General features: G+C 45.9%; 1 protein-coding gene across 1 annotated transcript; it reads right to left on the reverse strand.

Moving 5' to 3' along the window:
• Window positions 1-32,653: 32,653 nt before the first annotated feature.
• Window positions 32,654-223,813, reverse strand: LOC309555398 (microtubule-actin cross-linking factor 1, isoforms 6/7-like). The gene is made up of 40 exons (XM_082257413.1): window positions 223,338-223,813; window positions 172,582-173,169; window positions 160,688-160,759; window positions 159,549-159,689; window positions 157,609-157,781; window positions 157,289-157,448; window positions 151,720-151,804; window positions 146,624-146,865; window positions 146,429-146,548; window positions 146,225-146,332; window positions 144,331-144,549; window positions 142,222-142,425; window positions 141,822-142,047; window positions 136,678-136,904; window positions 134,774-134,896; window positions 132,060-132,161; window positions 130,712-130,813; window positions 124,588-124,728; window positions 124,201-124,356; window positions 118,849-119,046; window positions 115,369-115,497; window positions 112,575-112,745; window positions 112,336-112,491; window positions 111,864-112,070; window positions 108,681-108,803; window positions 108,427-108,596; window positions 100,196-100,355; window positions 95,270-95,467; window positions 89,767-89,892; window positions 89,257-89,400; window positions 84,239-84,427; window positions 78,051-78,162; window positions 77,662-77,831; window positions 62,481-62,643; window positions 58,561-58,715; window positions 58,356-58,430; window positions 38,569-38,686; window positions 34,891-35,069; window positions 34,020-34,140; window positions 32,654-32,832 (listed from the first exon to the last, which is right to left on the reverse strand). The coding sequence occupies exons 2-40, from the start codon at window positions 173,110-173,112 to the stop codon at window positions 32,807-32,809; spliced, it is 6,222 nt and encodes a 2,073-aa protein (XP_082113539.1). The 5' UTR covers window positions 173,113-173,169; window positions 223,338-223,813; the 3' UTR covers window positions 32,654-32,806.
• Between the last annotated feature and the right edge of the window lie 64,545 nt (window positions 223,814-288,358).

Below are 288,358 nucleotides of genomic sequence, written 5' to 3' on the forward strand. Positions count from 1 at the left end.
TGGTCAGCAGAGTGAAGCTCTAGAATTTCCTGCTAGAGAGCTGCGCTGACTTTGAACTTGATAAAACACAGTGGACCAACACCAGCAGATGACACGGCTCCCCAAATCATCACTGACTGTGGAAACTTCACACTGGACCTCATGCAACTTGGATTCCGTGCCTCTCCACTCCTCCTCCAGACTCTGGGACCTTGATTGCCAAAGGAAATGAAAAACTTTCCACAGTCAGTGATGATTTGGGGAGCCGTGTCATCTGCTGGTGTTGGTCCACTGTGTTTTATCAAGTCTAAAGTCAGCGCAGCCCTCTAGCAGGAAATTCTAGAACACTTCATGCTTCCCTCTGCTGACCAGCTTTATGGAGATGCTGATTTAATTTTCCAACAGGACTCGGCACCGCCCACACTGCCAAAACTACCAATACCTAATTTAATGATCATGGTATCACTGTATTTGATTGGCCAGCAAAGTGGCCTAACCTAAACCCCATAGAGAACCTGTGGGGGATTGTCAAAAGGAAGATGAGAGACACCAGACCCAACAATGCAGACGAGCTGAAGGACGCTATCAAATCAACCTGGGCTTCCATAACACCTCAGCAGTGCCACAGGCTGATCGCCTCCATGCCCTCGCCAAGTATTGAGTGCATACTATACTGTACATGGACATATGTTTCAGTAAGCCAACATTTCTGTATTAAAAAATCCTTTTTTTTATTGGTCTTATGTAATATTCTAACTTTCTGAGATACTGAATTTTGGGGTGTCACTAGCTGTAAGCCATAATCATCAAAATAAAAAGAAATAAATGTTTGAAATATATCACTCTGTGTGTAACGCATCTGTATAAAATATGAGTTTCACTTTTTGAATTGAATTACTAAAATAAATTAACTTTTTGATGATATTCTAATTTTATGAGATGCACCTGTATATACACTATATTACCAAAAGTATTGGGACGCCTGCCTTTACACACACATGTACTTTAATAGCATCCCAGTATTAGTCCGTAGGGTTCAATATTGAGTTGGCCCACCCTTTGCAGCTATAACAGCTTCAGCTCTTCTGGAAAGGCTGTCCACAAGGTTTAGGAGTGTGTCTATGGGAATGTTTGACCATTCTTCAAGAAAGGCATTTGTGAGGTCAGGCACTGATGTTGGAGAGAAGGCCTGGCTTGCAGTCTCTGCTCGAATTCACCCCAAAGGTTTTCTATCAGGTTAAGGTGCTGGCCAGTCAAGTTATTCCACCCCAAACTCACTCATCCATGTCTTTATGGACCTTGCTTTGTGCACTGGTCCAAATCATTTGGTGGAGGGGGGATTATGGTATGCGGTTGTTTTTCGGATGTGTAGCATACCCAAGAAGGACCTGTCTCCTGTCATGACCCATGGCCCTGAATGCACAGCTTCTCCTGCACACTCACCTGCCACTTATTAGGTACACTGCTTGTTAACACAAATTGCTAATCAGCCAATCACATGGCAGCAACTCAATGCACTTATTCATCTAAACGTTGGGAAGAGGACTTTCTAAAGTTCAAACCGAGCATCAGAATGGGGAAAAAAGGGATTTAAGTGACTTTGAACGTAGCATGGTTGTTCCATGTTATGTCCCTCTCTGGGGGGGGGGGGGGGGAAATGACAGGCCTCTGGGTGAACTGGACGAAGTCTTTGATTTTTCCTGTTGACCCCGCGGCCAGGGAGAATGCCCCACCTGATGTTTCTCTACAATGGATAAACAAGTTCAAAAATCTAAGCATTGTAATTTCTCACTCTGCTACTGATTATATACAGTTACATTTGCTACCTACTCTAGTCATTGTCAGGGTGAGGGTGTTGGAACCTCTCTCTCTTCTTGCAAGTCTGCTTACTGCGACTGGTTGAGGAACTGGCCCCTACAGTGGGGGAACGGATGTTGCTGGGACACCTATTCTATGTAAGGAAGGCAATAACTCTAGCCTGGAAAAAACCTACTCCTCCAACAGTATCGGCCTGGATGAAACAGGTCAACCGTGCCATTCCCCTCTATAAGGATACCTACTATAATAGAGGATGCCCAAAGAAATTAGATAAAGTTTGGGGTAAATGGCTTAAGGATGACTCTACAGCAATTGTGTATGAGGTTCCGCTTTAAGGGTTAACTGACAGTTATATTGTTCTGCTCAACAGTTCTATTTTGGCGGGAGGGTGTGCCGACCTTTTGGGGTGTCTTTCCTTTGTACTTACATGTAGTGTATTGTAGAGGGCCTTCCACACACAACACCTTGTATTGCTTTGTATTCTCTTTTGTTTTTTTGTTATTGATGGCCATGCGGGGCACGGGCGGTCTGTATAAGGTTACCCCTGCGTGGGTGATGTTTTTGTTCATAAAACTTCTAATAAAAAGAATTATAAAAAAATAAATAAATAAGTAGAGGCTGTCTGACAAAGTGAAGCACTAACATCATGCCATGATCTAAAGAAAATCAAGAACAGATGAGAAACAAAGTAGTTGACATGTATCAGTCTGGAAAGGGTTAAAGCCATTTCTAAAGTTTTGGGACTCCAGAGAACCACGGTGAAAGCCATAATTCACAAATGGAGAAAACTTGGAACAGTGGTGAACCTTCCCAGGAGCGGCTGGCCTACCAAGATCACTCCAAGAACACAACGACGACTCATCCAGGAGGTCATAAAAGAACCCAGAACAACATCTAAAGAGCTGCAGGCCTTACTTTCCTTAGGTATGGTCCGTGTTCATAATTCAACAATAAGAAAGAGACTGGGAAAAAATGGTGTCCATGGGAGAGTTCCAAGGCAAAAGCCACTGCTGACCAAAAGGAACACAAAGGCTTTTCTCACATTCGCCAAAAAACATCTTAATGATCCCCAAGACTCTGGGCAAATATTCTGTGTACTGATGAGACAAAGTTGAACCTTCTGGAAAGTGTGCGTCCCATTACATCTGGCATAAAACTAACACAGCATTTCTTAAAAAGAACATCGTACCAACAGTCACACATGGTGGTGGTAGTGTGATGGTCTGGGACTGTTTGCAACTTCAGGACCTGGATGACTTGCCATAATTAATGGAACCATGAATTCTGCGCTCTACCAGAAAATCCTGAAAGAATATCCGGCCATCAGTTCCTGACCTCAAAGTGATTGTAAAGCCTTGTGTTTTTAAAAACAAAATAGCAAACTGTTATACTTACCTACTCTGTGCGGTGGTTTTGCACAGGGCAGCCTCCGCTTCTTTGGTCCCTCTTCGCTGCTCCTAGCCCCTCCCTCCTGTCAGTGCCCCCGCGGCAAGCAGTTTGCTATGGGGGCACCTGAGCCGAGCTGCAGCTCAGTGTGTCCATTAAGACACGGAGCTTCTGTTCAGCCCCGCCCCCTATCTCTCCTGATTGGCTAACCAGTGCTTTAAGTGGGCCGGTATGCACTGGTACTTAGTACCGCCACTTCCAAATATGGCTCTTGAGCATACTGCCACCTCTCCGTGCGCCTTAGCGTACCAGTATGCTCATTTTGGACATCTGCGCCCTCAATTGCCCCCCCCCAAGAATATTTCCAACTCCAGAGCCAGACCAGTCACCACCAGTGAGTCCCCCTGCTCCGGAGTCCCAGCCCAGCCTAGAGGGGGGTGCTCTGTGGGGACCCTGATGTGGGGTGGGGGGGAATTTATAGGCTATAATAGAGTACCGGCACCTCTTTTGGGCCACTTAAAGCACTGTGGCTAACTGACTTTGATTGACAGCAGTGGGAGCCAGTGGCCCTGCTGCTGTGTCTCAGCCAAACAGGAGGGAGTCCCGGATGGCCAAGGAACTAGTGGACATTTCTGGATAGAGATGGGGCTAAGGTAAGTATTAGGGGGTTTCCAAAAGACCAAACCTCAGCGCTCACTCTGTTAAGATGGTATTGTTAGCGATGCTGCTCTCCTTCAGCGGGGAAACCCCAAATCACTAAAAACAGAAAGAAAGGAGGGTGCAAACGCCTAGTGCATTACCTTAGACATCTTAAAAAAAATTATTTACAAAAGCCAAGGGCATTCTCACAAACATAGAAGGATAAAATGCATATCAAATGCAAATCCAGTATCGAGGAAGACACATCTCTGTGGTTAGACGCATTTCGGGAGGCACGCACCCTTCCTCAGAGCCTCCTGAAAAGCATCAGCTGTCTAACTGTGTCAGCTGTGATCCAAGAAAAAAAAAAAACACCAGCAAGTCCACCTCTGAATGGCTAAAAAAAAAAAAAAAAAATTAAGGTTGTTGAGTCGCCTAGTTAAAGTCTGGACTTAAATCAGATTGAGATGCTGTGGCGTGACCCTAAACAGGCCATTCATGCTGGAAAACTCCTCAATGTGGCTGAAGTAAAACAATTCTGCAAAGATGAGTGAGCCAAAATTCCTCCACAGCAATGTGAAAGACTCATTGCCAGTTATGGCAAGCACTCGATTGCAGTTGTTGCCTACAAGGGTGGCACAACCAGTTATTCGATTTAGGGGGAAATTACTTTTTTACAAATGGCCAGGCTTGTTTGGACAGCTTTTTTCCTTAATAAATTAAATCATCATTTCAAAAACTGCGTTTTGTATTTACTCGGGTGATCTTCGTGTAATATTAAAATTTGTTTGATGATCTGAATCATTTAGGTGTGACAAATATGCAAAAAAAAAAAAAAATCAGGAAGGGGGCAAATACTTTTTCACAGTACTGTATATGTCATCCACTTAGGGTTTAGATCTATTTTAACTTTTCCCAACTATATCCAAAAATAAAGAACATTATTCTGGGTGGAGTTATCCTTTAACAGAAACCTTTAAATTGATCAGCTGTATTTTCTCTATGGGTTGTTTATATAAAATGATCAGGGGGGGCTCACATCACCAGTCTCCTTCTGAGAATCAGGGCCGGCCTTTGGGGTGTGCGAGCTGTGCGGCCGCACAGGGCACCATGGGCAACAGGGGCGCCGTGCGGTCATCACAGCTCGCAGATGATCAGGCCGCACAGCGGGAGGTAAGCGACGATCGCGGCCTGAAGGTTCAGTGTGGGGGTCTCTGATGTAACGGGGGCTCTATGTGGGGGGGTCTCTGATGTAAGGGGAGCTCTGTGTGGGGGTCTCTGATGTAAGGGGGGCTCTGTGTGGGGAGTCTCTGATGTAAGAGGGGGCTCTGTGGGGATCTCTAATGTAAAGGGGTATTTGATGTAAGGGGGGCTCTGTGAGGGGTCTCTAATGTAAGGGGGGGGCTAAGTTATTAGTGATCATAAAAAAGAAAAGTGAAATAAAGTGCAAAAAAGTGAAAGAAAATGTGCGCGGGGGGGGTCACGCGCGCGGTGGGAGCGCCACAGGATTAGCTCGCACAGGGCGCCTGAACACCTAAGGCCGGCCCTGCTGAGAATGCCAGTTGCTTGGCTGTGTCTGACTTCAACACTTCTGGCTCCCAGACCAGGGACAAGAAGGCTGGAAATATGTCAGAGAAAAGTCACAAATCTTTATCTGTATTGTGAGCCACAGAGTTTTGAAGCCAGAGGATCAGCATGACAGGTATATAGAGAGAGAGAGAGCAGCCTTAGCAATGGCAGTTTACATGACAGGTTCTCTTTAGGTGTTCGTCTCTTCTCATAATAAATTGATTATTCTTTCCTGGTATTTACCTCCCCCCCCCCCTTTCTACCCTGTTTGTTATTCTCACACCTTAATTGCTCTCTTATCTTGTTTTTATCTCAGAGATCAGTCAGCAGTCAGGAGCATTTTGTATAATAAGGTCCCACGCTGCTGATAATACAGCCAATACTGATCCCATCTCTCCCCCGAGGACAGACTCCATCATACACACCGCACACCCGCCATCATGTCCTCAGCAATGTGTCCAAAGGAGCGCAGTCAGCACCACTGAGACAAGCTGCTATGTTCTGATGGGAATACTTGGTCTCCAATCACAATGTAATATTGGCTACAATAAAGAAACAATCTTCATATGAGATGAAATATATTAAGTGATATAACTGAAGGTGTTGTGGGCACAGTATGGCTTAGTGGGTAAGGTAAAGTCTTGTGGGTAAGGTATGTCAGAATGTAAGGTAAGGTTTGGTGGATAAGGTATGTCTTGGAGGTAAGATAAGTTTGGTGGGTAAAGTGTGTCTTAGGGGTTAAGGTCTGGTGGGTGAGGTGTGTCTTAGGGTGTAAGGTAAGGTCTGCTGGGTAAGGAATGTCTTAGGGGGTAAGGTAGGTTTTGGTGGATAAGGTATGTCTTAGAGGTACAGTAAGTTTAGTGGGTACACACCAGAGTTCACAGCTTCCCCCCTTATATCAGAATGCCCCCCTTATATCAGAGTTCCCAGAGCACCCCTTAGATCAGAGTTCCCCTTTACACCAGAGTCTATAGCGTTCCTCCTTATATCAGAGCCCCCCCCCCCCCCTTAAATGTAGGGTTCCCCTTACATCAGAGTTCCCCTTTACATTAGAGTCCACAAAGTTTCCCCTTACAGTGTAAATGGAAATTCTGCAGACTCAGATGTAAGGGGGATCTGGAAACGCTGATTAAAGGGGAATGCTGGGAACTGTGATGTAAGTGAAGGCTCTGCTTACATCGGAGTTTTCCCTTACAACTGAGTCTGCAGAGTCCCCCCTTAGGGGGAGCTGAGAGAGGAATGTCTTAGGGGGTATAATAAGGTATGTCTTAAGGGGTAAGGTAATGTCTGGTGGGTAAGGTATGTCTTAGCGAGTAAGGTAAGGTTTGTTGGGTAAGGTATGTTCTAGGGGGTATAATAAGGTATGTCTTAAGGGGTAAGGTAATGTCTGGTGGGTAAGGTATGTCTTAGGAGGTATGGTAAGGTCTGCTGGGTAAGGTATGTCTTGGGGGTAAGGTAAGTTTGGTGGGTAAGGTATGTCTTAGGGTGTAAGGTAAGGCCTGCTGGGTAAGGAATGTCTTAGGGGGTAAGGTAGGTTTTGGTGGATAAGGTATGTCTTAGAGGTACAGTAACCCTGATTAAAGGGGAATGCTGGGAACTGTGACGTAAGTGGGGGCTCTGGTTACCAGAGACCACCTTACATCAGAGTTCTCCCTTACAACTGAGTCTGCAGAGTCCCCCCTTACAGTGTAAGGGAGCTCTGCGGATTCAGATGCAAAGGCAGAACTCTGCAGATTCAAATGTAAAGGGTAAACTCTGTGGATTCAGATGAAGGGGGAACTCTGTGGATTCAAATGTAAATGGGAACTCTGCAGATTCAGATGTAATGGGAACACTGTGGATTCAGATGTAAAGAGGAACCCTATGGATTCAAATGTAAAGGGGAACTCTACAGATTCAGATGTAAAGGGGGAACTCTGTGGACTCTGACTTAAGGGGGGACTCTTGGGATTAACTCCATTTGATTAGAAGTTTTGTTTAATCACAAAATATATGTATAGTGTAAACTACAAGAAAAATTGCAGAGCCCTACTAAAGTGTTCGAGTTTGGCTTAAAGAAAAGATGGCAACCCTACAGAGGGCACATCTTTACCAGACGCTCCTTCGGGGGTAGCGCTACATAACCATGTAGAGTGGGGCTGCATGTACATAGAGTGTGGTCTGTATGTATGTGAAGCAGGGTCCGTATAGAGGTAGAACAGGGCTGTATGTACATAGAATGAGGTCTGTTGGTACATAGAATGAGGTCTGTATGTGCATAGAACAGGGTCTGTATCATAGGTGTGCGCAGCCTATTGCATTAGGGTGTGCACCCCAAAGCTCAAATACATATGCATGTACGTATGTATATATGCTGCCAGTGTCAGTAGAGTAGAGGATGGTGTAAGAAGGGCAGAGTTTGGTGTCAGTAGGGCAGTGGACCCTGTCAGTCGTTTTTATTAATTTATTTTTTTATTATTTTTTACAATTTTATTTTTTCAATTACTCTTTATATTTTTTTTTAGGAGCCCCGTTAGGGGGTTTTGGTGAAATATCAGGGGTCTAAACAGGGGGAATCTGCAGCACACAGGGTGATTAGGGTAGGGTGACCAGCAGGGCTGGTGCTAGACTATTTTGCGCCCTAGGCAAGACCAGCTACTTGCCCCTCCACCCCGCCCCGAGGGAGAGGGGGAGGGTTGAGGGAGGGCTGAGATAGAGGGAGGGGAGAGGCTGGACTGAGAGAGGGGGGCTGAGAGAGGGAGGGCTAAAAAGGGGGAACTGGGAAAGAGAGGGGACTGAGACAGGGCAGGCTGAGAGAGAGGAGGGCTGAGACAGGGAGGGGAGAGTGAGGGCTAATAGGGGGGCTTAGCGAGGGAGGGAAGCGAGAGGGCTGAGAGGGGGGGCTGAGAGAGGGAGGGCTGAGGGAGGGGGCTGAGAGAGGAAGGAGGCTGAGAGAGGGAGGGGGCTGAGAAAGGGAGGGCTGAGAGGGAGGGGAAGTCTGAGAGAGGGGAGGGCTGAGAGAGAGGGGAGGGCTGAGGGAGAGGGGGCCTGAGAGAGAGGGGAGGGCTGAGAGAGAGGGGATGGGGGCTGAGAGAGAGGGGGGCTGAAAGAGAGGGGGCTCAAAGAGAGGGGGGCTGAGAGAGGGAGGGGAGGAGGGGGCAGACAGACAGGGGGGCTGAGAAAGAGGGGGGTGAGAGAGAGGGAAGGCTGAGAGAGAGGGAGGACTGAGAGAGCGGAGGGCTGAGAGAGGGGGGAGCTGGGAGAGGGAAGGCTGAGAGGGAGGGGAGAGGGAGGAGAGAGGGGGAGCTGAGAGAGGAATGGCTGAGAGTAAGGAAGGCTGAGAGAGAGGGGGGCTGAGAGAGAGGGGAAGTCTGAGAGAGGGGAGGGCTGAGGGAGGGGGGGCTGAGAGAGAGGGGAGGGCTGAGAGAGAGGGGATGGGGGGCTGAGAGAGAGGGGGGCTGAAACAGAGGGGGGCTGAGAGAGGGAGGGGAGGAGGGGGCAGAGAGACAGGGGGGGCTGAGAAAGAGGGGGGATGAGGAAGAGGGGGGTGAGAGAGAGGGAAGGCTGAGAGAGAGGGAGGACTGAGAGAGCAGAGGGCTGAGAGAGGGGGGAGCTGGGAGAGGGAGGGCTAAAAGAGAGGGGGTGGGGCTGAGAGAGGGGGGCTGAGAAAGGGGGGCTAAGAAAAGGGGGCACTGATATAGAGAGAAAGGAGAGTAAGGTGGGAGATGAGAGAGACCCCTATCCCTGTCCCTATCTGCAGTCCCTCCTGTGTTACATTGTCCCAGTCTCTGTCTGCAGATGTGCAGGCCAGATCTTTGTATGATGATGGATGGTACCTTCAAGACCATGATGCCAGTCTGTCTGTTTGATCTGCTTTGATCCTTCCAGTTCCACTGGATTCTGCAACAGCCTGCGCCTCTTGCCTGTCTTCTGTTACAGCTCTGTGCCCCCAGTCAGCCTGTCCTCCTGGTCTGGGCCTCAGATTAGAGCGAAGAGGAAGTTGGACCTGTCAATGCTCTGGAAGCCCGGGGTACGCTGCGACCGCTGCGTCTCGCCTCTTTAGGGGGCGAGGTTAAGGAGGAAGCGGCCGCCGTGGAACTCTTCTCCCAAATCCCAGGCTCTCAGACCTATCTGCCCATGGCTGGCCCCTCTTTGATCACTGCTGTGTGGCGATGAATGCCCAGCCACCTGCACACCAAGTGCTGTTGATTGCTGCCGCGCCGCCACAGACAGGGCCAATCGTAGAAAGCCAGGTAGAGGAAGAGGCACACTGAAAAGCTCCAGGCGCCCTCTCCTCCCAGTGGAGAGTAGGTAAGCCAGCGGCCGTGGCTGCACCCTAGGCAGCACTGCGCCCTAGGTGGCTGCCTAGTTTGCCTAGCGGTAGCGCCGGCCCTGGTGACCAGATATCCCTGGTTTCCGAGGGACAGTCCACGGACTGAGGACACTGTCCCCGGACCAAGTCTGTCCCCGGTTTTGTCCCACAGATTGCAGGGCCAGACTGGCCTACCAGGATAACTGTAAATTTCCAGATTTGAGGGCAGCGGCCCCTGATTTTTTGGGGATCTGGAGATTGCCAAGGGCACTGTCCATAATAACTTGACATCTGATTGACAGTATTTCCCTTCTTGTTGCTGGTATGTTTTGTGTTGCTGGTGTTGTTGGAGGCAGGACACGCTATTCCTAATGACCTCATCGACTTGTAGCCCCACCCAGTGCTGGCTGTGGAGGGGAGGGATCTGTGTATAGAGGATATATAAATGGTGCCTTCAGTTAGTTGGATTAGCTCTGAGGAAGGGAGCATGTCTCCTGAAACACGTCAGCTTTCCAAACCCAGAGATGCATGACCCTCGTCACTGGAGTTGTATTTAACATGTATTTTAATTCTTTTTTTTCTTACTATGTTTTTGGCTATTTCAATAAATTTCCAAGGTGTCTTAGGTAATGCACTAGGCGTTTGCGCCCTTTTTTTTTTCTGCTTTTAGTGCATTTGATTATTTATGTTCCTACGCGTTGTTACCATGCAATCCCACACTGTTCTGAATTGTTAATTTATATTGTTATTGTTGAACCAAAATTCTTTAGTAAGAATAAAATACAAAATATGCATTGAAAATTTGTTTCTCTATTTTATCTTTTTAACATTTGGTAGTCATATCCCCAAAAATTTTAAGAAGTATCTTTTTTTTTTCATCTCATGGACGAAAATAACGTATATATCATACAATCATTCCATAAACACATCCCACATATATCATTTGAGGAAAACATGCTTATAAAATAGTTTACCATTTGCAAATAGAAAAAAAAAATATGTCCCCAGATTTCCTTTTAAAAAGCTGGTCACCTTAGATTAGGGTGTGCCCAGGCACACCTGGCACACCCTGGGCGCACACCTATGGTCTGTATGTAGGTAGAAAAAAGAGGAGCAGGGAAATTGATTGTGACTTTAAATGAGGAAATGACAAAGGTAGGGTCATATACCTTCATCCCTAGGCCAATTTGAATAAAAACAAACAGCCACAGCTCCCAGAAATGACCTTCCCTATGCACCTATCAATCCTATACCCACAGATGATCCAGAGGAAGGCAAAAAAAACCCCAGCAAAGCATGGTCCAATTTGTTACAGCAGGGGAAAAAAAATTCCTTCCTGATCCCATGAGAGGCAATCGGATATTTCCTTGATCAACTTTACCTAACAAAATTTTAGTACCCACCTATATTAAGTACACCCAGGAAATAATCCAGGCCTTTTTTAAAGCAATCTAGTTATAGTTATACATATCGTACCCTTAGTTGTTCTGAAAGTACCACAAGGGTTATTTGCCCTTTCCATTTTTTTTCCTTTTTTCGGCCTACTGGCATACTATATTAATCATTTTGTATCTCATTGTAGATACGTACATATATACTCTTCGCATCTGCTCCTGATGAGGGAACATATTCACGAAACGCGTAGAGCTGTTTTGGATGCAATGCTCCAACTACCATGTGCTTATTACCAGATTACTTTCATGAAATATTATTTTTAATCATTATTTATCCCATGGTTTTATCTTGCTGCTAGACTAGAGAGACACTTAGGTCATCTTTGATATCAGTATGTGCAATCATGTTATGTTTTGAAAAAATATGTGGACGTTTAAGAATTATATGTTATCTACAGTATCTCACAAAAGTGAGTACACCCCTCACATTTTTGCAAGGGCTGTTCTGAGTGAAACCTGTCCTGTTAAACTGCTGTATGGTCTTGGCCACCGTGCTGCAGCTCAGTTTCAGGGTGTTGGCAATCTTCTTATAGCCAAGCCCTAGGCCATCTTTATGTAGAGCAACAATTCTTTTTTCAGATCCTCAGAGAGTTCTTTGCCATGTGGTGCCATGTTGAACTTCCAGTGACCAATATGAGAAAGTGAGAGCGATAACACCAAATTTAACACACCTGCTTCCCATTCACACCTGAGACCTTGTAACACTAACGAGTCACATGACACCTGGGAGGGAAAATGGCTAATTGGGCCCAATTTGGTCATTTTCACTTAGGGGGTGTACTCACTTTTGTTGCCAGCGGTTTAGACATTAATGGCTGTGTGTTGAGTTATTTTGAGGGGACAGCAAATTTACACTGTTAGAGCCGGTTCACACTAATCCGACTGGTCAGACGAATTGGTCGCCTGACAAGTAGCTTCCAATGCTGTGCAATGGAACCGTTCTAATCAGAGCGACTCATGTCACTCTGACTTAGAAAAAGGTCCCTGCACTATTTTTTGGCAAAGTCAGAGCAACTTGCATTGACTTCTATTATGAGAAGTCGTTGCAAGCCGCGCTGAAGTCGCACGGCACGGACGACTTCATTAGTCGCCCGAAGTCGGGGCGACTGACTCGGATTAGTGTGAACCGACTCTAATACAAGATGTACACTCACTACTTTACATTGTAGCAAAGTGTCATTTCTTCAGTGTTGTCACATGAAAAGATAGAATAAAATATTTACAAAAATGTGAGGGGTGTACTTACCAGCAATCATTTATTAATTTGATATTACTATGTTATGATGTTACGTGTATATTGATGAATTAAATGTGATGCTGTATATTTTTATGGTGTTAGGACCTTATGTGTACATATAATAAACATCTATGTGAGATTATTAATTTATCTAATTCTCTTGGATTGCACCCACGGGTTTCATCTAAAGTCCCAATCTTCCCTTTGCAGGAATGTGCGGCTTTCCCCGCAGCTGACGCTTTATCTCATCACTTTGATGTGACAGCTCGCCAGTCGCCACGTCCCTGTGTAAAGTGTACAAAATCCTCCAACCCCGGGGCACCCGGACCAAACGACCAAAGGTACGGAGCGGAGGGCCCAATACATATCTTTACCATGAACAGTATGTCAATCATTGTGAACAAGTATATAATTCTGCCACCTTTATCCCCGTCACAGCAAATAGTTCATGAATGTGTTATCAGATATATTTTTTTATGTTATACGCAGCATGCTTAGTAATGTGTCAGTGTAACAATTCCAGGTATTTATTCCTCCTGACAATGCCTTCATCTGCCTTTCTCTCCAGAAGGACGGCATCATCTTTGTTCGGATGACAAGATGTCTGACACAGAGCAGCCCCCTGCTGAAGCCTGTCACCTTGGAACTTGGTACAACGTTACAATGTGCAGTCTGAGAAATCACTGGAGGAGGGGGACTGAGAGAATGCTTCCTTGTGCCTGCAGTTGACTGATGACATCATCCAAGCCTAGGCAAAGTTACTGACTTGAGCTCGAAGATGGTTTTCATTAACCGCTTTACGACCACCCGCCGCAGTTATACGCTCCTGGGCAAACCGACGTAGCTATACGTCGGTCGCGTGCAGAAGGCTAGGGGGCGAGCACGCGCCGCCAACGGCGCGCTCACGCTCGTCAGCGGGGAAGCCAATGCAGTTGGCAGGCGGCTCCGTTTGCCGCCTGACACCCGCGATTGTTCCCCGCTGAGAGAGAAGGACGGTCGGCTGTTGTAAACACAGCTGACCGTTCTTCTCCCTGGAATGATCATAGTTACATAGTAGGTGAGGTTGAATAAAGACAATAGTCCATCCAGTTCAACTTGTGTAGGTGTGTGTGGCTGTAATCATCTCACATACCCCTGAATGTTCTGATCCTTGAGATGTAAGTCTAAGAGTCTTTTGAAAGCCACCATACTACCCGCAGAAACCACCTCTTGTGGTAGAGAATTCCACAATCTTGTTGCCCTAACAGTAAAGAACCCCCCGCGTTGCCTGAGGTTAAAACGCTTCTCCTCTAATCGCATTGTATGCCCTCGAGTCCTCATGCAATCCCTTCGAATGAACAGCTTTTTTTCTAAGCTGGGATCCCCATTAAGATATTTATAAATTGCTATCATGTCTCCCCTCAGACGTCTCTTCTCCAGGGAGAATAAATCGAGCGATTGTAGACGCTCTTCATAGTCAAGGTCCTCCAATCCCCTAATTAGTTTAGTTGCCCTTCTCTGGACTCTCTCCAGCTCCAACACATCCCTCCTGAGGACTGGTGACCAGAACTGGACAGAATACTCCAGATGCGGTCGGACCAGAGTTTTATAAAGTGGAAGGATTATAGTCTTATCTCTGGAATGCATCCCTTTCTTTATGTATGCTAATATTCTGTTGGCTTTGGCAGCTGCCGCTTGACATTGCATGCTGTTTCCTAATCTATCATCAACTAAGACTCCCAGATCCTTCTCCATTTTTGATTCCCCCAAGGGTTCCCCTCCTAACGTGTATTGTGTTTTTATGTTTTTAGTCCCCAAGTGCAAAACCTTACACTTCTCTACGTTAAACCTCATTTGCCATGTCGTTGCCCACTCTGTTATTTTGTCCAGGTCATTCTGTAGGATATCTGCTTCATGTTGTGAAGTTATTGCCCTGCCCAATTTTGTGTCATCTGCAAAAACTGATATCGAACTACTGATCCCGACCTCAATGCTGTTTATGAATAAATTGAACAAGGTTGGTCCCAGGACTGAGCCCTGGGGCACCCCGCTTACTACCTCAGACCAGTCTGAGTATGCGCTGTTTATTACCACCCTTTGGACACGCCCTTTTAGCCAGTTCCGTATCCTAGAGCAAACCCTGCTATCGATACCTGCAGACCTTATTTTATAAATTAAGCGCTTGTGGGGAACTGTATCAAACGCCTTAGCGAAATCCAAGTACACCACATCCACTGGTCTCCCCCTATCTAGCTCACAGCTCACCTCCTCGTAGAATGTTAGGAGATTGGTTTGACAAGAACGCCCATTTGTAAACCCGTGCTGATTACTGCTGATGATGTTGTTGTCTTTAGCAAACTCTACGATATAGTCCCTTATCATCCCCTCCAGAAGTTTACATACTACTGATGTCAAACTGACAGGCCCATAATTTCCCGGGATATGCCTCTGGCCCTTTTTGAATATTGGAATCACGTTAGCTTTCTTCCAATCCCCTGGTACATCTCCTGTCCTAATACTGTCAGCAAAGATCAGGAACAGTGGTCTCGATATAACTTTACTGAGTTCCTTGAGTACTCTCGGATGTACGCCATCCGGGCCTGGTGATTTGTTTGTGTTAAGTTTATCCAGCCTTTCCCTGATTTCCCCCTCTGTTAGCCATAGTGGCAAGTCCTGTGTATTACTACTGACTATACAGTCATGGTCAGTGTACCCCTCCGTTTCCTGTGTAAAGACTGACGAGAAAAAAGCATTCAGCACGGTTGCTTTTTCAGTGTCCTCTGTAACCATCCTCCCATCATCGTTAATTATGTGTGCAATATGCTCTGCCTTAGTTTTTTTGCTGTTGATATATTTAAAGAATTTCTTTGGGGTTTTTTTACTATCCTCCGCTATTTGTCTCTCAAAGTTGATTTTAGCCATCTTGATTTCTTGTTTACTTTTCTTATTTGCCTCCTTGTATTGCTCGAAAGCCGATACTGTGCCCTCTGATTTATACTTCTTGAAGGCCAATTTTTTCCCCCTAATAAGTTTTTTGACGCTACGGTTTAGCCAGCCAGGTTTGGCTTTGTCTCTTCTAAATTTATTTCACATAGGAATGCACTGCAAGATGCCTTTGCCTAATATGTTCCTAAAGCATTCCCATTTTTCCTCTGTGGTCAGGGATCCCAGGGTTTGGTCCCAGTTTACCCTTTCCATCAATGAGTACAATTTTGGAAAGTTTGCCCTTCTGAAGTTTAGGGGTCTTATGTTCCCCACTTGCCTTGTTATATTGTTATTTACACTAAATGTGATCATCCTGTGATCGCTAGAGCCCAGGTTGTCCTGGACTCCTACCTCCGAGATTATGTCTGGGTCATTAGTGATCAATAGATCCAGGACTGCATTTTCTCTGGTAGGGGAATCCACCAACTGTGACATGTAATTATCCTGTAAGGTTTCCATGAATAGACGGGCCTTCTGTGAGTGTGCAGTCCCCTCTTCCCAGTCAATGTCGGGATAATTGAAGTCCCCCAATACGATGACAGATCCCAATTTTGCCACTTTACCCATTAGTGCTAAAAATTCCAGCTCTACCTCCTCCCCTTGGTTAGGTGGCCTATAACAAACCCCCACAATTACTTTCCCCTTTTCTCCTTCCCTATGGAGTTCAACCCACACAGATTCTAAATCCATGCTCATCCCATCCGTAATGTCACTCCTTTCTATCACCTTTATATTGTTCTTGACATAGAGACATACCCCTCCCCCTCTTTTTCCTACCCTGTCCTTCCGGTACACCGAATACCCTTGGATATTGGCCAGCCAGTCATGTGAGGGGTCGAACCAAGTCTCTGTTATTCCCACAAGGTCTATGTCCTCCTCATGTACTAACATTTCCAACTCATCCATTTTATTAGCTAGGCTCCTGGCATTAGCATATACCCCTCTTAGTTTTACGGAAGTTAAACGTGATTGGCGGTTATGTTTATTCCGGTTTGGTCTGAGATTTTCCCGCACAGACCTGCCAATTGACATTGTGGACCTACTGTCGCTGCTGACACTACAGCTGCCTTCTGTCCTCTGCTCCCTCCTGACTGACTCTACTTCTGAGCCCTCCCCCCCGTCTCCTAGTTTAAAAGCCCCTCCAACTTGGCGGCCATCTTTCTCCCCAAAAGAGCTGTACCGTCCCCATTAAGGTGCAGCCCATCCTTACTAAAGAGCTGGTAGCCGACTGAGAAGTCAGCCCAGTTCTCCAGGAACCCAAACCCCTCCTTCCTACACCAATTCCTCAGCCACTTGTTAAGTTCCCTAATCTCCTTCTGCCTCTCCTGTGTGGCTCGAGGTACAGGCAGTATTTCAGAGAAAACCACCTTGGAGGTCCTTTTCCTCAATCTATTACCTAAGTCCCTGAAATCATTCTTAAGGATCCTCCACCTACCTTTAACTTTGCCTTCTATATAGGAACACAGGTCTCTATGGTCATTTCACAAGCCACACACCCCCCACAGTTAGAATCACTCCCCTAGGCTCACATTTAACCCCTTGATCACCCACACTGTTAACACCTTCCCTGCCAGTGTCATTATTACAGTAACAGTGCATATTTGTAGCACTGATTACTGTAGTAATGTCACTGGTCCCCCCAAAAATGTCAAAAATGTCAGTTAGGGGTCCGATCTGTCCACCGCAATGTCGCAGTCCCGCTAAAAATCGCAGATCGCCGCCATTACTAGTAAAAAAAAACAAAAACCGATAAAAATGACATAAATCTTTCCCTTAGTTAGTAGTCGCAATACCTTTTGCGCAAACCAATCAAAATACGCTTATTGCGATTTTTTTACCAAAAATATGTAGCAGAAAACAAATTGGCCTAAAATGTTAAAAATTTTGATTTTTAAATTGTTTTTTTTTTTTTGGGAATGTTATATAGCAGAATGTGAAAAATATACAGTAGGTTTTTTTTTTTCCAGAATTGTTGCTCTTTTTTTGTTTGTAGCGCAAAAAACAAAAATCACAGACGTGATCAAATACCACCAAAAGCTCTATTTGTGGGGAAAAAGGACATCAATTTTATTTAGGTACAACGGCACAATTGTCAGTTAAAGTAACGCAGTGCCGAATCGCAAAAAATGGCCTGGTCATTAAGGGGGCAAATCCTTCCGGTCCAGAAGTGGTTAATAACAGAAACAGCTTTTCCAAAAAAAACAGAATTTTTGTAAAATCGTACCGTAAAATTCCTTTCTCTGAGTCCTCCGACAGTCCCTGCCCACTCATACAGTCTTCACTAATGGGGTATTGACTCCATCTCCACAGGAGTTTCTAGGCAAAAGACTTGTAAAAGAACAATACATCTACATAGTCACACCCATGGGGGCTGTCCTTCTAGTTCAATACCCCCTTGCAATAGCCATCCCAACTCAGTTTGGTCGCAAGCAGTGATAGTTTACAAAAAAACCCAAAAAGAGGGGCGGGGCGGCGACTGTCGGAGGACTCAGAGAAAGGAATTTTACGGGAAGATTTTACAAAAATTCAGTTTTCTCTTACGTCCTCCGACAGTCGCCGCCCACTCATTCAGTCTTCACTAATGGGGATGTCCCAAAGCAGTGTAGACAGCCAGGAACTCGTACCGCCCAGGGTTCCCTATGGCACTGCCGCACAGAGAACTTTGCGGCCAAAGGAGGCATCAGCTGACACCAGAACATCAATTTTATAGAATTTTGAAAAGGTGTGCACCGACGACCAAGTCGCAGCCTTGCACACCTGGGCCACTGATGCCTGATGCCGGAAGGCCCAGGACGCACTCACCGACCTTGTAGAATGCGCCTTGACAGGGAAGGGAGGAACCTGTTCCCGCAATGAATAGGCCTGTACAATGGTCTTTCTGATCCATTTGGCAATGGTTCCGAGGTCCCTCAGGAAGGAAAAAGAGAGAATACGATTTCCGAAAGGATTCAGTCGACGACAGGTAAACCCTGATCGCCTGGACAACATCCAAGGAGTGCAAGGCAACCTCCTTTAGATGCTTAGGGTTCGCACAAAGCGAAGGTAAAACAATGTCCTCATTCAGGTGGAAGTCCGAAACCACCTTTGGCAAAAAGGACGGATTAGGTCGCAAGACCACCTTATCCCTATGAACCACCAGGTAAGGGGAACGGCAAGACAACGCCGCCAACTCCGACACTCTGCGAGCAGAAGTGATTACCACCAGAAAGGCAACCTTTTTAGACAGCAGAGGTAACGAGATTTCCCTGATGTTTTCAAACGGGGAACGTTGTACCACGGGCAGAACCAAGTTCAAGTCCCATGGAGGTAAGGGCTCCCTTCTGGGAGGGGCCAAGTGACGCACACCTTGAATGAAGGTGCGAATCAAGGAATGAGACGCCACAAGGTGCTGAAAAAGAACAGCCAGTGCAGAGACCTGGCCCTTAAGCGTGGCCAACGCAAGGCGCTGGTCCACACCAGACTGGAGGAAAGCCAACACTCTCGCCACCGAGTAAGAACGAGGAGAGAAGCCCCTGGACTCGCACCAGGCAAAATAAGCTTTCCATGTACGGTAATAAATCTTACCAGACGAGGCTTTTCTAGCCTTGATCAAAGTAGGAATGACCTCTGAAGAGAGACCCCTACCGTTAAAGCCAGCGACTGTAAAGCAGGATGGAAGATCGGTCCCTGAGACAGAAGATCTTCTCGCATTGGCAGCCGCCACGGAGGCTCGACGGCCAGGTGAACGATGTCCGCGTACCAGGACCGGCGTGGCCAGTCCGGCGCCACCAGAATCACCAGATTTGGTTCCGAGGCCAACCTGCGAAGGAACCTGGACAACAACTGAATCGGAGGAATGGCATATATCAGATGATACTAATACCAAGGCACCACCAGCGCATCCAAGGCGTCTGCCAGTGGATCGCGCATTCTTGCCACGAACCTTTCCACCTTGTTGTTTAGCCGAGACGCGAACAGATCCACATCCGGGGATCCCCTCTTCGCACACAGCATTTGAAAGACCTCCGGGTGTAGGGACCATTCCCCCTGGTCCAGGGTCTGGCGGCTCAGATAATCTGCCTGCCAATTCTTTACACCCGGAATGTGAACTGCCGAGACCACCGGGACATGAGTCTCGGCCCAAGACAGAATGCTGGTCACTTCCTGGGCCGCCCGGGCACTCCTGGTGCCCCCTTGGTGGTTTATGTACGCCACCGCAGTGGCATTGTCCATCTGCCCCCCGTACAGGATGGCCCTGGAGACGATCCGACCAATGGATCAGGCACAGCCTGATTGCTCTTAACTCTAAAATGTTTATCAGGAGGGAGGATTCCTCCGCCGACCAAGTGCCCTGGGCAGACAGAATGCCACCCCAGCCCGACAGGCTGGCATCTGTGGTTATCACCGTCCACAGAATTGGCCGGAAAGATTTTCTGTCCGACACCGCCGGGGACTGAAGCCACCACAAGAGGTCCATTCTGGTCTGGCGACTCAGAGACACTTTCAGGTCCAAGGACTGAGGCAATCTGCCCCACCTGGCCAGGATCTCCGCTTGAAGACATTGCGTGTGAAACTGTGCAAACGGTATCGCCTCGAAGGCTGACACCATCAACCCCAGGGACCGCATACAGGTCCTGAGTGATGAGGATTCGTTGTCCCTGAGGGACCTGACCTCGTTCTGTAAGGTCCGGAGCTTGTCCTCTGGCAAGAACACCTTTGCTTGAGCAGAGTCCAGAACCATTCCCAGATACGGGAGACAAACCGAAGGCGACAAGGTCGACTTCTGAATGTTGATGGTCCACCCAAACTCCTGGAGCGTCTGGACCGTAGTGGACAGATCGCACAGCAGGCTCTGACTGGCACTCGATCTTAACAGGAGATCGTCCAGATAACCCAAGACCGCAATGCCCTTTGCCCGCAACAGGCCCAGAACAGGCGCCAACACTTTGGTAAAGACCCTTGGAGCCAAAGCGAGACCGAAAGGTAACGCCACAAACTGGTAATGATCCTCCACGATAGCGAATCGGAGATACCTCTGATGACCCTTGAAAATGGGGATGTGCAGATACGCATCCTTTAGGTCCTTGAGGCCACCACCGAGCGGAGTGATTCCATGCGGAATTTTCGAACACGCATGAAGCGGTTCAGCGCTTTCAAGTCCAGAATCGGACGCACTTTGCCCTCTTTTCTGGGCACAGTGAACAGATTTGAATAAAAACCCCGAAACCTGTCCCGATGAGGCACCGGGACGACAACCCCCTGGGCGAGAAGATCCTGCACCGCCTGATGTAGGTCCTGCAACCACTCTGGGGTCAAATGAAGATTTGAGGGAAAGAATATGTTTGCCGGCCGTGAAAGAAATTCGATCTTGTACCCTGACCAAATGATTTCCTGAACCCACCTGTCCGTGAATCGGAGCAGCCAAGGTTGGAGGAAACCGCGCAAACGTCCCCCCACCCCTGAAACGGGTGAGGGCGCCCCTTCAGGCAGAGGCGGACTGAGCCGCCGACCCAACCTGGCCGGATTTTTGTTTGCCGAACCAGGGCTTTTTCTGGCCACCTTGGCCATTGAAGGGTTTTCCCTTGTTCTGCGCCGTGAAGGCACGAAAGGACCCCTGAGTAGGTTTAAAGGAGGGGGCCTGCTTACCGCGGAAAAACTTACCCTTAGGGTTCTGGGGCAGTAAAGTGCTCTTACCCCCAGTGACTCCTTTAACCAATTCATCCAAGGATTCCCCAAAAAGGCGAGACCCCGCATAGGGGATATCAGCCACCGTCTTCCTGGATTTTTGGTCAGCCGACCAGCATTTTAACCAGATTAAGCAACGGTTAATCACAGCGACACTGGACAGGCGTATCGCCAAAGGGGCCTCATTTAGAGCCGCATCGCACAAATACATGACCCCACGATAGATCTGATCCACCATCTCCACTATAGTGGGAGGGGCAGAGTCGGCCACGAGGGTGCGTTTGAGCACCTTGGTCCAATCCGCCACAGCCTGAGCCACCATCACAGAGGCAAAAATAGGCTTGAGCATGGAACCCGCCACCATGTAGGAGTGTTGGGCAAGAAATTTCAGCCTCCTATCCGTAGGGTCCCTAAACACCGGAGAGTCCTCGGCAGGGAGCAGGGTAGCTTTGTTCAACCTGGCCACCGTGTGATCCACTTGAGGAGGCACACACCAGCACGCCACCGTAGTAGCCGCAAAAGGGTAGAGAAGTTGAAACTTCTTAGGCAACACGAAGGTGTGTTTTAAATTACGCCATAGCTCATTCACCTTATGGTGAAACTCTGCGGGGCAAGGAAAAACCTGCGCCATCTTGCGGGTCCTGTGTGTACCAAAAGAGGACACAACGCCCGGAGGAGTGGGCTCATCCTCCAAATGTAGTGTTTCCTTTACTGCTAGGATCAACTCATCCATAGCTGCGCGTTCATCGGGCGACCCAGGGGGGAGTCATCCACCCCTGCAACCTCCTCCTCCCCCTCAGACTCTTGCGGGTCCTGAGAGGAGCGAGACCCCGAAAGGGCCACACTACCTACAGCAACCATATCACACTCAGAATCAGAAGAAAAGGAAATTCTAGGCCTTTTCCTAGCAGGACGTTCAGACATCAGCACATCCATTTTTGACACCAAAGTTGCCACAACAGCAGCCAAATTAGTGACTGTAGAGGATTAGAAGCGCTGCGGACCCCCACAGCACACCGCTACAGAGACCGCGAAACACAGACCCCCCCGCAGGGACAAAAACTGACCAGGAAGATTGCACAAAGCAGGAAAGGAAAAGAACAGCAGGACAGAACCCCACAGTGTGTTACCAGCTTCTTCGGCCGGCTCTGTGAGAAACCTACCCCTGTCTCGTCTGATGCCTCAGATTCTGATCCTGAGCCAGTCGCTGCTGCTGTGGGTTCCTCCTCTGGGGCTGCTGTCTCGCGCCCTGTCTCCTCTGATAGTGAGGATGACCTTTCTGCCTCCGCCATAGCGCAAGGAAGTTATGTCAACGCAGGAGGCTGAACTAGGCTGCAGGCCAAGGAAAAATGGATGCCTATTGAAACTAATGGGAGGCTTCGGCAAGATGGCCGCCGACATGTGCTCTGAACGATCGAATGCCACACGCATGATGGCGCCGCAAGGCGCCAAAATCATTACATAGCATGCTGTATAAACGCCCATAATGAAGCCAGACATGCTGCCCACACTTAAAGAGGAAGTAAACCCTCCTCAGGAAGTTGTACCTATAGGTAAGCCTATGATAAGGCTTACCTATAGGTACTGTAAATATCTCCTAAACTTGCACCGTTTAGGAGATATTTACCTTTAATGGAGCCAGTGACGTCATTGGCGCATGCGCTCTGAAGGAACGGCTGATCGTGCCGTTCCTTCAGAGCCCCGTGCCGTGACCGTCGGCTCCCGCGCGCGTGCGCGGGAGTGACGTCACCGCGGCTCCGGCCAATCAGATGGCCGGATGCTGCGATCCCGGAAGACGGGCGACATGTCATGTCGCCCGTCATACAGGTAAGAGAGCGGCACGGCGGGGGCTCGTTCTAAGGTAAGTATTTCATAATGAGCTAGTATGCGATGCATACTAGCTCATTATGTCTTTCTATTGCAGGTTGTAAAAAAAAAAAAAATTTTTAAAACGAGTTTACAACCTCTTTAAAATGGCGGACCGGCAGTTTTTAACCCCGCAGCGGCCGCCGCATGTGTCTGCACCTCCAAGCACCCAAAGTGACCTTAGGAGAAGGACCCCCAAAACCCCACACAGCACTGCTGTGAGAGAATAAAATCCCTGCAGGGACCTGATCAGGGAGCCCAAAAAAGCACAGACATAGGGGATACCACAGACACACAGGACTGCCGACCCCAGACAGAGGCCCCACACAGAATGTACTTACCTGTACCCGATGGCGTGGGGTGCCTCTTATCAAGCGGGAAACCGCCCACCCTCAGATGGCAGGGGAGTGCCGCCAGCCAGAACGCAGGACACTATTAGTGCACTGACGAACCTATGCTGTGTCCAGTGAGGTAGCCACCTCACATGGCTGCATCCCTGATGGACAGGGATGGGTCGTTTGTGAGGCCAGGGCGAACACATAGCCTGCGAAACGCTCGATGGCGGGCTGGGATTCCATCTGACCCTCTGTCCTGGAGAACCAGGACGGTCAGTCCGATTCCCGGCTCCGCAAACGCCGTCTTCATCTGAAGATCCATTAAACAGCGCTGACAAAATAAACAGCTAGCAATGTAAAGAAAAAATTATCTCTTTTGAAAATAAATCATAAAAGAAAAAGGGGAAGGCTGAGACTGTAGCCTAAGCACAGGGAAGCCTATCCACTCCTAAGCTAGGCAGAAGACAAACTGAATTGGGATTGCTATTGCATGGGGGTATTGGACTAGAAGGACAGCCCCCATGGGTGTGACTATGTAGATGTATTGTTCTTTAACAAGTCTTTTGCCTAGAAACTCCTGTGGAGATGGAGTCAATACCCCATTAGTGAAGACTGTATGAGTGGGCGCGACTTTCGGAGGACGTAAGAGAAATTATAATGTTATTGGAGTCTATGGAGACTTGTAAAGTTACGGACTGGTCCACTTCAAAAAGACACTCACAGAGACAGGAAACATTGCAGGCGGTATAGAAAAGCTTTATTATACAGATTAGCCTTTATACAAGGATTAGTTACAGTACAATTCTACATTCAATGCATATATCACCCCATCAGCCCCATGTTGTTTGTATGATGCGTGCAGGAGAGTTGGGGAATCTGGAAGGCCTGTCCAAAGGGCAAAGGGGGTTAAATATAGCTGAAGCTGCCCCCCCCCCCCAAAGGATAGTAAAATGGGAAATGATGAGGGTCATACAGCCTGCAGGTTCTAACGCTGGGCAGCAGATGGGTGAACTTGAACCTTCAATGGCAGCAATGCTCCCTGTAATCATGGACAGCACCCCCTGCTGGATGAATTGCCGTCTGCAGGCCAACTGAGTCAGCAGAGCTGACAGTCTACATATGTCTAGGATTCGTGAATAAAACAACAAAGGATCTATGTAACCAGAACATGTGGGGCTTATTGCTGCAAGTCTGATGGGAGATTTAGAAAGTGATAGTTGTACATTCCTCGTACACCTCTATACACATATATAGGAGAGGAAGAAGTTTGTTCAGTCTCAGTTCTCCTCATTGTGCAATATATATCTGAGCACCATAGAAATGTATACAAAAAATGTAATGGGCCCACCAAGCTCTGGCCATAACACAATCTCCCCACCAAACTGGAGCCTTTCCAACTGGATGATGAGCACGCGATGAGTAACCACCTAACTAGAACAGGTAAATATTTGCCTTTACTGATAATTGACTGTTCCTGTCCTGATCCATCCGTATGAGGATAGCTCAGGTATCTCTCATATTGTAGACCCAGTTACTTTTACTACCAACCCCGCAGCGGTTGTCCCCATACTGGAAGAGCCTGGAGCCACACAGGTGCCCCTATCTCCAATGTGCTCTGTACTAAGACATAATGGGCTGAAATTGGCACTGCCAATGCAAGCTTTCTTTTAGAAGTTTCCAACTTCCGTCTGCCCAACCTTCAGGAACAATTATGTGGGTTGGGAGTTCAAATTCATTAAGTGCATGGTTTTACTGGCCCGTTGCCTCCAATCAATTGGTGAAGTCCATGAGTTGAAATGGCAGCCAGGGACTACTATGCTCAAAAGGAAGTTGTCCAAAAAAGAACAGGTCTTTATCTGATGACAAGAACATCTATGAGTAGAGGTCCTGCTGTCTGTTGACAGGTCACCTTACCCACCCAAGACACGGCAATGGCTACCTGTGGGAACAAGAAGAAAGCAGATGGCCGCACAATCTGCAAGGACGTTGATTTCTTTTTTGGTGCATATCAAAAAGGTGCAAGATAAAAACATCACAGCTCAAGGAGCTTCACTGTGTTATGAGTAGGCACTGCGTAAGCATTGGATTGCTCAATATTATATCTCCTTGTGATGTTTTTATCTTGCACCGTTTGATATGCACCAATAAAGAAATCGACATCCTTACGGTGTGATCGGCCATCTACTTTCTTCTTGTTCCTGCTACTTTCAAAGGCGAGCCAGGTGGGCGTCTTGGCCATCTACTTTCTTCTTGTTCCTGCTACTTTCAAAGGCGAGCCAGGTGGGCGCCTTGGCCATCTACTTTCTTCTTGTTCCTGCTACTTTCAAAGGCGAGCCAGGTGGGCGCCTTGGCCATCTACTTTCTTCTTGTTCTTGCTACTTTCAAAGGCGAGCTAGGTGGGCGCCTCTGCCTTTGAACGCAATATATGGGCATTGTGCACACACACCTCAAATGGTGTTTACTCTTGTGTAACAATGGCTACCTGTGGTCACCAAAAATTTCACAGAACAAGAAATCTCCCAAGCGTTGGACACATGAGCCCACCTAAGGCTCTTTTAGTACTCTGGACATCTGCTGGGCCCACAAAGCCTTCCTTTTTCAGGGTAAAGTGCTGGTCTAGCACTTACTCTTGTGTAACAGTGGCTACCTGTGGTCACCAAAAATTTCACAGAATCTCCCAAGCGTTGGGACACATGAGCCCACCTAAGGCTCTCTTAGTACTCTGGACATCTGCTGGGCTCACAAAGCCTTCCTTTTTCAGGTTAAACGGATGGTCTAGCACTACTAGGGACAATCTTTTTCCAGGCCTCATGGCACCACCTCATATAAAACATATCAGAGCTCAGACTTAGGTGCTTGCTGCCCTCTGACTCATAAACCCAGACCACCCAACGCCAAGATGGCCGCACAGCCAGTTTGGGCTGCATCTATGTATAGCCTAAAGTTTCTTACTGTATGCTCGGTGTCAGGTACACGCATGCTCTTCGCTAGTGTGCTACAATCGATATTATACAGACGGAAGAATATTTTATCCTAATTGCCCGGCACGCAGGTGACAAAATATCGCTGTGAAGGATCAGATAAAAAATATATACACATAAAAAATTAAACAAAAAAAAACAAGCTGGTCTAAATATGCCACTATCAATGGAGCTTTCATTTTACAAATATATATTCTTTAACAGATTTGCTACAATCTCATTTTCAGGGTCATACCACCCTAAAATTATATTTCAGATAGAGGTGGGGTTTGGTGGAGATACCAGCCGTGACGGTTTCCCAGCTATAGTCTTGGCTATGTGCACTCCTGTTGCATTTTCCATCATATAATGAAGAATGTAGCAGGAATCCCTCATAATGGTGGTGGTGGCAGATGGACGGAACTGGGAACTCAGCATACCAATTTCACCACTGAAGTTGCCACCGAAGACAAAAAATTGAGGTGGCTTAACTCTGCAGCATTCACCGAACACTGAAATATCAGCTTTGGGTGGAGTGTCCCTTTAAAAAGAGTACCTTAAAGGGGACCTGACTCAGGTGCGTCACACTAAAAGGTGGTAGACCTTGTACTTCATTATAAAACATCAGTTGAAAACTCCACCAGGGAGAGTGTGACTATACCATAGTGCAGTGATGGCTAACCTTGGCTCCCCCAGATGTTTTGGAACTACATTTCCCATGATGCTCATGCACTCTGCAGTGTAGTTGAGCATCATGGGAAATGTAGTTCCAAAACAACTGGGGTGCCAAGGTTCGCCATCACTGCCATAGTGGATACATACATGGGCAGAGCTGGGAACCAGGTATAAAGAGATCTAATTGCCTGAGTCTCTAAAGGATAAATCGCCATTGGCTGGGTCAGCCTTGAAATAAGGATGATGCTGTGAATCTATAATAAGGAAATATAGAACATCAATAAAAACAAATACAATGTTTCAGTTTTCACCTGCTACCGGAAGATGTTTGAGTTGTGCAGATTGAGCGATGTGCTTCCTCCCCATTCCCTGAGTCTCGTATAGGCTCATTCGGATCCTGGGATCTGATTGGTGGGATAAGGGGATCACAATCTGGACTTATTATTCTTTTTAATCCACTCTAATATGGATGGGCCGTAACTCACAATACACTGTGCACCCCTAACACACATATACACATTGACGTGTCTTCTCATTCCCCAATCTGTATTCTGGGGTGCAGATTATCACACCATACAATGACCTCACCAACACTACAACCTAATCTCATCACCGACATTAGACTCTACGGATCTCTGTACAGTAGCCGCCCGCCTCCTCCACGTGGATAAAACTCCACCATGTGACTCCGTGTGCAGATCACACCGGCTGGGAGCACCAGGACACAAACTGTCCAACACACACAATGCGCACAACACTCCCCATCCATCCGGTGACACCAGTCAGCTCCTGATTTTAAATAGCAATGAAATTTGTAATGTAATGGGTCGCAAATACTTGCTCAGCTTCACAATGACATATTTTTCTGTCACCAATACCAGAACCAGGCATGGGAGTCAAAAAGTATATCACACTGGAGCAGATATACACAAATGCCAACTGCCCCTCATCAGGGTCCAATCATCCTCTGTACCTCTACTGTACCCAAATTACCTCTATTGTACCCCAATTCATCTCCGTCCCTCCTTTGGAATCCAATCCCCCTCTTTATCTCAGTTGTACCCCAATCCCCCTCCATCCTTCTATTGTACACCCCAATCCCCCGTCTGTTCTTCTATTATACACACCAATCCCCCTCTGTCCTTCTATTGTACACCCCAATCCCCCTCTGTTCTTCTATTGTACACCCCAATCCCCCTCCATCCTTCTATTGTACACCCCAATCCCCCTCTGTTCTTCTATTGTACACACCAATCCCCCTCTGTCCTTCTATTGTACACCCCAATCCCCCTCTGTTCTTCTATTGTACACCCCAATCCCCCTCCATCCTTCTATTGTACACCCCCAATCCACCGTCTGTTCTTCTATTGTACACCCCAATCCCCCTCCATCCTTCTATTGTACACCCCCAATCCACTGTCTGTTCTTCTATTGTATACAACAATCCCCCTCTGTCCTTCTATTGTACACCCCAATCCCCCTCTGTTCTTCTATTGTACACCCCAATCCCCCTCCATCCTTCTATTGTACACCCCAATCCCCCTCTGTCCTTCTATTGTACACCCCATTCCCCCTCTGTCCTTCTATTGTACACCCCAATCCCCCTCTGTTCTTCTACTGTAAACCCCAATCCCCCTCTGTTCTTCATTATAGCTAAAACTCACTCTGCCCCTCTACCTTTTCCAAATGTATTTTTTTTTTTTTGCTGATTTGCTGCATCCAAACTTCCTCTGCTGTACCCTGGTGTCTTCCTCCATGCCATTTCTGTCAAAACCGATACCAACACATATGACCTTCAACACCAGATGGACATTTTTGTAGAGAGTGCCCAAGCCCAAGCTGGTAGGCTCCAGACTCTTCGGCATCTCAGGTAAGCAGAGGGGGTGCAGGTTGAGGACTCAATGGGTCCCCACGCAGCAGATTGAGCACCCTCCATTTATGGGGATTGTAGTCTTGTGCATTTGAAAAAGATGGATTTCAGTTTTTTGTATTTTCTCTGTAGCACTTAACAAGGAAGATCAGTGAATCCAAATAACTTTAAATAACTTTGTAGGAGGTGACTGTTCTCAGTCCTCCATTTATCACTATTGAGGATCCTGGAATAAAATAGCACATGGCTGCACGTGTTTGCCATGAGATTTCAATACATACGGAGCCATTTTAGGATCATTAATCTTCTCTGCCATGTTGGCTGGATTTCAGGACTGGAAGCACAATCCCTGAAATGGGCATTCTATGAGCATCTGGTTGTTGAGAAGTCCTAGGCTGGAGAGGTGATGGTTAGTGTGAGGTCAATATGGCTGCCAGGAGCTCCACTCTTTTCAGTTCTAGACTTCATATGAACCCATTAACATTCTCCATCTTATCACTTGCTTAATCTGATCTCATGTCACTCCCATTCCCAGTAAACACCATTTTTGATAGAAACCGGTAAACAGCTCAATGAACTCTTATATAACATTATACTATTGCTGAAGCTGGCAAAATGGTGTGACCGAATAGGAAATGACGTCACTTTCTACTAAACTGCCATTTATGTTGCCTTCCATATTCCTGTCTTACACATACCTATTCCATTAAGCTAAGGGTCTTACCCCATCATACTTTCATAAACTTTTGATTCCAGCATACTGTACCCTACACTTGACCACAGTCTTAGGGTTTTAACTTCTCTGCAGTTTATACTAGGCTTTATTCACTGGTCTCTTTTTCTTTTGCTGGCCTCTGTTGGTTATGCTTCCCCACTTCTCCTCCCTGACCTCTCTTAATGAGTTCTCCTATTTCTTCTCACTTTACCAACATCCATCCTCTTCTTCTCCAGCCTCTCTTCTATTACTGGCCTCCATGCACTTTCTCTTTGAGGGGCCTCCCTGTACAGATTCCCATACTGACCTCTCCTGCTCATTCTTTATTTCTTCACCTTCCTTTTCCTTTCTATCCCCAAGTTGGCCTCCCACAGGTTCCCCCTGTCTACCTTCTTCCAACTGGCCTCCCCTGATCATTCTCCCGACTGGCCTCCCTTATGTGTACTCACTGACCTTCTTCCCTAATGTATGCAATTCCAGCAGCTGTCATTATATTAAAGCTACCACAAGAGTTTATACTTAAAACCCAGCTGAATTTTCAGTTTAAATAAGGTAAATACATTCCAGGGGTGTCAGAACAAAGCTGTTCAAAGTCTCACAGTTTAGGAAAGCCACCCCAACCTGATTAGAAAAACCTATTCCCTGCCAGCATGCTGCAGTGCGGGAGCCTTGCTTTTTGTGGAAAGCAGTAGTCTCTCCATAGAGATACAACACACCTCTTAAAGATGGGGTCCCTGTGTACTGGGGATGGAGTCTTTATGTACTAAGGTTGGGGTCTTTGCACACTGAGGATGGTATCTCTGCATATTAAATGGGGTCACTGTGTACAGAGAGTTGGGCCTTTATGTACTGGTAGGATCACTGTGTCCTAAAGATGGGTTCTCTACCAAAGAGGAAGTCTACATGTTCTAAGGATGGGGTCTCTGCCTACCAAGGATGGGGTCTCTGAGTACCGAGGATGAGATATCTGCATACTGAGGATGCTGTCTCTTCATACTGAGGATAGGATCTCTGTGTACTGAGAATGGGGTCTCTGTGTACTGATAGGATCACTGTGTCCTAAGGATGGGTTTTCTACTAAGGATGAAGTCTCTATGTTCTAAGGGTTTTCTACTAAGGATGAAGTCTCTATGTTCATACTGAAAAAGTGGACTCTGCATAATGAGTATGGGGCCTGTGTGTCCTAAAGATGGGGTCTCAGTCTACTTGAGAATGGGGTTTCTTTTTACTGAGGATGGGGTCCCTGTTTACTGGAAATGGGATCTCTGTCTACTGAGAATGGGGTCTCTGTCTACTAATGATGGGATCTTGGCCTACTGAGGATGGGGTCTGTTTGTCCTAAAAAATGGGGTCTCTGTCTACTGAGGATGGGATCTCTGTCTACTGAGGATGGAGTCTCTGTCTACTGAGGATGGGGTCTCTGTCTACTGAGGATGGGGTCTCTGTCTACTGAGAATGGGATCTCTGTCTACTGAGGATGGGATCTCTGTCTAGTGAGGATGGGATCTGTGTGTAAGGATCATGCTGAGATAAAAAAAAAAAAAAGGGGAAATTTTTAGTAAAAAGTCTAATTTGGAAATCTTTGTGCTGTCAGTTTTCTGAACAGAAGTTAGGACTTTCACTGTGCGCAATAGTTCGGTATAGGAAAGACGGCAGAAGATTTACTAGTAACTGGCCAGCGGGGGTTTGATTTTAGTGCTTAGAGATAAGGTAATGAAAAGTTGTAGTAAGTGCCATCTTTAAAGTAAAACTGTTAATATGTCAAACTAGTACCCTTTACTTTTATAGATTGATAAATAAAGTACATTGCTACGTTTAACAATAGTGCAGATTGCATGTCCATGGTGCAATACCAGTGTGCGTCTTTTTGTTTCATGCTGAATGATATCTGGATTTTTGTACTCACCCTAAAATCCATTTCTTAGAGTGCATTGAGAGACAGGAAGTCTTTCACCTTTGTGTTATACTCCCACCTTAAGGAAGATTAGACACAAGCAAAAAAAAAAAAATGTAGACCCAGGATAATCCATCCTACTCTCAGCATGCCTCCTGAACACGATCCTAAACACAGAAGGGTGTGACCCATGTCTCTCAATGAACTCCAAGAAAATAAATTCACGGTGATTCCATTAAGGTATAGGGGAGATCTTTCACCTTTAGGACATCCAAAAACACTCCCACCAAGGGGCAGGTAACACAAAAAAATGCAAAAAGAAAATAGAGAACTGGGAACTACCTGCAGCTCAAAAAGCCACCTGAATGACCCTACACCTGCAGCTGTAATCAGATGAGGCCACAACGCCTACTATGTAGAACTTAAAGAACGTGTCAACAGAAGACCAAGTGGCAGCCTTTCAAGTCTTGGAAATAATTGCCTGAAAAGTCCAAGACGTGCACACAGATCTAGTAGAGTGTGCCTTAAGAGATGAGTGTGTGGAACCAGATCCTTGGAACCATAAGCTTGGCTAATGGTCTGCCTTAGTCACCTAGAAATGGTGAACTAAGAAGAAGGTGCCTGATCCATCTGAGATAACAAAGACGAATCAGTGGCAGAAATATAGAATCATGCAATGTAAGAAAAAAGTCCTTGTTGAGGCAAAATGCAGAAACTACCTTGGACAAGAAGGAAGTTCTGGACCTCAACACTCCTTCTTCCTATGCAAGATCAGAAAGGGTTCCCTGAAGGACAAAGACACCAGTTCACACACTCGCCTCTCAGGTAGTGATAGCTACAAGTCATACCACCACGTGGGGGAAAGAAGAGAAAGAAATGTCTCTAATGAGTTTAAATAGTATTTTCTAAAGAGAAAAGAGAAAAAAGTGCTTGCAAAAAATAAGTCCCCCCACCCTCCTTGGATACTAGCCAGAAACTGAAGCATGCTGGTAGTAGGAAGGGTTGTCCTTGGCTGGCCTACAGTTTTTTTTTTTTTTTTTCTAATGTCCAATCCTCCTGAAGGCAGCAGTAAAACCCAAAGGTGAAGACTTTATTTACCCTTCATAATGGCTGAGAAACATATTATACTCCCTCTCTGAGCTTCTGTGCTTAATTGACCGGGCAGGGGCAGATGGCATCTCCTATCAGAGTATCAGCAAGAGTTGATCATGGAACTGAGTGATGTCACCTCATAGTCACACACAACACATTCATTCAATATGTCACTCGGTGGTGACCTCCACTCTCATTGTCCTCCATGGAGAGACACAACAAGTCTGACTCTCTGGAGCCCCCAAGTCTCAGAATGTCATGGCCGCCTCCATTGTCAGGGGCCTCTTGACAAGCAGACATCGGGTGCATTTTCTGCCATGCTATGGGCCAGCCCACAGGTTCCTATTCGGCAGATCTGGAGTACGATGAGCTTCCAAGGGGACAGAGGTCACAGGAGGTCATGTCGGAGGGGTGTCCGTTTTATCTGTAATAGAAGACAAGAAGCCAAAATCAGAAAACCAGAGGCTGGGATGTAGGATATTGCCTGTAAATAAGAAAGGATGTGCCAACCCAGGACTCCTGTAATATTTTGATGATCATTATGATCAGCTGTAAAATTATTTAGACCCTGCACTGGTTCTATAAATTTACTAAATACCAAATCCTAATGGGGGTAAAGTTAAAACTAAAAAACAACTCCAGCCAAAAAAAAAAATAAAAAATGATAAGCAGTATACAGAGAGGGTAAGAAATATGTACATTGGGATGTCTGGTATAGAAGAAAGGTGAGGGGTAGCGACTGTGGGATGACCAGCATAGAGGGAAGGAGAGGGGTAGAGACTATGGGATGACCAGCATAGAGGGAAGAAGAGGGGTAGAGACCATGGGATGACCAGTAGATAAGAAAAGTGAAGAAAATAGACAATAGGATGATGGGTATAGAGGTAAGAAGAGTGATACAGACAATGGGATGACCATTTTACAGGGAAGGTGAGGGATGTGGACCATGGGGTGGCCAGTATACTGAGACAGGAGATAGTTATACCATAGGATGACCAGTATATGGCGAAGGCAGAGATATAGACCAAAGAATGACCAGTATACAGTAAAGGTTAGGGATACAGACCATTGAATGGCCTGTATATAGAAAAGGTGAGTGATATGAACCATGGGACGAATAGTATATAGGCAAGGTGAGGGATATAGACCATGGATCAACATGTATACAGAGAAGGTGAGATTAAAAGGCCATGGAATGACCAGTATATTGGAAAAATTATGGAAATAGTCCATGGGGCAACCAGTATACAGAGAAGGTGAGGGATATAGACTATCAACTGGCCAGTATACAGAGAAGGTGATAGATATAGACCATGGATCAACCAGTATAGATAGAAGGTGATAGATATAGACCATGAAATGACCAGTATACAGGGAAGGCGAATGATAATGTCCATTTAACGACCAGTATACAGGGAAGACGAGGAATATAGACCATGGGATCACAAGTATAAATGGAAAAATAAATATTTAAACTCGGTTTCTACGTAGTTGGAAATAATATTACCTGTTCATACTATTGGTAGAAAAAAAAGCTCATAATGCTTGTTTTTTTTTCTCAACAGGAAAGGAGGCCATCTTATCTCTAACACTAGGCTGTTCATTACTGACCTGTTGAGGTGGAATTGGTGCTGTCTTCAGCTGCTACGAACTTTAAGTCTGCCCCATCTGTGATCAGAGATGATCTAGACCTTTGACATCGGTCGCCGGATCGGGTCCTCCGAAGGACAGCCTGGGGGTGAGTTGTACAAGGACGTAAGATGGGTGGACAGAAAGGCTCAACGAATATCAACCAAAATAAATTGACTATAACTGAAGCACCATACTTACACTCATATTTGTAAAGTACCAAAAATTCACTGCAGGTGAATCCTATTTATTTATATAGCAGCAACAATTTTGCAGTGCTTTTACATATTGTACATTCACATCAGTCCCTGCCCTCAAGGAGCTCACAGTCTAAGGTCCCCTAACTTACATGCATACGTACATTCACACACACAGGGCCAATTAGACAGGAGCCAATTAGCCTACCAGTATGTGTTTGACGTGTGGGAGGCAACTGGAGTACCCAGAGAAAACCCACACAGGCACAGGGAGAACTCCATGCAGATAGTGTCCTGGCAGAGTTCAAAGTAAGGAGGCCACTGCTGCAAGGAAGAAGTGCAAACTACTAAGTCACTGTGTTCCCCCTCCTATCTTCCTGGTGATGTATTTTAAATGACAGTGATTGATTTATTGCCAGTGTTGCAGATAGTCATCAGTTTCAAAGAAGGCAAAACATAAAAAATCTGGGACCTTCGAGAGGATGGGAGGTCTCCCTTTCTCTCCCAACAATGTCAACTTCACAAATTCCCTTTATCAAAATAGTCCCCAACATCTTTTTCAATTATAATATTGAATATTAGTTAAGAAAAGCATCCATTGTGTTCCTCTCATCCCTTCTCGCTCACATCCACTACCAATCTAGCGTGATTCTCACCTTCCTGCTCTGCGGACTGTTGGGGGCTGAGGCGCTGGTGTACAGACTCAGGCTGGAATTCGACCTGCTGGGGGACATCCCCTTCGATGCGGACTGACTCCCTGAACACTTCCCAGCAGATGGGGAGAATTCGGCGGAGAGGTATTTCTCATTAATTTTAAGGTTGGTCCGACCTTTCACTGTAAAACAGGAACATTGAGACATGACATCATATGACATAACGTGATATCATATCATAACAGGAAATTCAGAGCACAAGATCCAACAGCAGCAAGAAAACTGAACTGACTTCCTGTTGTGTTAATTATTCCTCCCACTCATCGTTGGTATCAGTGGGAGACATGCTGCCCCATCATTGGTATCTCTAGGAGGAATAGTGCCCCATTGTTGGTATCAGTGGGAGACATGCTGCCACATCATTGGTATCACTAGGAGGAATATTGCCCCATTGTTGATATCAGTAGGGGGAATAGTGCCCCATCGTCGGTATCAGTGGAAGAGATGCTGCCCCATCATTGGTATCACTAGAAGGAATAGTGCCCCATTGTTGCTATCAGTAGGGGGACTAGTGCCCCATCAATGGTATCAGTGGGAGGAAAGGTGCCCCATTGTTGGTATCAGTGGCGGGAATTGTGCCCCATTGTTGTTAGTGGGGGATTTGTGCCCCATTGTTGGTGTCAGTGGAAGGAATAGTGCTCCATTGTGGGAATCAGTAGGAAAAATAGTGCCCCATCTATGGCTTAAAGGGGCCAGACTGACCAATGGGAGTAGAGAATGCCCCATAATTGGTTTTGGTGGGAGGAATAGTGCCCCATCATTAGTATCAGTAGGGGGAATAGTGACCCATCGTTGGTATCAGTGGGAGAGATGCTGCCTCATCATTGGTATCACTAGAAGGAATAGTGCCCCATTGTTGCTATCAGTAAGGGGAACAGTGCCCCATCACTGGTTGTTGGTATCAGTGGGGGCAATTGTGCCCCATTGTTGTTAGTGGGGGAATTGTGCCCCATTGTTGGTGTCAGTGGAAGGAATAGTGCTCCATTGTGGGAATTAGTAGGGAAAATAGTGCCCCATCTATGGCTTAAAGGGGCCATCATTGGTATCAGTGGGGGGAAATGTTCCTATCATTGGTGTCCGTGGGATGAATAGTGCCCCATCATTGGCTTTAGGTGGCTACACTGTGACCAGTGAGAGTATGAAATGCACCACAGTTGGTTTTAGTAGTAGGAATGGTGCCCCATCATTGGTATCAGTGGGAAGAATGGTGCCCCATCGTGGGTGTCATTGGGAGGAATGGTGCCCCAAGGGCTGGCCACAGTTTGGAAACCACTGCCCAATGCCACAAAAAAAATGTTGGCTTTAGATATACACTATATTACCAAAAGTATTGGGACACCTGCCTTTACACACACATAAACTTTAATGACATCCCAGTCTTAGTCTGTAGGGTTCAATATTGAGTTGGCCCACCCTTTGCAGCTATAACAGCTTCAACTCTTCTGGGAAGGCTGTCCACAATTTTTAGAGGTGTGTCTACGGGAATGTTTGACTATTCTTCCAGAAGTGCATTTGTGAGCTCAGGCACTTATGTGGACGAGAAGGCCTGGCTCACAGTCTCTGCTTTAAGTCATCCGAAAGGTGTTCTATTGGTTTGATGTCAGGACTCCGTGCAGGCCAGTCAAGTTCCTCCACCCCAAACTTGCTCATCTATGTCTTTATGGACCTTGTTTTGTGCACTGGTCCAAATCATTTGGTGGAGGGGGGATCATGGTGTGGGGTTGTTTTTCAGGGGTTGGGCTTGGGCCCTTAGTTCCCGTGAAGGAAACACTTAAGGCATCAGCAAACCAACACATTTTGGACAATTTCATGCTCCTAACTTTGTGGGAACAGTTTGGGGATGGCCCCTTCCTTTTCCAACATGACTGCGCACCAGTGCACAAAGCAAGGTCTATAAAGACATGAATGAGCGAGTTTAGGGTGGAGGAACGTGACTGGACTGCAGAGGAGACTGTGAGTCAGGCCTTCTCGTTCACATCAGTGCCTGACCTCACAAATGCACTTCTGGAAGAACGGTCAAACATTCCCATAGACACACTCCTAAACCTTGTGGACAGCCTTCCCAGAAGAGTTGAAGCTGTTATAGCTGCAAAGGGTGGGCCAACTCAATATTGAACCCTCCGGACTAAGACTGGGATGCATTTAAGGGCTATGTGCGTGTAAAGGCAGGTGTCCCAATACTTTTGGTAATATAGTGTACATTAGAGCAGTGCTGTATTTTGGCCTAGGCCGACAAGGCCCAGGCCTAGGGCAGCACTTTGCAGGGGGGCAGCAAAAAAGCCCCCCCCCCTCCACCTGAGACTCTATTGGCCACTGGTTGCTAGAGCCGCGTCTCGCACCCCCCTCCTCTCTTTCTCACCCCCCTCTTCCCTCTCTCACCTCTCTCTCTCACACTCTCTCATCCCCCCTCTCTCTCATCCCCCCTCTTCCCTGTCTCTCATCCTCTCATCCCCCCTCTCTCTCTCATCCCCCCTCTCTCTCTCTCATCCCCCCTATCTCTCCTGTCCCCCTCTCTCTCTCTCTCTCACCCTCTCTCTCTCTCTCACCCCCCCTCTCGCTCTCCCATTCCCCCTCTCTCTCTCTCACCCCCCCTCGCTCTCCCATTCCCCTCTCTCTCTCTCTCTCTCTCCCATCCCCCCTCTCTCTCTCTCCCATTCCCCCTCTCTCTCTCTCCCATCCCCCCTCTCTCACCCCCTCTCTCTCCCATCCCCCCTCTCTCTCTCTCTCTCTCTCTCGCTCACCCCCTTTCTCTCTCACCCCTCCCTCCCTCACCCACCCCTCTCTCTCTCCCTCCCTCCCTCACCCACCCCCCCTCTCTCTCCCACCCCCTCTCAACCCCCCCCCCCTCTCGTGAGATCTCAGGGGTTCATGCTGGGACTTGTAGTCCTTAAATTTTGGAGGGAGTCACATCCATTAAAAAGGAGGGAGTGAGGCAAATTTACAGAGGAGGGGGAGGCACCAAATTTTAGTCTTGCCTAGGGCAGCACAAAACCAAAATACACCACTGCATTAGAGGCTAATAAGAAATCAATGGATTGACATCATGACAAAGATGTGAACGGCCCCTAAAATGTAGTGGTTTTGTATTCAATCACCACCAATTAATTTTAAGAGTAAAGCATCTCTCATATTTTTGCCTCTAATACTAATGTGGGACACTGTGAAGATAAAGTCCCTCATGATTCAGTTTGGGATACCCAGGCCCTGATCTGATAGTGCATGGCTGGGCTCCACCTGGTAGACATGTATTCTGCAGTGACGGTTCATTGACAATATTGGGTATCTTCACACACTAATGTCTTTTGTGATCTTTGATTTTACATTCTTGAACCCTGAGTGCCATTTGCTGTGTTTGTTTTGTGCTTTCATTCTGTATGAAGAGTTTCTTCCCCTCCCAAACATTCTCTGTGAGTCAAAGTCAGTATAAAATATACATTTTTATTGCATTTAGAGAGAGAATGCAAAGTGTACGCCTCTGCTGTCCATCTCTGATAAGAATCAGCTGCAATGTAGGGTACCCAATATTAGTTTAAGCAAATTTCTGTTCTGCACGGCTGGCAGTGAAAAGAGTTCAACGCACCAACAGAACTGGAATGACCGGTCCTCAAGAATGGGGCTCACCTCTACATGGATCATTCTTCACCAGAAATTCATCCAACGCAATCCAGCCGCCTCCAACCCGCACCATCAGCGTACTCCGCAGAATCCGCACCATGCGCAGCTGCTGTGATTCGCCAAACTGAGAGAGACACAAACTGACAATCTGACACAGCGAGGAGAGGGGTGCAGGGAGCGAAATGTCCATCAGAGGGAGCTACAGAGAGAGTCGAACTGGTGGAGGGCATAGACACAAGGAAATCCCTACTATTTGGCAATAGACATAAGGAAGATCCCTATAATTGGGGGATATAGACACAAGGAAGATTCCTACAATGGGGAAAAATAGACAGGAAGATCCCTACTATGGAGAGATATAGACACAAGGAGATCCCTACTATGGAGAGATATATGCCTCGTTTCCACTGAGCGGAACGGTTCGGGTCGGTACAGTTTGGAAGGGTTAGAATGGTCCGGTCTATTCAGGTGAGCGTTTCCACTGCAAGTCCGGCCACCAGGGGCCATGCGGGGTTTACACCAAATGAGGTGTTTGTTTTGTGCTTTCATTTGAAGTGAGCATTGAAGTTTTCCTGTCTGCCAATCAGTGGAATCTATCGAGTGACGCCAGTAGCTCTGCCCTTACCATACCGTACCATTACCTATGGCCCTACATCTGAAGGAGGACCAGGAATGGTGCGGTTTGGTTCGGTTGTATGGGCCACTTTCATAATGGAAACACTCAAATTAGCGTACCATACCGAACCAAACCGATCCGCTCAGTGGAAACGAGGCATTAGATACAAGGAGATCCCTACTATGGAGAGATATAGACACAAGGAGATCCCTACTATGGAGAGATATAGACACTGGAAGATAATTACTATGGAGGATACAGACACAAGGAAAATACTGGGGGAAAAAAAGCTTTGCTTTGTACATTTTTACACTCCAATATTAAGAAAAATCTCTATGAGCAGTGGCGGAAATACCAGGGTCGCAAAGATCGCACAAGCCTCCTTCCGAAATACTCCCCCCCCCCCCCCCCCGGCTTCATCCTGCAGACGCTTTAAAATTTATGAGGAAAACATAACGCCACTGCGCACCTCACCAGCTGACCGCTCCCCTGCCCGGTCTCGGCTGGGCAGGGCTTGTGTCGCTGTTCAGGTTCACAGTAACATTATGGTGCTTGGCGCCTTTCCAGCAAATTTGAAAGCGATTGCAAGGAGGGGCACACGGGGAAGAGGGGGACCAAAAGACTAAGCCTGCAGGCAATTATAGGAGGTCAGTGTGGGATAGATCAAGGGCATACAGAGTCTGTGGGGCAATCAGTCACTTTGTGGGGGGGAGTTCACTTATATAAGGGAGAGCGGAAACCCTAAGGTATAGAGGGGCAGATATAAAGGTCCCCCCTTATATCAGTGTCCTCACTCCCCTCTTACATTAGTGTACTCCTTTACCTTAGTTTATTCACTCTGCAGACTCTGGTGTAAAGGGGAACTCTGATATATGGAGGTACTTTAATCACCAGAGTTCCCACCTACATCAGAGTTCCCAGCATTCCACCTTAAATCAGAGCTCCCAGTATTACCCCTTACATCAGAGTCAGCAGAGTTCACCCTTACAGTACAAGCGGAAAGTTTGCGGACACTGAGGTAAGTAGAAACTCTGATGTAAGGGGGAGGGGGGCTCTGGAGACCAGAGAGCCTCTTACATCAGAGTTCCCCTTACACTAGAGTCTGCAGTATCCTCCCTTTACATTAGGGTCTGCAGAGTGCCCCCTTGCACTGTTAAGGGGAACTCTGATGTAAAGTGGACTCTGGGAATGCTGGGAACTCTGATGTAAGGGGGAACACTGTGGGCTCTGATGTAGGCGGAAACACTGTGCGTACTGATGTAAGGGGGAATGCGGTGGACTCTGATGTAAGGGGGAACACTGTGTGCACTGATGTAAGGGGGAATGCGGTGGACTCTGATGTAAGGCGGAACTCTGTAAAGGGTCCCGGGATAAGTGGGAAGGGCCAGGGGGGACCCTCATGGTTTCTTGCACCGGTCCCTGAAGGATCTAGTTAGGCCATTGCCTAGAGGGCTTTCTTTTTCACACCTATAGACACCCCGTTTGATACTGAACGACAAATCGCCGCTCACCTTTTTTACAGCAACCAAGCTTACCATAGCTAGAGCTTGGAAGTCTCCAGCTCTCAGCTTTGAAGCTGTATCATGGTCAACGAGACGTTGACAGCTATATTGACCGATTCCTATCATAAATTCCTTCACATCTGGCAACCTTGGATATTGTATACCTATCCATCGCATTTTTATCATCTGTTTCTAGCGATCTGACATTTTTTACTGTTTGACCCCTGGGATTTTCTCTTCTCTCTCCCTTTCTACTCTTTTCTATTCTTTATTCTGCCTTTCTCTATGTCTATCTTCTCTGATTGCTTGGTATACAGGCTGCTCCTCTGTTTGATGGCTTTCTATTTGGTTGGGCAGTGGACCTTACCTCCCTTTACTGGGTTTTCTGAGCCATTGACAACCCCCCCCCCCCCCAGCTGTGGGAATGAACAGTACATCTTTCTTGTTTGGTATTGTCATTTGTCTTTTTTGTGCTGAGTAAGGATCCTGATCCCGCCATTATTTGTTTAGTTCTGTTCACTTATATTTGTATTAATTTTGCACATGCTTTTTCTCCGTATTACGATTCTTTGTATTTTGCTGATTTTCGATAAACCCTTTTGTAAAAGAGCTATCCCCCTACTACCAGGGAATGCAGACATAAGATGGTCTCTATTATGGTAGGACAAAGACACAGGGAGATCCTTACCACTGGGAATAGGGATACAGGGAGGACTATGTTATGGTGGGATATAGTCACAGGGAGATCCTTACCACTGGGAATAGGGATACAGGGAGGACTATGTTATGGTGGGATATAGACACATGCTATGGTGGAATATACAGTCAGGTCCATAAATATTGGGACATCTACACAATTCTAATTGTTTTGGCTATATACACTACCACAATGGATTTGAAATAAAACAAACAAGATGTGCTTTAACTGCAGACTTTCAGCTTTAATTTGAGGGTATTTACATCCAATTCAGGTGAACGGTGTAGGAATTACAACAGTTTGTATATGTGCCTCCCACTTTTTAAGGGACCAAAAGTAATGGGACAGTTGGCTGCTCAGCTGTTCCATGGCCAGGTGCAGGGCCGGACTGGCCTAGCGGGATAGCGGGAAATTTCCCGCTAGGCCGCCGGCCCTGGGGCCGCTTGGGGCTGTGGCTGCAGCGGTGCCCAAGACCGATCCTGGGCGAGTGCACAGCGGGTGCGCCGCGAGCTGAGGCAGAGGGGAGGGACGCTTAAGTTCTCCCCTCCCACCTCCTCCTCCTCTAAAGTGCCCGGTGGCTGGAGGCTGGAGCTGAGCCGAGTGTGTGTGACAGCCCAGCGAGCACACTCCCTCCTCCCCTTTAGGGACAGGAGAGCAGAGGGGAATACAACTTCCTCCTCCTCCCGCCCCTGTTTCTCGTGTCTCAGCCTGGCCGGCCCCGCCCACTCTCCTATGCTCGGCAGTCGGCATGCAGCTGTGCCTGCCAAAGAGAAGGAGGATGTGTGGAAGGAGGATGTGTGGGCGGGAAATATGAAAAATAGCCTGCTACACATTCCCAGCTGTGTCAATGATCAGCTACCAGATTCCCAGGTGAGCGATCTCTGCTCTGTGATCACTGAAGTGAGCTGTACCTATCTCCCTCCCCTTCTCAGTTCCTCCAGCAGCTTCCCAAACTTCACTTTTCAGCACTTAGGCAGCCAATAATGACAAATCGGGTCTGCCTGTCAGTTTTTCTAGGCAGACCCGACCGTACCATCCATTGTTCTTTATGCAGCAGCAGATGTCAGTGGAAATGTGTTTGCTAAAACCCACCAGCATCCAATCTGGTCCAATCTGCTAAAAACAGACGGATGGGGATCCATTCCCCATCCATCCAGCGGATCGGATCAGATGTCAGACAGATGGAAATGGACAGTCGGCCCATTTCCATCTGACTGCCCCACAGAGAATAGTAGGCTGTGTCTATGTCCACTCTGCATAGTGGGGTGGACATGGACCTGTCATCCACCTGCTCAGTGAGGATCAGTGGAGGGATCTCCGCTGAGCAGGCAGATCCGCTGGATGGTGTCTGCCCAATCTGAAAAGGTGGCCTTAGATTGAATGAAAATAAAAAATTCCCCCATCTACACATTCCAAGTGGATGGGGGAATCCTCCCACTGTGGACCAGTGGCAGAACTACCAGGATAAGAAAAGTCGCATATGCGACTGGTGTTCCGTTATCATTGGGGTTCCCAGCCTCCTCTTGCTGTCCTATCCCTGCTATTGAGCAGCGCTGGTCTCTAAATCCATGGCTGCAACAGCAGCAGAATTGGACACACTGCTGGGTACTTTATGGGGCTGATGAGCGCATGTGCAGGAGGGCCAGCACACATGGCTGCTGAACTTATGGTTGATATGTGTGATTGTACTCTTGATGCTAATAAATACTGTGTTTAGTAGATCCAACTGGGAGAATCACCTGGATCACATCCCGATTGACATGTCAATAGAGAAGGCTTTGCAACATTACTGCTGCTAGATGACAGGCGGGATCTCAGTTGTCTACAACCAATAGTGCAAGCTCTCCACCGCATGCACCCATCAGCCCCATAATGTAACCAGCACCTGGGTCCTAATAGACTGCCACCACTAGCGTAGAGACAGAAGCCAAACCAGCATTGCCAAAAGCAGGGGCAAACAGCAAGAGAAGGCTGGGTACCTGGCAGTGGCGGAACGCCAGGTCCCCGGTCACAAGTGCCACCTTTGCAATCTTGGTAGTTCTGCCACTGCACTGGACCCTTATGTGGAATTCCCTGGTGTGCTGGGGACATATCACTTGCTTTCTGCCACCGTAGACAGTAGGAAAGGGGCCCACAGCAGAACAGATCAGTGGGAAGGACTGATGGGGGAGGGGGGCCCTTCAATGTTTCTTGCACCAGGGCCCTGTAAGTTCTAGTTACGTCCCTGATACAGTAAGAGGCATTACTGTGGCAGATGGTGAATTTGTAAGGAATTCTGGAACAAAGCCAAGTTTTCAGAGGGTGGACCTTTCTCTCTCACACCCCCCTTTCTCTCACCACCTCTCCCTTACCCCTCTCTCTCTCTCACCCCCATTTTTCTCTCACCTCCCCCCCTCTCTCTCTCACCAACTGTCTCTCATACCCCCCACTCTCTCTCATTTCCCTCCCTTTCTCTCACCCCCTCTCTCTTTCTCACCTCCCCCCTCTTATCCCCCCTCTCTCTCTCACCCCCCCATCTTTCTCTTACCTACCCTCTCTCTCACCCCTCTCTATCTTCCCCACCATCTCTTTTACCACCCTCTCTCTCTCACCTACCCTCTCTCCCACCTCCTCCTCATACCCCCCTCTCTCACCCACCCCCTCTCTCTTACCCCCTCTTTTTCTCTCACTCCCTCTCACACCCTGGTCTCTTTTTCTCTCTCTTAATCCCCCTCTCTTACCCCCCCTCTCTCCCACACACCCCTCTCTTTCTCCCCCACCCTCTTCTATCCCCCTCTTTTTCTCTCACTCCCTATCTCCCTCTCTCTCTTACCACCCTCTCTCTCCCCCCCTTACACCCTTCTCTCTCCCCCTTCCCTTTTCTCTCTGTCTCTTATCCCTCGCTCTTTCACCCGCTCTCTATTTTTCTCTCACCCCCTCTCCCTCTCTTACCCCCTCTATCTAATACCCCCCACCCCCTCTTTCTCTCACCCCCCCTAACTTTCACACACCACCTCTCTATTACCCCCTTCTCTCTCACCCCCTCTCTCTCCCCCGCCTCCCCTTATTTACTCTCTCACCCTCTTTGTTTCTCACTCCCATCTTCCTCTCTCCCCTTTCCCCATTATACTCCTACTTTCCTATCTCCCCCATCTCTCCCTCCTATTCCTATCTCTCCTCCCTCGCTCCCTCCTCTCTTCAGCAGCCATCTTTAAACTGAAAGTGCCCAGCAGCTTCTATGAATATTAGCCTGGATATTCAATGCAAGCTATGCAGCAGTAGATATTTAAATGCCCCCTCTATGCAGCTGAGCTGCAATATGTAGGTGGGGCTTTGTGTGGGTGTGGCTTGAGTTTGGGCAGAGACACAGGGGCCCCACAATCTCCTATTGCCCAGGGGGCCTCATGAGCTGTCAGTCCGCCCCTGCACACAAGGCTTGGGTCTAAAATGTTCGGCGGCCACTGTAACAAAGTCCCGCCTTCTAGACCGTCTCCTGTGATAAATGGATTACTGATCCAATGCTGTGAAATTGAATCTGTGTAATGTGTATCATAGGAGCTGGTCTAGGATGCAGGACTTTGTTACAGTGGCTGATCCAGGCAATTCAAATCCAAGCTCCCTGATCCTGCAGGAGATTGCTAATGTGTGTGATCCAGGCACTGGTAAGGCTTCATTTGGTGGACACTGATAAGGCTGCATTTGGTGGGCACTGGTCTCTGACCCTCTCTTGTATTTATGTCTGCAGTCTCTGACCATCTCTTGTATCATGTTTGCAGTCTCTGACCATCTCTTCTATCATGTCCTGAGTCTCTAACCATCTCTTGTATTTATGTCCGCAGTCTCTGACCATCTCTTGTATTTATGTCTGCAGCCTCTGACCATCTTCTGTATAATGTCTGCAGTCTCTGACCATCTCTTGTATCATGTCTGCAGTCTCTGACCATCTCTTGTATCATGTCTGCAGTCTCTGACCATCTCTTGTATCATGTCTGCAGTCTCTGACCATCTCTTGTATTTATGTTTGCAGTCTCTGACCATCTCTTGTATCATGTCTGCAGTCTCTGACCATCTCTTGTATCATGTCTGCCGTCTCTTACCATCGCTTGTATTTATGTCTGCAGTCTCTGACCATCTCTTGTATCATGTCTGCAGTCTCTGACCATCTCTTTGTATCATGTCTGCAGTCTCTGACCATCTCTTGTATCATGTCTGCAGTCTCTGACCATCTCTTGTATCATGTCTGCAGTCTATGACCCTCTCTTGTATCATGTCTGCAGTCTATGATCATGTCTGCAGTCTATGACCATCTCCTTTCTTTAATAATGTCTGCATTTTTTGAGGGGGAGTCTGGAGAGGAGTCAAGAGTTGGAGTGCCGCCAGGATGGGGGCCATAGGAGAAGTCAGACATATGTGGACTGTGGAGAGGAGACTATAGGATAAAACCGGAGCCACCAAGCTGGAGCCGACTGACTAAGCCCTGCACAGTACACCTGAGAGGAGGTCAGGGACAGCCCTGCAGGCCAGTCTGGGGGGGGGGGGGGGGGGTCAGTGATGTAAGGGGGGAGTAAATACAGTGTTGTAAGAGGGCATTGATATAAAGGCCCCCCTTATATCAGTAACCCCCTCTCCCACATTCCCAGAGTTCCTGGGGTCCCCCTTGATGATTGCTCCACTTTTACCACTTATAACCAGAAATGCTATGGGGCTATGGGGCTGGTATTAAATTATTTCCAGGGCTGGTTTTTATTCCCAGTCCGGCCCTGGCCAGGTGTGTGTTATTCCCTCATTATCCCATTTACAAGGAGCAGATAAAAGGTCCAGAGTTAATTTCAAGTGTGCTATTTGCATTTGGAATCTGTTGCTGTCAACTCTCAGTATGAGATCCAAAGAGCTATCACTATCAGTGAAGTAAGCCATCATTAGGCTGAAAAAACAAAACAAACCCATCCGAGAGATAGCAAAAACATTAGGTGTGGCCAAACCAACTGTTTGGAACATCCTTAAAAAGAAAGAACGCACAGATGAGCTCAGGAACACCAAAAGACCCGGAAGACCATGGAAAACAACTGTGGTGGATGACCGAAGAATTCTTTCCCTGGTGAAGAAAACACCCTTCACAACAGTTGGCCAGATCAAGAACCATCTCCAGGAGGTAGGTGTATGTGTGTCAAAGTCAACAATCAAGAGAAGACTTCACCAGCATGAATACAGAGGGTTCACCACAAGATGTAAACCATTGGTGAGCCAAGATCAAGTTGTACCAGAGTGATGGGAAGAGGAGAGGGATCTCTTCTATGGGGAGATATAGACACAGGGAGATCCCTACTATGGGGGGATATAGGCACAGGGAGATCTCTACAATGGGAGATATGGACACAGGGAAATCTAGACTACTGGAAGATATAGATACAGTGTGATCCCTACTAAGGGGGGATATAGACACAGGGAGATCCCTACTATGGGGGGGGGGGGGGACATAAACACATGGAGATCTCTTCTATGGGGGGATATAGAAACAGGAAGGTCACTACTATTGGGGGGATGGATATAGATACAGGGCAATCTCTTCTAAGGAGGAATATAGACATAGGGTGATCTCCACAATGGGGGGATATAGATACAGGAAGATCCCTACTATGGGGGATATAGACACAGGAAGGTCCCTACTATGGGGTGATATAGATACGGGGCAATCTCTGCTAAGGGGGGATATATACTGTGACGTGAGTCACTTTGGTTGGGGGGCTTGTGGAACCCCAATTGCTTTAGGGAGGTTGGGAGACTCCTTGTCCAGCATCCCACCGCTGCCACCAATGTGACGGAATCCGGACACCACCGACTGGGTATCTCCGCCAGTAGCCTGCTTCCTTAAGCTCTGGAACACGAAATCCGTGATTCTGGCTATAGTTACCCCAAGAACTCGACAGTACAAGCTTTGGAGTCATCCAGAATCAAACTGTGTATTCAAACACAAAGCACATGGAGATGAACACTTCAGGGACAACCCCTCTCCCTTAGTCAATCCACTCAACATACCCATCCCATAATAACAATGGAATGCAGGTATTCAACAACAACAAACCCCCACCCCCACTAGCAAGAGTGTGATTAGTGCAGAGCTGGCCTGACTGGGGTTTTTGGTCACCCTGTGCCCCTTATAGACACAGGGTGACTTTCACATAAGAGGCACAGAGGATGCTGGACAAGGAGTCTCCCAACCTCCCTAAAGCAATCGGGGTTCCACAAGCCCCCCCAACCAAAGTGACTCACGTCACATATACATAAGGTGATCTCCACAATGGGGGGATATGGCTACAGGAAGGTCCTTACTACTCTTCTAAGGAGGAATATAGACATAGGGTGATCTCCACAATGGGGGGATATAGATACAGGAAGATCCCTACTATGGGGGATATAGACACAGAAAGGTCCCTACTATGGGGTGATATAGATACGGGGCAATCTCTGCTAAGGGGGGATATATACTGTGACGTGAGTCACTTTGGTTGGGGGGCTTGTGGAACCCCAATTGCTTTAGGGAGGTTGGGAGACTCCTTGTCCAGCATCCCACCGCTGCCACCAATGTGACGGAATCCGGACACCACCGACTGGGTATCTCCGCCAGTAGCCTGCTTCCTTAAGCTCTGGAACACGAAATCCGTGATTCTGGCTATAGTTACCCCAAGAACTCGACAGTACAAGCTTTGGAGTCATCCAGAATCAAACTGTGTATTCAAACACAAAGCACATGGAGATGAACACTTCAGGGACAACCCCTCTCCCTTAGTCAATCCACTCAACATACCCATCCCATAATAACAATGGAATGCAGGTATTCAACAACAACAAACCCCCACCCCCACTAGCAAGAGTGTGATTAGTGCAGAGCTGGCCTGACTGGGGTTTTTGGTCACCCTGTGCCCCTTATAGACACAGGGTGACTTTCACATAAGAGGCACAGAGGATGCTGGACAAGGAGTCTCCCAACCTCCCTAAAGCAATCGGGGTTCCACAAGCCCCCCCAACCAAAGTGACTCACGTCACATATACATAAGGTGATCTCCACAATGGGGGGATATGGCTACAGGAAGGTCCTTACTACTCTTCTAAGGAGGAATATAGACATAGGGTGATCTCCACAATGGGGGGATATAGATACAGGAAGATCCCTACTATGGGGGATATAGACACAGGAAGGTCCCTACTATGGGGTGATATAGATACGGGGCAATCTCTGCTAAGGGGGGATATATACTGTGACGTGAGTCACTTTGGTTGGGGGGCTTGTGGAACCCCAATTGCTTTAGGGAGGTTGGGAGACTCCTTGTCCAGCATCCCACCGCTGCCACCAATGTGACGGAATCCGGACACCACCGACTGGGTATCTCCGCCAGTAGCCTGCTTCCTTAAGCTCTGGAACACGAAATCCGTGATTCTGGCTATAGTTACCCCAAGAACTCGACAGTACAAGCTTTGGAGTCATCCAGAATCAAACTGTGTATTGTGAGGGATTAGCTCGGTGGTAGGCGTGGATGACCCCTTGGGGGGTGCGTTTTCCCAGAGAGGTAGCCGACAAGTGCTTGCAAACAAACAGTGTGGTTTATTAAATGGTGTTTTCTTCACCAGGCTGTATGCAGCAAAACATCCAAAATAAAATAAAACAGAAAATAAATCCTTGCCTCTGTGGGCGGCTACCTTCTCACAACTGGAACCTGCCTAAGTGTCTGTCTCCAACCTACCGTCGGGCAGACTTCCTTGTCCTCCAGCGGACACTCAATAGTCCTTTTATAATAGCTTCACAGGGCAACACAGTCCTTTGTTTCTTTCACATCAACAGTTCGTCTTCTCACCTTTGAGACGTATTCACCCTTGGTTACCGTCCCGGGCACACATCACTCCGGGGGGTCTTCTCCCAGGCCCACACATCCTGTCGGGAGGCACACGCTGACTGTCCTCCTGCTCCCAGCCCACATGGCTTCAGGATGCAGCTTCTGGAGGCAGCAAACAATAGGAATTTCTCTGAACAAATTATAGAGCCTTAACTCCCTCATTCTGAACAGGTGAAGGCCTTTCAACTTCCTGCTGGCTAGCTCTGTAGCCAACACCCTAAATTAATTAATGGACTTTCTAAATCAGGTAGAAATGTATCTCCTTCCTGTGACTACATTCCCAGATTTAGCTGACTTCCTGTTACATACCCCCCCCTCTTGTTTCAACCCTAGGGTTGGGACACAGATTTCCAGGCACGCATGTGTCAAGCACTGCTGACTCACTGATAAGCCTCCTATTATCCTCAAGCTTCCGGATGAAACTGTTTTGTCATCTTCATTGACGGATTTCTCATAAATGCCACACAGTTTGTCTCTCATCTCATATACACATTCTTCAACTGCATTTTTGGCATCATTTCGCTCCTTCTCGTTTCTGTCATCTTCATTGACAGCTTTCTCATAAATGTCAGACAGCTTGTCCCTCATAACCGTCTGTCCAATCCACCATGGAGGACCGTGATCCATAGGCAACTCAATTGGGCTAGTCTTAATGTCTTCAACATTCTTAAGACAATCAAAAAGGACAGATCCTGCACATGCTGATATGCAACAAGTACAAAGAGGAGTACTTCACCAGCCCATGGCGCTGTCCATGTGTTCACCTCCTTTGTTTGTATGTTTTTTTGGCTGAAATGTCCTGGTTGCTGCTGCTCCTCTCTCACTCCACTGGGGGGGGCGGATCAAAACAATTCAAATCTGTAAAGAAAAGCGCACGCAACCTCGGGCAATAACGCTTTAATAAAGGACAATAACACAGTACATTGGAATTGCACTCACACTTTTCCTTTAAGACAATCGCTTTACAGCATTCCAACAGGAGCTACTCGCTCCTCCCGTCCCTCCAGATGGTGACTCTGCGGTCTCCTCATCCGCGGCTGCCACCGCTGTATCCCCGCTCTCCTTCACTTCCTGTGTTGCCTGGTCACCGGATGCCGGTTCTAGTGCGCCTGCACACTATACCAACGTGATCTACGGCGCCTCAGGAGAGCCTCAGCCAAAGCCGGAGCCACAAGTTGTACGGAGCTGCGAGGTGGGGGATTCAAGACACGGGTGCACTGCCTCTGCTGTTACTACGGACAACGCGTTTCGGAGGCTGAGCCTCCTTCCTCAGGTCCCACCTTGCTTCCTGCTAACGCCCTTCCCTATATACCCGGGATACCATCGGCCCTAATTATATAGTTGTGTATTCTTAAAGGGGCCAGTAACCGATAATCCTTATCCACCTTGGCTGGGACGGGAGAAGCAAGGGGCTATCCACTTTTAAAAAACATATATTAAAATTACAGTTTAAGATACAATTTAAAATACAATTTAAAACAGTACAATACCAGCGCAGATATTAACCAGAGCTATTATAGATACATGTTTGGATATCACATTCCCTACATAGCAATGGTTGTCTCCTGCTTAAAATACATAAACGTATCCTAAAAGTATATCAGCATTTCCTAATACCAATAGTCGACAGATCATATTAATTCCACATTATCTCTCATCCATCTACCAAAATAATTTCATAAGTCAGGATAATACACATAATAAATAAAAAAAAAAAAAAAAAAAAAAAAAGGGGATACTAGTCTCATTAAAATACAATAAAATAATCCAAACATGTATCTATAATAGCTCTGGTTAATATCTGCGCTGGTATTGTACTGTTTTAAATTGTATTTTAAATTGTATCTTAAACTGTAATTTTAATATATGTTTTTTAAAAGTGGATAGCCCCTTGCTTCTCCCGTCCCAGCCAAGGTGGATAAGGATTATCGGTTACTGGCCCCTTTAAGAATACACAACTATATAATTAGGGCCGATGGTATCCCGGGTATATAGGGAAGGGCGTTAGCAGGAAGCAAGGTGGGACCTGAGGAAGGAGGCTCAGCCTCCGAAACGCGTTGTCCGTAGTAACAGCAGAGGCAGTGCACCCGTGTCTTGAATCCCCCACCTCGCAGCTCCGTACAACTTGTGGCTCCGGCTTTGGCTGAGGCTCTCCTGAGGCGCCGTAGATCACGTTGGTATAGTGTGCAGGCGCACTAGAACCGGCATCCGGTGACCAGGCAACACAGGAAGTGAAGGAGAGCGGGGATACAGCGGTGGCAGCCGCGGATGAGGAGACCGCAGAGTCACCATCTGGAGGGACGGGAGGAGCGAGTAGCTCCTGTTGGAATGCTGTAAAGCGATTGTCTTAAAGGAAAAGTGTGAGTGCAATTCCAATGTACTGTGTTATTGTCCTTTATTAAAGCGTTATTGCCCGAGGTTGCGTGCGCTTTTCTTTACAGATTTGAACATTCTTAAGACGCCTCTCTCTGCAATCCATAAATGTTTTCCACAAAACTTTGAGAACCTTTGCTTCACTAAGCTTTGTTCCAAGTAGGGACTCTTGACATCCCTCTGTGACTTGAGTTGCCTCTCCATACAGCTGTACACAATCATTGACTTTTTGTTGTAAAAGGGAATGATCTTCCTTCTTGAGCTTTGCTTGCTCTAAGATGCTGTGCAGAGGATTTTCCAATTGAGACAACAGGCTGTCACACATTTCTTCAAAGTGACCCCTGTTCCTTTTCCCAGAGATATCAATATCATTCAAACATTTCATATTCATAGGCAGATCTGAAGCATTTGCACTCATCAACTTCTTAAACTTTTCGCCCTCCTGAGCGAGTCGCAGTAAAGGCCTACTACTTGATTTGATATTCAGTTTATATTTCTTGCCAAACTCTTCACAGAAGTAGCCAACCAGAACATCATCAACTTTCCTTCCACCAACATAGGGGTCAAAGGCAACAACACAGTTGAACCCAGCGATCTGGGTGGTATCCATTATAGACCTCCTCTCTGCATCAGTGAAGAAGCATGGAACTGCAACACATTCTTTTACAGGTTTCTTCAATGCACTTTCTGCTGAACTATTTGACCGCTCAAGGTCACCTAGTTCTTTTTCTCTATCTGAATTCCACATGGAATGCATCTCAAGATCACGATCAAACTTCTGCCACCCGTCTTTCACCAGTTCCATTTTGGAAACACTCCCTGAAAGGCACTTATTCATTTGCTTCACGTTTTCACCAACAGCCTTAGTTTTCTCCACTAGGTTTTCAGCCTGAACTGAGAAATCACCACATTTCTTACTCAGCTCCTTTGTTTGCTGAAGTTCTAATGATACATTTTCCAATGCTTGAAGTTTTTGAAGGAACGGTTTATTCCAAAGGGGTGATTCAAGCCACATGTCGTCACATTTCTGAGGCTCACTCAGGACAGACCCCAAAACACTGATCCTTTTAAAAACTGCATCAGGCACACTATCCCCTCTTTGGGACAGATCCTCTGTTGCCTGGAATTCCTCTTCCAGTTCCTGCAACGGAATCTTCATCTCTTCTACTTGTTGTTCTAAGGCTCGCTTAGACTTTTCTAGCTCCTGAACGCTTTTCACAACATCATCCTTGGAGCTGACCAATTCTTCCATTTCTGTACGCAGCTGTTTAACACTTTCTAGTTCAGCCTTACACTCTAGAGCTTCCTCCAAAGAGCGAGCCAAGAACAGGGCTTTGCTCTCGTTATCACGCACCTCCGTTTCTGCACGTGCGCGTTCTTCTGCATATTTTGCAGACACAGTCTTCTCTTCACCAAGCATCTGATCAAACTTCTTTTTCACATCTTCAACACACTGTAATGAACCAACGCTTTCTTCCATGCGTTTTTTCATATCCGCTATCTGAGCTTGCAATGTTGCGACTTGCTCTGATAGGTTATTCTTTGCTTCCGTCTCCTCTTTTAATTGTTCCAGGAAGCCATTTTTCTCATCTTCCATTTGTTTGAGCTTTGTGCTAAAACTCAGCCTTTGACACCTCTCTTCCTGTAAGAGTTCCTGCGTGTCTTGCAGCTGCGATTCCAAGATAGAAAAATCTTCCGCAATTTCTCTAGATTTTCTGTCTGCTTGAGAAAGCTGATTTGTAACATTGTCCAACTCAACCTGCAGTCGGTTTGCCTTCTCTGACAGCTTAGCACACAATCGGTCACCTTCTGACACCTTGACTTGCGATTCCAGAAGCTGTGCCTCTACTTTTTTTCTCTTGTGTTCAGACTCTCCTTTTCCCTGCATAAGAGCTTTCACCTCACTGGCTAGCATCTGGGAATAAGAATGTAATTCTGCCACACAGGCTTCTTTCTCCTTTAACTGCTGCTGGACACGTTGGGCTTCCCCTTTCCAACTTTCACAGTCCGCACGCCATTCATCTACCACATTGCTCAAAGTAGTGAGCTCATACACAGTACTCAGTAATTTAGCCTCTCTTTCACTTTTCTCTTTGTCGCTGAGAGACAATGTCGCTTTCAGAGCAACATTCTGTTCCTGCGACTCCTGCAGGTCTATTTTTGTAGCTCCCAAAGACTGAAGACTTTTTTCCAGCTGATTACGCAACTCCAACATATCAGCCATACTTTGCTTCTGCAAAGTCTGAATTTCACTTTCCTTTTCCATGAGGATGGTATCTTTCTCCATTATAGTCTCTCTGCGTTTTTGCAACTCGACCAAAAGAAGAGCAGTGGATTCTTCCCACTGTGACACATGAGACTTGAGTAGTTCATTCGTTTCCTGCAAGTTTCTATGCTCCATTTTAAGCAATTCCAAGGCTTGTTCCTTTTCTTCCATTTTCCGTTGCAAGGCATCCAACTCAGCCCTGCACACATACTCGGTTTCTTCCAAACCGATGGCCTCCATTGGCTGCTGGCGTCTCTGTTTCCAGCCTGCCATGCTCTCTTGATGAGCCTTTTGTTGAGCTGCAAAGCTCCGCTGAAAATCCGCATTTGCCTGCTGTTGAGCTGCATTTGCTTGCTGTTGAGCTGTATTTGATATAATCAGTTGTTTCAACATCTCCTCCATTTTGAGCTTACTTTTCATCTGAGCACACTGCGTCTCCATAGCAGTTTCATCAGTGTTGCTAGGGACAACAACCTTCCTCTTTAGTAGACTCTCTTTAGGCATGGATGGGGCTGGTTCAGACGGCAACATCCCCTCCATCCATAGAATCCGGTCTCTCATTTCATCTATCTTTGCATTTTTCAGGCGTTTGGACCGCCCCATCTTCAATAACTCCACAAACAAATTTTTCACAGTCCAGCAAACAATTTTCAGACCACTGTCTCTTCAACACATGTAGTTTTTCTCTCTCTTGCAGGATCTCTTTTCCTGCACACACAGTTTGTGCAGTCACTTGCACCAGACACAACAAAGTTCATCAAATAATTTTGAGACCGCTGTCTCTTTAAAACACTTTTTTTTTTTTTTCTGTCAGGATCTTCTCTCCTGCACACATAGATTGTGCAATCTCATGCACCAGACAAAGTTCATCAAACATATGCACTCCATTGCAGGGATCTCTGCTTATGCCCACTGCATACCTCCACCATATGTGAGGGATTAGCTCGGTGGCGGGTGTGGATGACCCCTTGGGGGGTGCGTTTTCCCAGAGAGGTAGCCGACAAGTGCTTGCAAACAAACAGTGTGGTTTATTAAATGGTGTTTTCTTCACCAGGCTGTATGCAGCAAAACATCCAAAATAAAATAAAACAGAAAATAAATCCTTGCCTCTGTGGGCGGCTACCTTCTCACAACTGGAACCTGCCTAAGTGTCTGTCTCCAACCTACCGTCGGGCAGACTTCCTTGTCCTCCAGCGGACACTCAATAGTCCTTTTATAATAGCTTCACAGGGCAACACAGTCCTTTGTTTCTTTCACATCAACAGTTCGTCTTCTCACCTTTGAGACGTATTCACCCTTGGTTACCGTCCCGGGCACACATCACTCCGGGGGGTCTTCTCCCAGGCCCACACATCCTGTCGGGAGGCACACGCTGACTGTCCTCCTGCTCCCAGCCCACATGGCTTCAGGATGCAGCTTCTGGAGGCAGCAAACAATAGGAATTTCTCTGAACAAATTATAGAGCCTTAACTCCCTCATTCTGAACAGGTGAAGGCCTTTCAACTTCCTGCTGGCTAGCTCTGTAGCCAACACCCTAAATTAATTAATGGACTTTCTAAATCAGGTAGAAATGTATCTCCTTCCTGTGACTACATTCCCAGATTTAGCTGACTTCCTGTTACAGTATTCAAACACAAAGCACATGGAGATGAACACTTCAGGGACAACCCCTCTCCCTTAGTCAATCCACTCAACATACCCATCCCATAATAACAATGGAATGCAGGTATTCAACAACAACAAACCCCCACCCCCACTAGCAAGAGTGTGATTAGTGCAGAGCTGGCCTGACTGGGGTTTTTGGTCACCCTGTGCCCCTTATAGACACAGGGTGACTTTCACATAAGAGGCACAGAGGATGCTGGACAAGGAGTCTCCCAACCTCCCTAAAGTAATCGGGGTTCCACAAGCCCCCCAACCAAAGTGACTCACGTCACATATACATAAGGTGATCTCCACAATGGGGGGATATGGCTACAGGAAGGTCCTTACTATGGGGGATATAGATGCAGGGCAATCTCTTCTAAGGGGGGGATATAGACATAGGGTGATCTCTTCTATGGGGGATATATACGCAGGGTTATCTCCACACTGAGGATGGAATATAGGGATATAGATATATTGTGGGTGCATGTAGACATATCAGAATATGAACAAAGGAGGATCCCTATCATGCACAGTTGTAGACACATGGAGATCCCCATTACAGGTGGAAGCAGAGATGGAAGGGGTAAGAAAGGGTATAGGGGGGCATGAAGCAGGCAGCACACTGGGAACAAGCAGCGTATTATACAGGTAAATCAGAGCAGGATTATTATAATAGGAACTCCTATTACTTCATTACATGTGCAGACTCGGCTTCCTGCCTAGTAGTGTAGCTCTGTGTCTGTGACTTCCTATTCCTCCCCTTAGTATAAGTCTCAAATTGTCTGATGACAATGCATGCAGCGTGTGCCTGATTTATTCTAAGAAACTAAAATATGAAACAGCAAGCAAGTAAAGATTTCACATTAAAAAAAAATCACTTTGAAGTAAAAGTCACGACAATAACTCAGAATGTGAATGACTAAAAGTAGAGCGTAGTTCCCTTCCAGTGGACAGAAGGCAGACATCGGGATACACAGACAAAGGGAACATCATAACGTGTGACACCGGGGAGAGCGAGGTCTATATGGGCTCCGGGAGTGGGAAAAGCTCCATCCTAGCAGGCGGAATGGAAGGGCATGTACATGGGATGCAGGAAAAGTGTGCGGAGGGATGACGGTCTGGGGTGATGACGGGTAACATGGAGGAGAGAGAAGAATGAAAATCAGAGAAGACAGTAAGAAAGAGAGGAGGGTGAGAGCCAATGATCTATAACCACCACTCCATTCTTAAAATGTATGTACATAGGAAAAACTTTTTTTTTTTATTTATTATTAATTTTTTATTTAGTATTTTTTATTATTATTTATTACTTTTTTATTATTATTTATTTATTATTTAGACCCTCTGTCAGGTTCTTGCTGCTGCCTTTATCCCTGCTGGAGAGATTCATCTCTATTTGTTCTGGTGACCACTTTCATAGTCATGGGAAATTCAACAAAATGTGTTGGGGAGTTCAGGTGACTACTCTCTAAGAAGGATTTCCCCCTCACTTTGGAGAGATCTCCTCCCACTTCCTGTAATGTCTCTGGGACAGGACATGAAGTGAAATCTCCCCTACACAGGGACACACAGCAAAAAATACTTTAAAAGGAGTTCTGTCCATTCCCTAAGCCATCCTAATAAAAAAAATGGGTTGGCTATACATACACTTTAAGAGATTTAATTATAAACAAAAATCTGTATATCAATTCACCCAGTAAAAGTGGATGTACATTCACTTAGTGTGAATAGGGGGAAAAAAAATAAACAAAGGCTATTAAGCTACTTCCTGTGCTGTTTGAATGTTATTAATTGATTTAAAACTGAAAATACCTCTTTTGGCCACTAGATGGCTCTATGAAGTATCGGAAACTCCTACATGCACTTTCACAAGACAAATTTGCTATGCAAATTTTTATAAATACAATTCTAAAAGTGCTTTACTCCATTTTTATAGTGTTTGATGCAAGGTGGAATGTCAAATCCAATATCTCTAGGATTCTCCTGGTCAGATGTCTGTGCTGAGTTCCCGGGTCTGTACACCTGCTGTGCCCATTATGAAGACTCCCACCATCCCTGTGCTGAGTTTCCAGGTCTGTACACCCGCTGTGCCCATTATGAGGGGTTCCCACCATCCCTGTGCTGAGTTTCCAGGTCTGTACACCCGCTGTGCCCATTATGAGGGGTTCTCACCATCCCTGTGCTGAGTTCCCAGGTCTGTACACCTGCTGTGCCCATTATGAGGGGTTCCCTCCATCCCTGTGCTGGGTTACCGGGTATGTACACGTGCTGTGTCCATTATGAGGGGTTCCCGCCATCCCTGTGCTGAGTTCCCGGGTCTGTATACCTGCTGCGCCCATTATGAGGGGATCCCACCTATCCTGGGCTGAGTTCCCAGGTCTGTACACTTTCTGTGCCCATTATGAGGGGTTCCCACCATCCCTTTGCTGAGTTCCCGGGTCTGTACACCTGTTGTGCCCATTATGAGGGGTTTCCACCATCCCTTTGCTGAGTTCCTGGGTCTGTACACCTGCTGTGCCCATTATGAGGGGATCCCACCAATCCTGGGCTGAGTTCCCAGGTCTGCACACTTTCTGTGCCTATTATGAGGGGCTCCCACCATCCCTGCTGGATTTTTATTTTCTACTATAGAGAAAGAAGCTAAAGTATGTTAGTGCAATAGATTATAACTGATCTGAGAATGATGGGCAGATTTCTTCTACTATACAGCAACATGCAATGCTTATTTAGTCAGAAGCGTTACATGAAACATAAGGCCCAAGGCCACTCTATGGAGTCATAGGGCACCATTGTAAAAGTTGTAAAGAAAGCGAATGATACTTACTCGATAGCGGTTGGCGCTGATCTGCTCCACCTGAAAGCGCTTGGCACAGTTACACTGAGCCACCTGGCGGTTCACCTGTAGAACACACATGGAGCTGTCTCTGCATTTTACGAGCAATAAATTCTTTAAATCTAAAATGAATTACTTAGTGAATATTGGGGTGATAAGCGTGCATCTACTAAGGAAGATGAAGCTCAATGCTTACCTCGTCCTGAATGCGGTCGGCATCAGCGGTCTTCCGCAGGGGGTCTCTGCTGGGGTGCAGCGCACTTACAAACTCATAGTAGTCAATGAATCCATCTCCGTTTATATCGAAGATGTTTGCCACAGCAGTCATTTCCAGAGAGTTGGTGGGGAATCCTGGGGGTAGAAAATGTATTATTAACATTGTTACATAGTTACATAGTTACATAGTTTGTGAGGTTGAAAAAAGACATCAGTCCATCCAGTTCAACCTATGATGTGTGTGTGTTTGCTGTTAACCATACATTATATACCCCTGTATGTTGTACATTATATACCCCTGTATGTTGTACATTGTATACCCCTGTATGTTGTACATTGTATACCCCTCTATGTTGTACATTGTATACCCCTCTATGTTGTACATTGTATACCCCTCTATGTTGTACATTGTATACCCCTCTATGTTGTACATTGTACATTGTATACCCCTCTATGTTGTACATTGTATACCCCTGTATGTTGTGGTCTTTAAGGTGCCCATCTAATAGTTTTTTGAAACTATCAATGCTCCCTGCTGATACGACTGTTTGCGGAAGAGAATTCCACATCCTTACTGCTCTTACAGTGAAGAACCCCCTGCGTATTTTAAGGTTAAACCGCCTTTCCTCTAGTTTTAGTGAGTGGCCACGTGTCTTATTGTATTCCCTTTCTCTGAATAGTTTGTTCCCTTAATGCGAGGGTCGCCAGTACAGTATTTGTACATTGATATCATATCCCCTCTCAATCGTCTCTTCTCCAGAGAGAATAAGTTCAGAGTTTGTAGTCTTTCCTCATCGCCGATGCCCTCCATTCCCCTAATTATTTTTGTTGCCCTTCTCTGGACTTTCTCCAGTTCCAGGACATCCTTCCTGAGGACCAGAACTGGACAGCATACTCCAGATGTGGCCGGACCAGAGTCTTGTAGAGTGGGAGAATAATCTCTTTATTTCTGGAGTGAATCCGCTTTTTTTTATACATCCCAGTATTCTGTTGGCTTTGCTTGCAGCGGCTTGGCATTGCATGCCACTGCCAAGCCTGTTGTCTACCAGTACCCCCAGGTCCTTTTCCATCCTAGACTCCCCCAGAGGTTTCCCCCCCAGTGAGTAGCTTGCTTTCTGGTTTCTGGCCCCCAAGTGCATTACTTTACATTTTTCAACATTAAACCTCATCTGCCATGTAGTTGCCCACCCGTTATTTTGTTCAGGTCCGCTTGTAAGGTTTCCACATCCTGCCCAGAAGATATTGGCATGCTTAGTTTAGTATCATTGTGATGTCATTGTTCCAACTGTTTACATCCAGTTCCTTAGACACTACCACCTACACTTCCTTCTCATCCGACCCTATAAAAGGTGGTAAGGGAAAAATCAAAGATCTTATGGGGATGGAGATCTAGACCTCTTACGACCATCTCTCTGCAAATCTTTGCGGATATCCACCAGCTGTTCCTTCACAGTGGAAAAGGCAACTCTTTGGACACAAAGGTCGCTAAGGACGGAGCCCCTGAAAGAGTTAGCGGGAAAATGGAGCTAGTTTGCTGCCCCATAAATGAATTTGGAAAGGAAGACTGTCTTCTGACATAAGGGAGTTTAGTTCTCCTGGTCCTGATTTCCCTGGCACCAGATTTGCAATGCCTACAAGGAGGGCAGGGCAAATACTCACAATCAGGTCCACTGATAAGGCAGTACAGCCAGCCATCCTGTACTGGGCCCAGGCCTCATCAGTTAAAAAGGGGGGCCCAGGCTCCTGCCGAGCAGGAGGGCCAGTAGTACTGCCTTATTGCTGACACTTGTGACTCATGTTCAGTGCTGCCGGCTTCTGCTTTTCTTTTCTTCCTCCGGCTGCACTGCAGGGGGATCGGTTCTAGTATCTGTGCCCTCTTCCCCCCCCCTGCTGTCTGGGACCCCCTGTGTGCCCCTTTCCCCTGGAATGCTGCGGCTTTCCCTCCTCTCCTCTCCTGCCAGAAGCTGCTGAAGGCACACAGGCGGGTTATTGGGTTATTTCAGGATGGAGAGCGGGTGGGGGGGGCTCACCACCCTAAATGGACACACCACCCTGAATGAACACTATGGGGGTTCAGATATTGCCTCTGCGCCACTATTCAGTTGAATGGGCCATCTGCCATGGCTGCAAAGCTTAGCATCATTGCCATTGCATTTTAGCAAAAATGTAATTCAATATTTTTTGAGGAATCAGGGCCCTATCAGGTAGGATGTACGGGGCCCCATCATTTCTATCAGCAGCCCTGCTCACATCTAAACACTACCTGGGTCCCCAGTTTTAGTGCCGGTTCACACTACTCCGACTTGTCGGGCGACTTGGTCGCCTGACAAGTCGTTCTCCATTCCGTGCTATGGGAACCGTTCTAATAGGAGCGACTCAAGTCGCTCCAACTTAGAAAAAGGTTCCTGCACTACTTTTGTCCGAAGTCGGAGTGACTTGCATTGACTTCCATTAGGTGAAGTGCGTGCAAGTTGCGCCGAAGTCGCGGTGCACGGCGACTTGTTCAAGTCGCCCCGAAGTCGCGTGGCCATAGTGTGAACCGACTCTTACTGTGGCCTGTGCTGTTAGGAGCTGTTCAGTACACCTCACTGCTCGGTTAGTGTCCTATTGCATAAGGACTGGATTCCAAAATGGCACCCACATGTCCCCAGTGTGTTCCACTGTGGTGCAGACAGGCTGCACCTGTTCAGCAGCGAAGCTGTGTCGAGTTTGTGCAGTAGGCAGACAGTCGCACTTGCACACAACTTATAACCTAAAACAGCACCTGCACAAAAAATATATACAGTATATATGCAGAAGTCCAAATAAAGTATTTTTAAACAAAGAAAAAATTGTATGTGTAGCACCCCCCTAGGTAGGCGCTAGGTAGGTAAAGCCTAGTGTCTCCATCTGCTTATCAGGGGAGCCTGATTATTAGTTAGGCCTGTTGCATGTGTCCAGGGTGTGATTCATCTGGGCTGAGGATGTGTCCCCACTGTATCCAATAGGGGGGGCTGTTGGACAGTGGAGGAAACCCAGCCAGTGACACACAGTCTTTTGTAGCTATCCCAGTGGGTTGGCACAAACAGTGGTGCATCCTGGGATATGGTATAAAAGCCAAGGACACATGTGACAGGGTGTCTTTGGGTGGGAAGCCAGGTCCCAGAAGGAGGGTGACATTTGTCTCTCCTTCTACTGCTGTGGATGGTGGTCACAGGCAGTCGGCCATTTGAGGCAGGAGTGTGGAGCTGAGCCAGGAGGTCCAGAAGAGCTGACTAGTGGAGTTGGAGGCAGAGCAACCTTGGGAAAAACAGTGTCTGTGAGTACCGAGAAGCTTGCCGGGGGTCTGCACAGGAAGGGGACCGCTCCAGTGAGAGTCAGTGGACAGGTGTCAGCACACACAGAAAGTGAGAAAGGGGGTGCCAATTTAGAACCCTGAAGAGTAATTCAAGCAGGAACACATTATCTATCTTCACTTCTGTGGCACGGTGAAGCAGCCGAACACTACAGCTTGTTGAAAGGCTTCACATAGTGTGAAAACTGCTATGTAATTAATAAAACCAATAAAACTGCACTTACAAGTGCCCCGTAAGACGTCATCTGTGACAAAACATGCAGGGAGGAGCCTATTGTGACGTAATCACGTATACGGGAAGCAAACCTGAAGTGCAAAGCTTTGTATGCAATTTGGCATTTTACATGGCGGTGTTTATAATTCTTACTTGTAAGTGCAATTTTATTGGTTTTAATAAATAAATAGCATTTTGCACACTATGCGGTTCCTTTCTTTTGGCATATAAATGAATGCACAATTTTTTGTTTATATTGCACAAGTGCAGTTACTAGTTTGGTTGTAAAAGCTCACTACCATGACCGGATGGAGCCGGCGTTAAAGCATATCCGACAAGAGAGGTCACTCACGAGAGGAAAGCACGCTGTCCATGAACTCCCGTTGGCTGATGCGTCCATCCTGGTCTCTGTCTATTCCTCGGAAGATGTCCAGAATTCGCGATTTCATCTGGCCGATCCACTGCATGTATCTCTTCCGCCATACCGCAAAGTCAAAATGCGCAAATTCCTGCAGCTGGAGGAGAAGAGAGAATGGAGAGCAGAAGGAATGAGTAACCGCAGGGTACAGATACAAGAAGAATGTAAGGAAGCATTTTCCATTACTATTCCCACTTAGAAATGTTACAATTCTTTTACACCTCGATAACAAAGTATTCTACTGTGTATCCCTCTCTTTCCTACTGCCTTCATTAGGAACTACTGTATATGCTTTGTCCAGCATTGCCTTCATACCAAGACAATACACGCCTGAGTAAGTGATAGGGAGATATTGAGATAGGGTGAGGGAGCATGGGACACCCCAAAAACTGTGGAACTGGATAACTTGAGGACTCCTCGATTTCTGGCTGCACTGTACAATTGCTGAATGTCCCACAGGATCTCAATGCTGATGGTGACCTGTACTTCTTCCAGGGTTAACCACTAGCCGACCGCTCACATAGAGCGTACTGCGGCAAAGTGGTTCGTTATCGTCCAGCGACGTAGGTCTACGTCGCTGGACTCTTCCCCTTGTGGGCGGCGCGCGCGCGCCGCCGGAGGCCCGCTCCCGCTGTATTCAGTCACAGCGGGAGTCGGGCCAGGGGAGGAGAGGCGTGATCACCGCCGCTCTTCCCCGATCGTCGGGGATCGAGTGAGGAGATCCGCCCGCTTGTGTAAACAGAGCGGGCGGATCTCCTATGTGACAGGCAGGGACAGATTACAGGATTCAGCATAGCTGAACCTGCGATCTGTCCCTGTGTCACACAGTCCCCTCCCCCCACACACAGGCATACATTAACCCCTTGATCACCAATAAAAGTTAACCCCTTCCCTGCCAGTGTCATTTTTACAGTAACAGTGCATATTTATAGCACTGATTACTGTAGTAATGTCACTGGTACCCCCAAAAGTGTCAAAAATGTCAGTTAGGGGTCCGATCTGTCCGCCGCAATGTCGCAGTCCCGGAAAAAAAAAAAATCGCAGATCGCCGCCATTACTTGTTAAAAAAAAAACAATAAAAATGACATAAATTTCCTGTAGTTAGTAGCTGTGATAACTTTTGCGCAAACCAATCAAAATACGCTTATTGCGATTTTTTTTTACCAAAAATATGTAGCAGAAAACAAATTGGCCTAAAATGTTAAAAAATTTTGATTTTTACATTTTTTTGGGGGGAATTTCATATAAAAAATTTGAAAAATATTGTTATTTTTTCAAAATTGTCGCTCTTTTTTTGTTTATAGCGCAAAAAGTAAAAATCGCACAGGTGATCAAATACCACCAAAAGAAAGCTCTATTTGTGGGTAAAAAAGGACATAAATTTAATTTGGGTACAGTGTCACTCGGCCGCGCAATTGTCCGTTAAAATAACGCAGTGCCGAATCGCAAAATATGGCCTGGTCAGGAATGGGGTAAAATCTTCCAGTCTTAAAGCGGTTAAAAATACGCTCATTGACATGTAGCTAAATACATTTTGGCCTAAATATATGACAAAAATTGAAAATATTGGATATTTTTTAACTGTCAAAGTAGAAAAATATTGTTATTTTTTCAAAATTGTCACGTTTTTTAATTAATATCGCAAAAAATAAAAATCGCACAGGTGATCAAATACCACCAAAAGAAAGCTCTGTTTGTGGGAAAAAAAGGACGTAAATTTCGTTTGGGTACGGCGTTGCATGACCGCGCAATTGTCAGTTAAAGTCGCACAGTGCCGAATCGCAAAAAGTGGCCTGGACGTAAAGCAGGAAAATCCTCCGGTCCTAAAGTGGTTAAAAAGCTGCACACAGTCACTTTCCCACACCGATGGGGTCAGGGCTGGCCCAAGACATTGTGCTGCCAGGGTCCAAGTATGAAATGCTGCCCCTCTCCCCCCCCCCCCACAAAAAAAAAAACACGCCCATCAAAAGGCCCCCACATCCATTATTTTATATAAAATTTAGAAAATATTATATATACTATTATATTCTTCCATAACTCACCACTGGACTGGTCCACCAAACACCCACTATCTGTCCTCAGCCCTGTCACTCCTGCGTCTGCCACGGCCACTGCCCTAGAAGATCCAGCCTGCCCTGCGTATGATGGAGTGCGCCGATGTCTGACGTCATTGCACACACCACGATCACGAGAGGGACGTTCCCCGGAGGAGAAGCTCAGCCTCCTCATGCTCATCAGTTTGCACCAGGGGCGGCTAAAATAGATGGGGAAATGCTGCCGTAATGCGCAGCAAACTGATGACACACAAAATTGCCGGAAGAAAACATTTTGGGCATCAATTTGCTGCCCCTCTTAAAGTTCTGCCTGGGTCCAATGGACCCAGCAGGCCCCTTAGTTCCAGTGAAGGGAACTCTTAAGGCGTCAGCATACCAAGGCATTTTGGACAATTTCATGCTCCCAACTTTGCGGGAACAGTTTGGGGATGGCCCCTTCCTGTTCCAACATGACTGCGCACCAGTGCACAAAGCAAGGTCCATAAGGACAAGGATGAGTGAGTTTGGGGTGGAGGAACCTGACCTCAACCCGATAGAACACCTTTGGGATGAATTCAGATCAGAGACTGTGATCCAGGCCTTCTCGTCCAACATCAGTGCCTGACCTCACAAATGCGCTTCTGGAAGAATGGTCAAACATTCCCATAGACACACTCCTAAACCTTGTGGACGGTTGTAACGACACCCCAAAGTATGAAAGGGGTTACAGTCGTTAAGGATAATCCGCTCCGAACACCAGGACAGCTATCGACCACTCCAATCCGCCCATACATGAAACCCATACAAATAATCCCCCCCAAGTACGAGACAAGGCTCCGTATTGAGGTCAAGTGAGAATAACTCTCTTCTGATCTTTATTGAAAGAAACACAGCATTTATACATACACTTTGAGAATACCACATGAACAATGACTGTGTAATTACACCTCTTAGTAGACAGCCAGGTGAGCTCATTAACATACTTATCAATAGTCTCAGACCCTATTTTAGACAAAAGCACTTAGTTAATCAGTAGACATTCTTTAGGAGGGGCTGCTGGAAACAATCCCCCCCTCTCTCTGCAGCTAATACATATTGATTAGCAGACAGGGCGTCTCTCATAGTTCCTGGACGCCCAAATTATTAGTTGCACTTCCTGTGCCTTTCAGTGTATAGGAATAAGGCAGATCTCCAGAGATATTGGTAATGCATATACTGTCCTATTTGAAGTAGTCCAAACCATATTCTCAGTGTACACCACCCTCCCGGGCACCCTGCATCCATAAAAGATGCAGGGTGACTTAAACATAAGAAAGCCACACAAGGCTGGACACGGTGCCTCCCAACCTATTTAAAGGAATTTGGGGTCCACAACCCCCATGCCCAAAGTGACTCCTGTCACAACGGCCTTCCTTGAAGAGCTGAAGCTGTTATAGCTGCAAAGGGTGGGCCAACTCACTAATGAACCCTAAGGACTAAGACTTGGATGCCATTAAAGTTCATGTGTGTGTAAAGGCAGGCGTCCCAATACTTTTGTTACATAGTGTATCTCTACCACCCACACAGTGCTATGATTTACACACATCTGTCAGATTAGTCAGCCATATAGTCCACTTCAGCCATTTCCCTGGAATTTCTTAAAGCCTCTTTCACCTCTTGTATGACTCCAAAGCTGCGCTGACTTTGGAATGCAACTTTGACACAACTTTGGATGGGTGCAACTTGGACTTTGGCTTTGACCAGTTTTAATGGACAACTGTTACACACAAGTTGCATTGTATAACTTTCAGTTAAAGAGGTTGTAAACCCATACAACTTTTTTTTTTTTCTTGCAACCTGTAAGAGAAACACATAATGAGCTAGTATGCAACGCATACTAGCTCATTATGAAATACTTACCTTAGAACGAGCCCCCGCCGTGCCGCTCCCTTACCTGTAAATATCTCCTAAACATGTACCATTTAGGAGATATTTACCTTACTGGATATGTCGCCCGTCTTCCGGGATCGCGGCATCCGGCCATCTGATTGGCCGGAGCCGCGGTGACAGTCACGGCACGGGGCTCTGAAGAAACGGCACCAGCGGCCGTTCCTTCAGAGCGCATGCGCCAGTGACGTCACTGGCTGCATGTAAGGTAAATATCTCCTAAACTGTACATGTTTAGGAGATATTTACAGTACCTATAGATAGGTAAGCCTTATCATAGGCCTGCACAAACGCGTTGGGTTTTCTTCGGCTATAGTACAATTATCATCTGCATTATGTGTAATGTAACATATACTGTTTGCCTTTTTTAAATCTAAATATTATGTTTTCAATAAAATATATTTTTGTATATTTTACTTTGTTAGCCCCCGTTCACACTAAGGCGACCTGTGAGGCGACCTGGTCGCCTCACAGGTCGCCGTAGGTCGCCTCCCATAGGGAAGCTGCGGACCCGTTCTAATAGGAGCGACACAAGTCGCTCCGACTTAGAAAAAGGGTCCGGAGCTTCTTTGGGGCGACCAGGAGGCGACCGCCATAGACTTCAATGTTATGAAGTCCGTGGCGGCCGCTCCGAGGTCGCGGCGCGCTGCTCGCACCGCGATCTCGGAGGTCGTCGTGCCTGAAAAGTCCCACCACCAGGGGAACAAACCTCATTTTTGTACTGCTATTTTTACAAGGTAATAACTGGGTTGCAAAAGCATTTGGTGCACAGAGAGTAGATTTATATCATTCATTTTTGTGTCCAGCTTTGAATAAATTACACCAAGATGCAATTTCTTCATGGAGATAACTGATGGGGCGATTGATGTACTGGAATATTCAGAGACAGGTTCACTTGGAAGCATACAAAGCCTTTGTCTCTCAGGGACTTTCCTCCGCATACAGAAGCTTTGTCTGTACCGGAAATGCCTCCCTGATGACTTCTCCTCATTCCAGTATTGTCCACTGTCACTCCCTGCAGTGGAATGTTATCCCTCCTGTACCAGACACTCATGTAACCTCCAAGCATCGGTGAATGCTGCAGAGTAAAGCCCCGTACACACGTACTGATTGTCGGCCGAGCGATCGGCCGTCTTTTGTCCGGTGCTGTCCTGTCGGTTGAAAAATGCTAAAGACTGCACACGAATTTTGTCGGCCAACAACAGCCGACTGCAGAAGTGATGTCATGTGATGGTTTACTTTCCGTGTGTTTTTTCTTTTCTGAGCATGCCCAGTCTTGCTAATCTGCTGTTTGTCGGCCGAATTCTGTACTGACTGGCGAACAATCGGCCATTCTGGTGATGGCCAACAAAAATTTTAAAGTCTGCACGCCAGATTCTGTTCGGCCGAAAAGTCGCAGTCAACAAGCCTACGACTCAAACTACTAAACTACTAACAAGCCGACAATCGGCCGATCGGACGGTGGCCGAATATTTACGGCCGACAATCGCTACGTGTGTACGGGCCTTTAAGCCACCTTAATTTTATTTCTTCGGTGTCTTGGCAACTTCAGCGGTGAAATTGGTATGCTCAGTTCTCAGTTCCGTCCATCTGCCATCACCACCATTATAAGGGATTCCTGCTACATTCTTCATTATATGATGGAAAATGCAACAGGAGGGCACATAGCCAAGACTATAGCTGGGAAACCGTCACGGCTGGTTACTCCACCAAACCCCACCTCTATCTGACATATAATTTTAGGGTGGTATGACCCTAAAAATGAGATTGTAGCAAATCTGTTAAAGAATATATATTTGTAAAATGAAAGCTCCATTGATAGTGGCATATTTAGACCAGCTTGTTTTTTTACGTGTATATATTTTTTATCTGATCCTTCACAGCGATATTTTGTCACCTGCGTGCCGGGCAATTAGGATAAAATATTCTTCCGTCTGTATAATATCGATTGTAGCACACTAGCGAAGAGCATGCGTGTACCTTACACCGAGGATAAAGTAAGAAACTTTAGGCTATCCATAGATGCAAGAAAAAACAAAGTAGTGCAGCACTATCATATATGGTGCAAACCAAACAATATTAACCACTTAAGCCCCGGAAGATTTTACCCCCTTCCTGACCAGGGCCTATTTTGCGATTCGGCACTGTGTGACTTTAACGGACAATTGCGCGGTCATGCGACGCTGTACCTAAACGAATTTGACGTCCTTTTTTTCCCACAAACAGAGCTTTCTTTTGGTGGTATTTGATCACCTGTGCGATTTTTTGATCATGCGCTATAAACAAAATAAAGAGCGTCAATTTTGCAAAAATAACAATATTTTTCACATTTTTTTATATGAAATTCCCCCCCAAAAAAAATGTAAAAATCAAAAATTTTTAACATTTTAGGCCAATTTTTTTTTTTACCATATGTTTGGTAAAAAAAAAAATCGCAAAAAGCGTATTTTGATTGGTTTGCGCAAAAGTTATTGTGTTTACTAACTAAAGGAAAGATTTTTGTCATTTTTGTTGTTTTTTTTTTTTAACGCGTAATGGCGGCGATCTGCGATTTTTTTTGCGGGACTGCGACATTGCGGCGGACAGATCGGACCCTTGACTGACACTTTTGGGGTTACCAGTGACATTACTACAGTAATCAGTGCTATACATATGCACTGTTACTGTAAAAATTATACTGGCAGTGAAGGGGTTAACTTTTTTTTGAGAGGGAGGGGTTAAGTGTGTCCCTAGGGGCGTGTTTCTAACTGTGATTGGCAGTGGCTTGAGCTGTAAGAACAGTGATCAACGGTCCTACATAGTAGAACCGTTTGATCACCATTCTTACACAGGGGAGACTGACAGGCGGCTTTGTTTACATTAGCCGCCTGCCTTTCTCCCGCTGTCACGGACGATCGCGGGTGCCCAGCGGACATCGGGTCCGCCGGACACACGCGCAGGGGGGGGTCCGTGACGGAGCGGGAGCGCGCATCCGGCGGTGCGCGCTCGCTCCCAAAACCCTTACAGGCTAACGACGTAGCCATACGTCGCTCTGCCTGTGAGGGGCTGACCGCCGACGTAAATAGTCGTGTGGCAGTCGGCAATCTACTGCGACCTCTTTGCCTTGGAACTCCAGGAGCATTACCATGTGTGTACAGAGGAAAATAAAGGGCACATAGTGTAATCCCGTATAAAACATAGAAAGGTTTATTGGAAAAGCACTTACAATATGCAGACTTGTACCAATCACATCAATGGAGTAAAAGGATAAAACCGCGGCATCCCACGTGTATGGAAAAGCCAGCATCTAGGGGGCGTGGTAGCTATTCGTCCGGTACTGCCCGACCGGTTTCGTCATACGTGACGTTGTCCGGGGCATACCCACAGATGCAGCCCAAACTGGCCGTGCGGCCATCTTGGCGTTGGGTGGTCTGGGTTTATGAGTTCGAGGGCAGCAAGCACCTAAGTCTGAGCTCTGATATGTTATATATGAGGTGGTGCCCTGAGGCCTGGAAGAAGATTGTCCTTCGTAGTGCTAGACCAGCCCTTTACCCTGAAAAAGGAAGGCTTTGTGCGCCAAGGAGATGTCCAGAGTACTAAGAGAGCCCTAGGTGGGCTCATGTGTCCAACGCTTGGGAGATTTCTTGTTCTGTGAAATTTTTGGTGACCACAGGTAGCAATTGTTACACAAGAGTAAACACTGCTTGAGTTGTGCGTGCACAATGCCCATATATTGCGTTCAAAGGCAGATGCGCCTGCCTGGCTCGCTTCTGATTGTAGCAGGAACAAGAAGAAAGTAGATGGCTGCTCACACCATAAGGACGTAGATTTCATTATCGGTGTATATCAAAAGGTGCAAGATAAAAACATCACAAAGCACAAAAGGAGATAAAATATTGAGCAATGCAATGTTTAGACAGTGCTTACTCATAACACAGTGAAACACAGCAACATATGATCTCCTCTGTGCTCCTTGAGCTGTGATGTTTTTATATTGCACCTTTTGATATGCACCAAAAAATAAATCGATGTCCTTAGTCCCGGTTCACACCTGCCAGCCTGACAAGTCGCGGTCCATTTTGTGCTACAGGAACCGTTCTAATAGGAGCGACTCAAGTCGCTCTGACTTAGAAAATAGTTCCTGTACTACTTCGGGGCGACATCAGAGCGACTTGCATTGACTTCCATTATGTGAAGTGCGTGCAAGTCGCGCCGAAGTCGCGGTGCACGCGACTTCACAGGTCGCCCCCGAAGTTGGATCGCCATAGTGTGAACCGACACTCAAGGATTGTGCGGCCATCTGCTTTCTTATTGTTCCTACAGGTAGCCATTGCCATGTCTTGGGTGTGTAGCACCCTCCTAGGTAGGTGCTAGGAAAGAGAATATGTGTGGCCCTGTCTGCATATCAGGGGGGCCTGATCATTTAATTAGGCTGTCACATGTTTCCAGGTGTGACCTGTTGAGCCTAGGGAGTCTCCCCACTGCTTCCAATGAGGGCTCTTATTGGACAGTGGAGGAAACCTAGCCAATAGCACACCAGGGCTTATGGCTATCTCAGCGGGCGGAGTTTGCCGCAATGCACCCTGGGATGAAATATAAGTCTGAGGGGAGCATGTGACAGGGCGTCTTTGGCGGGAATCAGAGTCCCAGGAGGAGGGCGACAGCTGTCTCTCCTCCTGTCAGCGTGAGGAAAGTGTCCTGGACAGTCGGCCTAGAGGAATAAGGTTGAGCTGGGCTGCAGAGAGGGATCCAGAGTGCTGAGGACCGAGTGGAGCTGCTGGGAAGAAGTTTCGGGGAAAAACAGTGTCGTGAGTACTTGAAACAGCCCAGGGGTCTGCTTAGGAGAGGGGACCACTCCAGAAGGTCAGAGGGATCCGGGAGCCAGCTAACCAGTAGAGAAGGCTTAGAAAGGTGGTGCCAGTGTCTAAGCCCTGAAGATAAGTGAGTAAAAGGGGGTGCCGGTGTGGGCCCTGAAGTGTTCAGCAGTCATACAAGTAGCTACCTCAGCAAGAAGTGCTTAAGGGAGCTCAAAGAGGACTTATTTATGCAAGAAAGCAGTCCAAAGTCAGTTTGGAGTTAACAGGCAGCAAGTCAGCGTTAACCAGCATTAACCGGCATTAAGCCAGCGTCAAGTCAGCGCCAATCAGCATTTTCAGTTGTCGCCAGCAAGTTGTGCATAGTTGAGCCAAAGGAGTATCCCACTCATTCCCTTCTCCCATCCAAGTTCTCAATAAATACAAAAAAAAAACAAAGTTACTGCACTGGTCATTGTCTCAGTGCTCACACTTGGAGAAACATGCACAAAGGTACTTTTGTTGCACCCGGTGACCCAGGGGTACCCATATCCAGCAAAATGGCTGGGAATCCTGCTACAGGTGGGTGAGGTGACCTGTCAACAGACAGCAGGACCTCTACTCATAGACGTTGTTGTCATCAGATAAAGACCTGTTCTTCTTTGGACAACTTCCTTCTGAGCATAGTAGTCCCTGGCTGCCATTTCGACCCTTGGACTTCACCAATTTATTGGAGGCAACGGGCCAGAAAAACTATGCAGTTGATGAATTTGAACTCCCCACCCGCATACTTGTTCCTGCATGTTGGGAAGCCGAAGAATGAAAACATCTAAAAGAAGCTTGCACTGGCAGTGCCAATTTCAGCCCATTGTGGCTTGGTACAGAGGACGTTAGGGACCTGTGTGACTCCAGGCTCTTCCACTGTGGTGACACCTGCTGGGGGAGTTGGTAGTAAAAGCAAATGGGCCTATAATATGAGAGATACCTGAGCTGTCCTCATATGGACAGATCAGGACAGGAACAGTCAATTATCAGTAAAGGCAATTCTTTTCCTGTTTTGGTTAGGTGGTTACTCATCACGTGCTCATTATTCAGTTGGAAAGGCTCCAGTTTGGTGGCGAGATTGTGTTATGGCCAGAGCTTGGTGAGCCCATCACATTTTTTGTATACATTTCTATGGTGCTCAGATATATATTTCACAATAAGGAGAACTGGGACTGAACAAACTTCTTCCTCTCCTATATACTGTATGTGCATAGAGGTGTACAAGGAATGTACAATTATCACTTTCTAAATATCCCATCAGGCTTGCAGCAATAAGCCCCACATATTCTGGTTACATAGATCCTTTATGTTGTTTTATTTACCAATCCTAGACATAGGTAGACTGTCAGCTCTGCTGACAAAGTTGGCCTGCAGACTGCAATTCATCCAGCAGGGGGTGCATTCCATGATTACATTGCTGCCATTGATGGTTTACCCTGACCATATGTGACAGATGTGAAAGGGTCTGAAGAAGTTATAGAGAACGTTATGCTGCCTGTAACATCGTTCAGCATGACCGGTTTGGTGGTGGGTCAGTGATGGTCTGGGAATGCATATCCATGGAGGGACGCACAGACCTCTACAGGCTAGACAATGGCATCCTGACTGCCATTAGGTATCGGGATAAAATCCTTGGACCCATTGTCAGACCCTATGCTGGTGCAGTGGGTCTTGGGTTCCTCCTGGTGCACGACAATGCTCGGGCCTCAAGTGGCGAGAGTATGCAGCCAGTTCCTGGAGGATGAAGGAATTTATACCATTGAATGGCCCCCATGCTCGCCTGACTTAAATCCAATACAACACCTCTGGGACATTATGTTTCCGTCCATCTGACACTGCCAGGTTGCACCTCAGTCTGTTCAGGAGCTCAGTGATGTCCTGGTCCAAATCTGGGAGGAAATACCCCAGGACACCATCCGTCCTCTCATTAGGAGCATGTCCCGACGTTGTCAGGCATGCATACAAGCACGTGCGGGCTATACAAACTACTGAGGACCATTCTGAGTTGCTGCAATTAAATTTCAGCAAAATGGAGGAGCCTGCTGCATCATTTTCTCACTTTGATTTTCGGGGTGTCTTTGAATTCAGCCCCCTGTAGGTTGAGAATTGTAATTTCTATCAAACAATGTGGCATCCTTTCCTTCCTAACACATTACCCTGTCCATACCAGTATAGATCCTAACACATTACCCAGTCCATACCAGTATAGATCCTAATACATTACCCAGTCCATACCAGTATAGATCCTAACACATTACCCAGTCCATACCAGTATAGATCCTAACACATTACCCAGTCCATACCAGTATAGATCCTAACACATTACCCAGTCCATACCAGTATAGATCCTAACACATTACCCAGTCCATACCAGTATAGATCCTAACACATTACCCAGTCCATACCAGTATAGATCCTAATACACTACCCAGTCCATACCAGTATAGATCCTAACACATTACCCAGTCCATACCAGTATAGATCCCAACACATTACCCAGTCCATACCAGTACAGATCCTAACACATTACCCAGTCCATATCAGTATATATCCTAACACATTACCCAGTCCCTACCAGTATAGATCCTAACACATTACCCAGTCCATACCAGTATAGATCCTAACACATTAGCCAGTCCATACCAGTATAGATCCCAACACATTACCCAGTCCATATCAGTATAGATGCTAACACATTACCCAGTCCATACCAGTATAGATCCCAACACATTACCCAGTCCATACCAGTATAGATGCTAACACATTACCAGTTCCATATCAGTATAGATGCTAACACACTACCCAGTCCATACTAGTATAGATCCTAACATATCAGTATAGATATCCAGCGTGGAATTTTTCCAGATCTGATATGTTTTCAAAGTGTTCCTTTAATATTTTTGAGCAGTGTATAGAGGCATTGCTCAGGTTAGCTCAGTCTCCTCTTTGCCTCAGATGGACTCAATGGGACACATGGATGGAAAATGGTGAATCTCAAGTGCTGTGCTGAAGTGTGCTATCCTGGCTGAAGTCAACCCACTTTACAGAGCAATTAATTACATAAACTGTCAAGTTTTGAGTACAAGAGCAGCCCTTGTACTCATAATGTATACGAAAAAAAAAATCCTAACTTGTCAGTTTATGTAATTAATTGCCCACCAACATATCTCTTCTACATTCCTGATAGTAAACGACTATATAAATACACTTTTATATATGGTTCCGCAGGGAGTGCCCAAATTTCAATCCATGTATGGGGACAGTGGTTATACAGAAGCCAATATAATGATTTACTGCTTCAGAACTATCAAATAAATGCGACTCAAATCAGGACTGCCATCTATAGCCGGCAGGGCTGATCAGTGTATTCTGATGGAAGGCAAATCTCTCTGTTGTTACACAATAGCTCAGCAGGTAGATTCCCCCATCCGCCTAGAATGTGTGGATGGTAGAATCTGGTCAGTATTTTTTAATTCAACACACTGTTTGAATAAAAAAATGAAATCATTTATCATGGGCTGCTTAAAGATCTATATAGGGGAATCAGGAATTCCTTCCTCCTGCTGGTGATCCCTCTAGTGATTCCTCCTGCTGGTGATCCCTCTAGTGATATAAAGATCCTTATAGAGGAATCAGGACCTCCTTCCTCCTGCTGGTGACCCTTCTAATGATTCCTCCTGCTGGTGATTCCTCTAGTAATATAAAAATCTATATAGAGGAATCAGAACTTCCTTCTTCTTGCTGGTGACCCTTCTAGTGATATAATGATCTTTATAGAGGAATCAGGGTCTCCTTCCTCTTGCTTGTGAACCCTTTTGTGGACAGGTGTCAAACACAAGGCCCGCGGGCCGAATGCGGCCCCCCCAGCCATTTCATGTGACCCTCCCACCTCTCCTGTAGCTACGGCACCCCCCTTGTCTCTGTAGTCAGCAGCACAGAGGACAGAATGCCTTTGCCAGATCTTGCAATCCTCTGTGCAGCTGCAGAAAGGCTCATCTTTTCCCACCCCCTCCTCCTTCTCAGCAGTCCGCAGCAGAGAGGAGGACAGAACTCCTCCTGCAGATCCTGCACCTCTCTGTGCAGCCGCAACAGCACCTATGCCTCCCCTGGTCTCAGCATTCAGCAGACTCTGGAAGCTGACTCCAGCCCTCCTCCAGACCCTGCACTTCTTCCCAGATCCACCCCATCTTCTTCCTGGCAGCAGCACAAGGTAAGGGGGTGCATTGTGATGTAAGGAAGAAGGGTGGGTGACTCTTGACTTCTGATGGTGGGGGGTTCTTGACATCCCATGTAAGGGTGTAAGGGGGCGTGGGGTGCCCTGGACATCTAATCCGACAGATATATCTGGCCCATTGAGGGCAACCATAATGCTGATGCGGTCCACAATGAAATTGAGTTTGACACCCCTGAGTCTAGTGATATAAAGATCTACTATGTAGAGGAATCAGGACCTCCTTCCTCCTGCTGGAAACCCCTTTAGTGATATAAATATCTATAAAGAGAAATTTGGATCTCCTTCCTCCTGCTGGTGAATCCTCTAGTGATATAAAGATCTATATAGAGGAATCAGGACCTCCTTCTTCCTGCTGGTGAATCCTCTAGTGATATAAAGATATATACTGTATAGACGAATCAGGACCTCCTTATTCCTGCTGGTGACCCCTCTAACATAGAAACATAGAAACATAGAATGTGTCGGCAGATAAGAACCATTTGGCCCATCTAGTCTGCCCAATATATCTGAATCCTATGAATAGGATATAAGAATCAATATAGAGGAATCAGGACCTCCTTCCTCCTGCTGGTGACCCCTCTAATGATATAAAGATCTGCATAGAAGAATCAGGACTTCCTTCCTTCTAATGATGATCCCTCTAGTGATATAAAGATCTATATAGAGGAATCAGGACCTCCTTTTCCCTGCTGGTGACCCCTCTAATGATGCATCCTAGAATTCTTTTTGCTTTTCCCACTGCATCACCACACAGTTTGCTCATTTTGCAATCATCTATACGTACCCCCAAATCTTTTTTTCTCTGCAGTGCTGGTCAACACTGTACCCCCAATACTATACTCTCTAAATGAATTATTTTTACCTAGGTGCATTATCATGCATTTAGAATGATAGAACTGCAGTTTCCATGGCTTTGACCAATCTTCCAGTAATGTTAAATCATGTTCTATGTTACAGACACCTCCAGGGATGTCAACCCCATTACACATTGTGTCATCAGCAAAAAGACACCTTACCCAACAACCCTTTAGTTATATCACTTACATACTGTAAAGCAGGGGTCTTCAAACTACGGCCCCCCAGTTGTTCAGGAACTACAATTCCCATCATGCCTTGTCATGTCTGTGAATGTCAGAGTTTTACAATGCCTCATGGGATATGTAGTTCCGCAACAGCTGGAGGGCCGTATTTTGAGGATCCCTGCTGTAACGATTAAATAGAACAGGACCTAGTACAGAGCCTTGTAGCACACCACTGTGGCTGGATTCTGTTCCTAATAACCCTCATTTACACTGTGTTTGAATTTCCCATCACTTTCTATTCTCCTGACAAATGGTCACTTGGACAAACAGAATGGACAATTCTCAACCCCCCTCCCCAGTGGGGACACAGATAGCAGTCAGGGCTGGATTAAGGACATCATGGGCCTGGTACTGAGGATTTTGGTGGTTCAGGGCTTCAGGTATGACTGAACACAGTCAGTGATCGGTAAGGGTCAGTACCCAGAGAGCAGGGGGAATCTGATGGACAGTCTGGGGTGAATGGGGCAGCGGGGGGGGGGGGGGGACAATTATAAAAACTGATCTACCTCTATGGCTCACAAAGGAAGCAGCTGAAAGCCACAGGAGGGAGAGGAGAAGCAGCTTTCAGATGCTGCATGGAGAGTCAAAGAGGGTGATTGGTGCTTGTAATTGCCCCCACCACGCACAAATAAACCCCCCCACTGTCATATTTCCCCTGCTCCAGGAGATGCCAGGAACATCTCATGTGGCCCTCTACTGGCCATGAGCCGAATAGTCAGTCTGCCCCTACTGGGCCTATTGGGCTGCAGCTCCAATAGCCCCTACGTTAATCTGGCCCTGATAGCAGTGAGAATCTGGCAGGTGGTCAAATCCTTCCTTGAACTATCCAGAACTGTAAAAAAAAGTTTTGGCTTGACATACAATAAAAAAATTCTGTCACCTTCTTATAGCAATGTTTCCACTTTCTCTGGTGATTCAATAGATGATATACTTTGCACTTCTAAAATAACCAAACTGCACCTCAAACCTTTTTGGAGTCTTATCACTGCCCTGGGTGTGCAGATATTGAGGTGACGCACTAACCTCGTGAAGCCGCTGTTGGGCATTCTGAAGGCGGCACTGGCGGTCCAAGGCGAGGAGCCAGAGCTGCTGCCAGCGGTTGAGGAGCTGTGCCATGTGTGGGGTTTGGGGGGCGAGGTCCAGGAGAGGAATGGAGGGGCCAGTCTGGGGCGATTTCACCGAGTTTTGTCTTTCTGAAACAACAAACAGTAATTACATCCGAACTTCTGGACAGAGAGCAAAACTGCATGATAAAAGTGGCCCAGAATGTGGACGGATACCAGAAAAACCCGAAAATAACAAGCCAACTATCCTACAATAGGGCGGAGAGATGAGGAGCAAGATAATATGCAAGGAAAATCTCTCTGGTTAGTGTAGGTGGCATGCATTGTTTATTTGATTCGGTCACTCACTGGTAATGGTCTTGCGTGTACTGGTTGCTCGTGTATCAGTCACTTTACGCTTGCAGTTCTTGGTGACTTTCTCCACCTCAGGCTCCTTCCGGCTCAGTTCCTCCATAAACACCTAGAGTGAGACAGGTGGATACATTTCAGTGTTATTGCTTACATACCTGTCCGAGAAAAGACATGAGTATCCATAAAACAAGATAAAAAGTGACAGTGAAAATATGATCAAAAAAGTGACAGAACAGATGGTTCATGGTCCCATTATGTGAAATGTAGGATGGATGATTGACCTGTGATGTGAGATGTAGGATGGATGATTGACCTGTGATGTCAGATATAGGATGGGCGGTTGACCTGTAATTATTAGATATAGGATGGACAGTTGTCCCGTGTTGTGAGATGTAGGATGGACAGTTGTCCTATAATGTGAGAGGTAGGATGGACAGTTGTCCTGTGATGTGAGATGTAGGATAAACAGATGTCCTGTGATGTGAGATGTAGGATGGACAGTTGTCCTGTGATGTGAGATGTAGGATGGACAGATGTCCTGTGATGTGAGATATAGGATGGACAGTTGTTCTGTGATGTGAGATGTAGGATGGACAGTTGTCCTGTGATGTGAGATGTAGGATAGACGGTTGTCCTGTGATGTGTAAAGTAGGATGGACGGTTGACCTGTGATGTGAGATGTAGGATGGATGGTTGACCTGTGATGTGAGATGTAGGATAGACAGTTGTCCTGTGATGTGAGATGTAAGATGGACAGTTGACCTGTGATGTGAGATGCAGGATAGACAGTTGTCCTGTGATGTGAGATGTAGGATGGACAGTTGTCCTGTGATGTGAGATGTAGGATGGACAGTTGTCCTGTGATGTGAGATGCAGGATAGACAGTTGTCCTGTGATGTGAGATGTAGGATGGACAGTTGTCCTGTGATGTGAGATGTAGGATGGACAGTTGTCCTGTGATGTGAGCAGAGTTGTATAAAGTACTCGAAACCCATACTTGAGTAAAAGTACAAGTGCTCGATCAAAAAGTGACTTGAGTAGAAGTACTAAAGTATTCAACATTTTTTGTACTTAAGTATTGAAAGTTTTTTTTACAAATTGTGTTACTCAAGTACTGAAAGTAAAAGTACAAGTACTGTGTTACGTAGTTATTAAAGAAAGAAGTCAAAAGTCAAAAGTACACATGACATTATACACATTTTTTTGAGCTTCATGAAATCTGCCATCTACTGTTCTGGCAGTGGTCATTTTTATAATAGTAACGAGTAACTATGCAGCACAAAAAAAAATATCGGAGTAGAAGTATTGAAATCATCGAAAAAATGTAGTGAAGTAAAAGTGGAAGTAGGAGAAAAAAATTCTACTCTAGGAAAGTACAGATACCGCCTTTCGGTACTTAAGTACTGTAGTGAAGTAGTTATACTTAGTTACTATACATCTCTGGATGTGAGATGTAGGATGGACAGTTGTCCTGTGATGTGAGATGTAGGATGGACAGTTGTCCTGTGATGTGAGATGTAGGATGGACAGTTGTCCTGTGATGTAGGATGGACAGTTTTCCTGGGATGTGAGATGTAGGATGGACAGTTGTCCTGTGATGTGAGAAATAGGATGGATGGTTGACCTGAGATGTGAGCTGTAGGATGGAGAGTTGTCCTGTGATGTGAGATGTAGGATAGACAGTTGTCCTGTGATGTGAGATGTAGGATGGACAGTTGTCCTGTGATGTGAGATGCAGGATGGACAGTTGTCCTCTGATGTAGGATGGACAGTTGTCCTGTGATGTGAGATGCAGGATGGACAGTTGTCCTGTGATGTGAGATGCAGGATGGACAGTTGTCCTGTGATGTAGGATGGACAGTTGTCCTGGGATGTGAGATGTAGGATGGACAGTTGTCCTGTGATGTGAGATGCAGGATGGACAGTTGTCCTGTGATGTGAGATGCAGGATGGACAGTTGTCCTCTGATGTAGGATGGACAGTTGTCCTGTGATGTGAGATGCAGGATGGACAGTTGTCCTGTGATGTGAGATGCAGGATGGACAGTTGTCCTGTGATGTAGGATGGACAGTTGTCCTGGGATGTGAGATGTAGGATGGACAGTTGTCCTGTGATGTAAGATGCAGGATGGACAGTTGTCCTGTGATGTGAGATGTAGGATGGACAGTTGTCCTGTGATGTGAGATGTAGGATGGACAGTTGTCCTGTGATGTAGGATGGACAGTTTTCCTGGGATGTGAGATGTAGGATGGACAGTTGTCCTGTGATGTGAGAAATAGGATGGACAGTTGACCTGAGATGTGAGCTGTAGGATGGAGAGTTGTCCTGTGATGTGAGATGTAGGATAGACAGTTGTCCTGTGATGTGAGATGTAGGATGGACAGTTGTCCTGTGATGTGAGATGTAGGATGGACAGTTGTCCTCTGATGTAGGATGGACAGTTGTCCTGTGATGTGAGATGCAGGATGGACAGTTGTCCTGTGATGTGAGATGCAGGATGGACAGTTGTCCTGTGATGTAGGATGGACAGTTGTCCTGGGATGTGAGATGTAGGATGGACAGTTGTCCTGTGATGTGAGATGCAGGATGGACAGTTGTCCTGTGATGTGAGATGTAGGATGGACAGTTGTCCTGTGATGTGAGATGTAGGATGGACAGTTGTCCTGTGATGTAGGATGGACAGTTGTCCTGGGATGTGAGATGTAGGATGGACAGTTGTCCTGTGATGTGAGATGTAGGATGGACAGTTGTCCTGTGATGTAGGATGGACAGTTGTCCTGGGATGTGAGATGTAGGATGGACAGTTGTCCTGTGATGTGAGATGTAGGGTGGACAGTTGTCCTGTGATGTGAGATGTAGGATGGACAGTTGTCCTGTGATGTGAGATGTAGGATGGACAGTTGTCCTGTGATGTGAGATGTAGGATGGACAGTTGTCCTGTGATGTAGGATGGACAGTTGTCCTGGGATGTGAGATGTAGGATGCACAGTTGTCCTGTGATGTGAGAAATAGGATGGACAGTTGTCCTGTGATGTGAGAAATAGGATGGATGGTTGACCTGAGATGTGAGATGTAGGATGGACAGTTGTCCTGTGATGTGAGATGTAGGATAGACAGTTGTCCTGTGATGTGAGATGTAGGATGGACAGTTGTCCTCTGATGTAGGATGGACAGTTGTCCTGTGATGTGAGATGCAGGATAGACAGTTGTCCTGTGATGTGAGATGTAGGATGGACAGTTGTCCTGTGATGTGAGATGTAGGATGGACAGTTGTCCTGTGATGTGAGATGTAGGATGGACAGTTGTCCTGTGATGTAGGATGAACAGTTGTCCTGGGATGTGAGATGTAGGATGAACAGTTGTCCTGGGATGTGAGATGCAGGATGGACATATGTCCTCTGATGTAGGATGGACAGTTGTCCTGTGATGTGAGATGCAGGATGGACAGTTGTCCTGTGATGTGAGATGTAGGATGGACAGTTGTCCTGTGATGTGAGATGTAGGATGGACAGTTGTCCTGTGATGTAGGATGAACAGTTGTCCTGGGATGTGAGATGTAGGATGGACAGTTGTCCTGTGATGTGAGATATAGGATGGACAGTTGTCCTGTGATGCGAGATGTAGGATGGACAGTTGTCCTGTGATGTGAGATGTAGGATGGACAGTTGTCCTGTGATGTGAGATGTAGGATGGAGAGTTGTCCTGTGATGTGAGATGTAGGATGGACAGTTGTCCTGTGATGTAGGATGGACAGTTGTCCTGTGATGTGAGATGCAGGATGGACAGTTGTCCTGTGATGTGAGATGTAGGATGGACAGTTGTCCTGTGATGTAGGATGGACAGTTGTCCTGGGATGTGAGATGTAGGATGGACAGTTGTCCTGTGATGTGAGATATAGGATGGATGGTTGACCTGAGATGTGAGATATAAGATGGGCGGTTGACCTGTAATTATTAGATGTAGGATGGACAGTTGCCGTGTTTTGTGAGATGAAGCCTGGACAGTTGACCTGTAATTATTAGATGTAGGATGGACAGTTGACTTATGATGTGAGATGTAGGATGGACAGTTGTCCTGTGATGTGAGATGTAGGATGGACAGTTGTCCTGTTATGTGAGATGTAGGATGGACAGTTGTCCTGTGATGTGAGATGCAGGATGGACAGTTGTCCTGTGATGTGAGATGTAGGATGGACAGTTGTCCTGTGATGTAGGATGGACAGTTGTCCTGGGATGTGAGATGTAGGATGGACAGTTGTCCTGTGATGTGAGATATAAGATGGGCAGTTGACCTGTAATTATTAGATGTAGGATGGACAGTTGCCGTGTTTTGTGAGATGAAGCCTGGACAGTTGACCTGTAATTATTAGATGTAGGATGGACAGTTGACCTATGATGTGAGATGTAGGATGGACAGTTGTCCTGTTATGTGAGATGTAGGATGGACAGTTGTCCTGTGATGTGAGATGTAGGATGGACAGTTGTCCTGTTATATGAGATGTAGGATGGACAGTTGTCCTGTGATGTGAGATGTAGGATGGACAGTTGTCCTGTGATGTGAGATGTAGGATGGACAGTTGTCCTGTGATGTGAGATATAGGATGGATGGTTGACCTGTAATTATTAAGCCCCGTACACACGCAGATCGTCGGCATACAAATGTTCGTCTTTTCTCCCCGGGATGTCGGTGTCTGTTGAAAAGTGCAAAGACAGCACAAGGACAGCACAAGAATTTTGTCCGCAGACTTCAGCTGACTGCAGAAGTGATGTCATGTAATGGTTAACTTTCCCTGTGTTTTTTATTTTCTGAGCATGCCCAGTCTTGCAAATCTGCGGTCTGTCGGCTGATTTCTGTACTGACAGGCGAACAATCGTCCGTTCTGGTGTCTGCAGACCAAAATTTTCATGTTTGCAAGAAAGACTCTTGTCCGCGGATTGTGTGCAGACATCTGTCGGAGGCACCATACTAACACGCATACAATCGGCAGATCTTTCGTCCGCCGACGTTTGTATGACGACGATCTGCGTGTGTGTACGGGGCTTTAGATGTAGGATGGACAGTTGCCGTGTTTTGTGAGATGAAGCCTGGACAGTTGACCTGTAATTATTAGATGTAGGATGGACAGTTGACCTATGATGTGAGATGTAGGATGGACAGTTGTCCTGTGATGTGAGATGTAGGATGGACAGTTGTCCTGTTATGTGAGATGTAGGATGGACAGTTGTCCCGTGATGTGAGAAGTAGGATGGACAGTTGTCCTGTGATGTGAGATGTAGGATGGACAGTTGTCCTGTGATGTGCGATGTAGGATGGACAGTTGACCTGCGATGTGAGATGTAGGATAGACAGTTGTCCTGTGATGTAGGATAGACAGATGTCCTGAGATGTGAGATGCAGGATGGACAGTTGTCCTGTGATGTGAGATATAGGAGGGACAGTTGTCCTGGGATGTGAGATGTAGGATGGACAGTTGTCCTGGGATGTGAGATGTAGGATGGACAGTTGTCCTGTGATGTGAGATGTAGGATGGACAGTTGTCCTGTGATGTGAGATGCAGGATGGACAGTTGTCCTGTGATGTGAGATGCAGGATGGACAGTTGTCCTGGGATGTGAGATGTAGGATGGACAGTTGTCCTGGGATGTGAGATGTAGGATGGACAGTTGTCCTGTGATGTGAGATGTAGGATGGACATTTGTCCTGTGATGTGTGATAAAAGCCTCGTACACACGCACCGATTGTCAGCCGAACGATCGGCCGTCTTTTGTCCAGTGCTGTCGTGTTGGTTGAAAAGTGCTCAAGACTGCACACGAATTTTGTGGGCCAACAACAACCAACTTCAGAAGTGATGTCATGTGCTGCTTTCCGTGTGTTTTTTCTTCTCTGAGCATGCCCAGTCTTGCTCATCTGGCTTTTGTCGGCCGAAATCTGTACTGACTGGCGAACAATCGGCCGTTCTGGTGTTGGACAACAAAAATTTTATAGCATGCACACCAGATTTTGTTCGGCCGAAAAGTTGCAGTCGGTTGTCGGAAGCATCATACTAACAAGCCGACAATCGGCCGATCGGACGTTGGCCGAATATTTATGGCCGACAATCGGTACGTGTGTACGGGCCTTTAAGTCCTCTGATATGAGATGTAAGATGGACAACTGTCATGTTTATATTACAGAGAGGAATATTACCGAGTGTTGTGAGATGATCTCGCCCAAGGCATCCATGTCTTCTGGCAGGGGCTCCTGATCCCGTAAACTCAACGCTTCCTCTGCAGCCGTTATCCAGTCCATGAGCCGAGCGACCTCCTCACGTTCTGCCGCCAAGGACTGAATCTGAGCCTGGATACGTCCTCCCTGCTGCTTCGCCCAGGACACCACCTGCAAGGCCACAGACAATCGTCAGCTGTCAGTGTGACATCCAGAGACTGGAGGATCTCTGAAAGATGGTGGAGACTCATAGCATCAGTAGTAAATGTGAGATATTAGGAAAATAGACTGCTGGTGACTATGGTTTCCCCTCTGGTACAGCCATAAGACCACCAACCTTATGCTTTCTGGAAATTATGGGTAATACGGAGGTGGTGGCCATGATGGGTTGGCAGCTCTATAGTCTATGGCAGGGATCTTCAAACTACGGCCCTCCAGCTGTTCAGGAACTACACATCCCATGAGGCATTGTAAAACTCTGGCATTCACAGACATGACTAGGCTTGATGGGAATTGTAGTTCCTGAACAACTGGAGGGCCATAATTTGGAGACCCATGGTCTATGGGATATTATGTGACTACACTGCACCAGCCCCAAGTTTCCAGTTGCACAGGATTATGCAAAACAGAACAAAAAAGAGTGAATGTATATGTATTTACATGCAATGTTCCTTTGGACTTCCTAAAAAAGTTTACTACTCCAGGAAGAATTAATTTCCTAACATAGCTCCTCTTCTCTTCTAGGAGTGTCTTATTACACTCTGTGCTGGCACAGCTCCTTTGCTCCTCCCCTGAGCTCTCTACATAAACTTGTATGTAGTTCCAGGGGAGGAGCAAAGGTGATAGCTATAGCACAGGAGTCCCTAAACTGCAGCCCAGGGGCCAGATGTGGCCCTTTGCTTGCCTTTATCCAGCCCTTGGGGCATTATATCATCTACTGATACCAACAATGGGGCAGAAACCCCCCACTGACCCCCAATAAAGGGGCACAATTTCTCCCACTGGCATCAATAATGGGGCAAAATCCCTCCCAATGACACCAACGATGGGGCATAATTTCCCCCTATGACACCAATGATGATGCCCAATCCCAGCCACTGACATTAAAGATGGGGCATTGCTTTTCCCGCTGACATTGGGACCTTTTTTAATCCCATTAGTCCTAGTCCGCAAATTTCATAGAATATCTGCACCCGACAGAGACATCCACCTTGTATCCATCTGATTCATCTTTATAGCCAACTCCGTACTCCTCAGCCACCTCAACGCTCCTCAGAGTGATATTAAATGACAAAAAGGGCTGACATAGTGAAGTAAGCTTTAACAGGTTTATTGGGATACAAATAGATACACTTACATGGTAGCAGATCAAAACGGGCATTCAATCCGTGGACTGAAGCCGTGGACATCAGAGGCAGACGCCGCTTCCGCGTTCCAGTATGTGTGCCACCTGGTCCCGGAAGTGATGTAGTTGCGTAATTGACCCTTGATGACGGCAGCCTACGTGCTGACGAAACGCGTTGGGATGTTTTGAGCGCAATCACGCAACTACGTCACTTCCGGGACCAGGTGGCACGTGTGACGAACACCCATTTGCTGGGACGATCATCCCGGGTTACTGAAGGAGTGTGGAGGCCAGCCTCCTGCCCACGGACTATGGCCCTGGCTTGTAGGGGAGCGCGGCTCTGGTTGGGGGTGTATGCTGGGGGAGCCTTGGAGTACTGTTACTTTGAATTCAAGTCCCTGTCACCCCAAGCGACACAGACTTTGGGCCTAAGCTGCAAAAGGACTTCACACCATGAGAGACTAAGCCCCCGTTCACACTGAGGCGACCTGTGAGGCGACCTGGTCGCCTCACAGGTCGCCGTAGGTCGCCTTCCATAGGGAAGCTGCGGACCCGTTCTAATAGGAGCGACACAAGTCGCTCCGACTTAGAAAAAGGGTCCGGAGCTTCTTTGGGGCGACCCGGAGGCGACCGCCATAGACTTCAATGTTATGAAGTCCGTGGGGGGCGCTCCGAGGTCGTGGCGCGCTGCTCGCACCGCAACCTCGGAGGTCGCCACCCGAAGTCGGATCGCCCCTATGTGAACGGGGCCTAAACAGATGCTAATGACATAAGACTCAGTTTTGGTATACTGGGGGATGTGTATTGACATTTATAGTAAGGTGTTTTGAAAGCGAAGACATGCAGTCTGAGAGCCTAGGTCTTCTGCTTTCATCTGTTTAGAGGTGAAGTGTGTTCACACTTCTAGGAATGTGTATTCGGCTATGTTTTGGGCTTGTGGTTTGTTGAATTAATTATGATAATGTTGCAATGTCATTCACCTGTGTCTGTCCAGATGGCCAGGTATGTTAATTACTGGATATATATTGAAAGTGAGTTGGTGAATAAAGTGTCATTTGTTTTACCCTTCATCAAGCTGGAGGCTGATGTTTGGGGGGGAATTGAGGGGCCAGGTCACTGCATCACTTAAAGCGGAGTTCCACCCAAAAGTGGAACTTCCGCTTTAGGGAGTCCTGACCCCCCGACATGCCACATTTGGCATGTCATTTTTTTGGGGGGGGGAGCGGGTACCTAGTTTTGACAGGTACCCGCTCCCACTTCCGCTCGGAGCGCCGCGGCGCCCTGAGCGGAAGTTCTCCTCTCCCCCTCCCTCCCTGCAATTTTCTGGGACACGTCAGAGGTCCCAGAAGATTGCCGGCCAATCACGGCGCGCAGCGCGACTCGCGCATGCGCAGTGGGTACCCGGCTGTGAAGCCGCAAACTGTAACAGCCGGGTGCCCACAGCAGTGATGCCGGCGCCGAGGGAGAGGATCGAGGCTTCCGGCGGCCGCATCGCTGGACCGTTGGACAGGTGAGTAAATGGCTGGAACTCCGCTTTAAGACAGAAATACTTGGTCCAAGTAATGGGAATCTGTTACAGCACACATACTGGAACACGGAAGCGGCGTCTGCCTCTGATGTCCACGGCTTGTGTCTTATTGAATGCCCGTTTTGATCTGCTACCATGTAAGTGTATCTATTTGTATCCCAATAAACCTGTTAAAGCTTACTTCACTATGTCAGCCCTTTTTGTCATTTAATATGACTCTGAGGAGCGTTGAGGTGGCTGAGGACTGGAGTACGGAGTTGGCTATAAAGATCAAACAGGTGGATATAAGGTGGATGTCTCTGTCGGGTGCAGATATTCTTTGGAATTTGGATCTATATCCTCCTGTATATTAATCCTGCTGGCACTGACCCCCCTATAATTAAGGGGTCTGTGCTCTCTGGTAAGCACTTGTGCACACCGGGTGGTCCTGTTTGGTGAAGGGATTGAAGAGCAAGTGTGTTTGGATTAGTCATCCCTCAGAGACTCTGTTATTAGCAATCTTGAGCAATTTTGATTGATGGTCTATGGGACTTTATTCACTATTTCATTCCACTTGGATTATTCACCAATTATTGTGTTTACACATTGTTATATATATTATTGTACATTTGTTATATTGCTGTATTTAGTTCACTTATTTATTATTTTAGAGTGCATCATTAGGTGAGCGCAGCATTTTATACTTCACAGTATATTTACTTTATTTCCACGTTTTCACGGTTTTGTTGCAGCTCCCATTTAGGTACATTACACCTACTATATACTGTACGTGTGTTATCCATACACACATACATTTAATTGCACAATTTATTCACCTTTAATAATTTCTGGGTGTCGATTATATTCTTTAATTTATTATTCCGTTGCGTGGATACTATTGGCGATTAACGCTAATATATTTCCCACTATTCATGAGGTTCCATGTAGAACTTCCAGTGTCAGTATGAGAGAGTGAGAGCGATAACCCCAAATTTAACACACCTGCTCCCCATTCACACCTGAGACCTTGTAACACTTAGGAGTCACATGACACCGGGGAGAGAAAATGGCTAATTGGGCCCAATTTGGACATTTTCACTTAGGGGTGTACTCACTTTTGTTGCCAGAGGTTTAGACATTAATGGCTGTGTGTTGAGTTATTTTGAGGGGACAGCAATTTTACACTGTTAGAGCCGGTTCACACTACGACTTGGGACACGACTTGTGTGCCCTCAAGTCGCCCCAAGTCGCTTGTCATCACAAATTCAATGTAAATGAATGAGAGTCGTCTTAATATGCACTACTGAAGTCGCTCCGACTTCAGAAAAGGTTCCTGTACTACTTCAAGGCGACTACCTCTATCCGACTTGTGCACATAGACTTCAATGGGAGTCGCCTCTAAGTCAGATCCTTATCTATTTTCAAGGGACTTGTTATAAGAGTCGGTTCACACTGGGGCGACACGACTCCTTACTACTTCGGGGGTGACTTGTGCATTACCATGCACCACAACTTCGGAGCGACTTGCAGGGACTTCACATAATGGAAGTCTATGCAAGTTGCTCCGAGGTCGCCCCGAAGTAGTACAGGACCCTTTTTCCAAGTCGGAAAGACTTGTGTCGCTCCTATTAGAAAGGGTCCTGTAGCGGTCAATGGACCGCGAGGGAGCGGGACTTGTCAGGCTGACCAGTTGCCTGACAAGTCGAGCTAGTGTGAACCGACTCTCAGAATTTCCAGGAAGAAGAAAAAGATTAGCCAGGCATTCCCCACTTACAAAGTTGGCTATCATTTAAGTCTCTTCAAAGTAGTGCACAAGTCTCCTTACAAGTCTCTAAACGAGTCTCTTCAAAGTCACGCTAAAAAGTTGCTCCTTCATGGGGCGACTTTCTGGTCGCGGTAGTGTGAACCGGCTCTTATACAACTTGTACGCTCACTACTTTACATTGTAGCAAAGTGTAATTTCTTCAGTGTTGTCACATGAAAAGATATAATAAAAAATGTACAATAATGTGTGGGGTGTACTCACTTTTGTGAGCTACTGTATGTGCAGGAAAACACAATGGTCAAATCTGGTGATGGATTTAGGTAAGTCGGTTATTTCCCCATCTTTCATACATAGGCTCCATCAGCTCCCAGAGGCCCACTTACCTCCTGGTAGCGCGTCTTGCAGATGTTCAGCCAGGATTTGATGGTAATGATGGAGTCGGGGTGGCACGCGGACAGGATCTCTTGCCCCAGGAAGATGATACATTCCAGAGCCATCTGCTGACACTGCAGGGTACTCATCAGTTCCTGGAAAGGCAATGAGGGTTATGAGATGACGAAACGTGTGAGGGGGGTGGCAGACCAGGACCGGATAAATCCCTCCCCAGGGTAGACTCAAAGCAGGAGGCTACAGATATGCATCAGTACCATACTTCTTGCCTTAAAAGACTTCTGCAGTCTCCACTACAGTGAGACATTAACTTTTTTTTTGTTTTCACATAGCATAGGTCTTCCCTAATGAGACCACCCTTAAGCCGGTGAGGTGCCGGAGAGCAGAAGCTGGTACAAAGCAATGATGAATGAGTGCCCAGGAAGGTCTACAGACCGGGGCACAGGAAAAATAATTAATGTATGTACTCAAAGGAGGCAGTAAGTGACCCTGGCGGTACCCACCTGCTGCTGCTTCTGACACTCCTGCAAGGCATTCTCCTCCTCAGGGATCACCCCGTATCTCAGCGTCCGCTCAGACTCACCCAGACCCTCCAGAAAGGTGCTCACCAGCGAACGGAACTCCTCCGCCTGCAGACAACAATAACAAATGCTTTCTCAACCAGGGGTACAGCTCATCCTAAGGCTCTACTGGATGGCTCTGGGCAATGCCAGGGAAAGGTTATTGAGTGGCCAGGGCGAAGATGCCAAACAACACCCTCCTTCGTCTCCTTATAACAACACTGCCCCTCCTGCCCCTTCCCCCTTGTCCCAACCTTGGCTTTGGGGGTTTCATCTGTAAAAAGAAAGTACGACCTTGAAGTAGAACTGTAGGCATAACTTTTTTTTTTTCATTTTGGATAGAGTAAGGGAGGGTTATAACCAGTGGCGGCTGGTGCTTGGTATTTCGGGGGGGGGCGTCAAACCAATGCGCCCCGACGCCCCCAATTTTTATTTTTTTTTTAAAGCCCGTAGCGTGTGAAACACACTCAAAAGACTTCACCAGGTGCATAAAAAAGTGCACACACACAAACGTGAGGAACACAAAAAGTGCACAGGGTGTGCGAACAAATGGTCTTCCCTCCGAAGAGGTAGGACCCGAACCTCGATCCCCCGGGGCGCAAGACTCCTGACAGGGATTTAAGGTACTCATGGTCTGGTCTGTCTGGCCGAAACCAGACTGACCCCGTTCTTCAGGGGGACTGCCGAAACAGCCTCCACCGAGTACTAAGTGGGGCTCCCCCGAAGGGAGACCCCATGAGAGAGGGCAGACCAAGCCAAAAGGCCATATCCACCCCCTCCCAAGACTCAAGGCAGGGCCCGAGGACCCACACCCTACAAGTCGTGCAGGTGAAAAAAAGGTGATAGAAAAGTGACAAACTACAAAGAAAAAGCACACACAAACAAAAAAGTGGGGGAGGGGAAGTGGAGAGGTGAATTAGTGCCTAAGTGAAAAACAAAGGCAGGCCTTCCGGCCGGAATAAAAATTCCTCTGGTCGAAGCCAAAAGGCCTTGCCCAAGAGGCAGGTGCTTAAAAAAGTGTGCGTAGGTGCAGTGACCATGGTGCCGAAAAACTCAAGGCGAGCTGCCCCTCACCAGTGAGAATTAAGGCACCCCTGGGCTGCCACCCCAGGGGCACATACACTATGGGCTTTTTCTACCCCGGCCCAATGGCCAGACCGAGTGTAGCCCTTACCTACCAGGAGGTTTGGAACGTGGACAGCTTAGGGTGAGCCTGCCTTCAACTGGGGACAAGCCTTTTGCAAGGCCAGATTCAACCCAGGAGGAAACCTGCCATCCTAATTCCTCACCAATTACATCCAGGAGCAATACAGACCGGCCTCCACGACGAACCAGCCCTCTTGCTCCCTTCAAACTGGTAGGGGCGGACCCATTCAAATCAGGAAGGCATTGGAACCATCCGGCTTTCTCTGGTTTGGCCTACTCCGGTCCTCCAGTTACGCCCAGAGCGCCCCGGTTAACTTCGGCCACCACCGATACTAACCTTCAGGTTCCATTCCAACACTGATAAGAACAGATACTACACTTGATCTTAGCCAAAAGGCCGAGAAGCGATGAACACATATGCAAGTCACGCCCCCAATGGACGGGCCGCCCCTGGTTATAACCCCTGTTGGTTTATTTTTTGCCATTTGTTATAACCCCTGTTGGTTTATTTTTTGCCATCTGTGCCCCATTGGGGAGATTTCTCTTCACTTCCTGTCCCATTGTCAAAACAGGAAGTGAGCAAAAATCCCTGCAATTTAAGGGGATCTATTGGGGACCTCCTGGTCACCAGAACTAGTGTCCCCATTGGAAGTTTTCCCCTCTATTACTTTTCTAGGGACAACCCGACATTTGGGAATTTCTTTTACTTTCACTTTCAATGATAATGGTAAGCAGGACAAATAGAGGTAGAATCTCCCTAATGGGGACACAGACAACAATAAAAAGTGGTTCTAATCCCTCTCCACTCTATCCAAAACTAAAGAAATGTTTTTTTTCTTTTGTTATACTTTAAATGGTTCATGTTAAAAAAATAAAAAAAAATTGATCCTTTTTTGCAATCTCGATTACATATTTATATATATATATATTCCCCTCCCCCCTTTCTTTTTTTTAATTGTTTTCTACTATATCCTCACATATTTCCTATATTAAATTTTTTGTCTATATATATATATATATTAGTTTTATTTCTGATTATTTACAGACCCCCTGTCGGCCGGGGGGAGTTTTTGTAGCCGAGTTGTCATCTGGTCCGGGTGTCCGTTGCGTTTTTTTTGGTGAGCCAAAATATATCCCTCCCTTCCCCTCCCCCCTTTTTTTCTTGTTTCACATACTTTTTATTTTACTGTTTAAATCGTTTATATTCTGTATTGCATATAGCTTATAGGATATATTTTTACATCCCTAGAATGTGTATATACTATAATCCTCCTGAGGAAGCGGACCTTTGCCACGAAACATGTTGAGGAACAGATATTCAATGGATTCAGCCAGGGGCTGACTGGCAACTTTAGGCCCACGGGGCAAGTACAAACCCGAGGCCCATGGTGCAGTGACTCGGCCCCCCTCCCACTCTCCCTCTTCCCGGCCTCCTCCTGACCCCCATTCCAGGCTGAAGCTCCACTCCAGGTACTCTCTACTCACCAGCCTAATCCGGGTTCCCAACCTGGCCAGCAGAGGCTGATTGGGGGGAGCTGGGAAAGCACAGTCTGGGCTGGCCAGATAAGGAGAGTCTCCAGTGGGGCATGGAACTGGCCTCTGCTCAGACACTCGGGGGGGGGGGGGGAGGGGGCTGTGCTCTGTCCTTGTCTTCACCCCACACTCAGTAGGTCAGCAGTGGGGACTTTTTAATTCCCTTCACCAGGAATCCTTTAGGCATGTCTGTGGCAGAAGCGGTGCAGCCTTTTTATGGGGCATCAGAGCAGCCCGGGGGGCAATTTCCCCCCTGCCCCCTGGCCCAGTCCTCCCCTGCATTCAGCACATTCTATTTCATGTGCAACAAGGACAGACCAGTGTTTGGTCTAACTCAGCCTTGTATGAATATGAATTTTATATTTTTGTAAATTAATGTTTCTTTTTGTGCTTTTTGTGTCTTTCGTGATTTTCAATCATACTGTGTATTTAATACATTTTGTATTTTTTTCATAATTTTTGGTTTGTACATGTCTAATATACCTGAGGTACCGAGAAAGTCCTAATCAAGTTTAGTCCCCCTCTCCTCACTTTTGAAGGCCATGTTTTGGGGAACATAGTCTCCATCTTTCCCTTTGATTTTGATTCCAATACAGATGCTTGTACTTATTAACCCATTAATTCTATCTAGGCTCGCCCCTCAAATATATATATTTAGAGAAAATAATAAGAATGGTAATAATAATAATGTGCTCTGACCTCTTCTAAAACACTTTACATGGACTGACCTATGAAGAGGTTCATAACGTAAAAAATAAAATAAAAGCTTTAAAATTACAAAAAATATAAATGTAGAAAATATAAAAAAAATAACAGATCTCCGTCCCATCTAAAGAGGATGGTTAAATTGCACAGGCTGAAATATTTGCAATAATGTCAGTAGTAGTGATAAAGGAAGCACACGATATAGCATCAAAATAAAGGAAAACTATAATTTATCTATCTAATCAGGAGCAATCAGCCTGTTGTAGTTTTTGATCATCGCTGCCCCCTGGTGGTCTCTCTCCTTATAACTCCCCTGAATCACTTGTCCACTACAAAGTGATTCAGGAGACCTTGCACAGCTGGATATTTTTGTGAGATTATATTTTGAGTTCCTGTGTTGTGCGTTTACTATTATGCATAAACCTTGAATATAAGTTATCTGCAATTGCAACATACAAAAATGAGGCTGTGGTATATAGTAATGCAAATGTACCGACATCCAGACTGAATAAGCTCATATGGGGAAAGGAAAAAACGAGGACCTATCCTCCCAGACAGGTCCACGGGGGACAGGGAAGGGAAATGGGGTAATAATGGATTTTTGGGGTATCATATATTGTATATATAACCAGGAAGGGAAATGGTGTAATAATGGATTTTTAGGGTATCATATATTGTATATATAACCAGGAAGGGAAATGGGGTAATAATGGATTTTTGGGGTATCATATATTGTATATATAACCAGGAAGGGAAATGGGGTAATAATGGATTTTTGGGGTATCATATAGTGTATATATAACCAGGAAGGGAAATGGGTTAATAATGGATTTTTGGGGTATCATATAGTGTATATATAACCAGGAAGGGAAATGGGGTAATAATGGATTTTTAGGGTATCATATATTGTATATATAACCAGGAAGGGAAATGGGGTAATAATGGATTTTTGGGGTATCATATATTGTATATATAACCAGGAAGGGAAATGGGGTAATAATGGATTTTTGGGGTATCATATAGTGTATATATAACCAGGAAGGGAAATGGGTTAATAATGGATTTTTGGGGTATCATATAGTGTATATATAACCAGGAAGGGAAATGGGGTAATAATGGATTTTTAGGGTATCATATATTGTATATATAACCAGGAAGGGAAATGGGGTAATACTGGATTTTTGGGGTATCATATAGTATATATATATAGCCAGGAAGGGAAATGGGGTAATAATGGATTTTTGGGGTATCATATATTGTATATATAACCAGGAAGGGAAATGGGGTAATAATGGACTTTTGGGGTACCATATATTGTATATATAACCAGGAAGGGAAATGGGGTAATAATGGACTTTTGGGGTATCATATATTGTATATATAACCAGGAAGGGAAATGGGGTAATAATGGATTTTTGGGGTATCATATATTGTATATATAACCAGGAAGGGAAATGGGGTAATAATGGATTTTTGGGGTATCATATATTGTATATATAACCAGGAAGGGAAACGGGGTAATAATGGATTTTTGGGGTATCATATAGTGTATATATAACCAGGAAGGGAAATGGGTTAATAATGGATTTTTGGGGTATCATATAGTGTATATATAACCAGGAAGGGAAACGGGGTAATAATGGATTTTTGGGGTATCATATATTGTATATATAACCAGGAAGGGAAACGGGGTAATAATGGATTTTTGGGGTATCATATAGTGTATATATAACCAGGAAGGGAAACGGGGTAATAATGGATTTTTGGGGTATCATATAGTGTATATATAACCAGGAAGGGAAATGGGGTAATAATGGATTTTTGAGGTATCATATTCCGGATTCCGGTAAAGTTAACGGTGAAATAAAAATGTTCAATCACCACCCAGCAGATCTTCTATATACCCAACTACTTTGAGAAGGAAGGGGGTTCTTGAACAGTTTCGTAAACCCTCCACCCCCAGCACACTCATACCAGAAAAAGGGCCACTGACAGTCCTTATGTTGGGACATTGCTGTGGACAACCGAAGCATCCCTCCTCATCTCCTGGAGACACACTGACCTGCTGTAGAGAGGCTTCCAGCCTGGCTTGCTTGGTGACGGAGAGCTGACACACCACGTCCCAGCGATGGCCCAGCTCCTCCATCTGTCTCTGCAGCCAATGAGAGTCTGTGCCGCCACCTCCCCGGCTCAGGTCTCGGACGGAGTGTTTCAGGGTCTTCATGGAGCTGGCTCTCTTTCCCAGTTCTTTCTGGAAGGCCTGGAAGATGCAGGAGAGAAAACTTCTAAATGGTCAGAGAATGGAAGAGACCCAAGAGGGTGCCATATGTGTCTACCAAACCACCAATGTTCAAACACCAGCTCTCTGGTGAGCCCAGCATGCATGCTTATACAACAAATCAACTAATTATTAGGAGAGCTATTAGCCATTTGCTTTACACATTGATTCACAAATATTTTCCCATTCTTCCTTCATTTCATTCACAGGACTGAATAAATGCCAATCTTTTACTAGGGATTCCACCAGTGCACAGTGTAGAGCCCAGATCTGGGGGATCAGCCCTGACCAGTTGCTCACGACACATGATGAATCTCAGCCCTGACCTGGACTGGTATCCATTATCCCCCCTTGTGGGATATAAAACGGAATACAGTATCAAATACTTACCCTAATTTCTCTTTACTGGTGCCAATCCATGGCAACATACATGTGGTAGGTGGCACTACTATTACATGTGTAGCACTACTCCCAAGGGAGCTGCTGAGTGTGGATCCCCCTGGGTTACTGCTAGCCACAGTAGAACCTTTAAACATGGTTTATAAGTGTGAGCACCTCAGACAAGGACCAGTCCAGTTTCTTTAGTTTTTAGGGTTTATTTGAGAACTTGGATGGGAGAAGGGATGAGTGAGATACTCCAAAAACTGAACTATGCACAATTAGGCAGGGACTCTATTAAATAAGCTACTTGGCGCTGGTTAATGCTTCGCTGATGCTGGTTAACGCTTCACTGATGCTGGCCACAGCTAGGCCAATATTAAGACTTCACCTCTGACTGTGACAAAACTTAGAGCCCCCTGAGGTATTCCTTCCTGAGGTAGCTGGTTTTAGTGCAATCTGTATTGCTAGACACTTCAGGGCCCTTCCTGGCACCCCGTTTACTTCCCTCTCTTCAGGGCTATAGAACTCGGCACCCCCTTTACTGTACACTCCTGGTTAGCTGGCTCTTGGATCCCCCTTGACCTCTCTGGAGTGGTCCCCTCTCCTAGGCAGACCCCTGGGCAGATCTTGAGTACTCACAACACTGTTTTTCCAGAAGATCTCTGCCAAGCAGCTCCACTCGGCCAGCACACTCTGGATTCTCTGCAGCCCAGCTCAACCTCCGGTCCTTAGGCCGACTGCCTGGACCGCCTTCACTCTCTGGCAGATGGAGAGACAGCCGTCACCTCCTCCTGGGACTGATGTTCTGGCCAAAAGACACTCTGTTACATGCTCCCTCAGGATTTATTCCCAGGGTGCATTGGGGCAATCCCCACCCACTGGGACAGTCATAAACCCTGGTGTGCTATTGGCAAGGGTTCCTCCACTGTCCAACAAGGTCCCTCATTGGATACAGTGGAGAGACTCCCCAGACTCAACAGACCACACCTGGAAGCATGTGACAGATTAGCTAACAAACAGGCCACCCTGATAAGCAGGCAGGGCCACATATATGCTTTTTCCTAGCACCTACCTTGGAGGCCCCCACATGGAAGAAAAATATATTTAAAATATATTTAAAAAAAAAAAAATGTTTTATTTTTCCCAAATATATTGGAAATATATTTGAAATGCTACAATTTTGACCATATTCAATATATTTCTAAAAAAAAAATCCCTAAATATATTGGAAATATATTTGAAATGCTACAATTTTGGCCATATTCAATATATTTCTAAAAAAATTTCCCTAAATATATTGGAAATATATTTTTCTTCCATATGCTACACATGTATGCTGATGTTCCCATGTTGGCGCCAGTAAAACAGTAAATATTTAATCAAAAACTTACTGTAATTTTCCTTTCCTGGTACCAATCCATGCCAGCATACCTCTACATGTGGTAGATGGTGCTACATTCATATGTATGCTGCCATGTTGGCACCAAGAAAAGGAAAATTGTATCAAATGTTTACCATCAATTTTGCCTTCCAGGTGCCAATTCATGGTGGCATAGTTGTGCTAATTTCTCCAGCTACCACATGTATGCTGCCATGTTGGTGACAGAAAACCAGGAAATTGTATCAAATACTTACCGTAATTTCTTTTTCCTGGTGCCAATTCATGACAGCATTCTTCTGGTAGTAGTTCCATCTACCATATGTATACTGCCATGGATTTGCACCAGGAAAGAGAAATTGTAATCGTAAGAATGATCCTCCCTCCGTTGCTCATTCTCCACCCTCCATGGCCCAGAGACCCATTACAGTGGCCCCAAAACCCCAGATCCAGGGAATCCAGTGTCATAGGGCACACCACAAACATGCCCAAAGAGGAACACTGGACACACCACTGCAATATGGTACACCCAGCGCTTTCAGTGTTCTATGGAGAAGGTTGTGGAGGGAATCCATGCTGCAGTGTGGTGCGGGTCTCGTCTGATGGAGGCACCCTAATGGACTGACAGCAATTGTGGCCCTGAAGATAAGGTAGGTTGGGCCAATTGATGTGCGACTCAGGACTCACAGTCTATGTCCTAAGCCACTTCCCCTTTACAGAAGGCAGAATCTGCTCTTCAGAGAGGCGGAGGGCCAATCACTCCACCAGGAACTGGGTAAGTTGCCGACAGTCAGTACTTTAGAATTAGTGGCAGAAAGCGTGGCTCTGTGGACCTTCTGCACATGGGTACTCATACCACAGGTTGGGAACCCTTGCAGTAGACCATATAAGACGTATACATAATGCCTTGAAAAAGTATTCATACCCCTTGAAATTTTGTCATGTTGCAACCAAAAATGTAAATGTATTTTATTGGGATTTTATGTGATAGACCGACACAAAGTGGCACATCATTGGGAAGGGGAAGGAAAATGATAAATGGTTTTCAACTTTTTTTACAAATAAATATGTTAAAAGTGTGGCTGCATTTGTATCCACCCCCCTGAGTCAATACTTTGTAGAACCGCCTTTCCCTGCAATTACAGCTGCAAGTCTTTTTGGGCATGTCTCTACCGGCTTTGCACATCTAGAGAGGGACATTTTTGCCCATTCTTCTTTGCAAAATAGCTCAAGCTCTGTCAGATTGAATGGAGAGCGTCTGTGAACAGCAATTTTTAGGTCTTGCCACAGATTCTCAATTGTTAGGTCTGGACTTTGGCTGGGCCATTCTAACCCATGAATTTGCTTCTAGAATCTAGTCGTTGTCCTGCTGGAAGGTGAACCTCCGCCCCAGTCTTTTGCAGACTATAACAGGTTTTCTTCCAAGATTGCCCTGTATTTGGCTTCATCCAACTTCCCATCAACTCTGACCAGCTTCCCTGTCCCTGCCAAAGAAAAACATCCCCACATCATGATGCTGCCATCACCATGTTTGATGGTGGGGATGATGTGTTCAGGATGATGTGCAGTGTTAGTTTTCCCCCACACATAGCGTTTTGCTTTTAGGCCAAAAAGTTGAATTTTGGCCTCATCTGAGCAGAGCTCCTTCTTCCACATGTTTGCTGTGTCCCCCACATGCCTTCTCACAAACTGCAAACTGGACTTCTTATGGCTTTCTTTCACCAATGGCTTTCTTCTTCTCACTCCTCCATAAAGGGCAGATTTGTGGAGTGATGACTAATACACATACACATACACATATATAGGTGTGATAGGAGCGGAGACATATTGGTGTTAATTATTTCATTAGCGCAAGCATAGTGTTCTGCTACTTTCACACCTATATATGTGTAGGTGTATATATACATACATGTGTGTGTATATATACCCCTATACAGAAGTTCAGATGTCATGCCTGACTCCAAACTTGTCCTCAAAAAAGCCCTATGAACGCCTGCAGCAAAAAGCAGGCTGACCGGCGAGAAGCCATATCCCTGCTCTGTAAGTGACAAAAGAGAAACAATCTTTTCTCTATAGCAGTCACCCTGAAATGGAAGGGTTTTGTCACCCTGCCATAGCAGTCAGAGTCAGTTAACCCTACACTACACTACGGTCCCCTTACACTTAACACTTTCCCTACAGAAACTAGATTATTAAAGCTAACTAAAGTGGAAAATAGCACCCTAACTACACTAGATATCCCTTTCCTCACACTAAAAATTACTAAATGACACTTTGTAGCAGAAGTAACAGAACTGCTTCCACTCTCTTCCATGTCCCTGTATTACAATGCTAGGAATTTGGCGGGGGCTATCTTATATACTGGGGGGCGTATTCACTAATGATTGGCCTATGGAGCCCCTAGTCACTCCAATCACATTCCTAGCATTCTTCTGCCCCCTCAATTGGTTTTTACTGATGGTTCTGGTCCAATCACGGGCTTTTAAATCCCATTTCCTGTCCCATTGCATTTTGGTCGGTTCTGGTTGCTGAATTCCGAACTTTTTCAGCAAAAAGTTCGGAATTCGGCCGAACCTCGAACAGCCAATGTTCGGGTCGAACCGATGGTCGACCCGAACCGTTCGATCATCCCTAGTTGTAACATGACAAATGGTGGGAAATTCCAAGGGGTATGAATACTTATCAAGGAAATGTAGCTACATTGTTACACGATGTAACAATTTGTGGATGAAACATTCCATGCCTGAGCATTTGGACATATATATAAAGAAATTCTATATACTCTATATACTGAAGATAACATGTCCTGCTATGAGAGTAGAAGTCTTTTAAAACGTCTACACAGCATTGATTATGGATTAGTGAGGGAATTTAATTTCTGTCCATAGACAGCAACTAAAGTCACCCAAACATATAAAATCTTTACCCCGGCCCTTCTAGTACAAGCTCACCTTGTGTTTGTCCAGCAGGTCGCTGACCAGATCTCTGTCCCCGCCTAGCGGTATCTCCTCTGAGAGCTGCGGCTCCGCTCTGTACAGCCAATCCATCAGAGCCTGGAGAGCATCGGTAAACTTTCCGGAAAACAGCAACGACTCCTCCAGCTTCTGTTGCCTATAAAGGTTAACAATGAAAAAAAAATTATAATCTTGACTCTTGGGAAAAGCTAACCAGACTTTTATCAAGTATGACCAGAAAACTATCATATCATAGACCCCTGAGCCCGGCCACCCTGACCTGTAAGAATGACATCCCGGAATATTGGAAAGGTGGGACATGAGTGACACAGAAATGCAAATAGATACCCCCAACATGCACAGAGGAAGATTAATAATAAAATATTCTGTGCCAACCAAAATTGTAACCAATACATAACAAATTCTAACAATATAGGCCATCAAAACAAAAAAAAAACAATAAGCCCCTCCCCGATCTGGTGTCCCTGGCCAGGGACCAAGACCCATTTCAATCTCTGCTTGTCCAGGCCCGCCCACCACTGCAACCACTATCAGCGGTCTACAAAGTTCTTGAACCTGATCTTCCGGAATATACGACCAAATGGGTCTCTGACCTTGCTGTCCAGTTGTCAGACGAAGACTGGGAGATTTGCTTTGCCTTGCCTTGACCCAACGCTTGTCGCTGGTCTGTAAGGCCCAAGAGACTAATTTTAAACTGCTTTCCCGTGGGTATCAGTGTCTGACTGAACTCCAACAGATTTACCCTTCGGTTCTGGACCGATGCTGGCACTGCCAAACAGGTGTTGGTTCTCTGTTGCACGTTTGGTAAGAATGTCCCCCCATCTATGCCTTTTGGGGTCTGGTTCTCCGCATTTATACTGCAGTTACAGTTGGTCCCCCCAACATGTCACAGATTGTTATTCTCCCAGTTCTCCCCGGCTCCTATAAGTGTATAAAAAGGGGTATTCTACGTCACTGTTTGAGACCCGCCAGGTTGGTTATCCCCTGCTATTTACGTATGACCCATTTTCTGACTCTGGTGAAGTGGATAGAGGAGATGGCCTGCACTGAACTCATGGAATAACTTCTGGCACAGGAAATGGGTACCCAGGAATGATGTCATCGTACGTGGCTCTCCTGGAACATGTACTGAGAATCTTCTCAGCTTTAGGACCTGAAGCCCGACTAGCCTCACTGGACAGTTGGTGGATCCCTTCTGCGCCTGGGGGAACCCTCCTTGGGCTCTGCTTTTTCTTTCTTACCTATTATTCTTCTTCTTCCAGCCTTTTCTCCTATCCGCTCTTTTTACTGCTATATCTGGCTTATAAGCTTGCCAGACATGGGAGTAAAGCCTCGTACACACGCAACGATTATCGGCCGACCGATCGTCCGACTTTTGTCCAGAGTGGTGTTTTGTTGGTTGGAATGTGCCTAGACTGCACACGAATTTTCTCGGCCAACAAAAATCTACTTCAGTAGTGATGTCATGTGTTGGTTTACTTTCCGTGTGTTTTTTCTTCTCTGAGCATGCCCAGTCTTGCTCATCAGATTTTTATCTGCCAAAGTCTGTACTGACTGACGGAAAATCGATTGTGTTGACGGCCAACAAAAATTTTATAGCCTGCACACCAGATTTTTTTCGGCCGAAAAGTCGGAGTCGGTTGTCGGAAGCATCATACTAACAAGCCGAAAATCGGCCGATCGGACGTTGGCCGAAAATTCCCGTCCAATAATCGATGCGTGTGTACGAGGCTTTAGTTACTGTTGCGAAAAGCAAGCAAGTCAAGTCGAGTCCCTGCTAGAAGTCAAGCAAGTCAAGTCATTTATTTTGGTCAAGTCACAAATCAAGTCAAAATACTGATCTACCCCAATTTTCACCTTTAAATCAGTTAAAAGTCAGTGGTCAGGAAAGGTTTTGTTTTATTTTCAACATAACAAAACTGCTTAGTGCTTTTTTCTTGGCATATTAACCACTTAAGGACCACAAGATTTGGCTGCTCAATGACCAGGCCCTATTTTGCGATTCGGCACTGCGTTATTTTAACGGACAATTGCGCGGTCGTGCGACGCTGTACCCAAAATGAAATTGACGTCCTTTTTTTCCCACAAACAGAGCTTTCTTTTGGTGGTATTTGATCACCTGTGCGGTTTTTATTTTTTGGGCTATAAACAAAGAAAGAGCGACAATTTTGAAAAAATTACAATATTTTTCACATTCTTTTATATGAAATTCTCAAAAAAAAAAGAAAAAAGTAAAAATCTAAATTTTTTAACATTTTAGGCCAATTTGTTTTCTGCTACATATTTTTGGTAAAAAAAAAAATCGCAATAAGCGTATTTTGATTGGTTTGCACAAAAGTTATTGCGTTTACTAACTACGGGAAAGATTTATGTCATTTTTATTGTTTTTTTTTTTTACTAGTAATGGCGGCGATCTGCGATTATTTTTGCGGGACTGCGACATTGCGGTGGACAGATTGGACCCCTAACTGACATCTTTGACACTTTTGGGGGTACCAGTGACATTACTACAGTAATCGGTGCTAAAAATATGCACTGTTACTGTAATAATGACACTGGCAGGGAAGGGGTTAACATTACTCGTGATCAGTGGGTTAAATGTGTCCCTAGGGGCGTGATTCTAACTGTCAGGGGGCGTAGCTTGTGAAGTAATCACAGAGACATGCGATCCTATATAGGATCACATAGCCTCTGTGATCACTTCAGGGAGAATGACAGACGGCTGTGTTTACATCAGCCGTCTGTCCTTCTCTCTCAGCTGCAAGAGATTGCGAGTGGCCTGCGGCCATCGGAGCCGTCGGTCACACGCACTGGCTCCCCAGCTAATGAGCACGCTCGCCCCCTAGGGTCTCCTGAGTGAGCGACGTAATATAACGTCACTTTGCCCAGGAGCAGCTTCCTGCCGCAGTAAAACTGCGGTGGGCAGTCGTTATGTGGTTAAAGAAACACTTTGAATGTCCAAACAGCTCAAAATCCTTCGTCCGGTCATGTTTCAACACCACAGTCACTAAAACCATGTTAAGTATTTCCATTGTTAAACAGCCAGTGTCCTAAAAAATCAGAACACACTGAGGTGTTTTAAGTGACTGTGGTGTCAGAAACATAACAGGCACATTCATTTTGCTTTAACACATCTTGAGAAAATGCAAATATTTAATAACTTAAAAAAGTAAAGTCATTTCGAGTCATATGTCTCAAGTCAAAGTCAAGTCTCAAGTCATGAATACCAAGTCAAAGTCAAGTCGAGTCTTTTATTCATTTTAGTCAATTAAGTCTCAAGTCCTCAAACTGGTGACTTAACCACTTGCCGACCGCCGCCCGACTATATACGGCGGCGGTCAGCCCCTCCCAGGCAAAGTGACGTACCGGTACGTCACTAGCCTGGGAGCGAATAGGGGGCGAGCGCGCGCCGCCGGTGGCGCGCTCGTGCCCCCGCTCGTACCCGACGAAGCCGGCGCGTGTGACTCGCGATCGTCGGGCAGAGAGGGAGAAAGGCAGGCGGCTGATGTAAACAAAGCCGCCTGTCATTCTCCCCTGTGTAAAAACACAGATCACTCGGTCCTGCTATGTAGGACCGTTGATCTGTGCTATTACACCATTAGCCACATCCAATGACAGTTAGAAACACGCCCCTTAACCCCTCCCTCTCCAATAAAATTAACCCCTTCCCTCCCAGTGTCATTTTTACAGTAACATTGCATATGTATAGCACTGATTACTGTAGTAATGTCACTGGTACCCCCAAAAGTGTCAAAAATGTCAGTCAAGGGTCCGATCTGTCCGCCGCAATGTCGCAGTACCGCAAAAAAAAAATCGCAGATCACCGCCATTACGCGTTAAAAAAAAAAACAACAAAAATGACAAAAATCTTTCCCGTAGTTAGTAAACGCAATAACTTTTGCGCAAACCAATCAAAATACGCTTATTATGAATTTTTTTACCAAACATAGGTAGCAGAAAACAAATTGGCCAAAAATGAAAAAAAAAAATAGATTTTTACATTTTTTGGGGGGGGAATTTCATATAAAAAAATGTGAAAAATATTGTTATTTTTGCAAAATTGACGCTCTTTTTTTGTTTATAGCGCATAATCAAAAAATCGCACAGGTGATCAAATACCACCAAAAGAAAGCTCTGTTTGTGGGAAAAAAAGGACGTCAAATTTGTTTGGGTACAGCGTCGCACGACCGCGCAATTGTCCATTAAAGTCACGCAGTGCCGAATCGCAAAATAGGCCCTGGTCAGGAAGGGGGTAAAATCTTCCAGGGCTTAAGTGGTTAACACATCTTGAGAAAATGCAAATATTTAATAAATTAAAAAAGTAAAGTCATTTCGAGTCATATTTCTCAAGTCAAAGTCAAGTCTCAAGTCATGAATACCAAGTCAAAGGCAAGTCGAGTCTTTTATTCATTTTAGTCAAGCAAGTCTCAAGTCCTCAAACTGGTGACTTAAGTCTGACTTAAGTCAAGTCATGAGACTCGAGTCCACCACCTCTTGCTGGTCTGGGGATGGTGAACTGGGAGTTTCAACATCGTCTAAGGACTTTTTATCTATTGCTCCTGATAATGATCGCATGGATCATATTTTGACACTTCTCATTGTGTTCCTGTTCAAGCTCCTGTACGCTGGACCATTTCTCATTTTGTACCAACTGGCCCCTTGGAAACGTCCCTGTTTTGTAATATTGCTGTATTTCTCTTATTTTTTTTTTTTTTTACACAATCAACCCAATTTTTTATTTGGTTTCTGTGCTATTGTTTTTTTCTGTTGTTTTTCTTTTTATTTTGTGCTCATCCCAGATTGTCAGGGGGAAAGAATGTCTGGTGTTTTGCTATTTTGTATGTTAAAACTTTTCAGTAAAATTACGATTGAACATACAGATAAAACTATTTAAAAAAAATGTACTTAGGCGGCAACATCAAACAGAAACTTAATACATTTATTTCTTGATACAGTGCTTAAAGTGTATCTGACCCCAAGAACAAACATGTAATATTTTCCAGTCCTTAGATGTGGAGGCTGCATTCGTTTTTTTTTCTTTATTTGTAACCTAGTGATCCTGCAAATAATGAATTTCCTGTGCTAGGTATAGTTTTGGCTCTGTCTGCGAGGAGCAGCAGGTAAATTCTATATTGCACTCTGCTTAACCACTTGCCGACCGCCGCCCGTCTATATACGTCGGCGGTCAGCCCCTCCCAGGCAAAGTGACGTAGCGGTACGTCACTAGCCTGTGAGCCAATAGGGGGCGAGCGCGCGCCGCCGGAGGCACGCTCCCGCCCCGCTCGTTCCCTAAGCAGCCCGCGTGTGTGAACGGCGGACCCGGTCACTCGCGATCGTCGGGTGGAGAGGGAGAAAGGCAGGCGGCTAATGTAAACAAAGCCGCCTGTCATTCTTCCCTGTGTAAAAGCACAGATCATACGGTCCTGCTATGTAGGACCGTAGATCTCTGCTGTTACACACACAGCCACATCCAATCACAGTTAGAAGCACGCCCCTAGGGACACACTTAACCCCTCCCTCTCCAATAAAGTTAACCCCTTCCCTCCCAGTGTAATTTTTACAGTAACAGTGCATATGTATAGCACTGATTACTGTAGTAATGCCACTGGTAACCCCTAAAGTGTCAAAAATGTCAGTCAAGGGTCCGATCTGTCCGCCGCAATGTCGCAGTCCCGCAAAAAAAAAAAAATCGCAGATCGCCGCCATTACTCGTTAAAAAAAAAATAAATAAATAAAAATGACAAAAATCTTTCCCTTAGTTAGTAAATGCAAATACTTTTGCGCAAACCAATCAAAATACGCTTTTTGCGATTTTTTTTTTTACCAAACATATGTAGCAGAAAACAAATTGGCCTAAAATGTTAAAAAATTTAGATTTTTTAATTTTTTTGGGGGGAATTTCATATAAAAAAAATGTGAAAAATATTGTTATTTTTTCAAAATTGTCGCTCTTTTTTTGTTTATAGCGCATGATCAAAAAAAATCGCACAGGTGATCAAATACCACCAAAAGAAAGCTCTGTTTGTGGGGAAAAAAGGACGTCAATTTCATTTGGGTACAGCATCGCAGGACCGCGCAATTGTCCGTTAAAGTCACACAGTGCCGAATCGCAAAATAGGCCCTGGTCAGGAAGGGGGTAAAATCTTCCGGGGCTGAAGTAGTTAAAGCGGAGTTCCGGCCATGGGGGGTGAAATTTAGCTAAAAATACCCCCGGGACAGTCAGGGCTAGTACATTCCACAATGGATAACATCTGAACTGTCCGGGGTCGCACTTACCTTTTAGAAGAAATACTTACCTTGAAAATTTCTTGTCCAGCGCTGCCATCTGAGGTGTGGGCAGCTGAAGCCAGCACGTCCTCTTCTGCGTCCTCTTCTCCCAGAATGTGCCTGCACCGGCCCCGCTCGTCACTTCCGGTGCGGGCGCGTCATCACTCCACAGTTTCTGGGCATGCCCATGTTCGCCCTGGGCTCTAGATTACCTTGTCCCGGCACTGGGCACATACATGCTACTGCAATGAGCAGCAATGCATATTGATGCACCACACATTTTGAATGGCATTTCAGCGCACTAAAGCAACACACATGCATTGAAGCATGCTGTGATGAACGCTATTGCAGCAAAGTGCAGTATGGTGCTATGCACTACAAATGTTGTTGTGCATCCAATTTGTAAGACGTTTTGATGAATTGACAGCTCATTCATTTCAATAGGTTGCCCTAAAGTGGTTGTAAGCCCTTACATTTACCCAGTGAAGTAACCGGCCTCAGGTGATACACAGAGATGAAACAAATCCTCCTACAAAAGTTGTCCCTGTTTATCTGCAATCTTCTCCTCTCTCCAGTTGTTCAAAGTGCAGAATTTATAAAGACTGTCTGAGCTGTCAGAAAACAGGGGGAGAGCAGAAATTACACACTGCATAGCACTGCATAGCCCCCACACCCCTTTCCACAGCATACAGGAACAGAGCTGAGGCTGTAAATCACAGGTTGTGTGCTGGAACTCCCTCCCCTGCAGACTTGTATAAAGTACTCGAAATTTCTACTTGAGTAAAAGTACAAGTGCTCGATCAAAAAGTGACTTGAGTAGAAGTGGAAGTGCTCACAGAAAAAGTTACTTAAGTAGAAGTACTAAAGTATTCAACATTTTTTTTACTTAAGTATTGCAAGTAGTTTTTTCAAAAAATTTGCTACTTAAGTACTAAAAGTAAAAAGTACCAGTAGTTTTGAAAAAAAAATTCTACTCAAGTACTGAAAGTAGAAGTACAAGTACTGTGTTATGTAGTTATTAAAGAAAGAAGTCAAAAGTTTGAACATCATATTGTTTTTTATTATTTCAAATGATTTATTCAAATGATTAACCTGTGTTTGTTAGTAGTTTCTTGATGCACTTTAAGCGCTGTAGCACCATTTATTTGTTTGTTTCATATTTTCTTTTTATTGGAAAGATTTGGTATAGCAGCTTTTATTATACACAGCCTTTATTTTCGTATGCGCTGATTTACAAATGACATTATACACATTTTTTGAGCTTTATGCAACCTGCCATCTACTGTTCTGGCAGTGGTAATTTTTTTAAAAGTAACGAGTAACTATGCAGCACAAAAAAATATACTTGAGTAGAAGTATCGAAATCATCGAAAAAATGTAGTGAAGTAAAAGTAGAAGTAGGAGAAAAAAATTCTACTCTAGGAAAGTACAGATACCGCATTTCGGTACTTAAGTACAGTACTTAAGTAGTTCTACTTCGTTACTATACATCTCTGCTCCCCTGTCACCTTTTTCTCTTGGTGTCAGAAAAACTTGTCAGAAGTAAGTCACGCAGATAGAAGAGGAAGGAGGCAGCAGACAGAAATTACACTTAGTGCTCTGGAATGAGACAAATACACACTATAGAGGCATATGCTTTGTTCATATTTCATGTCTGAGGTTTACAACCACTTTAAAGCAACGCATGGTATTGTACAACATACCGCATGTTAACACACAGACAAAATATTTGCCCCGTAGGGATAGGTAACACAATAGCGGTTAAGGTTAGAATAGTTTTAGGATTTTAGCTTTGTAGGAGTCAGCCCTATGTAATAAGGGCAGTGAAAATCCATCGGCAGTCGGAATGCTTTCTGCCTGAAATGTTTGGCGCAATACTATGAAATTACTGCGCCAATCTCTGTATGATGGAGAAGTAATATTGCGTCATATGTACATACCTCTCGGTAGACCTGTTGCAGACATGCTCCCAGCGCTCTCTCAGCTCCCCCAGCGACTCATCCATCTTCTGTCCATCCTCCGGCAATCTGATCTTCTCTCGGAGAGCGCGGCCGCTGCGCAGAGTCGCCTCATACACGGGGCGCTTGGACCGGAAGACTTTCTGAAAGTCCTGCAGAGAAACAATGTGACACAATCAGGAAACATGGACTGATACCATTGGGGGGCTTTGTGAGACTCAGAGGGTCGCCCCTACCTTGTGCTGGCCCAGCTGCTGCTTGATGTGCTCCTGGCTGACGCTGGTGTCGATCTGCTGGGAGTCCAAACTCTGATCCGCTTCCTGCAGCCACTCCAGAAGCATCCGCCGGGATTCGCTGTACTGCAGGGGCAAAACAATCCATTCAGAGCTACACCATGCAGGGCAGGGCCGCTGATAGGGGGGGACCACCAGCCCTCTTGTAGGGGGCCCGAGCACACAGTGGGGCCCACACAGAGAGGGGGATTAGTGATGGACAACAATTACAGAAATCTTCCTCCAGCACCTGAATCTGATCTGTCCCTCTCCCTGCTATCAGCTTTTATCTGTTGAGAAAGAGACAGTCGTCCCTCACTAATCCCCCTCCCTTGTGTGGGTCCCTCCCCCCTCCCAGCACTTATCTCTGCTCAGGAGTTTATTTGTAAATTGTAACTTTGTTTCTCTCTCTCTGTCTCTCTGATCACTGAGCTCCAACTGCCCAGCCTGAATATTTTTCTTATCTCATCTTCTTTTTTATTTAACATAGTTTTTTTTTTTTTTTTAGATTTAGCAGGAATTATGCGAGTTATGTTATATTTGTGTCTGATAATAGTGATTTTGTTGTAGCCTCCATAGGGGTGCCATGATTCAAAAGAATTCAACTTGAATTCATTTCTCCAGCACTCCAGTGGTGATTTTATTTGCAAATTGACTATAATCAGAACCATTATCAGCACTGGAAGTCAGGGCTGCCATCAGGGGGGGCCAGGCCATGCACTTGTAGGGGGCCCAGGCCTCCCGAGGGGCCCGGCCGCTCAGGACCAACCAACGAGATTGAGTTGTTGCTACTGTGGTAACTAGCAATTGCTAAAGCAGGACAGCCGCGGAGTAAGCTGATGCAGCGGAAGGGATGTCTCTTTGCTGGTTTGGGCTTTCTATTTGCTGGATTGGGGTGTCTTTTTGCTGGATTGGGGTGTCTCTTTGCTGAATATATGCAGATGTCTCTTTGCTGAATTAGATTCATTTTTAAATACTAAGTTGTAAAAATGTTAAAATAAAAGTGGGTGCACCGAAAGACTCGTGGGATGGCTAGTGGTTGGATTTGGTGGGACGGCCCTAGGGAATGTTGGTTGTCAGGCCCAGAGGGGCCCAGGCCTAAAGCGGTGTAAGGGGCACCAAAATTTCTGATGGCTGCCCTGCTGGTAGTAGAGGAATTTATTAACACCTATGAAGTTGCTCAGCATCCTCTCGCACCTCCCAAAACAAACATCAGGGGGCGCTGTACTCAAGGGCAATAACTAGAAACCCTGGAGGCTTGCTCAGGACAAGATGATCAATGTTCAGGACAACACCAGCCAATGAGGATTGTTTATTCTCATCCAAAAGGAGACGTGCCGAGATACAATGGAACCCAACAGTTGGCTAAAGATTTTTCAAATTCTGTGTCCTACAGTGAAAATAAAGAAATTCCAAAAAAAGGGCACAACCTGAAGTTTTGCTGGCAGTTATCTTCCTTGGAATTTTCCTTTCAACCTTTTCAATTAGTGTCACCCTTCATCTGGCAGGCTGGGCATGAGGAGATTAATAGAGAGCCTCAGTCTTATGGGAGCCAAAGGGGAAGCTGCTAAACATTCCTAATTTTTCATATATTGCCCCAAGCTGGGTAATGGAAGTGGCATATAAAGAAGTTATTATAATCGGGTACCAGACTTGGCACATATACAGAATATAAACAGGTTCTAGATGTGACACATACAGAGGTTATTATAATCAGGTTCCAAACATGGCACATACAAAGGATATTATAGTCAGGTACCAGACGTGGCACATACAAAGGATATTATAGTCAGGTACTAGACGTGGCACATATAGAGGATAGTATAATCAGGTACCAAACATGGCACAAAGGTTACTATAAACAGGTACCAGACGTGGCACATACAGAGGTTATTATAATCGGGGGACTAAATGTGGCACCTACAGAGGTTATTATAATCATGTTCCAGATGTGACACATATTGTACAGTGGTTTATATAATTAGGTACCAGGCGTGGCACAAAGGTTATTATAATCGGGTACCAGACATGACACATACAGAGGGGCCATTATAATTGAGTACCAGACATGGCACATAGAGAAGATATTATAATCAGGTACCAGACGTGGCACATCCAGAGGATGTTACAATCAGGTACCAGACGTGGCACATCCAGAGGATGTTATAATCAGGTACCACATGTGGTACATCCAGAGGATGGTATAATCAGGTACCAGACGTGGTACATCCAGAGGATGTTATAATCAGGTACCAGACGTGGCACATCCAGAGGATGTTATATTCAGGTACCAGACATGGCACATCCAGAGAATGTTATAATCAGGTACCACATGTGGCACATCCAGAGGATGTTATAATCAGGTACCAGATGTGGCACATCCAGAGGATGCTATGATCAGGTACCAGACGTGGCACATCCAGAGGATGTTATAATCAGGTACCAGATGTGGCACATCCAGAGAATGTTATAATCAGGTACCCCATGTGGTACATCCAGAGGATGGTATAATCAGGTACCAGACGTGGCACATCCAGAGGATGTTATAATCAGGTTCCAGACGTGGCACATCCAGAGGATGTTATATTCAGGTACCAGACGTGGCACATCCAGAGGATGTTATAATCAGGTACCACATGTGGTACATCCAGAGGATGCTATAATCAGGTACCAGATGTGGCACATCCAAAGGATGTTATAATCAGGTAGCACACGTGGGTACATCCAGAGGATGTTATAATCAGGTACCACATGTGGTACATCCAGAGGATGTTACAATCGGGTACCAGACGTGGTACATCCAGAGGATGTTATATTAAGGTACCAGATGCGGCACAAGGAAATTTAAGGAAATGACCGAACACCAAATGTTACGATTGGTTACCAGATAAATATTTGGCGCTGGATATATCCAGTAGGTAACTAATATGGTTCTCTACTGCTCACCAAGACTAGAAAGATATCCTTGCATGGATCTAGTTGGGCCCTGGGATGGCACAGCCCAGCTCTCAGGGAGACTGGATGGCTCATTTTTGGGTTATGTGAATAGAAAATGTTTTTTTTTTTCTGTGGCAAAGTATCATGGTATGGTACCATGATCCGGGGGCTTAGTGTGAAGTCTACAGTGGAGGTGGAAGGTGGACTCACTTGCTTGGCTTGTCTTCGGGACTCCTCCAAACTGCGGCCCCTCTCCGCTGCCCTCTCCTGCACCTTCCCCAGCCGCTCCCGGGCGCCCTGTACCAAGGACTGGGTCATGTCCCCTTCTTGTTTCCGACTCACATCCTTGAGACGGGAGCAGACGGACTCTAGGCTGGACAGCTTTTCCTCGTTCAGCTGAATCTCCTGAACCAGACCCTGAGAAAGAAATATCACACATTGTACTGGGTGGCAGCCACAAATGCAGCACCAACACTTCCTAGTGGGCCCAACATGGGCGGCCATCACGATCCTCTGGCTTCTGTACTTTCTAACCCATAACAAGTAGTTCCTGAGTTCTGGAATCCCTGGATGAATACTTGTAGAGAGTTGGTGACTGAAGTACGTATTGATGCTGGAGGATCCACATGGCAGCCAGGCAGTTAGCATTTTAAAAGGAGGCTAGAAATGCCAGCCCACGTACCTTATGTTCCTGAATCTGATTTGTGACGGTCTCTAAGATGACGCTGGGTGGTCCAGCCGTGTTGAGTCGCCCCTCTGCTTGTCCGATCCACTGGGACACTTCCTGCATGGTGCTGTGGAACTCGGTTATCATTGCCAGCCCATCCGACAAGCACACCTGTTAGACAGAACAGTGTCAGGGGTGAGGACAGCGAGCGCACAACTCTGCTACGGATCCGGATACAGTTCAGGCTGACTCACCTTTCTGTCCTGCACCTTGGTGTATGCGCTCTCCCACTTTTGTTCCAGTATCCGTAACTGGTGCTCAGCACTGGAACCTCGAGGTTGAGGGCTGGAGGCCAGGAGACGCTGGAGACGGTCCCGCACGCTGTTATATGTGTGCTGCTTAGACTCCATCTCTTTACACAGATCCTGGGCAATCAGAGGAGTAATATAACCAATGTAAGTGTGCAGGAAGAAGAATAGTAATGTGCAGGAGGCAGAGGGAATAGAGCAAAGTGCAGGAGGCAGAGGGAATAGAGCAAAGTGCAGGAGGCAGAGGGAATAGAGCAGAGTGCAGGAGGCAGAGGGAATAGAGCAAAGTGCAGGGGGCAGAGGGAATAGAGCAGAGTGCAGGAGGCAGAGGGAATAGAGCAAAGTGTAGGGGGCAGAGGGAATAGAGCAGAGTGCAGGAGGCAGTGGGAATAGAGCAGGGGGCAGAGGGAATAGAGCAGAGTGCAGGGGGCAGAGGGAATAGAGCAGGGGGCAGAGGGAATAGAGCAGAGTGCAGGGAGCAGAGGGAATAGAGCAGAGTGCAGGGGGCAGAGGGAATAGAGCAGAGTGCAAGAGGCAGAGGGAATAGAGCAGAGTGCAAGAGGCAGAGGAGATATAGCATAGTGCAAGAGGCAGAGAAAATTTAGCAGAGTACAGCATGTAGAAGAAATATGACTGAGTGCAGAAGAAGAGGAAATACAGCAGAGTGCAGGAGGCAGAGGAGATGCAGCACTGTCCAGGATGCAGAGGAAATATGGGTGAGTGCAGGAGGCAGAAGAAATATGGGTGAGTGCAGGAGGCAGAGCAAATACAGTAGACGGTAGATGAAACACAGCATACTGCAGGAGGCAGATGGAATATAACACTGTGCAGGGGGCAGAGGAAATACAGCAGAGCGCAGGGGGCAGAGGCAATACAGCAGAGTGCATGGGGAAAAAGAAGATAGAATAGAATGCAGGAGGCAGAGGAAATACCATAGAGTGCAGGTGAAAGAGAGGACACAGCATAGTGCAGGAGACAGATTTAATATGGCAGAGTTCAGGAGGAAGAATAAATACAGTAGAGTGCAGGGAACATCGAAAAAAAAACAGTAAACTGCAGCAAGAAAAGGAATACAGTGGGTACAGGAGGCAAAAAAAATACAGAACAGGGGGAAGAGGAGATACAGCAAAGTGCAGGAGGCAAAGGAGATACAGAAAAATGCAGAAGGCAGAGGAGATACAGCAAAGTGCAGGAGGCATAGGAAATTCAGCAGAGTACAGCATGTATAAAAAAATATGATTAAGTGCAGTTGGAAGAGGAAATACAGCAGAGTGCAGGGGGCAGAGGAGGTACAGCACAGTGCAGGATGCAGAGAACTTATGGCTGAGTGCAGAAGGCAGAGGAAATACAGTAGAAGGTAGATAAAAAATAGCATACTGCAGGAGGCAGTGGCAATATAACACTGTGCAGAAAGAAGAGGGAATGCAACCGAGTGCAGTGGGCAGAGGCAATACAGCAGAGTGCAGGGGTAAAAGGAGATAGAAAAGAGTGCAGGAGGCAGAGGAAATATCATAAAGGGCAGGTGAAAGAGAGGACACAGCATAGTGCAGGAGGCAGATGAAATATGGCAGAGTTCAACAGGCAGAATAAATACAATAGAGTGCAGGAGACAGACAATACAGCAGAGTGTAGCAGAAAAAGGAATACAGTGAGGTGCAGGAAACAAAGGAATTGCAGCAGATTTGCAGAAGAAAGAGAAAATACAGCAAGGTACAGGAGGCAAAGAAAATGCAGAAGAGTACAGGAGGCAGAGGAGATGCAGCAAAGTGCAGGAGGCAGAGGAGATACAGGAAAGTGCAGGAGGTAGAGGAGATACAGCACAGTGCAGGAGGCAGAGGAGATACAGCACAGCGCAGGAGGCAGAAGAGATACAGCACAGCGCAGGAGGCAGAGGCGATGCAGCACAGCGCAGGAGGCAGAGGCGATGCAGCACAGCGCAGGAGGCAGAGGTGATGCAGCACAGCGCAGGAGGCAGAGGCGATACAGCACAGTGCAGGAGGCAGAGGAGATACAGCAAAGTACAGGATGCAGATGAAATATTCCTGAGTGCAGGAGGCAGAGCAAATACAGTATAAGGTAGAGGAAATACAGCATACTGCAGCAGGCAGAGGGAAAACAGCAGTGTGAAGAAGGAAGAGGGAATGCAACAGAGAGAAGAAGGAAGAGGGAATACAGCAGAGTGCAGGGGTAAAAGGAGATATAATAGAGTGCAGAAGGCAGAGGAAATACAGCAGAGTGTAGAAGACAGAGAGGACACAGCATAGTTCAGGAGGCAGAGGAAATATGGCAGAGGGCTAAAAGGCAGAAGAAATACAACAGAATGCAGGAGGCAGGGAGAATGCAGCAGAGTGCAGGAAGCAGAGGAAATCCAGTACAGTGCAGAAGGAAATGAAATACAGTGGGGTACAGGAAGCAGAAATACAGTAGAATTGCAGGAGATGGGGGAGATCAGAGGATACAATAGAACGCAGGAGGCAAAGTAAATATAGTAAAGCGGAGAAGACAGAGGAAATACAGAACAGTGCAGAAGGAAATAGAGTACCACGATGGAGGAGAGAAGAGAAGAAGCTTAGAATAAAGAAGTATAACATGCAGCATGATGTAGAAGAAGGGCTGAACAAACACTTGAAGCCTCTGAATATCAAGGAAAGTTGACTTATAAAATCTCCATTTTGTGCAGCCAGCACACCCAATGACACGGCCCGATACTTGTTATACTCTTAAAGCGGAGTCCACTCACCAGGTGTTTGGTCAGAGCGTCTCTGGTGGATTCCGGATGACCCCACACAGGTTTGCAGAAGGACAGACGGGCCTCCACCTCTTCCAGCCACTGCAGTAGATCGGTGACCTCCAGAGCCACATCCTGCACCTTTGAGAAAGGGGGGACACGGGTTTACCGAATGGGCTAAACTTTTACCAAACCCATAAGCACATACATGATATATTAGCAATGAAAATTCATAATAAACTATATTACCAAAAGTATTGGGACACCTGTCTTTACACACACATGAACATTATTGGCATCCCAGTCTTAGTCTGTAGGGTTCAATATTGAGTTGGCCGGCCCTTTGCAGCTATAACAGCTTCAACTCTTCTGGGAAGGCTGTCCACAAGGTTTAGGAGTGTGTCTATGGGAATGTTTGACCATTCTTCCAGAAGAGCATTTGTGAGGTCAGGCACTGATATTGGATGAGAAGGCCTGGCTCGCAGTTTCCCCTCTAATTCATCCTAAAGGTGTTCTATTGGGTTGAGGTCAGGACTGTGCAGGCCAGTCAAGTTCCTCCACCCCAAACTCGCTCATCCATGTCTTTTTGGACCTTGCTTTGTGCAGTGGTGCACAGCCATGTTGGAACAGGAAGGGGCCATCCCCAAACTCCTCCCACAAAATTGGGAGCATGAAATTGTCCAAAATGTCTTGGTATGCTGACACCTTAAGAGTTCCCTTCACTGGAACTAAGGGGCCAATTTGGATGCATCCAAATTTCCAAATTACAACAATAACGAATTTAAACTAATCCGAAATGATGAAACAAAATTTAGGGCAAAATTTGAATTCGAACAGTGTTCTAATCTAATTTGAATAGTTTTTGAATTCGAATAGTTTTCTATTCTAATTTGGGTAGTTTTCAAATTCAAATTTCCAAAGAGAATAAAATAGAATAGAAAAGAAGGGATAGACTAGGGAAAAATAGAATAGGATATAATAGAATAGAATAGAAAATAAAAGGATATAATATAATAGAGTAAAACAGAACAGAATACAAAATAAAAGAATAGAAAAATATAGAATAGAAAATAAAGGGATAGAATCATAGGCGTGCGCAGGGGGTGTGCCAAGTGTGCCTGGGCACACCCTAATCACTACGCTGCAGGATGGAGAGTGGGGAAAGGGGCTAGTAAATATGTAATTTACTGGTGCCTTCCTTTTCCAAATGAACATTGTGAACACAACTAGGTTTACTATGCTTCAGTTTGTGAATGAACAGGAAGCCGCTCAGCCCAGAGCACTTCCCATTCATTCACTGTCCAGTGCAGCTAAGGCTGCAGAGAAAGGTGTGTGTGTGTTTGAGCTTTGGGGTGCACACCCCAATGCAATAGGCTGTGCACACCTATGGATAGAATATAAAAGAAAAGAATAGAATAGAAAAAAAAATATATAGTCAAACAGAACAAAATAGAATATAAAATAAAAGAACAGAATAAAATAGAATAGAAAATAAAGGAAAATAATAGAATAAAAAATAAAATTGAATAAAATAGAAAGAATATAACCATCTTCTGAAATTCAAATTTCAAATAGAATAAACGGAAACGAATTCTGAAAACAAATTAAACAAATTAAACTGATTTAACTAAACTAATTTATGTAAACACTGAATTGAATACAATATGAAAGAAAAGAATAGAGTAGAAAAAAAGAATAGAATAGTAAAAAACAGTATATAACTTACTTCCAAAATTTGAATTTCAAATAGAGTAAATTCAAATTTGAATAGAAAAGAATAGAATATAATTAAAATAAATAGAATAGAAAATATAATAGAATAGAAAGAATATAACCATTTCCCAAAATTCAAATAGAATAAATTAGTATTGGAAAATTAAATAGAATTGAATAGAATCAAATAGATTTAAAGTGGAGTTCCACCCATTTTTGGAACTGTAGATCTATGTAATCCCCTTTAAAATGGCTTTTACCAATGGAAACTTTTTTTTTTTTTTTGCTAGTAAATACCTTAATTTCTGCTTTATTCCTCCTCTCCTCACTTCCGGGTCCGATCGACGATGACGTCATTCGGCGATTCGCAGTGTCTGCTGGGATGTATTCTATTCCAGAAATCTCGTAGTAGCTGAGCTGTACTGAGCCGTGCCTGCCCCACCTCCGCCCCGCCTCCTCTCATTGAGTTGTATTGTATGAATGTATGAAGGCCGTTCTCTGCCCCGCCTCCGCCCCGCCTCCGCCCCGCCCCGCCTCCTCTCATTGAGTTGTATTGTATGAATGTATTAAGGCCGTTCTCTGCCCCGCCTCCGCCCCGCCTCCTCTCATTGAGTTGTATTGTATGAATGTATTAAGGCCATTCTCTGCCTTGCCTCCGCCCCGCCTCCGCCCCGCCTCCTCTCATTGAGTTGTATTGTATGCAATGTATTAAGGCCTCCTCCGCCCTGCCTCCCTAGAGGCGGGGCGGAGGCGGTGCAGAGAACGGCCTTAATACATTCATACAATACAACTCAGTGAGAGGAGGCGGGGCGGAGGCGGGGCAGGCACGGCTCAATACAGCTCAGCTACTGCGAGATTTCTGGAATAGAATACATCCCAGCAGACACTGCGAATCGCCGAATGACGTCATCGCCGATCGGACCCGGAAGTGAAGAGAGGAGAAATAAAGCAGAAATTAAGGTATTTACTAGCAAAAAAAAAAAAAAGTTTCCATTGGTAAAAGCCGTTTTAAAGGGGATTACATAGATCTATGTATTCCAACCTATTAAAAATGGGTGGAACTCCGCTTTAAATAGAATAGAAAATAAAAGAATAGACTAGACTAGAATAGAAAAGAAAATAATAGAATAGAATAAAATAGCAAAAAACAATAGAATAGAAGGAATATAACCATGTTCCGAAATTCTAATTTTGAATACAATAAATTTGAATTCGAATAGAATAGAAAATAATAGAATAGAATAGACTAGAAAATAATAGAACAGAATAGAATAAACAAAGAATATAATAATCTAACAGTCTTCCAAAATTCAAATTTTGAATAGAAAAAATTTGAATAGAATGAAATAGAATAGAATATAATAGAAAAGAAAAGAATAGAACAGAAAAAAAGAATAGAATAGAAAAAAGCAATAGAATAGAATGGAATAGAAAGAATATAACCATCTTCCAAAATTCGAATTTTGAATGGAATAAACGGAACAAATTCCGAGAACAAATTTAACAAATTTAAGTAAACGAATTAATGTAAATACCGAAACGAAAGGAAACAAATGTTTTGGTTCTGCACATATCTAGCTGCAATCTGTTACATTGTTGTTCCTGGGTTTGGATACAATTTTTTGGGGTCACCTATATTATTCTTGAAGAAGACAGATGGGAAGGCGTTTTTATAACTCATCCTTTAATAGGCTCCTCTAAAAGATCAAAATCACGAGGAATTAGTTTGCATGTAATCTTTGCAGTTGTTTTTGGTCTTTTGGGCAGCTTATCTATTACCCTGCTGAGGTCATTCTCCAGCTCCAGCTGTCGTCTCTCCGTCTCGCTCTGGACAAACTCCCAACGCTGCGTCAGTTCGGTCAGCTTGGCCTGGAGCGCCTCTGCCCCGTCCCCGAGAGAGGTCAGCAAGATCGCCCGCCCGGCTTCATCCACCGACTCCACTGTGCGGGTGTGAGACAGCACATCATTCCGCAGGACCTGCAGGGGGCGACATACAACAACCACACTGTAACCCTGATACAGTATACAGTAAACCCCCCCCTCCATCATGGGGGTTACGTTCCGGACCCACCCGCGAAAAGTGTAAATCCGCGAAATAGAAATAGCCTATATAGGCATGTTTTTATAACTTTCACTGTACCGGGACCGCAAAAACTGAACCGCGATATAATGGGGGTTTACTGTATGCAGAAAGATAGCGGGATAGTTATTAAGGGTTTTTTTTTTTTTGTAATGTAGTACTTATAATTTTTTTACCCTTTTGGAATTTAACCACTTAAGCCAAGGAGGATTTTCCTGCTCAAAGACCAGGGCCTATTTTGCGATTCGGCACTGCGTGAATTTAACAGACAATTGCGCGGTCGTGCGACGCTGTACCCAAATGAAATTGACATCCTTTTTTCCCCACAAATAGAGCTTTCTTTTGGTAGTATTTAATCACCTGTGCGATTTTTCCTTTTTGCGCTATAAACAAAAAAAGAGCGACAATTTTTAAAAAATAACAATATTTTACACATTTTTTTTATATGAAATTCCCCCCCAAAAAAATTTAAAAATCAAAATTTTTTAACATTTTAGGCCAATTTGTTTTCTGCTTCATATTTTTGGTGAAAAAAAATCGCAATAAGCGTATTTTGATTGGTTTGCGCAAAAGTTATTGCGTTTACTAACTACGGGAAAGATTTATGTCATTTTTATTGTTTTTTTTTTTTTAAGCTATACATATGCACTGTTACTGTAAAAATGACACTGGCAGGGAAGGGGTAAACTATATGAGAAATCCAGGGGTTAAGTGTGTCCCTAGGGGCGTGCTTCTAACTGTCAAGGGGCGTGGCTTTTGTTGTACCACAGAGACATACGATCCTACATAGCAGGACCGTATGATCTCTGCAGTTACACCAGAGAGAATGACAGGCGGCTTTCTTTACATCAGCGCCTGCCTTTCTCCCTCTCCAGCGGGAAATTGCGAGTGGCCAGCAGACATCAGAGCCGCCGGTCACTCGCGCTGGGATGGCAGTGAACGAGCGGGGGCGGGAGCACGCCTCCGGCGGCGCACGCTCGCCCCCTATTGGCTCGCGGCGAGTGACGTACCTATACGTCACTTTGCCCAGGGGGGCTGACCGCCGCAGTATATGTACTTGCGGTGGTCGGCAAGTGGTTAAAAAGCAGTTCTGAGAGGTTTCTCTGCTTACAACCTCCCCTTCAGTCTTGCACAGTTCAGGATCCTCTCCTGGAGTGAAATGGCTTCCTCTGATATCACTGCACACTCTGAGCTTCTCACAATGTGCATTAGAAGCTGCAGCAAGTCAGATCGAGCCCTGCCTCATTTCCTGGCTGGGGAACGTCCAGCATCATCTAGCCTGCACAGGTGTCAAACTGGTGGCCCTCCAGCTGTTGCAGAACTACAAGTCCCATGAGGCATTGCAAGGCTGACAGTTACAAGCATGACTCCCACAGGCAGAGGCATGATAGGATTTGTAGTTCCGCAAAGCTGCCAGTTTGACACCCCTGAGCGCTTTACTCCCCAACCTGCCTGTAACTGGCTCACCCCTTTTCATTTATTGGGTTTCCGAACTTTCAGTCATGGATGTTCCGCATTAAATGTGGGTGTTAAGTGGGGTACACACTATAAGAAAATCGGGCGAACGATCGTCCGATTTTTCCTGGTTGTTTCACAGCAAATCGAACCGATGAACGAAAATTCGCACAAAAATTCTCGCACGACAAAGGCTTTTTTTTTTTTTTTTTGTTGTTGTTTGTTTCTGATCATACGCAGTCTCTCTTTTCTGATTTTTCTTGTACAAAAATCGTACGAAAACAGTACACATTAAACGAAAATCTTCGTTTTTTTTCCCATACGATCCAAATGTGCCCATCATAGTGCCTCCTTAGATCCGGAAGAGCCCATCTTAGCCGCCCCCCCCCCCCCCATTAATCCAAGAGTGCCCATCAGAGCCCCCACCCCCCTTCCCCCTTAGATCCAGAAGTGACCCAATCAAAACCCCCCTTTAGAAGTGCCCATCACAGTTCCACCTTAGATCCAAAAGTGCCCATCAGAGCCCCCTTAGATCCAGAAGTGCCCATTACAGATCCCACTTAGAGCCAGAATTGCCCATCACAGTTCCCCCTTAGATCAACAAGTACCCACCAGAGCCCCCTTAGATCCAGAAGTGCCCATTACAGATCCCACTTAGAGCCAGAAGTGCCCATCACAGTTCCCCCTTAGATCAACAAGTGCCCATCAGAGCCCCCTTAGAGTCAGAAGTGCCCATCACAGTTCCCCCTTAGATCAAAAAGTGCCCATCAAAGCTCTTCTTTAGATCAGGAAGTGCTGCCCATCACAGTTCCCCCTTAGATCCGGAAGAGCCCATTACAGCCTCCCCACCCCTAAAATCCAGGAGTGCCTATCAGAGTCCCCCCTTCCCCCCCTTAGATCCAGAAGCGAATAGTCAAAGCCCTCCATTAGACCCAGAAGTGGCTGTTAGAGTTCCCCTTAGATTCAGAAGTGCACATCAGAGCCCTCCCATAGATCCAAAAGTCCCCAGAACAGTTCTCTTCTTAGATCCAGAAGTGCCTATCACAGCCCCATTAGATCCAGGAGTGCCCATCAGAGCCCCGCCCCCCCCAAGATCCAGAAGTGCCCATCAGAGTTCCCCTTAGACCTAGAAGTGCCCATCAGAGTTCCCTCTTAGATCCAGGAGAGCCCATTACGTTTTCTCCTTAGATCCAGGAGTGCCCATCAATGTCCCCCCTTAGAGCCAGAAGTGCCCATCACAGTTTCTCCTTAGATCCAAACGTGCCCTTTTAGAGCCCTCCTGTAGATCCAGAAGTGCCCATCACAGCCTCCTTAGATCCAGAAGTGCCCATCACATGTCCCCCTTAGATCCAAAAGTTCCCATCAGAGCCCTCATTTAGATCCAGAAGTGCCCATCACAGTTCCCTAATAGATCCAAAAGTGCCCATCACAGTTCCCCCAAATATCCAAAAGTGCCCATCAGAGCTCTCTATAGATACAGAATTGCCCATCAGAGTCCCCCCTTAGATCCAGAAGTGCCCATCGCTGTTCTTCCTTAGATCCAAAAGTGCCCATCAGAGCCCCTTACATCCAGAAGTGCCCATCACAGTTCCCCCTTTAGATCCAGAAGTGCCCTTCAAAGCCCCCCTTAGAGCCAGAAGTGCCCATCACAGTTTTTCCTTAGATCCAGAAGTGCCCATCAGACCCCCTTAGATCCAGAAGTGACCAGTCAGAGCCCTCCCTTAGATCCAGAAGTGGCTGTTAAAGTTCCCCTTGGATTCAGAAGTGCACATCAGAACCCTCCCCAAGATCCAAAAGTGTCCATCACAGTTCCCTTCTTAGATCCAGAAGTGCCCATCACAGCCCCCTTAGATCCAGGAGTGTCCATCAGAGCCCCTCCCCCTCCCCCAAGATCCAGAAGTGCCCAATAGAGTTCCCCTTAGACCTAGAAGTGCCCACCAGTGTTCCCCCTTATATCCAGGGGAGCCCATCACGGTTCCCCCTTAAATTCAGGAGTGCCCATCAGAGCTCCCCCTTAGATCCACTAGTGCCCACCAGGTGAATTGTGGGAGGGTCATGGCTGGCTAGCTGGAGGTGGATAAGCCGGTCTCCATTATATAACACAGACCACTGGCAGCCAGCTGTGGAATCGGACAGTTTCTATGGGCTAAAGAAAAAAAACTGTAGTGGGCCGGATGTGGCCCACAGGTCATAGTTTGGAGACCCCCGGGCTGTAGTTATGTCCTTGCATCGTATACATTTGGGCAGCCAATTTTTTAGGTAGGTATGGTTTTAACTCAATGCATGTTGACATGGTCAAGGCTGTGCTAAAGGCCTCTCTATAGGGGAAGTGTGCATCATGTACAATGTTGTGTTGGTTCCTCAAGCCAAAAAATGGGATTGTGTAGGCAAAAGCATATATTAAAACAATTATATTTATTTTACAGGTTTGGTACAATGCAGTATATTCAGTATATATGGAAAAAACACATAGAGATTGCAGTGGCGGTCGGTGCCGCTAGTTCCAACTTATACTTGAGTCTAATAGGTGATTCCGTTGTTTGAACTGTGGAGACATCCGGAGGGGATGTGAGTCAAAACAGACGGTTTCCAACGCGTTTCGGCTGTAGGAATGTAACAATCAATATTGTAAAACTAATGTAAAATGTTCTTTTATTTTTGTTTTCAACATTATATTTCAATTTCACTAATGTAATAATTGTTCACTTTTTAGAATAATATGTGGTGATACCTTGACAAAGGCTAAAAAATTCCTACAGCCGAAACGCGTCGGACTCCATCTGTTTTGACTCACATCCCCTCCGGATGTCTCCACAGTTCAAACAACGGAATCACCTATTAGACTCAAGTATAAGTTGGAACTAGCGGCACCGACCGCCACTGCAATCTCTATGTGTTTTTTTCCATATATACTGAATATACTGCATTGTACCAAACTTGTAAAATAAATATAATTGTTTTAATATATGCTTTTGCCTACACAATCCCATTTTTTGGCTTGAGGAACCAACACAACATTGTTCTATTATTTAGGGATGACGGCAACCACCCATACTCCTAGTAGTTCCTTAGACCACTTATGGCACTTTTCCACTGCAAGTTCCGGCTCGGCTCTACTCGGCCCTGCTTGGCCCAGTTTGCTTTTCCACTGCTGGTACCGCATGGTACGGTGCTGGAACGGTTCGGTACGGTACGGTACGGTTTGCTTTTCCACTAAAGTAGTACTAAAGTTAAGTGGGTGGGATAACAACGGGGTGGGTGGGATTCTCTGACCAATCAGTGGCTAGTAGTGACTGCATGCAAAGGATTGTGGGATATGGTACCAGTTATGGTACCTGTTGGAACCACAATTGAGTAGGTACTATTTTTTCAGAGCCGTACCGTTCGGTTCCATGCAGTGGAAAAGCGCCACCGTACCGCACCGAACCGTTCTGACACTATACCATGCGGTACCAGCAGTGGAAAAGCGCAAAAGCGTGCCGAACCGTTCGGTTCCATGCAGTGGAAAAGCGCCATTATAGTGTGCATCATGTACAACTCTCTATTCTAAACACATTGAGGACATTTATGAAGGTGGAAGTTCCCACTGCACTCACCTTGTGTTTGGCCAGCTCGATCTCACAGGTCTGCAGGTCAGTACAGGGCTGGCGGGGCCCCTGGAGCTGCTCCTTGGTGTGGGAGAGCCAGTTCAGGAGCTCCTCCAGCTGGTTCTGGAACTGCCCAAGTCCCAGCAAGGCATCTTCCAACTGGTGCTGTGTAGACAGGGACAAGATTTATTACAAAAAAAATAAAATAAAAATCTCCCACACCTGGATCTAGTCACTGATGATCTACAAGTCCCAGCGGGCTATCCGGGGCTTCTAGTGTCTTACTTGATAGGTCATTACAGTCTGCCCAGCAATGAAGGAACAAAGCAGAACATCTTATACCTAGCTTCCTCAATTAAATGCTTCTATAAAATTTTGAATGAATAGAACCGGCACCTGACGGTTCACAGCCTCCTCCTCCAGCCGGTCCCAGCGCTCTCTGTAGTCGCTCAGCTGCGATCCATCAGACTTGTCTAGGTTCTGGTGCCCGATGCTCTCCAGCTCCACTCGATGCTGATACAGCTCTCTCTTAAATTCCTGTTTTAAAACATATGGTAATAAGTTATCACTGGGTGAGTGAATGGTGGGCACTGCCCATGTAGATACCAGTACTGGTCTATTTCTGCAGACCTACTATGACCCCAGCTAGTCCCATACTGGAGACCTGCAGCCTGCATAGCTACTTGCAAAGCACTTTTGAACCCATTTGTACCTTTCATGTACCCTGAAAATTCTACCCTTTATCTAAAACTCCTTCTGAAAAACAAGTAGTGTACTTCCTGACATGCAAGCACGTGACCCACGGGCAAAAATAATACACCATAAAAGGCAAAACTTATTTTATCAAGAAATTCTTTAATTGCTCCACAGAATTTGTTGTGTACTGCCTGACATGTCCTTGTGGCCTTTTTTATGTTGGGAGGACCATTCGTACACTCAGAAAAAGGTTCGGTGAACATCGAAGGTTTGTTGAAGCAGGTAATGATAAACATAGTGTCCCCCGTCATTTTTTGACACACCACGATCATTCTTTTCTAGGGCTGAAAGTTTGGATTTTAGAATCCATACCTGCTATCCCCCAAACGGGCCCAACGCTTTAAACAGCTATGTCAAAGAGAAGCTTTTTGGATCTACACATTGGACACTTTGGTACCTGGGGGCCTCAATGAGGAGGTAGAAACCAACTCTTTGGTATAGGGCCCTACTCTTATTTAGAGTCATGGTTTGCCCACACGCAAGTTCATGAGTGTATGTTGTGGACAAACCCTTCATTCTCGTCCTGTGGGTGTTTTTTTATGGTAAGTTTATACCAGCCAATATGCACATATGTATGAGCATGTGTGCATGTAGGGTCTCTTCTAGAATTTGATATATAATTCCATATCTATTTATACATTTTAAATTATATTTATGCATTAATGGTACTTTTTATATATGAATTTTTATATATTTATACATATTACGCTAGTTGGGATCTTTATCTAATCTCAATTTAGTGTCATTTGATGATTTTTTATTACAATTTCAATTTGATAATTTTTTATCATTATAGGCTGAGAGTGTACACACATGCGTATGTACACGTGACTCCTTTTGTTTTCATTAATTAGATAGATATTTTGTATATGTTGAATTATTTACATGTATTTTATTTCCATTTATAATTTAAATATATTTTTTTTATTATTTTTATTTTAATTTTATTATATTTTTTTTATTAATTAATTATTTTTTTATTAATAATTTTTTGTAGTGTGACCCAAGACCGGTCTTAGATATATTGTTTTTAAATCAGCATGTATTTTCTCATAATGTGTATTGTATTATATTACCAGTTTAAAATATGGTTTTACCTATTATTGTCCAAAACTTATCCCAAGTCATGACCACCGCACAGGTGTTTTTAGTGCAGTGTAACGGATCTATAGCAATGGACTCAGTTTAGGACCCAGCGGTAGTTCAGTGTTTTTTGCCCTATATAATGCCCTTCTCCAAGATGGCGCCATTAGAGGCCTGTGGAAGGAGCGCATGCTCCGACAACGCGTCGCCTGTTCATGTCATCACGCTCCACGCCCAAGCCGGAAGTACGCCGCCGGAAGCCCCGACAGTGTCCCCAGGGTCCGGGATACGCCGTCCTATACCGGCTTCAACGGATCTCCACTGCGGACCAGTCGGATTCTTCTGTAGAGGCACCCGGACTTATCGCATTTCTTGGATGAATATCCACTGCTGTTTTCTACTTACACGTCTGTGAGTATGTAATATGGTGAATTTCCAATAAACACGAGTCATATTCCACTTAGAGTGGCGCCTGTCTTTCTCCCATATCATCTAAGATACTGCTGCCTCTGAGTGCTAGTCTCATCAGATTTGGTTAAAATTTGGTGATGTCATTATCAGTGATGGGAATAACGGCGTTAAAGTGGAGTTCCGGCCGCAAAATCGTTACATTCGATTTTGTGCCATCCGCTTCCTTATTGTCACCTGAAAAAGAATTGGATATTCCCGAATTTTTATTTTTTTTACTTAACTTGTTTCAGAAGAAAATATACTCACCTTTCCTTCAACTTCCTCCCTCTGTGGCCGCGGCCCGCGCCGTCACTTCCTGTCCTGAAATGCGTCCTGGGAGCTCTTACTCATCGCTCCCAGGAGGCAATGCGCAGTGATGTAGGCGGCCGGCCACTCCTCTCATCGCTGCTGTGCCTATGGAAACCCTTACTATTCCGATCGTACAGTACTGGGCATGTGCGAGATTTCGCGCTGCATTCATTGGCCCCCTCCATCTTGAACCAGGAAGCAGGGCAGACATTTGCATACTGCAGATTCGGGTGACAAGGACAAAGATGGCGGCGCTCAGCAAACTTTTTATAAAGTAAGATTTTATGATTGTCAATCCATTAATAAACTGTCTAAAACCGGATTAGCGGATGTATGAAGGGCAGGGGATCACTCTTTGGGAAGTATTTATTAAAAAAAACGATTCTGTGGCCGTAACTCCGCTTTAAAGTAAATGGCGTTACTTAACGCCGTTACTTTTGCGGGTAACTAGTAATCTAATTGATTACTTTTCCCCGAGCGGTAACGCCGTTCCCATTACGTAAGCGGCGTTACCGCAATTACATCTACCGCCACTAGATGGCAGTAGTGTAATTCCTCCTCACTCCTCTATGACCCTGCTGGTGCTGTCTGCGGTACTGGCATGTGTGACATGGAGGTGGGCGGAGAGGGAGAGCGGACTGGCCGAGGGGAACCGTGAGAGCGGTGAGAGCCCTGCACTGTACTGTACCTGTACCCTGTACTCACTGACCTCTATATACACCTACCTACCCACCCTATACACCCACTGACCCTTCTATACACCTACCTACTCACCCTATACACCCACTGATCCCTATATACACCTACCTACCCACCCTATACACCCACTGAACTCTATATACACCTACCTACCCACCCTATACACCCACTGACCCCTATATACACCTACCTACCCACCCTATACACCCACTGACCTCTATATACACCTACCTACCCACCCTATACACCCACTGACCCTTCTATACACCTACCTACTCACCCTATACACCCACTGACCCCTATATACATCTACCTACCCACCCTATACACCCACTGACCCCTATATACACCTACCTACCCACCCTATACACCCACTGACCCTTCTATACACCTACCTACTCACCCTATACACCCACTGACCCCTATATACACCTACCTACCCACCCTATACACCCACTGACCCTTTTATACACCTACCTACCCACCCTATACACCCACTGACCCCTATATACACCTACCTACCCACCCTATACACCCACTGACCTCTATATACACCTACCTACCCACCCTATACACCCACTGACCCTTCTATACACCTACCTACTCACCCTATACACCCACTGACCCCTATATACACCTACCTACCCACCCTATACACCCACTGACCCTTTTATACACCTACCTATTTTTGTTTATAGCGCAAAAAAGAAAAAAATCGCACAGGTGATCAAATACCACCAAAAGAAAGCTCTATTTGTGGGACAATAAAGGATGTCAATTTTATTTCAGTACAGCGTCGCACAACCGCGCAATTGTCTGTTAAAATGATGCAGTGCCGAATTGCAAAAAAATGGCCTGGTCATTAAGGGGGCAAATCCTTCCGGTCCAGAAGTGGTTAAAACAGTAGGAATCAGAGGGCCCTTTTTTTTTGGGGGGGGGGGGGGATGTTATATAGCAGAAATTGAAAAATATTGTTTTTTTTTTTTTTTCCAGAATTGTCGCTCTTTTTTTTGTTTATAGCGCAAAAAATGAAAAATCGCAGAGGTGATCAAATACCACCAAAAGAAAGCTCTATTCGTGGGACAATAAAGGATGTCAATTTTATTTCAGTACAGCGTCGCACGACCGCGCAATTGTCTGTTAAAATGATGCAGTGCCGAATTGCAAAAAAATGGCCTGGTCATTAAGGGGGCAAATCCTTCCGGTCCAGAAGTGGTTAAAGTGTATTTTTTCCCAGAAAATTGTGTTTGAAATACAGCTGCACACATAACGTGTGAAATAAAAAAATTGCAACGATCGCCATTTTATTCCCTAGGGCCTCTGTTAAAAAAATATGTATAATGTTTGGGAATTGTAAGTCATTTTCTAGCAAAAAATGCTAAGTAACGTAAAATTCCAAACAAACAAAATCTACCTGACCGCTTTGCGGATTGTGAAATTCTCCCCTTATAACAAACAGGATGGTTAACATTTGCCCCAGTATGTGTGTGTTGTAATGTGAGGAGGGGGGGGGGGGGGTTGCATCTCGTAGACCAAAACTGCCGCAGTGGGTGAGAGGCTGACCTCCAATGAGCATTCGTCTTTTCTTGCCCTAAATAACTATGTAACTATTTCAATAGTGAATGAAATGAAATAGTGAAATAGAGAGTTCTGACGTCAGGGAGGCACAGGGAGGATGACAAATGACATTTTCTTTATGTAACCTCAATGTGGAATTTGTGGAATTTTACACCCCAACCAGCCGGTATTGTGAGATTCCTCCAGATGATTGAGATGTCATTATAGAAGAATAATGTCCTGCTGGGCAACAAAAGCTGAACTCCAGGCAAACCGCTACATCAACAGAGAAGATATACTGTATACTGTATATGGGAGCTGTTTTACCTGCCAACAGGATTTGTATTTCAGTCCATCCAGCCCTGAGATTTGCACTGCTCTGCCACAAAGCACAGCCTTGTCTGACCGGGGAGGAAGCCCACTGTCGGCTGATGTCACAAAGCCAGTTCAGGCTCGGGAGAGATCGGACTGTGGAAAATTTTGTATTTCATTTGGAATTCAAAGTCCCAGAGTCTGGAGGAGGAGTGGAGAGGCACAGAATCCATGTTGCATGAGGTCCAGTGTGAAGTTTCCACAGTCAGTGATGATTTGGGGAGCCGTGTCACCTGCTGTGGGACCACTGTGTTTTATCAAGTCCGAAGTCAGAGCAGCCCTCTACCAGGAAATTCTAGAGCACTCCATGCTTCCCTCTGCTGACCAGCTTTATGGAGATGCTGATTTCATTTTCCAGCAGGACTTGGCACCGCCCACACTGCCTAAACTACCAATACCTGGTCACATGATCATGGGATTACTGTGCTTGATTGGCCAGCAAACTCGCCTGACCTAAACCCCAAAGAGAATCTGCGGGGTATTGTCAAGAGAAAGATGAGAGACACCAACAATGCAGATGAGCTGAAGGCCGCAATCAAAGCAACCTGGGCTTCCATAACACCTCAGCAGTGCCACAGGCTGATCCTCTCCATGCCACGCCACATTGATGCAATAATTCATGCAAAAGGAGCCCCGACCAAGTATTGAGAGCATCCTATACTGTACATGGACAGACTTTTCACTAAGCCAACATTTCTGTATTAAAAACCCTTTTTTATTTACTGGTCTTATGTAATATTCCAATTTTCTGAGATATTGATTTTTGGGGTGTCACTCGCTGTAAGCCATAATCATCAAAATTAAAATAAATAAATAAATATAAATAAATAAATATAAATATAAAATATATGGAGTTTCACTTTTTGAATTGAATGACTGAAATAAATTAACTTTTTGATGATATTCTAATTTTATGAGATGTACCTGTATTCTTTAGTAAATGAAGATGGCATATGAACACACAAAACCAAGATGAATATTTTATTCCGCAGTATCAGGAACGAAGACTTCCCTTTAATTATTTCTGAATCAAACTGCAAACCCACCAAATTTTGGCCCCGCCTCCTTTTAAAGGGCAATTACAATATAAACAGCAATATGGTTTACTACACATAGGGTTGGAGAGAAGGTGGGGCTAAGAACAGGAGCATTTTATTGTAATGTACACGGCTCCACCCTGGGTCTCCACAAAGCCTGAGACCGGTATTTAGATATTAGGGTGTGTTCCACACATGCCTAAATATCAGGGTGTATGCCACACATAACTAAATATCAAGATGATTACACCACATACCTTTAAGTCAGACAGCTGACGCCTCACCATGTCCAAGTCTCCTCCCACGAGGAACTCCTCAGATAGGCGGGACTCAGCTACAAGCAGCCAATCCTGCAGCCTCTGTGGAAATAGAGGAGCGCAGGGAAGAGATGATTATATCCCGGGGGGAAATATAGAGATCAGTAATCAGTTATTCCAGGTATTTATATAGTGCCAACAGATTTTGCATTGCTTTATATATTGTACATCCATATGAGTCCCTGCCCTTGAGGAGTTTACAGTCTAAAGTCCCCGTCTCACATGCATACACACAGGGCTTTTTTTCTCAGAGAATAGGTGCAGGAACTCCTCCTTTAGAGTCACCCCTTGTCTCCACCCCCCTACCCAACTTTGAGCACTGTCCCTTGGTTCCACCTCCCAGTACCACCCCTTTTAGAAAATACAGAACCAAGTATCATCTTGTTGTGCTAAATAATTTGTATAAAATGTGTTAATGATAAAGATGATAAAGAATAGCAGTAAAATAGATCCCCTGCAGCCAGCAAAAATAGATCCCCCAGCAACAATAGACTCCACTCAAGCAACAAAAGATCCCATCCCAGCAACCATAGACCCAACACAACAATAGACCCTACCCCAGCAAAAATAGATCCCCCACACAACAATAGACCCCCGCACAGCAACAATGGACCATCCACAACAAAATACCACACCCAACAACAAAAGATCTATTCCAGCAACATTAGAATCCCCCCCCCCCCCTCAGCAGCAACAACAGATCTCCCGACAGCCAGCATCACTAGACCATCCTGCAGCCAGCAACACTAGACCTCTCCATCAACAGTAGATCCCTACCAGCCACATAAGATCCCCACACAAAAACAGATCCCCACCAGTGACAATAGATCCCACAGCAGCCAGGACTAAGAGACCCTCCAGCACACCCCACACCCCCTTGCTGTGACATACATTCAGTGCTGGAGGTGCCGGAACTGCGTTCCCCCGCGTTCCCACTGAAAAAAAACCCTGCATACACATCCATACTAAAGCCAATATAGACAGGAGCCATTAACCTACTAGCATGTCTTCAGAGTGTGGGAGGAAACCACAGTACCCGGAGGAAACCCACACATGGATGCAACATGCAAACTCCATGCAGATAGTGTCCTGGCTTTGATCTAAAACCACCTGAGTGCTGCAAGGCTACCCACTAAGCCACTGATATGAGAGAAGGAAATGCTTATCCTAGATTGTCGATGGTGTTCGTCTCATAATGTGCCCAGCCAATGACATCCTAACACTGATGTCCCCTCTGGAGGTAACAAATGGATTTTCTCCACCTATTGGTCTACTCTGAGCTCTGTACCTGAACAGTCTCCTGGTAGCGGAGGGTGACCTTCAACTGCTCCTCCAGATGTGTGTTGCGCTCACTCCAGAGCTTGTTCAGACTGTTCCAGGCCGCGTACAGCTGTAAAGACCAGAGATGTTATCTTGGCACTGAATGTTCCCAAAAAGTGAATAATAAATATAAAAGTAGTGAAAGTTTTTTTTTTTTTCAGCACCCAAGACAAAAAGGTCAAATTCCCCCCATCCCTCCCAGCAAGATAAGTTGCAGGTTCTCTTCTTTCTCCCACTGAAGCGCCCAGAGTGGCCGTCTCTTCTGCCTACTCCTTGGCCCAGCCCTGACATTAGTGATTGCAGACTTAATTGTTGGCTTTAGCCTATGCATAGCAAAACAACGGGTACACTTTAATGGTGGTCCAACCAACAGCACATATTCGTCTCACCATTGCTGTTTGGCTGCCAGTAGGGAAAAAGAGAAAGCCCTGTGTATGCTTCAAGTGGTTACCTGGAGCCTAACCAGGCCTGAGACTTGTCTCTACTCACAATCACCAAGCACCAGTGGGAGAAAGGGCTTGAGTGACATGTGGCCCAATTACCACGCAGCCATGGAAGGAAAAGGTGTGAGTTATGTGTGGCCCAATCACCGTGAACTGGTGGTCAGAAGTTACATCAGTCATATCATATTTTGCCCAATCACCATGCACCAGAATGGGAGGAAAACATGAAAGTCACATGTGACCCAGTCACCACCCACAAATGGGAAGAAGAGGCGTGAATCATGGGTGGCCCTATCCCCACCCAACAATGGGAGGAAGGGGCATGTTTCAAGTGTAGCACAATTCAATGCCCCAGTGGGAGGAAGGCGACATGTGAGTCACATGTGGCCCAATTATAACACACCCATGGGAGGATGTGGCCCAATCACCACGTGGCAGTGGGAGGATGGGGCATGAGTTACATTTTGCCCAATCATTATACACCAGTGGAAGGAATGGGCACAAGTCACATGTGGCCCAAACAGTACACTAATTGTAGGAAGGAGCCTAAATCATGTGTGACCCAACTGAAGAAGGGCAAAAGTTAAATATGGCCCAATTACCAGCAAGCAATTGGAGGAAAAGGTGTGAATCATGTGTGCCCCAATCACCACCCAACAATGAAAGGAAGGGCAAATAAATGAAATGAGCCGGCAAATCTGTAATGCAAATAACGATTTTAATGGCTGGTTACAAAGAGTGACAAACAGAACACTGACGCGTTTCAGCAACAGCCAAAACCCGTCAGCTGTTCTGTCACATGTGGCCCAAACATCACACACTGTTGAGAGTAAAGGGCATGAATCATGTGTGGCTCAATCACCAAACACCAGTGGCAGAAAGGCTTAAGTCACATATGGCCAAATTACCACACAGTCATGGACAGAATGGGTGTGATTTATTTATGGTCCAAACACCATGCACCAGTGGGGGGAAAGAGCTTGAGTCACCTGTGGCCCAATCACCATGCACCCATGGGAAGAAGCAGCATGAGTCATAGGTGGCCAAATCATCACCCACCAACGAGAAGAAAAGAACTGAATCATGTGTGGCCCAATCACCACCCAACAATGGGAGGAAGAGGCGCGAGTCAAGTATTTCCCAATCTGATGCACTGTTAGAAGGAAGGGGCATGAGTCACATGTGGCCCAATTACCACACACCCATGGGAGGAATGGGCGTGAGTAACCTGTGGCCCAATCACCAAGCACCAATGGGAAGAAGGGGCATGAGTCACATTTTACCTAATTATCACGCACCAGTAGGAGGATGGGGCATGAGTCACATTTAGCCCAATCAGCACCCACCAATGATAGGAAGGAGGCTGAGTCATGTTTTGCCCAATCATCACGCAACAGTGGGAAGAGGTGCATAAATTAAATGTTGCCAAATTACCACCAAGCAATGAGAAAAAGAGGCATGAACCATGTGTGTCCCAATCACCACCCAACAATGAGAGGAAGGGCCATAGTTAAAGTGGAGCCCAATCAGATGCACCAGTGGGAGGAAGTGGCACAAGTCATGTGTGGCCCAAACATCCCACACTGTTGGGAGTGAAGGGCATGAGTCACTTGACGCCCCTTTGGGTGAGTTATGTTTGAACCAATCACCACACAGCAGTGAGAGGAAAAGCATAAGTCACATGTGGTCCAATCACCACACACCAGTGTAAGAAGGGTAAAAATGTCAAGTGCTCCCCATACCCTGAATTACAGGTCAGTTGGGAGATTGCTGTTGGTTTCGGTGAATACATGGACACCCAATGAGTCGGAGACTGCAACAGAAACATTTATAGATCTATAGTCAGCTGATTAGAGCAATAGGGGAGCAGAGTGTAGGTTGGTAATTGCAGCTGGGGTTTGGTCAGGTTCCCTGCATGGACAGGTTTGTTTGTAGGTCAAGAAAATATTTGGGTCTTCAGCAGGATTTGGATGCAGTGAAAGCCAGTCCTAGAAGACACCTATCACTGAAACCATGGAAAGCGCACCCTGTAGTAAGCAATTTAGAAGCCCCATTTCCAATAACCGACAGCAATTCACACCCAATTCCCTGAGCGTGACAATACTCCTGGAACGTGTGAAAGAGCCCAGCATGGTTTAGATCCTCTGAAGTCTCATAGTACAGACCAATGCTCACAATTTATAGGGTGATGGTAAGTTATTCCTTCACTTATACATCTATCATTGAGTAATTTACTTGCCTCATCCAGGCTCTTGGTCACATCTGGCTTGTCCATGTCTCCACAAGAAGACATCAGGTCCATCCCAAGGGAGCCTAGCACATCCAGTTCATTCTGCAGGTTGTCAATGTCTTCCCGGAGAGCCTGATGGCAGAGGGGGAGACAACTATTATTTTATATGTACATTGTGTGAGTTTATTGTGCACAGGCCAGGTAAAATCAGCATTTGAAGTATTTCAATACAAAGGTGCAAAACTGTCTACATGTTTTGTATGACTGTCTGCCCTCAGCTGCTGCACAATTTCTAAACTGCTGGGATCCACTAGATCAGTCATCTCTAAACCGTGGCCCGGGGGCTGGATGCGGCTTTTTGCTTTACTTTGTCCAGCCCTTGAGGCCTTATTCCTGCCACTTACACCAACAACATTAACGATGGGGCATTATTTCTTCCGCTGACACCAACGATGGGACTCTATTCCTCCCACTGACACCAATGATGGGGTACTATTCCTCTCATTGACACCAATGATGGGGCACTATTCCTCCCACTGACACCAATGATAGGGCACTATTCCTCCCACTGACATCAATGATGGGGCACTATTCTTCCCACTAAAACCAGTGGTGGGGCATTATTCCACCCACGGATACCAAGGATGAAACACTATTCCTCCCACTGACACCAGCAATGAGGCTTTATTCTTCTCACTTACACCAACAAAATTAACGATGGTGCATTATTTCTTCCGCTGACACCAACGATGGGACACCATTCCTCCCACTGACACCAATAATGGGGCACTATTCCTCCCTCTGATACCAATGATGGGGCACCACTCCTTCCACTGACACCAATGATGGGGCACTATTCCTCCCACTGACACCAATGATGGGACACCATTCCTCCCACTGACACCAATGATAGGGCACTATTCCACCCACGGATACCAAGGATGAGACACTATTCCTCCCACTGACACCAACGATGAGGCTTTATTCTTCTCACTGACACCAATGATGGGGCACTATTCCTCCCACTGACAGGAATGATGGGGCACTATTCCTCCCACTGACACCAAGGACGGGGCACTATTCCTCCCACTGACACCAATGATGGGGCACTATTCCTCCCACTGACACCAAGGATGGGGAACTATTCCTCCCACTGACATCAGTGATGAGGCACTATTACTCCCACTGGACACAATCTGGCCCCTTTAAAGTCTGAAGGACAGTAAACTGGCCCTTTGTTTAGAAAGTTTGGAGACCCCTGAGCTAGATGGACTGAAGAGACACCAGCTGAGGCTCTAAATTCAATGTACTTCCAGGAACACCCTAACTTCAGCACAACTGAACCCCATTGGTTCTTTTGAACATAAAGGAGCACTCTAGACCAAAAAAGAAAATGTTTGATTTAACCTAACTGGGATAGTCCGGTTTACTTTCCAGTTGGTTCTATTTCCATCTCCCCCCCCCCCCCCCCTAAACACCTGGCTGCCCTAAAAACCAAAACTTTCTGATGCCTGTATCCTCGATTTCTGAATCTGAGCCTGTGAAAGCATAGCCATTGTGTTCTCTGGTTCCAGCCCCGCCCTCTCTGTGCGCCCACTGCAGCTCCACCCAAACACAGTGGAGCAAGTTGCCCAATTCAAAGTCATCTGATAAGAGGCTACCCATAACTTCTGTGAAAACTTACTCTCTGTATTGGAAAAAATATAAAAATCTTGGACTTCCTAAACGGCAACATTTCTTGCTTTTCTTTCTTTTTTTTTTTTTTCCCTTTTTCTTCCTCTTTTTCACTTTGTGATTTCTATATTTATAAAGGTTTTTCCTTTTTACTTGATCCTTAGATATATTTCCTGACATTGCCCTTTACAATTTTCCTGAAGAGGAAGTCAAAGGGTTTCCACAAGCTTCTTCTTTACCTGCATAGCATCCAGCCGGGTTCTGATAGAGTCCGGGTCAGGGCTGGGTTGTTCCGTGTCCAGGACCATCTGCTGGGTGTCTCCAAGATTGACTGCCAGATCGGAGAGGCTGACCCAGAACCTTTCTGCTAACATGAGAAGCCCAGACAGCCAACCATCGCGCTCCTCTGCTCGCCCACAAAGCTGCTTCCAGTCCGCCAATAACACTTCTGTCCGCTGCTGGAGGCCTGCATATAAGGACAAGTATGTTAGAAGAGTCACCAAAGGGGATGAAGGTAAGGAGAAGGGGAAATAGAAGGTGAATATAATAGCGGAGGAACAGAAGTGCTCATCTGAGGAGCTTTTACTTGAAGTCCACAAAAACATGTCTGTACATTTATTCAGCACCAGTTTCTTGGTGTAATAACATAGAAGCATAGAGGAATGAGGGTGGAAAAAGTGGCCAATTGAGTTTGACCTTTTTTCATTTTTTTGGGAATTTTTTTTTACTTTGTCTTAGTATAGCTCTATATATAAGTCCTAAGCATGGTAAAATTCACTTATTGTTGACTGACTCACTACCTCCACTGGAAGTCTATTCCAAGCATCAACTACTCTTTCTGTAAAATATACTGAAGTTAGCGTTGAACTTTCCTCCTTTATATTTGAGATCATATCCCCATGTTCTTGATTTTGGCTTCATATTGAAAATCCTGCCCTCCTGAACCCTATTTTTTGCTAAACAAATAAAAAAACACCATAAAGTTAAAAAAAAAAAAAAGTTTTTCTTAGTTTCTTAGTACATTTTCTCCTTCACTGATGTGCGCTGATGAGGCCCTGATAGACACTGATAGGCTGCACTGATGGGCACTTATAGGCTTAACTGATGGGCATTAATGAGGTGACACTGATGGGCAGTGATGAGGGGGCACTGATGGGCACTGATGAGGCTGCAATATGTGGCACTGATGGGCACTAATAGACAGCACTGATAAGTGGCATTAACAAGCATTGATAGTCTTCACTGACGGGCACTGATAGGTGGCACTTATGGGCAAGGCTGCTGTTAGAAATCGTGGGGCCCCGTACAGACTATCTGGCAGGCCCCCCCCCAAGAAAATATTAAAGATATATTTAGCTAAAATTACAACTAAATTACTATTATCAGACACAAATATAACATAACTCACATAATTACTGCTAAATCTAAAAAAAAAAAACGATGTTAAATAAAAAAGAAGATGAGATGAGAAAAATATACAGGCTGGGCAGTTGGAGCTCAGTGATCAGAGAGACAGAGAGAGAGAAACAAAGTTACAAATAAACTCCTGAGCAGAGATAAGTGCTGGGAGAGGGGGGCCCACACAAGGGAGGGGGATTAGTGAGGGACGACTGTCTCTTTCTCAGCAGATAAAAGCTGATAGCAGGGAGAGGGACAGATCAGATTCAGGTGCTGGAGGAAGATTTCTTTATTTGTTGTCCATCACTAATCCCCCTCTCTGTGTGGGCCCCCTGTGTGCTTGGGCCCCCTACAAGAGGGCTGGTGGTCCCCCCCTATCAGCGGCCCTGCTTATGGGCACTGATAGGAGGCACTGATAGGCACTCATTGGCAGCACTGATTTGCAGTGGGCACGGGGGAGGGGCATGATTACAGGAGGATGTTCATAGTCTTTTGACTATAGCGTGGTCGTAAAGAGGTTAAATATGATATGGGGAACATATGATATTAGGTATATGACTACCATTGGGTTATTGAGGTATTGGTTTGTGTTTAGGATTATGGTGAGAGATAGGTGTTATGTTTAGGATTAGAGAATTAGTTCAGAGGTTAAGAGTGGTTAGCAGAGATGTGCACGATTGTTTAGTACGGATTAATTCGTTAAGCTAATCATTTAGTTTCATCATATCCATTATGTTCGAAGGATTCATTGTCGGAATTCGTTTTGTATATTTGTTGTTCCGAATTGATTCGTATTTCAGAAGCTATTTCAGAAGATTGGCCATCTATTCGATTTATTGTGTACATTTGTTTTTGCACTCTGTTTGGATTGGATGGAGGTGGATCCATCAGAATCTCCAAATCATAACATAACAAATGGAACAAAATTATTTTTTCGGATTTTTTCCGTTATGTTATGATTTGAAGATTCTGATGGATCCCCCTCCATACAACCCAAATAGAATAAGTACAAATCATTTCACTTTTATACCTTACTATATTTATTGCAATATGTTTCCATTTCAAATGTAATGCATTTTTTATAATAATGAAAAATGTTAATGTAGCATAAAAACAAAATGGACCTGAATAAATTTGAATCAATCGTTATGTGGTTACATTGTTTTAGATGCTTCAAACTTTAGCAAAAGGCTCAAACTATCGCATCATGTCATCAGAATTAAACAAATTATTAGGAATTAATTCGTCGTTTTGTTATAATATATTTTGGATTCCTTGAAATTCATTACTATTGTGATTAGAAGATTTTGATACATCCGAATCTCCCAATAACAAACATTTTGTCCAAATTTCGACGAAATAACGAAACAAATTGCACACGTCTAGTGGTTAGGAGTTTAGTTAGGTGTTGAGCTGAGGGTTATGCTGGCCATACATTTGGATGATCCTTAAAACCTTCAGCTGCAAACGTTTCATTTGGAAATGTTTTTTTTTTTTTTAACTGGCACTAATATGATTTTGATGGATCCCCACCCCATAGTAGAACATTTGGGTATTAGAAACTAGGAAACAATTGCAGTTAAAAGTTGACCCAACATAGGATTTTTTGGATAATGTGGGACTTTTCATGTAATTATGTAACACCAACAAACATTTTAAAGTACAATCTTTTACTATTACAACAGTAAAAAAACATTTTAACTGTTGTAATAAAAAAATGGACATTTATATATTTTTTTGTTTTATATACTGTATGTGCCAAAAAAATGCCACCAAGGTGTTAACTTGTCCAATTATAAGTTACATTTAAGGTTCAAAATTAGGAATAGTGGTAAAAGTAGGGTGAGAGGTTAGAGGTTACAGATAGGGTTAGCGTCAATTAATTATTGTATTGTAAGTGCCACAGAAGAATCATACAGTTTGTTGGTGTTGAAATGTTATGCTCTTAAGAACTTTTCTCTGATGGTCAAGCAGCACATAAAAAAATAAAAACAATATACTGGAACACATGGAGGCCAGGAGCAGATAGAGCAATATTATCAAGGCAGAGGAGCATTTGGTTATGTCCCATGGATGGGGTTGGGTGTCACTGTGGGGGAATGGGGGTTTTGGAAGGAGTTATAGGAGGATGCAGCAGATTTGGTGACCCTGTAGGGGATGAGGTTCCTGGAGGGAGCTATGGACAATTATGTGGGATGAAGTCTTTCCAGGAGGCTGAGGGCTTTGCAGCGGCACTGTGGGAGACTATATGGCCCTTCTATAGCTGAGGTTGGGACACTATGGGGGTACTTCTTGGGGGCTCTGCAACAACTAGTGGGCACTGCAAGGTGCTGGGTGGCAATGCGAGATTTTGGGGAGTACTTTGGGCCATACCTCCCAACCGTCGAAAAATGGTCCGTGTCCTGGAGTCCCGTTGAATAAGGGCTGAGTCCTGGAATGCCCGCAGCGGTGCAGGGCGGCTTGGTTTTCCTGTACACAGAGGAGGAGGTGGGGAGTAGCACACCACTCTGCCACAATGTGGCTCATCTGAGGTCTGTGATTTTTACTACTGCACTATCTTGCAGAGGAGGGAAGCATGGGGAAGAGGAATGGGGGGGGGGGGGTGGATGCAGCTGGGTTGGGTGTTTGGGATGGAGTGAGCTGGGGTGGGTATTTCGGGTGGATGGAGCTGGGATGGTGTGGGGGATGGATGCAGCTGGGATGGGTGTGGGATGGATGGAGATGGGATGGGTGTGGGGGATGGATGGAGCTGGAATGGGTGTTTGGGATGGATGGAGCTGGGATGGGTGTGGGAGAGGGATGGAGCAGGAATGGGTGTTTGGGATGGATCGAACTGGGATGGGAGGTTGGGATGGATGAAGCTGGGATGGGTGTGGGGGGTGGATGAAGCTGGGATGGGTTTTGGGGTTGGATGGAGCTGGGATGCGTGTTTGGGATGGATAGAGCTGGGATGAGTGTAGGGGATAGATGGAGCTGGGATGGGTGTTTGGGATGGATAGAGCTGGGATGGGTGCTTGGGATGGATAGAGCTGGGATGAGTGTGGTGGATGGATGGTGCTGATATGGGATTAGGGGGAAGGATGGAGCAGGGATGGAGCTGGTATGCGTGTGGGGGATGGATGGAGCTGGTACGGGATCAGAGGGGAGGATGGAGCCAGGATGGGATTGGGGGAATGATGGAGCCGGGATGGGTTTAGTGGAGGAAGGATGGAGCCGGGATAGGAATGGGGAATGAATGGAGCCAGAATAGGATCGTGGGATGGATGGAGGCGGGATGGGATTGGGGGACGGATGGAGCTAGGACAAGATCGGGGAACAAATAGAGTTGGGATGGTATCGGGGGATGGATGGAGCCGGGATTGGATTGGGGTGGTGGATGGAGGCGGAATGGGATCTGGGTGGTGGATGGAGCCAGGATGGGATTGGAGGGAATGGATGGAGCCATCCCCTGAATTCTGTACATTACATACTCCTGCCCCCTGCATTCTGTACATTACATACTGCTACACTGTATACACAATACCGTACATTATATACTTCTCACCAAAGTCTTCATTGTCTCAACAGTTCCTGGTTGCTATGCAGTCTCTGACTATATTAATGAGGTCCTTCTTTAAGGTAGGCTTAGACAAAGCAATCAAAGGAAATTTTATGGGTACAAAGAAGCCTGGGTTTTGTTTACCCACGTGCCTTAAGCCCCTCCCACTGCTAAGCGATTGGGCACGTCCATATATTACTGCATTGCAGGTTTTGTCCCTCTTCCAGTATCCCTCATTCCGAAGTTCAAATGTTGGGAGGTATGTTTTGGGCACTGGGGGCTCTCAGGGGTTCTGGGGGTACTGTGGGCCAGAATGGTAGTTTGAAAAGCACTATGGGAACTGGAAAGCTCTGTGGGACATTAGGGGATCTGCAGCTTGCTGGAGGCCCAGAAGAAGTGAGACTAAGGACTGGTGGTTGAGAAACCACATGTCTAGAAGACAAATACCTTGTGACTCTTTAGCATCATCTGGAAGGCTGGAAGCTAGTTCACTGCCCTGTTTGCTGATATTCTCCAGAGCGACTCCCAGTTTCTCCAGCTCAGCTTGAACTTGAGAGTTTTCTTGAAGCTGTTCCCGAATCCGAGAGGGTTCCCCTCGTACAGATGTAGTGATCTGCATCCGGTCCCTGAGCCGCTCTAAGCTCTCAGACATCATATCTATCCTCTCGCTGATCTGTAGGGAAGGGTACAAAACTTGGTTGGTTACTCTATGACTATGGGGAACATGATAACCACACATACGATGGATAAGACCCAAGTTAGACAAACCAGACACTTATAGAAAGAATTCGATTTTTTTGTTGGTAGATTATTACAGAAAATTAAGAAAACTGCACATACAACTAACCTGGCTGTATCGGGGAACGGTATCCTCAAGGACGGCAGCTGCTTGGCGTACGGCCTCCCGAATGGCACAATACCGCTTCTCTGCACTCTCAAATCGCTGCTGGAATATAGAACTCTCCTCCACACACAACTCAGACAGCTTACAGGCGACTCGGTGTAGTTTGGTGACAAGTGGCTTATGTTCAGCAACCACCTCCCGTAGAGCCTGGAACAATGACCAACAAAGAGAAGTAAATAGCTCTATATTTAGGAAGTATCTAGTCTATAAACCAAAGGCTCTGGACAGATAGTTGGACGAATGGGTCTATATTTAGGATGTATCCGGTCTATAAACCATAGGCTCTGGATGGACAGTTGAATAAATGGTTCTATATTTAGGATATATCCAGTCTATAAATCAAAGGCTCTGGATGGACAGTTGGCTAAATGGTTTATATTTAGGATGTATCTGGTCTATAAACCAGAGGCTCTGCGTGGACAAGTAGATACATGGTTCTATAATTACCATGCATCTGGTCTTTAAACCAGAGGCTCTAGATGGACAGCCGGATAAATGGCTCTATATTTAGGATGTATCTGGTCTATAAATCAGAGGTTCTGGACAGACCGCTGGACAAATGGCTCTATATTCAGGATGTATCTGGTCTATAAATCAGAGGTTCTGGACAGACAGCTGGACAAATGGCTCTATATTTAGGATGTATCTGGTCTATAAATCAGAGGTTCTGGACAGACAGCTGGACAAATGGCTCTATATTCAGGATGTATCTGGTCTATTAACCTGAGGCTCTAGATGGACAGCTGGATAAATGGCTGTATATTTAGTCATGTACAGTATCTGGTCTATAAACAAGTGGCTCTGGTAAAACAGTTCTATATTTCGGATGTATCTGGTCTAAAAACCAGAAGCTCCAGATGGACAATTGGATAAATGGTTCTATATTTAGGATGTATCCGGTCTATAAATCAGAGGCTCTGGATGGACAGTTAGATAAATGGCTCTTTATTTAGAATGTATCTGGTCTATAAACCAGAGGCTCTAGATGGACAGTTGGATAAATGGCTTTATATTTAGGATGTATCTGGTCTTCAAACTGGAGGCTCTGAATTGACAGTTGGATAAATGGTTCTATATTTAGGATGTATCTGGTCTATAAACCAGAGGCTCTGGATGTGCAGTTGGAAAAATTGCTCTATATTTTAGGATGTATCTGGTCTGTAAACCAAAAGCTTTGGATGGACAGTTGGATAAACATCTCTATATTTAGGATGTATCTGGTCTTCAAACTGGAGGCTCTGCATTGACAGTTGGATAAATGGTTCTATATTTTGGATGTATCTGGTCTATAAACCAGATGCTCTGGATAGATAGTTGAAAAAATTGCTCTATATTTAAGATGTATCTTGTCTATATACCAGAGGCTCTGGATGGACAGTTGGATTAATGGTTATATATTTAGGATGTACCTGGTCAATAAACAAGAGGCCCTGGATGGACAGTTGGATAAATGGTTCTATATTTAGGATGTATCCAGTCTAAAAACCAGAGGCTCTGGATGGACCGTTAAATAAATGGCTCTATATTTAGGATGTATCTGGTCTATAAACCAGAGGCTCTGGATAGACAGTTGGATAACTGGTTCTATATTTAGGATGTATTTGTCTATAAAGAGAGGCCATGGATGGACAGTTGGATAAATGGTTCTATATTTAGGATGTATCTGGTCTATAAACCAGCATCTCTAGTTGACAGTGGTTACTAGAACACGTAGAGGGCAGAGACACAGACAGCAAACACCATAAAAAGAAAAAAAAAGTTGTGGCATTAAATGCCCTTTAGGGGCAGATTGTGGTAAGTTATGCTTCCATGGAAGTGACAGATTGTATATTGCATGTGTTGTCCTTCCAGGAAAGGGGGAGATTGCAGACTGTATGGGTTCTCCTTATATTAAGGGGGGAGATTGTATAACGTACAGCTTATCCTCTTTGAATGGGGCAGGTTGTATATTGTACAGGTTATCCTCTCAGGAAGGGGCAAGTTGTAGAACGTATATTGCATCCATGTTCCCCATCCCATATCCCTCCCATACATCAGGGGTCTCCCACTCACCTGCAGTCTCTCTTGCTGCTCCCTGAAATCTCCAGAGAGGCCTGAGTTTGAAGATCTTTGAGGAAGGTCGGACTCTGTCTCTTCTATCCAGGGAAGCAGCTCCTCCTCAGCTTCTGAAAACTGGGCGAGCATGGCGAGGGTGTGCTCCAGGGCAGCGGGCGAGGAGGTCACCTGGGCAGCTATCTGGGGACACTTCTCCTTCAAGGACTCCAGAGACACCTGCAGGGGGGGAAACAAATAAGACTAGGTTTATTAAGTGTTATTCTCATCCAAATAAAGCACACATTCCAGAAAACATCCTCTTGTGAACAACACTTTGATTTGAGGTGTCGAGAGAGTTGGCAGATGATGTAATGATTTCTTCCTCAACCAATCAGAGGAAACCTTGTATTCATTCATAAAAATACAAGGCCCCTTTTTTACAAACAAAGCAGCTGGAAATTTTATTCATCTATACCAGACCCTTATCCTAGACCCCCGCTTGACCCGTAACTGGCCACATGCCCTCAACATAGTTGGGAAGGGGATAGGTACCTTGCTAAGAGGGGAACCCCCTGGCACAGCACTCTGTCCCCATGTTGATGAGGACAAAGGTCTCTTCCCAACAACCCTGGCCCAGTGCTTTAGGGGGTCTGCCTGTGGGGGGGTCGGAATCTGGAAGCCTCTTTTAATAACAAGGGCCCCCCTAGATGCTGCCCCCTTCAATATGTAAATGAGTATAGGGTACATAGTACCTCTACTTATTCACAAAAAAAATGTAAAGTGTAAATAAAGACAGAGGCAGTTTTTGACAAATCCTTTAACCTCCCTGGCGGTATGATTCTTTCGGATTTTAGGTGCTGAAATCGGTACCATTATTTTGCATGAAATTCTTAAGAATGAGCAGCCCAAACCAACTACTATTTACATATGTTTTTTTTTACTGTGCGTTCTTCTTTATAACATCTCGGGTATGATAAAGTTTGAAACACAAAATCATAAATTATAATATAATAAAAAACTATAAATAAGTTAAAGTATGTATGTATGTATACATATATATATATATATATATATATATATATATATATATATACATAAAAAGTACAGTAAAACTGCAGGAAAGGGCACTGGGGGGGCAAACTAATGTGATTTATTTCAGTGTGTTTGGTGTGTTTTACATTTGAATTTGCCGCCAGTTCCACCCCCCTGCGAACGTCACGTCGCAGGAGATGGAAGCCGGGGCACACAGAGGATCGGGAGGAAGATCCGCCACCAGACACCGCCGGGATACATCGCTGGATCCCCGTGACAAGGTAAGTAACCCCGCTTTCAGGATCTTCCTAGCGGTACCCTGAGTGTGGCTCGGGGTTACCGCTTTTGGCACTGAAATTTAACCCCGAGCCACACTCGGGAATACCGCTAGGAAGGTTAAAGTAGAATTTGAGTCAAATACTAAAAATACCTAAACCAGCTCCCATCGGTGTTGGTGGGAGGAACAGGGCCCTGCAGTTGGTGTCACTGGGAGGAATAGTGTCCAATTATGAGTGTCAGTGGGAAGAATAGTGCCCCATTGTTGAGTAGAGTGGTAGGAATATTCCCCTGTTGGTATCAGTGACAGAAATTATGCCCCATTGTTGGTGTAGAAGGAACAGTGCCTTGTGTCAGTGGGAGGAATAGTGTCCCAGGGACTGATAAAGGCAAGCAAAGGGCCACACCCGGCCCCCAGGCCGCACTTTGGAGACCACTGCTTTAGAACATTGCTGTGCCAGTCTATGCCACAAGAGAGAGAAAAGATGGGGATAGGAGTTGGCCTTAGACATTGTCCTTCCAAACAACACCTTCATCTTAGCGGAGAAGACCAGATGAAATGAAGGCATGAAGAATGGAGGTTTTTGAGTATTTACACCCTCACCTGCAGCCGCTCCTGGGTGGCCCTTGGGCACAGGGTCAGAAGAATGTCAGCGATACCCAGCAGCCTTTCGGTAATGCCACAGTGTTGTAGAACGTCCACCGCCAGCAGCTGTAAAAGGGAGAGGAAAAGCCAGAGCTTTAGTTTAAGTGTGTACATAGAAGATAATCTGTAAAAACTCATCCCAGGCCTGCCCACCCTCCTCACCTTATGATCCCTCATCTGTGCCTGTAGGGTCTCCACATCCAGCGTGACTCGGCTCAGCTCCTCCAGACGTCTCTCAGCATCTCGAAGATGAGACAACTGAGTCAGAACAACCTGATCCAGCTAAAACCAAGATGGACAAAGTCAGGACAGTCGTACCCGGAAGGTGATTCCACATACTGGTTAATAGTCACCCACCTTTTCCCTGTCGCTGGGGCTCAGCGTGCTGCGTTCCCCATCACCTTCCCCAGTCACAGAAGACGCCACCTTCTCCATACGGCCCAGCCACAAGGAAATGTCCTCCTGGGAGGGGTCCAGGTGTTCTGTGGCTTGTAGCGTTTGTTCCGTTCTCTGAAGCATATCACCAGCGCTCTGAGCTACGATAATATACCGGACCCGCAGAGCGTCCATCTTTTCTTGGCAAAGCTGAGATTCTTCTCCTAAAAGATGGAAATATCTTATGGATATCTTACATGGAAGATATGAGATCCCACCACTCAATGATATCACACACTGTGCAAACAACAGCAACCTGCACACTCCTAAATTGCAGATTGCACCCCTCTAACACAGAGCAGCTTCCCGGTCATTTTCCTTGCTTGCCGGAGCCATCGGTAGTGGCGAAAATGATCCAATCCTTTTGCCTGATGGGAAGGAAGTCAAGTGAGAGCAAGATGGCCCCCAATCCCCCCCCCACCCCACTTACATACTCTACGCCCTTGGAGGACTGGAGCAACGTCAAACGTCACTTCCACCCAACGGCAGATCTGTTGTTGGGCACACAGGTAACCCCTTGATTGCCCCTAGATGTTAACCCCTTCCCAGCCAGTGTCATTAGTGTCAGTGTACAGTATTATCATTGATCACTGTATTAGTGTTACTAGCAGTGGCGGCCGGTGTGTTGGGGGCGCAGGGGTGCCGCCCCCCCATCCATGCGTCCGGCCCCCTAATCTGCATGCGGGGTGCTGGACATATGGAGTTTAATGGGGGGTTTTTTTTCTGAAGCATGTGATTAGAGCCAGAGGCTCTAATAGGCTTCAGTAAAGGGTGGACCCAGGGCGCAGAGCAGTGCGCCCCGGGCCCACCCATTGTGTGACAATAGCGAATGAACATTCGCTATTGTCACACAGATCCTCCTCCGTTCCTGATTGGCCGAAAGGCAAAACTTTGCCATTGGCCGAGGAGAAGGAGGACAAGGACGGGAGACGCGGGGAGACTGAGCAGAAGCCGCCGCTGGATCAGGTAAGTGAACTGGTCTATCTCTGCACGCTGTGGCACTCTGCATTGCTGGGGCCACGCTGTGGCACTCTGCATTGATTGGGGGCACGCTGTGGCACTCTGCATTAATTGGGGGCACGCTGTGTCACTCTGCATTTATGGGGGGCACGCTGTGGCACTCTGCATTGATGGGGGCACGCTGTGGCACTCTGCATTGATTGGGGGCACGCTGTGGCACTCTGCATTGATGGGGGGCATGCTGTGGCACTCTGCATTGATGGGGGTGCACGCTGTGGTCACTCTGCATTGATGGGGGGCACACTGTGGCACTCTGCATTGATGGGGGGGCAGGCTGTGGCACTTTGCATTGAAGGGGGCATGCTGTGGCACTCTGCATTGATGGGGGGCATGCTGTGGCACCCTGCATTGATGGGGGGCACGCTGTGGCACTCTGCATTGATTGGGGGCACGCTGTAGCACTCTGCATTAATTGGGGGCACGCTGTGGCACTCTGCATTTATGGGGGGCAAGCTGTGGCACTCTGCATTGATGGGGGCACTCTGCATTGATTGGGGGCATGCTGTGGCACTCTGCATTGATGGGGGGCACGCTGTGGCACTCTGCATTGATGGGGGTGCACGCTGTGGTCACTCTGCATTGATGGGGGGCACGCTGTGGCACTCTGCATTGATGGGGGGCAGGCTGTGGCACTTTGCATTGAAGGGGGGCACGCTGTGGCACTCTGCATTGATGGGGGGCATGCTGTGGCACTCTGCATTGATGGGGGGCACACTGTGGTCACTCTGCTTTGAAGGGGGCACGCTGGTCACTCATTTTTCTGTTTGCGCCCCCCCCAAAATTTTTGAGCACCAGCCGCCACTGGTTACTAGTGATGTCAGTGTCAGTAAATGACCCTCCCTGGTAGTGTCTGTTAGTGCCAGATTACCTGCCACACCATGTGTTCTGCTTATTTCTATTACAAGGGATGTTTACATTCCTTGTAATAGGAATAAATATGATCAAAATATTTTTTTCAAGGGACAGTGTAAAAATAAAAATAAAAAGTCAAATAAATAAGAAAAAATAAAAATGTAAAGCTCCCCGTCCCTCTGAGCTTGTGCGCAAAAGCGAACTCGTACGCAAGTCACACCCACATTTGTAAATGGTGTTCAAGTCACACATGTGAGGTATTGCCACAATCGTTAAAGCGAGAGCAATAATTCTAGCCCTAGACCTTCTCTCTAACTCTAAATTGGTAACCTGTAGAAATTTTTAAAGCCTCGCCTATGGAGATTTTCAAGTCCCAAAGTTTGTCGCCATTCCACGAGCGTGCGCAATTTTGAAGCACGACATGTTAGGTATCAATTTACTCAGCGTAACATTATCTTTCACATTACAGAAAAAAATTGGGCTAACTTTACTGTTTTCTTATTTTTTAATTCAAAAAGGTGTTTTTTTTTTTTTCAAAAAAAATTGTGTATGTAAGACTGCTGTGCAAATATCCTGTGACATAAAGTATTGCAATGATCTCCATTTTATTCCAGCAAAAATACTGATTTTACCTTGTAAGCAACAAGTGTCAGAAAAAGGCCTGGTACTTAAGTGGTTATTTACACTTACTGGGGTTTCTTTTATTTTTACCAAAGACATGTAGCAGCATACATTTTGGCCTACATTTATGAAGAAATTTGATTTTATTGGATATGTTTCATAACAGAAAGTAGAAAAATATTTTTAAAATTTTCATTTTTTTTTTGTTTATATAATAAAAAAATAAAACCCAGTGGTGATCAAATACCACCAAAAGAAAACCTTTTGTGTAAAAAAAAATTATATAAATTTAATATGGGTAAAGAGTTGCATGACCGAGCAATTACCTTTTAAATTAGCGCAGTGCTGAATAACAAAAAATAACCTGGTCAAGGAGGGGGTAAAACTTTCCGGACATCAAGTGGTTAATTATTATTATTTAATTCAAATTTGCTAAACCGGACAAAACCTGAAGAAAGAATCTTCCACAAAGTTGTCATTTTTTTTTTTTTTTTCTGAATGTTGCTACTTTTTTGCCATTTTGTCTATCTTTCAGTAACCTTTTTTTCTCTTCATTGGGACATCACCGCTTTCCATGTAGAACCTTATTCTGGTTCTGTTGTCCAGTATCACTGGAATTCCCTTGGACATCGCCTGCTCCAATCATTGTCCCTCTATATATAACATTATAACTGTTTATAACTCTGTAAACGGTATCTCACAAAAGTGAGTACACCCCTTACATTTTTGTAAATATTTTATTATATCTTTCCATGTGACAACACTGAAGAAATGACACTTTACTACAATGTTAAGTAGTGAGTGTACAGCTTGTATAACAGTGTAAATTTGCTGTCCCCTCAAAATAACTCAACACACAGCCATTAATGTCTAAACCGCTGGCAACAAAAGTGAGTACACCCCTAAGTGAAAATGTCTAAATTAAGTCCAATTAGCCATTTTCCCTCCCCAGTCTCGTGTGACTCGTTAGGTTTACAAAGTCTCAGGTGTGAATGGGGAGCATGTGTGTTAAATTTGGTGTTATCGCTCTCACTCTCTCATACTGGTCACATGGCACCTCATGGAAAAGAACTCTCTGAAGATCTGAAAAAAAGAATTGTTGCTCTACATAAAGATGGCCTAGGCTATAAGAAGATTGCTAAGGTCCTGAAACTGAGCTGCAGCACGGTGGCCAAGACCATACAGCGGTTTAACAGGACAGGTTCCACTCAGAATAGGCCTTGCCATGGTCAACCAAATAAGTTGAGTGCACGTGCTCAGCGTCATATCCAGAGGTTGTCTTTGGGAAATAGACTTATGAGTGCTGAAGGGGTGGGGGGTCAACCTGTCAGTGCTCAGACCATACGCCGCACACTGCATCATATTGGTCTGCATGGCTGTCATGCCAAAATGAAGCCTCTTCTAAAGATGATGCACAAGAAAGCCCGCAAACAGTTTGCTGAAGACAAGCAGACTAAGGACATAGATTACTGGAACCATGTCCTGTGATCTGATGAGACCAAGATAAACGTATTTGGTTCAGATGGTGTCAAGTGTGTGTGGCGACAACCAGGTGAGGAGTACATAGACAAGTGTGTCTTGCCTACAGCCAAGCATGGTGGTGGGAGTGTCATGGTCGGGGGCTGCATGAGTGCTGCCGGCACTGGGGAGCTACAGTTCATTGAGGGAACCATGAATGCCAACATGTACTGTGACATACTGAAGCAGAGCATGATCCTCTCCCTTCGGAGACTGGGCCGCAAGGCAGTATTCCAACATGATAACGACCCCAAACACACCTCCAAGATGACCACTGCCTTGCTAAAGAAGCTGAGGGTTAAGGAGATGGACTGGCTATGCATGTCTCCAGACCTAAACCCTATTGAGCATCTGTGGGGCATCCTCAAATGGAAGATGGAGGAGCGCAAGGTTTCTAAACATCCACCAGCTCCGTGATGTCGTCATGGAGGAGTGGAAGAGGACTCCAGTGGCAACCTGTGAGGCTCTGGTGAACTCAATGACCAAGAGGGTTAAGGCAGTGCTGGAAAATAATGGTGGCCACACAAAATATTGACACTTTGGGCCCAATTTGTACATTATCACTTAGGGGTGTACTCACTTTTGTTGCCAGCGGTTTAGACATTAATGGCTGTGTGTTGAGTTATTTTGAGGGGACAGCAAATTTACACTGTTATACAAGCTGTACACTCACTACTTTACATTGTAGCAAAGTGTCATTTCTTCAGTGTTGTCACATGAAAAGATAGAATAAAATATTTACATAAATGTGAGGGGTGTACTCACTTTTGTGAGATACTGTATAATACTTGCTGTGAGTTCTATCATGTCAAAACTCTACTGATGATTACAGGATGAACCCCTGACTTCTTACTGAATCTTCTGCCTGGAAAAGACAGCTAGCCACCCACCAGCCAATCAAAATTCCTCCCAGCAACCATTTAAAATTTTCCCAACAGTCAAAATTCCTCTCATATGCCTCTCAGCTTTCTCACAGGTCTACCTTTCCACCCAGTCAGTCCATTTACCTGATATCAGTTCCAGGATCACTTGACCCTTCTCTAGAACCTTCTCCAGATCCCCCGGCTTGCTCTGGATTTCCCTGCACAGATCCTGAAAGGAGGAAATGATTAGTAAATATGGCATGACAGTTATCAGTTGGGGGGGGGGGGGGGGGATTCAATGCCAGAAACTTCAGAATACAGATATACAGTCAAGTCCATAAATGTTGGGACATCGACACAATTCTAATCTTTTTGGCTCTATACACCCCCACAATGGATTTGAAATGAAATAAACAAGATGTGCTTTACCTGCAGACTTTCAGCTTTAATTTGAGGGGATTTACATCCAAATCAGGTGAACGGTGTAGGAATTACAACAGTTTGTATATGTGCCTCCCACTTTTTAAGGGACCAAAAGTAATGGGACAATTGGCTGCTCAGCTGTTCCATGGCCAGGTGTGTGTTATTCCCCAGAGTGAATACAGAGGGTTCACCACAAGATGTAAACCATTGGTGAGCCTCAAAAACAGGAAGGCCAGATTAGAGTTTGCCAAACAACACCTAAAACAGCCTTCACAGTTCTGGAACAACATCCTATGGACAGAGGAGACCCACTGCTGTATTTAGGCCTAGGCCGACAAGGCCTAGGCCTAGGGCGGCACTTTGTGGGGGGCGGAAAAAAAGCCGCCCCCCGCATGTAAAAATCCCCCCGATGTGCCGATAAAACCTAAAAAAAAAAAAAAAAATGGCCGCGGCCAGCCAGACATGTGCACTACGCGTGCGCCGCTGCCGTTCGGGAATACCCGTACAAGCTCGGCAATTCCCGGGCAGGCGGCGCGCGCGCGGTGACGTAATGGCGCCGGGCGGCGCCATTTTTAAATGGAAGGAGCCTCAAGGTAAGCGAAACTCCTCGGCAGCAGATGCAGGTGCTGCGGGCATAGTACAGGAGATTCTCCTGTACCATGCCCGCAGCACTGCATCTCCTGTACCATGCTGCCCACATGTACTTGTAAAGACGAAAACCAGTGTGAGATTAATTTGCCAAATGACTGGGTTCTGGCCTGCATATAAGGAATGCACTCCTGTAAAACTAGTGCAAGGTGGAAAATGTACTCCCGGTTCAAGGCACACCGTGGACTACAGCTGTACAGACCAGGCTGTTACTGACAGAGTGACACATGCTGCAGTCACTCAGACACTTGCCATTGCTACAGCTGTTATTCCCCTCTTTGCCTGTCAGTAAGGAGGGAAGGGGAGAGAGGGACAAATGACTGAACATTTCCAGGGCTATGTGCATCCACAGAGATGGCTAGAGGAAAACCCCACCCACCACCAGGGAGAGAAGAAGAAGCTGTAATGTAAAACTTTGAAGTCTGGGAAAAGAAAAAAAAACTGCTTTGAGGAGCAAGGACTTGTGGAGGACATAGTCCCCAAAGAAACTGAGCTTCTGTTGCTCTTGATATACAGATATCAGCAGATCCAGAGCTCTGCAGAAGAGGAACTGTTCCTGGGCTTGTGGCAGGGAAGTTGTTGTAGAGTAGAGTACAGATCATGTAGCTGGCTGCGGATGAGACAATTTGCTGATATTTTCTGGTCCATAGTAAAGCCACTTTCAAATATGGTGTCACTGCCTAGCTGTGGGGAGGATGTCACTGCAGCTGGTATCGCTAAACCCCAGATCAGTGGCGTAGCGTGGGGGGTGCAGGGGGGGCCGGCCGCACCGGGCGCAACATCTGGGGGGGGGCGCATCCGCAGTGTCACTCTGTCTGTCTGACTCTGACATACACAGTTCACACACTGTCTGCGGCTCCCTCCATCTTTAGGCTGGGAGATGTCCAGCGCAGCCGCCCTATGGCTGAAAATGGCGGGTCGGGGCGGGGCTGGACTGTGCCTCACCTGTCCATTGGTGTAGGGTGGGGTGGTGTTGCAAGCCAAGCCCCGCCTATGCAGCCTCTCTTCACTGCTCAGTCAGTTTAGCAGCGAGTGAGTCAGCAGCCTGGCGCTGTCACAGAGTGGGGTTTTTTTTTCTAATCACCTGATTAGAGCCAGAGGCTCTAATAGGCTTCAAAAAAGGGTGGACCCGGGGCACAGAGCAGTGCGCCATGAGCCCACCCATTGTGTGACAATAGCAAATGAAAATTTGCTATTGTCACATGGATCCTCCTCCTAGCCAATCAGGAAGCGGGTCCCAGACCTGCTTCCTGATTGGCCGAAAGGCGATCGCATGCCATTGGCCGAGGAGGAGGCGGGAGGACTCGGAGACGCGGGGAACTGAGGAAAAGCCGCCGCTGCAGGTAAGTCTCTCTGGTCTGTTTGCATTGAAAGGGGGCACGATGATCTCTCTGCATTGAAGGGGGGCACACTGGTAATTCTGCATTGAAAGGGGGCACGCTGGTTTCTCTGCATTGAAAGGGGGCACGCTGGTCATTCTGCATTGAAAGAGGGCATGCTGGTCATTCTGCATTGAAAGGGGGCATGCTGGTCATTCTGCATTGAAAGGGGGCACACTGGTCTCTCTGCATTGAAAGGGGGCACACTGGTCATTCTGCATTGAAAGGGGGCACACTAGTCTCTCTGCATTGAAAGGGGGCACACTGGTCTCTCTGCATTGAATGGGGGCACGCTGGTCATTCTGCATTGAAAGGGGGCACGCTGGTCTCTCTCCATTGAAAGGGGGCACGCTGGTCTCTCTGCATTGAATGGGGGCACGCTGGTCATTCTGCATTGAAAGGGGGTATGCTGGTCTCTCTGCATTGAAAGGGGGCACACTGGTCATTCTGCATTGAAAGGGGGAACACTGGTCATTCAAACTTGTATTTAGATGCATTTTACTTTAATTACATCAGTATTTTCATAAGAAACAATGCATGTGCTTAGGGGGTAAGGGTTTCTTTACCTAATCTAGTGGAAGAGACTTGAGTGCTAAAATCCCACGGGTTAGAGGGCGCAAATTACTTGCCTTGCCCCGGGTGCTGACAACCCATGCTACGCCACTGCCCCAGATAGAGAGCAGAGACATGTTATCATCCTATGTGACCGTGAAAGGCCGCTGGCCATACCCTCTTCTCACTACTTAAAGAAACTATATTGGCTTATGACACCAATTAGGTGCCTACACCTGGATTTCTGGGACTCTAACGCCAGATTTGAGCCCCAACTCACTGACCAGTGGGATGGGGTTTTAAAGAGGCTATCAGACTACTATTTTTACATTTCCTCTTAGTCAGGACCCCTTATAGGGATTAGGGGTCAGTCATTGGTCCCTTGTTAATTACTAAAGCCAGCCAGCCACCCAGTCCCACAGGCTTACCAGTCAGCCAGCCAGCCTGACTGACTGTACCTGCCAGCCACCCACTGGCCCTGGGCCTGTATCTGCCATCTACCAACCACACAGGGGGCCAGCCAGCCAGCAAAGGGGGCCAGCCAGCCAGCAAAGGGTGCTAGCCAGCCACCAAAGGGTGCCAGCCAACTACCCACCACAGGGTGCCGGCCAGCCACCAAAGGGTGCCACACCACCCACCCACCAAGGGGTGCCAGCCAGCCACCCACTAAAGGGTGCCAGCCAGCCACCAAAGGGTGCCAGCCACCCACCACAGGGTGCCAGCCAGACATCCACCCACCACAGGGTGCCAGCCATCCACCCACCTCAGGGTGCCAGCCAGCCACCCACCTCAGGGTGCCAGCCACCCACCCACCACAGGGTGCCAGCCAGCCAGTCAGCCACCACAGGTTGCCAGCCAGCCACCAAAGGGTGACAGCCAGCCAGCCAACTATCACAGGGTGCCAGCCACCTACCCACCACAGGGTGCCAGATGGACATTGATAGACTGTGGTTGTGGTCTGTGGTTTACAGATGACAGTGCGGGTCATAAACAGTAAGGGGTGTGGCCTTTACAGGAAGGGGTGGGATATATTTAAATTAGGGGGCGCACAAGTTTAGTCAGGCCTAGGGCAGCACAAGACCTAAATACACCACTGAGGAGACCAAGATCAACTTGTACCAGAGTGATGGGAAGAGAAGAGTATGGAGAAGGAAAGGAACTGCTCATGACCCAAAGCATACCACCTCATCAGTGAAGCATGGTGGTGGTAGTGTCATGGCGTGGGCATGTATGGCTGCCACTGGTTCTCTTCTATTTATTGATGATGTGACTGCTGACAAAAGCAGCAGGATGAATTCTGAAGTGTTTCGGGCAATATTATCTGCTCATATTCTGCCAAATGCTTCAGAACTCATTGGACGGCGCTTCACAGTGCAGATGGACAATGACCCGAAGCATACTGCGAAAGCAACCAAAGAGTTTAAGGGAAAGAAGTGGAATGTTATGCAATGGCCAAGTCAATCACCTGACCTGAATCCGATTGAGCATGCATTTCACTTGCTGAAGACAAAACTGAAGGGAAAATGCCCCAAGAACAAGCAGGAACTGAAGACAGTTGCAGTAGAGGCCTGGCAGAGCATCACCAGGGATGAAACCCAGCGTCTGGTGATGTCTATGCGTCCCACACTTCAGGTTGTAATTGACTGCAAATGATTTGCAACCAAGTATTAAAAAGTGAAAGTTTGATTTATGATTGTTAATCTGTCCCATTACTTTTGGTCCCTTAAAAAGTGGGGGGCACATATACAAACTGTTGTAATTCCTACACCGTTCCCCTGATTTAGATGTAAATACCCTCAAATTAAAGCTGAAAGTCTGCAGTTAGCACATCTTGTTTGTTTCATTTCAAATCCATTGTGGTGGTGTATAGAGCCAAAACGATTAGAATTGTGTTGATGTCCCAATATTTATGGACCTGACTGTAAATTACAGAATATACAGTAGGCCTTCCCTTCAGTCTTGCACAAGTGTACCGGCTCCTCTCCTGTACTAAGATGGCTTCCTCTGGTTTTTCACAATGTGCATTAGAAGCTTCAGCAAGTCAGATAGAGCCCACCTCATTTCCTGGCTGGAGGACATCCAGCGTCATCTATTATTTTCTAGCCCTTTTCTCCCCAACCTGCCTGTCCATGGCCTGTAGCCTGCCCCTTCTATTGGATTTTTAGCTTTTTCAATCATGGAGGCTCATTATCCATGTGGGCATTACTTAGGGTGCTTTGCGTGCAAATGAAGACTGCCTAAGAAAAGCCCACTCTTCCAGACGGACACCCCCCCCCATCAAGGCATTTTGATTATTGCATAACTCCTACCAAGAGCCAGCCCACTGCTTGCATTAGAGCGGAGGGCTCCTGAGTGGAGTACTGAGGCCGGGTGCTGTGATGATTCAGGAAACTATGTACAGCGCCCTGCTGGCCCCTCCCACCAGCCATGATCTGCCTCTGCATTGCATAGTGAAGCACAAAGACCCAGTGATGACATCACAGAGAAGCACAAAGACCCAGTGATGACATCATAGAGAAGCACAGAGACTCGGTGATGACATCACCAGATTTAAAATAACATAGGTAATGAAAATGGAAAGGTTGTATTTAATCATGTTTATGTGGGGGGGGAGGGCGGAGCCAGTTGAAGTGGTTTCCCATGGTCCGTCGGCTATCGGGGGTTCCTGGTTGTTGAGTTGTGGATTTTGTCTTTGGAGAAGCGGGAAGTACCTGGACTTCTAGATGGGCGTCTTTTATTTGGTTCATGGACCTGTTGGTTCTCCAGAGCTCCGCCAGTCGCCTCTCGGTGGCGCTCAGCCAATCATAGAAGGCGTCCAGAGATTCCTGGAAGTTCTGGGCAGCAGGGGTGATCCTCTCTAACTGGCGGTGCCTGTGAAGACAGAGGACAACCATAATCACTACAGATACTGAGAATTACACCCAGCATACAGGACAAGAGAAGTGGTGCTGTGCAGAGTCCATACAGGTCCTGACAATTCCCTGTAGGGGAGGTCTGGGCCCTGATGGATCACTATGAGCCCCTCACCCACCTCTCCTCAGCTTTATGGATCAGGTTGTCCCACCGATGCTGCAGATCCAGGAGGGGCGCTCTGTGCTCGGCCCGCTCGGCGCCCTCTATGGGAAGAGGCTGAGACGGCGATCTTCTGCCCTGCAGTACTCGCTCTATCCGAGGCCTCCTTTCCTGCAAGAGGCGCTGCAGAAGCTGCAAAGAAGAAAAGAAGATGAAGTCACCAAGACAGCAGGAGGGAAGCAATTCCTGATCATGGTCACAAAAGGGGGAATTTACTAAAACTGGAGAGTGCAAGATCTGGTGCAGCTCTGCAGGGAAATCAATCAGCTTCCAGGTTTTTCTCTTTTTTTTTTTGTCAAAGCCTAATTGTTGAAGCTAAAGTTAGAATCTGATTGGTCAAGTTGAATGCTGAGTGCTCCAGTTTTTGTAAATCTCTCCCCAAAGTGTCATTATGCCAATTCATGCCATCAGGGGGCGCTGTGCCAATACGTATTATAAGGATGCCTGGGTGTAAAGTGTCAGATGGAAGCTGCCATGCCTAGGCTCCAGGGTTGAACAGAATCCAGAGCAGTGATGTTGGTAACAGAAAAGCTTTCCTTGGTAACACAGCGGCCTTAGATTGTCAGTTTCTATATGAGTTTTTATCACATGTGAGTATCTTCTACATCAGTGGCGGCCAACTGGCTGGAGACAGGAGGCCTCTGCTGTGGCCCCTGATGTCACCAAGGGGTATATACTAATGCTACAATAGACTGTCAGAGACTGCGGTCATACTACAGGAGACGGTCAGAGACTGCAGACATGATACAAGAGATGGTCAGAGACTGCAGACATGATACAAGAGATGGTCAGAGACTGCAGACATACTACAGGAGATGGTCAGAGACTGCAGACATGATACAGGAGATGGTTAGAGACTGCAAACATGATACAGGAGATGGTCAGAGACTGCACACATGATACAGGAGATGGTCATAAACTGCAGAAATACTAGAAGCCATGGTTGGAGACTGCAGACGTACTACAGGAGATGGTCAGAGACTGCAGACATACTACAGGAGATGGTCAGAGACTGCAGACATGATACAAAAGATGGTCAGACCCTGCAGACGCGATACAGGAGATGGTCAGAGACTGTAGACATACTACAGGAGATTGTCAGAGACTGCAGACATGCTACAAAAGATGGTCAGACACTGCATATGTGATACAGGAGATGGTCAGAGACTGCAGACATACTACAGGAGATGGTCAGAGACTGCAAACATGATACAAGAGAGAGTCAGAGACTGCAGACATACTACAGGAGATGGTCAGAGACTGCAGGCATACTAAAGGAAATGGTCAGAGCCTGCAGACATGGTGCAGAACATGGTCAGAGACTGCAGACATACTACAGGAGATGGTCAGAGGCTGCAGATTTGCTACAGGAGATGGTCAGAGACTGAAGACATGATACAAGAAATGGTCAGAGACTGCAGAGATACTACTGGAAATGGTCAGAGACTGCAGATATAATACAGGAGATGGCTAGAGACTGCAGACATACTACAGGAGAAGGTCAGGAACTGAAGACATGATACAAGAGATGGTCAGAGATTGCAGACATACTACAGGAGATGGTCAGAGGATGCAGACATAGTACAGGAGATGGTCAGAGGCTGCAGATTTGCTACAAGAGATGGTCAGAGACTGCAGACATGATACAGGAGACAGTCAGAGACTGCTGATATACAACAGGAGATGATCATAGACCACAGATATCCTACAGGTGTGGTTGAAGACGTGCTGTAGTAGACTGTCAGAGATTAGAAACATGTTATATGAGACTGCTAGAAACCACTGTCATTACAGTCCCTTTACAAATCAATGCTCCTTCTGTGCTGACCTTACACAATCTTAAGTGGCTAGATGTGGCTCTTGAGCCATAGGTAGGGCACCACACCATTGTCCTCTTACCTTCTGCTCTTGGAGCTGGGCCTTCACCACCTTGGCCTCGGACGATGGAGGTTTCTGGGCGTCTGTCAGCTCTTCCATCTCCAGCACCCAGCCCTGTATGGTGTCCAGGGTCTCTGGAAGCTCAGGCAGAGCAAGTGTATGCTGGGGAAAAAAAACACAGAGGTCATCATGGCGTAAGGAGGTGATATGTGCTGGGGTAACTTTCCTTCAATGGCAGACCAATGTACTTTGTGTCTGGAACACATGCTCTGGGAATATCATTCTTATTTGTTTGGGAAGGGTCTCCTTATTCCAATAATAAACACCTGACTCCATATACCTAATATATATAGAGAGAGCTGTATACACTGATCCCACAGCCATAGAGAATAGTGTAAAGCAGACAGAATCAGACCAACAGCGCCACCCTAGGGGTGTGTAGAAGAAAATGCAGCCAGACATGAATCAGGGGTTCTTTATTGTATTGTTGGGAGGCTTATAAAGGTCACCAAAATGTATTAAATTGATTTTGAATACAAATTAATTACTTTGCGGTCTGTTTATAAAACCATTTGTTGCACAAATGTCAGAAACGTTAATACGAACTAAACAAAGTTTCACAGTAATTTTTGTATGAGATTCGTTTCTGTATCATTAGTGCCATCTAGTGGCCAAAATGCAGGACAGTTTTCTCATTGAGGTCTTTCAGAAAGTTTTACCACATTTTGGCCACTAGATGGAGGTAGGTACAGGAATCACAGCAATATTTTGTTCAGCTTGCACGCATTCTACTGACATTCGTGCAATGAATGTTTTATCAATAGATAGCTTTGTTTCTTCTCTCACTTTGTCTTTTTTTGCTGCTAACTTTTACCCAGAAATGATATAGATCTTTGCAGTATGGCGGAACGAAGCCAAGGCTGCAAACAACAAAACACCACACCATGAGAACAAAGTTCCCTCCCCCAGCTTTCCTGCTGTGAGAATAACAGGTTGGGTTTAGGGTGAAGTGATTAGCTAAAAAAGAATGGGGAAATTTTAGACAATAGAATAAATCTTTATGGATTATCTCCACAGGAGTGGAAATATGGGGGCGGTAACAAGCCTCCGTCTGATGTATGTCATCGATGCTACGTATCATTGTATGTTTCATTACATACCGTCTTGCTGAAGGTTTCCCATTGCCCCACCCGGTTGTACACGTCCGTCTGAGCCGCCTGGCTGTTGGGCACCTAAAAAAGGAATGGCACAATGGTCACACATATGGGATTAGGGGATTTTTGTGTAAGGCAGAGGGTATATTGGAGGATATGTGATTAGGAAATGATTGTGAAGAGTGGAAGAAATATTAGAGGTTCTGGGATTACAAGAATATTGTGGAAGGTGTGGGATGGAAGATATATTAGAGGTTCTAGGATTAGGAGATTATTGAGAATTGTGTAGGGTAGAAGATGTATTATAGGTTCTAGGATTAGAAGATTATTGGGAATGGTGTAGGGTAAAAAATATATTAGAGATTCTAGGATTAGGAGATTATTGGGAATGGTGTAGGGTGGAAGATATATTAAAAGTTCTAGGGTTATTGTGGAGGGTGAAAGATATATTAGAGGTTCTAAGATTAGGAAATTATTGTAGAAACGTTAGGGTGGAAGATATATTGGAGGTTCTAGGATAAGCAGATTATTGTGGAGAGTGTAGGGTGGAAGATATATTAGAGGTTCTAGTATTAGGAGATTATTTGGAATGGTTTAGGGTGAAAGATATATTAGAGGTTCTAGGTTTAGGAGATTATTGGGAATGGTGTAGGGTAGAATCTATAATAGAGGTTCTAGGATTCTGAGATTATTGGGAATGGTGTAGGGTGGAAGATGTATTAGAGGTTCTAGGATTAGGAGATTATTGTGGAGGCTGTAGGGTGTAAAATGTATTAGAGGTTCTAGGATTAGGAGATTATTGTGGAAGGTGTGGTCTGGAAGATATATTAGTGGTTCTAGGATTAGAAGATGATTGTGGTGGGTGTAGGATGAAAAATATATTAGAGGTTCTGGGATTAGGATAATATTGTAGGAACCGTAGGGTGGAAGATATATTAGAGGTTTTAGGATTAGGGGATTATTATGGAGGGTGGGGAGCAGTGTTCCCTTTAAGGTGCGCGCGTGCGCGGTCGCGCAGTGGAAATTACGTCCCGCGCAAGCACCTAGTTAGACGGCGCAGCCGCAGACGGAGCGGCCAGGGAGCAGAGCGTGCACCCCGAGAGCACGCCCATCGTGTGACAATAGCGAATGAAAATTCGCTATTGTCATACGGATCCTCCTCCTGGCCAATCAGGGAGCGGGTCCTCCCGCTTCCTGATTGGCCGAAAGGCCAACTTCATGCCATTGGCCGAGGAGGAGGCGCCGGGACTCGGGAGGATGGAGACGCGGGAAGCTGGAAGCCGGGGACTGAAGACAGAGTGCCGTGACCGTCCGTGAGGTAAGTGCACGGGGTCGCGGGGGGGCATTGCTGTGGCACTCTGCAGTTTATTGGGGGCATTGCTGTGGCACTCTGCATTTTATTGGGGGCATTGCTGTGGCACTCTGCATTTTATTGGGGGCATTGCTGTGGCACTCTGCATTTTATTGGGGGCATTGCTGTGGCACTCTGCATTTTATTGGGGGCATTGCTGTGGCACTCTGCATTTTATTGGGGGCATTGCTGTGGCACTCTGCATTTTATTGGGGGCATTGCTGTGGCACTCTGCATTTTATTGGGGGCATTGCTGTGGCACTCTGCATTTTATTGGGGGCAATGCTGTGGCACTCTGCATTTTATTGGGGGCAATGCTGTGGCACTCTGCATTTTATTGGGGGCAATGCTGTGGCACTCTGCATTTTATTGGGGGCAATGCTGTGGCACTCTGCAGTTTATTGGGGGCAATGCTGTGGCACTCTGCAGTTTATTGGGGGCAATGCTGTGGCACTCTGCAGTTTATTGGGGGCAATGCTGTGGCACTCTGCAGTTTATTGGGGGCAATGCTGTGGCACTCTGCAGTTTATTGGGGGCATTGCTGTGGCACTCTGCAATTTATTGGGGGCATTGCTGTGGCACTCTGCAATTTATTGGGGGCAATGCTGTGGCACTCTGCAATTTATTGGGGGCAATGCTGTGGCACTCTGCAATTTATTGGGGGCATTGCTGTGGCACTCTGCATTTTATTGGGGGCATTGCTGTGGCACTCTGCATTTTATTGGGGGCATTGCTGTGGCACTCTGCATTTTATTGGGGGCATTGCTGTGGCACTCTGCATTTTATTGGGGGCATTGCTGTGGCACTCTGCATTTTATTGGGGGCATTGCTGTGGCACTCTGCATTTTATTGGGGGCATTGCTGTGGCACTCTGCATTTTATTGGGGGCATTGCTGTGGCACTCTGCATTTTATTGGGGGCAATGCTGTGGCACTCTGCATTTTATTGGGGGCAATGCTGTGGCACTCTGCATTTTATTGGGGGCAATGCTGTGGCACTCTGCATTTTATTGGGGGCAATGCTGTGGCACTCTGCAGTTTATTGGGGGCAATGCTGTGGCACTCTGCAGTTTATTGGGGGCAATGCTGTGGCACTCTGCAGTTTATTGGGGGCAATGCTGTGGCACTCTGCAGTTTATTGGGGGCAATGCTGTGGCACTCTGCAGTTTATTGGGGGCATTGCTGTGGCACTCTGCAATTTATTGGGGGCATTGCTGTGGCACTCTGCAATTTATTGGGGGCAATGCTGTGGCACTCTGCAATTTATTGGGGGCAATGCTGTGGCACTCTGCAATTTATTGGGGGCATTGCTGTGGCACTCTGCATTTTATTGGGGGCATTGCTGTGGCACTCTGCATTTTATTGGGGGCAATGCTGTGGCACTCTGCATTTTATTGGGGGCAATGCTGTGGCACTCTGCATTTTATTGGGGGCAATGCTGTGGCACTCTGCATTTTATTGGGGGCAATGCTGTGGCACTCTGCAGTTTATTGGGGGCAATGCTGTGGCACTCTGCAGTTTATTGGGGGCAATGCTGTGGCACTCTGCAGTTTATTGGGGGCAATGCTGTGGCACTCTGCAGTTTATTGGGGGCAATGCTGTGGCACTCTGCAGTTTATTGGGGGCATTGCTGTGGCACTCTGCAATTTATTGGGGGCATTGCTGTGGCACTCTGCAATTTATTGGGGGCAATGCTGTGGCACTCTGCAATTTATTGGGGGCAATGCTGTGGCACTCTGCAATTTATTGGGGGCATTGCTGTGGCACTCTGCATTTTATTGGGGGCATTGCTGTGGCACTCTGCATTTTATTGGGGGCATTGCTGTGGCACTCTGCATTTTATTGGGGGCATTGCTGTGGCACTCTGCATTTTATTGGGGGCATTGCTGTGGCACTCTGCATTTTATTGGGGGCATTGCTGTGGCACTCTGCATTTTATTGGGGGCATTGCTGTGGCACTCTGCATTTTATTGGGGGCATTGCTGTGGCACTCTGCATTTTATTGGGGGCAATGCTGTGGCACTCTGCATTTTATTGGGGGCAATGCTGTGGCACTCTGCATTTTATTGGGGGCAATGCTGTGGCACTCTGCATTTTATTGGGGGCAATGCTGTGGCACTCTGCAGTTTATTGGGGGCAATGCTGTGGCACTCTGCAGTTTATTGGGGGCAATGCTGTGGCACTCTGCAGTTTATTGGGGGCAATGCTGTGGCACTCTGCAGTTTATTGGGGGCAATGCTGTGGCACTCTGCAGTTTATTGGGGGCATTGCTGTGGCACTCTGCAATTTATTGGGGGCATTGCTGTGGCACTCTGCAATTTATTGGGGGCAATGCTGTGGCACTCTGCAATTTATTGGGGGCAATGCTGTGGCACTCTGCAATTTATTGGGGGCATTGCTGTGGCACTCTGCATTTTATTGGGGGCATTGCTGTGGCACTCTGCATTTTATTGGGGGCATTGCTGTGGCACTCTGCATTTTATTGGGGGCATTGCTGTGGCACTCTGCATTTTATTGGGGGCAATGCTGTGGCACTCTGCAGTTTATTGGGGGCAATGCTGTGGCACTCTGCAGTTTATTGGGGGCAATGCTGTGGCACTCTGCAGTTTATTGGGGGCAATGCTGTGGCACTCTGCAGTTTATTGGGGGCAATGCTGTGGCACTCTGCAGTTTATTGGGGGCAATGCTGTGGCACTCTGCAGTTTATTGGGGGCAATGCTGTGGCACTCTGCAGTTTATTGGGGGCAATGCTGTGGCACTCTGCAGTTTATTGGGGGCAATGCTGTGGCACTCTGCAGTTTATTGGGGGCATTGCTGTGGCACTCTGCAGTTTATTGGGGGCAATGCTGTGGCACTCTGCAATGTATTGGGGGCATTGCTGTGGCACTCTGCAATGTATTGGGGGCATTGCTGTGGCACTCTGCAATGTATTGGGGGCATTGCTGTGGCACTCTGCAATGTATTGGGGGCATTGCTGTGGCACTCTGCAGTTTATTGGGGGCATTGCTGTGGCACTCTGCAATGTATTGGGGGCATTGCTGTGGCACTCTGCAATGTATTGGGGGCATTGCTGTGACACTCTGCAATGTATTGGGGGCATTGCTGTGACACTCTGCAATGTATTGGGGGCATTGCTGTGACACTCTGCAATTTATTGGGGGCATTGCTGTGGCACTCTGCAGTTTATTGGGGGCATTGCTGTGGCACTCTGCAGTTTATTGGGGGCATTGCTGTGGCACTCTGCAGTTGATTGGGGCAAGCTGGTCACTCTGCATTGACGTCCCCCCCCCCCCCCCCCATTGCTCAATCTAAAGGTTTGCGCTCAGAAATTTTTTTATTTGCTCAGCTCAGTAAAAAATTAGAGGGAACATTGGTGGGGAGTGTAAAATATGAGAGGTTCTAAGATTAGGAGATTATTGTGGAAGGTGTGGGCTTGAAGATATATTAGTAGTTTTAGGATTAGAAGATTATTGTGGTGGGTGTAGAATGGAAGATATATTAGAGGTTCTGGGATTAGGATAATATTGTAGGAACCGTAGGGTGGAAGATATATTAGAGGTTTAGGATTAGGGGATTATTATGGAGGGTGGGGAGTGTAAAATATGAGAGGTTCTAAGATTAGGAGATTATTGTGGAAGGTGTGGGCTTGAAGATATATTAGTAGTTTTAGGATTAGAAGATTATTGTGGTGGGTGTAGAATGGAAGATATATTAGAGGTTCTGGGATTAGAAGATTATTGTAAAAACTGTAATGTGGAAAATATATTAGAAGTTATAGGATTAGGGGATTAATGTGGCGGGAGTAAAATATATGAGAGATTCTAGGATTAGGAGATTATTGTAGGAACTTTAAAGTGGAAGATATATTAGAGGTTCTGGGATTAGGGGATTTTTCTGGAAGGTGTAGGGTGAAACATATATTAGTGGTTCTAGGATTAGGAGATTAATGTGGTGGGTGAAGGATATATTACACATTTTATGATTAGGAGATTATTGTGTAGAACAGAAGATATTTAGGGTTCTGAGATCAGAAGATTATTGTGGAAGGTGTACAGCCATGGCCAAAAGTTTTGAGAATGACACAAATATTAATTTTCCCAAAGTCTGCTGCCTCAGTTTTTATGATGCCAATTTGCATATTCTCCAGAATATTATGAAGAGTAATCAGATGAATTGAAATTGATGGCAATGCCCCTCTTTGCCATGAAAATGAATTTAATCCCATAATAAAACGTTTCCACTGCATTTGTGAAGAGGGCTTCAGGGAACCCAAGAAAGTCCATCAAGCGTCAGGAGCGTCCCCTATAGTTGATTCAGCTGCGGGATCGGGGGCACCACCAGTGCAGTGCTTGCTCAGGAATGGCAGCAGGCAGGTGTGAGTCCGTCTGCAAGCACAGTGAGGGGAAGACTTTTGGAGGATGGCCTGGTGTCAAGAAGGGTAGCAAAGACGCTACTTCTCTCCAGGAAAAACATCAGGGACAGACTGATATTCTGCAAAAGGTACATGGATTGGACTGCTGAGGACTTGGGTAAAGTGGTTTTCTCTGATGAATCCCCTTTCCGATTGTTTGGGGCATCTGGAAAAAACCTTGTCCGGAGAGAAAAAGGTGAGCACTACCATCAGTCCTGTGTCATGCCAACAGTAAAGCATCCTGAGACCATTCATGTGTGGGGTTGCTTCTCAGTCAAGGCAGTGGGCTCACTCACAATTTGGCCATAAAAAAAGAATGGTAGAGAAACATCGTCCGAGAGCAACTTCTCCCAACCATCCAAGAACATTTTGGTTACGAACAATGCCTTTTCCAGCATAACAGAGCACCTTGCCATAAGCAAAAGTGATAACTAAGTGGCTTGGGGAACAAAACAACAAAATTTTGGGTATATGGCCAGAAAACTCCCCAGACCTTAATCCCATTGGGAACTCGTGGTCAATCATTAAGAGGCGGGTGAACAAAAAAAGAACCCTAGAAATTCTGACAAACTGCAAGCATTGATTATGCAAGAGTGGGCTGCCATCAGTCAGGATGTGGCCCAGATTTGATTGGCAGCATGCCAGGGCGAATTGCAGAGGTCTTGAAAAAGAAGGGTCAGCACTGCAAATACTGATACTTTGCATACATTTAATGTATTTGTTAATAAAAGTCCTTGACACTTATGAAATGCTTGTAATTATACTTCAGTATACAATTGTACCATCTGACAAAAAGATTTAAAAACACTGAAGCAGCAGAATTTGTAAAAATTTATATTTGTGTATATCTCCAAACTTTTGGCTAGGGCTGTAGGGTGGAGGATATATTAGAAATTCTAGAATCAGGGTGTTATTGTGCAGGATGGAAGATATATTAGAGGTACTACCATTGGTGTATTTAGGTTTTGTGTTGCCCTAGGCCTGACTAAGTTTGTGCACCCCCTAATTTAAATATGATCCACCCCTTTCTGTAAAGGCCACACCCCTTCCTGTTTATGACCCGCCCTGTCATCTGTACACCACAGGCCACAACCACAGTCTATCTATGCCCATCAGCATAGCCTTATCAGTTCCCATAAGTTCATCCTCATCAGTGCCCATCAGTGCTGCCTCATCAGTGCAGCATATCAGTATGGCCTCATCAGTGGCCATCAGTGCAGCCTATCATACCGACAGGTAGCAGTGTGACTGCTTTATGGGGGTGCCAGACTGATTTGCCTCCTGGACCCTACCCTCTGGCCCAATTTGCCCCATAATAGTGGCACTAAACTAAAAGTGTAGCGCAACCCGGCGGGGAACTTTTTAGTGCGGGAACCAGGAGGAGGCTGGTTTTGTTCATGTGGTGTGCAGCTTTTTTGCTGCCCCCCTGTAAAGTGCTGCCCTAGGCCTGGGCCTTGTCGGCCTAGGCCAAGATACAGCACTGGGTACTACTAGGATCTGGAGGTTATTGTGGCAGGTGCATGATATAATAGAGATTCTGGGATTAGAAGATTATTATTAAGGGTATAGTCAGTGCTGTATTCTGGCCTAGGCCAACAAGGCCCAGGCCTAGGGCGGCACTTTGCTGGGGGGCAGCAAAAAAATATTTAATTATTTGTATAATGACTATGGGCTTCCTATTTAATATACAAATAAGTGAAATAATCCTATAATTACAAACAGTGGCAGCAAACACAAGTCCAAATATCTTAAAAGAGTAATCTTACTAATCCCGTGTCATAAGGCTGTACTAATGGGCACTGATAAGACTGCACTGGTGGCCACTGATGGGGCTGCACTGGTGACCACTGATGAGGCCACACTGATATGCTGCATTGATGGGCAGTAAACAGGTGGCACTGATAAGGCTGCACTGATGAAGCTGAACTTATGGGAACTAATGAAGCTACACTGATGGGCACTGATAGACTGTGGTTATGGTCTATGGTTTACAGATGACAGGGTGGGTCATAATCAGGAAGGGGTGTGGCCTTTACAGGAAGGGGTGGGTCATATTTAAATTAGGGGGTGCACAAGTTTAGTCAGGCCTAGGGCAACATAAAACCAAAATACACCACTGGGTGTAGTATTTATTAGAGGTTTTTGGATAAGGAGATTTTTGTCGAAGATATAGTAGAGGTTCTGGGATTAGGAGAATATTGAACACAGAAGAGGATATATTAGAGGTTCTAAAATTAGGAGATTACTGTTAAGGGTAGGGGATAAACAGCATTAGAGGTTCTGGTATTAGGAGATTATTGTGAAGGGTAGAGATATATTAAAGGTACTGGGACAAAGAGAATACATTAGGGAATTCTTGGATAAGGAGAAGATGGTGGAGGATATATTAGAGGTTCTGGGATAAGGAGAATATTGTAGAGGACATATTAGTAGTTGTGGGGTGGAAGTTGTTCACATAAAACACTGCAAAACCTCTTTGATTTATTATGTGCGAAGGATCACAGCCTGAAGGCCATGCATTGGAAATTAAAACATGGAAGCGGTTGAGCCTTATCCCCAATCAACTTGCTGAAACACATCAATGTTTTAATAGGTCAGTCCACTCCAAAGCTAACATTTTACTTAAAGGAAGAAATGAGTGTGTTGAGCCTTCGGCTCATTACAATGATCAGATTTTCTGGGTCTCTTCCCACCATCTAGTTGTTTGGTGAGGACTCTTTTCTTAGGATGTTCAAGCCTAATTTAAGGTCTTTGGACTCCTGTTGCATTCTCAAAACATACAATAAATCCAGAAGAAAGAAAGGAACCTGCTGATAACAATACCCCCCAATGTGCAGACCTTCTCCCCACCAAGGTCTCCAAGAGATAGAAGTAACCATGAGGTCAGTGAACTCTCCATAATCCACTAAATGCTTTGATTTAAGGTTTAGGTGACTGTTGACCTCTCAACTTTCCAGTGTTGTGTTCCCTACTTTGTTCTTTGCAGGTTGAACCATGCTCAGCTGCTTACCACCCTACTGGGTGCATACACGAAGGACAGACAGAAGAATAACGAACACCCAACTACCTTCTACAATGCCTGTCTTTGTAGTGTATGGAAACCCATCAGAGATTAATTCTTAGAGCATTCGATCCTGAGAAATGTTTAGTACAGAGAAAATCAAGAACCTTTCTTGGTCCACGGTTCTCAGATATAGTTCTATAGACAAACCATGGAGGTGTACAGTAGAGATACTGTATAGGGTTATAGCCCAATGTATGAACAACGCGGTCCTCAAGGCTAAATGTAACAGTCAATCCAGAAAGAGTCGGGGTCTTGTACTTACCTCTAGGGCCACAATGCCAAGTACACTGTTTTGTTTTTAGAAAACAAGAAAGGTCTATAAGATATTAATAAAGGAAAGTTACTTTTCTGTACTTCTAGTGCCATTTTGGGGGTTAGCCAAATGTTAAGAATTAGGATAAGTTCGGGTCGGATCTAAACCCAAAAAAAAGAAAAACATGTAATATATTGCAGCTCACTAGTACTTAGATGTGGTGACTGCGTTTGTTTTCTTTTTTTGGGCTATGTACACTTTCAACAAATGCCTGTTGATCCTGCCAGAAATGTAGTGTCCTCTTCACTTCCTGTGAGCTGAATCGAAAGCACAAAAATGTTATCCCCCTTCTGTAAACTGGTAGTACCTCCACCCCCCCACCCATGTAATAGAGATGAAGAGAGAAAGACCTTTGTTTGAAGTCCAGCCTGGGTGACAATAATGACTCCCTCCACAGATACAGCAGAGGGAGGGCAGCCGCTCAGACACAGGAAATACGTTTATTGCAAGATCAGCAGGTAAAAATAAAGGAAAAAAACCCTGAAAATAAAGAAAACGAATGCAGACACCACATCTAACGACTGGTAAACTGTTATCTACTAGGTTTTTCTACTTGGACTTAGATACACTTTAAATAGTAGGTTTAGCTTTGGGGCCTTGCCACGCTGGGGATTCTGACATTGGCGACATCTCCTCATTGGCCAAAACAAGTTTAATTGCTGCTTCACCTAATGGACTCAGTCCAACTCCAACCCAAGATTCTGCAACGTTTCGCCCAGCAACAAAGTAGCATCTTGCAGGTTTGGCTAATAAGTGAGCGAACTCTAATTCTGTTATCTGGAGACAATAGTAGCAGTACGTTGCTGTATTTATTCTATAAACAAGCAAAACCTGAACATGTATTTCTAAAGCTGGTGCAGCTATGAACCAAGCGACATGCATATTAAAAAAGAATAGCGCACACATGCAAAAGAAATGACTATCAAATATGAAGACAATCCATAAATAAAAATGGGGATTTGGTCCCACCATATGGCCATATCGTGCTCAAGCCCACCACTACGTCAAAGTACCCCATTGTCAGTGGGTCCTACACTATCCATAAAAAATTATGAATCCACCCTCTCTAACCCTTGGAGACAACACTCCTTGCTGGGAGAGATGTGCTAATGCACTACAAGGGACTCCTCCTATATCTACTTGATAGTGGACACTGATAGAGTACAGGTGTGTGTGTGGGGGGGGGGGGGGGGGTGCTCAACCTCAGATGGTGGGACCAAATCCCCATATTTATTTATGGATTGTCTTCATATTTGATAGTCATTTATTTTGCATGTGTGCGCTATTCTTTTTAACCACTTGCCGACCGCCGCACGACTATCTACGTGGGCGGTCAGCCCCTCACAGGCAAAGTGACGTAGGTCTACGTCGCTCGCCTGTGAGGGTTTAGGGAGCGAGCGCGCGCCGCCGGAGGCGCGCTCCCGCTCCCGCGTGGTCACGGACCCCCCCGCGCGCGTGACCGGCGGACCCGATCGCCGCCGGCCACTCTGCGATCGGCGGGGGAGAGGGAGATAGTCAGGCAGCTTGTGTAAACAAGCTGCCTGTCATTCTCCTCTCTGTATGAGAGCTGATCACATGGATCTACTATGTAGATCCATTGATCACTCTGCATACAGTTGAAGCCACAGCCAATCACAGTTAGAATCACGCCCCTAGGGACACACACAGCCCCTCCCTCTCAAATAAAGTTAACCCCTTCACTACCAGTGCATTTTTACAGTAACAGTGCATATGTATAGCACTGATTACTGTAGAAATGTCACTGGTAACCCCAAAAGTGTCAAAAATGTCAGTCAAGGGTCCGATCTGTCCGCCGCAATGTCGCAGTACCGCAAAAAAAATCGCAGATCGCCGCCATTACGCGTTAAAAAAAAAAACAACAAAAATGACAAAAATCTTTCCCTTTGTTAGTAAACGCAATAACTTTTGCGCAAACCAATCAAAATACGCTTTTTGCGATTTTTTTTACCAAACATAGGTAGCATAAAACAAATTGGCCGAAAATATTAAAAAATTTTGATTTTTACATTTTTTTTTGGGGGAATTTCATATAAAAAAAAGGGAAAAATATTGCTATTTTTGCAAAATTTACGCTCTTTTTTTGTTTATAGCGCGTGATCAAAAAATCGCACAGGTGATCAAATACCACCAAAAGAAAGCTCTGTTTGTGGGAAAAAAAGGACGCCAAATTCGTTTCGGTACAGCGTCGCACGACCGCGCAATTGTCCGTTAAAGTCACGCAGTGCCGAATCGCAAAATGCCCTCTGGTCGTTTAGCAGCCAAATCCTCCGGGGCTTAAGTGGTTAATATGTATTTATTCTATGTAGATCATAAATAAAGAAATATAAAAGATGACTTGCTTTGCCATCACTGTGTTTTAATCTGGCACAGCCTCAAATGAAACTTTATTTAAACCCCAAAGGAGGTAGATTGATCCACCATCCCCTTAAGCCATGGCGCCAAGTCTACAAAATAGCTATGAGAATTGTCATCGAGTTCTCTAAACTTCAGTCTACCAGACTGTATATCTGGACAAGGAACACATCGTGCTAACCTAAACTTTTCTAATAGTTATTGTGTATGGCATATAGGTCCTGTCAACTCCACAGCAAATAAGAATTTCTAAAGTAGGATAAGGCAATATTCTTAGTTTGCTGACAACATCCATGTACAGGGTTCTTACTGATGGTAAGAAGTTGTTGTTGGGAGGCCCATACTAAATCAGAGAGTAAGGCCCATGGCTAAGAAATGGATATATTAACCTCAGTGAGCTCCCCGCCATAGTCCGTCAGCACTTTCACCGTCCTAGTGATGATGGGCTCCCCGCCCTTCTCTCCTGATGGGAACTGAGTCACCTCCACTATCTCAGTGACAACGGTCTCTGTGACTTCAGTGACTTCTGTCACCTCCCTGGAGGCAAGTGGTTTCCAGGACCAGCTTCCCCCAGAAGCCCTCTGCAGGGTCCCTCTCTGAGGAGTCCACACATTCCCCACATGATCAGGTGTGGACCTAGGAGTTCCAACCATAATGGCTGTCTTGGGCACATTGGCATCTGCATTGTTTTGCTTGGGCAGAGGCTCGTGGCTTCTGCTGGAGGTCAGAGTGACGTTTAGTTCCTTCTCATACACCTCATTGGGTTTCTTGTCGGGTGGAGTGACGCTGGGCTCCACATTGTTCCTCACACTCTGGAAGTCTACCACAGACTCCTTCTTCATACAACATTCCTTGAGAAAGCGCTCGGATTTCTTGCCCCTCTCCCCCAGGCAGCTGGGCCTGCTGACGGAATTACCCATGGCACAGGGCAAGAGAGCCGCAAGAAGGGGTCAGACATCAGGAAGGACGGGCCAAACCTGGAAAATAACAAGTAAAGTACATTAGTGTCTAGGAAAACAGATACAGCTACCCCATTAGCAAGGGGATTTCTTTATCTGACTTAATTAGGAATGCATAACGTGATTTCGCTTAAAATCGATTTTGCAGCCAAATTACTAAATCAGTGGAGAGGTTATTAAATAGTGCTTGCAAATCCACCACGTGGACTTCTGAGGTGAAATTGGTTTAACAAACGCAAAGCCATGTAAATATAATGAAGCGTATATTGAAATGACCACAACCTAATAACATTGATCAGTGGTCTCCAAACTGCAGCCCTTTGTCTACCTTTATCTTGCCCTTGGGGCACTTTTCTTCCCACTGACACCAACAATGGGGCATAATTCCTGTTACTGACATCAACAACAGGGCACCAATGATGGGGCACTATTTATTCACTGACACCAACAATTGGGCACTGTTTCACCCACTGACACCAATGATGGGGCACTAGTCCTCCCCCTAATGCCACTGAAAGCAGGACAATTTCTACCCCCCCCAATGGCCACAGTCCAGCCCCCCCTAAAGTCTGAAGGACAGTAAACTGGCCCCCTTTTTTAGAAGCTTTGGAGACCCCTGACATAGATAATAGTACAGAGAAAAAAAGATGATTATTATGTGCCAGAACACATTTACAAAATAATAAAAAAAAATAAAAATTTTTATTACAGTAGTCAAAAAAATGTAAAAACAAAATTAAAACTGTATACAATATCTATTACAGTAATCCCCCGCTCCATCGCGGTTCAGTTTTTGCGGTCCCGGTAATTCGCGTTTTTTTTTGTAATGTTATTTTACTATATAAATCATTAAAAATGAAATATTTTTGTGTTTTCCATAGCTCTTGCTCTGTCTCTCAGTATCTTTTATGTGTTTAAATGAGTTTCTATTGTTTTAAAAGTGTGTTTAAAGACCTTAAAATGCTTTTACACGTACAGTGACAGTAAAATAAACATGCCTACAATGCATTTTAATAGGGTTTTTCTATTTCGCGGAATTTCACTTTTCGCGGCTGGGTCCGGAACGTAATCCCCGCAATGGAGGGGGGTTTACTGTATTTCACAACGCCTCCCTTAGTTAAGTATCCACAGGTATATAGACCCCCAAATACTAGGCAGTGTCAAGTTGTAATGGGTCAGATGACTTTTAATATTGCTACGGGTATCGTCAACGTTGGTAAAACGCCTCAACACGTTTTGCGGGGGACCCCTCTTCTTTAGGAGGTGAAGGGAGCTCTAGTAACAAACTGGAATTCACAAAAGAAAAAAATTACGCATACATGTAAACCGCCGTAATTATCAAATCATAATACAAATACAAAAACCCACCAAAAATCTGGAGGTCCACAAACTTGGCAGGGGAGCGGTCACGACCAAAATATGCAATGTTTCCCCCCCCCCCCCCCCCCGAGGCAGAGATATTGGGGTATTACTGCATTACCATAGCATACTTATATACACTATATTGGCAAAAAGTATTGGGAATAGAGAGAAGAGGTAATCAGCGCAAATTTGTGTTACTCCCAAAGTAGCTAAATGTGAAAAAGTGCTAGTGTGCAAATTAAATATAATTAATAAATAATAAATATGTGAATAGTGTATGATATAATCTTGTGAATTGTATATGATATATATATATATATATATATATATATGATCAAATATTATATGGAATCTAACATAAAACTACCAAAGTAAAAAATCGAAAGTGCACAAGTGCCTCAAAAATGATGAATTGCTAAAAGTATGATAGGAGACCGATATCCAAAAAAGTGCAATAAATCACTATATAAAAATTTTTAAAATATTACATCAAACTGATAAAAAGTTTGATAAATAAATTATTCCACAAAAAATTTAAAAATAAATAAATAAATAGTCCATCAAAAAAGTCCCAAGTGAGAGAAAGTGCCAAATGTGAAAATCATTTAGTGGAGGGGGGATTATGGTGTGAGATTGTTTTTCAGGGGTTGGGCTTGGTCCCTTAGTTCCAGTGAAGGGAACCCTTAAGGCATCAGCATACCAAGACATTTGGACAATTTCATGCTCCTAACTTTGTGGGAACAGTTTGGGGACGGCCCCTCCCTGTTCAGGGGAGGACTGGGAAGGGGGGCAAGGGGGAAATCGCCCCCCAGGCCACTCTGATGCTGGTTAAAAAGGCCACACTCAGAGCTGGAATAATGTAGGGGCCAGACACTGTATACAGGTACTGGTCGCTGCTACACAATATTATATTTGCAGAGCTGCAGCGGAGCAGTATGAGTATGCTCCTGCACCCGGCCAGCACAATACTAACACAGTCCCTTCACTGTCATGCAGAGTGATCTCTGCCTGACAGGAGCTTCCTAGGCCCCGCCTGGCGTGATGTCATGTACGTTTGTTAAACCTCCTTTGTTGCTATTAACATTAAATTATGTTACCACATTGCATCGTGTTTGTCTTGCTTCATAACATCAATATCCATTATAAATCCAGGTGGGCATGGATGGTGAGCTGATTCGATGGTTCAATGGGCCACTTGACTGGACTTGCCCCCCAGGCCTAAGGCTGCCAGCCCTCCTCTGTCCCTGTTCAAACAGAACTGCGCACCAGTGCACAAAGCAAGGTCCATTAAGACATGGATGAGCGAGTTTGGGGTGGAGGAACTTGACTGGCCTGCACAGAGTCCTGACCTCAACCTGATAGAAGGCCTTCGGGATGAATTATAGTGGAGACTGCGAGCCAGGCCTTTTCTTCCAACATTAGTGCCTGACCTCACAAATGCGCTTCTGGAAGAATGGTCAAACGTTCCCATAGACACTCCTAAACCTTGTGGACAGCCTTCCCAGAAGAGTTGAAGCTGTTATAGCTGCAAAGGGTGGGCCAACTCAATATTTAACCCTACAGACTAAGACTGGGATGCCAATAAAGTCCATGTGTGTGTTAAGTCAGGTGTACCAATACTTTTGACAACATAGTGTATATTCTATATTACTACACTCCACAGTATTTAAGTCACCACTTAATTCCGCTCAAACATCTGCCCCAGTGGGAGTCATTGCATCTTTTGGTTGTGAAGCTTCCCTGCCGAGTTTGTGGACCTCCAGATGGTCTGGTGGGCTTTTCTATTTGTATTATAATTTGACAACGATAGTGTTTTACATGTACGTGTCATTTTTTTCTTTTGTGAATTCCAGTTTAATCTCAACGCTCCCCTACACCTCCTGAAGAATTGGGGTTTTACCACTAAACGCATTGAAGATACCCCAAGCAATCTTAGAAGCCATCTGACTCAATACAACTTGATACCTAGTATTCGGGGGTCTATATACCTTCGGGTACTAGGGAAGGGAACTAAGGGAAGCATTGTGAAACAGTAGATATTGTATACAGTTTTAACTTTGTTTTTACCTTTTTGACTATTGTAATAATCAGAGATGTATAGTAACTAAGTAGAACTACTTCACTACTGTACTTAAGTACCGAAAGGCGGTATCTGTACTTTCCTAGAGTAGAATTTTTTTCTCCTACTTCCACTTTTACTTCACTACATTTTTTCAATGATTTCAATACTTCTACTCTGATATTTTTTTTTTGTGCTGCATAGTTACTCGTTACTATTATAAAAATTACCACTGCCAGAACAGTAGATGGCAGGTTTCATGAAGCTCAAAACATGTGTATTATCAGCGCATACGAAAATAAAAGCTACTGTATGTATAAATAAAAGCTGCATTTGAAATAATAAAAAACAATATGATGTTCAAACTTTTGACTTCTTTAATAACTACATAACACAGTACTTGTACTTTTTCTTTCAGTACTTGAGTAGCAACATTTTTTAAAAAACTACTTGCAATACTTAAGTACAAAAAATGTTGAATACTTTAGTACTTCTACTCAAGTCACTTTTTGATCGAGCACTTGTACTTTTACTCAAGTATAGGTTTCGAGTACTTTATACAACTCTGGAAAGTGTATATTTTTAAAATTATATATGATTGTGTTCTGGCATCTAAAAATTCCATCTTTTTTTTCTCTGTTCTACTATCCATGTAATTACAATGCCCACTCTGACATGGTGATCGGCGACTGCCTTGATAAACAAAGCCAACTTCCATGGGCGTAGGAACCGGGGGGAACGGGGGGGACACATACCCCCAGCAAATAATGCAGGGGGGGGACAGGTATGGTGAAATCCCCCCAGTTTAGTTGGGTTTACGACCCAGAAAGGTGCCGATTGGCTGCCTTCTGGGGGCGTAACCTGGGCGCAGGAAAGAGCGCTTGGCCACCCCCACCTTCGTGATGTCCTGGCTGTGATTGGTCCAGTCTCCAGCCTGGACCAATCATCATCCAGGACATCCGATCGCTGACGTCGCAATGGGGGCGGTGCCGGTGCGTGCGTCAGTCACTCACCGTCACCGCCGCTCACCTTCCCGCCGGTTCCCGCTGCAGAGAAGAGGAGAGGCCGTCCGCCGGTTCCCGCCGCAGAAGAGGACGAGGGAGAAGCCGCTTACCTTCCCGCCGCCGCCGATAGCCGAGCCGCCGCCGCCGCCAGGTAAGTGCATTGGGTTGAAGGGAGCACGCACGCTGGTCTCTGCATTGATTGGGGGACAATGCTTTGGCACTCTGCAATCATTGGGGTACAATGCTGACTGTGGCACTCTGCAATCATTGGGGTACAATGCTGTGGGCACTCTGCAATCATTGGGGTACAATGCTGTGGGCACTCTGCAATCATTGGGGTACAATGCTGTGGGCACTCTGCAATCATTGGGGTACAATGCTGTGGGCACTCTGCAATCATTGGGGTACAATGCTGTGGGCACTCTGCAATCATTGGGGTACAATGCTGTGGGTACTCTGCAGTGATTGGGGACAATGCTGTGGCGCTCTGCAGTGGATGGGGACAATGCTGTGGCGCTCTGCAGTGATTGGGGACAATGCTGTGGTGCTCTGCAGTGATTGGGGACAATGCTGTGGCGCTCCGCATTGAAAGGGGCTCGCGCGCTGAACTCTGCATTGATGGGGGCACGGAAAAGCATATACCTGGTGAGTAAAAATGCTGTCCCCCCCCCGAGATTTGTGTGGGTTCCTACACCCTTGCCAACGTCATGGCCCTGACGCTAATCCTACCACAAGCCCTAATGCTAGTCCTAACTCTAAACCCAACATTACCATTTTTTTTTATAAGCAAAATCACAAGATTGCTCTATCAGTGCTGACATGGCAATCACATGACTTTGTTTAGGGTTTGTGTCAACAGGCTTTGGGATTTTGGGTCAATGAGCAAATATAGCTTGCTTTCGACATCAGTTTGTGATGTTTCATTGACCCATGGTTGACCTGATTCTGAGCTTTATGGAGGCAGAAGCAGTTCAGACACGAAAGCCTGCCAACACTGGCTAGGGTTACCGTTTGACATAGGGGGCTAGCGTTAGAGCTTGAGTTTTGGGTTCCTCTGTCCCACAATATCTAATCTCATGTTCCCAACTAACAAGGGGTTTCACAAGAACAGGTCCAGGATGGAGGAATGGAGATTTCGTAACCCCAAGAGCAGGGGAGGACTGGGCCAGGGGGCAGGGGGGCAATCGCCCCCTGAGCCACTCTGATGCCCCGTAAAAAGGCTGCACCACTTCTGCCACAGACATGCCTTAAGGCATTTCTGGTGAAGAGAAGTAAAAAGTCCCTGCCGCTGACCCTACTAAGTGCGGATTGAAGACAAGGACAGAGCGCAGACCCCCACCCATTGCTGGTGTAAACTGTGTCTGAGCAGAGGCCGTTTCCATGCCCCATTGGAGACTCTTCTCCTCCTGGCCAGCCCCAATGGAGCTGTTCTAGCTTCCCCCAAGCGCCCCCTGTTGGCCAGGTTGGGAAACCCAATTTAAACGGTGAGTAGAAAGTACTTGGAGCGGAGCTTCAGCCTGGAATGGGGGTCAGGAGGAGGCAAGGAAGAGGTAGAGTGGGAGGGGGGCCAAGTTTTCTCCACCATGGGCCTCTGGTTTGTACTTTCCCCCTGGGCCGAAAGTTGCCAGTCAGCCCCTGCCCAAGAGCTATTTAGACCCCGTTCAGACAGGGGCGACACGACTTGCTGGGGCGACCTCGGCGCGACTTGCACAGACTTCATATGATTGAAGTCAATGCAAGTCGCCTCCAGGTCGCTTCAAAGTAGTACAGGACCCCTTTTCTAAGTCGGAGCGACTTGCGTCGCTCCTATTAGAACGGGTCCTGTGCTAATCAATGGCAGGCGACCCACCGCGACTTGTCAGGCGACCAAGTCGCCTGACAAGTCGCGCTAGTGCGAATGGGGTCTAAAAGTCTATTTCTGCCTTTAAAAAAAAAAACCAAAACCTTCAATTGAAATGGAAAATTTCCTTCTTTTTACCAAAATTTTACCCATAATTTTTGCTCAACCCTAATGTGTGTTTTAGTAACACAATCACCATGCCATCATGCAACATCAACATCAGACCATACACAGCAAAGGCAAGCATACAGGTCCACTTTATGAAGATGACGTTTAACAGCTAGAAAATATTTATAACTTTGTTACAATAAAAAGTGTTGTAGATCATTTTTTTTTTTTTTAATCATTGGGTTTACATCAGTCCACAGGTTAAAGTAATAAACACTGTGGTGTTGGGGCAGGACCTTCTTCCTGCAGCAGACCCCACATGCGCCTGTCGGTCTGTGCCAGGACGTCTCAATCAGATCCTGCTGGGATTGGAGAGCTGTCAAGATGGGGACTGTTTTGTCTGCCGGATTAAACGGTCAATAGGTCTGCGGATTAAAGCCTGGCAGGAGTCTGATGATAGAGGACGGAGGAAAGGAGTGCAGACGGAGGCACACCTGCTCTATAAGGGAACAAGGCCGCCTTATCCGCCGAGGCCGAGGGCCAAATTAACTCCATTCATCTAATCACAGCGCATTCATAGATAATAAACTTCCTTCACAATTCAGAATTATTTATTAAAAAACCCAGCCTGTGGGGAAACTTTTTTTTCTTTTTTTGTAAGATAATCTTTTCGTTGGCAAGTTAGATCCGGTTTTTGTGTTTTTTTTTTATAGTCTTGTAATTTTTAGATCACTTTTTTGAGTGGAAACCTCTAAAACGCAGATTTATTTACCTGTATAATAAAGAAGTCCTCCAGTGCATCCGGAAAGTATTCACAGCAATTTTTCCACATTTTGTTATGTTACAACCTTATTCCAAAATGGATTACAGTAAACCCCCCTCCATTGCGGGGGTTACGTTCCGGACCCAGCCGCGAAAAGTGAAAATCCGCGAAATAGAAAAACCCTATTAAAATGCATTGTAAGCATGTTTTTTTTTTACTGTCACTGTACGTGTAGAAGCATTTTAAGGTCTTTAAACACACTTTTAAAACAATAGAAACTCATTTAAACACATAAAAGATACTGAGAGACATAGCAAGAGCTATGGAAAACACAAAAATATTTCATTATTAATGATTTATATAGTAAAATAACATTACAAAAAAAAACCGCAATATACCGGGACTGCAAAAACTGAACCGCGATGGAGCGGGGGTTTACTGTAAATTCATTATTTTCCCCAAAATTCTACAAACAATAACCCATAATGACAACTTGAAAGATGTTTATTTGAAATCTGTGCAAATGTATTAACCACTTAAGCCCCGGAAGATTTTACCCCCTTCCTGACCAGGGCCTATTTTGCGATTCGGCACTGCGTGACTTTAACGGACAATTGCGCGGTCGTGCGACTCTGTACCCAAATGAAATTGACGTCCTTTTTTTCCCACAAGCAGAGCTTTCTTTTGGTGGTATTTGATCACCTGTGCGATTTTTTGATCATGCGCTATAAACAAAAAAAGAGCTGACAATTTTGCAAAAATAACAATAATTTTCTCATTTTTTTTATGAAATTCCCCCCAAAAAATATGTAAAAATCTAAATTTTTTAACATTTTAGGCCAATTTGTTTTCTGCTACATATGTTTGTTAAAAAAAATTGCAAAAAGCGTATTTTGATTGGTTTGCGCAAAAGTTATTGCGTTTACTAACTAAGGGAAAGATTTTTGTCATTTTTATTGTTTTTTTTTTTAACCACTTTACCACCGGAGGATTTTGCTGTCTTACGTCTGGGCCACTTTTTGTGATTCGGCACTGTGCGAATTTAACGGACAATTGCGCGGTCGTGCGATGCTGTACCAAACGAATTTGACGTCCTTTTTTTCCCACAAGCAGAGCTTTCTTTTGGTGGTATTTGATCACCTGTGCGATTTTTTGATCATGCGCTATAAACAAAAAAAGAGCGACAATTTTGCAAAAATAACAATATTTTTCACATTTTTTTATATGAAATTCCCCCCCCAAAAAAATGTAAAAATCTAAATTTTTTAACATTTTAGGCCAATTTGTTTTTTGCTACATATGTTTGGTAAAAAAAAATGGAAAAGCGTATTTTGATTGGTTTGCGCAAAAATTATTGCGTTTACTAACCAGGGGAAAGATTTTTGTCATTTGTATTGTTTTTTTTTAACGAGTAATGGCGGCGATCTGCGATTTTTTTTGCGGGACTGCGACATTGCGGCGGACAGATCGGACCCTCGACTGACATTTTTGACACTTTTGGGGGTACCAGTGACATTACTACAGTAATCAGTGCTATACATATGCACTGTTACCGTAAAAATAACACTGGCAGGGAAGGGTTTAACTTTATTTGGAAGGAGGGGTTAAGTGTCTCCCTAGGGGCGTGCTTCTAACTGTGATTGGATGTGGCTTGTGATGTAACAGCAGAGATCTACGGTCCTACATAGCAGGACCGTATGATCTCTGCTGTTACACAGGGGAGAATGACAGGCGGCTTTGTTTACATTAGCCGCCTGCCTTTCTCCCGGTGTAACGGACGATAGCGATCCGGCGGTGCGCGCTCGCTCCCTAGAGCCTCACAGGCTAGCGACGTAGACCTACGTTGCTTTGCCTGTGAGGGGCTGACTGCCGACGTAAATAGTCGTTAGGCAGTCGGCAAGTGGTTAAAAATAAAAAACAAATCACATGTACATAAGTGTTCACAGCCTTTGCCATGGCAATCAAAATTGAGCTCAGGTGCATCCTGTTTCAACTGATCATCCTTGAGATGTTTCTACAACTTGATCGAGTCCACCTGTGGTAAATTCAGTTGATTGGACATGATTTGGAAAGGCTGTCTATATAAGGTCCCACAGTAACAGTGAATGTCAGAGCACAAACCAAGCCATGAAGTTCAAAGAATTGTCTGTAGACCTCTGAGACAGGATTGTATGGAGGCACAGATCTGGGGAAGGGTACAGAAAGATTTCCCCCAATGACTCAATGACGCACAGGCGCCTATGCCATTATTATTGAAAATGCAAACCTCATTATTGGAGCAGGATTAATGGCATCCAACTAGTCGCCACCTTTAACTGAATTATCACTTTTATGTGGAGCTTCCCTTTCAAAAGTTACTACAGGGGATAATTTACTAAGAATGCTGCTCTAGAGCAGTTCTACATGAGTGCTAAGACCAGAAAGATTGAGGATCCTGCCAAACATTTGTAGGTGGAATCTTCAAACAGATATTATATATTTCATTTTACAAATAGACAATGAATACATAACAGAAAGGACTTGGGGGGTCATCTAAAGACACAGCACTTGTCTCCTTTCAAGCAATTCCCATTCCCAATGAGCACAGTGGCCTCCATCATCCGTAAATGGAAGAAGTTTGGAACCACCAGGACTCTTCCTAGAGCGGGCTGCCAAGCCAAGCTGAGCAATCGGGGGTAAAGGGCCTTAGTCAGGGAGGTGACCAAGAACCTGATGGTCACTCTGACAGAGCTCCAGCGTTTCTCTGTGGAGAGAGGAGAACCTTCCAGAAGAACAACCATCTCTGCAGCACTCCACCAATCAGGCCTGTATGGTAGAGTGGTCAGACGGAAGCCACTCCTTAGTAAAAGGCACATGGCAGCCCACCTGGAGGCACCTAAAGGGACTCTCAGACCACGAGTAACAAAATTCTCTGGTCTGTTGAAACAAAGATTGAACTTTTTTGCCTAAATGGCAAGCATTATGTCATGAGGAATCCAGGCACCGCTCATCACCAGGCCAATACCATCCCTACAGTGAAGCATGCTGGTGGAGGCATCATGCTGTTGGGATGTTTTTCAGCGGCAGGAATTAGGAGACTAGTCAGGATCGAGGGAAAGATGAATGCAGCAATGTACAGAGACATCCTTGATGAAAACCTGCTCCAGAGCGCTCTGGACCTCAGACTGGGGCAAAGGTTCATCTTCCAACAGGATAATGACCCTAAACACAGCCAAGAAAATAAAGGAGTGGCTACAGAACAACTCTGTGAATGTCCTTGAGTGGCCCACCCAGAGCCCAGACTTGAACCCAATTGAACATCTCTGGAGAGATCTGGAAAATGGCTGTGCACCGACGCTCCCCATCCAACCTGATGGAGACTGAGAGTTCCTGCAAAGAAGAATGGGAGAAACTGCCCAAAAATGTGTGTGCCAAGCTTGTAGCATCATACTCAGAAATATTTGAGGCTGTAATTGGTGCCAAAGGAGCTTCAACAAAGTATTTAAGGCTGTGAATACTTCTGGGATTCTTTTCCTTTTTTATTTTTAACCGATTTACGACTGCCCGCCGCAGATGTACTGCGGCAGGCAGCCGCTCCCAGGCAAATTGCCGTAAGTGTAGGGCGCTCTCTCGAAGGAAGGCTAGGGGGCGAGCGCGCTCCCGCTCGTCAGCGGGGAAGCTGATGCAGTGGGCGAACGGCTCCGATTGCCGCCTGACACCCACGATCGTTCCTCCACTGAGAGAGAAGAACAGTCAGCTTTTGTAAACACAGTTGACCGTTCTTCTCCCTGGAATGATCATAGAGCTCATGTGATCCTTCTATATAAGATCACAGGTCTCTATGGTCATTTCAGAAGCCACGCCCCCCACAGTTAGAATCAATCCCCTAGGCTTACATTTAACCCCTTGATCACCCACAGGGTTAACCCCTTCCCTGCCAATGGCATTATTACAGTAACAGTGCTTATTTTTAGCACTGATTACTGTAGTAATGTCACTGGTCCCCCCAAAAGTGTCAAAAATCTCAGTTAGGGGTCCGATCTGTCCACCGCCATGTCGCAGTCCCGCAAAAAATCGCAGATCGCCGCCATTACTAGTAAAAAAAAAAAAACAATAAAAATTACTTAAATCTTTTCCGTAGTTAGAAGATGCAATGACTTTTGCACAAACGAATCAAAATACGCTTATTGCGATTTTTTTTTTTTTTTACCAAAAATATGTAGCAGAAAACAAATTGACCTAAAATGTTAAAAAAATTTGATTTTGAATTTTTTTTTTGGGGGAATGTTATATAGCAGAATGTGAAAAATATTGTTTTTTTTTTTTTTTTTTTTAAATTGTCGCTTTTTTTGTTTATAGTGCAAAAAATAAAAATCGCAGAGGCGATCAAATACCACCAAAAGAAAGCTCTGTTTGTGGGGAAAAAAAGGACATGAATTTTATTTAGGTACAGCGTCAGACGACGGCGCACTTGTCTGTTAACATAACGCAGTGCCGAATCGCAAATATGGCCTGGTCAGGAAGGGGGCAAATCCTTCCGGTCTTAAAGTGGTTCAAAAATTTGCAAAGATGTTAAACAAACTACTTTCACATTGTCATTATGGGGTATTATTTGTAGAATAATACCCCAATTTATTCCATTTTGAAATAAGGCTGTAACATAACAAAATATGGAAAAAGTGAAGCGCTGTGAATACTTTCCAGATGTACTGTAATTAGGTCTATACTCTGTTAGGCGCCTCTTGGTCAGATACAGATAGATATACTGAAAGAACAGCAAATATACAGCAGGAATTGTTTTCTACTGGGGCTCTGGTAATAGATAATCTGCATTAAAAATGATTAAAGCAAAACTCTAGGCAAAATAAAAAATGACATAGCTGATATGACAGGTTTTTGTTTTTCTAAGCCCCCATAACATAGTTTGATAACCTGTTGATCGCCAGTAGATCAATTTTTTTTCTACTATTGGTGATAGCACTGTTCATTCTACAATGAAATTGCATACTGGTAAGTATCTTTGCGACTGGTGAGTATCCTTGCGACTGGTGAGTATCTTTGCGACTGGTGAGTATCTTTGCGACTGGTGAGTATCCTTGCGACTGGTGAGTATCTTTGCGACTGGTGAGTATCCTTGCGACTGGTGAGTATCCTTGCGACTGGTGAGTATCTTTGCGACTGGTGAGTATCTTGCGACTGGTGAGTATCTTGCGACTGGTGAGTATCTTGCGACTGGTGAGTATCTTTGCGACTGGTGAGTATCTTTGCGACTGGTGAGTATCTTTGCGACTGGTGAGTATCCTTGCGACTGGTGAGTATCTAGTGACTGGTGAGGGCATTAGCGACTGGTGGGTACCCCAGGTTTAGTACCAGGGAAGTTAGAGGTAGTGTAGGTAAGGAAGAGCAGGTCGTTAATATTATCCCCATAGAGTAGTGGGTAATAATGTCCGACAGGATTGGGGATGCCACTCAGTGCACTTCTTGCGGCATGTATGCGTTCCTTGATGAAACAATCAAGGACGAATACTGCTGTGCAAGATGTGAGCGACTTGTTGCTCTGGAAGCCCACATCGTGGATCTAGAGAGCACAGTGACAAGACTGCGTGGCATCTACAACCTGGAAAGGAGCTTGGACTTTACCCATCAGGCGCTGGCAGGGGTCAGCATAGAGGAGGAAGGAATAGAGGAGACGCAAGCAGCAGAGGTACGCAGCTGGGTGACTGTTAGGAATGTTAGGGGCAGTGTTGCCAACCCCCCGGAGGGAAATTTACTGGCAGAATGTCCAAAATTTACGGACGGCACAAATTTTTTACTGGCACTGCAAAAATGTACATAAACAGGCTGTTTTCAGTGCTAAACCGTGCAAATATCAATACTTAAACTATAAACATGTAGATAGTGCTATTAGCAATGTGTTTAGGTTAAACAAAAGTCAAAAACCATATTTCTCCATTTACATGAAGATCAGATTATTATAACCCAGCCAGCACAGCGTTCCCCTATATATCAGAGTGTGCAGGATTTCCCTTACAGTGTAACTCTGACATAAAGAGGAATGCTGCAGATCTTGATTTAAGGGGGAACTCTGATTTAAGAGGGGGCTCTGGTGACCAGAAACCGCCTTATATCAGAGTCCACTGCATTCCCCTTTACATCAGAGTTCCCTTTTACATCAGAGTCCGCAGAGTTCCCCCTTTGCACTGTAAGGGGAGAATCCTGCAGACTCTGATGTAGAGAGGAATATCAGGAACTCTGATGGGGGGGGGGGGGGGACTCTGGTGACCAGAGACCACCTTCCACAGATTAATTACACTAAGGTAAGGGGGGGATTCCCTGCTATAAGGGGGAAACCTTTATATCAGTTCCCCCTTACATTATTGTATTCACCCAGCCCTTGCATCAGTGACCCCCCCTTAGCCTGGCCTGGCAGTGCTGTCACTTACCTGAGGGTGGTCAGAGGCTGCGGAAATGATACGGGAGGTGGTCAGATGCTGTGGACATCATACAGGAGGTGGTTAGAGGCTGCGAACATGATACCGGAGGAGGTCAGAGACTGCGAACGTTCTACAGGAGATGGTCAGAGGCTGCGCGGACATGGTACAGGAGGTATTTAGAGGCTGCAGACACCCCCCATTCCCCCCCCAACAGTAGTGTCCTAATCTGCTCCACTTCACCCTCCACATCAGTGTCCACCTCTGCCACCTTTTACATCACCCTCCCACAGCAGAGTCCTCCTCTGCCCACCTTCATATACCCTCTACAGCACTGTCCTTCTGTGCCCCCTTCAGCCCCCATAGTACTGTCCTTCTGTGTCCCCTTCAGCCCCCATAGTACTGTCCTGTGTCCCCTTCAGCCCCCATAGTACTGTCCTTCTGTGCCCCCTTCAGACCAAATAGTACTGTCCTTCTGTGTCCCCTTCAGCCCCCATAGTACTGTCCTTCTGTGCCCTCTTCAGACCAAATAGTACTGTCCTTCTGTGTCCCCTTCAGACCCCATAGTACTGTCCTTCTGTGCCCCCTTCAGCCCCCATAGTACTGTCCTTCTGTGTCCCCTTCAGCCCCCATAGTACTGTCCTTCTGTGCCCCCTTCAGCCCCCATAGTACTGTCCTTCTGTGCCCCCTTCAGCCCCCATAGTACTGTCCTTCTGTGCCCCCTTCAGACCAAATAGTACTGTCCTTCTGTGTCCCCTTCAGACCCCATAGTACTGTCCTTCTGTGCCCCCTTCAGCCCCCATAGTACTGTCCTTCTGTGTCCCCTTCAGCCCCCATAGTACTGTCCTTCTGTGTCCCCTTCAGCCCCCATAGTACTGTCCTTCTGTGCCCCCTTCAGTCCCCATAGTACTGTCCTTCTGTGCCCCCTTCAGCCCCCATAGTACTGTCCTTCTGTGCCCCCTTCAGCCCCCATAGTATTGTCCTTCTGTGCCCCCTTCAGCCCCCATAGTACTGTCCTTCTGTGCCCCCTTCAGACCAAATAGTACTGTCCTTCTGTGTCCCCTTCAGACCCCATAGTACTGTCCTTCTGTGCCCCCTTCAGCCCCCATAGTACTGTCCTTCTGTGTCCCCTTCAGCCCCCATAGTACTGTCCTTCTGTGCCCCCTTCAGCCCCCATAGTACTGTCCTTCTGTGTCCCCTTCAGCCCCCATAGTACTGTCCTTCTGTGCCCCCTTCAGACCCCATAGTACTGTCCTTCTGTGTCCCCTTCAGACCCCATAGTACTGTCCTTCTGTGCCCCCTTCAGACCCCATAGTACTGTCCTTCTGTGTCCCCTTCAGAATCAGCCCCCACAGCACTGTCATTCCCTGTCCCCTTCAGCCCCCACAGGCACTGTCATTCCCTGTCCCCTTCAGCCCCCACAGGCACTGTCATTCCCTGTCCCCTTCAGCCCCCACAGGCACTGTCATTCCCTGTCCCCTTTAGTCCCCACAGGCACTTTCATTCCCTGTCCCCTTTAGTCCCCACAGGCACTGTCATTCCCAATTTCCCTGTCCCCTTTAGTCCCCACAGGCACTGTCATTCCCAATTGCCCTGTCCCCTTTAGTCCCCACAGGCACTGTCATTCCCAATTTCCCTGTCCCCTTTAGTCCCCACAGGCACTGTCATTCCCTGTCCCCTTTAGTCCCCACAGGCACTGTCATTCCCTGTCCCCTTTAGTCCCCACAGGCACTGTCATTCCCTGTCCCCTTTAGTCCCCACAGGCACTGTCATTCCCAATTTCCCTGTCCCCTTTAGTCCCCACAGGCACTGTCATTCCCAATTTCCCTGTCCCCTTTAGTCCCCACAGGCACTGTCATTCCCAATTTCCCTGTCCCCTTTAGTCCCCATAGGCACTGTCATTCCCTGTCCCCTTTAGTCCCCACAGGCACTGTCATTCCCTGTCCCCTTTAGTCCCCACAGGCACTCTCATTCCTCCCTGTCCCCTTTAGTCCCCACAGGCACTGTCCTTCTCTGGCTCTGCCGGGTCTGCCCCCTTCTCACAAGTTCCATGAGTGTCCTCGGCTCCTGAGTCCTGACTGTGTGCTCCTCTTCTCTAGCCACAGCTACTCTCACCGTGGATCCGACAGGCTCAGGCTGCTGGGGGAGGTAGCGGCCGCGGCGGCAGTGGCGGGAACATTCTGGGCGGGCCATGGGCAGGGCACAGGCAGAGGCGGTCAGGCGGGGGAGGAGGAGATGATGACGAGACTCACTGACTGTTAGAGTGTCCGGCGATGGGACCGAGGCGCAGGCCGCGCATGCGCAGTCAGATTGTCTCGCCGAAGCCATTGTTTTAACGGGCACTTTTCTCCTGCTACGGGCATTTACGGGCAGGAGAAAAGTGCCCCGAATTTACGGACTGTCCGTGAAAAAACGGACGGTTGGCAACACTGGTTAGGGGGAGGAGAGTCAGGGAGGCCAGTCCTGAGTTGGTACACCCTAACATGTTTGCCGAGTTGCAGGTTGAGGGGGATATCAACTCAGGGGTGGCAGAGCTGGAGCATGCACCCTCCCCCAGCTGCCAGGGGAGGGACGGCTCCAGGAAGAAGGGGGGCCGTAACTCAGGAAAGGTTAGAAAGGTTGTGGTAGTTGGGGACTCAATTATCAAGAGGACAGAGAGGGCAATCTGTAAAAAAGATCTCGTGAACCGAACAGTTTGTTGTTTACCGGGCGCCCGAGTTCGGCACATCGCAGATCTGGCAGACAGATTGATGGGGGGGGGCTGGGGATGACCCAGCGGTCATGGTGTATGTGGGCACTAATGACAAAGTTAAAGGTAGGTGGAGGATCCTTAAGAACGATTTCAGGGACTTAGGTAATAGATTGAGGAAAAGGACCTCCAAGGTGGTTTTCTCTGAAATACTGCCTGTACCTCGAGCCACACAGGAGAGGCAGAAGGAGATTAGGGAAGTTAACAAGTGGCTGAGGAATTGGTGTAGGAAGGAGGGGTTTGGGTTCCTGGAGAACTGGGCTGACTTCTCAGTCGGCTACCGGCTCTTTAGTAAGGATGGGCTGCACCTTAATGGGGACGGTACAGCTCTTTTGGGGAGAAAGATGGCCACCATATTGGAGGGGCTTTTAAACTAGGAGACAGGGGGGGGGAGAGCCCTCAGAAGTAGAGTCAGTCAGGAGGGAGCAAAGGACAGAAGGTACATTAGGGTCAGCAGCGACAGTAGATCCGAAACGTCAATTGGGGGGGTCTGTGTGGGCAAACCTCAGACCAAACAAAAATAAACATAACCGCCAATCACGTTTAACTTCCGTAAAACTAAGAGGGGTATATGCTAATGCCAGGAGCCTAGCTAATAAGATGGATGAGTTGGAAATGTTAGTACATGAGGAGGACATAGACCTTGTGGGAATAACAGAAACTTGGTTCGACCCCTCACATGACTGGCTGGCAAATATCCAAGGGTATTCTGTGTACCGGAAGGACAGGGTAGGAAAAAGAGGGGGAGGGGTATGTCTCTATGTCAAGAACAATATAAAGGTGCTAGAAAGGAGTGACATTACGGATGGGATGAGCATGGATTTAGAATCTGTGTGGGTTGAACTCGATAGGGAAGAAGATAAGGGAAAAGTAATTGTGGGGGTTTGCTATAGGCCACCTAACCAAGGGGAGGAGGTAGAGCTGGAATTTTTAGCACTAATAGGTAAAGCGGCAAAACTGGGATCAGTCATCATATTGGGGGACTTCAATTATCCCGACATTGACTGGGAAGAGGGGACTGCACACTCGCATAAGGCCCGTCTATTCACGGAAACCTTACAGGATAACTACATGTCACAGTTGGTGGATTCCCCTACTAGAGAGAATGCTATCCTGGATCTATTGATCACTAATGACCCAGACATAATCTCGGAGGTAGGAGTCCAGGACAATCTGGGCTCTAGCGATCACAGGATGATCACATTTAGTATAAATAACAATATAAAAAGGCAAGTGGGGAACATAAGAACCCTAAACTTCAGAAGGGCAGACTTTCCAAAATTGTACTCAATGATGGAAAGGGTAAACTGGGACCAAACCCTGGGATCCCTGACCACTGAGGAAAAATGGGAATGCTTTAGGAACATATTAAGCAAAGGCATCTTGCAGTGCATTCCTATGGGGAATAAATTTAGAAGAGACAAAGCCAAACCTGGCTGGCTAAACCGTAGCGTTAAAAAACTTATTAGGGGAAAAAAATTGGCCTTCAAGAAATATAAATCAGAGGGCACAGTATCGGCCTTCCAGCAATACAAGGAGGAAAATAAGAAGTGTAAACACTAAATCAAGATGGCTAAAATCAACTTTGAGAGACAAATAGCGGAGGATAGTAAAAAAACCCAAAGAAATTCTTTAAATATATCAACAGCAAAAAAACTAGGGCAGAGCATATTGCACACATAATTAACGATGATGGGAGGATGGTTACAGAGGACACTGAAAAAGCAACCGTGCTGAATGCTTTTTTCTCGTCAGTCTTTACGCAGGAAAAGGAGGGGTACACTGACCATGACTGTATGGTTAGTAGTAATACACAGGACTTGCCACTATGGCTAACAGAGGGGGAAATCAGGGAAAGACTGGATAAACTTAACACAAACAAATCACCAGGCCCGGATGGCGTACATCCGAGGGTGCTCAAGGAACTCAGTATGGTTATATCTAGACCACTGTTCCTAATCTTTGCTGACAGTATTAGGACAGGAGATGTACCAGGGGATTGGAGGAAGGCTAACGTGATTCCGATATTCAAAAAGGGCCAGAGACATATCCCGGGAAATTATAGGCCTGTCAGTTTGACATCAATAGTATGTAAACTTCTGGAGGGGATGATAAGGGACTATATCGTAGAGTATGCTAAAGACAACAACATTATCAGTAGTAACCAACACGGGTTTACAAATGGGCGTTCTTGTCAAACCAATCTCTTAGCATTCTACGAGGAAGTGAGCTGTGAGCTAGATAGGGGCAGACCAGTGGATGTGGTGTACTTGGATTTCGCTAAGGCGTTTGATACAGTTTCCCACAAGCGCTTAATTTATAAAATAAGGTCTGCAGGTATCGACAGCAGGGTTTGCTCTTGGATACGGAACTGGCTAAAAGGCCGTGTCCAAAGGGTGGTAATAAACAGCGCATACTCAGACTGGGCTGAGGTAGTAAGCGGGGTGCCCCAGGGCTCAGTCCTGGGACCAACCTTGTTCAATTTATTCATAAACAGCATTGAGGACGGGATCAGTAGTTCGTTATCAATTTTTGCAGATGACACAAAATTGGCCAGGGCAATAACTGCACAGCATGAAGCAGATATCCTACAGAATGACCTGGACAAAATTACGGAGTGGGCAACGACATGGCAAATGAGGTTTAATGTGGAGAAGTGTAAGGTTTTGCACTTGGGGACCAAAAACATAAAAACACAATACATGTTAGGAGGGGAACCCTTGGGGGACTCAAAAATGGAGAAAGATCTGGGAGTCTTGGTTGATGATAGATTAGGCAACAGCATGCAATGCCAAGCGGCAGCTTCCAAAGCCAACAGAATATTAGCATGCATAAAGAAAGGGATGTATTCCAGAGATAAGACTATAATCCTTCCACTTTATAAAACTCTGGTCCGACCGCATCTGGAGTATTCTGTCCAGTTCTGGTCGCCAGTCCTCAGGAGGGATGTGTTGGAGCTGGAGAGAGTCCAGAGAAGGGCAACTAAACTAATTAGGGGATTGGAGGACCTTACCTATGAAGAGCGGCTGCAATCGCTCGATTTATTTTCCCTGGAGAAGAGACGTCTGAGAGGGGACATGATAGCAATTTATAAATATCTTAATGGGGATCTCAGCTTAGAAAAAAAGCTGTTCATTCGAAGGAATTGCATGAGGACTCGAGGACATACAATGCGATTAGAGGAGAAGCGTTTTAACCTCAGGCAACGTGGGGGGTTCTTTACTGTTAGGGCTACAAGATTGTGGAATTGCCTACCACAAGAGGTGGTTTCTGCGGGTAGTATGGTGACTTTCAAAAGACTCTTAGACTTACATCTCAAGGATCAGGAGATAAAGGGCTATGTTAGATGATTACAGTCACACACACCTACACAGGTTGAACTGGATGGACTATTGTCTTTATTCAACCTCACCTACTATGTAACTATAAGTTGTTGTCTTCTTGTAGACAGGGTAGTCTTAAGCTGGCCATACATGGATCGAAATTCAGCTGGTTCAGCAAGGACCAGCAGAGTTTCAATCCATCTATGGGCAGGCTGATTGTACTCAAGTTGATCCATCGAATGACTTGTGGATGTAGCACCCTACAAGGTAGGTGCTAGGTAAAAGTATAGTGGGCCTTGGCTTCCTAACAGCAGGGCCATGATTTTCAGCTGGGCTGTCATGTCTCCCAGGTGTGGCTGCTGAGAGGGGAGTCTCCCCACTGGTGAGAGGATTCTCGTTGGGCAGTGGAGGAAACCCAATCAGAGACACATTCAGGCCTGTATCTACCCCAGAAGGCAGATTCTGCCGCAGAGGATTCTGGGAGTGGGTATAAGTTTCGGGGGAGCACATGACGCAGTGTTTTTGGGGGGGGGAAGCAGAGTCCCAGGAGGGAGAGTATGGCTGTCTCTCCTCCTGTCAGAAGGATTGGGTGTCTCAGGTGGCTGCCTGAGAGTACAGAGAGAGCTGAGCTGCAGAGAGGATCCGGTGTGCTGAGGAGCAGCGGAGGAAGAGGGGTTCAGTTCCAGGAAAGCATTCCAAGTTTGTGACTACTGTGAACTAGCCCTGGGGGTCTGCCTAATGTAGAGGGGACCACTTCGGTGAAGGTCCCAGGGATCCAGGAGCCAGCTAGTGTAAAGGGGGTGCCTAGTCAGAGGACCCTGAAGTGTTAGAGGGGGTGCCTAGTCAGAGGACCCTGAAGTGTAAAGGGGGCGCCAGTGCTTGGGCCCTGAAGAGTTAGGTGTACAGCGTGCAGTGTGCAGTGTACAGAGTTAAGAGTTGCAGCAGCAGTTACAAGGAGCTAACTCAGTCAGTGAAGGGCTGGAGGGAGCTGTTCACCGCACTTTTGAGCAAAACAGAGCGTCAGGAGTCAAGTGTATTACCGTCCTGGATCTTCTGAGTTAACCAGAGCGTTAAAGTCGAAGTTCTAGCACAGTTCAGTGAAACAGTATCTTCAAGCGCCAGGAAGCGTTGGCGTCAGGACAGCGCCAACAGGCATTTTTCTGCAAAGTGTCCCAGTTAAACCTAGTTTAGGCAGAGGAGTATCCTACTCATTCCCTTCTCCCATCCCCATTACAAAATAAACAAAACAAACCAAAGAGGCCGGAATGGTCCTTGTCTCAGCTCTCACACTTGGGTTTTCAACTTAAAAGTATTGGAAGTGTTACCGGTAACAATGGCAGACACATATCAGGCCAGATGCCTGGAAATATTGCTACATGTACAACCAGCTTGTCAGATTTTTTGCAATCAATTACTGCCAGCGGCCACAGCTGCTAGGAGTAGCTATTGTGTTTTGCCAGCCGGGAAGGTTCCCCTGTGCTCCCCCCCCCAGCAGCAGAACATAGTAGTGCTACATGAGGCATTCTCTCATCAACAATGACTGTGTTGTGGGGGAATCAAACGATTTTCTTTCCACCCGTGTCGGAAGGAAAGAAAATGTAGTTATCTATGGGCTGCATTAGAGGGACATGTACTTGTAAATGGACTTTAAACAATGCTAGGTCCAGACCTTTCGCACGCCAAAATCACACACTTTCCTGGTGCGCAGAGAAATGCACTGCCCTTTATGCACAGTGGTTCCACTAATGGTTAATGGCACCCCCACGCATCTGCAAACGCATGCATTTTTGTACTTGGCAAACCGCATGGTGCTGCAGCACTGTGCGGTTTGTTGCAAGAGAAAAGAGACAGAAGCTTCTTTTCTATGTTTCTCACATGTAGGGCAGGTCATTAAAACGAATGGGCTGCCCTACACGCAATGCGTGAGACTGCATTTGGGCAAGATTATAAACCAATTTTTTTCTTTTTTAGTCAGGATAAAATAAATATTAAGTATTCTTCTATTTAGGCAGTAGGTCGAGTTCTCTGTTCCTTTTCATAGCCTCTGTTGTCTACTAACCCCCTGCACTACAAGACCAGTCATTATAAAGCTCAATAGCTCAAGCTAGAATGAGCACAGACAAGTGTTAACCCGCCCCTTTTAGAAAATTGTCTCCTCCCCTTCATAGCAGTGACCATGCCCCCTCCCTCCTTACAGCTTCTTCTGAGGTTTTAATCAGAGAGAGATTGCCCGAAAGGAGACAAGTGCTGTGTCTTTAGATGATCCCCAAGTCTTTTCTATCATGTATTCATTGTCTATTTGTAAAATGAATTATATAATATCTGTTAGAAGATTCCACCTACAAATGTTGGGCAGGATCCTCAATCATTCTCGTCTTAGCACTCGTGTAGAACTGCTCTAGAGCAGCATTCTTAGTAAATAACCCTCTGTAGTCACTTTTTGAAAGGGAAGCTCCGCATACTGTAAAAGTGATACTTCAGTTAAAGGTGGACTACAGGGGCGTAACTACAGGGGTTGCAGGGGTTGCAATCGCTACCAGGCCCCATGCTCCAGGGGGCCCGGTAGCAAACCAGTGGGTGAACTTCTAGGATCTCAAAGGTCACACTTGCGACCGGGCCCTGGCATTTCACCACTGTGGGGAGGCCCCAAGATTGCAGGAAGGGGGCCCACTGCAGAACTTGTGAAAGGATCCTGATGCGGGAGCGTAATAAAAGGCCATGCAATGAGATTAAAGAGCCCCAGGATTAGTGGGAAGAGCCCCGGGCTTGAAGGGAAGGGCCCCGGCCAGGGGTCTGGGGGGCCCTTCATGGTTTCTTGCATCAGGGCCCTGAAGGTTCTAGTTACGCCTCTGGGTGGACACTAGTTGTGTGTAAGGAGAAAAAGCCGCACTCCGAGTTGAAGATGAAGATGAATAAATATACACCACTATACACAAGTTCAGATGTTTTGCCTGCCTCCAAAGAACCCAAAAAAATCCCCAAAAAAACGCTAGCGTCAAAAAAAAAAAAAAAAAACGCCCAGGTGTGTTGTTGCAGGCATTTTTTGGGGGTTTTTGGAGGCAGGCAAAACATCTGAACTTGTGTACACACACATACTTATATGTATTTTACACTTAGACAGATATAGGGGTTATAGGAACGTAACTATATTAGTGTAAATGATTTCATTAGCGCAAGCATATATTTCTGCTACTATCACACCTATATATGTCTAGGTGTATATATACATATAAGTATGTGTGTATATATACCCGTATACACAAGTTCAGATGTTTAGCCTGCCTCCAAAAACCCCAAAAAAATGCCTGCAACAACACACCTGGGCGTTTTTTTTTTTGTTTTTTTTTTTGACGCTAGCGTTTTTTTGGGCATTTTTTTGGGTTCTTTGGACGCAGGCAAAACGTCTGAACTTGTGTATAGTGGTATATATACCACTAAACACAAGTTCAGATGTTTTTCGTGACTCCAAAGAACCCAAAAAATGCCCAAAAAAACGCTTGCTACTAAACCGGCAAGGTGTGAAAAGCGAGAAGCCAACAACCTGTGTTCTAAGTGACAAAATACAAACAATCTTTTTTTTATGGTTCTGGACATGCTACAGAGCTGAAACTTCACAGGTACACTTTTTAGACCCCCCAGATACTAAATCCAAAGAATTTTTTTTTTTCAATAATTGGCTCTCTATCAAAAATCTATCAAAAATGACAATTTTTAAGAACTTTTTTTTGTGTGATCTTGTGTCTGGGGGGTCTAAAAAGTGTACCTGTGAAGTTTCAGCTCTGTAGCATGTCCAGAACCAGGAAAAAAAGATCATATAGGTGTAAAAGGAGGGCCCCACCATCCCTTCTCTACTGAAAAAGTATATTTTTTCTGGTTCTGGACATGCTACAGAGCTGAAACTTCGCAGGTACACTTTTTAGACCCCCCAGATACTAAATCCAAAGAATTTTTTTTTTTTTTTTCAATAATTGGCTCTCTATCAAAAATGACAATTTTTAAGAACTTTTTTGTGTGATTTTGTGTCTGGGGGGTCTAAAAGGTGTACCTGTGAAGTTTCAGCTCTGTAGCATGTCCAGAACCAGAAAAAAAAAGATAATTTGCATTAGTGCAATTATAGAACAGGTTGTTGGCTTCTCGCTTTTCACACCTTGCCAGTTTAGTAGCAGGCGTTTTTTTGGGCATTTTTTTGGGTTCTTTAGAGGCAGGCAAAACATCTGAACTTGTGTATAGTGGTATATATACCCGTATACACAAGTTCAGATGTTTTGCCTGCCTCCAAAAACCCCAAAAAAATGCCTGCAACAACACACCTGGGCGTTTTGTTTTTTTTGACGCTAGAGTTTTTTTGGGCATTTTTTTGGGTTCTTTGGAGGCAGGCAAAACATCTGAACTTGTGTATAGTGGTGTATATACACACATACTTATATGTATATACACACCTAGACATATATAGGTGTGATAGGAGCGTAAGTATATTGGTGTTAATTATTTCATTAGCGCAAGTAGTTTTTTCTGCTCCTTTCACACCTATATATGTCTAGGTGTATATATACATACATGGGTGTGTATATATACCCCCTATACACATAGGGGGTATATATACATGTCATGTCATGTATATATACAGGGTATACAGGGTATATATACATGGGATGTCATGTCTGACTCCAAACATGTGCTCAAAAAAATCACTAGCAACGCCTGCAGCCAAAAAGAATGCTGACGGCGGCGAAGCCATATTACTGCAGCGAAAGTGACACAAGAGAAAATAGCTTTTCTCTATAGCGGTCACCCTGATATGGAAGGGTTTTGTCACCCTGCCATAGCAGTCACTGTCAGTTTACCCTACACTACACTACAGTCCCCTGACACTTCACACTTTCCCTACAGAAACTAAATTTTTGAAGCTAACTAAAGTGTAAAAGAGCACTCTAACTACACTAGATATCCCTTTCCTCACACTAATAAATGCTAAATGACACTTTTAAAGTAAAATTAACAGAACTGCTTCCACTCTCTTCCATGTCCTGTATAACAATGCTAGGAATTTGGCGGGGGCTATCTTATATACTGGGGGGGCGTATTCACTAATGATTGGCCTAGGGACCCCCTAGTCACTCCAATCACATTCCTAGCATTCTCCTGCCCCCTCAATTGGCTTTTGCTAATGGTTCTGGTCCAATCACAAGCTTTTAAAGCCTATTTCCTGAACCATTGCATTTTGGTCGGTTCTGGTTGCCGAATTCCGAACTTTTTGGGCAAAAAGTTCTAAATTCGGCCGAACCTCGAACACCCAATATTCGGGCCGAACCAATGGTCGACCCTAACCGTTCGATCATCCCTAATCCTGAGGTGCCTTGGTAAAATGCTTAACAAATGATCAAAAATTGATACAAGCCAGCAGATGGATGAAGCCTGCCTTTTAGTTCCACAAAGCCACAGGTTTTCATTGTGCACCATTACAACTTTCTAGACACTGACATCCTAACAACCAATAATGCCATCAGTTGATAAGGAGGATGTCTGTTGACTCCACAGCATCCTTGTTTGACCCTCCTGTGCCCCTCTCCCTCAGCACTGGGGTCAAATTAGCTGACTGATAGAGAGAAATGAAGGAAGAAGAGAAACATTGGAATACTAGTCAGTACCAGTTTGCAAAAGTGTATTTGATTTGGAAGGAAAAAATCACCTCTAACGTTGGGTGTCCTACATTTGGATGTTGCTGCCTTATGTAAAACTATTAAAATAAATTTTTACATTTTAGAATGGGGTGCCTTGAGTCTGTCCATAATTTTAAAGGGTACCTTGAGATTGTCTATAATTTTTAAGGGTGCCTTGACTGAAAAAAGGTTGAGAAACACTGCCCTAGACTGTGTAATTGAAGCTGGCATAAATAGACTGGTGCTTGCGGTGGTGGGCAGTCTCTGTACTTTTAGGGAAGAACCAGTAAATACCAGCGGCCCCTATGGGGGTACAGCTGCACCTAGAAAATGGACATTGCAATCTAAGAAGTATAATTTTTCCCAAACGAAAACCACAAATCACAGTTAGAATTTTGCTCATTCAAGATATATTTATCCATCATCCTGTATCCTGTTTAAATTTTCATGTCGCTACATTCTAAATCAGGGGTCCCCAAACCGTGGCCCACAGGCCAGATGAGGTCCTTTGCTCACCTTTATCCGGCCCCTGGGGCACCATTCCTCCCACTGATATGAGGCACTATTCCTCCTACTGACACTAACTATGAGGCACCATGCCCTAAATTGTAGAGCCTAATTCTTCCCACTCCCACTATTCAATGGTAGGGCATTATTCCTTCCACTGACAACAATAGGGCTTCATTTCTCCCGGTGACTTTAACGATGGTACACTATTTTTCCTTTTTCTGTCAGGACATTTTCTACTCCCACTGGCCATATTTCGGTCCCCTAAAGTCTAAGGCTACATTCACACCTGAGCGTAGCGTTTTCGCACGTTTTTTACCGCGAGTTTACCGCGATTTTTACCACGATTTTTACCGTGATTTACAGGCGTTTTTACAGGCGTTTTTGTGCAGGCGTTTTTAGATTGAATAGAGACCAATGGAAAACGCCTGTAATCTGCCCAAAAAGAAGCTCATGTAGTTTTTTGAGCGTTGGGCGTTTTGCTCACAGCGTCAAAACTCTCAGATGTGAACAGGGGCCATTGAAATGAATAGGATTTGTCTTGTTGGGCGTTTTGAGAGCTGATCCTAGAGCAGAACAACTCCCCAAAAACGCCCCAAAACGCCTACATGTGAACGGAGCCTAAAGGGCAATGAACTGATCCTTAAGGCTCCGTTCACATATAGGCATTTTGGGGCGTTTTTGGGGAGTTTTTCTGCTCTAGGATCAGCTCTCAAAACGCCCAACAAGACAAATCCTATTCATTTCAATGGCCCCTGTTCACATCTGAGCGTTTTGACGCTGTGAGCAAAACGTCCAACGCTCAAAAAAGTACTTGAGCTTATTTTTGGGCAGATTACAGGCGTTTTCCATTGGTCTCTATTCAATATAAAAATGCCTGCACAAAAAACGCCTGTAAAAACACCTGTAAAACGCGGTAAAAACGCGGTAAAAATCGCGGTAAAAAACGCGTGAAACCGCTGCGCTCAGGTGTGAATGTAGCCTTATTTAGAAAGTTTGGAGACCCCAGTTCTAAAGCAATCCTCAATTTGAGCCAACTAACCATTGGAAAATCAAACATAATTCTACTAGTGCATGGTCAGAACATATTTTTGGTTTGCAGGGAATACAAAATATTCACTCATTAATTTTATGATCTGCTGAATATCTACAAATTATTTTTGCCACCATAAACAACTCCCCACCCCATTAGATTGTAAGCTCTTCTGAGCAGGGCCCTCTAAATCCTCTTGTATTTTATTGTATTGTATATCTACTGTCTCCCTCTAATATTGTAAAGCGCTGCATAAATTGCTGGCGCGATAGAAATCCTTAATAATAACTCAAAATCAAGTACTTTCAGCTGGAGAAGGGACTTTTCTCAAAGGGGTATCATTTTTCTCCACTACTTTTTTGCCGATCCTTTCACCAATCTTTAGAAATTAGCCAGAAGATGTCCAAACTTGTTATCGGTGCTCGTTTCTGACGAAAATATGTTCGTATTTGGACATTGAGTCTTCTAACCATAAGAAGACGCAGATGTCCTTGGAAAAATGTCTTTTTGAAAAAGGTGGAGTCACTGTGCATCTAACTCATTAACACCCTCCGAGAATGTGAGGGGCAGACGAGAACCTCCAAGAATGGCAGCTGCTCTCTTTGTCACTGAGTTTTGCTTCGTTAGTTAACTTCCATTAAAGCAGAGGAAAAAGAGAGAGGAGCCATCTGTCAGGACAATGTGGGACAGCCCATGGCGGGCATGTGATGGGCACATCAGCATCTGGGCAAAACTGGCACTGAGCAGAACGCCAGGAGTCACATAAATCTAAAGTGCTGTAATTCAGAGAAAAGAGGGAGCATCCCAAACCACAACCCAGGTGGCTGATGGGAAAATTTAGAAAACAAATTGTGATAACCTGGCCCTTTCCCAGACATGGTGAACAACAAGATGCTAATTATCACAATTATCAGAGAGAGAGATTTCTTCCTGAGAAGCTGAATATCACCTTTATAGCATAAATGAGGTATCTGGGTTACCTTTTTAGAGAACCCTTACATTCTATGACCAAAAGTATCACAATACTTGAACTTTACACCTACCTCCATGGCCAAACCAAACCTCAAAATGATGGAGTTCAGGTCTCTCCAGTGAAGAGCAGGGCTTTTTTTCAGGGGGAACGTGGGGGAACGCAGTTCCGGCACCTCCAACACAATTTACCGCTGCTCACTAGAGCTCTACTGCGGCAAAGTGGTTTGATAACGTCTGGCGACGTAGACCTACGTCGCCAGACATTCCCATCTCTTGGCGGCGCGCGCGCGCCACCAGAGGCTCGCTCCCGCTGTATTCAGTCACAGCGGGAGTCGGGCCAGGGGAGGAGCAGCGGCGATCGCCGCTGCTCTTCCCCAATCGTCGTTGAAATGAGTCTGTAAACACAGCGGGCGGATCTCCTAAGTGACAGACAGTGACAGATTGCAGGGTTCAGCATAGCTGAACATGCGATCTGTCCCTGTGTCACTCAGTCACCTCCCCCCACACATGTCAGTAAGCACCAGGCATACATTAACCCCTCCCTCTCCAATAAAATTAACCCTTTCCCTGCCAGTGTCATTTTTACAGTAACAGTGCATATGTATAGCGCTGATTACTGTAGTAATGTCACTGGTACTCCCAAAAGTGTCAAAAATGTCAGTCAAGGGTCCGATCTGTCCGCTGCAATGTCGCAGTCCAGCAAAAAAAAAAATCGCAGATCGCCGCCATTGCTAGTTTAAAAAAAAAACCACCAAAAACAACAGAAATCTTTCCCTTAGTTAGTAAACGCAATAACTTTTGCGCAAACCAATCAAAATACGCTTATTGCAATTTTTTTTACCAAAAATATGTAGCAGAAAACAAATTGGCCTAAAATGATAAAAAATTTTGATTTTTACATTTTTTTGGGGGGAATTTCATATAAAAAAATTTGAAAAATATTGTTATTTTTTCAAAATTGTCGCTCTTTTTTTGTTTATAGCGCAAAAAGTAAAAATCACACAGGTGATCAAATACCACCAAAAGAAAGCTCTGTTTATGGGGAAAAAAGGACGTAAATTTTGTTTGGGTACGGCGTTGCATGACCGCGCAATTGTCAGTTAAAGACGCACAGTGCCGAATCACAAAAAGTGGCCCAGACGTAAGACAACAAAATCCTCCGGTGGTAAAGTGGTTAAGTGCAAGGGGTGCTGGGGTGTGCTGGGCGGAGACAAGAGACGACTCAGAAGGGGGGGAGTTCCTGCACCTACCCTCTGAGAAAAAAAGCCCTGGTGAAGAGTACTGTTAATGCTACAACACACAAAGACATTGTAGGCAATTGTGCTCTTCTGTTCTAGCAATGACTGTGCCCCTGTGTGCAAAACCATCTCCATAAAGATAGGGTTTGACAGTTTGCTGTGGAGGAACCCAAGCATCCGGCACAAAGTCTTGACCTCAACCTTATTGTTTCGTTATTTTTATCGAAGAGGTATTTTACAAGTAAATGCAGCAGATTTACAAACAGGTAAACAATATGTTTCCCAAAGAAATGTAAATGGTAAAGTCAGAGCATATCTCCATCAAAGTTCATGCATTGTAAATGTTACAAGGGGAACACGTGGGTTATATTCAGGTGCTAAAGGCACTAGGATAATAGATTGAGGTATAAGAAGTTGTAACAGAACAAAACAAATGATACAGTAAAAATAACAATAAAAACAGTATGTCGGTATCAGAGTTTGATCTAACCAGGTTATCGTACCAAAAGTTCATTGAACTACGTGCGTGACATTTCTAGTTGATATATCACCTGGACAACGTAACGGTTTTTGATCCACAGTTTCCATAAGTCCCAGTGATTATCTAAGAGTTGTTTACTTCCATGTTTATGTGCCAGGAGGTTTTCATATGCAAAGTTTTGCTTTACCGTGTCGATCACCTCAGACACATTAGGTGCTTGATTGGATTTCCATTTTCTGGTAATAAGCGTTCTGGCAGCTAGAGTCCCCAGGAAGACGTCATCTATGACGAAACACGTCGGGAAGGCGTGCTGACGTCACCACGTGATACCCGGAAGTCGGGCGGCTGTGTGTTTTTTGGATCCTGCCAATACAAGCGCTGTTCGCTTTTATACATGTGAGTGTTTTACCATTACAATAAATGTCCATTTTTGCATACTTCACTATGGTGGCTATTATTCTTTCATGACCATTGCTGGATTGTGGACTGCCCGGGTTCGCTATGTTGCGGTGTCTATCATCTTGCTGGTCTGAGTGGAGTTGCCAAGGGTCCTGGTTGAGCTGGTTGGATATACTTTCATGAGCCATATATGCCTGATTACAGCTTTCATCTGGTAAGCGCATTAGCGTGATTTGCTCCTCAACACGGTGGAAAGAATATTATTTAGTGGTGGAGGATTCTGTCCTTGAGCACTATTATACACACCTTTGGACTTCTCATTCTCTAATGGACTTTGTGTTCTGCTGAATTTAATTGTAATTAATTTGGAGTCACCTTTATTTATTTGTTTGATTGCACGATCACTTGATTAGTCTCTAGCTTGATAGCTCAATGCTATCTCTTTGAGATATAACTTATTATATTTGTTTTATTATATGTATCATTTAGCGCAGCTTTACCCTTTTTATTAGCTAGGAATATATGAGTAACGACTCTTTGACATTCGGGGGGAAAGTGTTCTATGCCAAAGTTGAGGATCGCCAGAGCTGGGAAGGGAGGAGTAATGATCCCAGTGATCTCAGAATTTGTGTGGAATAGTTAATACCAAAAACTAGTTAAGTGTCTACAAGACCAGAAAATACTGTATGTATAAGGCATCCCACTTCCCTGTAACCTCTCCAGCATAATGGGGATTGAGACAGAAGAAATTTGGAAACTCTATATGAAGTGAGGTACCACTGAAGAGATATTTTTTGCGTTAGTTCCCAATGATTGACACTTTTGGAGGCCTGGAATATGGATTTAAGAGCAGATTGCCATTGGTTGGTGGTAAAGGTTTCACCTAGGTCTTTTTCCCACTTTAGATATGGGGAGGTTTTACGGAACATACGTTTGTTTTGCAGGAGGTTGTAAAATAAGGAGGTACCTTTTATTATAGGTGAGGAGTTTTGGAATTATTGCTAACCTTGTTTATGGATGTAAATCTCAGGGGAGGTCAGGGAGTTTAGGAAATGGGACACTTGAAGATAGAGGTAGTGGTCGGTGGATGGGATTTGGAATTCTTTTTGGAGTTGTGCAAATGACTTAAAGAGGAAGTAATCCCTCCTCTGTAACTTGTACCTATAGGTAAGTCTATGATAAGGCTTACCTATAGGTACTGTAAATATCTCCTAAACTTGTACCGTTTAGGAGATATTTACCTTACATGCAACCAGTGACGTCACTGGCGCATGCGCTCTAAAGGAAAGGCCGCTCGTGCCATTCCTTCAGAGCTCCGTGCCGTGACCGTCGGCTCCCGCGCGCGTGCGCAGGAGTGACGTCACCGCGGCTCCGGCCAATCAGATGGCCGGATGCCGCGATCCCAGAAGACGGGCGACTGGACATGTCGCCCGTCGTACAGGTAAGCGGACGGCACGGCGGGGCTCGTTCTAAGGTAAGTATTTCATAAGGAGCTAATATGCGATGCATACTAGCTCATTATGTGTTTCTCTTGCAGGTTGCAAAAAGAAAAAAACATTTTTTTTTGGGGTTTACAACCTCTTTAAGAGTATGATCATTGAACAAATGTTTAGAAGTTGATACTCCTTTGTCAATCCATTTTTGGAGAGACATATGAGGGATAAGTAGTTCCAATACTTTTAATGGGATAGGTGATGATGTTTTATGAATGTTTGAAGGGGTCAAACTCAAAGAGTAGAAGGTTCTCCATGCCATCAGTGAAGCTTGAGTAGTAAGGGGCAGATTTTTTTAGGGGGTAGAGTGTCCATATATCAGCTATTAGAAAGTTGCTAATTGGAGAGGTAGGGCTAGTGGACACCTCAATATCAATCCAGCGTTTGTCATTAGAGGAGGAAAACCAGTATTTAAGCTGCGATAATTGTGCTGCAACAAGATAGTTGTGGAGATCAACCATACCCATACCAGGCATACTTATGTTTAAGAAGTTGGGCCTGAGAGCTGCGGGGTTTCATAGTCTTCCATACACATTTTTTGAGTAGTGAGCTCAAGGTGTCCTTTTTTAACAGGGATAAGGAGGGTTCTGAAAAGGTATAATATTTGGGGCAACAACATAATTTTAAAGGAAGCGAGGCGACCAGTCCAGGACAGCTCAAATTTAGATATTTGTTGTGCTTCTGTGGTTAATTTGTTGATAAGGGGGAGATAGCATCCACTAGCTGTGAGACATCAGGTACTAGATGGATGCCCAGGTAGGGAATACCTTCATTGCTCCAAGTATATGGGTAAGAGATCTGGAGTTTGTTTTTAAGGGTAGGGTCAATGCTTAGGTCAAGGAGCAAGGATTTTGTAAAATTGACTTCGTAATAAGAGAGGCCGCTGAAAAGTGTGAGAATGTCATGAGTTGCAGCTAGGAAAGTTTTTGGGTTTGTTAGAAAGATAATTATATCGTCAGCGAATAAGTTTATGGTATGGTAGGTCTGCTGGAATTTGAAACCAGTGATCTTTGGGGACGATCATGTAGCCTCTGAAAGGGGCTCGATTAGTAAGTTAAAGATGGAGAAAGAGGGCATCCCTGCCTGGTGACATTAGACATCAGGAAGGGGTGGGAGAGCATGTTGGAGGTATACACTCTAGCAGAAGGTACTGAATACAGGGCTAGTATTGATGACAAGATAGGTTCTACAAAGCCAAATTTCAGAAGAGTTTTATGCATACTCTGCCAATAGATGCGGTTGAATGCCTTCTCCGCATCCAAGGTTAATAGCAGAGAAGGCACCCGAGCGGACCAAGCATGTTGAATTATGTCAATGACTCTTCTGGTAGCATCTGATGCCTGTTGTCCGGGGATAAAGCAAGTTTGGTCCAGTTTAATCAGGGCAGGTAAGATGGGAGTTAATCTATGGGCTAATATTCTTGCGTATAGTTTGACAATGTCCAATAAGAAGATTGGTCTGTAATTGGTTGGGTCTTTTCCAGGTTTTGGTATCATTACTATATATGCCTGTAGCATTTCAGGTGGGAATGGGAAAGAGGACATTGCAGCCGCAAACACTGAGGAGAGGTTTGGGCAAAGGACTGATTGGAATTGTTTGCAGTAGTCGTTTGATAGGCCGTCTGGTCCTGGTGATTTAACCAATTGGAGAGATTGGATAGCTTTGGTGATCTCTTGAGGAGTAAAAGGTGCATTGAGGGCCTGCATTTGAGTGTTTGTGAGAATAGGTAGTTGTAGGGAGGCAAGAAAAGAGTCAATGCATGTATCTTGAGGTTGGGGAGTGTTGGGGTCATTCTTTAAGTTATAGAGTTTAGTTTGCGAATCCAGTAGGTGTGTAGTCTGAGTTTTCCTATTTTTGAGCCAATTTGCCAAACATTTGCCCGCCATGTTCCCAGAAGAATAATGCATTACCTTAAGGGCTTTAAGGTGTTTGTGGTATTGCTCTACGAATAAAAGTCGAAGATCACTATGTAGCTTGGAAATGGCTTGGCAGGAGGAAAGGGTGGGACTAGACTTGTGCATGAGGAAGGCAGCGCATGAACCACACCGGGATGCAATGGATAAGGAAGTCAGGTGAACATCCAGTATAGGAAGGGTTAACAGTTTATTGGTATTGATAACCGAAAAACAAAGTACATAAAATGCTTACATCCCCCTGGGCTGGAGTAGACAAGGGCACCTGGCAGCAAGCAACACGAGTGCGAGGAGGTCAGTCTCCCAGGACTGCTGACTGCATCCCGGTGTGGTTCATGCGGTGCCTTCCTCATGCACTTTTGTCCATATCAGCACCCTTCCTATGCTTGTTGGCTAGCAGCAGAAAAACCGCTGGGGAGCCTCACAGGCTTACTTCTATCCCTCCACCCTAAAGGCACCCCAGGAGCGCCAGATTTGTGATTATTGCTTTGACTTCTGGACTGGATTTTTTCCTATGGCCGCCCTGGGTGCGAACCTCTTCACTGAGCCATTAGTTGGCTAACAGCAGAACAACTGCTGGGGAGCCTCACAGGCTTACTTCTATCCCTCCACCCTACAGACATCCCAGGAGCGCCTGGTTTGTGATTATTGCTTTGGGACTGGACTTGTTGCTAGTCTCTAAAGTGAGAATATCTCCCAGTAATTTGTCAAAATGCAATCCCCTCTGCTACTTTATACGAGAACATATTTGAAAAATGCCTCTTATGAAGGCCTTATGGGCACACCACAGTGTAAACAGATTCAGTTGAAGGAGGTGTTTGGTAATGTCAGCTACATATTGGGGTGAGTTGAACACCTTAGAGTTAACTCTCCAGATATAGGTAGGATTAGGTGCATGCTCCTCCACTATTGATATGGAGATAGGGGCGTGGTCTAACCACGAGATATTGGGAATAGTGGAGGAGGATACAGCCTAGAGCAAAATCTTCTCTACCCAAATCATATCAATTCTTGAATAAGAGTTATATCAAGACGAATGGAAGATATAATCACGTTCTTCTGCGGGTAGACACCTTCATGTGTCATAGACCTCTTCTTTGTGAAACAGTGGTTGAAGTGCCGAAGGTAGCCATTTGAGTGTAGAGGATAGGTCCAGATGAGGGTCTGCTGTAAGATTAAAGATTAAAGTCGTGTAGCGTAAAAGATACTGACTTTTTGACCGCAATGAGGACTTCTTCCTGTTTTTGCTGTGCGGACGCAGTATAGATGTGTGGGAAGCTTTTATGACTTAGGGAAAGGAAGTGCGAATGCCTGGAAGTGCGTTTCTTGGACTCAAATTAAATCACCTCCTAGTTTTAGGGACTTTTTCCATTGGGGTGCTCTTTTTGCGGAGTGGTTCAGCCCCTGCATATTGAAGGAAGTCACTTTGAGCACCATTGAGAATAAAATATTTGAGAAGCTTTTGCTACCTTAAGGCATTCATTGAGAGGACGATGTTTGCAGGATGTAGCATATTTCGGATCAATTGTTGAATGTTGCATAGCAGTATACCATCTGCGTGCTTAGTATATGATCACCAGAAAGGTCAGACCTGGAACCGACAAGATGGAAGAAATAAAGCAGGAACTAAAAAAAAAATACAAAAAGAGAAAAAAACAGTTAATAAAAAAGAAAGCGGTTCCAACTGGAATCTGATTGCAGTAGTACTGCACATTGCTCGTGGGGGTAATTTTGCAGGCAATGTACTCCATCTGACCAGGAAAGTCAGGTAGTATAATTATTTCGAGCTGGTATTAAGAGGCGATCAGATTGCATGGGATTTCTGCTTACGTTTGTGGGAGACAACTTGCCAATCATCTTGGGCATTCACTCTGTTAGGAGATGGTTGGGGTGTGGATTCTTGGTCCGGGAGGACATCCCATGATATGTGTAGTGTAAGGCCCTCAGTGAGCGATGTTATCACTGATGTGATGTCATTATGAGTAACGGCAGAGCTTCATTGGGTAGCCCCAGCAATAGGTAATATTGTGATTACGTAATGCGTTTGTAATTGGCAAAAGTGCCTTCCTTTCCTGTAGCGTGTACTGAGACCAATCTGCATACATTTGAAGGCGACAGTATTGCTCAGGTATTTGGAATCCTATGCGGAAGTTGGGCGTGAGCTGGTCTTTTACGTGATAGAAGTGTTCTCTCGTGATGACATCGCGAGGGCACAAGGGATCATCATATCAGGAAGATGAGAGGGTTTTGGCAGATGGTGAATCCTGTCAATCACTATCTCAGAAGCTGAAATAGACGGTAGAACAGTGCGGATCAGGTCACAAGCAAAATGGGTTTAAGTGGGCATTTTGGACAGACTCAGGGATGCCTCCGAGTTTAACATTGTTCCATCTTGAGCGGTCTTCTATGTCTGCCACTTTAGCTTTAAGCTTTTCTAATACCCTGATTATGTGCATCAATGAGGGTATTGTGGGAAGATGCGAATTCGCTAATTTTATGCTCAATATGGTCCACCCTGCCTCCTAATTCTTGAACTTCAGCACTGAAGTTTTGCACACACTCCATTACGTCTGTGTGCAGAGAGGCCCGCAGGGATACCAACATATCCTTCAGGGTGGTATCAGATATGGGCTGATTAGTGGTGGGGAAGGAATTTATGGTATCAGCCATTTCTCTAGTTGCATTGCAAGAGTTACTGCCACTGCTTACCTCAAAGAGAGAGAATTCCCTGCTACCAGCCGAGGTTTGCTTTTGGCTGGGCTCTGTGACAGAGGAGTTGATGCTGTTGGAGATCATGGCTGTGTTGCTTTTGAGGCTCTGGTCTGCACAGAGCTCTGTGCGGTGTGAGAGGAGCTGCTGGAGGAGGCCAGGGAGCCACCGCTGGCGCCATCTTGGACACGCGGCTGTTCTGAAGGGAGAAAGAAATGCTGTAGCTTTTGTGCTGGGAAGTGTCCTTCTTTTTACGGGTCATCTCCAGTATGTAGGGACGCTTCGTAAGCAGCTGGAGGTGTGTAAGCACGGCAGATCGCCTCTTAGCTGTGAGTTTCCCCATCAGTCTGGAGGAGCTGCTCGGTCAAGCTTCCATCCAGAGGCGTGGTAGCCACGCCCCCTGACCTCAACCTTATTGATCACCTTTGGGAAGAATCCGTAAGAGCAGTAAGGATGTGAAATTCTCTTCCACAAGCAGTCGTATCAGCAGGGAGCATCCATAGTTTCAAAAAACTATTAGATGGGCACCTTAAAGACCACAACATACAGGGGTATACAATGTACGGTTAACAGCAAACACACACACACATCATAGGTTGAACTGGATGGACTGATGTCTTTTTCAACCTCACTAACTATGTAATTGGAGTGAGCCAGTTTTTCTCATCCAGCTTCTCCATAAAGACATAGTGTAACCAGCTTTGTGTGGAGGAACTGGAGTGTCCTGCACAGAGCCCCTGACTTCAGCCCTACTGAACACATTTGCGTTGAATTGGAATGACGAGCCATATCTTCTCATCCAACATCAGTACCTAACCTCCCAAATGCTATCTTGGCTAAATGGGCACATATCCTCACAGACACGCATTAAAATCTTCTCAAAAGCCTTCCCAGAAGAGTGAAGGCTGTTAGAGCCACAAATAAGATGGACAACTCCGTAGTTGTGTTAGAATGGGATGTCAAAGAAGCTCACATAGATGTGATGGTCAGGCATTCACAAATACATAGGGGTCTACTTGTAAAACATTTGTAGGACGAATATCAAACACTTTTGTGCATACTGCACCAATTCTGACTTTAATTCCTGTAATAGATAAATCCCTAGATCGCTCCATCTAGTGGCCAAAATGTGTTGTGTTTTCTGAATGAGGTTTTTCAGAAAACTGTACTGTGTTTTGGCCACTAGATGGAGTTGACAATCATAGGGATTATAGAAAATACGACCCAAATTTGTGAAGCATGCATGAAAGTGTGTGACATTCATCCAACCAATGTTTTAGAAATAGACCCCATAGTGTATTTTAAATATATCTTCGTGTATGTCATTGGAGAACCACACTAGAAAAACACAATTTTAAGACACGGCCACTTTAAAGTTCAATTGAAGTCCCACTCTTTTTTATCTCTTCATATTCCTAAACCCTTTACCCCTTAAATGCCCTTTCTCCCAGTGAAAAGGCTGATTTAGGCCCTTACCTTTCAGTGCTCTGTACTTGCAGAGCTAAGTAATAGCCACACCCCTCATCACAAGTGTCCTCATACAGACTGAATTGCTGAGCACATTGCGGGTTACTGAGTACTGGGACCTACTCTGGCTCCTATTGCTGCACCATCATATGCAGACAACAGGAAAGTGGAATTAAAGTATGAAAACAGAGGCCATTAGCAGGGCTTTTTTTCTCAGAGAATAGGTGCAGGTACTCCCCCTTTCTGAGTCACCCTAGTCTCCACCACCACACACCTCCGAGCACCTTCCCTTGGTTCCACCCTTTACCTAGAGATTACAGAAAAGTATAATTTTTTCTTGCAAAGTAGTTTTGTATTGAATTTGCTAATGAAAGGCAGTAAAACAGGTCCCCTGCAGCCAACATCAATAGAACCCTCACAGCAAAAATAGAACCCCAGCAACAATAAATCTCCCCACCAACAATGGATCACCCACAAAAAATACCCCCCGCAAAAAAAGATCTCCCAGTATCCAGCAGCAATAGACTCTCCAGCAGCCAGCACCAATAGACCCCTTCCTCAATGGTAGATCTCTCCCATCAACAATTGACCCCCCAGCAACAATAGAGTTCCCAGCAGCCAACATCAAAAGATCCCCCAGCACACTTGGCATATACATTCATTGCTGGGAGGTGCCGAAACTGCGTTCCACTGTGTTCCCGCCCTGGCTATTAGTACAATGCCTGTCTCCCAGGCTATATATCTAGTTTTCTCACTGGGCTTCAAAGAGGACTTTTACTGAACCTGCAGATATGGAAGACAGTTCATGCCTATGAAGAACCAGTGAGTGGATTAGAAAGCCTTATCCAATCTTTATTGCTTTGCCTGATAAGCCAACACCAGGGAGTTTGCATGCACCTGCTGCTACCCGCTACTCAGGATAAATATAAAAAATAAGCAGGTAATTACTGAGGCTGGTTGATGATGGGGACCAGGGGACAATGGCCTCTCTGCTTGCAAAATCCAGAAGAGTTAAGTAAGAAAAGTTTGTATTTAACCACTTTACCACCTGCTTTACGTCCAGGCCACTTTTTGCAACTTGGCACTGTGCGACTTTAACTGACAATTGCGCGGTCATGCAACGCCATACCCAAACAAAATTTACGTCCTTTTTTCCCCACAAACAGAGCTTTCTTTTGGTGGTATTTGATTACCTCTGCGCTTTTCATTTTTTGCAATAATAATAAAAAATAGCGACAATTTAGCGAAAAAATTGACATTTTCTACTTTGACAGTTAAAAAAATGTATTTAGCTACATGTCATTGACAAAAAAATTCTCAATGAGCGTATTTTTAACCGCTTTAAGACCGGAAGATTCTACCCCATTCCTGACCAGGCTATATTTTGCGATTCGGCACTGCGTTACTTGCGCGGTCATGCGACGCTGTACCCAAATTAAATTTATGTCCTTTTTTCCCCCCACAAACAGAGATTTCTTTTGGTGGTATTTGATCACCTGTGCGATTTTTACTTTTTGCGCTATAAACAAAAAAAGAGCGACAATTTTGAAAAAATAACAATATTTTTCAAATTTTTTATATGAAATTCCACCAAAAAAATGTAAAAATCAAAATTTTTTAACATTTTAGGCCAATTTGTTTTCTGCTACATATGTTTGGTAAAAAAATCACAATAAGCGTATTTTGATTGGTTTGTGCAAAAGTTATCGCAGCTACTAACTACGGGAAAGATTTATGTCATTTTTATTGTTTGTTTTTTTTACTAGTAATGGCGGCGATCTGCGATTTTTTTTTTTTTTGCGGGACTGCGACATTGCGGCGGACAGATCAAACCCCTAACTGACATTTTTGACACTTTTGGGGGTACCAGTGACATCAGAGGCGTAACTAGAACCTTCAGGGCCCTGATGCAAGAAACCATGAAGGGCCCCCCAGACCCCTGGCCGGGGCCCTTACCTTCAAGCCCAGGGCTCTTCCCACTAATCCTGGGGCTCTTTACACTCGTTGCATGGCCTTTTATTACGGTCCCACAGCAGGATTCTTTCACAAGTTCTGCAGTGGGCCCCCTTCCTGCAATCTTGTGGGCCCCCTTCCTGCAATCTTGGGGCCTCCCCACAGTGGTGCAATGCCAGGGTCCGGTCGCAAGTGTGACCTTTGCGATCCTGGAAGTTCACCCACTGGTTTGCTACCGGGCCCCCTGGAGCATGGGGCCCGGTAGCGATTGCAACCCCTGCAACCCCTGTAGTTACGCCCCTGAGTGACATTACTACAGTAATCAGTGCTCTAAATATGCACTGTCACTGTAATAATGACACTGGCAAGGAAGGGGTTAACTTTATTTGTGATCAAGGGGTTAAATGTATGCCTCATGCTTACTGACGTGTGTGGGGGGAGGGGATTGTGTGACACAGGCACAGATCGCAGGTTCAGCTATGCTGAATCCTGTAATCTGTCACTGTTTGTCACATAGGAGATCCGCCCGCTTTGTTTACATAAGCGGGCGGATTTCCTCACTCGATCCCCGATGATCGGGGAGGAGCGGCGGTGATCACCGCCTCTCCTCCCCTGGCCCGACTCCCGCTGTGTCTGAATACAGCGGGAGCGAGCCTCCGACGGCACGTGCGCGCCGCCGAGAAGGGGAGGAGTACAGCGACGTAGGTCTACGTCGCTGGACGTTAACGAGCCACTTTGCCGCAGTACCAGCTCAGTGAGCGGTCGGCCAGTGGTTAAATTCAGAAAATTTTAACATTTGGAACCCGAGTCCCCTCTAGCCATATGACCTGTGCCACAGCATTAGCTTTGTAATCTCTGACAAAGGGAAGAGTCACTATATTGATAGAGCTATTGAATAGTAAGGTCCACCATAACATACCCCTAAACCTCTCCTCCAAAGACCATGCAGACCACAGCAGTCAGCGGTTCCACTAAACAGAGCTCTTCCCCTATGATAGACACTGAGGGACCACTACAGGCTGGAAGTAAGACCTAAGTGGACTAAAGAATACACCTCCTGTGCATGAGTGTGGTGGTCTAGCACATAATGTTCCTACACATCCAATTTTTGGTTGTAGAAGAAAGAGCACCACGCTTTGCAGCCCTCTCAGGACTGGGGAAAGTTCCAACAAAATACTGAAAAAGACAAAAGAGAGAGGGCGCATACACCTAGTGCATATCACCATAACCCTTCATTTGTAAAGAAAGGCAAATATCTACTTACAAACATATAAAAAAGACAAAGCTCATCAAGGTAGTAAAGTTGTTCAGACCACTCTGTATGCTCCTAAAGCTTGGGAGGACATCTCCTGGATCCAACTGGCTTATGCGTTTCAAGGGTATTACTCATAGCTTGAGTCAAGAGACAAAGATCACAGAATGCCCATGGCCTCAGTCAAGGGACAAGGACCACAGATTGCCCACAGCCTGAGCCAAGGGACAAGGATCATAGATTGCCCATAGCCTAAGTCAAGGGAAAAGGACCATAGATGACTTGTAGCCTGAGTCAAGAGAAAAGGACCATAGATGGCCCGTAGCTTGAGTCAAGGGGCAAGGACCACAGATTGCCGATAGCCTGAGTCAAGGGACAAGGATCATAGATTGCCCATAGCCTGAGTCAAGGGAAAAGGACCACAGATATCCCGTAAGCTGAGTCAAGGGGCAAGGACCACAGATTGCCCATAGTCCAAGTCAAGGGACAAGGATAATAGATTGCCCATAGCCTGAGTCAAAGGAAAAGGACCACAGATGACCGGAAGCCTGAGTCAAGGGACAAGGACCACAGATTTCCCATAGCCTGAGTCAAGGGATGAGGATCACAGATTGCTCATGACAAGGACCACAGATTGCCCATAGCCAGAGTCAAGGGGCAAGGATCACAGATTGCTCATGGCTTGAGTCAGAGGACAAGGATCACAGATTGCCCAAAGCCTGAATCAAGCGACAAGGATCACAGATTGCTCATAGCCTGAATCAAGCGACAAGGATCACAGATTGCTCATAGCCTGAATCAAGCGACAGGGATCACAGATTGCTCATAGCCTGAATCAAGCGACAGGGATCACAGATTGCTCATAGCCTGAATCAAGCGACAGGGATCACAGATTGCTCATAGCCTGAATCAAGCGACAAGGATCACAGATTGCTCATAGCCTGAATCAAGCGACAAGGATCGCAGATTGCTCATAGCCTGAATCAAGCGACAGGGATCACAGATTGCTCATAGCCTGAATCAAGGGTCAGGCCCAGGGATCACAGATTGCTCATTGTGCAAGTCAGAGGATGAGTATCAGGGATTGCTCATGGCCCGAGTCAGGGGACAAACATTACAGGTTGCTCATTGCCTGAGTTAGAAGGCCAGGAGTACAGATTGTTTCCTGCATGAGTAAAGGGATGAGGATCACAGATTGTGCATTGCCTGAGTCTGAAGATGAGCCTTACAGATTGCCGATTGACTGAGTCAGGGGAACAAGGATCACACATTTCTCTGCCTACTGCTCCCTATCGGAAATCTGTCTCTGATCTATGATCTTAGAGGAATTTATAGCAGCATTCGACAAATTCCCTTTTGTGATCTATTATGGGCAAGGCTACTAAGTGAATGAACAATCAAACGGACCCCACCCCTTTCATGACATTGGCTCCTCCTCTTCATAGCAGTGGGCATGCCCCCGCCCATCTTACAGTTTCCTCTGAAGTTTCAATCGGAGAGAGACTGCCTGAAAGGAGACAACTGCTGCTGTGTCCTTAGATGACCCCAAGTCCTCTGTGTCATGTAGTCATTGTCTATATGTAAAATGAAATATATAATATCCCTGTGAAGATTCCACCTACAAATGTTGGGCAGGTTCCACAATGTTTCTGGTCTTAGCACTCGTGCAGAACTGCTCTAGAGCAGCATTCCCCTGTAGTCATCACCTTTTGAAAGGGTAGCCTCACATAAAAGTGATATTTCAGTTATAGGTGGAATCTGATTGGCTGCCATTGTTTAGAAGCTCCAATAATGAGCTTTATATTCTCTATAATAATGGTGTAGGCACCTGTGTGTCATTGAGTCAGTGCATTCCAATGATCGCCTCCCTCAATCGATGCTGTATCTGTAGCACCGTTGCCTCCCAGTACATAGAACATTAAGGGCTCATTCACATGGGTGACCAGATGGTGGTAAAAGCTTGATCACCCACCTAACCACAACAATGCAATCACTCAGGGCTATACACATGCCGCTGCTGTGGCAAAAATAAATAGAAAATGGCACGCCACATTCAAAGGGTGGTACTGCAGTCGAGCGGTGAACCCATCCCTTTCAGGTGAATGGGGCCTTGAAACCACGTGGAATGCATTTTGAGGGTAAAAACTGGTGGTAAGAAGGTGACATATCGCCTCCCTACTGCCTGTCAAACGCCCCTCTAAAAATCAATCCACTGCGAATCGCTTTTCAGAGATGCAAATTTTATAGCTGAACGTGGGCAAAGAGCCAGCCAATCACAGCTCAGGAATTTAATTTTGTGGACATTTTAATGGCAGGCAGGCAGTTGGTGGTTTCACAGCTCTGCAGATACAGAGTGTCTCATCCTGTGATGTTCGTCTGCCCTGGTGCCAACGTTTCCATGACTGTGCTATGTACTAGAAGGAACTAAGAGAGAGTGGAGATTCATGCCAGACCGTATTCTGAGAGGTGACGCGATGTGGCGTTATGGGCCGACAAACTATCGGTGGTGCAGGGTGAAAAATTCCAATGGGAAAATGTGAAGATTTGGGAAATGGTTACAAAGTAGCAAATTGTGACAAACGATCTATTATGTTTATAGGGAGTCCTGTGTCACCTACTGCTAGGTGCAATAATGAGCTTATTGTATGTGCCCAACATGTATGCAATCACATCAATTATACTGAGTTCAAATGCATGTCAGAAGGAGGTCAAATGCAGGTCAAATGCTGGTCAGAAGGTCTACTGCGGGTTAGCCAGAGATCAACTGCATGTCAAATACAGGTCAGGAAGGGGTCAACTTTAGGTCAGAAGAAGATTAGCTGCAGTCAAATGCAGGTCAGAAGGAGGTCAACAGCAGGTCAAATGCAGGTCAGAAGCAGGTCAACAGCGGATCAAATGAAGATCAGAAGGTCAACTGCATGTCACATACAGGTCAGGAGGGGGTCAACTTTAGGTCAGAAGAAGATTAGCTGCAGTCAAATGCAGGTCAGAAGGAGGTCAACAGCAGGTCAAATGCAGGTCAGAAGGTCTACTGCGGGTTAGCCAGAGATCAACTGCATGTCAAATACAGGTCAGGAAGGGGTCAACGTTAGGTCAGAAGAAGATTAGCTGCAGTCAAATGCAGGTCAGAAGGAGGTCAACTGCAGTTCAAATGCAGGTCAGAAGGAGGTCAACAGCAGGTCAAATGCAGGTCAGAAGGTCAACTGCATGTCACATACAGGTCAGGAGGGGGTCAACTTTAGGTCAGAAGGCGATTAACTGCAGTCAAATGCAGGACAGAAGGAGGTCAACTGCAGGTTAAACGCAGATAAGAAGGAGGCCAGATGCAGGTCAGAAGGAGGTCAAATGCAGATCAGTGGAAGGTCAACTGCACCTCAAATGCCGACCAGAGGGAGGTCAACTGCAGTTCAAATACAGGTCAGAAGGAGATCAACTGCAAGTCAGCAAGAGAATAAACTGCAGGTCAAACACAGGTCAATAGGAGGTCAACTTCAGGCCAGAAGGAGATTACCTGTGGTCAAATGCAGGTCATCAAGTCAACTGCAGGTTAAACTCAGATCAGAAAAAGGTCAAAATGCATGTCAAAAGGAGGCCAACTCCAAGTCAAATGCAGGCCAGGAGATCAACTGCAGGTCAATAGAAGGTCAACTGCAGGTCAAATACAAGTCAGTAGGAGGTCAAATGCAGGTGAGAAGCAGGTCAAATGCAGCTGTCAATAAGTTCTAAATGATCTCAGAAGCATGTCAAGTTGATATCAAAAGTTCAAACTATATCACTATACAACCAGTCAGACATGGGTCGTTGGTATCACCAGTTACACCACCCAGTACAAACTCAGGGTTATGGTTTTTACCAGCACTGAATGTGCACCGTACGGCTACATAGAATGCCAACAGTGCTGATCTACCAATCCGGCTGCAGCTTGGTGGGCTGCCAAGAAAAGAGACGTTTTTAAGGAAATTACGATTTTGGAAGGTAACTTTGGAAAGCAAACTGCATGGATGGACGCTTTGTATCACATTGGGGTTCATGGTTACTACAAGTCATCCTTGTTTGCCCAATCCCACCGCCAGTCTCTGTAATGGTGATGTGGCTTTTAGAACGGGTACTGGACCACCACGCTATCCCAGAGCGGGAATATCCCACGCCAATCCCAGCAGATCACAGAGAAGGCTCAACCAGAAAGGGTCTGCAGGCCATGGATATCGTTCACCAAAACAGTCAGATTGGATGAACGTCTCTTATGTCCACAGACACCTCCATAGATCTGCAGAATGAACAGCTCACCCTCCGTCTGTCACCTCTTACATCCAATCAGTTCTCTCCAACAATAGAAAGGACTAATTTATAAGAAAGGCGAATGTGATCATTCTCTGTTGTTACTGCATGCTATCTAATGGGATCCATCCTCAGTAGGCAATGGTGTGATTTCCAGGAGGTATCTCCGGCACATTCACCACTATCCCGCCGCTTCCACGCTGCTCATTCCTCGGTTTATAAATACTGGGAATGTTTTCAGTGAATGTGTGACGGATCTGATAAAATGTCCCTGGATTCACCCAAGTGCTATAAACTGGCGGCTTTGTCCCTGGAATTCCTTTATACTCCTCCAGCCTATTCTCTCCATTCTCTTTGTGTTAGGACCGAGCTTTATAAAGGACATTCCTTCTACATGACACTTGTGACCGGTCATCAGGACTGGGGGGGGGGGGCGCCTAAAGCTGGCCATACATTATACCAATTTCTTGTTCAATTTCCTTTAGCTTTACCTTTAACTATGTAGTATAAGGGCCGGCCTGACTGCATGCAAATTGATAGTGTTTAGATCTGACCTCATATTAGTTTTTATGGTTTTGGTAAATCTAAAGTAAAATTGGACAAGAAAATTGTATAATGTATGGCCAGCCTAAGTCTACAGGAGACCGTACAGGTGATGAGGAACCATGGCTGATCCACCAACAACTGAATGTGATTTGCAGATCTGAGGGATTCGCAGCCTCGCTACCTCTCAGTCTCACTCACAGTTCTCCTTCTGGCCTCCCTTAAAGCCTCACACAGCCTCCCTCACCACCTCATTAACCCTACTTCACTGCCTCACACGCAGCCTCACTTACAGACAGCCTCCCTGCCTCATAAAGCCTCACTCACAGACTCCCTGCCTCATTATACAGCCTTCGTCTAGGCCTCACTCTGCTTCACTGACAGCTTTTCTCACTGGCTCCTATACAGCCTTCATCTAGGCCTCACTCTGCTAACACTGACAGCCTCCCTCACTGCCTCCTATATAGCCTCCGTCTAGTCCTCACTCTGCTTCACTGACAGCTTTTCTCACTGGCTCCTATACAGCCTTCATCTAGGCCTTACTCTGCTAACACTGGCAGCCTCCCTCAGTGGCTCCTATACAGCCTCCGTCTAGGCCTCACTCAGCTTCACTGACAGCTTCCCTCCCTGGCTCCTATACAGGCTTTGTCTAAGCCTCACTCTACTTCACTGACAGCCTCCCTCACTGGCTCCTATACAGCCTTCGTCTAGTCCTTACTCAGCTTCACTGACAGCCTCCTTTACTGGCTCCTATACAGCCTTTGTCTAGGCCTCACTCTGCTTCACTGACAGCCTCCCTCACTGCCTCCTATACAGCCTTCATCTAGGCCTCACCCTGCTTCAATGACAGCCTCCCTCATTGTCTCCTATACCGCCTTCGTCTAGTCCTAACTCGGCTTCACTGACAGCCTCCCTCACAGCCTCAATCAAGGTCCCCCTCACTGTGACCTATACAGATTGCTTCTAGGCCTCACTCAGCTATACTGACAGCCTCCCTCAGTGGCTCCTATACAGCCTTCGTCTAGGCCTCAGTCTGCTTCACTAACAGCCTCCTTCACTGCCTCCTATACAGTCTCTGTCTAGGCCTCACTCTGCTTCACTGACAGCTTTTCTCACTGGCTCCTATACAGCCTTCATCTAGGCCTCACTCAGCTTCACTGACAGCCTCCCCCACTGGCTCCTACACAGCTTTTGTCTAGGCCTCACTCAGCTATACTGACAGCCTCCCTCACTGGCTCCTATACAGCCTTCGTCTAGGCCTCGCTCTGCTTCACTGACAGATTTTCTCACTGGCTCCTATACAGCCTTCAACTAGGCCTCACTCAGCTTCACTGACAGCCTCCCCCACTGGCTCCTATACAGCCTTCGTCTAGGCCTCACTCTGCTTCACTCACAGCCTCCCCCACTGGCTCCTATACAGCCTTCGTCTAGGCCTCACTCAGCTTCACTGACAGCCTCCCACACTGGCTCCCATACAGCCTTTGTCTAGGCCTCACTCAGCTTCACTGACAGCCTCCCTCACTGGCTCCTATACAGCCTCCGTCTTGGCTTCACTCAGCTTCACTAACAGCCTCCCTCACTGGCTCCTATACAGCCTTCGTCTAGGCCTTACTCAGCTATACTGACAGCCTCCCTCACTGGCTCCTACACAGCTTTTGTCTAGGCCTCACTCAGCTATACTGACAGCCTCCCTCACTGGCTCCTATACAGCCTTCTTCTAGGCCTCACTCTGCATCACTGACAGCCTCCCTCACAGCCTCAATCAAGGTCCCCCTCACTGTGACCTATACAGATTCCTTCTAGGCCTCACTCTGCTTCACTGACAGCCTCCCTCACTGCCTCCTATACAGCCTCCGTCTATGCCTCACTCAGCTTCACTGACAGCCTCCTTTCCTGGCTCCTATACAGGTTCCCTCTGTTTCCCTGACAGCCTCCCTCAGACATGATACCAGAAAGACATTGACCATGAACCATCAACCAGCAATATGAGCAAATGAATGGATCTGTCAGCTGCCCATACACCTTACAATCCAATCACAAGACTTTTCATTGCAACTGATCTTTTTCTGTTTGGTCGCACTGTGCATGGTGATATGTTCAATTAGCCACGATAACGCTCACCACACACAGTACAATCTGATTGTAAAATCTCCTTTAGATCTACCAACAACTATATAGTGTAAAGCTGGCTATACAGTATGCAATCTGATTGTACCGTCTCCTTTAGGTTTACCAAAATGATGTAATAGGAGGACCAACCCAAACAATCCGTCCATTTTGTATCCAATCCCGCACACCTTCGCATGGCTGAGTCAATGTAGATAGGAGGTTGTACAACCTGATTGTATAGTGTCCGGTCAGCTTAATAGGATACACACTTAATTGCATAGTTTAGTTAAGTTGCATGTACATGGTGATATGTTCAATTAGCCAGAATAACGCTCACCACAAACATTACAATCTGATTGTACAATCTTCTATAGATCTACCAACAATGCAGTACAAGAGCCTGCTTGATTGGATACGATTTGATTGGATAGGTTTGATAGGTTACTACAATTACATCGTTTATGTAAATCAAAAGTTGATTGCACAGAGATTTTTTAGTCTGATTGTAATGTGTATTGGGACTCTAAAGGGGATTGTACAGAGATTTTATAGTCCGATTGTAACGTGTATGGCAAGCTCAGCAATTCTCAATGACAGATATTGATGAATTGAGGAAGGGAATCTATTGATCAAGCTGAACCTATAATAAATCACCATCGTTCTGCATCCACCGATTTCAGTCTGGGGTATTGTTTGACAAATTGTTCGTGGGGAGGAGCGAACAATCATCACCAAAAACGATGAGATTGGAAAACATTGTACCCCACCACCCAGAGCACAGCGCAGCTCCCACCATGGTGCAATCACACGGTACTTATTCTATTATTACCCCCCCCCCCCCCCCAAGACCCACCACGAAGCATCTCCAGCCAATCGCCTTCCCCGCTGCCTCCAGACAAGACTTTCAAAAACTTGTTTACGTCTCCCTTGTCGTCTCACCGACCATTCATCACTTACTACATGCAGGCTCCTCCGCAGCGCCGCGCCAAGGGACCCCAGCAGACAAAAAATAAACGGCTCGGAAATCCGGCTACTCCTCACCCCAACGGCGTATGGCGCCAGATGGCGACCAATAGAAGCAGCGGAAGAATTTTCGGAGAAAGCCGTGGAGTGACATATTGCCGCAGCGTGTGAATGAACGGAGGGGGGTGTGTCACGAAGGGGGGGGGGTCACTCATTTGCATAACCATGCAGCAGCCACATGCATACTGCATGCCCGTTATGGTGCCAGCCTGGGCGCAGACATGTTGGTAGATGGGCACGCTTTACACAATCAGCTTTGGAAAATATATGTTTTGCGTAAAACAAAAAAAAAACAAAAAAGAAAAGAAAAGCCTTTGTTGAAAAATGTCACAGCGCAGGCTCATCGTCATGCGTTTATCTCTGCAAAATGTCAATTGAATGGCATTTTTTTTCCTGGTAACAGTTTTGCAACATTTGTATCTATTTTGTGACATTTTTAAACATTTTTATAACATTTGTACCATTTTGTAACATTTGTATCAATTTTTGTATCTATTTTGTAACATTTGTACACATTTTTGTATCATTTGTACCATTTTGCAACATTTGTATCCATTTTCTATCTATTTTGCACCATTTGTATCCATTTTTGTAACATTTCTGTATCTATTTTGAAACATTTGTACCATTTTGCATCATTTTTACCCATTTTGTATCAATTTTTGTCTCTATTTTGTAACATTTATATTAATTTCTGTATCTATTTTGTACCGTTTGTATCAATTTTTGTAACATTTTTGTATCTATTTTGCAACATTTGTACCATTTTGCAACATTTGTACCCATTTTGTATCAATTTTTGTCTCTGCTTTGTAACATTTTTATTAATATTTGCATCTATTTTGTAACATTTGTATCAATTTTTGTAACATTTTTGTATCTATTCTGTAACATTTGTACCGTTTTACAACATTTGTTTCCATGTTGTATCAATTTTTGTCTCTATTTTGTAACATTTGGATTAATTTTGTATCTATTTTGTAACATTTGTATCAATTTTTGTAACATTTTTAACCTATTTTGTAACATTTGCACCGTTTTGCAACATTTGTATCCATTTTGTATCAATTTTTGTCTCTATTTTGAAACATTTTTATTAATTTTGTATCTATTGTGCAACATTTGTATAAATTTTTGTAACAATTTTTATATCTATTATTATTAATATCTATCTATACTATTATTATATCTATCTATCTATTTTGTAACATTTGTACCATTTTTTAACATTTATATCCATTTTGTATCAGTTTTTGTATCTATTTTGTAACATTTGTATCAATTTTTTGTATCTATTTTCTAAGGTTTGTATCAAATTTTGTAACATTTTTGTATCTGTTTTGTAAAATATGTACCTTTTTTGCAACATTAGTATCTATTTTATATCCTTTGTACCAATTTTGTATCTATTTTGTAACATTTTGCAACATTTGTGATTTGTAAATATATTTTGGAACAACAATTTGAATAATATTTCAGGCAATAAAATAACATCACCAGTAAATCACGACAACACCGCATGCGGAATCAGAAATTACCTTCAGATCGGAGGGCTGTGCGTCCGGCGTGGCGGACTCCTTTATAAGAGGTGGCGGCGAGGCGGCCTTCAGTGTCTCGGGGGGTGTTTGGCCTCTCAATGCCGCACCTGCTGCTGCTGCGGGGTGGTCCAGCCGTTTCACCATCTTCTTAGCCCCCAGACACCACGCTGCATCCACCACTGACATCCAAACTTTGTCCAGGAGCTGCACGGCGGTGCCATGATCCCCGTGGGTGACTTCTGGAAGGACGGAGGCTGAGGGTCCAGGGGAAGGTTTCCCCCCCCACCCCGCTCACGCTGAAACTTTATGTGTGTGTGTGTGAGAAGCACGCGGGTTTGTATTGTTCTGCCGCCTCTTTATTCTGCTCTGCTGGAGTGAGGGGAGGAGGGGACAGTGCTGAATGCCGCTCGGAAGGCTCAGGGACATGAATGGACTGTCAGCTCCTTAGGCCAGGGGGCTGCACAATCACACTGCCAGGGGAGGACTAGACACAATGCCCGCAGAGGGGGGGCAGGTGCTCGGTGGGAACCGCTCAGCGACAGCGCATGTCTGGTGAGCGCAGAGCGTTCTTATTAACAATACCTGCCAGTTCATCCACGCTGTTCTAGCTGCCAGGATGGCGGAAATCATTTCTTATCCTCTTTGTACAGGAATGACACCAAATATTTATACATAAAAACCTCAAGAGAGTGTACATAGATACAAACACCTGCCGGGCAGAACAGGGACCCAGCGCTTTAATTCCAGGAATACATATAATATACCTGCTGAGCAGAATATGGACCAGCACTACAATTCCAGCAATAAATATACCTGACGGGCAGAACAGGGGCCAGCACTACAATTCCAGCAATAAATATACCTGCCAGGGAGAACAGGGACCCAGCACTTTAATTCTAGGAATACATATAATAAACCTGCTGGGCAGAACAGGGGCCAGCACTACAATTCCATCAATAAATATACCTGCCGGGCAGAACAGGGACCCGCACTACAATTCCAGCAATAAATATACCTGCCGGGCAGAACAGGGGCCAGCACTACAATTCCAGCAATAAATATACCTGCCGGGTAGAACAGGGACCCAGCACTTCAATTTGAGGAATACATATACATGCCAGGCAGAACAGGGACCCAGCAGTAAAATTTAAGAAATACATACACCTGCTGGGCAGAACAGGAACCCAACACCACAACTCCACAAATACATACACCCCCTATCTATTCCTTTCTTCTCCTCCTGTCTTCCCTTCTCCGCCCTTCCCTCCTCTTTCCTGCACTTGACTTACCATCCCTCCCCTTCCCTTTCCTCTCCTGCTTTCTCTGTCTTTCTGTCTTTTCATTCCATCTCCTACCCTGCTCCGCCTTCCCTCTTCTTGCCAGCTCTCTCCTGCCCTTTCTTTTCATTTCCCGCTGTCCCTGCCCTTCATTTTCATCTCCCGCTGTCCCTGCCCTTCATTTTCATCTCCCGCTGTCCCTGCCCTTCATTTTCATCTCCCGCTGTCCCTGCCCTTCCTTTTCATCTCCCGCTGTCCCTGCCCTTCCCTCCCTTTTCCTGCACTCCCCTTTCCACTCCTGCTGTCCCTGCCCTTCCCTCCCTTCTCTCCCCCCCATCTTTCCTTTTCTTCGTTCTTCCCTTCCCCTCCTTGCTCTTTCCTTCCCTTCCCTCTTCTCCCCTGCAATTTCTTCTTCTTTCCTGCCCTCTCCTTCCTGTTCCCCTCCTGATGTCTCTGCTCTTCTATTACCTCTCCTACTCCTCCCTGCCTTCCAGTTTCCTCTCCTTCCCGTCCCTCTTTGTTCTTTTCTCTCCTTCCCCTTCCCCTTCCATCACCTCTCCTTCCCTTCCTCCAATCCCTGCTCTTCCACTCCTTTCCCCCTCCTTCCCTTCCTTCCTTCCCTGCTCTTTCCTCTCCTTTCCTGCTCATTCCTTCCTTCCTTCCCTGCTTTTTCCTCTCCTTTCCTGCTCATTGCTTCCTCTCCTGCTCTTTTCTCTCCTTTCCTGCTCATTCCTTCCCTCTTCTTCTCTGCCTCTTCCTTCCCTTCCTTCTTTGCCATTGCCTCTCTTTCCCCTCTCTCTCTTATTTTCTCCCCTCCTTTCTCTTGCCTTTCCATTCCTTCTGCACCCTTCCCTTCATTTCCCTTCCCTTCTTGCATTTTGCCCTTTCCTGCCCTCAGCTTCCCTGCTCCGCCTTTAAAAAGTTGTAGCGAGTCAGCCTGGGGAAGGTCAGGAGGGGGTTCATTGTAGAGGGCAGGTACTTCCCTTACAGGCCTCTACCCAGGTGAACAGAGAGGGGGCGCTGTTTGCGTGCAGCCTGGATCTCCCTGTACTAGGGAGCCTTTTCTGGTTGGTGATCCGGCCTTCTGAGTTGTGAAGTTGAACATGCTTCTGTGTTGGAACCATGTATTGTGCTTTATAGAACCGTATGACTCCTATTCCCCTCTGATCCTGAAATATACAGCATCAAACACAAAACCCAACATGAACAATCTGTGAGAAGAAAGAAGAATTAGAGCAGATTGTTCTCCTCTGACTCCAGGGACTGTTCTGCCCTGACCTCGAGGACTGTTCCGCTCTTACTCCAGGGACTGCTCTGCCCTGACCCTGAGGACTGTTCTGCTCCGACTCCAGGGACTGCTCTGCCCTGACCCCGAGGACTGTTCTGCTCTGACTCCAAGGAGTGTATGGCTCTCACTGACTCTGGGGACTGTTCAACTTTGGTTCAGGGGGACTGTTCTGCTCTGACTTCAGGGACTGTTTTGCTCTGACTCCAGGGACCAATCTGTTCTAACTCCAGGAATTGTTTTCCTCTGACTCCAGCAGTTCTAATCTGACTTTAAGGACTGTTCTCTGGCTCCAAAGACTGTTCTTCTCTGACCCCCTAGGACTGTCCTGCTCTGACTCCGGGGACCCATCTGTTCTAACTCCAGAGAGTGTTCTCTTCTGACTCAAAGGACTGTTCTTCTCTAACTGGGGAATGTACTGCTCTGACTCTGAGGATCGGTCTCCTCTGACTCCGGGGACTGTTATCCTCTGACTGTGAGGATCCGTCTCCTCTAACACAGAGGATCCATCTCCTCTGACTCCGGGGACTGTTATCCACTGACTGTGAGGATCCATTTCCTCTAACACAGAGGATCCATCTCCTCTGACTCCGGGGGCTGTTCTTCTCTGACTCTGAGGATCGGCCTCCTCCGACTCTGGGGACTGCTCTTCTCTGACTCTGAGAATCAGTTTCCTCTGACACTGAGGACTGTTCTCATCTGACTCTGAGGACTGTCCTGCTCTGACCACGAGGACTGTTCTCTGAATTTGGGGACTGTTCTCTGACCCCAAGGACTGTTCTGCTCTGAATCCAAGGACTGTGCTCCTCTAACTCCAAGCAATGTTCTCCTCTGACTCCGAACACTGTTCTCCTCTGACTTCAAGGACTGTTCTCCTCTAACTCTGGGGACTGTTCTGCTCTGACTCTGAGGATCGGTCTTCTCTGACTCCAGGGACTGTTCTCCTCTGACTCTGAGGATCAGTCTCCTCTGACTTCAGAGACTGTTCTCCTGTTACTCTGGGGATTGGTCTCCCCTGACTCCGGGGACTGTTCTCCTCTGACTCTGAGGCTCAGTCTCCTTTGACCCTGAGGACTGTTCTGCTCTGACTCTGAGGATCAATCCTCTCTGACTCCAGGGACTGTTCTACGCTTATTCTGAGGATCGGCCTCTTTTGACTCTGGGGACTGTTCTCCTCTGACTCTGAGGATCGGTCACTTCTGACTCTGGGGACTGTTCTCTTCTGATTCTGAGGATCAGTCTCCTCTGACTCTGGGGACTGTTCTGCTCTGACTCTGCGGATTGGTCTCCTCTGACTCTGGGGACTGCTCTTCTCTGACTCTGAGGATTGGTCTCCTCTGACTCTGGGGACTGTTCTGCTCTGACTCTGAGGATTGGTCTCCTCTGACTCTGGGGACTGCTCTTCTCTGACTCTCAGGATCATTTTTTTTCTTACTCTGGGGACTGTTCTGACTCTGAGGATCGGTCTCCTCTGACTTTGAGGAATGTTCTTTTCTGACTCTGAGGACTGTTCTTCTCTGACCCCGAGGACTGTTCTCCTCTGATTTGGGGGACTGTTCTCTTCTGACCCCGAGGACTGTTCTGCTCTGACTCCAAGGACTGTGCCCCTCTAACTCCAAGCAATGTTCTCCTCTGATTCTGAAGACTGTTCTCCTCTGACTTCGAGGACTGTTCTCCTCTGACTCTGGGGACTGTCTTGCTCTGACTCTGAGGATAGGTCCCCTCTGACTCCAGGGACTGTTCTTCTCTGACTCTGAGCATCAGTCTCTTCTTACTCCAGAGACTGTTCTCCTCTGACTCTTAGGATCTGTCTCCTCTGACTCTGAGGACTGCTCTCCTCTGACTCTGAGGATCAGTCTCCTCTGACACTGGGGACTGTTCTCCTCTGACTCTGATGATCGGTCTCCTCTTACTCTGGGAACTGTTCTCTTCTGACTGATTCTCAGGATCGGTCTCCTCTGACTCCAGGGACTGTTCTGCATTGACTCTGAGGATCAATCTCCTCTGACTCCGGGGAATGTTCTGTGCTAACTCTGAATTCAGGGACTGTTCCCCTCTGACGCCTAGGAATGGTCACCTCTGACTCTGAGGATTGGTCTCCTCTGACTCCAGGGACTGTTCTGCTTTGACTTCAGGGACCTGTCTCCTCTGACTCCGGGGACTGTTCTGTGCTAACTCTGAATTCAGGGACTGTTCCCTTCTGACGCCTAGGAATGGTCACCTCTGACTCTGAGGATTGGTCTCCTCTGACTCCGGGGACTGTTCTGCTTTGACTTCGGGGACTGCTCTCCTCTGACTCCGGGGACTGTTCTGCTTAGACTATGGGGACTCACCAACAGAAAATCCACTCTAAGAAATGCCATGCAGCCATCACTAGGGGGCATGTACATAGGAAGCTGCCCCAAAGAGGCTGCTGGAGATCATCAGTACTAACATGTAACAAAGGATCAAAAGAGAGGAGGATGTGTGATGAGGTGGAGTCTCACCTTAATTGGGCATATTAGGGTAACCGGGTGTTTAGATAGTCCTGCAATCTCTGGAGCCCCCTGATAATGAAGAGTGTAATCCCGAGAACTAAAATATCATATAGTGCCGATTTCCAGTCCCTGGATGCACCGGCTCCATTCATTTTCATTCACCTTTCCCCCAGGTGATCCTACTACTTCCTGTCCTAGGGTGACAACGCTCACTCCTTGTACTGTATCTATGGAGGAGCAGATGTTGGCACCCTAACATGGAACTACATAACACCTCCCCTTTCCTCATCTAATTAAGATAGAAGGGAGGTGTTCTGCAGTCCACACAGAACTGAAAGTTATCAGATCCTGGGATTTGTGGCAGGATCAACAGGTTCTTTTGCAGCTGCTGAACTGATATAACAAACCCCTTTCCATGGGACAAAAAGAGAGAAATCAAACATTGTGGGTGGATTCTAGATAAGAGGTAGCCAACCATCATCCAGTGTGGCCATTGTTGTCTGGACCCCCCTCTCCTGTATATGGTGTAGACCCGTGCTTCTCTACCCAGAATCCTCCTCAGCCGGCTAGAGGTTTCCTGAGCAATGCTGAACTGATCTTCAATACTACAAAACTGATCTATACTGTAAGGAGGCACTTCTACACTGACCACCAATGTAAGGGGACACTTCTACACTGACCACCAATGTAAGGGGACACTTCTACACTGACCACCAATGTAAGGGGACACTTCTACACTGACCACCAATATAGGGGGACATTTCTACACTGACCACCAATATAGGGGGTCACCTCTATACTGACCACCAATATAAGGGGCCACTTCTACACTGACCACCAATATAGGGGGTCACTTCTACACTGACCACCAATATAGGGGGTCACCTCTATACTGACCACCAATATAAGGGGTCACTTCTACACTGACCACCAATATAGGGGGTCACTTCTACACTGACCACCAATGTAAGGGGTCACTTCTACACTGACCACCAATATAGGGGGTCACTTCTACACTGACCACCAATATAGGGGGTCACTTCTACACTGACCACCAATGTAAGGGGACACTTCTACACTGACCACCAATGTAAGGGGTCACTTCTACACTGACCACCAATATAAGGGGTCACTTCTACACTGACCACCAATATAAGGGGACATTTCTACACTGACCACCAATGTAAGGGGTCACTTTTACACTGACCACCAATGTAAGGGGACACTTTTACACTGACCACCAAAGTAAGGGGACACTTCTACACTGACCACCAATGTAAGGGGTCACTTCTTCACTGACCACCAATATAAGGGGTCACTTCTACACTGACCACCAATGTAAGGGGTCACTTCTACACTGACCACCAATATAAGGGGTCACTTCTACACTGACGACCAATGTAAGGGGACACGTCTACACTGACCACCAATGTAAGGGGACACTTCTACACTGACCACCAATGTAAGGGGGCACTTATACACTGACCACCAATATAAGGGGTCACTTCTACACTGACCACCAATGGAAGGGGTCACTTCTACACTGACCACCAATGGAAGGGGTCACTTCTACACTGACCACAAATGTAAGGGGTCACTTCTACACTGAACACCAATGGAAGGGGTCACGTCTGCACTGACCAACAATGTATGGGGTCACCTCTACACTGACCACCAATGTAAGGGGACACTTCTACACTGCCCACCGATGTAAGGGGTCACTTCTACACTGACCACCAATGTAAGGGGACACTTTTACACTGACCACCAATGTAAGGGGGAACTTCTACACTGACCACCAATGTAAGGGGACACTTCTACACTGACCACCAATGTAAGGGGACACTTCTACTCTGACCACCAATGTAAGGGGACACTTCTACACTGACCACCAATGTAAAGGGTCACTTCTACACTGACCACCAATGTAAGGGGACACTTCTACACTGACCACCAATGTAAGGGGTCACTTCTACACTGACCACCAATGTAAGGGGTCACTTCTACACTGACCACCAATGGAAGGGGTCACGTCTGCACTGACCAACAATGTATGGGGTCACCTCTACACTGACCACTGATGTAAGGGGACATTTCTACACTGACCACCAATTTAAGGGGTCACTTCTACACTGACCACTAATGTAAGGGGGCACTTCTACACTGACCACCAATGTATGGGGACACTTCTACACTGACCAACAATGTATGGGGTCACCTCTACACTGACCACTGATGTAAGGGGACATTTCTACACTGACCACCAATTTAAGGGGTCACTTCTACACTGACCACTAATGTAAGGGGGCACTTCTACACTGACCACCAATGTATGGGGTCACCTCTACACTGACCACTGATGTAAGGGGACGCTTCTACACTGACCACCAATGTAAGGGGTCACTTCTACCACTAATGTAAGGGGACACTTCTACACTGACCTGCAATGTAAGGGGACACTTCTACACTGACCACCAATGTATTGGGGCACTTCTACACTGACCACCAATGTAAGGGGACACTTCTACACTGACCATCAGTGTAAGGGGTCACTTCTACCACTAATGTAAGGGGACACTTCTACACTGACCACTGATGTAAGGGGACACTTCTACACTGACCACCAATGTAAGGGGACACTTCTACACTGACCACCAATGTAAGGGGTCACTTCAACCACCAATGTAAGGGGACACTTCTACACTGACCACTGACGTAAGGGGACGCTTCTACACTGACCACCAATGTAAGGGGACACTTCTACACTGACCACCAATGTAAGGGGACACTTCTACACTAACCATCGATGTAAGGGGTCACTTCTACCACTAATGTAAGGGGACACTTCTACACTGACCACCAATGTAAGGGGGCACTTCTACACTGACCACCAATGTAAGGGGACACTTCTACACTGACCACCAATGTAAGGGGTCACTTCTACACTGGCCACCAATGTAAGGGACACTTCTACACTAACCACCAATGTAAGGGATCACTTCTACACTGACCACCAATGTAAGGGGGCACTTCTACACTGACCACCAATGTAAGGGGACACTTCTACACTGGCCACCAATGTAAGGGACACTTCTACACTAACCACCAATGTAAGGGATCACTTCTACACTGACCACCAATGTAAGGGGACACTTCTACACTAACCATCGATGTAAGGGGTCACTTCTACCACTAATGTAAGGGGACACTTCTACACTGACCACCAATGTAAGGGGTCACTTCTACACTGATCACCAATGTAAGGGGACACTTCTACACTGACCACCAGAGGAAGGGGTCACTTCTACACTGACCACAAATGGAAGGGGTCACTTCTACACTGACCACCAATGGAAGGGGTCACTTCTACACTGACCACAAATGGAAGGGGTCACTTCTACACTGACCACCAATGGAAGGGTCACTTCTACACTGACCACCAATGTAAAGGGACATTGAGTGCTGTGCCTTTCTGTGCTGTAACTTCACACCTAGCGTATTGTGAATGGCCGTGTTTTCGCTCTGCATGCACAGAGGAACCCCATTCATTTCTATGGTCTGCACTTTGCATGACAAAGCTTTATGTGTGCATTTGACATCCTCATCGCGCATTTTGATGCATGCAGAAAATGTGCATCTACTTGCCGCATTTAGGGTCCCATTAACAATAAACATTACCACCAGCGCAGCATGCATTTTTGGCGTGTTTCGTGCCCTTTTGTGTGCGTTCATGAAATGCTCTGCTGTGAATGCAGCCTGAGCCATAGTACTGAATATAACGAGTGGTGGGGTTGGCGTTGCGCTGTAGTATACCGGTACCTCCCTCAATCTTCTGGGCCCAAAATATATATATTTTTTTATTTTAGGAAAGCTAATTTTTGCAAAAAATTTTTGGGGAACTATTCATTAAACTTGTCCCTTAATTTTTGCACGCAGATTTTGGAGCCGGCGATGCGTGTGCCAAAAGATAGTTCTGGAAGGAAGCCCGTACATTTTAGGCGAGCGTCCTCTTAGAACAAAGGACGGCGGCGGAGCAGGATTGGCTGCAGCCTCTGGTGGCAGACGCGGGAATCTCACCGCCGTCCAGCAGGTGGAAATGTCAGGATATGACGGGTGGGGGGAAGGAAACGCACATTGTTCGCCTGTTAGTAATTCCGGCAGGTTGGCTCCTGATACTTTGCCTGGCACTATGGCATGGGAGAGCCAAGGGGCACTGCGAGGACCAAGGATGCCAGGACGCACAGACGGAGCTCCAGAGGATTCCTTTCTGCTCAGCATCCTGACACAAGCAGGGAGGGGGTGTTGTTGCAAAGAGTTTTCTTCACCACCCTCCCCCCCCCCCTCATGCTTCTTAAACCCCTTCGAGTTTCCTTGACAACCAAGGGGACATGGTGGCATCAGATGAGTTAAACCCGGCTCTCTTCCACAAAGGTCCTCATAGGGGGAGGGGAAGGAGCGGCCCTGCGTATCCGTATCGCTAAATTCCACCGCCAGAGACAACGCTGACAACCAAAATATACTACATCAGTATCGCTATATATATAATGTACTCCCATCAGTGCTGCTATCAGTGCTCCCTGTGCAGAGTATGTCCTGTATAATGTACTTCCATCAGTACCACTATCAGTGCTCCCTGTGCAGAGTCTGTCCTGTATAATGTACTCCCATCAGTACCACTATCAGTGCTCTCTGTGCAGAGTCTGTCTTGTATAATGTACTCCCATCAGTGCTGCTATCAGTGCTCTCTGTGCAGAGTCTGTCTTGTATAATGTACTCCCATCAGTGCTGCTATCAGTGCTCCCTGTGCAGAGTCTGTCCTGTATAATGTACTCCCATCAGTGCCACTATCAGTGGCCCTATCAGTGCTCCCTGTGCAGAGTCTGTCATGTATAATGTACTCCCATCAGTGCCACTATCAGTGCTCTCTGTGCAGAGTCTGTCTTGTATAATGTACTCCCATCAGTGCTGCTATCAGTGCTCCCTGTGCAGAGTCTGTCCTGTATAATGTACTCCCATCAGTGCCACTATCAGTGGCCCTATCAGTGCTCCCTGTGCAGAGTCTGTCATGTATAATGTACTCCCATCAGTGCCACTATCAGTGCTCTCTGTGCAGAGTCTGTCTTGTATAATGTACTCCCATCAGTGCTGCTATCAGTGCTCTCTGTGCAGAGTCTGTCTTGTATAATGTACTCCCATCAGTGCTGCTATCAGTGCTCCCTGTGCAGAGTCTGTACTGTATAATGTACTTCCATCAGTGCTGCTATCAGTGCTCCCTATGCAGAGTCTGTCCTATATAATGCACTCCCATCAGTGCTGCTATCAGTGCTCTCTGTGCAGAGTCTGTCCTGTATAATGTACTCCCATCAGTGCTGCTATCAGTGCCCCCTGTGCAGAGTCTGTCCTGTATAATGTACTCCCATCAGTGCCACTATCAGTGCCCCCTGTGCAGAGTCTGTCCTGTGTAATTTACTCCCATCAGTGCCACTATCCGTGCTCTCTGTGCAGAGTCTGTCCTGTATAATGTACTCCCATCAGTGCCGCTATCAGTGCTCTCTGTGCAGAGTCTGTCCTGTTTAATGTACTCCCATCAGTGCCGCTATCAGTGCCCCCTGTGCAGAGTCTGTGCTGTATAATGTACTCCCATCAGTGCCACTATCAGTGCTCTCTGTGCAGAGTCTGTCTTGTATAATGTACTCCCATCAGTGCTACTATCAGTGCTCTATGTGCAGAGTCTATCATATATAATGTACTCCCATCAGTGCCGCTATCAGTGCTCTCTGTGCAGAGTCTGTCCTGTATAATGTACTCCCATCAGTGCCACTATCAGTGCTCCCTGTGCAGAGTCTGTTCTGTATAATGTACTCCCATCAGTGCCGCTATCAGTGCTCTCTGTGTAGAGTCTGTCCTGTATAATGTACTCCCATCAGTGCTGCTATCAGTGCTCCCTGTGTAGAGTCTGTCCTGTATAATGTACTCCCATCAGTACCACTATCAGTGCTCCCTGTGCAGAGTCTGTCCTGTATAATGTACTCCCATCAGTGCTGCTATCAGTGCTCCCTGAGCAGAGACTGTTCTGTATAATGTACTCCCATCAGTGCCACTATCAGTGCTCCCTGTGCAGAGTCTGTCCTGTATAATGTACTCCCATCAGTACCACTATCAGTGCTCCCTGAGCAGAGACTGTTCTGTATAATGTACTCCCATCAGTGCCACTATCAGTGCTCCCTGTGCAGAGTCTGTCCTGTATAATGTACTCCTATCAGTGCCACTATCAATGCACTCTGTGCAGAGTCTGTCCTGTATAATGTACTCCCATCAGTGTCACTATCAGTGCTCCCTGTGCAGAGTCTATCCTGTATAATGTACTCCCATCAGTGTCACTATCAGTGCTCCCTGTGCAGAGTCTATCCTGTATAATGTACTCCCATCAGTACATTATCCAGTTATTATTGTACCTCTACACATTCACCAAAAAAAAATGTCAAAAAGTAAATAAAAACCCAGAGTCCTTTATTGACCCCCCCCCCAAATAAATGTCCCCCGAAGTAGATCCAATGTCAATCACAATAAATGCGACCCACAAAAAGAAAAAATGCGGTCTGTCGCCACCCTGTCATGCTGCGAGTGACATGTCCATTGGAGAGACACTCACAGAATGACAGGTGAACATAGGGGCGGAGTCAGCCGGTCTCGCCACTAGGTGACCCCGTCCCCATGTTTACCTGTTATTTGGCAATTATCTCTCGACAGGACACATTGTGTTTGGCGGGCAACCCTTTTTTTTGGGTTCTGTGCAAACTGGAGTCCATTGTGATTGACATTGGATATACATTGGACGACATTTTTTTAGTTTTTTTAAATAAAGGACTTTATTTAAGGTTTTTTTTTACTTTTGACATTTTTTTCGTGAATAAGTAGGGGTACTATTATTATTATTTTATTTTTTTTAAGAGTTAGAGGTTTAAGATAGGGGTTAGTTATTAATTAATTTATTATTATTTATTTATTGAATGTATTTTATATTAATTATTTATGATTATTTTTATTTATTTGTGTATTTATTTTACATTTACCTATTCATTTATTATTATTATTATTAATATTATTATTATTATTAGAAGTAGTAGTAGTATTAACTCTAACAAAAAAAATAATAATAATAATACATAATATATAACCTTAAGTGCTGGTTCACACTATAGCGAAGTCAGACATCGCATTTGATTTGCACCGCACTGCTGTGCAAATCACATGCGATGTCTGCGTGATGCAAATTCAGCCATACAGATTGCATGGATGAATTTGCATCACATTCGAACCAAAGTCATGCAGGACCCTTTTTTGGTCGGCACCAGAATCGGATCGCATGGGTGTTCACACCTATGTGATCCGATTCCTGTCCCAATTAACAGTTAGCACTGCGATACGCAAACTGATCTGGGGGTGTCATTAACTTTGTGTCGACACTCCCAGCGGTTCGCATATGGCAGTGTAAACTGCCTGCGAGTCTCAGTGGATTCGCAGGGTTCCTGCATCACACCAGTGTAAACCGACCGACACTAACTCCTAATCCTAACCCTAAACTAACCATAACTCTAACTCCTTACCCTAACGAAAATAATAATAAATTAATAATAATAATAATAATAAAGGAAATAAAAGCTAATAAAAAAGCTAAAAAAGCTGAAATGCCGATCAACAAATGATGCAACAGATGATAGTTTTCTCTATTGGCTAATAAAAAAACGCCAAAGCTCAAAAACACTATATACAATTTTATTGAGTTTTTTTTTAAATAAAAGGACTTTATTTAAGGTTTTTATTTACTTTTGACATTTTTTTTTGTGAATGAGTAGGGGTACTATTATTATTATTTTATTTTATTTTTTTAAGAGTTAGAGGTTAATTATTAATTTATTTATTATTACTTTGTATTCATTTATTGAATGTATTTATTATGAACTATTTATAATTATTTTTATTTGTGTATTTATTTTACATTTATTAATTCATTTATCATTATTAAAATTAGTAGTAGTAGTAGTATTAACACCCTAACAAAAAAAAAAAAAGAATACATAATATATAACCCTAATTGCCGTTTCACACTACAGCGATGTCAGACATCGCATGTGATTCGCACCGCACTGCTCTGCAAATCACATGCGATATATGCGCAATGCAAATTCAGCCATACAGATTGTATGGCTGAATTCGCATCGCATTCAGAGCAAAGTCGTGCAGGACCCTTTTTTTGGTCCACACAAGAATTGGATTGCAAGAGTGTTCACACCTATGTGATCCGATTCCTGACGGAATTGACAGTTCGCACTGCGATATGCGAACTGATCCGGGGGTGTCATTAACTTTGTATTGACACTCCCAGCGGTTCGCATATGGCAGTGTGAACTGCCTGCAAGTTGCAGTGGATTCGCAAAGGTTCCCGCATTGCACCAGTGTAAACCGGCACTAACTCCTAATCCTATGGCCCCCATGCACACGGGGCGTCAGAAGAAACGAGCTGCAGAGCCACTTCTAACGCCAGGAAAAAGCAGCTGTAAAAACGTGCTTTTAATAGCTTTTTTCCATTGACGTTATCGCACGTTTGGCCACGTCGGTTTTTAGCAGCGTTTTTTTCTGCCTCCATTCAAAATCAATGGTTGCCTAGGAGGCGTCTTTGATACGGCTTTCAGCCCATTGATTTGAATAGAAGTCGCATCACAAGTCGGATCAGGATGATCCGACTTGTGGTGCGACTTGCGCTTTGAGGATCTTGAGGGGGAACTCCACGCAAAAATGGGAAAGAAAACAATGTGGGGGTCCCCCCCTCCAGGTTCTAAACCAGGCCCTTTGGGTCTGGTATGGATTTTGAGGGGAGTCCCAAGCCGAAAAAACAGGGTGGGGTCTACGGGTGATGTCACCGGGAGGCCACGCCTCCAATGGCTATATAACAAGCTGCATAGACCGGAACCGGCATAATCACAGGAGACATCAGAGGAGGAAGAAGAAGACCAGAAGGGAGAAGAGCAGAGGAAGAAGAATAGAGAAAGAAGAACGGAGGAAGAATACCAGAGGGGAGAAGACCAGAGGAAGAAGAACGGAGAAAGTAGAACGGAGGAAGAAGAAGACCAGAGGGGAGAAGACCAGAGGAAGAAGAACAAAGAAAGTAGAACGGAGGAAGAAGACCAGAGGGGAGAAGAACAGAGGAAGAAGACCAGAGGAAGAAGAACTGAGAAAGTAGAACGGAGGAAGAAGACCAGAGGGGAGAAGAACGGAGAAAGTAGAACGGAGGAAGAAGACCAGAGGGGAGAAGAACGGAGAAAGTAGAACGGAGGAAGAAGACCAGAGGGGAGAAGACCAGAGGAAGATTTTTAATAAAGAACTTCTCAAAACGTCTCCTGTCATTATTTGCATAAACTGCTTTTTATGGGGTTAATGGGTAGGGGTACAATGTACCCCATTCACATAGGGAGGGGATCCGGGATCTGGGGGGCCCCCTTGTCACAGGGGGCGTCCTGATTCCGATATGCCCCCTGCCCGCATACCCCCACAACCACCGCCCAGGGTTGTCGGGAAGAGGCCCTAGTCCTCATCAACATGGGGACAAGGTGCTTTGGGGTGGGGGGTGCAGAGCCTCCACTCGCCGCTCGCTTGTGCCCTCCCCTTTCCTGACCTGCCGGAGCTGCATGCTCGGATAAGGGTCTGGTATGGATTCTGGGGGGGGGCCCATGCCATTTTTTCTGCGTGGGGCTCCCCTCAAAATCCAAACCAGACCTGAAGGGCCTGGTTTGGAACCTGGGGGGACCCCCACGCCGTTTTTCTCCCATTTTGGCGTGGAGTTCCCCCTCAAGATCCTCAGAGCGCAAGTCGCACTACAAGTTGGATCCGACCTGTGATGCGACTTCCATTCAAATCAATAGGCTCCCATAGGGAACCATTGATTTTTCACATAAAAAAAAAAAATAAATGTAATGTGGCTTAACGCTGTATAAGCAACGTTAATCAGCCTTTAGCAGCGTCAGACGTTTTTACAGATTGACGCTGGTCATCAGAACACACTGGCCCTGGTTTCTTTTTTTTTTGCAGCTTAAAAACACTTATGCCACTTTGAGCTCCTAAAAGCCCTGTGTGTGCATGAAGCCATAGAATAACACGGAGGGGCGTTTTTAAGCTGCAAAAAAAAAAAAAACATCTGACGCTCCTAAAAGCAGCTGCAAAAATGCCCTGTGCGCATGGGGCCTAACCCTAACCTAACCTTAACTCTAACCTCTTACCTTAACGAAAATAATAATAAATGATTAATAATAATAATAATAAAAAAGAAATAAAAGCTAATGGAAAAGCTAAATGCCGAGCAACAAACGATGCAACAGATGGTAGTTTTCTCTATTGGCTAATTAAAAAAATTCCAAAGCTCTACAACGCTGTATAAAAACGCACAAGTCACGCATAAAAACCTGCCAAAATCGCACATAAAAACACACTCAGGTGTGAATGCAGCCTAAAAGTCAATGGCAACGCATCAAGACGCATATAACATACAGTCAGGTCCATAAATATTGGGACATCAACACTAACCTTTTTTGGCTCTATACACCACCACAATGGATTTGAAATTAAACAAACAAGATGTGCTTTAACTGCAGATTTTCAGCTTTAATTTGAGGGTATTTACATCCAAATCAGGTGAAAGGTGTAGGAATTACAACAGTTTGTATATGTGCCTCCCACTTTTTAAGGGACCAAAAGTAATGGGACAATTGGCTGCTCAGCTGTTCTATGGCCAGGTGTGTGTTATTCCCTCATTATCCCATTTACAAGGAGCAGAAAAAAGGTCCAGAGTTCATTACAAGTGTGCTATTTGCATTTGGAATCTGTTGCTGTCAACTCTCAATATGAGATCCAAAGAACTATCACTATCAGTGAAGCAAGCCATCATTAGGCTGAAAAAACAAAACAAACCCATCAGAGAGATGGCAAAAACATTAGGTGTGGCCAAATCAACTGTTTGGAGCATCCTTAAAAAGAAAGAACGCACCGGTGAGCTCAGCAACTCCAAAAGACCCGGAAGACCACAGAAAACAACAGTGGTGGATGACCGAAGAATTCTTTCCCTGGTGAAGAAAACACCCTTCACAACAGTTGGCCAGATCAAGAACCATCTCCAGGAGGTAGGTGTATGTGTGTCAAAGTCAACAATCAAGAGAAGACTTCGCCAGAGTGAATACAGAGGGTTCACCACAAGATGTAAACCATTGGTGAGACTCAAAAACAGGAAAGCCAGATTAGAGTTTGCCAAACAACATCTAACACACAGTTCTGGAACAACGTCCTATGGACAGATGAGACCAAGATCAACTTGTACCAGAGTGATGGGAAGAGAAGAGTATGGAGAAGGAAAGGAACTGCTCATGATCCAAAGCATACCACCTCATCAGTGAAGCATGGTGGTGGTAGTGTCATGGGGTGGGCATGTATGGCTGCCAATGGAACTGGTTCTCTTGTATTTATTGATGATGTGACTGCTGATAAAAGCAGCAGGATGAATTCTGAAGTGTTTCGGGCAGTATTATCTGCTCATATTCAGCCAAATGCTTCAGAACTCATTGGACGGCGCTTCACAGTGCAGATGGACAATGACCCGAAGCATACTGCGAAAGCAACCAAAGAGTTTTTAAGGGAAAGAAGTGGAATGTTATGCAATGGCCAAGTCAATCACCTGACCTGAATCCGATTGAGCATGCATTTCACTTGCTGAAGACAAAACTGAAGGGAAAATGCCCCAAGAACAAGCAGAAGCTGAAGACAGTTGCAGTAGAGGCCTGGCAGAGCATCACCAGGGATGAAACCCAGCGTCTGGTGATGTCTATGCGTTCCAGACTTCAGGCTGTAATTGACTGCAAAGGATTTGTAACCAAGTATTAAAAAGTGAAAGTTTGATTTATGATTGTTGATCTGTCCCATTACTTTTGGTCCCTTAAAAAGTGGGAGGCACATATACAAACTGTTGTAATTCCTACACCGTTCACCTGATTTGGATGTAAATACCCTCAAATTAAAGCTGAAAGTCTGCAGTTAAAGCACATCTGGTTTATTTCATTTCAAATCCATTGTGGTGTTGTATAGAGCCAAAGAGATTAGAATTGTGTGGATGTCCCAATATTTATGGACCTGACTGTAGAATTGGCAACTTGCATTAATAAGCCTCGATTAATGGCTGTTAACCCCGTCCACTCCGAATTATAAATTCAAAAGCACGCGTCAAAGCACAAAAGAAACGCACATTGACGCGTGACCACCAGGCATGGGTCTAGGTGCTGAGCCAAAACAGTTATTTAAAACAAAGTTGGATTCTTGTGTTGGAGGTTTCCTTGTTTGAGGATTCCAGAGGTCACCGCAGGAGCAGCGCCGAGGCTCCGGACGAAATGCCCGCCGAAGCTCCTAGAGACCAGCAACAGGCGGAGGAAAGGCCATAAACTGTGGTCACTGGGAGCCCCCTGGGCTGTGTACTCAATGTGCCACCGCCGCTGGGAAGGTTATTCCTGCCATTAGCCCCGCATGACAGCAGCCATTGTCCGACAACCATCAAACAACCTGAGCCATTGTCCCTCCTGCCACTGCCGTGACCCCCCCCCCCTCCCCCGGCCGAGGGAAGGGACGTGAGGCAAGATGCAGAAGAGAACTTTATTTGGGGTGTCCGGGAAACGCAGAGAGCGAAGACGGGAAACGGGCACAAAGGAGGAGCCGGCCGAACAAAAAGGGAAGAGGGGGCAGGTTGAGGGAAGGGTCACATTTTAATGACAATCTCCATTCATTCCAATCAGGACGGGAAAAAGCGCCACGGCCTCCGGAGTGAATTCACCGGCGACCCGCCGCTTTAATGAATTGCGCCTTTTAGCTGTCAGACCCCGGGGGATTTACTAGCTGTTTCCTCAATGTATTTATTGTTGGCTGGCGGAATCGGTGATTTAATGCATCGCGTATTTTACAAGGATGCCGATCTCTATTATTGCTCGGCAATGTCTGCATTGGCTGAATTATCAGGATTCAGTGAGGATGGAACACATTGTAACAAAATGTCGTTTTTCTTTTACTTTGTATTGCACTGTATCAGGTTACTAATGTTCTGTAGTATGCTGACACTGAGTGGCGGTTTTGGGCCATTACAACTTATTTACTTTGTGATTTGGTTTCTCCCTCTGTCCTGCCCTCCTGTTTAGTGCTAGTTAATTCAGTCCTAGCTTGACCTTCCCTGTTCCGTCAGTCACTCTTACAGTGATTATACATGGTGCAATAAAAACGAATGACCGATATTAAATTCCTGTGACCATTATGATGGGTTCCCACCATCCCTGTGCTGAGTTCCCAAGTCTGTACACCTGCTGTGCCCATTATGAGGGGTTCCCACCATCCCTGTGCTGAGTTCCTGGGTCTGTACACCTGTTGTGCCCATTATGAGGGGCTCCCACCATCCCTGTGCTGAGTTTCCGGGTCTGTACACCTGCTGTGCTCATTATGAGGGGTTCACACCATCCCTGTGCTGAGTTCCCAAGTCTGTACACCTGCTGCGCCCATTATGAGGGGTTCACACCTTCCCTGTGCTGAGTTCCCAAGTCTGTACACCTGCTGCGCCCATTATGAGGGGTTCACACCTCCCTGTGCTGAGTTCCCAGGTCTGTACACCTGCTGTGCCCATTATGAGGGGTTCCCACCATCCCCATGCTAGGTTTCCGGGTCTCTACACCTGCTGTGCCCATTATGAGGGGTTCTCACCATCCCTGTGCTGTGTTTCCATGTCTGTACACCTCCTGTGCCCATTATGAGGGGTTTCCACCATCCCTGTGCTAAGTTCCTGGGTCTGTACACCTGCTGTGCCCATTATGAGGGGTTCCCACCATCCCTGTGCTGGGTTCCCAGGTCTGTATACCTGCTGTTCCCATTATGAGGGGCTCCCACCATCCCTGTGCTGAGTTCCTGGGTCTATACACCTGCTGTGCCCAATATGAGGGGTTAATTTTGTTTATTGAAAAATCTTACAAACAACAACTTATATACAATAAAACCATAATAAATAAATTAATAAATAACATATTTACAAAATAATTAAATATAACTATACAAAACCAAAAACCAAACAAGAACATAATAAATAAACCAAATTGCGCACAGCATAAACCCTACGAGAGAGCCAGACTAAGGAACATCACCGTCACCATGCATGTAGCCTTTTATCAAAAATATATTTTATCTGAAAATCTAGGGGAGTGAAGCAAGGACAGAAAGAAAAGCCGCACACCCCGAGATCAACAGGCAGCAGCTACAGAGTCCTGATATTCCTCCACGCCTTTATCCAGGCCTCCTGCTGCCACCTGTCTTTCTCAAGACCCCGAATCTTCCCAACCTCACCCAGAATGTTCTGCACCACCACCTCAACAGGGAGGATTTTACTCCGTAAGGATACCTGGCACCGTGCACTCCACGTGAAATAACGGACTACTACACTAACTAAAAAAAGTGTTTCCAAATCATAATCCCGGCGAGTCTGGAATGCCCCATACACCCACTCTGCATAACTCATATGGGGGAGGAAGGGTACACTCAGAGCCCTCCCTACCCTCTTGTACACCTCTATATTAAAAGGGCACTGAAGCAAAAAATGATCCATGGACTCCACCGCACCTCCACACTCTACTCTCGGGCAGCCACGATCACTCACAGAGAGAAACTTCAGGTTGCCCTTCACATATAGTTTTCCATGGAAAGCGAGCCAAGCCTGATCCCTAAACTTCATTGGGATTCTCTCCAAATTAATCAAACGCAAACCCTCCCCCAAAACTAGGCTTGGGCAATCCCTTAAGGCCAGTGGTTCGCAAAAAACAGAGCTCATGATCCGCTTCTCAAGAAGTTTCCTTGGAAGAGATCTGATCTCCCCTGCCGTTACTTGCCACTGCCGAAGTATTTTCAAACACGGGGCAACATAAGTCGGGAGCTTATCATGCTTGACCCTCAGGCTTTTCACTGGTCCACCATTTTCCCAGTTTCGCAGAAAGGGCCTAAACCAGGACTGGAAAATACCAACCCACCCAGGCGGTCTCTCTGCCAACATGTTACCAAGGTTGTACTTTACAAACATCAGAGAGAAAAAGACTACAGGGTTGATCATTCCTAGACCACCCTCCCGCCTAGGAAGATAAGTCACACTCCTTTTGACAAGGTTTATTCTGTTTCCCCATAACAGCTGGAAGAAACAACTATAGATCCTGGTATAGAGAGACACTGGCAAAATGCAGACAAAACTGACATACAGAAAAATTGGAATCAGGTAACCTTTGATCAGATCAACCTTTTCCCTTAAGGAAAACCGCCAACTTTTCCAGCTCGCCACCTTGGCATTGGCATTCTCCAGCCTGCTCACCCAATTTGCATGACCATAGTCACCTGGGCCAAATTCAATGCCTAGAACTCTAATTTTTTGTTGGGGCTCCGGGAAGTCATCCGGGAGAACAAAGCTCTCACCTTCCACGCCCATCCAGAAAGCTTCACACTTGTCCTGGTTGACCTTTGAACCTGATGCTTCCGCATACTGCCTTGTCACTGAGACCACCTCCTGCGCTTCCCCAGTCCCAGAGACAAAAACAGAAACGTCATCAGCATAAGCCACAACCTTCAAAGGAGGCTCACCAGCGATGCCCAAAGGTACCCCACACAATGGTCCACTCTCTAGCCTTCTAATGAAGGGGTCGATTGCAAACGCATATAGCAGAGGACTCAAAGGACACCCCTGACGCACACCTGAGCCAACCACAAAGGGCTGCCCAACCCAACCATTAACCAGAGGAAAGCTTTCAGCCCCTTTGTACAAAATCTTGAGCCAATCAATGAAACCCCCCTCCAGGCCATACTTGCCAAGAAGGAGCCATAGGTACTCATGATTAACCCTATCAAAGGCCTTAGCCTGATCCAATGTCAGCAGATATTTACCCCAACCAGCAGCCCTACAACGCTCCAAGGCCTCCCGGACAGCTAACACAGCTGAGAAAGTGCTTCTACCCTGGATTGCGCAGTGCTGGTGATGGGATAACAAATCGCCTGCCACTGATGATAATCGCCAGAAAAAAATCTTTGCCAGTATCTTTCTATCGACATTAAGAAGGCTAATGGGGCGCCAATTCTCAATCATCGAAGGATCTTTGCCCTTTGACAGAAGAACCACTGCAGATTGCCTCATGGAAGGAGGGAGAGAACCCTCATGCAAACAGCCATTAAAAACCTCCGCAAGGTGTGAAGCCAGGATCTTCTTAAAACATTTATAAAATTCGGCTGTCAAACCATCTGGCCCTGGCGTTTTCCTGATGGCTAGTTTATCAATAGCCTGGATCACCTCATCTGCAGTGATTTCATCTGTCAAATTCATCAAAGGAACAATATTTTCCAGACCTGGCGTAGAGTCCAAAAAACTCAACATCCCTGTCCGATCAAGGTTCTTTCCTCCCAGGAGATCAGCATAGTATGACCTGACGACCTCCAGGATCCCTGACCTAGACTTCGTCAGAGAGCCCGTACTGTCCTTCAGGCCATTGACCGTCTTAACTGCTATGCTCTGTTTACAATTCTGGTAAGGGTCAGGCGAATGGTATTTCCCATAGTCCCTTTCCTGAACCAAAGAGGCGTGCCGGTCATATTGATGGGTCCTCAGGAGGAGCTTCACCTCAGAGATCGCCCCAGAATCTCCTCCATTCGATACAAGGCGGTCAAGTTTCCTCCGCAAACGCTGGTAGGTGATATACTTATCTTGCTGTCTCTTTCTCCCTATGGCCTTGAAAAGCCTAACAGTCCGCTGTTTTATAAGCTCCCACCATTCTGACTTACTGTTGCAAAAGTCTAGGATAGTTACCTGTGCCTGAAAAAATTCCTCAAAGGATTGTCTTACTTCCTCGTCATCCAGGAGGGCCGAATTCAATCTCCAGATACCCCTCCCCCTAGGTGGCACGCCTGAGGCATTCAGAGTCAAATATAGAATACAGTGATCAGAAAACTCCACTGCCCGACAAACAGGTGCCGAAAAAGCAGAGTCCTCCTTTAAAAAAAACCTATCTATCCTACTCTGACTATTACCTCGCTGAAAAGTGAACCCCGTGCTGTCTGGGCAGCGCTTAATGTGCACATCTACCAGACCTGCTTCCCTAACCATTGCATTCAGGAAAAGGCTGTCATAGCCCAGCTTATCTCTGAAACCTCTCCTGTCTTTAGGCCTAGTAATGGTGTTGAAGTCACCTCCAAAGATAACCTGCTGAGCCGTAAAAAGAAAAGGCTTAATCTTTGTAAAGAGGCATTTCCTGTCCCATTTTGTCTGGGGACCATAGATGTTAATCAGGCGCAGGTCCTGCCCCCTCACAGAGACATCCAAAATCATGCATCTCCCAATCTCTACCTCAATTACCCGTCGGCATGTTACCATACCAGAAAAAAGGACCGCAACCCCGCTGTAAGGCTCGGCCGCAAGAGACCAAAAGGAGGGACCACGCTTCCACTCCTTCTTTGCCAGATGTATATCAGCCAGATTACTGAGATGGGTCTCTTGCAAAAACAAAATGTCAGCATCAAACTCGCTGAGCAAAAATAAGGCCATATGACGAGCACTCACTGATTTTAAGCTGGCAACATTAATGGTTGCCACTTTTAACGGAGTGGGAACTGCCATTAGGATAATTGAGGCAGCCGTTTCTTAGCCTGACTACTCTCTCTTCCTGGAGAACCAGTGCGCTTCAATGCACCCTGGGACTCATCATCCATAGAAGACGCCGTACTCAACGAGTCCCATTCATCGTCATCATCTGACAGGACCCCAAACTTATTTTTCAAGGGCAAAACCTTAGGACTTTGGGCAACTGAACACCTTTTTTTTTTTCTTTTGCCCTTCTTCCTTTTCTCCTCCAACCATTCCACATCATCCTTGGACAAACTGCAAATTACAGTCTCCCCACTCTTAGCCTCCCCTTCACCCCCACTCTCCCTTACCTTATCTGCCACCAGGCCAGCCTCTTCACCATTTTCCCCACTCCTCTGCATCCCCTGGTCCCCAATAGAAGCCCTGAAATGTCGAGGGGGTGGGACTGGCACTGCACTTGATGCCCCTGCATCAGCACCTCTTGCGGCCTCTGCAATTTTGGAGGACATAGACACAGAAGGATTGGACACATTCTCGGTAACTGATACATGCAAACGCACAGACTGGGGCACCACAGATTTGGAAGACACTGACACACTGGGAATTGGCACAGACTGGGAAATCACAGACTGGGAAGACACAGGCACACTAGGCAAACGCACAGACTGGGAAGACACAGGCACACTAGGCAAACGCACAGACTGGGAAGACACATGCACACTGGGCATTGGCACAGACTCAGAGGGAATCGCAGGCACCCTAGCTGCTGAGCTCTGAGCATCCTCCATGTCCAGGCGGAAGAACTCTCTCATGAGCTCAGGCTGGTTATGCATTGCCTCGGGACACTGGCTATAAGGATGCCCAACCGAATTGCACAAGTTGCACCTTATAATGTTGCAATCCTTTGCCAAATGCCCTAAATCCTGACACAGAGAGCATTTCATCACTGGACAGGAGGATGCAAAGTGCCCTTTATCCCCACATTTATTACACAGTTTTGGCTGGCCTGGATAAAAGATGGTCAGCCTGTCCCTTCCCAGGAAAGCTGAGGATGGCAGATGCTGGATGACATTATCAATAACCCTCAGTTTTAGCTGCACAGACCATCCCCCCGTCCATATTCCTCGGTCATCCATAATTTTGTGTAAGGGGCTCAGGATGTCTCCATATCTCCTCAGCCATACAGATAAATCCCCTTGTGGTATGGACTCATTGCGCACAAGAATCGTCACCATTTTAATAAGTGGCTGACGTGACACAACTTTGGGGATGAGCCCTCTCCAGTCCGGCAGGCTCCTACACACATGCTCATATTTCTCCCAAAATATGTCCAAAGACTCCGGACGGATAAAGGACAAATCATACTCATAGGAGCCGGTCGGACTGATCAGGGCGAAGATATCTTCGGGTCTAAACCCCATCTGCAGAATCTTATCAACCACAGCTCTCCTATATGGGGGAATACCTTCGCCTTCCCATCTGAGCTGAACCACATTCCTCCTTTTAAATAGTGAGGAAGATAAACCATTTCCATGCTCCCCCCTACCAGATCCTGTAGCAGCACCAGCATAGGTTTTCCTCCCAGACATACCAGTAATTACAGCATTGTCCTTAGACACAACCACACCTGCTGACAAGGAGCCTGAATCAACCCTTGCAGTCTTTGGAGCAGCAGAGACAAGACCCACCCCCTCCCCCTTCTCTAAGCACTCAGCTGCTTTCCTGGGTTCAATCACAGTTTTTTTTACTGCAGAATCCCCAACAGTTGTAGCACTACTGCTCCCAGCATCTCCTGCACCATTTTCAGGAACAACAGCTTTATCTGGGTCAGGAAAAGCCTTTGCAATGTCCGTGGTGCTCCTCTCTGCAGACACTTCAACCAAAAGCTCAAAGTTATTTTCAGTTTTCCCACCAATCGCATTTAAAGTTTTTTTAGCAGGTGCATCAGGTTGCACTGCATGCTGCACATTGTCTATGGGTGTGGGCTGACAGCCCATAGCACTACAACCCTCAGCAAGCACATTGTCATTAAAGTTCACATCACCACCTTGCACACACACTGTACCTGCTTGCTGTGTTGTTACCTCTGCAGTGTCATGGCTGATGGTGGGATCAAACTTCCTCCTGGTTGTTGCAGGCTTCATGGTGAATGTTCCTCTCTCCACAGGTCTCTCTTTCATAGGGCGAGGAATGGTATCCATATCCTCATCTGAGGAATCCGCAGAAAAATGTAACTTTCTTCCATCCAGAGGGGTTTCCAGCTCAGCGATGAACTCCAACATGCCAGTACCCCCCTCAACCTCCTGCTCAGATGTTCCACATTGCTGCTGCAGAGGGAGGGAGACAGAGGCCTCCGCCATTGGGGGCTCAGCAGATGTCTGAGGTGTTGAAGAGCTGGGCTCATCCTCCGGGCCCACTTTCTCACTCTCTGCTGACTCTGTCGGTACCTGCATCTCTTCACTGGCTGGGTCACTCTCCATGCTGGAAACGGTTCCTCTCCTCATACGGCTGAAACGTTCCTCATTCCTGTATTTTTCCTTAAAAGCTCCGCTACTTTCCTTCAGAGAGATCACCAACTCTTTCTGCTTCCTCAAAGCTTGCTCCAAGTCCTTTAATTCAGGCCTCAGAGCCGGTCTCTTCTTACTGTACAGTTTGGCACAATACAACTTTTTCTTTTTAAATTCAGTTTTTAAAGCTGCCAATTTCTCCTCCTCTTTCTCAATCCTTGTCAGCTTGTCCACAATCCTCCGTCTAAAGGTAGATAGGGATTCACCCCTCCTTGGGCCGAGCTCCATGTCTTCCATAGGCTGAGGCCTAGTCTCAGGCCTATCCAGGGGGCCCCCGCCGGGGTCCTCCCCAGGATCCAGCATCCCTCCTGGGGCAGAGAAACAACTCTAGCCCCTGGCTTCTGGAAGCACACAAGCTAAGGAATCAGCAACCTCACACCTCGCTGTCAGGGAGTGGAATGGCAGTTTCCCACCATCCCTGTGCTGAGTTCCCAGGTCTGTACACCTGCTGTGCCCATTATGAGGGGTTCCCACCATCCCTGTGCTGGGTTCCCAGGTCTGTACACCTGCTGTGCCCATTATGAGGGGCTCCCACCATACCTGTGCTGAGTTCCCAGGTCTGTACACCTGCTGTGCCCAATATGCGGGGTTCCCCCCATCCCAACTCCCACATGATCAGGAATAGAGTAGATTATGGCAGGGAGACTCCACTGTTGGGCGTATGCTCTGCATTCATTTAATAATAAAGATTACTATAATAGCTTTTATCTATAAAATATTATCACATGCAAATAATAATATAAAGAAAAAATACATTCTAGCCTCTTAATAACTCTTAATGAACCACAATTTGTTTTTATTAACTCCTTCATTCACTTTTTCTTTTAGCCTTTTTTTTTGCTGACTTTTTTTGTTTATACATAAACGTTTTTAACTTTCATTTTTTTAAAACCTAAACTTTGAAGTAAAATTTTTAGTTGACCCTAATTTATTTATCAACTCATTTGTTAATCACTTCCCATAGCTTTTCTTTTACTGGTATTATGATGATGATAATGATTTTAATTGATGACGATAATTATAATTGATGATGATAAATGATAAATATTTTATTTGATAATGATGATGGTTATAATTGTTGATGATGATATTGAGGATGATGATTATAACTGATGATGATAATGATTATAATTATAATTGATGATGATTATAATTAATTAAGATGATGATTTTAATTGTTGTTGATGATATTGATGATTATAATAATTATTATAATTAATGATGATAATAATTGATAATGATGATTATTATAACTAGTGATTGACCGATATCGTTTTTTTTGCCGATTCCGATATTTTGGTCATCGGATATTGGTATCGGCCGATATTTTTGGACAGTAAAATTTTTTTCTTTTTTTAGGTACTCCTTGTAGAGGGATCTGGGGGTCTAAAAGACCCCAATCCCCTCCTCGGCACTGAAAAGCATTCAAATCCTCAAGTTTGGCTATTTTGAATGCTGTCAGTTTTTTTTAATTTGGCGCCGAGTACCTGGAAATTATGTCATGACATCACTTCTGTGTTTTTTACACGGAGTCTTCTCTTGGGCGGCAGCGGCGGAGGTAGGATGCCCGGGTCTCCCGGTGGGACGGGAGACCCTGGCGAGCAGCGGAATGTGGCGGGAGGGAGGGGGGGGGGGGGACGTCCCCTCCCGCTCCTTGAAATGACAGCCGAGCGGCTTCTCAGCTGCATCGGTTGTCATTACAAGACAGCCGACTGTCTGCTATGGACGCCGGTACCGGGGTGATGCCTCTAGCTGCAGGCATCACTCCGGTACAGCACTTTCCTGAAATATCGGCAATATCAGTAACCTCCAGAGCCGATTCCGATATATACGGGGAAAGTGCATATCGGCCCTCAATATATCGGTGTTGCCGATAATCAGTCGATCACTAATTAAAGCTGATGATGATAATGATTATTATTATTATTAATGTTGATGATGATTATAACTTTGATTATATTGATTATGATTATTATAATTGATGATGATTATATTTGTTGATGATGATTATGATGATTATTATAATTGATGAGGATGATGATTATTATTATTATAACTGATGATGATGATGATTATTACTATTATTATTATAATTGATGATATTGATTATGATTATTATAATTGATGAGGATGATTATATTTGTTGATGATGATATTGATGATGATTATGAAGATTATTATAATTGATGAGGATGATGATTATTATAACTGATGATGATTATAATTTTGATGATATTGATTATGATTATTATAATTGATGATGATGATGATGATGATGATTATTATATTTGTTGATGATGATGATTATAACTGATGATGATTATGATTATTAATATAATCGATTATGATGGTTATAATTGATAATGATGATGATGATGATGAATATAATTAATGATGATGATAATGATTATAATTGATGACGATGATGATTATAAGTGATGATGATTATAATTGATGACACTGATTATAATTAATTCTGATGATGATGATTATTATTTATTTTTTAATTGTTTGCAAACTTTTTTTGTAAAATAAAAAAGCCTGTTGGAGGGGACGGGCAGCATACTTTGGTATCCTTTCTTTGTGCTCCAGATGACATTGCCATGGTACTGCTGTGATGCACTCTTTAGCAGTTACATAGTTACTATTTATAAGGAGCACAGAATCCCCCCTGTGTGTGTTCAATAGGCAGCTGTGAATACTTTGGCTGCTGACTTTTAATTACCACATACTCATCAGGACAGGAGTTCATACAATTTCAATATTGGTAGAGAAGGGGAGGAGGATAAGCGGAACTTTCACTTTTAAGTAAAGTTCTGATTTGGGTAGATGAGGAGAAGGGGAGGTGTTCTGTAGTCCTGTTATACAGCAACAAGGCTGCTCCTCCAGAGATACAGGACAATGAGTGAGCGTTGTCACTATTGGCAGGAAGCGTTGTTACTGGCAGGATCACCAGGTGACAATATGGGGGAAAAGCCTATAAAAAGATGCAGCCACCACATCTAAGGAGCGGTTCTTGGAATGCACCTCTATTTATACCCAGATGCTGCACACAGGTCGGGGTTGTCCTCTGCCTGAGCTCTGTAATGGGGTGTACTTTCTATAGAAGCCCCTCAGCCATTCTCCTGCATTGAGAAGTATTCCCTCCGCTGCACAGAAAGGGATGGATTTACTAAAGGCAAATAGACCGTGCACTCTGCAAGTGCAGTTGCTCCAGAGCTTAGTAAAATCAGCAGAAACTCTGTTGACTTCCATCATCCAATCAAATGCAAGCAATAATGCTGTTTTTTTTTCACTTGTACGTGATTGGGTATTCTTTGCAAAGTGAAGCTTTACCTCATTTACTAAGCTCTGGAGCAACTGCACTTAGCAAAGTGCATAGTCTATTTGCCTTCAGTAAATCAACCCCACAGTATCACTCCATACATTGGTGGAGAAGTTGCAGAGAATTTCTTCCCCTGCCCTGCAATGAGCGGGTTTATGCATCCTGTCCTGAGCTGTCCATCACCCCATTCAGTGTCCAGCGAGGGGGCGCACCGTTCATTCACAGCGCTAAGTGTGACCTCACCCCTCGTACCCCTGGGAAGGGGGAGGGTAATCACTGTGACTTGTTTACAAAGAAGAAGATTCGATGACAATGGAACCAGACTGACTACTTCTACTATGCACAATCGGAAAACTCACACAATAGCATTCAGTGGGGGGAAAAAAAGGACCAAGTTCAACCCATATTAAATACATTAATAAATGCTTGTCAATAGGAGAAAATACAAATACCTTATAAAGCTCTAACAGGAAAAAACCTTCCTGACCTCTTAAGGCAATCAGATCAATGGCTGTGTTTTATGGTGGTGAGTAACTGCTAATATTCAATCTCTTTTAGGAGAGCGTCCAACCTTTGAAACAATCCTCTATAGTTGTAGGAACTGATTCCTGTAGAAGACAATGTAACGTTTTTACAGCTCCAACCGTAGAGAACCCTTTTGACAGCTCTTTTCTTATAGCACCTTTGCTTCTTTTGTGGTGGCCTTGGAGTCAACCTGTGCACAGATTATAGTGATGAAAGTAAATGCACCAGAATTTAAACATTTAGGGGTTTGCCATATCTGACTTCACTAGCTGCATGCTTGTTCAGGGAAAGTAAAGACTGTATTTCTATCCGTACAGTATCACATTATTAATACAATATTAATCCTCCTGGGATGGATAAAAAAACAATATTAAAAGGCTAGAAATACCTACCTCTCTTGGACTTGGAGGAAATGCTGAGTCAGGCTCCCTCCAGTGCTGTTCACATGGTGCAAATTCTAGACAAGCTTCCTGATAAAGAGGAAAATCAATGTTCTATCTTTCAACACTGTCTAGTGTCTTAATGCCTAACCTTTTCAGTCATAATAAGCACTGGAGGGAGCCCAAAGCAGCATGTACTCCAGCAAAAGAAAGTATCTTTATTTTTCTGTTACTTTCGTATCCCTGTATCCATGCCAGACTATTAACATATCATACACAGGTGCATCTCATAAAATTATAATCTTTAAAAAGTTAATTTATTTCAGTAATTTAATTCAAAAAGTGAAACTGATATATTTTATATAGATGCGTTACACACAGAGTGATAGATTTCAAGCATTTCTTTCTTTTAATTTTGATGATTATGGCTAACAGCGAGTGACACCCCAAAATCAGTTTCTCAGAAAATTTGAATATTACATAAGACCAATAAAAAAAAAAAGGATTTTTAATACAGAAATGTTGGCTTAGTGAAAAGTCTGGAGGCAATCAGCCTGTGGCACTGGTAAGGTGTTATGGAAGTCCATGAAGGCAATCAGCCTGTGGCACTGCTGAGGTGTTATAGAAGACCTAAACCCCATAGAGAATCTGTGGGGTATTGTCAAGAGGAAGATGAGAGACATCAAACCCAACAATGCAGATGAGCTGAAGGCTGCTATCAAAGCAACCTGGACTTCCATTACACCTCAGCAGTGCCACAGGCAGATTGCCTCCATGCCACGCTGATTGCCTCCATGGACTTCCATAACACCTTACCAGTGCCACAGGCTGATCGCCTCCATGCCACGCCGCATTGATGCAGTAATTCATGCAAAAGGAGCCCAGACTAAGTATTGAATGCATCCTATACTGTACATGGACAGACTTTTCACTAAGCCAACGCTTCTGTATCAAAAATCCTTTTTTCTGAGATACTGAATTTTGGGGTGTCACTGGCTGTAAGCCATAATTATCAAAATTAAAAGAAAGAAACGCTTGAAATATATCACTCTGTGTGTAACGCATCTATATAAAATATATGACTTTCACTTTTTGTATTGAATTACTGAAATAAATTAACTTTTTGATGAGATTCTATTTTTATGAGATGCACCTGTATAAGACGGAAGCTGAAGATCTGATTGTTCATCTGCTACTAATCAAACTTTCAGAAGATCCTTTCTTCAGTCACCATTTTCCTCCAGTGTTTAACGTGTAAGAACTCTTGTGGGTGCCCTGGGAGTTGGGTGGGGGAGCCTATGAATGTAGGGGCAGAAATTCTCTGGATCTTATGAGGGGCCCCCAGTCTCACTGCTGGATCTGTATTAATTGAATGTTGTGGAAAATGCACCAGAAGGATTAGGAACAGTGAGATAGTCCAAGGCTGGTGGAGACACCCAACACCATATAGTAGGGACACCATTTATTTTCGGAACATCAAACACCTTATCCCAGGGAAACTCAACACCCATTATTGGGGACATCCAACACCCTATAGTGGGCAAATGCAAAACCCTATGTTGGGGACATCCAACACCCAATGTTGAGGACATCCAACATCCAATGTTGAGGACATCCAACAACCTATATTGGGGATGCTCAATGATGTATGGTGGGAACCTCCTACAGTGAGGATATCCAACACATTAGAGATACTAAAAACCCTATAGTGGGGTCATCCAACACCCTATAGTGGGGACACCCAATACCCTTTGTTTGGGACATCCAACACCGTAATGTGGGGAACCCCAAAACCCTATGTTGAGAACATCTAACACCCTATAGTGGGGAAACCCAAAACCCTATGTTGGGAACATCCAACACCCTATAGTAGGGAAACCAAACACCCTATGTTGGGAACAGCCAACGCCCTAAAGTGGGAAACCTGAAACCCTATGTTGGAAACATTCAACACCCTATAGTGGGGAAACCCAACACCCTATGTTGGGAACCTTCAACATCCTATGGTGTGGAAACCTAACACCATATAATAGAGATACCCAAACCCCTATAGTGGGGAAACCCAACGCTTTGCGGCAAAAAAAATACAATACTTTATGGCGGGATCACCCAAAACCTGATGGAAGGTGATAACAGAGTTGGGACTTTTGGCAGAGAGACTTCACTTCTGGAGAAATGTTACCTTTGGATGGGCTGACCTGAACCAAATGTCAGATGAAAGGGTTAGGGATAAAGGGTGCAGAGTCCTTCTCTGCCGGTCAGGTATGTCAGTGAATATTGTGATTAGTGAGACATTGGTGGAAAACACAAGACTAGAACACCAACCTGGGCACATACCTCTAGGAGTCCCCCGTCGGTGAGGTCTGGGAGTGACGTTTCCATCATTTGCAGACAAAGCCAAAGGGATCTCACCTGGTCCTGCACCTCCATCCGCCACACCCTCCACAGCTCCCTCTGCCTGGGAAAAGAAGACAGGACATAGTAGAGACTTGCATGGGGCCAGTTTCTTCAGACACATACCTGACCCCCACCCACAACCTAGCTTCTCTAAATCCTTCAGGTTTTTTGTCAAGTCGATGTTTCAGCTCCCTCCATACATTTTCTATAGGATTAAGGTCTGGAGACTGACTAGGCCACTCCATGGCCTTTATGTGCTTCTTCTTGAGCCACTCCTTTGTTGCCTTGGTGGTATTGTTTTGGGCAATGGTCATGCTGGAAGACCCATCCACAACCCAATCTTTAGTGTTCTGGCTGAGGGAAGAAGGTTTTCATCCAAGATTTTACAATACATGGCCCCGTCCTTACCAACTTTGCTGCATCGAGGGGCCAATGGATGGGGCCATGTATTGTAAAATTTTGGATGAAAACCTTCTTCCCTTAGCCAGAACACTGAAGATGGGTCATGGATGGGTCTTTCAGGATGACAATGACCAAAACCTACCGCCAGGGCAACAAAGGAGTGGCTCAAGAAGAAGCACATTAAGGCCATGGAGTGGCCTAGCTAGTCTTCAGACCTTAATCCTATAAATAATTTATGGAGAGAGTTGAAAAATTCAAGTTGCCAAGTGACAGCCAAGAAACCATAAGGATTTCGAGAAGATCTGTAAAGAAGAATGGACCAAAATCCCTCCTGAGATGTGTGCAAACCTGGTCACCAACTACAAGAAACGTCTTACCTAAAGGGTTTCTCCACCAAGTACTAAGTCATGTTTTGGTTGATATTCTGTCTCTGTCATTTAAAATACACCTATGATAAAAATGATAGACCCTTAATTTCTTTGTAAATGGGCAAACATACAAAATCTGCAGGGGATCAAAAAATTAGTTTCCTCACTGTATGGTTTCCTGGGTCACAGGGGGCAGCAATCCGATTGGATATTGGCATCCCATGTGATTCTGGTGGCCATCTTGGGTCAAGCAGAGTCTATTTAAGTCCATGGCTCTCGGGCCTGGGGCACATGTGCTGTACGTGTGGCTAGAGTACAGAGAGGTCTCCCATCTGTCAGGTACAGCGGTTAGCGCCAAGGAGAGGTTACAGCTGGGTAGGAAAAGTGCAGGGATACACCATCCTTCCTGGAAGCCTCCATACTTTGGTATGGACCTGCCAGGCCACATTCCGCCCTTGAGACAGACGCTGTTGGCACAACTGAGACCTACTGGTTCTACTCATTGCTATGGAATCCAGCATTCGGTCGGGTTGCCAGCTGAGTAGGAAAAGTGCAGGGATACACCATCCTTCCTGGAAGCCTCCATACTTGGGTATGGACCTGCCAGGCCACATTCCACCCTTCGAGACAGACGCTGTTGGCACAACTGAGACCTACTGGTTCTACTCATTGCTATGGAATCCAGCATTTGGTCGGGTTGCCAGCTGAGTAGGAAAAGTGCAGGGATACACCATCCTTCCTGGAAGCCTCCATACTTGGGTATGGACATGCCAGGCCACATTCCGCCCCTCTAGACAGACGCTGTCGGCACAACTGAGACCTACTGGTTCTACTTATTGCTATAGAATCCAGCATTTGGTCGGGTTGCCAGCTGAGTAGGAAAGTGCTGGGATACACCATCCTTCCTGGAAGCCTCCATACTTGGGTGTAGACATGCCAGGCCATATTCCGCCCCTCTAGACAGACGCTGTCGGCACAACTGAGACCTACTGGTTCTACTCATTGCTATGGAATCCAGCATTTGTTCGGGTTGCCACTGAGTAGGAAAAGTGCTGGGATACACCATCCTTCCTGGAAGCCTTCATACTTGGGTATGGACCTGCCAGGCCACATTCCGCCCCTCGAGACAGACGCTGTTGGCACAACTGAGACCTACTGGTTCTACTCATTGCTATGGAATCCAGCATTCAGTCCGGTTGCCTTCCCACCAGGCTTGTTGTGTATTGCTGAACTTCACAATACAGTTCTGTTTTCTTTCTCTGTACTATGAGTGTTCTCTGCCGCTGCACAACGCTGCAGCTATCTACACACCCCTCTCTGGGGTCTGGGTTTCCACCTTTCTGGCTTTAGAACCCATACAACTACATTTTCTTAGACTGACCATAGATGGGGAGACCACCATCCTCTCTCCAATAGGTATGTCCACTGAGTGAAAATGACACATGTGCAATGAGGGGCTTGGAACAATCTCTGCCTATTCTCCAGTATGGAAAACCCCAATCCACAGGAGTCTGGCTGTGTTTGGGACCCCAAGAGATCTGGTGATTTTATAGAGAAAACTGGTGAAGCTAGTATTCTCAGTCCCTGTCTCTGACCTGGCATTAATTGGGGGGTGTATAAATGAGGGCACGTGTTCATGGTGGGACGGAGATGGGACGGAGACGATGAACTCGCCGGCAGACGTCTGTCACCGTAAAGACAGACGGCGATCCATCCGATAATCCTCGTGTTGTTATATACAATCTCCTTGTGCCTTCTGTCACGCCTAATGCTCCTAATCTGTCCATAATCTCTTCACATTGTCCTTTGTATGAATTCTGCTATGTTGCTCTTCTAGGACAGACGTCATGTTGCTAGTTTGCTGTTAGTTTTTTTTTGTGTGCAAGAAAAGGTCCAGGATAGGTGGAAGAAGCTTCCATGACCTCCAGGAGCCCTTTAAAGCCCATTGCATCCTTAAAACCCATCAAATATCACCTTAACTTATCTTTCCCCCATTGACTCCAATGCATTTAGCAGAAATGGCAAATTTTCACAAAATGTTCCTGATTTTACCCCAAATGTTTCTGCGTAAAAGTGGTTTCCGTATTTAAAGCTAATTTCGGGTTAAAAAAAAAACATATTTATTCGCAGGGTAACATGTTGGGGTTGATTCGTTAAAACCAGAGAGTCGAAGCTCAGGATCCAGTAATGATATTCAATGTACCCCCCCATGCTGCGTTTCACTATGGCTAAGGGCAGCTGGAATTTAGTGTCATGGTGACCCCTGCTGGTTAAATAGCATATTACCTTCAGATAAAGGTGACAGCTGACCAACAGTCAGCCATAGATGGGGCAGATGTGTCATTACTAATACTACCCTAAGGATTGGGGCGAGTCAGACTGGATTGGAACCACAGAGGGCTCTGTGTATGGAGTCAGATTGAAAATGGCCACACACAGGGTGGTTATCTGCACATAAAGTTTCTTGGGATTTTTTTCCGCCATTTGAGCAGACAGGATGGAAAATTTGACTGTCTGAGTGCATGTCCATGGTACAGGGGACCATTGCATCTAGATAGTGAGTAATGACATTATCCCCCCTTCCCCTGGAGAAGCTGATTGTACCCCCCTTCCCCTAGGAGAAGCTCATAGGAGTGCACAACCTATGGCATTAGGGTGTGCACCCCAAAACTCAAACATATACTATATGCGTGTGGCCGTAGAGCAGTGGATGGTGTCAAAAGGTCAGAGATTGGTGTTACAATTTTATTTTTTTATATAATTGTATTACTTTTTTGTTTTTAGCAGAAAGAGACTTTTTTTGTATTTGGTGTAATATCAGGGGTCTAAACAGGGGAAATACATGCCACACGGTGTGATTAAGGTGTGTCCAGGCCTATGAAAAAGCTGATTGTACCCCCTCCCCAAGGAGAAGCTTGCTGTACCCCCCTCCCCCAGGAGAAGCTGATTGTACCCACCCCTCCCCAGGAGAAGCTGATTGTACCCCCCTCCCCCAGGAGAAGCTGTTTGTACCCCCCTCCCCAAGGAGAAGCTTTTTGTACCCCCCTCCCCCAGGAGAAGCTGATTGTACCCACCCCTCCCCAGGAGAAGCTGATTGTACCCCCCTCCCCCAGGAGGAGCTGATTGTACCCCCCCCCCAGGAGAAGCTGATTGTACCCCCTTCCCCAGTAAAACCTGAGAGCTCCCGCTCCACCAGGAGATGCTAATAGTACCCTCCCTTCCCTGGAGAAGCTGATAAGACCCTCTCCCCCCCCCCCAGAGAAGCTGGTACCCCCCCTTCCCCTGGAGAAGCTGATTGTACCCCCTCCCCCAGGAGAAGCTAATTGTACCCCCTCCCCAGGAGAAGCTGATTGTACCCCCTCCCCAGGAGAAGCTAATTGTACCCCCTCCCCAGGAGAAGCTGATTGTACCCCCCTCCCCAGGAGAAGCTGATTGTACCCCCCTCCCCCAGGAGAGAAGCATATTGTACCCCCCTTCCCCAGGAAAACCTGAGAGTTCCCGCTCCCCCAGAAGATGCTGATAGTACCCTCTCTTCGCTGGAGAAGCTGATAAGACTCTCTCTCTCCCCCCAGAGAAGCTGGTATCCCCCCCCCCCCACCTCCCCTGGAGAAGCTGATTGTACCCCCCTCCCCAGGAGAAGCTGATTGTTCCCCCCTCCCCAGGGGAAGCTGATGGTACCCCCCTCCCCAGGAGAAGCTGATTGTACCCCCCTCCCCCAGGAGAAGCTGATTGTACCCCACTCCCCAAGGAGAAGTTGATAGTACCCCCACTTCCCTCAGAGAAGCTGATAGTATCCCCTTACCCCTTATAGGAGCTGATAGTAGCCCCCCCCCCCCAATCCCACTAAAAGTGGTGAGAAATGTACTTCGCAATAGTCAGGCAGGTAGCACAATGGCCCCCCTATCTCCCCCACCCTCTCCTAGAGCCCTGGGTACGTGGAATTTCTTTTTGGGGTGGAGCTACTGCCCCTTCCTCTCAATTCTTAGTAATGAGGCGGGACAAAATCAACTGATAACAGAATACCGCTGGGACTGCTCTGTTCTCAGGATTCATACTCCCTGTCCATTCTGTGTTTGTCTCTTCAGTTGCACAGAACAGAACAATGCATTATATAAAGAACTGCTATGTGAACTGCCATCACTGAGCTCTGCTGTGTTATATGATATGAAACTTGAAACTATTGTAACATTTTTTTATTATTTGGTGCATATCTCATAAAAATGTGACGTCGTCAGCAGCTTTTCAGATTACCTTTGCTGCTCTGTAGGGGGAGCCTCGGCCCTCATCCCGGGAGGAGGAAGAAGATTCGGGGGAAGACTCTGCAATAAGAGATAAGAATACAATAATGATTAACGAATGCCCAAATCTCCCATGGTTCATCCATTGCTGTACCGCCATCCAGAGAGTTCCACACCTGGGCGCTGGGCACGCTCTCATCTTATTCTGATTAAATACTGGAGGAACCATTTACAGTCATGTGATGCATTACCATGCATTATGTCACACGCTAATGTTTGTAGCAATAGAGATAGGGTGACCAGGCGTCCCTGGTTTGAGGACACTGTCCCTGGACCAAGTCTGTCCCCGGTTTCGTCCCAGGATTCAGGGCCGGATTACTGTAGACAGGGTATGTTGTGGGGAAGGGCTAAAATGTGGCTGCAGAGATAATCTGTGAGAGAAGGGTGCAGAGGTGAGCTATGGATGTGGGGGAAGAATTGTCCTCTGTGCATAGCAAACCTCTGTACTCTATGCCTAACACCCTCCTGTATATTATGCAGTCCTGTGCCCAGCGCTCTGTGTATTATGCAGTCCTGTGCTCAGCAGTCTGTGTATTATGCGGTCCTGTGCTCAGCATTCTGTGTATTATGCAGTCCTGTGTCCAGCACTCTGTGTATTATGCGGTCCTGTGCCAAACGCTCTGTGTATTATGCAGTCCTGTGCCAAACCCTCTGTGTATTATATAGTCCTGTGCCCAGCACTCTGTGTATTATGTAGTCCTCTGGTCAGAGTTCTGTGTATTGTGTAGTCCTGTGCCCAGCGCTCTGTGTAATATGAAGTCTTGTCCCAGAGCTCTGTGTATTATGCAGTCCTGTACCCAGCGCTCTGTGTATTATGCAGTCCTGTACCCAGCGCTCTGGGTATTATGCAGTCCTGTGCCCAGCGCTCTGTGTATTATGTAGTCCTGTGGCCAGAGCTCTGTGTATTATGTAGTCCTGTGCCCAGCGCTTTGTGTAATATGAAGTCCTGTGCTCAGCGCTCTGTGTATTATGCAGTCCTGTGCCCAGCGCTCTGTATATTATGTATTCCTGTACCCAGCGCTCTGTGTATTATGTAGTCCTGTGCCCAGCACACTGTATATTTTGCAGTCCTGTGCCAAGAGCTCTGTGTATTATGCAGTCCTGTGCCCAGAGCTCTGTGTATTATGCAGTTCTGAACCCAGCGCTCTGAGTATTATGTAGTTCTGTACCCAGAGCTCTGTGTATTATGTATTCCTGTGCCCAGAGCTCTATGTATTATGCAGTCCACTGCCCAGAGCTCTGTGTATTATGTAGTCCTGTGCCCAGTGCTCTGTATATTATGCAGTCCTGTGCCCAGAGCTCTGTGTATTACGTAGTCCTGTGCCCAGCGCTCTGTGCATTATGCATTCCTGTGCCCAGAGCTCTGTGTATTAAGTAGTCCCGTGCCCAGCACTCTGTGTATTATGTAGTCTTGTGCCCAGAGCTCTGTATATTATTCAGTCCTATGCCCAGAGCTCTGTGTATTACGTAGTACCTAATAATAATAATACATATTTGATTTCAAATATATATTTGTATGACAATTTAAAACAGTTTATTGATATTAATTATTTATGTGAACTCTGTATTCCAAAGGTTGTTTTTTTCTTATTTTGAACAGGTGACCAGCAGCAGAGGACTAAAAGCTCCTCCTGCCTATGTTTCCCTGCAGACGGGCTGGGAGAGAGCTGGGTCATGTGACATGGATATTGATTAGGAAAAAAGGTACCTAGATTTTTGTTTTTAATTAAAATAATTACAGCGCCATCATCCACATACAGAAATAGAAGAGACAAGCATGTGTTTGGTATTAATTTAAAGAGGAGCTCCGGGTTCCTTTAGAAAAAAAATTAAAAGTCAGCAGCTACAAATATTGTCGCTCCTAATATTTTATTATATAGACACTTACCTGTCCAGGGATTCCGCAGTGTCTTCTCCCCGGGCCGATTTTTCAGTCGGCTCTTGGGTGCTGCCGCCGGCATCTTGGGTAACAGAAACTGGTTCCCTACTGCACATGCCGGACGCACGCTACACTTTGTGAATTGCCCAGTAGGGAGGAAGGAGGAGGATAGCCGACATTCCACCGCAGAAAAGTCAGCTGGAAGTGGGTACCTGTTAAAACCAGGGACCCGCTCCCCCCCCCCCCCTATAAGGTGCCAAATCTGGCGGGGGGGGGGGATAAGTGGAATTTCCCCTTTTGGGTGGCTTTAGGTACCACTTCCACTGAAATCCAGGGCTGGTGCAGAGTTTTTTGTTCACACAGGCAAGGGTACATTTTATGCACTTCAAATAAAGTTTGTACAAAAAAAATAAGAAGGGGGGGGGGGTTGTGTGTGATGCACTGAATCATACTCCACACTGAAAAACCTGAGGACGGCATGATGAAAGGTGGAGTGGAGGACAATTGTGAGGAGAGAGGAGAAGGAGAAGAGGCTGGACGGTGAGAGCCTGGAGTGTGGCTTTGTGTCTTCTGACGGCGTTGCTCCCACTTAGGCCCCTTTCACACAGGCGGACCGTTCAGATCCGCCTGTCTGTTTTTTTTTGGAAGATCTGAATGGTCCCCCATGCATGTCTATGGGGCATCGGATGTCAGCGGACACATGTCCACTGACGTCTCATCCGATCCCATCCGTCAAATCTGGACGGATGGAAACCCTATTTTCCATCCGTCCAGTGGATCGTCCCTAGGTAAGTGTTGGGCTTACCGCGACTTATGCGTTGACTGCAAAGGCTCCAGCATCAGGGAATGCCTAGACCGACAGGTGTCCGACTATATCGGGTTAACGGCTGATGTGGATGCTCTGAGAAGTGATGAACCCCTGTACTACTGGGTGGGCAGGCTTGACCTCTGGCCAGAGCTTGCAAAATTTGCAATGGAACTGTTGGCTTGCCCCTCGTCCAGTGTCCTGTCCGAAAAGGACGCTCAGCGCAGCAGGTGGGATCGTGACCGATAAGCTCACTCGCCTAGCTCACGACAGTAGTATTGACTACATCACATTTCAAAAAATGAATGAGGCATTGATCTCGGAGGAATTCAACACATGTGACCAGTAGACCATGTTTGATTCAAATTCCTCATGACAGGCCACAAATATCTGCCACCACCCATAACAATTCATGGTCCCTGTCTTAGGTAAATACAGCAGCATAAAAGGCCTTTTATGTCCATTGAATGCCTAATTGCTACAGTCTGTCCCAGCTCTACACAGCAACCTCTCCCTACACTGACAAAAGACTTTTGTGGACCTGTTAGCTAGCGACTTGTGTCACTATACAGTCTGTCCCTGCTCCACATCAACCTCCAGCCACAGAATACAAAGTTCTTTGCTGTCAGGTGAACCCATGTGGGCTAATTTTTGGGGCCTGTACTGGCTGACACTTACTTCTTTATCCTTTGTATGCAGTGGCGGCTGGTGAAGTTTTAAGATGGGGGGGCGCAAGACCCCGCCCTTCTATTTTGGCCCCTCCCATTTCTCAGAAGCCACACCCCTTATAGACCCCACCCATTTTGTCCCCTGTATTTTGCTTGCGTGAACCAATTCTCCCAATATATCACATATTAAGGGCTCCATCAGTACTAGTATATCCCATAATAGGGAGCAGGGGCCCTATTATGGGATACACTGACAGAGTGGCACAAACCCCACAGTACAGGCCCCTTGTACAAACCCCACAGTACAGACCCCCTAGCACAGACCACACAGTACATGCCCCCTTTCAATGCAGTGACCAGCGTACATGCCCCCTTTCAATGTAGTGACCAGCGTACATGCCCCCTTTCAATGCAGTGACCAGCGTACATGCCCCCTTTCAATGTAGTGACCAGCGTACATGCCCCCTTTCAATGTAGTGACCAGCGTACAGGCCCCCTTTCAATGCAGTGACCAGCGTACATGCCCCCTTTCAATGTAGTGACCAGCGTACATGCCCCCTTTCAATGTAGTGACCAGCGTACATGCCCCCTTTCAATGCAGTGACCAGCGTACATGCCCCCTTTCAATGTAGTGACCAGCGTACATGCCCCCTTTCAATGTAGTGACCAGTATACAGGCCCCCTTTCAATGTAGTGACCAGCGTACATGCCCCCTTTCAATACAGTGACCAGCGTACATGCCCCCTTTCAATGTAGTGACCAGCGTACAGGCCCCCTTTCAATGCAGTGACCAGCGTACATGCCCCCTTTCAATGAAGTGACCAGCGTACATGCCCCCTTTCAATACAGTGACCAGCGTACATGCCCCCTTTCAATGCAGTGACCAGCGTACATGCCCCCTTTCAATGTAGTGACCAGCGTACATGCCCCCTTTCAATGTAGTGACCAGCGTACATGCCCCCTTTCAATGTAGTGACAAGCATACATGCCCCCTTTCAATGTAGTGACCAGCGTACATGCCCCCTTTCAATGTAGTGACCAGCGTACATGCCCCCTTTCAATGTAGTGACAAGCATACATGCCCCCTTTCAATGTAGTGACCAGCGTACATGCCCCCTTTCAATGTAGTGACCAGCGTACATGCCCCCTTTCAATGTAGTGACCAGCGTACATGCCCCCTTTCAATGTAGTGACCAGCGTACATGCCCCCTTTCAATGCAGTGACCAGCGTACATGCCCCCTTTCAATGTAGTGACCAGCGTACATGCCCCCTGCAGAGGTATGGCAGTGGGAGAGATGGGATCAGGCAAAGGGATGGCGGTGGGAGGGATGGTCATGGGATGAGGCAGAGCAGAGGGGGATGGCGGTGGAAAGGCTGGATGGATGGATGGATGGATGGTCATGGCCCATGATGACCATCCATCCAGCCTTTCCACCGCCATCCCCCTCTGCTCTGCCTCATCCCATGACCATCCATCCATCCAGCCTTTCCACCGCCATCCCCCTCTGCTCTGCCTCATCCCATGACTCATGGGATGAGGCAGAGCATAGGGGGATGGCGGTGGAAAAGCTGGATGGATGGTCATGGAGGACTGACAGGACAGGAGGACCACGAGGACTCACCGGTGGTGATGTCTTCTTCCAGCAGATGACCTCCGGTGGTCTGGTCTCCTCTCCGGTGCCGCCGTCACTCCCGTCCGGTGTCCACCCGACTCCATCGCCCGCGGTCCGGTCCACTGCTGCGAGTGACGTCAGCGGGGTCAGCGTTGGATGTCCTGGATGCTGTGATTGGTCCAGGCTGGAGGCTGGACCAATCACAGCCAGGAATCCACGAAGTGGGGGTTTCCAAGGAATCTGCCTTGCGCCCAGGTTACGCCCCCCACGCCCCCCAGAAGGCAGCCAATCGGCGCCTCTTCTGGGTGGTAACCCCACCCCCCCCACCCCCTCCACATCGGCTGGCGGCGGCGGCGGCGAACGCAATTTTTTTTTTTTTTCAAACTTTATTGCTCGTTTTGCAATCTTTTTTTTTTTTTTTATCTTTTTTTTTTTTCTTCCTTTTTTCAGGGGGGGCGGCGCCCTGGCGCCCCCTATGCACCGGCCGCCACTGTTTGTATGCCTAATGTGCCTCCAACCACCGAATACAAAGTTCTTTGCTGTCAGGTGAACGCCTGTGGGCTAATTTTTGGGGCCTTTACTGGCCGACACTTACTTCTGTATCCTGTCAATGCCTAATGTACCTCCAGCCACAGAATACAAAGTTCTTTGCTGTCAGGTGAACGCCTGTGGGCTAATTTTTGGGGCCTTTACTGGCCGACACTTACTTCTGTATCCTGTCAATGCCTAATGTACCTCCAGCCACAGAATACAAAGTTCTTTGCTGTCAGGTGAACGCCTGTGGGCTAATTTTTGGGGCCTGTACTGGCCGACACTTACTTCTTTATCCTGTGAATGCCTAATTTTTCAGACTGGAATTGAAAATCAATGGGTCTGTAAACGTTGTGAAATTGTGGAATGGATGCGGACCCATTTTACAGACGTGTGAATGGACCCTATATGTATTTGATATGTGTTTACCGGCTGCTGTCAGTTCTGGCTGATTTAGAAAAAAAAAAAACATTTTATGGCAACTTTTCCAATAGCAATACTTCTGCTATGTCAGTGTCCATGTTGTGGGACTATGTGTGCACAGCTAGTAAGTATTTTGTGGCTGCAAATATGACCTGGAGGTTTTTAATGTTCACCTCCCATTAAAGTGAATGGGGTCCGCCGCAAACTTGCAGTTCGCGAACATTTGAGAACGTTTGCTGATGGTGTTCACGAACCGCCCCGTCCGATGTTTGTCCATCACTAATCAGCATTCAGAAAGCCAGAGCTGCCTAAAAGCTGCGTAAATTCCCCTATGTATACCATAGGTTGTACCAAAGACATGTAGCAGAATACATTTTAGCCTAAATTTATGAAGAAATTAGATTTTATTGGATATGTTTTATAACAGAAAGTAGAAAATATTGTTTTTTTTTTTTTTTTTAAATGTTAATTTTTTTCCTTTATATAATAAAAAATAAAAAACCCAGTGGTGATCAAATGCTACCAAAAGAAAACTCTAAAAACAAAAACAGGACTTCTTTTGGCTTTCTTCCAACAATGGCTTTCTTCTTGTCACTCTTCCATAAAGGGCAGATTTGTGGAGCGCACGACTAATAGTTGTCCTGTGGACAGATTCTCCCACCTGAGCTGTGGATCTCTGCAGCTCCTCCAGAGTTCCCATGAGCCTCTTGGCTGCTTCTCTGATGAATGCTCTCCATGCCCGGCCGGTCAGTTTAGGTGGACGGCCATGTCTAGGTAGGGTTGCAGTTGTGCCATACTCTTTCCATTTTCGGATGATGGATTGAACAGCGCTCCGTGAGATGTTCAAAGCTTGGGAGATTTTTTTATAACCTAACCCTGTTTTAAACTTCTCCACAACTTTATCCCTGACCTGACTTGTGTGTTCCTTGAACTTCATGATGCTGTTTCTTCTCTAAGGTTCTCTAACAAACCTCTAAGGGCTTCACAGAACAGCTGTATTGATACTGAGATTGAATGACACACAGGTGGACTCTATTTACTAATTAGGGGACTTCTGAAGGCAATTGGTTCCACTAGATTTTAGTTAGGGGGTAAGGGTAAAGGGGGCTGAATACAAATGCACACCACACTTTTTAGATATTAATTTGGAAAAAAAATGGAATATCATTTTCCTTGCACTTCATAATTATTTGCCACTTTGTTTTGGTCTATTACATAAAATCCCAATAAAATTGGGAATAAAATTATAAATTTATATTAAAAGTATTAGCAAAATACAGTGAAAAAATAGGCCAACATCCCAACCTAAGTCAAAAATCAAAAGAAAGCAAGAGAAAACAGAATTTTACAAATGCGATATCATTGTAAAAACCATAAGTTTATTGATACATAAAGATAAAAGGGAAAAATGTATGCATACAATTTACCAATAAGGCAATACATATGTCTCATGATAATAAGCAAAAGGTCCTTAAAGAGCCGACGCGTTTCGCCAGAGGCTTCTTCAGGGCCAGAGATACCTTCAACACATTTTTTCTCATAAGATCAAGTCACGCACAAGGCATATCATCTCCCCGGGTGGGAAAAAAATGTCTTTTGATTTCTTTTAATTTTTAAATTTATATTAAAATCAGCCCTTTATTTCAGCGGGAACGTGGGGGAACGCAGTTCCGGCACCTCCAGCACTGAATGTATGTAATGGCAAGAGGGGCTGGGGTGTTTTGGATGGTCTATTGATGCTTTCTTCTGGGGATCTATTGTCACTGAAGGGAATCTATTTTTGCATGGGGGTCCACAGCTGCTAAATGGGGGGGGGGGATTCTATGTTGCTGGGAGGAATCCACTGCTGAGAAAGATGTCTACTGATGCTAACTGCTGGAGGGTCTATTGATGCTGGCTGATGGAGGGTCTATTGATGCTGGCTGATGGAGGGTCTATTGATGCTGGCTGATGGAGGGTCTATTGATGCTGGCTGATGGAAGATCTGTTGTTGCTGCTGGGGGATATTTTTTTTGCTTGGTTGGTATTTTATTGCAGGGAGTCAATTATTGATAGGGGCGGGGGGGCTATTTTTTTTTTTTGTTTCTGGGAAGGTCTATTGTTGCTAAGGAGGATCTAGTGCTTCTGGCAGGGGTCTGTTGCTGCTGAGGGTCTATTTTTGCTTGGTTGGTACTTTGTTGCAGGGAGTCAATTGTTGATGGGGGGGGGGTCCATTGTTGTGAGGAGGATATATTGGTGCAGGGGGGGGATATTTTTTGGGGGGTTTTTTGTTTGTTTCTGGGAAGGACTATTGTTGCTAAAGAGGATCTAGTGCTGCTGGAAGGGGTCTGTTGCTGCTGAGGGTCAATTTTTGCTTGGCTTGTACTTTGTTGCAGGGAGTCAATTGTTGATGGGGGGGGGGGGGGTCTATTGTTGTGAGGACAATCTGTTGGTGGAGGTGGGGGGGGGGGCTATTGTTGCTGCATGGGATCTATTTTGCTTCTTTTTTTGTTATCATTAACATATTCCATAAAAATGACTTAGCACCACAAAAAGATACTTGGTTCTAAAGTCTCTAAAAGGGCCAATACTGGGAGGTGGGTAGGGGGCGGAGACAAAGGGCGTTGCATGACCGTGAAATTGCCACGTATGGTAGCGCAGTGCTCAATAGAAAAAAAATGGTCATGAAGGCGTGTGAAACCTTCCACAGGTTAAGTAGTTATTATGTGTATGGATAAAAAAATATATACGACCCTTTTTTTAAAAAAAAAATGCAGCACACCGCAACGCACAGTATATACAGTGCCTTGCGAAAGTATTCGCCCCCCTTGAACTTTGCGACCTTTTGCCACATTTCAGGCTTCAAACATAAAGATATAAAACTGTAGTTTTTTGTGAAGAATCAACAACAAGTGGGACACAATCATGAAGTGGAACAAAATTTATTGGATGTTTCAAACTTTTTTAACAAATTAAAAACTGAAAAATTGGGCGTGCAAAATTATTCAGCCCCCTTAAGTTAATACTTTGTAGCGCCACCTTTTGCTGCGATTACAGCTGTAAGTCGCTTGGGGTATGTCTCTATCAGTTTTGCACATCGAGAGACTGAAATTTTTGCCCATTCCTCCTTGCAAAACAGCTCGAGCTCAGTGAGGTTGGATGGAGAGCGTTTGTGAACAGCAGTTTTCAGTTCTTTCCACAGATTCTTGATTGGATTCAGGTCTGGACTTTGACTTGGCCATTCTAACACCTGGATATGTTTATTTGTGAACCATTCCATTGTAGATTTTGCTTTATGTTTTGGATCATTGTCTTGTTGGAAGACAAATCTCCGTCCCAGGTCTCAGGTCTTTTGCAGACTCCATCAGGTTTTCTTCCAGAATGGTCCTGTATTTGGCTCCATCCATCTTCCCATCAATTTTAACCATCTTCCCTGTCCCTGCTGAAGAAAAGCAGGCCCAAACCATGATGCTGCCACCACCATGTTTGACAGTGGGGATGGTGTGTTCAGGGTGATGAGCTGTGTTGCTTTTATGCCAAACATAACATTTTGCATTGTTGCCAAAAAGTTTGATTTTGGTTTCATCTGACCAGAGCACCTTCTTCCACATGTTTGGTGTCTCCCAGGTGGCTTGTGGCAAACTTTAAAAGACACTTTTTATGGATATCTTTAAGAAATGGCTTTCTTCTTGCCACTCTTCCATAAAGGCCATATTTGTGCAGTATACGACTGATTGTTGTCCTATGGACAGAGTCTCCCACCTCAGCTGTAGATCTCTGCAGTTCATCCAGAGTGATCATGGGCCTCTTGGCTGCATCTCTGATCAGTCTTCTCCTTGTATGAGCTGAAAGTTTAGAGGGACGGCCAGGTCTTCGTAGATTTGCAGTGGTCTGATACTCCTTCCATTTCAATATTATCGCTTGCACAGTGCTCCTTGGGATGTTTAAAGCTTGGGAAATCTCTTTGTATCCAAATCCGGCTTTAAACTTCTCCACAACAGTATCTCGGATCTGCCTGGTGTGTTCCTTGTTCTTCATGATGCTCTCTGCGCTATAAACGGACCTCTGAGACTATCACAGTGCAGGTGCATTTATACGGAGACAAAAAATTCACAAAAAATTACAGTTTTATATCTTTATGTTTGAAGCCTGAAATGTGGCAAAAGGTCGCAAAGTTCAAGGGGGGCGAATACGTTCGCAAGGCACTGTATATTGCGCTGCGCTGGGCTCTGCTGTACAATGTGTAGGGGTTGAAATTTACAATGAATAGCACTGCATGGTGCACCAAGATACTCTTGCCCCGGGGCTCCTAGGGGTATCCTATAAAAGATTCCATCGCTCACCCCTTAGCAGGAGCTCCCCCCCTCCAGAGATACCAATGAGGCCCACCACAGCCCTCTCTCAACTGGTTCATTACCAGGAGACATCCCCAATGGAGGCGAGGAGAAGGAAGAGTCCAGAAATGGAAGAACTTTTAACCTGACAACAACAGTGACAACTTTAGTCACCCTGATTCCAGATGACGGCTCACACCTTAAGTTCCAAACAGAACATTCAATAGTTAGAGGGAAGGTGAGTCGAACATTATCTGTATCTTGTACCTCTATAGGGGTTTCCAAAAGTCCTGCATCCCCAGCCAGGGATGTGAAGAGTTCATAGTTCTGCTCCTCTCCTTGCCTGCTTCTCCCTTGAGTGCAGGGAAGGACTGGGCCAGGGGGCAATTGCCCCCCCCCCCCCGGGCCGCTCTGATGCTCAGTAAAAAGGCTGCACCACTTATGCCACAGACATGACTTAAAGGATTCCTGGTGAAGAGAAGTTAAAAAGTCCCCACCACTGACCTACTGAGTGTGGGATGAAGACAAGGACAGAGAGCAGACCTCCCTCCAAGCATGGATGGTGTGAAATGTGTCTGAGCAGAGGCCGGTTCCATGCCCCACTGGAGACTCTCCTCCCCCAGGCAGTCGCAACCAAGCTGTCCCAACTCCCCCCCAAATGCCCCCTGCTGACCAGGTCAGGAACCCGAATTCGGCCGGTGAGTAGAGAGTACCTGGAGCGAGGCTTCAGCCTGGAACCGGGGTTAGGAGGAGGCCGGGAAGAGTGAGAGTGGGAGGGGGGCTGAGTCGCTGCACCATGGGCCTCTAGTTTGTACTTGCCCCCTGCTGGCCAGGTCGGGAACCTGGATTCGGCCGGTGAGTAGAGAGTACCTAGAGCGGAGCTTCGGCCTTGAGTGGGGGTCAGGAGGAGGCCGGGAAGAGCGAGAGTGGGAGGGGGGCTGAATCGCTGCACCATGGGCCTCTAGTTTGTACTTGCATTCTGGGCCCGAAAATTGCCAGTCAGCCCCTGCCTAAGGGAAAGTTCTCAGATTGATCCCTGCAGCTACATACAGCCCCAGCGACTCTCTGTCAAAACTATTTATGTGCTAACCTCCCGCCCATGGTGCCCAACTGCTGGCAGGCATGGCTGCTGTTATAACTCATGGGGCCCCGCACAGCCTTCCTGACGGGGCCCCACCAACACCAACCCCCCGCCCCCCCCAAAGGTGCAGCAGAACAGCAGGACTGATTTTATCCGCCTATGACCCGAAAATGAAAACAAAAAGCTTTGTCTCTGCTTCCAACTCCTGGGCCCCTCTGGTGATGGGGCCCAGAGAAATGGGAAATGTAATTTAAGCCCTAGTAAGCAAATAGGAGTGGGGGTTTGGTCTAGTAAAATCAATTTATTCATTTAGGCAGAAATGATTAATAAAGCTGCCCTGGGCCCCCTGTTTAGTGGATAAGGCCTGGGCCCAGTACAACAGGACCAGTTGTACTGACTTATTAGTGGGCAGGGATGACATTAATTCTCAGTGCCCCTTGCCTATCATTGGCATCCTATGGGGACCTCTAGTGGCTACTAAGGCACTTACACTGCCTATCAATCTAAGTGGTTCTGAACTAATTATATTCCCTTACCTCTGGTACCATCTTGTGGCCAGAAAGGGGAACTACACTGGAAACTTCTGCGCCTTTGCCCTACAGAGATAAAAAAGAACAAAAAAAACCCCAAAAGATTTAGCACAGAAAAAAAGGAGACATTGGCTGAGTAAGTAGCATAGGTGTGCACAGCCTATTGCATTAGGGTGTGCTCCCCAAAGCTCAAACACGCTCGTGTGTCTACAAATACAGTGCTTTGAAAAAGTATTCATACCCCTTGGAATTTTCCACATTTTCTCATGTTACAACAAAAAGTGTAAATTTATTTTATTGGGATTTTATGTGACAGACCAACACAAAGTGACACATAATTGTGAAGTGGAAGGAAAATGATAAATGGTTTTCAAATTTTTTTACAAATATGTGAAAAGTGTGGCGTGTGTTCGTATTCACCCCCCTCTACTCTGATACCCCTAACTAAAATCTAGTGGAACCAATTGCCTTCAGAAGTCACCTAATTAGTAGAGTCCACCTGTGTGTAATTTAATGTCAGTATAAATACAGCTGTTCTGTGAAGCCCTCAGAGGTTTGTTAGAGAACCTTAGTGAACAAACAGCATCATGAAGGCCAAGTCAGGTCAGGGATAAAGTTGTGGAGAAGTGTAAAGCAGGGTTAGGTTATTAAAAAATATCCCAAGCTTTGAACATCTCACGGAGCGCTGTTCAATCCATCATCCGAAAATGGAAAGAGTATGGCACAACTGCAACCTACCAAGACATGGCCGTCCACCTAAACTGACCGGCCGGGCATGGAGAGCATTCATCAGATAAGCAGCCAAGAGGCCAATGGTAACTCTGAAGGAGCTGCAGAGATCCACAACTCAGGTGGGAGAATCTATCCACAGGACAATTATTAGTCGTGCGCTCCACAAATCTGAGTGGGAAGAAGAAAGCCATTGGTGGAAGAAAGCCATAAGAAGTCCCGTTTGCAGTTTGTGAGAAGCCATGTGGAGGACACAGCAAACATGTGGAAGAAGGAGCTCTGCTCAGGTGAGACCAAAATTGAACTTTTGACCTAAAAGCAAAACGCTATGTGTGGGTGGAAAACTAAAACTGCACATCACCCTGAACACACCATCCCCACTGTGAAACATGGTGGTGGCAGCATCATGTTGTGGGGATGCTTTTCCTCAGCAGGGACAGGGAAGCTGGTCAGAGTTGATGGGAAGATGGATGGAGCCAAATACAGGGCAATCTTAGAAGAAAACCTGTTAGAGTCTGCAAAAGACTTGGGCGGAGGTTCACCTTCCAGCAGGACAACGACTCTAAACATGCAGCCAGACAGGGCTTCCTATAGATGAGGTAGGTGCCAGCCTACAGCACACACCAGCCAGGGGCGACTGGCCGCCTGCCCATTCACAATGTCACTCTGTCCATACTTATTTATGCTGATACCATCTCCTTCTCACTGCGTTCCGGCCGCCACTTTCTGAGCCGGCTCGGTTGTCCGAGCTCAGCGATGGGTGGCGAGCGCTCTGTGATTGACCCAATGGGGTCATGTTCGGATGGCCTGTAGGTGATCGCTGTCGGAGCATGCGCAGCCCCTTGCTCCCAGAGTCCCGCCTCTCTGTCTGGCGCACGCTGTGTTTCCTCTGCTCCGGACCGGATCTCCTCATTGTGACAGTCTACAGAGGCAGAGCAGATGGGAGACAAAAAGAGCAGGCTGCTTTTTGGTATAGGAAAAGAAAAATAGGGCATTCAGGAGGCTGCAGGGCTGCGGTCTGAAGACCTGACAGTGGCTGCTTAGCAGTGGCGGCTGGTGCTCAAAATTTTTTTTGGGGGGGGGGCGCAAACAGAAAAATGAGTGACCAGCGTGCCCCCAATCAATGCAGAACGCCACAGCATTGCCCCCAATCAATGCAGAGTGCCACAGCATGCCCCCATCAATGCAGAATGCCACAGCATTGCCCCAATCAATGCAGAGTGCCACAGCGTGCCCCCAATCAATGCAGAGTGCCACAGCGTGCCCCCCAATCAATGCAGAGCGCCACAGCATGCCCCCCAATCAATGCAGAGCGCCACAGCGTGCCCCCAATCAATGCAGAGTGCCACAGCGTGCCCCCCAATCAATGCAGAGCGCCACAGCATGCCCCCCAATCAATGCAGAGCGCCACAGCGTGCCCCCCAATCAATGCAGAGTGCCACAGCGTGCCCCCAATCAATGCAGAGTGCCACAGCGTGCCCCCCAATCAATGCAGAGCGCCACAGCATGCCCCCCAATCAATGCAGAGCGCCACAGCGTGCCCCCCAATCAATGCAGAGTGCCACAGCGTGCCCCTCCAATCAATGCAGAGTGCCACAGCATTGTCCCCAATCATTGCAGAGGGCCACAGCATTGTCTCCAATCATTGCAGAGCACCACAGCCCCCCCGAGACCAATGCACTTACCTGGCGGTGGCTTCTCTTCAGTCCCAGCGGCTTTTCCTCACTCTGTCCCCCGGCGGGTCTCCACGAGTACTTCCGGTCCCGCCTCCTCCTCGGCCAATGGCAAGGGGTTGCCTTGCGGCCAATCAGGAAGCGCGTATCGGACGCGTTTCCTGATTGGCCAGGAGGAGGATCAGTGAGGCAATAGCGAATTTTCATTCGTTATTGTCACACAATGGGTGGAGTCGGGACGCACTGCTCTGCGCCCCGGCTCCACCCTTTGCATCGCCCTATTAGAGCCTCTGGCTCTAATCAGGTGATGTGAAAAAAAATCCCCATTAAGCTCCATGCGTCCAGCGCCCCTGCATGCAGATTAGGGGGCCGGACGCATGGATGCAGGGGCGGCGCCCCTGCGCCCCATATACGCCGGCTGCCACTGCTGCTTAGCCACATTATGAAAAGAGGAATCCAAATATCGCTTTTCAGAAGATTGTCTACTGTGAATCTGGACTTTTTTTTAAACTGAAGGGGTAACTCCACTTATAAAATAAAGAAAAAACAATGTAGCATATACAATTGTGACACAAATCATATTGTAATTGAATGTTATTAAAAATGACCTTTCCTTTTCAATCTGCAGCTGTTGTAATTTTCTGAAAATGCAATGCAATATGGCCGCCTGGAGCTGTTCTGTACACAGAATGTATACTGACCACACCCCTAGAAACATAATTTCCTGCTTGTGTGATTGGCTCACCAATTTTCCCAGAAGTCTGCACTGACATACAAGTCAGATTTCTGGCATCCCCTGCAACAAAAATGTCATTTTTGGTGAGATACGCCCAATAGGAACACGTCTAAAGGGATGCAGGCCCAGCAGATTTCCTCATTAGTGCTCTGCAGCTGCCACAGCTGATAGATAATTATGAATTCACTCCCATTAGACCCACTCAGCACAGAGGAACAAACAATGATTTCTTTAGAATAACAAAAGGTAGGAATCTGCAAAAAAGTTTGTTATAATCCCTGCAATATACAGAGATCACCCAGAGGGGAATGTTTTTTTTTTCTCAACAAAAGTGGAGTTACGCTTGAATTATTAGAGCTGCAGATGCCCTTGCAGAGCGAGGAACTCCAACGATATCCAATACTTCACTTAATGTGCAGGTTTTGATTTTTAAACTTACCTTTTCTGAAGAATTGAAGCTGTAGAAAACCACACTTGTTTTTTTTTTAGTCCCCTGCAAGACCATGCATAATGTGCTAGTATGCATTGCATACTAGCACATTATGATATACTTACCTTAGAACAAAGCTCTTCCCCCAGTCTTCCTTTCAGGTTCACATGCTGTAGCCGTCTGATTGGCTGCGCAGCGATGACATCACTCCTGCTCATGACAGGCAGTCCTCACTGCACACTGCTCATTGACTGGCTGTCCTCACCGCACACTGCTCACTGACTGGCTGTCCTCACCGCACACTGCTCACTGACTGGCTGTCCTCACAGCACACTGCTCACTGACTGGCTGTCCTCACAGCACACTGCTCACTGACTGTCCTAACCGCAAACTGCTCATTGACTGGCTGTCCTCACAGCACACTGTTCACTGACTGGCTGTCCTCACCACACACTGTTCCCTGACTGGCTGTCCTCACTGCACACTGTTCCCTGACTGGCTGTCCTCACTGCACACTGCTCACTGACTGGCTGTCCTCACAGCACACTGCTCACTGACTGGCTGTCCTCACTGCACACTGCTCACTGACTGTCCTAACCGCAAACTGCTCATTGACTGGCTGTCCTCACAGCACACTGCTCACTGACTGGCTGTCCTCACAGCACACTGCTCATTGACTGGCAGCCCTCACAGCACACTGCTCACTGACTGGCTGTCCTCACAGCACACTGCTCATTAACTGGCTGTCCTCACAGCACACTGCTCACTGACTGTCCTAACCGCAAACTGCTCATTGACTGGCTGTCCTCACTGCACACTGCTCACTGACTGGCTGTCCTCACCACACACTGCTCCCTGACTGTCCTAACCGCAAACTGCTCATTGACTGGCTGTCCTCACAGCACACTGCTCACTGACTGGCTGTCCTCACCACACACTGCTCCCTGACTGGCTGTCCTCACAGCAAACTGCTCACTGACTGGCTGTCCTCGCAGCACACTGCTCACTGACTGGCTGTCCTCACTGCACACTGCTCACTGACTGTCCTCACCGCACACTGCTCACTGACTGTCCTCACCGCACACTGCTCACTGACTGGCTGTCCCCACCACACACTGCTCACTGACTGGCTGTCCTCACCTCACACGCTGATCACTGACTGGCTGTCCTCACCGCACACTGCTCAATGACTGGCTGTCCTCACTGCACACTGCTCACTGACTGGCTTTCTTCACAGCACACTGCTCACTGACTGGCTGTCCTCACCACACACTGGACTCAGGGAGTGCCAAACGTCCATAGGTTAGGGGGTGCAAATTACTTATCTTGCCCCAGGATACCTGCGGACCATGGCTGGCGTGAGGAAGCGAGCCAACGCCGCCATTATTTATCATCAGGCCGGGTCCAGAGGCGCAGGTGCAGGCCTTTGGACCACTGATAAAGAAATAGGTGGGTGGGGGGGGGGGGGGGAAGATTTAGCCTAGGGTGTCAAAAATCCTTGCAGCCAGAGCTACAACAGATTGCTTTAGATCAAAGCATATTCACGTGTTAGAAAGTCCAGACCTAAATCCAATTGAGAATCTGTGGCAAGACTTGAAAATTGATGTTCACAGACGCTCTCCTTCCAATCTGATGGAGCTTGAGATATTTTGCAAAGAAGAATGGGCAAAAATGTCCCTCTCTAGATGTGCAAAGCTGGTAGAGACATCCCCAAAAAGACTTGCAGCTGTAATTGCATGGAAAGGCGGTTCTACAAAGTATTGACTCCGGGGGGTGAATACAAATGCACACCACACTTTTGACAGATTTATTTGTAAAAAATATTGAAAACCATTTATCATTTTCCTTCCACTTCACAATTATGTGCCACTGTGTGTCAGTCTATCATATAAAATCCCAATAAAATACATTTACGTTTTTGGTTGTAACATGACAAAATGGAAAATTTCCAGGGGTATGAATACTTTTTCAGGGCACTGAATATGACCCATTGATCTCCCTGCCAGTACAGTGAAAGAGAAGTGTGTAAACTTTTATGGCAGAGCGGGTAAGAGGGAGATCTTTGCCATCTTCCTGCCACCACCCAGAGCAACAAGGCTAAAGGGCATAGGGTGATTAGGGTGGGCCCAGGCACACCCGGCACACCCTGTACGCACACCTATAGTAAGAAGATTTTACTGTTAGTATGAAAGGGGGGCTTATTACAGTTAGGAGTGATTCAGCTGTAAACCATCCTAACACAAGTAAAATGAGTCAGTAATGGAATGTCATGAAATATGGAAAGATTTTTATAATACTGGAAATATCCACATCTCTATAGAAGAAAACATTTTGTCATTGGTGAGCATCTGCAGGTCAGACAAGGAAACGTTTTTCCTTCCGAAGCAAAATGATGTAACCCCGGGAATATCGCCTTCCAGGGGTCTCCAAACTATGACCCGCTACAAGGTTTTATCCGGTCCGCAGCTGAAATGTTGATGCAGACACTGATGTATGGGGGGGACTGTGATGGGGAACCTGATGTATAGGGGGGTCTTTGATGGAGAACCTAATGTAAGGGGGGGGGGGACTCTGATGGAGAACCTGATGTATAAGGGGGACTCTGATGGAGAACTTGATGTAAGGCGGGACAGTGATGGGGAACCTGATGTAAGGGGGGACTCTGATGGGGAACCTGATGTATAGAGGGGACTCTAAAGGGGACCCTGATGTAAGGGGGGACTCTAATGAGGAACATGTTGTATGGCAGGGATTCTGATGGAGAACCTGATGTAAGGGGGAGACTCTAAAGGGGTCCCTAAAGTAAGGGGGGACTCTGATGGGGTCCCTGATGTAAGGGGGGCTGTGATGGGGAACCTGATGTAAGGGGGGGACTCTGGTGGAGAACCTGATGTATAGGGTGGACTCTGGTGGGGACCCTGATGTAAGGGGGGACTCTAATGAGGAACCTGTTGTATGGGGGGGGTCTGATGGAGAATCTGATGTAAGGGGGACTCTGATGGGGTCCCTGATGTAAGGGGGGGACTCTGATGGGGTCTCTTATGTAAGGGGTGACTCTTATGGGGACCCTGATGTAAGGGGGGAACTCTAATGAGGAACCTGATGTATGGAGGGGACTCTGATGGGGATCCTGATGTATAGGGGGGACTCTGGTGGGAACCCTGATGTAAGGGGGGGCTGTGATAGGGAACCTAATGTAAGGGGGGACTCTGATGGAGAACCTGATGTATAGGGGGGACTCTAAAGGGGACCCTGATGTAAGGGGGAACTCTAATGAGGAACCTGTTGTATGGGGGGGTTCTGATGGAGAACCTGATGTATGGATGGGACTCTGATGGGGTCCCTGATGTAAGGGGGGACTCTGATGGGGTCCCTGTTGTAAGGGGGGACTCTGATGGGGACCCTGTTGTAAGGGGGGACTCTAATGAGGAACCTGATGTATGGGGGGGACTCTGATGGGGATCCTGATGTAGGGGGTGGGTTCTGATGGGGACTCTGATGTAAGGGAGGACTCTGATGGGAACCCTGATGTATGGGGGGACTCTGATAGGGACCCTGATGTGGGGGGGGGACTCTGATGGGGACCCTGATGTAAGGAAGGACCTATGATAGGAAAGATGCAGAGTGAATGTATTTTCGTTTTGCCCTTCATTTGTAATTTCTTTGCTTTGATTTATTGAAGTTCTTTCTCTATTATTCTGAATCTTTTCATGCTGATTAATAAATCATTCATTTATTTATATTTTTATCCATTCTTCTATAAAACTATTTTTTTGGCCAGCAAATATTTTTATTTTTCAGCACTGCGACTGTCCACCAGGAGGTGGCGATGTCTGACCATTATTGAATGAATCCAGCCTAAATAAAATGACACAGATAGCAATAAAAACCACCCATCTACGCAAGGAGGGGGGGGGGGGGGGTTTAATATTACGGGGACCAGCAAACTAATAGCTAAAATCAGTATTTTTTGTTAGAAAACTACTTAAAACCCCCAAGCATTATATATAGTTTTTTTTAGCAAAGACTCTGGAGAATAAAATGACGGTCATTGCAATATTTTTTGTCACGCGGTATTTGCGCAGCGGTCTTTCAAACTCCATTTTTTTTTTTTTAATTACGAAAAATCACATTTCACTGCATTTTAAAAAAAAAACTAAACAGTAAAGTTAGCCCATTTTTTTTATATTGTGAAAGATGATGTCACGCCAAGTAAATAGATACTCAACATGTTATGGTTTAAAATTGCGCACACCCGTGGAATGGCGACAAACTACGGTCAATGAAAATCTCCATAGGCGACGATTTAAAAAATTTTAACGGTTACCAGTTTAGAGTTAGAGTGTAGCTAATTTTTTTTAAATATTGCTGACACTCTGGCGATCGCGGCGATACCTCACATGTGTGGTTTAAACAGCGATTTCATTTGCGGCGCAGCTTCAGTTTACGTTTTCTTTAGTGCGCGAGCTAACGGCGATGGGGGCGGCTAAAATTATTTTTTTTCCTATTTATTTTATTTTATTTTTTTATTTTAACACAGGTTTTTAAAAAAAAAAAAAAAATCTGATCACTTTTATTGCTGTCTCAAGCAATGTAAACATCCCTTGTGACACCAATATGTAGTGACAGGTACTCTTTATGGAGGGATCGGGGGTCTAAAAGACCCCAAACCCCTCCACTACACTTCCATGTATTCAGAATGTTGAAACGGCATTTTGAATACATTCACTTTTTAAAACTGCCGCCTTTAGCAGCCGAGTAACCCGGATGTGACGTCATGGACGCCGCCTCCGGGTTACGTCATCGGAGACGCAATCAAAGCCACATCCGGCTTAGATCAGGACTCCATCCAGCCGGCGGACGTGCCGGCTGGTTGCTCGAGTTTCCAGGTGGGACAGGCGACCCGGGTAGAGCCGCGGAAGGCGGCGGGAGGGGGGACGTTCCCTCCTGCTCGCCGGGGTAATGATCGAGTGGCTCCTGAGCCGGTCAAGCCAACCGCGGCTCTAAAAATCGGTACCGGGATGATGCCTCTAGCTAGAGGCATCACCCCGGTACAACCACGCAAAGTCAGCCGGCGTAGGTCTACGTCGTTGGTCGTAAAGTGGTTAAACAGTTTCTCCAGCAGTGCAGAATATTCAAGGAGAAGAGAGAAGAAAGAACAGAGTGATCCAGCAGTGCAGAGTATTTCAGAGAATTATGAAGAATTTTTTTGCATTTGTATCACACCGTAGGGTTAATGTGGTTTTAGATTTAAAGCGTAACTCCACTTTTGTAGAGAAAAAAACATTCCCCTCTGGGTGATCTCTGTACATTGCAGGGATTTTAACAAACTTTGTTGCAGATTCCTACCTTTTATTATTCTGAAGAAATCATTGTTTGTTCCTGTGCTGAGTGGGTCTAATGGGAGTGGTTTCATAATTATCTATCAGCTGTGGCAGCTGCAGGGCTCTAATGAGGAAAGCTGCTGGGCCTGCATTCCTTTAGTCGTGTTCCTATTGGGAGTATCTCACCAAAAAAATGACATTTGTGTTGCAGGAGATGCCAGAAATCTGACTTGTATCTTAGTGCAGACTTCTGGGAAAATTGGTGAGCCAATCACACAAGCAGGAAATGATGTTTCTGGGGGTGTGGTCAGTATACATTCTGTGTACAGAACAGCTCCAGGCGGCCAAATTGCATTTCATTTACAGAAAATTACAACAGCTGCAGACTGAAAAGAAAAAGTAATTTTTAATAACATTCAATTACAATATGATTTGTGTCACAATTGTATACGCTAAATTTTTTTTCTTCTTTATTTTCTATTTTTGTTCTCCACGAAAGTGGAGTTATCTTATGCACTTTGTTGTATTGAACTGCATCAAGTTATAATTGCATGCTGACATCTAGTGGAGGTTTTGGGCCACTAAAACCTACTATGTGATTTGGTTTCTATTTCTGCCCTTCCCTCCTGTTTAGTGGGGACAGGTCTCAGGAAAATCTTTGTCTTCTTACACTTCGAAAGGCTGGAAAAACATCCTCTGCGCTGCAGATAGCTGAAGTGTGCTGGAACAACTGTGGCTTATGAAAGAGTTAAGCTGCCTGTGGATGGTGCTTAGTCAGCAGGTGATCATGCTGTCCAGATAGACTGAGTCTAAGGAGGTATGTCAATGCATAAAGCAGCTGTAGCACCCCCTAGTGCACAGTTAGGAAAATTTAGCTGATTTACAGTAATTTGGGTGAGTCTGGGTAATTACTGTGGGTTCCGATTCAGGCTAGTGGGCAGGTTCTGCCGGCTGGACTTCTAGTATAGGGTGACCAGACATCCCCGGTTTCTGGGGACAGTCCCCGGTTTGAGGACACTGTCCCCAATCCAAGTCCGTCCCCGGTTGATTAGAGTAATTTAAGGGTTAATAAGGAGGTAAACAAACAGAGGAACAGCTTGCTTTAAAGACTTCATGTGCAGATGGAAGATCATCCCTTTGATCTGTAGACGAAGAAACAAAAAGATACATAAAGAAACAATGTTTCTTTTTAGCTTAATGTTTCAGCGCTGAACAATGCTGTTGATAAACATTGCCACAGCTCCAATTGCCAGACTTCTTAACACATCAGCTGTCAAAAAGGGAACCCCACTGATAGCTGAATAAGATGAATATGTCATTGGTTAGGGACACGTCGACCCCGTTCCTGAACAACCGATAATTGCAGGCTTTTTTTTTTTTTTTTTTTGCTTTATGTTTTACATTTTTAGATGTCAGTGGGGGAATCCCCCCAGGGTTCAGGGGTAAATATAAAGTTAAAATCAGTATTTCTTTGCAAGAAAATTACTTAGAACCCTCAAACAATATATATATATATATATATATATATATATATATATATATTTTTTTTTTTTTTTTTTTTTTAGCAGAGACCCTAGAGAATAAAATGGAGATCGTTGCAATATTTTTTATCACACCGTATTTGTGCAGCGGTCTTACAAAAGCAATTTTTCTGGAAAAAATACACTTTTTTTAATAAAAAAAAAAAAGGAAAACAGTAAAGTTAAGCCATTTTTTTCTAATAGATAAGATAATTTTCCCCCGAGTAGATTGATACCTAACATGTCATGCTTCAAAATTGCGCATGCTTGTGGAATGGCAACAAACATTGGTTCTTAAAAATCTCCATAGGCGACGCTTTAAAAATTTCTACAGGTTATCAGTTTAGAGTTACAGAGGAGGTCTAGGGATCAAATTATTGCTCTCACTCTTTACGTTCGAGGTGATACCTCACATGTGTGGTTTGAAAACGGTTTACATATGTGGACGTGACTTGCGTATGCATTCGCTTCTGCATGCGAACTCAGGAAACGAATGCTTTAATTTTTATTTTTACACTGTCCCTCTAAAAAAATTTTTTTTTTTATCACTTTTATTCCTATTACAAGCAATGTAAACATCCCGTTTAATAGAAATAACAGGAAAGGTCCTCTTTAATGTGAGATCCGGGGTCAAGTCAAAAAGACCTCATATCTCACATCTACACGTAAAAGCAAAAAAAAAAAAAAAAAGCCCTTTAACCACTTAAGGACCGGAGGATTTGGCTGTTCAATGACCAGGCCCTATTTTGCGATTCTGCACTGTGTGATTTTAACGGACAATTGCACGGTCGTGAGACGCTGTACCTAAATGAAATTGACGACTTTTTTTCCCCCACAAACAGAGCTTTCTTTTGGTGCTATTTGTTCACCTGTGCGATTTTTATTTTTTGTGCTATAAACAAAAAAAGAGCAACAATGTTTATAAAAAAAATAGCAATATTATTCAAATTATTTTTATATGAAATTCTCAAAAAAAAAATGTAAAAATTGACATTTTTTAACATTTCAGGCCAATTTGTTTTCTACTACATATTTTTGGTAAAAAATCGCAATAATCGTATTTTGATTGATTTGCGCAAAAGTTATTGCGTTTACTAACTACGGGAAAGATTTATGTAATTTTTATTGTTTTTTTTTTTACTAGTAATGGCGGCAATCTGCGATTTTTTTTTTTGCAGGACTGCGATATTGCGGTGGACAGATCAGACCCCTAACTGACATTTTTGACACTTTTGGGGGGACCAGTGACATTACTACAGTAATCAGTGCTAAAAATATGCACAGTTACTGTAAAAATTACACTGGCAGGGAAGGGGTTAACATTACTGGTGATCAGTGGGTTAAATGTGTCCCTAGGGACGTGATTCTAACTGTCAGGGGGCGTGGCTTGTGAAGTAATCACAGAGAAATGTGATATATACCAGGATCACAAAGCCTCTGTGATTACTTCAGGGAGAATGACAGACGGCTGTGTTTACATCACCCGTCTGTCCTTCTCTCTCTGCTGCGGGAGATCGCGAGTGGCCGGTCACACGAGCTGGCTCCCCAGCTAACGAGCGGGGGCGGGAGCGCGCCGGCGGTGGCGCGCGCTCGTTCCCTAGAGTCTCCTGAGCGAGCGATGTAACATAACGTTGCTTTGCCCAGGAGCGGCTCACTGCCGCAGTAAAACTGCGGCGGGCGGTCGTTATGTGGTTAAGACCGTTGGGTGGAAGAGACGTATGACGTCACTCCAATCTTCCAAGGCCATAGAGTCGAGTGGGGGTCATTTTGCCCCCACTCGACTTCCTGCCTGGGACTCCGGAAGGACCGGATCATTTTCCCCACTACCGATGGCTCCGGTAAGCGGCGGGAGGGGGGTTGGGCACCTCTCCCGCCGCCCATAAAAGTGATCCTGCGGCGAATCCACCACTGGGACCCATTTTATGTGAAAGAGGACCGCCGGCCACGTAGAGAAATACCGGGGTTATGGCAGCCATAACAGCAGTATTTAACGTCAAAGTAGCGCCATAAATACGCGGCGGGCAGTCCGGAAGTGGTAAAATGGAGGAGAATAAGGAGTTAATTAAGGCTGATTAAAGTAAATTAAGGATTAATAAGGGGTTAAACCGAGGAACATTTAATAAAAAAATAAAAGTTAATAAAAAACACCCAAAACATTTTTGTTCGCTTGACGGGTTGCTTTAAACTGACTTCATCTGCAGATTGAAGTTCATCCCTTTGATCTGTGGATAAAGAACCAGAGAGATAAAAAAAGAAACAATGTTTCTTTTTATCTTAGTGTTTCAGAGCTGAGCAATGTTGTTTATAAACATTGCCTGGCTGATTTTTTTTTTTGACAGCCCCAATTGCCAGACTTCTTTAACACTTCAGCTGTCAACAGGGGAACCCCACTGACAGCTGAATGCGTCATTGGTTAAGGACGCGGCAGTCCTGCTCCTGAACAACCGATACAGAAGGGGAATCACGTTGACAGCTGAAAGAATTGAGTCTGAAAGTATCGGTGCATTTGCACCACCATCAATACTCATGCAAATGCTTAGTATCAGCACCGATACCAGAATCAGTATCGGTGCGACCCTACTAGAAGATGCTGGATGTCCTCCAGCCAGAAAAGGAAGAGGGCTTTATCTGACTTGCTGCAGCTTCTAATGCACCTTGTGAGAAGCTCACAGTGTGCAGTGAAATCAGAGGAAGCCATTTCGGTCAAGGAGAGGAGCTGTGAACAGAGGCTGGAGGTCAGACTTAATTAAACATACAGAGTGCAGGGTGTCAGTGTGCACTCCAAAGTGGCAGAAAAACCCACTTAGTTGTCACCAGAACAGGTGTCCCCATCAGAAGATTTCTTTCTTCTCTGTTTCTGTTCCAGTGACAACTGTTGGATTTCCGATTTTCTCATTACTTTCTGTTTTGATGACCAAGAGATAAGGACTGAAGTCACTGCCCTGGAACCAGGGTTGCCAACTTACTGACAGTTTGGAAAAATCTGCGATTTTTTTTACAGCTGTCAGTAAATGTATGTTACAGAAATTTTATGTCAGTAAAAATCAGTCCCTATTTTTTCAGGTAGGGTAATGTTGGCTCAGCAAGTGTAAGAAAGATCAAAAAATATAAAAAAAAACCTGCGCTTGGAAAAAAGAGGCAGCCAGCACAATAGGTATGATATAAATTATTATAAACAAAAGGGCAGCGCCAATAAGCTAAGTATTGAACTGTAAAAGTTCATAAAATGTCCATATGAAGAATAGGTAAGATAGTCCTACACACACCAGTGAGTGACAATATGGATGAAATCGTGTCACCAAACACCACGTGATAACAGGTAATCTGCTTACCAGATAGTGTTGACTCTCAAGTTATAGAGAAGTCAACACCAGCATGAATATACAGGAATGAGGAATGAACCAGCAGAAACCTCAAAGTATCCATCCAGATCCATAGACACCAATAAACCTCTCGAGTCCAAGGATCCAAGATTCCCTCAGAATATAAATAAACTACAATAGTGTAGTATATCTAAACAGGCTGATAGTTTATTTAAAGTAGCGTACTTACAATGTCACGGATAAAAAGAAGTGTGTCTACACTTTACGAAAAGGCCGTGGCTATTAGCGTGCTTACGCCACAACGTCCGGACCTGCCTTAAGTGTTTTTCGTCATCCAATGACGTCTTTCGGAGGCATCATTGGATGACGACGAAATGTGTAAGGTGGGTCGGGATGTTGTAAAGCCTGCACTTTGTATGCAGCGCACTAATCAACCCTGCATTCTGTTTGCAGCACACCCCTGAGCTCTATATTCTGTACATAGCGCACTCCTGAACCCGGCACACTGTACATAGCACACCCCTGAACCCTGCATCCTGTCTGCAGTGATCCCCTGAACCCTGCACTCTGGAGCTCACCCCTGAACTCTGCACTCTGTATGTAGCCCACTCCTGAACACTGCACTCTGTACACAGTGCGATCCTGAACCCTGCACTCTGTATGTAGTTTACTCCTGAACCACCCTGCACTCTTTACGCAGTTTACTCCTGGACCATGCACTCTGAACGCAGCGCACTCCTGAACCCTGCATTCTGTATGTAGCGCACTCCTGAACCCAGCACTCTGCATGTAGCGCACTTCTAAATCCTGCACTCTGTATGTAGCGCACCCCTGAACCCTTCACTCTATATGCAGCGCACTCCTGAACCTGCACTCTGTACGCAGTTTATTCCTGAACCCTGCACTCTGTACGCAGCGCACCCCTGAACCCTGCACTTTGTACGCAGTGCACTCCTGATCCCTGCACTCTGTATGCAGCACACTCTTGAACTCTGCACATAGTGCACTCCTGAACCCTGCAATGTGTACATAGCGCATTCCTGAACCCTGCACCCTGTATGCAGTGCACTCCTGCACATTGTGCGCAGTGCACTTCTGAACCCTGCACCCTATATGCAGCACACTCCTGAGATCTGCACTCTGTTTGCAGCACACCCCTGAACCCTACACTCTGTACATTACGCACTCCTGAACCCTGCACTCTGTACATAGCATGCTTGTGAACAATGCACTCTGTATATAGCGCACCCCTGAACCCTGCACTCTGTTTGCAGTGCTCCCTGAACCCTGCACTCTGTTTTACAGCTCACCCCTAAACCCTGCACTCTGTATGCAGCACACTCTTATACCCTGCACTCTGTATATAGTGCATTCCTGAACCCTGCACTCTGTACGCAGCACACCCCTGAACCCTGCACACTGTTTGCAGCACACCCCTGAACCCTACACTCTGTACATAGCGCAGTCCTGAACCCTGCACTCTGTACATAGCATACTTCTGAACCCTGCACTCTGTATATAGCGCATTCCTAAACCCTCCTCTCCATACATAGCGCACCCCTAAACCCTGCACTCTGTTTGCAGCTCACCCCTAAACCCTGCACTCTGTATGTAGCGCACTCCTGAACACTGCACTCTGTATGTAGTCCACTGCTGAACTCTGTATGTAGCACACTCTTGTACCCTGCACTCTGTATATAGCGCATTCCTGATCTCTGCACTCTGTATACAGCAAACCCCTAAACCCTGCACACTGTACGCAACACACCCCTGAATCCTACACTCTGTATACAGCGCTCCCCTGAATCCTGCACTCTGTATGCAGCCCACCCCTGAACCCTGCACTCTGTATGCAGCGCATCCCTGAATTCTGCACTCTTTACGCAGTGCACCCCTGAACCCTGCACTTTGCATGCAGAGCACTCCTGAACCCTGCACTCTGCAATACACTCCTGAACCCTGCATTATGTACATAGCACACTCCTGAACCCTGCACTCTGTATGCAGCGCACTCCAGAACCCTGCACTCTGTACATAGCGCACTCCCAAACCTTGCACCCTGTACATAGCGCACTCCAGAACCCTGCACTCTGTACACAGCACACCCCTGAACCCTGCACTCTGTACATAGCACACCCCTAGACCCTGCACTCTGTATGCAGCACACACTCTGTAGGTAGTGCAACCCTGAACCTTGCACCCTGTACATAGCGCACTCCAGAACCCTGCACTCTATATGTAGCACACTCCTGAACCCTGCACTTTGTACGTAGCACACTCCTGAACCCTGCACTCTGTATGCAGCACAGTCCTGTACCCTGAACTCTGTACCCAATGCACCCCTGAATTCTGCACTCTGTACACATCGCACCCCTGAACCCTGCACTCTGTATGCAGTGCACCCTTGAACACTGCACTCTGTACACAGCACGCCCCAGAACCCTTCACTCTGCATGCAGCACACCCCTAAACC

The sequence above is a fragment of the Pelophylax lessonae genome, assembly GCF_965119305.1.
Source record: "Pelophylax lessonae genome assembly, chromosome: 5".
Lineage (NCBI taxonomy): Eukaryota > Metazoa > Chordata > Amphibia > Anura > Ranidae > Pelophylax > Pelophylax lessonae.

Bases quoted from the DNA above. Each gene is read 5' to 3' on its own strand.
- LOC309555398 (XM_082257413.1), bottom strand. From the start codon at position 173,112: ATGGGTAATTCCGTCAGCAGGCCCAGCTGCCTGGGGGAGAGGGGCAAG. The intron at 142,048-142,221 runs GTTAGTTGTATG...CCTTCCCTACAG, and splicing joins CCGTTCCCCGATACAGCCAG to ATCAGCGAGAGGATAGATAT. The intron at 115,498-118,848 runs GTAATAGATAAG...CCTTTCTCAAAG, and splicing joins TGGAGAATGACCTCAGCAGG to GTGCAGGATGTGGCTCTGGA.